The sequence below is a fragment of the Anomaloglossus baeobatrachus genome, chromosome 8 (genome assembly GCF_048569485.1).
Source record: "Anomaloglossus baeobatrachus isolate aAnoBae1 chromosome 8, aAnoBae1.hap1, whole genome shotgun sequence".
Taxonomy (NCBI): domain Eukaryota; kingdom Metazoa; phylum Chordata; class Amphibia; order Anura; family Aromobatidae; genus Anomaloglossus; species Anomaloglossus baeobatrachus.
The window spans coordinates 105,933,304-106,221,661 of NC_134360.1; the positions used below are offsets into that span (position 1 = coordinate 105,933,304).

Here is a 288,358-nt window from a genome sequence, read left to right on the forward strand (position 1 = left end):
AGCGTACCAATTGGGACCAAGGTAAAGTCCGAATCCGGTGGACCCGGCAGCATCCGAAAATAGATATATCAGCGCTGGAAACTTCCTGTTCCTGGAAACATGAACGCCCATTGTAAGTAGCTATGAAGGACCTCCATACACCGAGCTCCTCACGTAGAGCGCTGGTGATGCAAATCATTTGATGGGAGGCAGTTATGCTCCTAGTGGCCAGGCAGAGCCTCAGGGAAAAGCCCCTTCCCATGGGCCTGACTCTAAAGGCGAAGGCGAGCAAGCCTAATAGAGATTGCATTTGCGCCAGGGTTACCTTACAAACCGCGCAGAACCCGTCAATGAGCGATGTGGTTTTTTTTTTTTTTTTTTATCCTTTTCGAGTGGTAGCCGAAACATCATGATAATTGAGTCTATTTCGATTCTCAAATGAAAAGGCAGGTCACATGGCCAACTGTTTGTTTGGCCAACATCGGAAACCCAAACTTGTCCGCTATGACCTGCACAGATTTTAACGCGGTTGAGCATGCTTTAGAGTTGGTGTGGGAAAACGAACAAGAAATCATCCAAATAATGGGTGACCAATTTATTCTTTGCTACGTCCTTAACCACCCATTCCAGGAAAGAGCTGAAGAGCTCGAAGTGTGAGCAGGATATGGAGCAACTCATGGTAATTCACATGTGTTAACAGAATTTTTTGTTGAAATAGCACCCTAGCAGGTGGGACAATCGGGGTGCACTAGTAGCGGGCGAAAGGCAGATGCTATGTCCGATTTTGCCATTAGTGCTCCTTACCCTGTTTTTCGCACCAGTGCGACCGCTTTGTCAAAAATGCGTAGGAAACTGCTGAGTCCTCTGTGGGGATGCCGTCATTGACTGACCGCGCAGCCGGGAAGGACAAGTAGTGTATGAGGCGAAATTCACCCTTTTCTTTCTTAGGCACTATCCCTAGGGGTGAAACGCGAGGGTTTAAGAATGGTAAATCTATAAATGGGCCTGCTAGTCGGCCTAACGCCACTTCCTTCAGTAGTTTGTTCGCCAGGACCTGTGGGAGGTCCCGGGCCGATTTGAGGTTGGGGGCGAAGGTTAGTTCTGAGGAGAACATAAAGGGGGATAAAGAAACCGTGGTTGAAACCGTCCCTAATAGCGTTGGCCGCAGCCTTATTGGGGTAACGTTCTAGCAATGGCTCCACCGCGTGCACGTTCACTGGAGTCTTTGGGACTTGGTGGTGCATTTTTAGTGTGACGCCTGTCTGGTTGCTTAACGCATTTGGAGGAGGTGTGATTGCCTCCGCACGATGAGCATTCATGCTTGTATTTGCGGAGTCCTTGAAACCTGCGATGGCCTTCATTGAAAAGCCAACAGCGACCTGGTCTGCGGACATTTGCAGCTCCAGGTGTAGCGCGGTGAGAGAAAAAGTTTGGTGGGCCTGGAAAGGACTGGTGGGACTTTTGCCCCATCATAAGCCACGAATCGGTGGCCTTAACTTCCCAACGGTTGGAATGCCAAGCATTGTCTAAATTCTTCGTCGTACTTCCACCACGCAGAACCCCAATGGGTTTTATAGGAGTTGAAAATGGTATTGCAGTATTTTGCGAATTGACTCTCTTTTCTTTGTTGACTGTGTTTTGGTCCACTGATATTAGGGAACAGATATCGACGTATTCGTTTGCGCGAATTTTTTATTTATTTATTTTTTTTTTTTTACTGTATCTGGTGTTAGGTGAGTTCCCAGCTGTGATACACAGCAGTAGAACACGTCCCTGTGTAAGTCGGGCGCTGCTGCGTTACATCCTGATGTTGTACAAACGCGGGGTTAACCAGAACTACTCCTGATGGTGTTAACAAGATCGCCCAATAAAAGTGGCGTACGTTTTGCGCCATTTTCTGAAACCCGTAGCGTTCTCATTTTGGGATCTATGGCGCAATGACTGCTTATTTTGCGTCTCGAGTTTACATTTTTTAATGGTACCATTTTGCGCAGATGCTACTTTTGATCGCCTGTTATTGGATGTTACGCAAAACATGCGGTGACCAAAAGCGTAATTTTGGGTGTTTGTGGTTTTTTTTTTTTTTGTTTGCTGCTACGAAATTTAACAATCAGATTAGGGACTCTAGATTGTGAGTTCCAATGGGGACAGCGTCGCCAATGCATACAAAGCGCCGTGGACATCGCTACCCAAGTGAATAAAATTATTAGCATTATTATTCTTTGATTAATTGATTTTATATTTTGATAGATCATGCTTTTCTGAACGTGGCGATACCAAATATGTGTATATATGTATACATATTTATTTTTTTATTTTATTATTTTTTAAATTTATTTATTTATTTTTATTTTATTATTTTTTTTTTTTTTTTTTAACTTGACCCTTTAGGGGGCTGTATGGATCAACAATTCGATCGCTCTGCACTATCTGCAGATCTCAGCTACACTGCTGAGACCTGCAGATACACTGCTTTACTCTCAATGCCGGAAGTATGCCGGCACTGAGAGCAAGTGACTCAAGGTAGCTACAGGCGTCATCACATGACCCTGTGCTACCATGGCAACCACCGAAAGTCATGTGATCACGCACGTGACTTTTGGTGGGGGGCGGTGGTAAGTGATAGAATGCCCGCGCATATACATCTCGCTGTCAGACTTTGGCAGCGAGATGTAAGGGGTTACAAGTTGCAGGTGGAAGCGATTCCACCCGTAACTTGTAGTCACACATGTCAGCTGTTAAAAACAGCTGATATGTGCGCCGAACGCCGCATTCTCTTGCTTTTCCGGATCCTGACGTCATTTCCGGTCCGGGACCCGAAACCGGAAGTGACGAGTTATCATGTGATCGCCGCGTCACAGGAAGTGACGCTGACGCGGCGAACATGGATAGCGGATGTGACGCGACCTCCGTATGCCACAGGGAGTCACACGGGGCCGCGTCATCCCGGCGGGGGAGGTGCGCGAGGTGGCCATGGCGACCGGCGTGATGGGGGGGGGGGTGGATCAGGGGCTAGGGCTGGGAGCAGGAGGTGAAAGCGGACCGGACCTTCTGGACCGGGCCGCCCTGCGCCTGGGATCTGTGGTGGGGCTTAAATGCTGCGGTGGACGGGAGGGTCTGGAAGACCTGCGCCCACCGCTGCTGGGAACCGGCAGGAGGGAGCTGGTGCCCACAAGGGAGGCAAGCCATTCGGCTCCCTCCCGTCCGCTCCTTTCTCTTACCGCTGCTTCCAGGGGGTCCATCGGCGATGCTCACCCTGAGGGCAGATTGTGGTAAGAGGAATGAGGGACTCCGGAGGCTGCTTATATCATAGTATCATAGTATCATAGTTTTTAAGGTTGAAGGGAGACTCTAAGTCCATCTAGTTCAACCCGTAGCCTAACATGTTGATCCAGAGGAAGGCAAAAAACCCCAATGTGGCAAACAAGTTCCAATGGGGAAAAAATTTCCTTCCTGACTCCACATCCGGCAATCAGACTAGTTCCCTGGATCAATACCCTGTCATAAAATCTAATATACATAACTGGTTATATTAAATTTTTCAAGAAAGGCATCCAGGCTCTGCTTAAATGTTAGTAGTGAATCACTCATTACAACATCATGTGGCAGAGAGTTCCATAGTCTCACTGCTCGTACAGTAAAGAATCCTCGTGTGTGATTATGATTAAACCTTCTTTCCTCAAGACGTAGCGGATGCCCCCGTGTTCCAGTCGCAGGCCTAGGTGTAAATAGATCTTTGAAAAGGTCTCTGTACTGTCCCCTCATATATTTATACATTGTGATTAGATCTCCCCTAAGCCTTCGTTTTTCCAGACTAAATAACACCAAGTTTAATAACCTGTCTTCGTATTGCAGCCCCCCCATTCCTCTAATAATCTTGGTCGCTCTTCTTTGCACCCTCTCCAGTTCAGCTATGTCCTTCTTATATATCGGTGACCAGAATTGTACACAGTATTCTAAGTGCGGTCGCACTAGTGACTTGTACAGAGGTAGAACTATATTTTTTTCATGAACACTTATACCTCTTTTAATACATCCCATTATTTTATTAGCCCTGGCAGCAGCTGCCTGACACTGTCCACTAAAGTGAAGTTTACCATCCACCCATACACCCAAGTCTTTTTCTGTGTCTGTTTTACCCAGTGTTCTACAATTAAGTACATAATCATAAATGTTATTTCCTCTACCCAAGTGCATGACCTTACATTTATCTACATTAAACTTCAATTGCCACTTCTCAGCCCAATCCTCCAATTTACATAAATCTCCCTGTAATATAAAATTATCCTCCTCTGTATTGATTACCCTGCAGAGTTTAGTATCATCTGCAAATATTGAAATTCTACTCCGCATGCCCCCAACAAGGTCATTTATAAATATGTTGAAAAGAAGCGGGCCCAATACTGACCCCTGTGGTACCCCACTATGAACTGAGACCCAGTCCGAGTACGTACCATTAATAACCACCCTTTGTTTCCTATCACTGAGCCAGTTTTTAACCCAGTTACACATATTTTCCCCTATCCCCATTATTCTCATTTTATGTACCAACCTTTTGTGTGGCACCGTATCAAAAGCTTTTGAAAAGTCCATATACACAACATCCACTGCATTTCCCTGGTCCAGGCTTGAACTTACCTCTTCATAGAAGCTGATCAAATTAGTTTGACAGGATCAATCCCTCATAAACCCATGTTGATACTCTGTCATAAGGTTATTTTTCTTGAGATACTCCAGTATAGCATCTCTCAAGAAACCCTCAAGGATTTTACCAACCGTAGAGGTTAAACTTACCGGCCTATAATTTCCCGGCTCAGTTTTTGTCCCCTTTTTGAATATTGGCACCACATTTGCTATGCGCCAGTCCTGCGGTACCGACCCTGTTATTAAGGAATCTGAGAAGATTAAAAATAATGGTCTATCTATCACAGAACTCAATTCCTGTAGTACTCTGGGGTGTATGCCATCCGGGCCCGGAGATGTGTCAACCTTAGTGATTTCGAGGCGGCGGCGTACTTCCTGCTGGGTTAAGCAGGTAATATTCAAGGGTGAATTTATGATACCACTGGTCATGTCATCTGCCATGGCATTTTCTTGTATAAAAACCGTAGAAAAAAAGTCATTCAGCAGGTTGGCTTTACCCTCATCCCCTTCCACCATTTCACAAAGACTATTTTTAAGGGGGCCAACACTATCGCTTTTCAGTTTTTTACTGTTTATGTAGTTAAAGAATATTTTAGGATTATTTTTACTTTCTCTCGCAATGAGTTTCTCTGTCTCATACTTAGCTAACTTAATTTGCTTTTTACATATTTTATTTAATTTTCTATAATTATATAATGCCTCATCACTACCTACCCTCTTTAATTCTTTTAAGGCTTTCTGTTTTTCTTTTATTGCTTCCCTTACAGCTCTATTTAGCCATAGGGGTTTCCTCCTATTTCTAGCATGTTTGTTCCCATAGGGTATATTTTCTGCACAAGCCCTATTCAGGATGCTCATAAAAGTCTCCCATTTGCTTTGTGTACTTTTATTACTTAGTACATCATCCCAGTTTATTGCACTAAGATCATCTCTCAACCGTTTAAAATTTGCTTTCCTGAAGTTTAGTGTCCTTGTAGCCCCTCTACTATACATCTTACTAAAGAATACATGAAAACTTATTATTTTGTGATCACTATTCCCCAAGTAACCCCCAACTTGTATATTTGATATGCGGTCTGGCCTATTGGTTAGTACAAGGTCTAGTAGTGCTCCCCCTCTTGTGGGGTCCTGTACCATTTGTGAAAGGTAATTATCTTTCATTGTTATCAAAAATCTATTTCCTTTGCTGGAACTGCAAGTTTCTGTTCCCCAATTTATATCAGGATAGTTAAAGTCCCCCATAATAATTACCTCTCCGAGACTCGCTGCTTTATCAATTTGCTTTATGAGGAGATTCTCTACCTCTTCCATAATATTCGGCGTCTTATAACACACCCCTATCAGTATTTTATTATTCATTCTCCCCCCCCTTATCTCCACCCATAGGGACTCTACATTCTCAGTACCCTCACATATGTTGTCACGCAGGATGGGTTTTAAGGATGATTTTACATATAGACACACACCTCCCCCTCGCTTATTTGTACGGTCATTCCTGAATAGGCTATAACCCTGTAAATTAACAGCCCAGTCATAGCTCTCATCTAGCCATGTCTCTGATATCCCCACTATATCATAATTTTCTTCCAACAATATTAATTCTAATTCCTCCACCTTATTTGTGAGGCTTCGGGCATTAGTGTACATGCACGTTACGTATGACTCTGTACCTATATTCCTGCTTACTGTATTGACTGTCCTAACCCTTCCCCCCGTACCACCCCCAATTTCATTACTTGTGCCCTGGTCACTATCTGCACTACATTCCCCTTCTATAAAGTGAATACCCTCGCCCCCCATTCCTAGTTTAAACACTCCTCCAACCTTCTAGCCATTTTCTGCCCCAGCAGAGCTGCACCCTCCCCATTAAGATGCAGCCCATCCCTAGCATAGAATCTGTAGCCAACTGAAAAGTCGGCCCAATTCTCCAGGAACCCAAAACCCTCTTTCCTACACCAATTCTTGAGCCACCTGTTAACCTCCCTGATCTCTCTTTGCCTCTCTGGTGTGGCTCGTGGCACAGGTAGTATTTCCGAAAATACCACCTTTGAGGTCCATGCTTTAAGCTTACAACCTAATTCCCTGAAATCATCTTTAAGGACCTTCCACCTACCTCTAACTTTGTCATTTGTGCCAATATGTACAATGACCGCTGGGTCCTCCCCAGCCCCTCCCAGTAATCTGTCAACCCGATCAGCGATGTGCCGAACTCGAGCGCCAGGAAGACAACACACTGTTCGGCGATCCCTGTCTTTGTGACAGATTGCCCTATCTGTCCCCCTAATAATTGAGTCCCCCACTACCAGTACCTGTCTTGCCTGCCCTGCACTCCTATTCCCCCCCTTACTGGAGCAGACACTCCTCTGGCGTTCAGAGGTCATGCCTTGCTGCAGCAATGCTACCCCTGTAATGACATCCCCCTCATCTGCCAAGTTTGCAAACCTATTGGGGTGTGTCAGTTCAGGACTAGCCTCCCTAGCACTTTTCCCTTTACCCCCCTTTCTAACTGTCACCCAGCTACCTACCTCACCGTCCTGCCGCTTCCTACTACGATCCTCCCTCACATCTGACCCAGCAAGCTGCTGCTCAGTGAGCAGCACACTCCTTTCCATATTGCTAATGCATCTCAGAGTTGCCAGCTGCTCATTTAGATCCAGTATCTGGGCTTCCAAACGTGCAACTTGCGCACATCTCGAACAACAGTATGCACCCTCGAACGGCTTTTCAAGGACTGCATACATGAGACAAGATGTACACTGGATCGCATTAGCAATAGTGGAGCACATTTTCTAATGGGGATAGCACTAAACAAATGTTAAGTAATTAAACAACTAAATACAAACAATTCTATTCACACTTACTTTTGCTCACACTTTGCTCACTCACGCTCACGCTCACAATGAAGAAGACAGGGTAAAATTCGCGCGCCGCTAGGCGCGCGGCTTTCAGAAGTCTTCCTTCCGGCTGTAACGGCCAAAACCCGGTTCTCCTTGAGCTCGCGGTGACTCTTCACTTATCCCAGAAGGCACTGGGAATATGCAAATGATCCTCGCAAGACTCCTTCCCTGGCTTTCCAATATGATTTGGGGGAGGTCCCAGCAGGGAAGGGGGGTCAGCGGGGGGCATTGCACAATGGGAAGGAGGGAGAGGTGACCATGGGGGACGTAGCGAGGGGCTCAGCAGTCAGGGGCAGCGGCATCGGCCGCAGTGCCCTGCACAGTGCAGAGCTGTGTCTATAAAGCATACAGTGCAGAGCTGTGTATATAAAGAATACAGTGCAGAGCTGTGTCTATAAAGCATACAGTGCAGAGCTGTGTCTATAAAGTATACAGTGCAGAGCTGTGTATAAAGCATACAGTGCAGAGCTGTATATAAAGCATACAGTGCAGAGCTGTGTATAAAGCATACAGTGCAGAGCTGTGTCTATAAAGCATACAGTACAGAGCTGTGTATATAAAGTATACAGTGCAGAGCTGTGTCTATAAAGTATACAGTGCATAGCTGTGTCTATAAAGCATACAGTGCAGAGCTGTGTCTATAAAGTATACAGTGCAGAGCTGTGTCTATAAAGCATTCAGTGCAGAGCTGTGTCTATAAAGCATTCAGTGCAGAGCTGTATATAAAGCATACAGTGCAGAGCTGTATATAAAGTAAAAAGTGCAGAGCTGTGTATATAAAGCATACAGTGCAGAGCTGTGTATATAAAGCATACAGTGCAGAGCTGTGTCTATAAAGCATACAGTGCAGAGCTGTGTATATAAAGCATACAGTGCAGAGCTGTGTCTATAAAGTATACAGTGCAGAACTGTGTCTATAAAGCATACAGTGCAGAGTTGTGTCTATAAAGCATACAGTGCAGAGCTGTGTCTATAAAGTATACAGCATACCTCCCAACTTTTCAAGAAAGGAAAGAGGGACAAACCATGCGGCGCGCGCAGTGCGCCGCGGCAAATTTTGACCACGCTCCTAGCCACACCCCTAGCCACACCCATTTGGCAGTAAGGCTATGTGCGCACGTTGCGTAAATACATGCAGTTACGCTGCGCTTTGTAGCGCAGCGTAACTGCATGCGTCCTGCGTCCCCTGCACAGTCTTTTTATGGGTTTTAATAAAGAAAAATAATAAATTGCGCCTTTTTTTTCCCGCCATTTACCGATCCCCATAAATAATCTGATCGCTGTGTTGTTCAGGTCATTACGATTACAGGAAGATCAAATATGTCCATGTTATTTGCTGATTTGTGATGTTTATTATTTTATAAAAAAGTGCAATAAAATTACATTATTCTATTTTTTTTATTATTTTTAGTAACTTTATTAGAAGAAAAAAAATCCTCTTTTCCTCTCCCTCTAGAAAACAGGAGATAGAGATGCTGCTCTGTACAATGTAGCTGTGTCCTGTGTAATCTGCTGTGTAAGAGGCTGCATTGTAGGTTCATTTATGTGAAATCCTCCCTCTGACATCATCAATCCTAGTGGCTCAACAGCTAGAGCAGCTAGGAAAGCCAGGAGGTTTCTGGACACAAGTTTTGAACGTTGCTGGTTTGAATCCAAGGTGGTGAAGATAAAAAAAAAAAAAAATTGTATTTGTATTTTTTTCCTCATTTCTTTATAGTAGTTTTATGGGAACAAATTAATCTGACTCTTTCACCAACATTGAGATACAGTATTTATCTATCTATCTATGATTCTATCTATCTATCTATCTCTATCCCTCTATCTATCTATGATTCTATCTATGATTCTATCTATCTATGAATCTATCTATCTATGATTCTATCTATCTATCTATGATTCTATCTATCTATGATTCTATCTATCTCTATCAATCTATTATCTGTCGTCTATCTATATATCCCTCTATCATCCATCCCTCTATCATCCATCCATCCCACTATCATCCATCCCTCCCTCTATCCCTCCCTCTATCTCTCCATTCATCCCTCCATTCATCCCTCCATTCATCCCTCCATTCATCCCTCTATTCATCCCTCCATTCATCCACCCATCCCTCCCTCTATCCCTCCATTCATCCACCCATCCCTCCCTCTATCCCTCCATTCATCCCTCCATTCATCCCTCTATCATCCATCCATCCCTCCCTCTATCCCTCCCTCTATCCTTCCATTCAGTCCTCTATCATCCATCCATCCCTCCCTCTATCCCTCCATTCATCCCTCTATCATCCATCCATCCATCCCTCTATCCCTCCATTCATCCCTCTATCATCCATGCATCCATCCCTCCCTCTATCCCTCCATTCATCCCTCTATCCCTCCATTCATCCCTCCTTCTATCCCTCCATTCATCCCTCTATCATCCATCCCTCCCTCTATCCCTCCTTTCATCCCTCTATCCCTCCATTCATCCCTCCTTCTATCCCTCCATTCATCCCTCTATCATCCATCCATCCCTCCCTCTATCCCTCCATTCATCCCTCTATCATCCATCCATCCCTCCCTCTATCCCTCCATTCATCCCTCCATTCATCCCTCTATCATCCATCCATCCCTGCCTCTATCCCTCCATTCATCCCTCCCTCTATCCCTCCATTCATCCCTCTATCATCCATCCATCCCTCCCTCTATCCCTCCATTCATCCCTCTATCATCCATCCATCCCTCCCTCTATCCCTCCATTCATCCCTCTATCATCCATCCATCCATCCCTCTATCCCTCCATTCATCCCTCTATCATCCATCCATCCCTCCCTCTATCCCTCCATTCATCCCTCTATCATCCATCCCTCCCTCTATCCCTCCTTTCATCCCTCTATCCCTCCATTAATCCCTCTATCATCCATCCATCCCTCCCTCTATCCCTCCATTCATCCCTCCATTCATCCCTCTATCATCCATCCCTCTATCCCTCCATTCATCCATCCCTCCATCCATCTTTGCAGCTGAATAACCTGCTTCTGGTGTCTGCAGTATAGAGGTCAAGATAACAAAATCTTCCTATTGCTTTCAATAGAGGCAGTAGCTCAGTGGTTAGAGCTGCTGCCTTTGAAACAATGAACTCACAGCTCCAGGAGTTCGAGTCCCGGCCGCCCCGAAAATCCAGAGCCGATGATAATTTAATTTATTCACTCCACTGAGGGGAGGAGCCGGGACATCAGCTGTGAGCCGCGGGAGTGCGGGACAGCCCTGATAAATCATGCAAGTCCCGCAGAATCCGGGACGGTTGGGAGGTATGTATACAGTGCAGAGCTGTGTCTATAAAGCATACAGTGCAGAGTTGTGTCTATAAAGTATACAGTGCAGAGCTGTGTCTATAAAGCATACAGTTCAGAGCTGTGTCTATAAAGCATACAGTTCAGAGCTGTGTCTATAAAGTATACAGTGCAGAGCTGTGTCTATAAAGTATACAGTGCAGAGCTGTGTATATAAAGTATACAGTGCAGAGCTGTGTCTATAAAGCATACAGTGCAGAGCTGTGTCTATAAAGCATACAGTGCAGAGCTGTGTATATAAAGCATTCAGTGCAGAGCTGTGTCTATAAAGCATTCAGTGCAGAGCTGTGTATATAAAGTATGCAGTGCAGAGCTGTGTCTATAAAGCATTCAGTGCAGAGCTGTGTCTATAAAGCATTCAGTGCAGAGCTGTATATAAAGCATACAGTGCAGAGCTGTGTATATAAAGCATACAGTGCAGAGCTGTATATAAAACATACTGTGCAGAGCTGTGTATAAAGCATACAGTGAAGAGCTGTGTACATAAAGCATACAGTGCAGAGCTGTATATAAAGCATACAGTGCAGAGCTGTGTATATAAGGCATATAGTGTAGAGCTGTGTATATAAAGCATACAGTGCAAAGCTGTATATAAAGCATACAGTGCAGAGCGGTGTATATAAAGCATACAGTGTAGAGCTGTGTATATAAAGCATACAGTGCAGAGCTGTATATAAAGCATACTGTGCAGAGCTGTGTATATAAAGCATACAGTGCAGAGCTGTGTATATAAAGCATACAGTGCAGAGCTGTGTATATAAAGCCTTTTAATGCAGAGCTGTGTATATAAAGCATGCAGTGCAGAGCTGTATATAAAGCATACAGTGCAGAGCTGTATATAAAGCAAACAGTGCAGAGCTGTGTACATAAAGCATACAGTGCAGAGCTGTATATAAAGCATACAGTGCAGAGCTGTGTATATAAAGCATACAGTGCAGAGCTGTGTATATAGCATACAGTGCAGAGCTGTATATAAAGCATACAGGGAAGAGCTGTGTATATAAAGCATACAGTGCAGAGCTGTGTATATAAAGCATACAGTGCAGAGCGGTGTATATAAAGCATACAGTGTAGAGCTGTGTATATAAAGCATACAGTGCAGAGCTGTGTATATAAAGCATACATTGCAGAGCTGTATATAAAGCATACAGTGCAGAGCTGTATATAAAGCATACAGTGCAGAGCTGTATATAAAGCATACAGTGCAGAGCTGTGTCTATAAAGCATACAGTGCAGAGCTGTGTATATAAAGCATACAGTGCAGAGCTGTGTCTATAAAGCATACAGTGCAGAGTTGTGTCTATAAAGTATACAGTGCAGAGCTGTGTATATAAAGTATACAGTGCAGAGCTGTGTATATAAAGTATACAGTACAGAGCTGTGTCTATAAAGCATACAGTTCAGAGCTGTGTCTATAAAGTATACAGTGCAGAGCTGTGTCTATAAAGCATACAGTGCAGAGTTGTGTCTATAAAGTATACAGTACAGAGCTGTGTCTATAAAGCATACAGTGCAGAGCTGTGTATATAAAGTATACAGTGCAGAGCTGTGTCTATAAAGTATACAGTGCAGAGCTGTGTCTATAAAGTATACAGTGCAGAGCTGTGTCTATAAAGTATACAGTGCAGAGCTGTGTATATAAAGTATACAGTGCAGAGCTGTGTCTATAAAGCATACAGTGCAGAGCTGTGTCTATAAAGTATACAGTGCAGAGCTGTGTCTATAAAGTATACAGTGCAGAGCTGTGTCTATAAAGCATACAGTGCAGAGCTGTGTATATAAAGCATTCAGTGCAGAGCTGTGTCTATAAAGCATTCAGTGCAGAGCTGTGTCTATAAAGCATTCAGTGCAGAGCTGTGTATATAAAGTATACAGTGCAGAGCTGTGTCTATAAAGCATTCAGTGCAGAGCTGTGTCTATAAAGCATTCAGTGCAGAGCTGTATATAAAGCATACAGTGCAGAGCTGTGTATATAAAGCATACAGTGCAGAGCTGTATATAAAACATACTGTGCAGAGCTGTGTATAAAGCATACAGTGAAGAGCTGTGTACATAAAGCATACAGTGCAGAGCTGTATATAAAGCATACAGTGCAGAGCTGTGTATATAAGGCATATAGTGTAGAGCTGTGTATATAAAGCATACAGTGCAAAGCTGTATATAAAGCATACAGTGCAGAGCGGTGTATATAAAGCATACAGTGTAGAGCTGTGTATATAAAGCATACAGTGTACAGCTGTGTATATAAAGCATACAGTGCAGAGCTGTATATAAAGCATACAGTGCAGAGCTGTGTATATAAGGCATATAGTGTAGAGCTGTGTATATAAAGCATACAGTGCAAAGCTGTATATAAAGCATACAGTGCAGAGCGGTGTATATAAAGCATACAGTGTAGAGCTGTGTATATAAAGCATACAGTGTACAGCTGTGTATATAAAGCATACAGTGCAGAGCTGTATATAAAGCATACTGTGCAGAGCTGTGTATATAAAGCATACAGTGCAGAGCTGTGTATATAAAGCATACAGTGCAGAGCTGTGTATATAAAGCCTTTTAATGCAGAGCTGTGTATATAAAGCATGCAGTGCAGAGCTGTATATAAAGCATACAGTGCAGAGCTGTATATAAAGCAAACAGTGCAAAGCTGTGTACATAAAGCATACAGTGCAGAGCTGTATATAAAGCATACAGTGCAGAGCTGTGTATATAAAGCATACAGTGCAGAGCTGTGTATATAGCATACAGTGCAGAGCTGTATATAAAGCATACAGGGAAGAGCTGTGTATATAAAGCATACAGTGCAGAGCTGTATATAAAGCATACAGTGCAGAGCTGTATATAAAGCATACAGTGCAGAGATGTATATAAAGCATACAGTGCAGAGCTGTGTCTATAAAGCATACAGTGCAGAGCTGTGTATATAAAGCATACAGTGCAGAGCTGTGTATATAAAGCATACAGTGCAGAGCTGTGTATATAAAGTATACAGTGCAGAGCTGTGTCTATAAAGCATACAGTGCAGAGTTGTGTCTATAAAGTATACAGTGCAGAGCTGTGTATATAAAGTATACAGTGCAGAGCTGTGTATATAAAGTATACAGTACAGAGCTGTGTCTATAAAGCATACAGTTCAGAGCTGTGTCTATAAAGTATACAGTGCAGAGCTGTGTCTATAAAGCATACAGTGCAGAGTTGTGTCTATAAAGTATACAGTACAGAGCTGTGTCTATAAAGCATACAGTGCAGAGCTGTGTATATAAAGTATACAGTGCAGAGCTGTGTCTATAAAGTATACAGTGCAGAGCTGTGTCTATAAAGTATACAGTGCAGAGCTGTGTCTATAAAGTATACAGTGCAGAGCTGTGTATATAAAGTATACAGTGCAGAGCTGTGTCTATAAAGCATACAGTGCAGAGCTGTGTCTATAAAGTATACAGTGCAGAGCTGTGTCTATAAAGTATACAGTGCAGAGCTGTGTCTATAAAGCATACAGTGCAGAGCTGTGTATATAAAGCATTCAGTGCAGAGCTGTGTCTATAAAGCATTCAGTGCAGAGCTGTGTCTATAAAGCATTCAGTGCAGAGCTGTGTATATAAAGTATACAGTGCAGAGCTGTGTCTATAAAGCATTCAGTGCAGAGCTGTGTCTATAAAGCATACAGTTCAGAGCTGTGTCTATAAAGTATACAGTGCAGAGCTGTGTCTATAAAGCATACAGTGCAGAGTTGTGTCTATAAAGTATACAGTACAGAGCTGTGTCTATAAAGCATACAGTGCAGAGCTGTGTATATAAAGTATACAGTGCAGAGCTGTGTCTATAAAGTATACAGTGCAGAGCTGTGTCTATAAAGTATACAGTGCAGAGCTGTGTATATAAAGTATACAGTGCAGAGCTGTGTCTATAAAGCATACAGTGCAGAGCTGTGTCTATAAAGCATACAGTGCAGAGCTGTGTATATAAAGCATTCAGTGCAGAGCTGTGTCTATAAAGCATTCAGTGCAGAGCTGTGTATATAAAGTATGCAGTGCAGAGCTGTGTCTATAAAGCATTCAGTGCAGAGCTGTGTCTATAAAGCATTCAGTGCAGAGCTGTATATAAAGCATACAGTGCAGAGCTGTGTATATAAAGCATACAGTGCAGAGCTGTATATAAAACATACTGTGCAGAGCTGTGTATAAAGCATACAGTGAAGAGCTGTGTACATAAAGCATACAGTGCAGAGCTGTATATAAAGCATACAGTGCAGAGCTGTGTATATAAGGCATATAGTGTAGAGCTGTGTATATAAAGCATACAGTGCAAAGCTGTATATAAAGCATACAGTGCAGAGCGGTGTATATAAAGCATACAGTGTAGAGCTGTGTATATAAAGCATACAGTGTACAGCTGTGTATATAAAGCATACAGTGCAGAGCTGTATATAAAGCATACTGTGCAGAGCTGTGTATATAAAGCATACAGTGCAGAGCTGTGTATATAAAGCATACAGTGCAGAGCTGTGTATATAAAGCCTTTTAATGCAGAGCTGTGTATATAAAGCATGCAGTGCAGAGCTGTATATAAAGCATACAGTGCAGAGCTGTATATAAAGCAAACAGTGCAGAGCTGTGTACATAAAGCATACAGTGCAGAGCTGTATATAAAGCATACAGTGCAGAGCTGTGTATATAAAGCATACAGTGCAGAGCTGTGTATATAGCATACAGTGCAGAGCTGTATATAAAGCATACAGGGAAGAGCTGTGTATATAAAGCATACAGTGCAGAGCTGTGTATATAAAGCATACAGTGCAGAGCGGTGTATATAAAGCATACAGTGTAGAGCTGTATATAAAGCATACAGTGCAGAGCTGTGTATATAAAGCATACATTGCAGAGCTGTATATAAAGCATACAGTGCAGAGCTGTATATAAAGCATACAGTGCAGAGCTGTATATAAAGCATACAGTGCAGAGCTGTGTCTATAAAGCATACAGTGCAGAGCTGTGTCTATAAAGCATACAGTGCAGAGTTGTGTCTATAAAGTATACAGTACAGAGCTGTGTCTATAAAGCATACAGTGCAGAGCTGTGTATATAAAGTATACAGTGCAGAGCTGTGTCTATAAAGTATACAGTGCAGAGCTGTGTCTATAAAGTATACAGTGCAGAGCTGTGTATATAAAGTATACAGTGCAGAGCTGTGTCTATAAAGCATACAGTGCAGAGCTGTGTCTATAAAGCATACAGTGCAGAGCTGTGTATATAAAGCATTCAGTGCAGAGCTGTGTCTATAAAGCATTCAGTGCAGAGCTGTGTATATAAAGTATGCAGTGCAGAGCTGTGTCTATAAAGCATTCAGTGCAGAGCTGTGTCTATAAAGCATTCAGTGCAGAGCTGTATATAAAGCATACAGTGCAGAGCTGTGTATATAAAGCATACAGTGCAGAGCTGTATATAAAACATACTGTGCAGAGCTGTGTATAAAGCATACAGTGAAGAGCTGTGTACATAAAGCATACAGTGCAGAGCTGTATATAAAGCATACAGTGCAGAGCTGTGTATATAAGGCATATAGTGTAGAGCTGTGTATATAAAGCATACAGTGCAAAGCTGTATATAAAGCATACAGTGCAGAGCGGTGTATATAAAGCATACAGTGTAGAGCTGTGTATATAAAGCATACAGTGTACAGCTGTGTATATAAAGCATACAGTGCAGAGCTGTATATAAAGCATACTGTGCAGAGCTGTGTATATAAAGCATACAGTGCAGAGCTGTGTATATAAAGCATACAGTGCAGAGCTGTGTATATAAAGCCTTTTAATGCAGAGCTGTGTATATAAAGCATGCAGTGCAGAGCTGTATATAAAGCATACAGTGCAGAGCTGTATATAAAGCAAACAGTGCAGAGCTGTGTACATAAAGCATACAGTGCAGAGCTGTATATAAAGCATACAGTGCAGAGCTGTGTATATAAAGCATACAGTGCAGAGCTGTGTATATAGCATACAGTGCAGAGCTGTATATAAAGCATACAGGGAAGAGCTGTGTATATAAAGCATACAGTGCAGAGCTGTGTATATAAAGCATACAGTGCAGAGCGGTGTATATAAAGCATACAGTGTAGAGCTGTATATAAAGCATACAGTGCAGAGCTGTGTATATAAAGCATACATTGCAGAGCTGTATATAAAGCATACAGTGCAGAGCTGTATATAAAGCATACAGTGCAGAGCTGTATATAAAGCATACAGTGCAGAGCTGTGTCTATAAAGCATACAGTGCAGAGCTGTGTATATAAAGCATACAGTGCAGAGCTGTGTCTATAAAGCATACAGTGCAGAGTTGTGTCTATAAAGTATACAGTGCAGAGCTGTGTATATAAAGTATACAGTGCAGAGCTGTGTATATAAAGTATACAGTACAGAGCTGTGTCTATAAAGCATACAGTTCAGAGCTGTGTCTATAAAGTATACAGTGCAGAGCTGTGTCTATAAAGCATACAGTGCAGAGTTGTGTCTATAAAGTATACAGTACAGAGCTGTGTCTATAAAGCATACAGTGCAGAGCTGTGTATATAAAGTATACAGTGCAGAGCTGTGTCTATAAAGTATACAGTGCAGAGCTGTGTCTATAAAGTATACAGTGCAGAGCTGTGTCTATAAAGTATACAGTGCAGAGCTGTGTATATAAAGTATACAGTGCAGAGCTGTGTCTATAAAGCATACAGTGCAGAGCTGTGTCTATAAAGTATACAGTGCAGAGCTGTGTCTATAAAGTATACAGTGCAGAGCTGTGTCTATAAAGCATACAGTGCAGAGCTGTGTATATAAAGCATTCAGTGCAGAGCTGTGTCTATAAAGCATTCAGTGCAGAGCTGTGTCTATAAAGCATTCAGTGCAGAGCTGTGTATATAAAGTATACAGTGCAGAGCTGTGTCTATAAAGCATTCAGTGCAGAGCTGTGTCTATAAAGCATTCAGTGCAGAGCTGTATATAAAGCATACAGTGCAGAGCTGTGTATATAAAGCATACAGTGCAGAGCTGTATATAAAACATACTGTGCAGAGCTGTGTATAAAGCATACAGTGAAGAGCTGTGTACATAAAGCATACAGTGCAGAGCTGTATATAAAGCATACAGTGCAGAGCTGTGTATATAAGGCATATAGTGTAGAGCTGTGTATATAAAGCATACAGTGCAAAGCTGTATATAAAGCATACAGTGCAGAGCGGTGTATATAAAGCATACAGTGTAGAGCTGTGTATATAAAGCATACAGTGTACAGCTGTGTATATAAAGCATACAGTGCAGAGCTGTATATAAAGCATACAGTGCAGAGCTGTGTATATAAGGCATATAGTGTAGAGCTGTGTATATAAAGCATACAGTGCAAAGCTGTATATAAAGCATACAGTGCAGAGCGGTGTATATAAAGCATACAGTGTAGAGCTGTGTATATAAAGCATACAGTGTACAGCTGTGTCTATAAAGTATACAGTGCAGAGCTGTGTCTATAAAGTATACAGTGCAGAGCTGTGTCTATAAAGTATACAGTGCAGAGCTGTGTATATAAAGTATACAGTGCAGAGCTGTGTCTATAAAGCATACAGTGCAGAGCTGTGTCTATAAAGTATACAGTGCAGAGCTGTTTCTATAAAGTATACAGTGCAGAGCTGTGTCTATAAAGCATACAGTGCAGAGCTGTGTATATAAAGCATTCAGTGCAGAGCTGTGTCTATAAAGCATTCAGTGCAGAGCTGTGTCTATAAAGCATTCAGTGCAGAGCTGTGTATATAAAGTATACAGTGCAGAGCTGTGTCTATAAAGCATTCAGTGCAGAGCTGTGTCTATAAAGCATTCAGTGCAGAGCTGTATATAAAGCATACAGTGCAGAGCTGTGTATATAAAGCATACAGTGCAGAGCTGTATATAAAACATACTGTGCAGAGCTGTGTATAAAGCATACAGTGAAGAGCTGTGTACATAAAGCATACAGTGCAGAGCTGTATATAAAGCATACAGTGCAGAGCTGTGTATATAAGGCATATAGTGTAGAGCTGTGTATATAAAGCATACAGTGCAAAGCTGTATATAAAGCATACAGTGCAGAGCGGTGTATATAAAGCATACAGTGTAGAGCTGTGTATATAAAGCATACAGTGTACAGCTGTGTATATAAAGCATACAGTGCAGAGCTGTATATAAAGCATACTGTGCAGAGCTGTGTATATAAAGCATACAGTGCAGAGCTGTGTATATAAAGCCTTTTAATGCAGAGCTGTGTATATAAAGCATGCAGTGCAGAGCTGTATATAAAGCATACAGTGCAGAGCTGTATATAAAGCAAACAGTGCAGAGCTGTGTACATAAAGCATACAGTGCAGAGCTGTATATAAAGCATACAGTGCAGAGCTGTGTATATAAAGCATACAGTGCAGAGCTGTGTATATAGCATACAGTGCAGAGCTGTATATAAAGCATACAGGGAAGAGCTGTGTATATAAAGCATACAGTGCAGAGCTGTGTATATAAAGCATACAGTGCAGAGCGGTGTATATAAAGCATACAGTGTAGAGCTGTGTATATAAAGCATACAGGGCAGAGCTGTATATAAAGCATACAGTGCAGAGCTGTGTATATAAAGCATACATTGCAGAGCTGTATATAAAGCATACAGTGCAGAGCTGTATATAAAGCATACAGTGCAGAGCTGTGTATATAAAGCATACAGTGCAGAGCTGTGTATATAAAGTATACAGTGCAGAGCTGTGTATATAAAGTATACAGTGCAGAGCTGTGTCTATAAAGCATACAGTGCAGAGCTGTGTCTATAAAGCATACAGTGCAGAGCTGTGTCTATAAAGCATACAGTGCAGAGCTGTGTATATAAAGCATACAGTGCAGAGCTGTGTCTATAAAGCATACAGTGCAGAGTTGTGTCTATAAAGTATACAGTACAGAGCTGTGTCTATAAAGCATACAGTGCAGAGCTGTGTCTATAAAGTATACAGTGCAGAGCTGTGTCTATAAAGTATACAGTGCAGAGCTGTGTCTATAAAGCATACAGTGCAGAGCTGTGTATATAAAGCATACAGTGCAGAGCGGTGTATATAAAGCATACAGTGTAGAGCTGTGTATATAAAGCATACAGTGTAGAGCTGTGTATATAAAGCATACAGTGCAGAGCTGTGTATATAAAGCATACATTGCAGAGCTGTATATAAAGCATACAGTGCAGAGCTGTGTATATAAAGCATACAGTGCAGAGCTGTGTATATTAAGCATACAGTGCAGAGCTGTGTATATAAAGCATACAGTGTAGAGCTGTGTATATAAAGCATACAGTGCAGAGCTGTGTATATAAAGCATACATTGCAGAGCTGTATATAAAGCATACAGTGCAGAGCTGTGTATATAAAGCATACAGTGCAGAGCTGTGTATATAAAGCATACAGTACAGAGCTGTGTATATAAAGCATACATTGCAGAGCTGTATATAAAGCATACAGTGCAGAGCTGTGTATATAAAGCATACAGTGCAGAGCTGTGTATATAAAGCATACAGTGCAGAGCTGTGTATATAAAGCATACAGTGCAGAGCTGTGTATATTAAGCATACAGTGCAGAGCTGTGTATATAAAGCATACAGTGCAGAGCTGTGTATATAAAGCATACAGTGCAGAGCTGTGTACATAAAGCATACAGTGCAGAGCTGTGTACATAAAGCATACAGTGCAGAGCTGTATATAAAGCATACAGTGCAGAGCTGTGTATATAAAGCATACAGTGCTGAGCGGTGTATAGAAAGCATACAGTGTAGAGCTGTGTATATAAAGCATACAGTGCAGAGCTGTATATAAAGCCTTTTAATGCAGAGCTGTGTATATAAAGCATACAGTACAGAGCTGTGTATATAAAGCATACAGGGTAGAGCTGTATATAAAGCATACAGGGCAGAGCTGTATATAAAGCATACAGTGGAGAGCTGTGTATATAAAGCATACAGGGCAGAGCTGTGTATATAAAGCATACAGTGCTGAGCGGTGTATAGAAAGCATACAGTGTAGAGCTGTGTATATAAAGCATACAGTACATAGCTGTATATAAAGCATACAGTGCAGAGCTGTATATAAAGCATACAGTGCAGAGCTGTATATAAAGTATACAGTGCAGAGCTGTGTATATAAAGCCTTTTAATGCAGAGCTGTGTATATAAAGCATACAGTGCAGAGCTGTGTATATAAAGCATACAGTGCAGAGCTGTGTATATAAAGCATACAGTGCAGAGCTGTATATAAAGCATACAGGGCAGAGCTGTATATAAAGCATACAGTGCAGAGCTGTGTATATAAAGCATACAGTGCAGAGCTGTGTATATAAAGCATACAGTGCAGAGCTGTGTATATAAAGCATACAGTGCAGAGCTGTGTATATAAAGCATACAGTGCAGAGCTGTGTCTATAAAGTATACAGTGCAGAGCTGTATATAAAGCATACAGTGCAGAGCTGTGTATAAAGCATACAGTGCAGAGCTGTGTCCATAAAGCATACAGTGCAGAGCTGTGTATATAAAGTATACAGTGCAGAGCTTTATATAAAGGATACAGTGCAGAGCTGTGTATATAATGCATACACTGCAGAGCTGTGTATATAAAGTGTACAGTGCAGAGCTGTGTATATAAAGCATACAGTGCAGAGCTGTGTATATAAAGCATACAGTGCAGAGCTGTGTCTATAAAGCATACAGTGCAGAGCTGTGTCTATAAAGTATACAGTGCAGAGCTGTGTATATAAAGTGTACAGTGCAGAGCTGTGTATATAAAGCATACAGTGCAGAGCTGTGTATATAAAGCATACAGTGCAGAGCTGTGTATATAAAGCATACAGTGCAGAGCTGTGTCTATAAAGTATACAGTGCAGAGCTGTGTATATAAAGCATACAGTGCAGAGCTGTGTCTATAAAGCATACAGTGCAGAGCTGTGTCTATAAAGTATACAGTGCAGAGCTGTGTCTATAAAAGCATACAGTAGAAGTGAAGTAGCTCCGGCACACCGTTTATTTCCCAATTGTGATTACACATAAAAAAGAAGAATGAATGTTTCTTTTGAATATTGATTGAAAAAGATGATTCAGTTGCAGAAAGTCCGCCTATGACAACGTTTCGGCCATCGTTTCGGCCTTCATCCGGTCGGACAGACTGACTGGTTGAAAAATGATTCCCAGAGGGGCAAAGGAAGCTGTGAAAACGGTGAGTCGTGTGAATACGTTATTCATCTATTAATAAATGGACTTATGAATCTTAGGACAATAACGGGGCCCCATCATCAATTCAGATAATACTTGTAGGAGTACTCAGTGATGCAGAAATAGTGCTCGGCTCTAAGAAAGCGTAAGACCAGTCCGTATATGAGTGGCAGGGTGTCAAGAAATCCTGAAGCAGGGCTACTATGTATTCTTATAAAGCATACAGTGCAGAGCTGTGTATATAAAGCATACAGTGCAGAGCTGTGTCTATAAAGTATACAGTGCAGAGCTGTGTATAAAGCATACAGTGCAGAGCTGTGTATATAAAGCATACAGTGCAGAGCTGTGTATATATAGCATACAGTGCAGAGCTGTATATAAAGCATACAGTGCAGAGCTGTGTATAAAGCATACAGTGCAGAGCTGTGTATATAAAGCATACAGTGCAGAGCTGTGTCTATAAAGTATACAGTGCAGAGCTGTGTATAAAGCATACAATGCAGAGCTGTATATAAAGCATACAGTGCAGAGCTGTGTATAATGCATATAGTGCAGAGCTGTGTATATAAAGTATACAGTGCAGAGCTGTGTATATAAAGTATACAGTGCAGAGCTGTCTATAAAGCATACAGTGCATAGCTGTGTCTATAAAGCATACAGTGCAGAGCTGTGTATATAAAGTATACAGTGCAGAGCTGTGTCTATAAAGAATACAGTGCAGAGCTGTGTCTATAAAGTATACAGTGCAGAGCTGTGTCTATAAAGCATACAGTGTAGAGCTGTATATAAAGTAAAAAGTGCAGAGCTGTGTATATAAAGCATACAGTGCAGAGCTGTGTATATAAAGCATACAGTGCAGAGCTGTGTATATAAAGCATACAGTGCAGAGCTGTGTATATAAAGTATACAGTGCAGAGCTGTGTCTATAAAGTATACAGTGCAGAGATGTGTATAAAGCATACAGTGCAGAGCTGTGTATAAAGCATACAGTGAAGAGCTGTGTCTATAAAGCATACAGTGCAGAGCTGTGTATATAAAGTATACAGTGCAGAGCTGTATATAAAGCATACAGTGCAGAGCTGTGTCTATAAAGCATACAGTGCAGAGCTGTATATAAAGCATACAGTGCAGAGCTGTGTCTATAAAGTATACAGTGCAGAGCTGTGTCTATAAAGTATACAGTGCAGAGCTGTGTCTATAAAGCATACAGTGCAGAGCTGTATATAAAGCATACAGTGCAGAGCTGTGTCTATAAAGTATACAGTGCAGAGCTGTGTCTATAAAGCATACAGTGCAGAGCTGTGTATATAAAGTATACAGTGCAGAGCTGTGTATATAAAGTATACAGTGCAGAGCTGTGTCTATAAAGTATACAGTGCAGAGCTGTGTATATAAAGTATACAGTGCAGAGCTGTGTATATAAAGTATACAGTGCAGAGCTGTCTATAAAGCATACAGTGCATAGCTGTGTCTATAAAGCATACAGTGCAGAGCTGTGTATATAAAGTATACAGTGCAGAGCTGTGTCTATAAAGAATACAGTGCAGAGCTGTGTCTATAAAGTAAACAGTGCAGAGCTGTGTCTATAAAGGATACAGTGTAGAGCTGTATATAAAGTAAAAAGTGCAGAGCTGTGTATATAAAGCATACAGTGCAGAGCTGTGTATATAAAGCTTACAGTGCAGAGCTGTATATAAAGCATACAGTGCAGAGCTGTGTATATAAAGCATACAGTGCAGAGCTGTGTATATAAAGTATACAGTGCAGAGCTGTGTCTATAAAGTATACAGTGCAGAGATGTGTATAAAGCATACAGTGCAGAGCTGTGTATAAAGCATACAGTGAAGAGCTGTGTCTATAAAGCATACAGTGCAGAGCTGTGTATATAAAGTATACAGTGCAGAGCTGTATATAAAGCATACAGTGCAGAGCTGTGTCTATAAAGCATACAGTGCAGAGCTGTGTCTATAAAGCATACAGTGCAGAGCTGTATATAAAGCATACAGTGCAGAGCTGTGTCTATAAAGTATACAGTGCAGAGCTGTGTCTATAAAGTATACAGTGCAGAGCTGTGTCTATAAAGCATACAGTGCAGAGCTGTGTCTATAAAGCATACAGTGCAGAGCTGTGTCTATAAAGCATACAGTGCAGAGCTGTATATAAAGCATACAGTGCAGAGCTGTGTCTATAAAGTATACAGTGCAGAGCTGTGTCTATAAAGTAAACAGTGCAGAGCTGTGTCTATAAAGGATACAGTGTAGAGCTGTATATAAAGTAAAAAGTGCAGAGCTGTGTATATAAAGCATACAGTGCAGAGCTGTGTATATAAAGCTTACAGTGCAGAGCTGTATATAAAGCATACAGTGCAGAGCTGTGTATATAAAGCATACAGTGCAGAGCTGTGTATATAAAGTATACAGTGCAGAGCTGTGTCTATAAAGTATACAGTGCAGAGATGTGTATAAAGCATACAGTGCAGAGCTGTGTATAAAGCATACAGTGAAGAGCTGTGTCTATAAAGCATACAGTGCAGAGCTGTGTATATAAAGTATACAGTGCAGAGCTGTATATAAAGCATACAGTGCAGAGCTGTGTCTATAAAGCATACAGTGCAGAGCTGTGTCTATAAAGCATACAGTGCAGAGCTGTATATAAAGCATACAGTGCAGAGCTGTGTCTATAAAGTATACAGTGCAGAGCTGTGTCTATAAAGTATACAGTGCAGAGCTGTGTCTATAAAGCATACAGTGCAGAGCTGTGTCTATAAAGCATACAGTGCAGAGCTGTGTCTATAAAGCATACAGTGCAGAGCTGTATATAAAGCATACAGTGCAGAGCTGTGTCTATAAAGTATACAGTGCAGAGCTGTGTCTATAAAGCATACAGTGCAGAGCTGTGTCTATAAAGTATACAGTGCAGAGCTGTGTCTATAAAGTATACAGTGCAGAGCTGTGTCTATAAAGTATACAGTGCAGAGCTGTGTCTATAAAGCATACAGTGCAGAGCTGTGTCTATAAAGCATACAGTGCAGAGCTGTGTATAAAGCATACAGTGCAGAGCTGTGTATATAAAGTATACAGTGCAGAGCTGTGTCTATAAAGTATACAGTGCAGAGCTGTGTCTATAAAGCATACAGTGCAGAGCTGTGTCTATAAAGTATACAGTGCAGAGCTGTGTCTATAAAGTATACAGTGCAGAGCTGTGTCTATAAAGTATACAGTGCAGAGCTGTGTCTATAAAGTATACAGTGCAGAGCTGTGTCTATAAAGCATACAGTGCAGAGCTGTGTATATAAAGTATACAGTGCAGAGCTGTGTCTATAAAGTATACAGTGCAGAGCTGTGTCTATAAAGCATACAGTGCAGAGCTGTGTCTATAAAGTATACAGTGCAGAGTTGTGTCTATAAAGTATACAGTGCAGAGCTGTGTCTATAAAGCATACAGTGCAGAGCTGTGTATATAAAGTATACAGTGCAGAGCTGTGTATATAAAGTATACAGTGCAGAGCTGTGTCTATAAAGTATACAGTGCAGAGCTGTGTCTATAAAGCATACAGTGCAGAGCTGTGTCTATAAAGCATACAGTGCAGAGCTGTGTATAAAGCATACAGTGCAGAGCTGTGTATATAAAGTATACAGTGCAGAGCTGTGTCTATAAAGTATACAGTGCAGAGCTGTGTCTATAAAGCATACAGTGCAGAGCTGTGTATATAAAGTATACAGTGCAGAGCTGTGTCTATAAAGTATACAGTGCAGAGCTGTGTCTATAAAGCATACATTGCAGAGCTGTGTCTATAAAGTATACAGTGCAGAGTTGTGTCTATAAAGTATACAGTGCAGAGCTGTGTCTATAAAGTATACAGTGCAGAGCTGTGTCTATAAAGCATACAGTGCAGAGCTGTGTATATAAAGTATACAGTGCAGAGCTGTGTCTATAAAGTATACAGTGCAGAGCTGTGTCTATAAAGCATACAGTGCAGAGCTGTGTCTATAAAGTATACATTGCAGAGCTGTGTCTATAAAGCATACAGTGCAGAGCTGTGTCTATAAAGCATACAGTGCAGAGCTGTGTATATAAAGCATACTGTGCAGAGCTGTGTATATAAAGTATACAGTGCAGAGCTGTGTATATAAAGTATACAGTGCAGAGTTGTGTATATAAAGCATACAGTGCAGAGCTGTGTCTATAAAGTATACAGTGCAGAGCTGTATATAAAGCATACAGTGCAGAGCTGTATATAAAGCATACAGTGCAGAGCTGTGTACAATGCATACAGTGCAGAGCTGTGTGTATAAAGCATATAGTGCAGAGCTGTGTATATAAAGTATACAGTGCAGAGCTGTGTATATAAAGCATACAGTGCAGAGCTGTGTATATAAAGCATACAGTGCAGAGCTGTGTCTATAAAGCATACAGTGCAGAGCTGTGTATAAAGCATACAGTGCAGAGCTGTGTATAAAGCATACAGTGCAGAGCTGTGTATATAAAGCATACAGTGCAGAGCTGTGTATATATAGCATACAGTGCAGAGCTGTATATAAAGCATACAGTGCAGAGCTGTGTATAAAGCATACAGTGCAGAGCTGTGTATATAAAGCATACAGTGCAGAGCTGTGTATATATAGCATACAGTGCAGAGCTGTATATAAAGCATACAGTGCAGAGCTGTGTATAAAGCATACAGTGCAGAGCTGTGTATATAAAGTATACAGTGCAGAGCTGTGTATATAAAGCATACAGTGCAGAGCTGTGTATATAAAGCATACAGTGCAGAGCTGTGTCTATAAAGCATACAGTGCAGAGCTGTGTATAAAGCATACAGTGCAGAGCTGTGTATAAAGCATACAGTGCAGAGCTGTGTATATAAAGCATACAGTGCAGAGCTGTGTATATAAAGCATACAGTGCAGAGCTGTGTATATAAAGCATACAGTGCAGAGCTGTGTATATAAAGCATACAGTGCAGAGCTGTGTATATAAAGCATACAGTGCAGAGCTGTATATAAAGCATACAGTGCAGAGCTGTGTATAAAGCATACAGTGCAGAGCTGTGTATATAAAGTGTTGAGGAGAGCCATAAGATGAAATACTTAATTAACTTCTTGACAAGGGATTGTGGGAAATATATCGATTTGCCTTACATAATTCAGGTTTCAGATCATATACATGACACACATATAAAGATGGCCACCATTTCCTGTTATCCACACCTTGCTTGGAATGCAAGGTATGTCCAGATGAAAGAAGACCACCATATAAGGGAAGATCCCTGGTCAAGCTGGAAGACATCCCAGACCAAACCATCAGCATGGATGCACCAGATGACGTCCCTCCCATCGTAATGGTTTCATCCACTGGAGTCAGACCTGCCCATCAACAGCAACACGGATCTCTCCATTCGCTAGCCCATGAACTGTCCCACTAAATGGGCATATCTGAACTTGTGTACGCCCCTAGCCTATATCAAGAGGATGCATGAGTCTCCTCTGTCTGTTTGGTGCCATTTTTCTACTGTGACCAAGAAGAGATTACACATCCGACTGTGTCTGGTGTGGATTCTTTTATGCATGCACTTGGTATATACCAATTCGGCCAGGCAGTAGGCAACTAGTGATCTCTGGTTAAGAGTTCACCTTAACAAAAGCATACAGTGCAGAGCTGTATATAAAGCATATAGTGCAGAGCTGTGTATATAAAGCATACAGTGCAGAGCTGTGTCTATAAAGTATACTGTGCAGAGCTGTGTATATAAAGCATACAGTGCAGAGCTGTATATAAAGCATACAGTGCAGAGCTGTATATAAAGCATATAGTGCAGAGCTGTGTATATAAAGCATACAGTGCAGAGCTGTGTCTATAAAGTATACTGTGCAGAGCTGTGTATATAAAGCATACAGTGCAGAGCTGTATATAAAGCATACAGTGCAGAGCTGTATATAAAGCATACAGTGGAGAGCTGTGTATATAAAGCATACAGTGCAGAGCTGTATATAAAGCATATAGTGCAGAGCTGTGTATATAAAGCATACAGTGCAGAGCTGTATCTATAAAGTATACTGTGCAGAGCTGTGTATATAAAGCATACAGTGCAGAGCTGTATATAAAGCATATAGTGCAGAGCTGTGTATATAAAGCATACAGTGCAGAGGTGTGTCTATAAAGTATACTGTGCAGAGCTGTGTATATAAAGTATACAGTGCAGAGCTGTGTATATAAAGTATACAGTGCAGAGCTGTGTATATAAAGTATACAGTGCATAGCTGTGTATATAAAGCATACAGTACAGAGCTGTGTCTATAAAGTATACAGTGCAGAGCTGTATATAAAGCATACAGTGCAGAGCTGTGTATAAAGCATACAGTGCAGAGCTGTGTATAATGTATACAGTGCAGAGCTGTGTCTATAAAGTATACAGTGCAGAGCTGTATATAAAGCATACAGTGCAGAGCTGTGTATAATGCATACAGTGCAGAGCTGTGTGTATAAAGCATATAGTGCAGAGCTGTGTATATAAAGTATACAGTGCAGAGCTGTGTCTATAAAGCATACAGTGCAGAGCTGTGTCTATAAAGCATACAGTGCAGAGCTGTGTCTATAAAGCATACAGTGCAGAGCTGTGTCTATAAAGTATACAGTGCAGAGCTGTGTATAAAGCATACAGTGCAGAGCTGTGTATAATGTATACAGTGCAGAGCTGTGTATAAAGCATACAGTGCAGAGCTGTGTATATAAAGCATACAGTGCAGAGCTGTATATAAAGCATACAGTGCAGAGCTGTGTCTATAAAGCATACAGTGCAGAGCTGTGTCTATAAAGCATACAGTGCAGAGCTGTGTCTATAAAGTATACAGTGCAGAGCTGTGTATAAAGCATACAGTGCAGAGCTGTGTATAATGTATACAGTGCAGAGCTGTGTATAAAGCATACAGTGCAGAGCTGTGTATATAAAGCATACAGTGCAGAGCTGTGTATATAAAGCATACAGTGCAGAGCTGTATATAAAGCATACAGTGCAGAGCTGTGTCTATAAAGCATACAGTGCAGAGCTGTGTCTATAAAGCATACAGTGCAGAGCTGTGTCTATAAAGTATACAGTGCAGAGCTGTGTATAAAGCATACAGTGCAGAGCTGTGTATAATGTATACAGTGCAGAGCTGTGTATAAAGCATACAGTGCATAGCTGTGTCTATAAAGTATACAGTGCAGAGCTATATATAAAGTATACAGTGCAGAGCTGTGTATATAAAGCATACAGTGCAGAGCTGTGTATAATGCATATAGTGCAGAGCTGTGTATATAAAGCATACAGTGCAGAGCTGTGTATATAAAGCATACAGTGCAGAGCTGTGTCTATAAAGTATACAGTGCAGAGCTGTGTATATAAAGCATACAGTGTAGAGCTGTGTATAAAGCATACAGTGCAGAGCTGTGTATAAAGCATACAGTGCAGAGCTGTGTATATAAAGCATACAGTGCAGAGCTGTGTATATAAAGCATACAGTGCAGAGCGGTATATAAAGCATATAGTGCAGAGCTGTGTATATAAAGCATACAGTGCAGAGGTGTGTATATAAAGTATACAGTGCAGAGGTGTGTATATAAAGTATACAGTGCAGAGCTGTGTATATAAAGCATACAGTGCAGAGCTGTGTCTATAAAGCATACAGTGCAGAGCTGTGTATATAAATTATACAGTGCAGAGGTGTGTATATAAAGTATACAGTGCAGAGCTGTATATAAAGCATACAGTGCAGAGCTGTGTATAAAGCATACAGTGCAGAGCTGTGTCTATAAAGTATACAGTGCAGAGCTGTGTATAAAGCATACAGTGCAGAGCTGTGTATAATGTATACAGTGCAGAGCTGTGTATAAAGCATACAGTGCAGAGCTGTGTATATAAAGCATACAGTGCAGAGCTGTGTATATAAAGCATACAGTGCAGAGCTGTATATGAAGCATACAGTGCAAAGCTGTATATAAAGCATATAGTGCAGAGCTGTGTATATAAAGCATACAGTGCAGAGCTGTGTATATAAAGCATACAGTGCAGAGCTGTGTCTATAAAGCATACAGTGCATAGCTGTGTCTATAAAGTATACAGTGCAGAGCTATATATAAAGCATACAGTGCAGAGCTGTGTATATAAAGCATACAGTGCAGAGCTGTGTATAATGCATATAGTGCAGAGCTGTGTATATAAAGCATACAGTGCAGAGCTGTGTATATAAAGCATACAGTGCAGAGCTGTGTATATAAAGCATACAGTGCAGAGCGGTATATAAAGCATATAGTGCAGAGCTGTGTATATAAAGCATACAGTGCAGAGCTGTGTCTATAAAGCATACAGTGCAGAGCTGTGTATATAAAGTATACAGTGCAGAGCTGTGTATATAAATTATACAGTGCAGAGGTGTGTATATAAAGTATACAGTGCAGAGCTGTGTATATAAAGCATACAGTGCAGAGCTGTGTATAAAGCATACAGTGCAGAGCTGTGTATAATGTATACAGTGCAGAGCTGTGTCTATAAAGTATACAGTGCAGAGCTGTATATAAAGCATACAGTGCAGAGCTGTGTATAATGCATACAGTGCAGAGCTGTGTGTATAAAGCATATAGTGCAGAGCTGTGTATATAAAGTATACAGTGCAGAGCTGTGTCTATAAAGCATACAGTGCAGAGCTGTGTCTATAAAGCATACAGTGCAGAGCTGTGTATAAAGCATACAGTGCAGAGCTGTGTATATAAAGCATACAGTGCAGAGCTGTATATAAAGCATATAGTGCAGAGCTGTGTATATAAAGCATACAGTGCAGAGCTGTGTCTATAAAGTATACAGTGCAGAGCTGTGTATATAAAGCATACAGTGCAGAGCTGTGTATATAAAGCATACAGTGCAGAGCTGTGTCTATAAAGTATACAGTGCAGAGCTGTATATAAAGCATACAGTGTAGAGCTGTGTATATAAAGCATACAGTGCAGAGCTGTGTCTATAAAGTATACAGTGCAGAGCTGTGTCTAAAGCATACAGTGAAGAGCTGTGTACATAAAGCATACAGTGCAGAGCTGTATATAAAGCATACAGTGCAGAGCTGTGTATATAAAGCATACAGTGCAGAGCTGTGTTTATAAAGCATACAGTGCAGAGCTGTATATATAAAGCATACAGTGCAGAGCTGTGTATAATGCATATAGTGTAGAGCTGTGTATATAAAGTATACAGTGCAGAGCTGTGTATATAAAGCATACAGTGCAGAGCTGTGTATATAAAGCATACAGTGCAGAGCTGTGTATATAAAGCATACAGTGCAGAGTTGTGTATAATGCATATAGTGCAGAGCTGTGTATATAAAGTATACAGTGCAGAGCTGTGTATATAAAGTATACAGTGCAGAGCTGTGTATAATGCATATAGTGCAGAGCTGTGTATATAAAGCATACAGTGCAGAGCTGTGTATATAAAGTATACAGTGCAGAGCTGTGTATATAAAGCATATAGTGCAGAGCTGTGTATATAAAGCATACAGTGCAGAGCTGTGTATAATGCATATAGTGCAGAGCTGTGTATATAAAGTATACAGTGCAGAGCTGTGTATATAAAGTATACAGTGCAGAGCTGTGTATATAAAGCATACAGTGCAGAGCTGTGTATATAAAGTATACAGTGCAGAGCTGTGTCTATAAAGTATACAGTGCAGAGCTGTGTCTATAAAGTATACAGTGCAGAGCTGTGTCTATAAAGCATACAGTGCAGAGCTGTGTATATAAAGTATACAGTGCAGAGCTGTGTATATAAAGCATACAGTGCAGAGCTGTATATAAAGCATACAGTGCAGAGCTGAGAGCTGTATATATAACGCATACAGTGCAGAGCTGTATATAAAGCATACAGTGCAGAGCTGTGTATAATGCATATAGTGCAGAGCTGTGTATATAAAGCATACAGTGCAGAGCTGTGTATATAAAGCATACAGTGCAGAGCTGTGTCTATAAAGTATACAGTGCAGAGCTGTGTCTATAAAGCATACAGTGCAGAGCTGTGTATAATGCATATAGTGTAGAGCTGTGTATATAAAGCATACAGTGCAGATCTGTGTATATAAAGCATACAGTGCAGAGCTGTGTATATAAAGCATACAGTGCAGAGCTGTGTATATAAAGTATACAGTGCAGAGCTGTATATAAAAGCATACAGTGCAGAGCTGTATATAAAAGCATACAGTGCAGAGCTGTGTCTATAAAGCATACAGTGCAGAGCTGTGTATATAAAGTATACAGTGCAGAGCTGTGTATATAAAGCATACAGTGCAGAGCTGTATATAAAGCATACAGTGCAGAGCTGAGAGCTGTATATATAAAGCATACAGTGCAGAGCTGTATATAAAGCATACAGTGCAGAGCTGTGTATAATGCATATAGTGCAGAGCTGTCTATATAAAGCATACAGTGCAGAGCTGTGTATATAAAGCATACAGTGCAGAGCTGTGTCTATAAAGTATACAGTGCAGAGCTGTGTCTATAAAGCATACAGTGCAGAGCTGTGTATAATGCATATAGTGTAGAGCTGTGTATATAAAGCATACAGTGCAGATCTGTGTATATAAAGCATACAGTGCAGAGCTGTGTCTATAAAGCATACAGTGCAGAGCTGTGTCTATAAAGCATACAGTGCAGAGCTGTGTATATAAAGCATACAGTGCAGAGCTGTGTATATAAAGCATACAGTGCAGAGCTGTATATAAAGCATATAGTGCAGAGCTGTGTATATAAAGCATACAGTGCAGAGCTGTATATAAAGCATATAGTGCAGAGCTGTGTATAAAGCATACAGTGCAGAGCTGTGTATATAAAGCATACAGTGCAGAGCTGTGTATATAAAGCATACAGTGCAGAGCTGTATATAAAGCATATAGTGCAGAGCTGTGTATATAAAGCATACAGTGCAGAGCTGTGTCTATAAAGTATACAGTGCAGAGCTGTGTATATAAAGCATACAGTGCAGAGCTGTGTATATAAAGCATACAGTGCAGAGCTGTGTCTATAAAGTATACAGTGCAGAGCTGTATATAAAGCATACAGTGTAGAGCTGTGTATATAAAGCATACAGTGCAGAGTTGTGTATAATGCATATAGTGCAGAGCTGTGTATATAAAGTATACAGTGCAGAGCTGTGTATATAAAGCATACAGTGCAGAGCTGTGTATATAAAGCATACAGTGCAGAGCTGTGTATAATGCATATAGTGCAGAGCTGTGTATATAAAGTATACAGTGCAGAGCTGTGTATATAAAGTATACAGTGCAGAGCTGTGTATATAAAGCATACAGTGCAGAGCTGTGTATATAAAGTATACAGTGCAGAGCTGTGTCTATAAAGTATACAGTGCAGAGCTGTGTCTATAAAGTATACAGTGCAGAGCTGTGTATATAAAGTATACAGTGCAGAGCTGTGTATATAAAGCATACAGTGCAGAGCTGTGTATATAAAGTATACAGTGCAGAGCTGTGTCTATAAAGTATACAGTGCAGAGCTGTGTCTATAAAGTATACAGTGCAGAGCTGTGTATATAAAGTATACAGTGCAGAGCTGTGTATATAAAGCATACAGTGCAGAGCTGTGTATATAAAGTATACAGTGCAGAGCTGTGTCTATAAAGTATACAGTGCAGAGCTGTGTCTATAAAGTATACAGTGCAGAGCTGTGTCTATAAAGTATACAGTGCAGAGCTGTGTATATAAAGTATACAGTGCAGAGCTGTGTATATAAAGCATACAGTGCAGAGCTGTATATAAAGCATACAGTGCAGAGCTGAGAGCTGTATATATAAAGCATACAGTGCAGAGCTGTATATAAAGCATACAGTGCAGAGCTGTGTATAATGCATATAGTGCAGAGCTGTGTATATAAAGCATACAGTGCAGAGCTGTGTATATAAAGCATACAGTGCAGAGCTGTGTCTATAAAGTATACAGTGCAGAGCTGTATATAAAGCATACAGTGCAGAGCTGTGTATATAAAGCATACAGTGCAGAGCTGTGTATAATGCATATAGTGCAGAGCTGTGTATATAAAGCATACAGTGCAGATCTGTGTATATAAAGCATACAGTGCAGAGCTGTGTATATAAAGCATACAGTGCAGAGCTGTGTATATAAAGTATACAGTGCAGAGCTGTATATAAAAGCATACAGTGCAGAGCTGTGTATATAAAGCATACAGTGGAGAGCTGTGTATATAAAGCATACAGTGCAGAGCTGTGTATATAAAGCATACAGTGTAGAGCTGTGTATATAAAGTATACAGTGCAGAGCTGTATATAAAGCATACAGTGCAGAGCTGTGTATAATGCATATAGTGTAGAGCTGTGTATATAAAGTATACAGTGCAGAGCTGTGTCTATAAAGCATACAGTGCAGAGCTGTGTCTATAAAGTATACAGTGCAGAGCTGTGTCTATAAAGTATACAGTGCAGAGCTGTGTATATAAAGTATACAGTGCAGAGCTGTGTCTATAAAGTATACAGTGCAGAGCTGTGTCTATAAAGCATACAGTGCAGAGCTGTGTCTATAAAGTATACAGTGCAGAGCTGTGTCTATAAAGTATACAGTGCAGAGCTGTGTCTATAAAGTATACAGTGCAGAGCTGTATATAAAGGATACAGTGCAGAGCTGTGTCTATAAAGCATACAGTGCAGAGCTGTGTATATAAAGCATACAGTGCAGAGCTGTATATAAAGCATACAGTGCAGAGCTGTGTATATAAAGCATACAGGGCAGAGCTGTGTCTATAAAGTATACAGTGCAGAGCTGTGTCTATAAAGTATACAGTGCAGAGCTGTGTCTATAAAGTATACAGTGCAGAGCTGTGTCTATAAAGTATACAGTGCAGAGCTGTGTATATAAAGCATACAGTGCAGAGCTGTATATAAAGCATACAGTGCAGAGCTGTATATAAAGCATACAGTGCAGAGCTGTGTCTATAAAGCATACAGTGCAGAGCTGTATATAAAGTATACAGTGCAGAGCTGTATATAAAGCATACAGTGCAGAGCTGTGTCTATAAAGTATACAGTGCAGAGCTGTGTCTATAAAGCATACAGTGCAGAGCTGTATATAAAGTATACAGTGCAGAGCTGTATATAAAGTATACAGTGCAGAGCTGTGTCTATAAAGTATACAGTGCAGAGCTGTGTATATAAAGCATACAGTGCAGAGCTGTGTCTATAAAGCATACAGTGCAGAGCTGTATATAAAGCATACAGTGCAGAGCTGTGTATATAAAGCATACAGTGCGGAGCTGTGTCTATAAAGTATACAGTGCAGAGCTGTGTCTATAAAGTATACAGTGCAGAGCTGTGTCTATAAAGTATACAGTGCAGAGCTGTGTCTATAAAGTATACAGTGCAGAGCTGTATATAAAGGATACACGCACTCATCCATGTAAAACACTGAGTCTAAGTAAGTGGAACTGAGACTTTCAAGAAAGAAACCCCAGCTACAAAGACGACAGAAAAGGTGTCAGAAGGTATGAAAAAAGGCTCCTAAGGAAAAACTATTTTCCTAAAAGATCTTTTGCAAAAAAAAAAAATAACCAAAAAAACCAAAGCAGGTGACTCCGGCGTGTGCAGCCTCTGTGTGCGGCCTCTGTGTGCGGCCTCTGTGTGCGGCCTCTGTGCGCACAGGGCACATTCCCTCAGGCTCAGAAGCCGCACACATTCCCGTACAAGGACATTAACTTAGAAACGGAAGGAAGCACATGACATCTCCCACACGTGACTGATCACATGGTCATGACTTTCCACAGGTCCTTTCGTCCTCCTGCATCTATCCTGGAGAGAAGGCGACACATTACATGAGTTGCTGGAGAAGGTATGGAGCTGGCAAATGCCAGTGTGTCGCCCCCTAGTGTCTCCTAGCCCCACAGCGGTGCACGCTCCGGTTACTATCTGCAGGTGGGCTCCACTGGGAAAAGGGGGGCAACTTCATGGGAGATTGCAGTTTTGAATATCTTTGGGAACAAAGAAAAACAGATGCAGGGTGTAAAGAGAGAGATCCGCAGGCGCAGAGTGTCAGGAGATCCGCAGGCGCAGAGTGTGTAAGGAGATCCGCAGGCGTAGAGTGTGTCAGGAGATCCGCAGGCGCAGAGTGTGTCAGGAGATCCGCAGGCGCAGAGTGTGTCAGGAGATCCGCAGGCGCAGAGTGTGTCAGGAGATCCGCAGGCGCAGAGTGTGTAAGGAGATCCGCAGGCGCAGAGTGTCAGGAGATCCGCAGGCGCAGAGTGTGTAAGGAGATCCGCAGGCGTAGAGTGTGTCAGGAGATCCGCAGGCGCAGAGTGTCAGGAGATCCGCAGGCGCAGAGTGTCAGGAGATCCGCAGGCGCAGAGTGTGTAAGGAGATCCGCAGGCGCAGAGTGTCAGGAGATCCGCAGGCGTAGAGTGTGTCAGGAGATCCGCAGGCGCAGAGTGTGTCAGGAGATCCGCAGGCGCAGAGTGTGTCAGGAGATCCGCAGGCGCAGAGTGTGTCAGGAGATCCGCAGGCGCAGAGTGTCAGGAGATCCGCAGGCGTAGAGTGTGTCAGGAGATCCGCAGGCGCAGAGTGTGTCAGGAGATCCGCAGGCGCAGAGTGTGTCAGGAGATCCGCAGGCGCAGAGTGTGTCAGGAGATCCGCAGGCGCAGAGTGTGTCAGGAGATCCGCAGGCGCAGAGTGTGTCAGGAGATCCGCAGGCGTAGAGTGTCAGGAGATCCGCAGGCGCAGAGTGTGTCAGGAGATCCGCAGGCGCAGAGTGTGTCAGGAGATCCGCAGGCGCAGAGTGTGTCAGGAGATCCGCAGGCGCAGAGTGTGTCAGGAGATCCGCAGGCGCAGAGTGTGTCAGGAGATCCGCAGGCGCAGAGTGTCAGATCTTGAGATTCAGGGCGTCAGGAGATCCGCAGGGCTTCAGCGGATCCGTATGGTGTCAGGAGTGTGACGACATGGACTCTGTCAGTGCCTAGCATAGGTTAAAGGGAAGGTGTCGTCCAAGAAAAAAAAAAAAAAAATTCAATAACTGAAAAAATGTAAAGTATTAATGTTTTTGTTTAAATATTATTTGCTTTTAATTGAGCAAAATATAAAAAAAAAAGTTTGATATTTTCCTCTTAAACACTAGAGGGAGTAGCTGCTGAAATCAGACTGTAGAATTAGGCTGGATTACAACAGTAGTAAAGTGGGCAGAATCTGCTCTCCTGTGTGTGATGTCACCTCCCCCTCCCAACCCTAGGTGTTTCCAAAGGATAACAGAGAATGATATTTAGGCCTAAGCCACACGTCGAGAAAATCGGTGCGAGTGGAGTGCGATAAAACATCGCATTCCCCTCGGACCAATATTAGCCTGTGTGTCAGCACACATGAGCGATTATCTTCTCAGCCATAATCGGACCGAGAAAACAATCGCAGCATGCTGCGATTGTAAAGCGAGACTCTTTTCTCTCGCACCCATTCAAGTGTATGGGGCGAGAGAAAAATCGCACTGCACTCGCGGTACACCAGTTAACCGCGCGTGCAGAGCGAGAATCGCAATAGCCGGCTACGGAGGAGAGAGGGAGAGAAATCCCTCCCTCTCCTCTGCAGTGCTGGCCCGCCCCTCCGCAGCGCTGGCCCGCCCCTCCTGAGAGCCGGACCTCCCCCTGTAGCTGAGGTCCGCTCGCACAGTCGGACTGCAGTTGCAGGGATACAAGCATGACACTCGGCTCCTGCTGTGCTGCCAGCGCGAGCCGAGTGTCATGCGAGCATCGCAGTAGTGCCCCGTGTGGCCCCAGCCTTAGGATCACAGTGCGGAGCCATTTTGTTGGTGACCAGAAAAGTAAAGTGTCAACCAAGGACAGATGGAGTATCACACAGGATAGGATTAGATACACGACTCAGCAGACAGTATCACACAGGAGAGGATTAGATACACTGCTCAGCAGGCAGTATCACACAGGATAGGATTAGATACACAGCTTTGCAGACAGTATCACACAGGATAGGATTAGATACACGACTCAGCAGACAGTATCACACAGGAGAGGATTAGATACACTGCTCAGCAGGCAGTATCACACAGGATAGGATTAGATACACAGCTTTGCAGACAGTATCACACAGGATAGGATTAGATACAGCTCAGCAGACAGTATCACATAAGAGGATTAGGTACATGGCTCAGCAGACAGTATCACAGGATAGGATTAGATACATGGCTCAGCAGGCAGTATCACACAGGATAGGATTAGATACATTGCTCAGCAGACAGTATCACATAAGAGGATTAGATACATGGCTCAGCAGGCAGTATCACACAGGATAGGATTAGATACACAGCTTTGCAGACAGTATCACACAGGATAGGATTAGATACAGCAACTCAGCAGACAGTATCACACAGGATAGGATTAGATACACAGCTCAGCAGACAGTATCACATAAGAGGATTAGATACATGGCTCAGCAGGCAGTATCACACAGGATAGGATTAGATACACAGCTTTGCAGACAGTATCACACAGGATAGGATTAGATACAGCTCAGCAGACAGTATCACACAGGATAGGATTAGATACACAGCTCAGCAGACAGTATCACACAGGATAGGATTAGATACAGCAACTCAGCAGACAGTATCACACAGGATAGGATTAGATACAGCAACTCAGCAGACAGTATCACACCGGATAGGATTAGATAGACAGCTCAGCAGACAGTATCACACAGGATAGGATTAGATACACAGCTCAGCAGACAGTATCACACAGGATAGGATTAGATACATTGCTCAGCAGACAGTATCACATAGGACATGATTAGATACAAGGCTCAGCAGACAGTATCACATAGGAGAGGATTAGTTATATGACTCAGCAGACAGTATCACACACGACAGGATTAGATGCACAGCTTAGCAGACAGTATCACACAGGATAGGATTAGATACATTGCTCAGCAGACAGTATCACATAGGACATGATTAGATACAAGGCTCAGCAGACAGTATCACATAGGAGAGGATTAGTTATATGGCTCAGCAGACAGTATCACACACGACAGGATTAGATGCACAGCTTAGCAGATAGTATCACACAGGAGAGGATTAGATACACAGCGGCGGGGGGAGGGGCACAGGTACGTGTGGCCTCAGCCTTAGGATCACAGTGCGGAGCCATTTTGATGGTGACCAGAAAAGTCTAGTGTCAACCAAGGACAGATGGAGTATCACACAGGATAGGTTTAGATACACAGCTCAGAAGACAGTATCACACAGGAGAGGATTAGATACACTGCTTAGCAGGCAGTATCACACAGGATAGGATTAGATACACAGCTTTGCAGACAGTATCACACAGGATAGGATTAGATACAGCTCAGAAGACAGTATCACATAAGAGGATTAGGTACATGGCTCAGCAGACAGTATCACAGGATAGGATTAGATACACGGCTCAGCAGGCAGTATCACACAGGATAGGATTAGATACATTGCTCAGCAGACAGTATCACATAAGAGGATTAGATACATGGCTCAGCAGGCAGTATCACACAGGATAGGATTAGATACAGCAACTCAGCAGACAGTATCACACAGGATAGGATTAGATACACAGCTCAGCAGACAGTATCACATAGGAGAGGATTAGTTATATGGCTCAGCAGACAGTATCACACACGACAGGATTAGATGCACAGCTTAGCAGACAGTATCACACAGGATAGGATTAGATACATTGCTCAGCAGACAGTATCACACACGACAGGATTAGATGCACAGCTTAGCAGACAGTATCACACAGGATAGGATTAGATACACAGCTCAGCAGACAGTATCACATAAGAGGATTAGATACATGGCTCAGCAGGCAGTATCACACAGGATAGGATTAGATACAGCAACTCAGCAGACAGTATCACACAGGATAGGATTAGATACACAGCTCAGCAGACAGTATCACATAAGAGGATTAGATACATGGCTCAGCAGGCAGTATCACACAGGATAGGATTAGATACACAGCTTTGCAGACAGTATCACACAGGATAGGATTAGATACAGCTCAGCAGACAGTATCACACAGGATAGGATTAGATACACAGCTCAGCAGACAGTATCACACAGGATAGGATTAGATACAGCAACTCAGCAGACAGTATCACACAGGATAGGATTAGATACACAGCTCAGCAGACAGTATCACATAGGAGAGGATTAGTTATATGGCTCAGCAGACAGTATCACACACGACAGGATTAGATGCACAGCTTAGCAGACAGTATCACACAGGATAGGATTAGATACATTGCTCAGCAGACAGTATCACACACGACAGGATTAGATGCACAGCTTAGCAGACAGTATCACACAGGATAGGATTAGATACATTGCTCAGCAGACAGTATCACACACGACAGGATTAGATGCACAGCTTAGCAGACAGTATCACACAGGATAGGATTAGATACACAGCTCAGCAGACAGTATCACACAGGATAGGATTAGATACATTGCTCAGCAGACAGTATCACACACGACAGGATTAGATACACAGCGGCGGGGGGAGGGGCACAGGTACGTGTGGCCCCAGCCTTAGGATCACAGTGCGGAGCCATTTTGATGGTGACCAGAAAAGTCTAGTGTCAACCAAGCCTTATAAAGAATGGTCTGGCTCACCAATATGGTGCTCAGGAGAAAAAATAGTCCATATATTGAAAAAACTCCGGCACACAAAATGTTATCAATTATTGTTTATTTATATTTTATATTATTCGGATATTCAGAAATGATATGACGTTTCGGCTGTTTGCCTTCTTCACAACTGAATTATATGTAACAGAGATAGAGAATAACAAAAGGAAAAATGAGTACCAATATTCATTCATATTTGTATCATGTAAAATAATAACAATTTATATCCTTTATTACCTATACGGTATTTTGAATACTATCTGAGAAGAACGTCAGACGTGTATAATCATTTATATCTGAAAGAATAATCATAACAACAATGCCCATATTAGGAATTATAGAAATCACTTGAAAGTAAATGTCATGACCAATATTAGATTTATAACATGTTATTTCAGTGCATAAGCACTTTCACCAACATATAATCATAATTGATAAATTAGAAAACAAAATTACCTTTCTGTTGGAAAGGGCAGTATATAATTGTAATGTCCACAATGGGAAATTGTCACAATGTTGAATCGCTATTAGACTGGAAAATAGAGTAAGAAAATCACTATCAGTGTATCAGAAAAAGGAATGCAAGTGCATAAAACATTGGTGATCTATAGTGGGAAAGTGCCAGTCAGCAAAGGGTTAACGGAGGAGAAAGACATGACATACCTGTTTAGCCAAGGATCAGCGGTGGAGTGAAAGAGAATGACCGCGCTGGGGTTTAAATGTGCTGAAGGGGCGGGACTAACAGAACAATTTCCTGTGTTTATGGAACGCATAGAGACGAGTGACACGCAAGCCGCGCGTGCGCAGTGTACCCGGAAGTGCGCGCATGCGCAGAAGTGAAAATCGGGTATAAGTAAGTTACGGCGCCCAGAATGTCATTATGAACGAAGAAGTACTAAGTACGCATCTGAAAAAGAAAAAAGGGGAAATAGATAGGGCTTTTGAGACCAGGATGAATTATATAGATAGTATAATGAGATAATCAGCATAATACCAAGGGTAAACAATAATGACTCCATTTGAATGAATGTCAATACATCCTACAAGGTACACATATATGTTATATCCGTATTTTATACATACATATGTGTGCACATATGGACATACATCTATATCCATATATGCACAGGTCCATATCTTTTCAATATAATATCTGACAGTGCATATCGTACATAATTATAGGACGTTTATGACAAACTATTGCTATATATGTATACATATGTGTGCAGGACAACCATGTCAGTACACACACATGTATACCCATAATTCCCATCATCACATAATGAATATATGACTACTGTATAGAATTCTCCAATAATATTGAAAATCACGAGTAATAGGATAGACGGACCCCATGTCAATAATTCTCATATTCTCTGTTAAGTCCAAAAGGGGAAAGGGTATTCAGAGTGTGGATCCAATAGGATTCCCTTTCTTTTAATTTCTTAATCCTATCACCCCCACGTCTCAAAGGTGGAATATGCTCCAAAACTTGGAATCTCATCTGAGAAATCATATGTCCGCACTGGATGAAATGGTATGGAATAGGCAACATGACTAACTTACATCGTATAGTGGACTTATGTTTTCCTATGCGGTCTCGGACATGCTGGGTAGTCTCCCCAACATATCCGAGACCACACGGACATTTGATCAGATATACCACAAATGACGTATCACAGGTGAAAAAGTCCTTAAGATAAAAAACTCTTCCAGTGCGAGGATGGGTACATTGATTTCCTTTAATGATATTAGAGCAGTGAGGACAGTGTAGACAGGAATAATTACCCTGTTTGGGTGTGGATAGGAAAGTTTGTTTTGATTTCACAATATTTGACCCTATGTCCGCCCTTACCAATATGTCTCTAAGATTAGGAGAACGTTTATAACTAAAGAGAGGTGAAGAGGAAAATTCGGTTATTTGTGGATAGGAACTATGTAATATCTGCCAATGTCGAAGAATGATACCTTTTACAATAGGATGAAAAGGATGAAATGTGTTAACAAAAGTGATGAATGGTCCTGCCCTTTTAGGTCGTGTGCTAGAACTGTAACTAGAATGATAAGCAGAATCTACTATGGATGAAGGATAACCACGTTGTAGGAATTTATTGACTTTAACTATTGATTATTTACATAAGGAACTGGATACGATTTCTAAACAAATTTCTACCATTGAAGGGCAACTTGCCAATACTTTTTCTCCTGCTGATTTAAACAACATGAAATCTAAGATGGATTCAACTATCCTGGAATATAAGAAAACTTTGCAAGAACGTAAACGTAATAAGTTCACCAGAGATGAAGAGGACTATAAGCGTGGTCAAGTTTACAGATGGCGATGTGGTGAAATGGTTTCACGAAGACGTTTTCCAATGAGGACTGATTATTCATCTTCAGCCAGCTCAGGCAGTGAGATGGATTCACAGAGTACGTCTTTTTTAGGACCACGACGTACTTTCCAAAAAAGACGAGGAGGGGGAAGAGGAGACGTACAACACGGGGAGAGGATGTCCACGAGATCCCAGGTAGGACGGACCTCATTCTCAATATTTCCTCCTATACCCTTTCCCCCCTCGAATCCACTGTATTACAAAAAGGATTAAGTTTTTGTCCTACGCCGAATATCATTAAAGGAAATCAATGTACCCATCCTCGCACTGGAAGAGTTTTTTATCTTAAGGACTTTTTCACCTGTGATACGTCATTTGTGGTATATCTGATCAAATGTCCGTGTGGTCTCGGATATGTTGGGGAGACTACCCAGCATGTCCGAGACCGCATAGGAAAACATAAGTCCACTATACGATGTAAGTTAGTCATGTTGCCTATTCCATACCATTTCATCCAGTGCGGACATATGATTTCTCAGATGAGATTCCAAGTTTTGGAGCATATTCCACCTTTGAGACGTGGGGGTGATAGGATTAAGAAATTAAAAGAAAGGGAATCCTATTGGATCCACACTCTGAATACCCTTTCCCCTTTTGGACTTAACAGAGAATATGAGAATTATTGACATGGGGTCCGTCTATCCTATTACTCGTGATTTTCAATATTATTGGAGAATTCTATACAGTAGTCATATATTCATTATGTGATGATGGGAATTATGGGTATACATGTGTGTGTACTGACATGGTTGTCCTGCACACATATGTATACATATATAGCAATAGTTTGTCATAAACGTCCTATAATTATGTACGATATGCACTGTCAGATATTATATTGAAAAGATATGGACCTGTGCATATATGGATATAGATGTATGTCCATATGTGCACACATATGTATGTATAAAATACGGATATAACATATATGTGTACCTTGTAGGATGTATTGACATTCATTCAAATGGAGTCATTATTGTTTACCCTTGGTATTATGCTGATTATCTCATTATACTATCTATATAATTCATCCTGGTCTCAAAAGCCCTATCTATTTCCCCTTTTTTCTTTTTCAGATGCGTACTTAGCACTTCTTCGTTCATAATGACATTCTGGGCGCCGTAACTTACTTATACCCGATTTTCACTTCTGCGCATGCGCGCACTTCCGGGTACACTGCGCACGCGCGGCTTGCGTGTCACTCGTCTCTATGCGTTCCATAAACACAGGAAATTGTTCTGTTAGTCCCGCCCCTTCAGCACATTTAAACCCCAGCGCGGTCATTCTCTTTCACTCCACCGCTGATCCTTGGCTAAACAGGTATGTCATGTCTTTCTCCTCCGTTAACCCTTTGCTGACTGGCACTTTCCCACTATAGATCACCAATGTTTTATGCACTTGCATTCCTTTTTCTGATACACTGATAGTGATTTTCTTACTCTATTTTCCAGTCTAATAGCGATTCAACATTGTGACAATTTCCCATTGTGGACATTACAATTATATACTGCCCTTTCCAACAGAAAGGTAATTTTGTTTTCTAATTTATCAATTATGATTATATGTTGGTGAAAGTGCTTATGCACTGAAATAACATGTTATAAATCTAATATTGGTCATGAGATTTACTTTCAAGTGATTTCTATAATTCCTAATATGGGCATTGTTGTTATGATTATTCTTTCAGATATAAATGATTATACACGTCTGACGTTCTTCTCAGATAGTATTCAAAATACCGTATAGGTAATAAAGGATATAAATTGTTATTATTTTACATGATACAAATATGAATGAATATTGGTACTCATTTTTCCTTTTGTTATTCTCTATCTCTGTTACATATAATTCAGTTGTGAAGAAGGCAAACAGCCGAAACGTCATATCATTTCTGAATATCCGAATAATATAAAATATAAATAAACAATAATTGATAACATTTTGTGTGCCGGAGTTTTTTCAATATAGTGTCAACCAAGGACAGATGGAGTATCACACAGGATAGGTTTAGATACACAGTTCAGCAGACAGTATCACACAGGAGAGGATTAGATACACTGCTCAGCAGGCAGTATCACACAGGATAGGATTAGATACACAGCTTTGCAGACAGTATCACACAGGATAGGATTAGATACAGCTCAGAAGACAGTATCACATAAGAGGATTAGGTACATGGCTCAGCAGACAGTATCACAGGATAGGATTAGATACACGGCTCAGCAGGCAGTATCACACAGGATAGGATTAGATACATGGCTCAGCAGGCAGTATCACACAGGATAGGATTAGATACAGCAACTCAGCAGACAGTATCACACAGGATAGGATTAGATACACAGCTCAGCAGACAGTATCACACAGGATAGGATTAGATACAGCAACTCAGCAGACAGTATCACACAGGATAGGATTAGATACACAGCTCAGCAGACAGTATCACACAGGATAGGATTAGATACACAGCTCAGCAGACAGTATCACACAGGATAGGATTAGATACATTGCTCAGCAGACAGTATCACATAGGACATTATTAGATACAAGGCTCAGCAGACAGTATCACATAGGAGAGGATTAGTTATATGGCTCAGCAGACAGTATCACACACGACAGGATTAGATGCACAGCTTAGCAGACAGTATCACACAGGATAGGATTAGATACATTGCTCAGCAGACAGTATCACATAGGACATGATTAGATACAAGGCTCAGCAGACAGTATCACATAGGAGAGGATTAGTTATATGGCTCAGCAGACAGTATCACACACGACCGGATTAGATGCACAGCTTAGCAGATAGTATCACACAGGATAGGATTAGATACACAGCGGCGGGGGGAGGGGCACAGGTACGTGTGGCCCCAGCCTTAGGATCACAGTGCGGAGCCATTTTGATGGTGACCAGAAAAGTCTAGTGTCAACCAAGGACAGATGAAGTATCACACAGGATAGGTTTAGATACACAGCTCAGCAGACAGTATCACACAGGAGAGGATTAGATACACTGCTCAGCAGACAGTATCACACAGGATAGGATTAGTTATATGGCTCAGCAGACAGTATCACACACGACAGGATTAGATGCACAGCTTAGCAGACAGTATCACACAAGAGAGGATTAGATACACAGCGGCGGGGGAGAGGGGCACAGGTACTCATGCACTGCTTTGCATCTATCCCCGCAGCAGCTGCAGCAAGGCGAGCAGGGGGGCCTGTCAGTGTAGACAGTAGCAGCCCCGGGAGGGGCGCCGGTACTCACATGCTCTGCATACACACACACATACACACAGCTCTGCTACATGGACGCCGGTCGGGGAGGGGGGGGGGGGGGGAGGAGTGGTGCTGGGTAAAGCGTGGGGAGGGGTTGTCATTGGAGACAGTAATCCACCGCTGCACGCCGCTCCAATTGTCGGTAACGGCACTGTTCTAGGATCTGTTGGGATGCTTGCCCTTTCAGATCCTGGCTGTAAAATTTAGCCAGACATGATAGTTTGTTTATAAACGGCGACTAAGCCCCTCATTGTTTCTACAAGACTCTTAGGCGGGCTTTGCACACTACGACATCGCAGGTGCGATGTCGGTGGGGTCATGTCGAAAGTGACGCACTTCCTGCGTCGCTCTCGACATCGTAGTGTATAAATCCTAGATGATACGTAGTGTGTAAATCCTAGATGATACGATTAACGAGCGCAAAAGCGTCGTAATCGTATCATCGGTGTAGCGTCGGCGAATTCCATAATTACGCGGATGCGACGGTCTGATGTTGTTCCTCACTCCTGTGGTAGCACACATCGCTGTGTGTGAAGTCGCAGGAGCGAGGAACATCTCTTACCTGCGTCACCGCGGCTCCCGTCGGCTATGCGGAAGGACAGAGGTGGGCGGGATGTTTACATCCTACTCATCTCCGCCCCTCCGCTCCTATTGGCCGCCTGCCATGTGACGTCGCAGTGACGCCGCACGACCCGCCCCCTTAATAAGAAGGCGGGTCGCCGGCCAGAGCGACGTTGCAGGACAGGTAAGTGCATGTGAAGCTGCCGTAGCGATAATATTTGCTACGGCAGCTATCACAATGATATCGTAGCTGCGACGGGGGTGGGGACTATCGCGCTCGGCATCGCAGCATCGGCTTGCGATGTTGTAGTGTGCAAAGTACCCCTTAGGGTCCCGTCACATGTATTGACGCACCAACAATCTGACCAGCAATCCGACCTGGCAGGGATCGTTGGTGCGTCGCTACATGGTCACTGGTGAGCTGTCAATCAGGCAGATCTCACCAGCGACTCGTGTAACGATGCTGCGCTTGGTAACCAGGGTAAATATCGGGTAACTAAGTAAAGCGACGAGGTCTTTAGGAGTCGTGTTAAAGTTCTTGTATAAGTGCCTTGCCCATATAATTGCCTTGCCCAGTGAAGGTCAGATACCCAGACTAATCAATTATGCGATGTAACTTAGCTGTCTTTCCCTCGTCTCTGCCAGAGACCATTACTACTAGAGATATTTTGTATACGGCTTGAAATCTAGCCAATAAGAGCCCAGTTTTATCCACCAATCGGGAAGACCCCAATGGTCTGAAAGGAGAGCTCAGGGGTATAAGAAGGAGGACTGTCCATTGCCTGGGTAGACTCTTGCTACATGATACCAATCTAGGTTCTGCGGATCCGAATGGCAAGCCATAACCGAACCTGGATTATAATACTACATGGACTTCAGCATCGAATGTAAGGATTCGGCTGAGATATCAAGGACTACCTAAGGAAGGAATCCAGCTTGGGACAATCCAGTCACCTGACTACAGGCTTTGCGGTCCTCAGCCACCTTCTTAAATCCGCCGTTATTCCGTTCTCAGTGGGTGCCCACCAAAAGCGGGGTGCTGCTGATTTGGAGTAAATAGCCATGGAAGCTCTGAGGCACGGACATTCTAATCCCTGGTGAGCCAGCAGAAGGGTGAGAAACTGTTGCCGGTTACATTTTGTGGTTTTGCTGGTTATGTGCCATATGCCGTTAATTATTATCTATTTATCTTTCTTGCTGCTTCTATGGTTGAAATTATGGTATCACAGCAGCACAACTTAAATAATAACATGAATTACTTAATTGACAAGACAGTAGAGTTGACAGAAGAGCATTATACATTAGATTAGGTTATACACAGTGGGTAAACTGAAAAGTAGAAGAAATAAAGAAGTAAATATTCACCTTGATGATTTAACACTGTTATTGTTGTACATTCCCATAGCAGTTTGCACAAATTATTTCCTATATTTTTCCTTCTTACACCTCAGAAGGATTAGCCGGTTACTGAAGTTGCTCTTCTGTCTCATGAATAGCTCATATAATGGATGTGTATTATTATTCATAATCACCATACACTTTTTCAGAGTTCTTCTCTCCACTACCTCCTCAAGAGAGTTAAGATTGCAGCCAAGAGCGAAGCTTGCCTTCTTGATAAGCTTATTCAGCTTATTGGCATCAGAGACCCGCACACTACTACCCCAGCATATGAGTGCAAAAGAGATGGCAAAAAATACAGCACAGATTAGTTTACCAAAAATTTTTGAGTTTATATCGGACAACTCCTTTAAAAATATCAGACCTACAAGATTATAATTTTGTTTCTCCCGCTGAGAGCAATCAATCATCAGGAGATCCACAGGCACAAGGTGTCAGAAGAATTCCCAAAGGGGTGTAATTTCTAAAATTTGGTTACTTGAGGGGGTTTCTTCTGTTCTGGCACTTGAAGGCTCTGCAAATGGAGTCTGAAAACTATTCTAGAAAATTCTGTGCTCCAAAAATCAAATGGCATTCGTTCGGTCCCAGCCCTGTGGTACAACCAAACATTACTGTACAGTCACATGTGGGATATTGTCAAGTTCAGGAGAAATTGTGTAACACATGTGGTAGATCCACTCACTCAGCTGCAGTATGAGGTAGACACAGGAATGCTTCTCTGTTTAAATTTCAGCTGGTTTATTAACTCCATAAACCAGCCTGAACAAAATAAAACAAAAACAGCCTTACTGGCATAAAAGAAAACAAAACCTCATGTATCAAGTCCATACACTGCGGGTTCAGCCCGCTAAAGTTTGGGGTACCACACCATTCACAGAGAGGAGGAACTGCTTCCTCCAACACAGAACAATGAGTGTGTCCAGAGGCCTGGCTTTTACCTCTTGGACCACACCTCGAGGTGGACATATGGTGAACAGCCGTCCCACCCATCTCTTTAGCTGTTCACAAAAAAACCCGGCCCAGTTAAAAGCAATTTAACCCTCTCAGCACCTAGTATGCTGGGCCATTACATCCAGGTTCACATCACTGATTTTAGTAGTCTCAGCGACACATACCTCCCCTCTTGCACTTTACCAGTGATCATATCACACACATTATAGGGCTTTTTTTTTTACATATTCTCCTTGAACATTGGAACTCTGGGGTTAAAACAACATTTTAGTGGTAAAAATGTAATTTTTTTTTTCACCGCCCTATAGTATAACATTTTGTGACATCTGTGGTGTCAATATGCTCACTGGACCCCCTAGATGAATTCATTGAGGGGTGCAGTTTGTAAAATGAGGTCACTTGTTGGGTTCTGGCACCTCAAGGGCTTTGCCAATGTGACATGGCACCCACAAACCATTCCAACTAAATCTGCACTCAAATATGGCGCTCCTTCGCTTTTTCACATTGCACTGTGCATCAAAAATAGTTTTTAGATAGAAAAAATAGCCAAAGGCCAAAGAGTCAGCTCACCACTCTCCACAGCGAGAGACGTCACGGAAGGACTTGTGAGAATCCACGATGTATAAGAATAAAGTGAAGAAAATCTAGCGTCCAACGATGTAAAAATTCATACAAATTTTATTCACAAAAAATTTTTGTTCTGTATGCGATGATTTAGGACACCAACGTACGAAACGTGTTTGCCTTACTATAAGATATCTCTGCACATTTTTTACAATGTCATTTTCCTATGGTTTTAATTATTTTTTTTGGGATTAAAATTTGTATGAATTTTTATATTCCCAAAGGAAAAAGTTGGGGTAAAGAAATATTTTGTTTAAAAATTTATTTTTTCATTTTCACAGCTAAAAGTTATAAAATTCTGTGACCCACCTGTGGGTTCACGGTGCTGACGAAACATCTAGATAAATTCCTTATAGTGTCTAGTTTGCAAAATGGGATCACTTGTGGGGGAACTCTACTGCTCAGGTGTCTCCAAATGAAACATGACATCCGCTAATGATTCCAGCTAATTTTGCATTCAAAAATTCAAATGGCGCTCCTTCCCTTCTGAGCCCTGCCGTAGATTTCCACCACATATGGGGGGGGTATTGACGTACACAGGAGAAAGTGCACAACATATTATATGGTCCATTTTCTCCTGTTACTTTTGTGAAAATGAAAGATTTGAGGTTAAGGCAACATTTTTGTGGTAAAAATATATTTTTTTTCATTTTCACGGCTCAACATTGTTAAACCCTTTCAAATTGTTAAATTCTGTGAAACCCCTGTGGGTTCAAGGTGCTCACCAAACATCTTGATATATTCATTGAGGGGTTTAGTTTCCAAAAATTCAAATGGCGATCCTTCCCTTCTGAGCTGCCGTGCGCCCAAACAGTACATTTCCACAACATATGAGGTATCAGTGTACTCAGGAGAAATTGTGAAATAAATTACCGTATTTTTCGCTTTATAAGACACACCTGATTATAAGACACACCCCAAATTTGGTGAAGGAAAAGAAATATTTTTTTAATGTTACATGGGGTTCGTCTTATAATGCCAGTGTCCGTCTAACAAATCATATAGGGTATATGTCCCTCATAGCCCCCCTATCTTAAAATTAGCCCCCTTAATCTGGATATGGCCCCCTTATATTGAATATAGCCCACTTGTGCTGGCACATGTTCCCCAGTGATGCCACATGTCCCCCATTGATGGCATACGTCCCCCATTGCTGGCACACGTTCCCTATTGATGGCACACATCTCCTATTGATGGCACACGTCCCCCAGTGATGCCACATGTCCCTCACTAATGCCACATGTCTCCCATTGCTGGCACACGTTTCCTATTGCTGGCACACGTTTCCTATTGCTGGCACACGTTTCCTATTACTGGCACACGTTTCCTATTGCTCGCACACGTTTCCTATTGCTGGCACACGTCTCCTATTGCTGGCACACGTCCCTTATAGCTGGCACACGTCCCCTATAGCTGGCACACGTCTCTTATAGCTGGCACACGTCTCCTACAGCTGGCACAGGTCTCCTATGGATAGCAGACGTCCCCCTGTGCTGCCTATGGCCCCCTATGGATGGCACACATCCCCCTATGCTCTCCGTGGCCCCCTATGGATGGCACACGTCCCCCTGTGTTTGATATGGCCCCCATGCTGCTGCCCATAGTAAAATAAAAAACTCTTTACTTACCTTCTCCAGCGCTGTTCTCCCTCATGTCTCCCTCCGTGCTGCTGAGATCCTCCACTTCCTGCTTCTAGGTGCCGGTCATGTGATCGGCACAGCAGAGTTACATCATCTCTGCGTGCCTGATCACAGCGGCAGCAGGGAGACTGGGGAGACACCGGGAGATCAGCGCTGGAGGCGGTCAGTAAAGCTTTATTATTTTAGGATGGGCAGCAGCATGGGGGCCATATCTAACACAGGAGGGGGGCATGTGTCATCAAATGGGGGAGCAGGCACATATGTGTCGCTCCCCCAGCCCATCACCGCGGTGCGGTTTCAGCACCATGGTGATGGACAGCGGCAGTGCATATTATATGAGTGGGAGCAGGAGATCTCCCGCTGCCTCCACCAGTCTGCCTCAGCCGCCAGCACCGCTCCAGAATTGCCCCCACCTCCCCTGGGCCCTGCAGTATATAATCCGTATATTAGGATTATAAGACGCACCCCCTACTTTCCCCCAAAATTTGGGGGAACAAAAGTGCATCTTATAATGCGAAAAATACGGTATATGATGCATTTTTTTCTTATTACCTTTGTGAAAATGCTAAATTTTATGGCTAAAGTAACATTTTTGGGGGATAAATTTAAATTTTCATTTTTTCCTTCCACATTGCTTTAGTTCCTGTGAAGCAGTGTGAGGGGTGTAGTTGTTAGAATGGTGTCACTTTTTGGGGTATTTTCTGACACCTAGGCCTCTCAAGGTCACTTCAAATGTGATGTGGTCCCTAAAAAAATGGTTTTGTAAATTTAGTTGGAAAAATGAGAAATCGCTGATGAACTTTAAACCCGTTTAAGTTTCAAAAAGAGAAAAAAAAAAGATGTTTCAAAAATTGCGCTGATGTAAAGTAGACATGTGGGAAATGTTATTTATTAATTATTTTGTGTGACATAACTATCTGGTTTAAGGGCATTAAAATTCAAAATTGCTAAATTTTCTCTAAATTTCTGATATTTTCATATAAAAATGCAGAAAATATCATCCTTAACTTACCACTATCATGAAGTACAATATGTTACGAAAAAACATTCTTAGAATCGCTTGGATCTGCTGAAGCATTCCAGAGTTATAACCTCATAAAGTGACACTGGTCACAATTGCAAAAAATGGCCTGGTCGCCTGGTCATGAAGGTGAAAACTTGACTTAGGGGTTAACGTTGCCGCCCTATAATTTTCAGGCTTCCTATTTTGAATATTGGTGCCACATTTGTTATGCGCCAGTCCTCTTACATACCCTGTTATTATGGAATCTGTTAATATGAAAAATACTGTATTTTTCAGACTATAAGATGCACTTCCCCCCCCCCCCCAAATGTTGGGGGAAAGTGGGGGGTTCGTCTTATAGTCTGAATGTAGGGCTGCGGGGAATGAGGGTTGGAGCGGGTCATCGGCGGCACGAGCAGGCTGTGCAGCGCCTGCCGTTACCACGTGGGCCCTCTCATTTCATATGCACGCCCATCATCTCTCAGCGCTGAAGCTAAAAGGATGGGATGATGGGCGGGGGGTGCACGCATAGTAAACAGCCGGCCCGCATGATCACCCCTGGCAACTACAGCCTGGAGTGATCATGTGTGGCTGTATTCACTGCTCCGCGCATCATCATCAGCGCGGGGGGCAGGGAATAAGTACGATATACTCACCGGCCGTTCCCTACAGCACTGCAATGTCCTCCTGTCTGTCGGACAGCTGATCTGTGTAGAGAGCGGTGAGCACAGGGATGACTCTAGTCTCCACCCACATCAGCCGGCAGACAGGAGGACATTGTGATGCTGCAGGGGAACGGCTCCACACAGGTCAGCGGCGCTGCTGCTGACACAGAGAGGAAGATGATCGATGCTGCAGGGAGTGAGTAAAGGTGAGTATAAACGTTTAGTTTTTTTTGTGCCATAGAATACAGGCCATATACCATGATGGGGGTATATTATGAGCAGGATGGGGGTATAATATGAGCAGGATGGGGGTATAATATGAGCAGGATGGGGGTATAATATGAGCAGGATGGGGGTATATGAGCAGGATGGGGGTACATGAGCAGGATGGGGGTATAATATGAGCAGGATGGGGGTACATGAGCAGGATGGGGGTATATGATATGAGCAGGATGGGGGTATTTATCAAGATGGGGGTACATAACAGGATGGGTGTATATAATAGGATGGGGGCTATAGCAGGATGAGGGACATATATACAAGGCAAGAGGATCATTACCAGGATGCGGCACCTTAGTAGATAATTTTGGGACATTACCCCCATACCAGTGTCAGCAGCAGATCCTCGCTCCATAGCAGTGTGTCATGACCACATTTTTTGTTTAAAATTTTATTTTCCTATTTTCCTCCCTCTAAAAGCAGGGTGGGTCTTGTGGTTCGATGCGTCTTATAGTCCGAAAAATACGGTAATGGTCTGTCTATCACTGGACTTAATTCCTGCAGTACATGGGATGTTCTCGTATAAAAGAACAAGGCTTTCTGCAGATTGGCCTTTTCATCATCCTTTTCCACTATTACATTTCACCAGACTTGGGTGTCGTTCAAAACAACATATTGTTCCACAAAACACAAGCTCTTATGTGATTATATCAATGGCAAATTTATAACTCTTGGATGCAAGGGTGGAAAAAATAAAAAAGTCTCCAGGTGGTGAAAGAAAATGTCATGACATCGAAATAAATTATGTAAATGTAACTCTGGTGTCACTGTGGACTCTTCCTGGCGGTTTTTAATAGAGCTGTTACGGGTGAAAAGTTTGTGTGAGACTGGACTGTTGGAACACCTTGGTACTGCTGAATCAAAGGCGTCTTACACCATTGCCTTTACTTACGTGAGCTTATTTTAAGTCCTTCGAAAGAGATGGTATTCAAAGAGCATGCATGTTAGGGGCGAGCTCAGAAGAGCGATTCTTCACACAGACCAAGTATTCTACTGAAAAAAACGGAAATGCAACATGCACTCATACATCTTTAGATAAGGCTGTGTACTAAAAAATACATGTAAACCACACAAGACTATATGAATAAAGTTTTGTCAAAAACAAAGCATTTTTTTTTTTAAACATAGCATACAAAAGAGACAAAAACACAATACAAATGCATGTAAAAAAAGGTAATCTCATTTACCTAATAGGTGCATAAAATCTGCAGCATCAAAAACTCCTCAAATACTCATCTTGGGAAAAAGCCTTAAGGGGGTGATACACGCTAGCGATGTCGCTGGTGAAAGCGCCCGCCCCCGTCGTTTGTGCGTCATGGGCAAATCGCTGCCCGTGGTGCACAATATCGATAGGAGCCGCCACAAATACTTGCCTAGCGACGTCGCTGTTGCCGGCGGACCTCCTCCTTTCTAAGGGGGCAGTTCATGCCGCGTCACAGCGGCGTCGCTAAGCGGCCACCCAATAGAAGCGGAGGGGCGAAGATGAGTGGGACATAACATCCCGCCCACCACCTTCCTTCCTCATTGCCGGCGGCCGCAGGTAAGCTGTAGTTCGTCGTTCCCGAGGTGTCACACGTAGCGATGTGTGCTGCCTCGGGAACGACGAACAACCTGCAACCTCAACAATCAACGATTTTTTAAAAAGGAACAACGTGTCGATGGACGATAAGGTGAGTACTTTCCATCGTTAACGGTCGTTCCTTGCTGTCGCACGCAATGACGTTGCTAACGATGCTGGATGTGCGTCACGGAATCCGTGACCCCGGCGATACATCGTTAGATACGTCGCTGCATGTGACGGGGCCTTTAGGCTGTGTGCACATGTTCAGTGTGTTAAATGTCTGTACCAGACTTTTGGCAGGTAAAATGCTATATAAAATATGTGCGTTTTTGTGCACGTTTTTGACGGCTTTTTACTTGTATTTTTTCCCCATTCATTTAAATTGCGAAAACTTTGTAAGAAGTGACATGCTGCAGGTTAGAAAAAACACTGTGGAGCTTCAAAATTGCAATTTCCAAATAAGCAGCGTCTGCATGAGATCTCCGAAACCTCACAGTCTTTGCTGGTTCTGTAAAACACTGTATTTGGCCCATGTTAAAAACACAACATGGAATCAAGCCCGAAATAATCCATTGCATTGATTGCAAAGCAGATCTGCTGGGCTTTTCATTATTGCTTTAATTGTGACTCGGAGACCAAACAGATTTCATTTATTTTCTTATTTTCTGGGCGACAAATGGACAATTTTTCATATGTTCGTATGGACCGCGCCTGCTGCTATTTGAAAATGTATTTAATGGATGAATTATTTTTTTTTAGTTTAATTTTATTTCTTATGTGTCCACATGTAGAAGTAATGTTGTGATAGGGAGCCGCTCATTAACACTTGATTAACTATGGCAAAAAAATCCACAATTAATAATATACACTACAGTGGAACCTTGGTTTAAGAGTAACTTGGTTTGAGAACTTTTTGCAAGACAATAAAAGCTTTTTAAACATTTGTAATTTGGTTTAAGAGCAATGCTTTACAATAAGAGCAAATTCCCACTGTGTACACTTCCGGTTCCATCTTTTCACCACGCTCTGACACGCTCTGGAGGTAATTTTCTGTCCAAATGTACTGTATACAGTATACCATTGCACAGTACAGTATATACTATGTAGTATTTCTATCAATTTGCATTTGTAGATACAGTATTATACTCTCTTTCGGCTAACCAGTACAACACATTGCTTATACTGTACCTCCCTCACACCAACAATTCTATTGGAAGCTAATGTGCAGTTTAAATTGTTTTATGTTTTTTACTGCACAGTATTTTGTATTAGTGTACTGTAATAATTTTATATGAATACAGGACATTATTTTGTATTACTGTAATAAGTTTGTATAAATACTGTAAATATTTTTGAGTTGTGGAACGAATTGTCTGTGTTTCAATTATTTCCTTTGGGAAAATTCGCTTTGATATAAGAGTAACTTGGTTTAAGAGCACACTCCTAAAACCAATTATGTTCGTAATCCAAGGTTCCACTGTATATCATTTTCTGCTATTCACATTTTTTTCAATTTGAGCTATTTCTGTTAAAACATCTTTCTTTTCTTTTTCGCCTATCATACTATAGCTCCAATATCCAGATTTCTTTTTTTGACTGAACCTTAAAGGGGTTGTTCCCTTTCAGAAAACTTTGCTCAAAGGCTCCGTGAGTCCAGTGCTTTATCATCACAGCTGCCTCAATTTGTGCTGTTTGGCCGCAGTTGTGATTTTATAATAATGGTGCTGCTGCCAATCAGTGGCCTCTGCAGCTTATCTCAAGTACATCAAGTTATTGACTGCAGCACCATCATAGTGACATCATCAATGCAGCCAAACAACACAGACTGGAGCACAAGTAGAGATACAGCACTGGACCCTGAGAGGGTAAGTAAGGCACAAATTTTACTATAATCTGAGCCCACAGAGAAGTGTTGTCTGAAAAGGGACAACCCTTTTAAATTACCATTGGATTCTATGGAAATCTGACCTTCGTTGGGCTCAGATTCTCAGTGTTATAGATATAGTTTGGATAATAAAATGTGGCTATAATACAAATTTTTAAAACCGAGCTGATGGTAAAATGCAACTATAATCCATATGTTTATAACAGACCTAACACATAAGTCTCACACAGACTGAAGACCAGATTCATGTAGTAGGTCAGAGTTCAGATAAGGCGTTCTCCAGATGAGTAAAGTTTAACGTGCACTTTCTGTGCTTTTACTTTGCAGGTGACTGAGAAGACATGACATTTCTGCTCAAAGGTAAGCTTTTTAACATAAAGTTATTGTCAATTTTTCGCAAAGACTCTGTTAATAGAATATCATATTGGATTCAAGATAATTGAGCTTGTGACTTTCTGAATGGTAAAATCCAATATATATATATTATATATATATATATATATTATATATATATATATATATATATATATATATATATATATATATACATATATATATATATATATATATATATATACACATTTAGGGCTCTCATTTGTCCAGAGCATTGAGCAACTACAGAAAATGGGGCTGATGTACCAAGATCAGATGGGGCTGATGTACCAAGATCGGATGGGGCTGATGTACCAAGATCGGATGGGGCTGATGTACCAAGATCGGATGGGGCTGATGTACCAAGATCGGATGGGGCTGATGTACTAAGATCGGATGGGAGTGATGGTCTAAGATCGGATGGGAGTGATGGTCAAAGATCGTTTGGGGCTGATGTACTAAGCTAAAGAATTCTGATGCATGTCTGGACCACATTTATGAAGTTTTAGGGGTTTTACGCCATGTGCGCACGTTGCGTTCAATTCCGCAGCCTGTAAGTCACTGCTTGTGTGTCTCAGAACGCAGCCGAAAAATCTGCGTTCTGAGACGCATTTGGCAGAACGCAACGTGCGCACATTCCTGGAGAATTCATGCGTTCTGGATGCTTGCTCTGCCATAGACAGAGTGGGAAAACCATCCAGAACGCACATTTTTGACAGTGCGGTCCCACTCGGCTCTGCAGCATCCCCATAGACTTGCAGCAGAGCCGAGTGGGACCGCACTGTCAAAAAGAGCATGGCTGGCTGCGAGACAGAGCCACGTGATCAGAATCAACTCGGATGAACTTCACCCAACTTCATTGTGATCGCACGGCTGTGTGCGTGTGCCGCGGCTTGATTTGTGGTCACATGGGAAGGACTCACTTGTGATCGCAAATCCACTGAGTGACTGCAGTGAGCCACGCGATCAGCTGTGCTTTCACTCAGGTTACTCAGTGACAGCACAGCTGATCGCACAACTCAGTTCAGTTGCTGCATGGAGCTGACAGGAGTTCCACTGCCGCTCCTGTCAGCTTCCGATGTAGCAGAGCTGAAAGCGTCGTGGGACCTTGCGTGGATTACGTCGGACCTGGAGGTGTTTTTGAGGGGTTAATAAAGTGGTGAAATAGGGTGTTTTTTTTGTTTTTCATTACAAATAACAGATTTTTTGGATGTGTGTTTATTTTCTTTAACTTATAGGTTAATCATGGAAGGTATCTCGGCAAGACATCTGCCATGATTAACCTAGGACTTAGTGGCAGCTATGGGCTGCTGCCATTAACTCCTTATTACCCCGTTTGCCACCGCACCAGGGCAATTCAGGATGAGCCGGGTAAAGTCCCGGGACTGTCGCATCTAATGGATGCGGCAATTCTGGGCGGCTGCTGGCTGATGTTGTTCAGCTGAGGGCTCCCCATAACGTGGAGCTCCCCATCCTGAGAATACCAGCCTTCAGCCGTGTGGCTTTACCCTGGCTGGTATCCAAATTGGGGGGACCGCACGTCGGTTTTTTTTTTTTTTTTTTACTGCTCGATATAGACACGCCCACCGGCGGCTGTGATTGATTGCAGTGAGACAGCTGTCACTCAGCGTGGGGGCCTATCTGACTGCAACCAATCATAGGCGCCGGTGGGAGGGGGAAGCACGGAATACGAGATGGATTAATGAGCGGCCGGTATTTTCGAAAGAGGAGAAGCCGCCACAGTGTGAACGCCGTGCAGCGCGGCGCCAGTGACCGTGGATCGGTGAGTATGAGAGAGGGAATGGGAGGGAGAGACCAACATGAACAGAGAGAGATATAGAGAGAGAGCGACCGACAGAGAGAGAGACGAAAGACCTCCCTTTGTTATGTGAAAAAAAAACCATACGGATCGCAACAATAATGCAATGCAAACACACTGCTTAACATTTTGGCAGTGTTTTTCTACAACTCATTGATTCAATGGGTGTAGAACGCTGCCAAAATGGCAAAAACAATTGACATGTTGCTTCTTCAAACGCAGAGTTTTTGTCAAATTTTTGACAATCAAAAACGTTGTGTTTCAAAAAGCATCGTGCGCACAGATTTTGCATGATTCTCATAGACTTTGCTGGGGAAGCACAACGCATGCATTTTGTCAATGACACAGTGCAGTTGTAAACGCAGCCGAAACGCAGAAAAATATGCAACGTGCGCACATGGCCTTCTGCTTGTTTGACATGAGGTTGGACCTAGATGATGTGATTGTGACTTACTAGAAAGGAGTGTGTCTTGAAATGTGACACCATATGTCAAAATGTTGATACACAATATTGGTATACATTTATCCAACTGATAGTTTGGTATAAAGTTGTGTTGTAGTGTCTGAACATGCCCAAACGGCTATGATAAACTTGCTGCATTTTTCGGCTAGCAAAATGTTAGACACTTAGTGATAAACAAATCAAGACAAAAAAAATGAAGTATGCAAGTACAAAAAAAATCTCCACAAGTATAAATAATTGTATTATACAAATGTACAAAAAGCACAAAGATAAAAACACTTAAAAGGCCAATAGGCAGCAATCTGTACAAAGTACCCTCAATAAGATAACAAAAATGAAGAGCACATTACAAAGTATTCTAAAATGAAATAAAGTATTAATCCAAAAGACTTGAAAGTGCCAGTTCCAAACAATGTAAACTATCAAGCAATAGACAAAATCTGTTCCTGTATTGTACATCGACACTGAAAGACCCAAGATCAGGCTGAGTACGAAAGCAGACAATGTCCGTTCAGGACTCCTGAATCAGGTGCCTTCTCATCCCCCATCTCCTTTCGGCATCAGCTGCCATCTACTGTGTCCTGCAAAAATGAGAACGGCAATGAGAACATACCCAAATGCACTGATAGTGTGCTCTCAGCTTCTGCAGTATCATTGTGCGTATGGCTGAGGGTAAAATTCAATCAGTGCTCCAATGCAAGATCTGTCAATCAACATAAGAGAATGTGCAGATGATTGCAAATTAAGGGGCGAATCGTACCACTGAGTCCTTGGCCATGCCAAGGGTGCACCAAAGACTCAGTTACATATCCAATAAAACATTTTTTAATTAAAATGAAATAGTTAAAATCTACAGTAAAAGTATAATTCATATTAATGGCTGAGCGCCCCTATATGATTATATAAATGATTAATTTGAGTCTTCGGGGGTGACAAGCAGAGATGTAATGATCGTGGTCGCAGAAGGTGCAACTGCGACGGGACTGGAGCAGTAGAGGGGCCTGCCGATGCCAGAACTTATTTTAGCTGGATGTGCATACCAGTATGCATATTCAGCTAAAATGTATTGCAGCTCAAAGACCCAATGGGTCCCTGTACCACAATACCCACCTCTGGCCAATCAGTGACGGGCAGCTAACATCGTTGTGTCAGTCACAAGCGGTCCACAGCAGTAATGTTATGTGTTGTCCATAGCTGACACCCCAAAATCAGCTGTCGGCCTCTGCACCAGCTACAGAAGAGGACTATGCACATGGGAACAGTAAGAAGAAAGTGTTTTAAAAATGTGTAAGAGAACTGAGGCAGAAAGTATAACATATTAAAGAATGGGGCTCAGGTAGGGGGATATTAATACAAGAAAGGGCCTTTGATGGAGGACATTAGAGCAGGAAGGGGGCCAGAATGGGAAACATTATACCACAATTTTGGTCATTATTACTGCGAGGGGCTCAGGATGGGGAAGATTATAACTTAAAGGGGCACAGGATGTTAGACATTATTACTGCAAGGGGCTTAGGATGGGGGACATTATTACCAAAATGGGCCCAGGATGGGGAAAATTATACCAGGTGTAGAGATATGGCTCACTCAACGGCATTTAAGGTAGGCACAAGAGGCAGCTTTAAACAAAACTCCCTGGCTGCTTTATTAAAACGGAGTAAAGCATGCCATACAAACTGTAAATAAATGGCTTTTCTTGGCAGAAACAATGGATACTCGGTCTTAACAATGGCACTTCAGTATCACTTCAGCAAAGCAATCCAAGCATGGAGACTACACATAGGAGAACTTCTTACCTCATACACAGGCAGCTAATGAAACCACCTGGACATTCTTATGTCCACCATACCATGCCCCGGGTTGGGAATATGTGAGCAGCCAGTCCCACCCAACTCTCTGGCTACTCGTAAACCTGGCCCTTGCCATGCCCTATTAACACACTCCATAGGAAACATTCTGGTACTTGCTCCCGAGCTTACATCACATCATATAAGCACCTCTCTGATACATATCTTCCATAATCGATGAGTCTAGCAGCCATCTTACACAAGAAGGGGTCTAGGATGGGGAACATTATTACATTATAGGGGGGGTCAACACGCATGTATTTATAGGATTTAGAAAGCTACAAGGGCCCATCCATCTGTTGAACATGCAGGTGGAAGCACAGATCCAAAAATGCATCAGGGCTCATTGGACTCTACCTTTGCCACTGGTGACGGACTCCCTTTAAGCTGGACTTATGCAACTAGTGGCTGATGTGTGCAAAAGAAATTGTATCAACACAATGCCACCCATAAACCTCACCAAAAGTCAGATTCACAAATCCAGGTTTTATGGTTTCAGTACAGAGAGGGATGTACAGACAAATGTTAAGTTTGAGTCCAGAGACTCGCTGCCTGTCCTTATATTGTGATTTGTCTCGGACCGTGAAATACACATGTGTGAAAGGCTTAAAAGGTGGTGCTTGCTTTAAACAAGATGTTCTGGATATGTGGCAATGCTCCATTTACCATTTGAGTGCCAGCTCCGCATTATTTGTGACATTGGGGCAGATTGCAGCATTTTTTCCCAGACCAAAACCTGACCTCGTGGCAGGATGTCTCCTGGCAGTCATCTGCGGTTTTGGTGCGGTTTTTGTGGCGTTTTTTTCTTTGATGTCAAGACCTGCAAGGGTTTAAGAGTACCCAAGTGCTGGGCCGGGCCGGTATTGACCTGGATCCGGCATTCAGGTAGTAAAAAAAAAAAGGTAGAGAGAAAAAAAAAAAGGAAAGCAAGCGTGTTATACTTACCAGTTTCCGCTGGATGCTAGAATGTATGGGTTCTTTCCAGGTATGACTTCATTCAAATGGCCCCTATCACATGGGAGGTAAGGGAGCTAAGCATGTGGAAGGGAGAAAACATCGCCAAGCTCACTAACCCAGCTGGTCACGCCCACTAAACTGGAAGGAGCCAGTGCATTCTAGGATCATCCGTACCTACTCCCGCAGCCCCTCCTACTTTCGGTGTCGCTCATTAGCCTCATGCATATTCACTGCTTCCCCCCCCACTGGAGTCTGTGGGTCTATCGTACAGAAACAAATAAATAAATAAAAAAATATGACATAGGGTCCCCCCATTTTATGATACCCAGCACAGATAAAGCCTACAGTTACAGGCTGCAGCCCCCAGCTGTAGGATTAATCTTGGCAGGCTATCAAAATAAGAGGGACCCCATGCTGTTTTTTTAATTATTTAAATAAATAATTTAAAAAAAATAAAAAAAAAACAGCATTTGGTCGTCCCCAATATTGATACCCGGCCAAGATAAAGCCTACAGCTGGGGGCTGGTATTCTCAGGCTGGAGAGACCCATCCTAAAAATATCAGCCTGCAGCTGCCAAGGATTGTCACAGTCATTAGATGCGACCATCCCAGCTCTTCCCGAATTGCCTAGTTGTGGTGGCAATCGGGGTAATAAGGTGTTAATCGCAGCTCATAGCTGCAACTAGGGCATCTTTCACACATCAGTTTTTTGCCATCAGTCACAATCCGTTTTGTGACTGATGTGATGGATCCATTGCAGATTGAGGTAAAACTGTTGCGACGGATCATGTAAAAAAATGGATCCTTCGTACCACTTTTTTTATGTAAAAGGTTATTTCTTCGGACCAGAACCCTCATTTAAACGTAATCTGAGCATGCGCAGTTGAAAAAAACGGATCTGTCGCCGAAATCCGTCATTTGACGGATTGCGACGGATCCTGCGCCCATAGGCTTCCATTATAACAAACGACGGACGGCGACGGATCGATGCAGACAAAAAACGTTCATGTGGACGTTTGCTCCGTCGGCCGGACAAACATTTTTCGACGGATCTGTTCAACGACGGATGAAATGTGAGGGCATCCGTCATAATCCGTTGCTAATAGAAGTCAAGGAGAAAAAAATGGATCCAGCGCTGGATCCGTTTTTTCTCACAAAACGATGGATTGTGACTGATGGCAAAAAACTGATGTGTGAAAGAGGCCTAACCCCTAGATTGGTAATGGCAGGTGTCTATGAGACACCCCCCCCATCACCAATCTGTAATAAGTGACAAGAAATAAACCCAAAGACCGAGTCCTTTATTTGAAATAAAATACAAAAAACCCCTCTTTCACCACTTTATTAACCCCATAATTGTCCCTGCAGGTCCGACGTAATCCACATGAGGTCCCACAGCGATTCAGCTGTTACATCTGAAGATCAGTCAGCGGCCATAGAATAGGACTGCCCGCTGTGAGCTTCAGAGAATGAATGAGCCGCACGATCAGCAGTCACTTCACTCAGGTGATTCCCGGTCACAGTTGGCGATACCTATGACCGTAAATAGCCTGAGTGAGGTCACCGCAGAATGAGCGGCTCACTGTCTACGCTAGACCCGCAGACCAGGTCTGTGATTGGTTTCAGTCAGATGCTGTCACTCAGGCTGGGGGCGTGTCTGACTGCAACCAGTCACAAATGAAAGCAGTGAATGTGTAATGAGCGGGGAATTGGAGGAGCTGCAGGAGCGTACAGACGTGACGATGATTCGGTAAATATAGCGCCCCTGCTCCAATCCCCCTATCCCCACCACCATTTAAGTGCCGGCCAGATACTCTGCATCAATTTCGGGCATAACTGTGTTTTTTATTAACCTGGGTAGACCCGCTGATCCGGATGGGTCCATCTGTCCATCGAGTCCATCTGTCACTAAGGTCAAAAAACGTAGTAAAAGCGCTGAAAAGAATTGACATGTTCATTCTTTTTTTTAATCATAAAGGTTTTATTAAATTTCCAGCATATAACAAAGAAATTAGACAATTTCAAACCACATACAGGAGACAATAAAAAAACAGGGTACATATAGGGTATATCAACATATCCTTGTGGGACAATAAATACCCCCACAGTACGAACTGGGAATAACTAAGGAAAAACATAGGGGGAAGGGGGGGGGGGTTGAGGGGGTGAGCAGCCATATAGATAAATTACCTTAGTGAGTCTAGCAATTTCCCCGGGGTTATCTGTTATCTGTCTCAAGGGGCCAGCTCTAAGTTACTTCAAGGTTCAGAGGAGCCTGGCGACAGGGGGGGGGGGCTTAGAAGGTTGCGGAAGAGCCGCAGCATATGGAGAGGTTGCCCAGGGGGCCCATTGTTCCAGCACTGCCTCTTTCTTTTTCAGACTAGGAGCTAAACCCGTTTCATATACCCACTGTAGATTCACCCTGTCTGTTAGCTCTGTCCTAGTTGGGGACAGCGGGGACTTCCACCTGTAAGCTATACAATGCCTACCTGCAATAAGGAAATGGGAGATAATGGTTTTAAAGGGGTCAGAAATTGTGTCTATACCCATATGTAGAACGGCGAGGGCTGGGGAGGGGGGAATCCGGAGACCAGTGACCTCCCAGATCATTTCAAAAACTAAATTCCAAAATTCGAAGGTCCTCGGGCAGAACCACCACATATGACTTAACCCCTTCACGACCGGATGATTTTTCGCTTTCCGTTTTTTTTTTTGCCATTCTTTTTCTGAGAGACGTAACTTTTTTATTTTTCAGTCAATATGGTCATGTGAGGGCACATTTTTTGCGGAACGAGCTGTACTTTTAAATGAAAGCATCAGTTTTACCATATAGTGTACTGGAAAACGGCAAAAAATTCCAAATGCAGAAAAATTGCAAAAAAAGTGCGATAGCACTATTGTTTTTGAGATATTTTATTCACTGTGTTCACTATATGGTAAAACTGATGTGTGGGTGTGATGCCTCAGGTCAGTGCGAGTTTGTAGACACCAAACATGTATAGATTTATGTAGAGCGCTGCCACACCCCAGGCCCTTGGGATACTCGGTTCCGGGTGGTGGATAATGGGGATCACCGTCACAGGTGGCCGTGCCCGGTTCCGTTACCTGGGGGCGCTCGGTAACAGGGTTATTTTGTATGTCACTTGTGACGCCAGTGGCGGGTTGCGGTAATAAGATGTGCCGCCGCTGCTGTGGTTTTAGGGACAGATGGTATAGCAGCAAGTGTGTTCGCACCCTCCGCCAGTAGGGGCTTAAGTCCCATGTAGGTGTGCTGCGCCTTGTGGTGCGCCAGTAATAAACACGACACAGTTCTTGCAGATTAACTGGTATTTACTCACTGATGTTGCAAGTGCAGTTTGGTACGGCTGGTCAACCGACTTTCCTTTGTCCCGCTGCTGACGTGAGTCCCAGTTGAGCCCTCCGTGCACATGCAGAGCTGATGGTCCCCTTGCCTGAAGCTGTCGGTGACCTGCGGCGCTCCGCTCCTTTTCTTTCCGGGCCCAGTATGACAAACCTCGCGGTCCCTTGTGGGGTAGGCTACTTCTCTGTGCCCTCTCCCGGGTCCTATATATGAGGCTGTGTCCCTGAGCCTATGGGTGGTGTGGTACCCTGGAAGTCACCACACACGGCTGGATCAGCAGAACGCCTGGAGCTGTTGTCTACTCTGGGGTCCAGTACCCCCTCGTGCGTAGTGCCTGGGATCTATCTACCCTCAGACTACTACCTCCTAGTCGCCTTTTGGGGGTCTCCTCACAATCCTCACACCCCTCTCACTCACTTGCTCCTTTCAATTGTCGCTCCTTCAACTGTCGTTTTTCCTCTCTCCCAACTCTGCCTAGCAACACCTGTTGCTTTCCACAAACCACACCCCTTTCCCAGGCTAACAGCTAAGGGATTGGTTCTCACATCTGACCACTGTTAACCCTCTACATGCTGCGCCCAGGTCTCAGGGAATGTGCCCCTACCTCTGTGTGAGGTGTGGGTTGTCAGCATAGGGTGTTCCAGAAAACCTTAGGATCCTGCAGATCACTGGGGTAGCATATCCCAGGGAAAATCGGAAGTTTGTCCGAAAAAAGTGGTGCACGTTTTACGCCATATTCCGTGACCCGTAGCGTTCTCATTTTTCGGGATCTATGGCTCAGTGACGGCTTATTTTTTGCGTCTCGAGCTGATGTTTTTAACGGTCCTTTTTTTGCGCAGATGCTACGTTTTGATCGCCTCTTATTGCATTTTGCGCAAAAGTTGTGGCAACAAAAAACTGTCGTTTTGGCGTTTGGAATTTTTTTGCCGCTACGCCGTATACTGATCAGATTAATTGATTTTATATTTTGATAGATCGGGCGTTTCTCAACGCGGCGATAGCAAATGTGTGTATATTTTTTTATTTTTTTAACCCTTTAATTTTCAATGGGGCGAATGGGGGGTGATTTGAACTTTTAGGTTTTTTTGTTTTTTTAATTTTTTAAAACTTTTTTTTAACTTTTTTTATTTTATTTTACTAGTCCCCCTAGGGGGCTATTGCGATCAGCAGTCCGATCGCTCTGCACTATCTGCTGATCACAGCTACATAGCTGTAAACAGCAGATACGCTCACTTTCTTTTTCACTGTGCCGCGGGTACAGCAAAAGTGAAAGCAATTCATGTGTAGTACAGGAGTCATCACATGACCCTGTGCTACCATGACAACCACCGGAAGTCACGTGGTCGCGTCACGTGACTTCCGGTATCGGGCGGTAAGTAAAAGTTTACCGCGATTGCGCTTATAATGGCACTGTCACATATTGACAGCGCCATTTTAGGGGTTAGGATTTAAGGCAGATAACGATTCTGCTCGTGCCTAGCAGGCACACATCTCAGCTGTGAAAATGAGCTGAGATGTGCGCCGATCGCAGCATGCTGCCGTCGGCAGACCGCGGGCAGTAACGTTATGACCGCTAGGACGTAATTTTACTGCCCGCGGTCGTTAAGGGGTTAAAGTACCTCTGTGGTTGCAGCCCCTCCAGCACAGTGGGGACATATTTGGAGAAAAGGTTGCTAATTTGGTGGGGAAATTATACCATCTCAGGTGGATTTTTTTTTAGTTGTTCAATATGGTTAAGGCTAGTTTCACACTTGCGCTATTTTGACGCAAACGGAATCCGTCACTAATGTAGTACAGTTCATTTATTTACAGTGGAAGCGCGTTACTATGGCGCGTGTGTGTGTCATGCAGTACCCGCTTGTGTCCACACGGTCGCGCTTACACTGTAAATAAATGAACTGTACTACATTAGTGACGGATTCCGTTTGCATCAAAATAGCGCAAGTGTGAGTGGGCCCTAAAGCATGAGGAAAATCTTTGGATCCACTTTGAGGCAGAGTGCCAGGCCTGAGTTGGGAGTGGGGAGGAAAGATCCTTCTCCCATTTAAGCATGTAGGGGAGTTGTTTATCATCTAGCGGGCCATTTAGTAATTTATAGACGTATGAGAGGCCCTTAATTTTACTATTTTGAAAGAAGTTTTTAATTGAGATGGGGTCAGCTGCTAGAGGGTTGGAAAAGATGGGAGCGTTTATGAGAAAGTGGCGCAACTGAAAAAATTGGAACAAGCTGTGCCAAGGAAGATTGAATTTCTCACACATCTCTGAATAAGGAAGTAAAACTCCATCTTTATATAGGTCCGCTAACACCACAGGCTCTTTTTTAACCCATGAGGTGAGGTTTAAATTTGGGATGAAGGATTCAAGTGCTCTCAGGGATGTGGCAATTGATTTGAGGAATGTTCGATCTGCAACCATCTCTGGTCTAGTTCGTTTTTTCACCAGTCACGGGCCGCCTCCAAAATGGCAGCTCTATGATATGTTAGAATATTTGGGATGCCCATGCCTCCGCCATTCAACGGTGCATGCATACAGCGCAGGGCTATTCTTGTTTTTTTCCCAGCCCAAATGAATTTGCCCATTAGTGAATGGATTTTAGATAGATAGCAGTGTGGGATTGCCAAGGGGAGGCATCTCAGGAGGTAGATGATTTTTTGGGAGACATATCATTTTGAAAGTCTGCATTCTTGCCATCCAGGACAGGGGAAGCAGAGTGAAGCGGGCAAGTTCATTTTCCAGTGAATTATGTAGAGCTATCATATTTTTTTGAATTATGGTTTTATGTGGGGCCAGTATAATACCGAGGTAAGGGATGCCATCCTCTTCCCACTTAAAGGGGTATAACTGAGATAAGGCAGTTTTGGTAGCGGGCGGCAAGAAAAGTGGAAAAATGAGGGATTTTTTAACGTTTAGTTTGTAGTACGAGATTTGTGAAAAAGAGGTCAAAATCTTCATTATATGCTTCAGGGACACCACCACATTGGTACACGATAGGATGACATCACCTGCATATAAGCTGATCACATGATCCAACTTGCCTGTTTTCACTCCCGAAATCTGCGGACACTCACGAATGGCCTGGGCCAAGGGTTCAATAGTTAGAGCATAAATGATAGGGGAGAGGGGGCATCCTTGACGTGTCCCATTAGTGATTTCAAAGCTCCGAGACATAAACCCGGAGGCCAATACCTTAGCACTGGGACTAGAATAAAGTGCCATTATAGCAGATAAAATAGGGCCTTCAAATCCAAACTTATCTAGTACCGATTTCAGGTAACCTTAGTGCACCCTGTCGAACGCTTTTTCTGCATCTAAGGACAGGAGCACACTGGAGGTTTTCCTTTTCTCAACTAGCGCGATCAGGTCCAGCATCCTTCTTGTTCCATCTTTCGCCTGTCTTAAATATTTGGTCTTAAAGCTTGTGACACTGTTCCACTCCAATCGCTCCAACTTTTCTTCAGTGTTGCTGTTGTGGGAAGAACATCACCATGGGAGGAGGGGGCTAGAATTAATGATTCAATGAACTGTTTAGGGGTGTGACAATTGATTTGAGGAATGTTCGATCTGCAACCATCTCTGGTCTAGTTCGTTTTTTCACCAGTCACGGGCCGCCTCCAAAATGGCAGCTCTATGATATGTTAGAATATTTGGGATGCCCATGTCTCCGCCATTCAACGGTGCATGCATACAGCGCAGGGCTATTCTTGTTTTTTTCCCAGCCCAAATGAATTTGCCCATTAGTGAATGGATTTTAGATAGATAGCAGTGTGGGATTGCCAAGGGGAGGCATCTCAGGAGGTAGATGATTTTTTGGGAGACATATCATTTTGAAAGTCTGCATTCTTGCCATCCAGGACAGGGGAAGCAGAGTGAAGCGGGCAAGTTCATTTTCCAGTGAATTATGTAGAGCTATCATATTTTTTTGAATTATGGTTTTATGTGGGGCCAGTATAATACCGAGGTAAGGGATGCCATCCTCTTCCCACTTAAAGGGGTATAACTGAGATAAGGCAGTTTTGGTAGCGGGCGGCAAGAAAAGTGGAAAAATGAGGGATTTTTTAACGTTTAGTTTGTAGTACGAGATTTGTGAAAAAGAGGTCAAAATCTTCATTATATGCTTCAGGGACACCACCACATTGGTACACGATAGGATGACATCACCTGCATATAAGCTGATCACATGATCCAACTTGCCTGTTTTCACTCCCGAAATCTGCGGACACTCACGAATGGCCTGGGCCAAGGGTTCAATAGTTAGAGCATAAATGATAGGGGAGAGGGGGCATCCTTGACGTGTCCCATTAGTGATTTCAAAGCTCCGAGACATAAACCCGGAGGCCAATACCTTAGCACTGGGACTAGAATAAAGTGCCATTATAGCAGATAAAATAGGGCCTTCAAATCCAAACTTATCTAGTACCGATTTCAGGTAACCTTAGTGCACCCTGTCGAACGCTTTTTCTGCATCTAAGGACAGGAGCACACTGGAGGTTTTCCTTTTCTCAACTAGCGCGATCAGGTCCAGCATCCTTCTTGTTCCATCTTTCGCCTGTCTGCCCGCCACAAACCCCACCTGATCTGGAGCAATTAGTTTCGGGAAAATTTTATGAATCCTGGCCGAAATAATTTTTGCATACAATTTTACATCGCAATTCAAAAGGGATATGGGCCTAAAATTTCCGGGGGTTACTGTGGGTTTTCCCGGTTTAGGTAAGGTAGTTATTATGGCCTCAAGGTTACTTGGCGAGATAGCTGCTGATTCTTGCCAAGAGGAGAAGATTCTCAGGATAAATGGGGACAGAATGTTAGTGAATTGTTTATAATGTGTTAGTGAGCCCGTCTGGGCCAGGAGCTGAGTTTCTTTTTGCCGAATTAATTGCCTGGCGAACTTCTTGTATAGAAACGGGCACATTGAGCAATTTTAGCTGATCTGTGGATTACCGGAGGAGGTTAATGCTATTTAAAAAGGAACTAATCATGTCTTGGGAGGGCTTTGGGGTGGTGAGGTCATCTTTAAGGTTGTATAGTGATTACTAAAAGTCAGCAAATGCATTGGCGATTTCTGTTGGGTTGCGAATTTTTGAATGAGGGCCTGATATAAGGAACTCTATTTTGTTTTGTACTTCTCTTTTTTTGACTCTCCTGGCTAATAAGGCTCCTGCCCTGTCACCCATGGCATAAAATTTTAACTTAAAAGCTCTCAAATGTTTCTCATAGTCCACCAAGAGCAATTGGCGTAGCTGTAGTCTTAGTTTTCTGAGATCGTTTGAAACAGAGGGACTTGGGGAGGATTTATTAAGAGAGTCAAGGAAATTGATTTGGTTTAGGATAGCTTTGGAAGCTGCCTGACGTCTTTTTTTCTCCCTAGTGGCGATTTTTATGAATGACCCCCTAATAAAAGCTTTGTGAGGACCACAATGACTCCTCTTTTACTTCGTTATTATCATTAAATTTGAAAAATTCGTTGAGGTCAGATCTTAGTTCCTCAGCTACTTGTTTGGAAGCTAGAAGGGAATCATTCGTTCTCCACCGGTCAAATATAGGCGAGCGATCTTTCTCTCGAATAGTCAAATAAATGGGGGCATGATCCGACCATGATATTATTCCAATTTTAGAATCCGAACAGTCTGTAATAAGTGTACTATCTACCAGAAAATAGTCCAATCTGCTGTAGGAGAGGAAACGAGGTGATGACTATGTGTAGTCTCTTTCATTTGCATGATGGTATCTCCATATATCATGAAGGTGCCATTCTGAGACCACTACTCTCATCTCCTTCCTCTGTACAGCAGCATTCGAACTGTCCAAGGAGCTTGACATTAACATATTGTAGTCTCCGCAAATTATTTGCTTACCTCCCATGACTGCTGAGAGTTTACGCAGGAATTTGCGCAAGAAACAAGATCTGGCCTGTATTGGGGGCATATACAGATGCAATAGTATACCTGGACCCATTTATGGAGCAATTTAGAACGGCATATCTGCCGTCAGGGTCTTACTGCTGGGCTAGAATAGTGAAAGAGACAGTATTTTTTACACAAATAAATACACCCGCCTTTTTTTTTTTTACCACATGCATGCATAATAAATGGGAATTTAAGATTATTCAGCCGATACGTGTCATTTTGGAGAAGATGTGATTCCTGTCCGCAAATCACATCACATTTTGATCTTGACACTTCCCGCCAGAACATAGACCTCTTAGCTGGCGAATTTCGACCTTTTACAGTTATAGACATATAGTTTAACACCATTATGCTAGAATTAGAGTCTCTTGGCTAAAGGTGGCTTTACACACTGCAACATCGCAAACGACATCGCTGTAACGTCACCGGTTTTGTGACGTAATAGCGACCTCCCCAGCGACATTGCAGTGTGTGAAACACATCAGCGACCTGGCCCCTGCTGTGAAGTTGCTGATCGCTACAAATCGTTCAGGACCATTCTTTGGTCCTTTGTTTCCCGCTGTGCAGCATGATCGCTAGAAAGTCTCAGTGTGCAAAGGGGACTTTACAGCGACTTCGTTAGCGACTTCCCTTTCAAAAAGCTGCTTTACAACGTCCCCAATGACTAGCTAGGTCGTTCTGCAGGTCTGGATCGCTGTTGCGTCGTTGGCCAGGTCTGCCTGTTTGACAGCTCACCAGCGACTCACCAGAGACTTTGTAGCGATCCCGGCCAGGTTGGGATCGCTGGTGGGATCGCTAGAAGTCTCAGTGTGTAAAAAGGGCCTTAAGACTGCAAGGAGGGAGAGGAAGGTTAGGTAGAACATAACACGCATAACCAACATTTGTCCAAAAGGAAAAAAAAAGTCCAAAAAAGGGCCAGCGGCATGATAGGAAATTGCCGCCCTGGGGGCCAGAAGGACCTGAATGAACCATATCCAGAGGGCCTTCAAGAAAAATAACTAAGTCACAACCACGACTCGGAATATTAGATAACTCACGCTATGGACCACTCTTCATTAATTTTCTCCCTGCGGGATGGCCCTGCAGCTCTCGGAGATCTGTCTGGGAGATTCACCAAGTTCCACGAAGAGAGGTGCCTAGCCAGCTGGTTTGGCGAGTGACACACGTGGGTGTTCCCTGCCCGGGTGATCAGGATTTTGACAGGGAAGCCCCATCTGTATTCGATAGCTTCATCTCTTAAGATCTTGGTGTATGGAGCAAATTCTCTCCATTTTGCCAGAGTTCCAGCCGACAGATCAGGAAAAATGGATATAAGGCGGAATTTCTCAGGCAGGGATGGCTTCTTCCTCAGAGCTTGTAGCAGGGCCTCTTTGGTTTTGTAGAAATGCAGGCGAGCTAAGGTATCCCGAGGGGCCTCAGCATTAAGAAATTTTGGTTTTGGGACTCTGTGAATCCTGTCTATTATGAAATCATTTGGGCCCAGATCTGGCAAGGCCTCCTGCAGCAAGGATATCAAGAAGCTCTGCAATCCTCGATCTGGTATAATCTCCGGAATCCCTGTTATTCTTATATTGTTCCGGCGAGATCGGTCCTGCAGATCTAGGATTTTAGTTTGCAGCCCCTGTACTTGCTCTTCCAGGTCTGCATTGGCATCTATGAGGCTGTTATGGGATCTTGTGAGCTCCTCCATCTTTGTTTCAATGTGAGAGGTGCGGGCTCCTATGGCTGTAATATCGCAGCTCAGCTACGATGCCTTTCCAGTCCTCTTGCAGTGAGGCACGGAGGGCACTGAGAAGCTTCTGCATCGTACGCTTGGTAAGTGGAATGTCAGCATTATCAGTGTCAAGGTCTGTAGCAGCCGTGGAGATGCTCCTCCTGGATGAGCGTGTTGAAGCAGTGGAGGAGAATGCGGCCATCTTATCTTTTCCAGCACTGATAAAGACATCTGTCACTTTCGCTGGAGAAGGCCTCTTTTGAGACTTTCCCTTTGTCATATCTAGCTTCATGGGGTTATCTCTGTGATTACCCACCGTGCAGGGAGAATTTGGAGTCTCTGGTGAGCTGTTCTGAGCTGTTTCTGAGTCACTGTGGCTGGAGCTCAGTTCCTAGATGACCAGAGCCATCAGCGTGCAGGCCACGCCCCCGACATGTTCATTCTTTTCAGACGCAGCAAAACTGGAGGTATTTCACAAAATCTTCAGGAAAAAATACTAATGTATTTGTGTGTGTGTGTGCATGAGATTTCAGAAATCTCATGGACTTTGCCGGGACTCTTAAAAGCAGCGTTTTATTAGCATGGATTTGCATAAAACCAAGGCACATCCGTAGCTAAAAAAAAGCTGCAAAAACGCCCAGTGTGAGCATAGCCTTAGGTGATCTCCTTAATAGTTGTGCCCTCTTAAAGTATGTTCACACAGAGCTTTTTTTGGTAAGTTTTTGCTTAGTTTTTTTATCTGCAGATTTGCCTTGGCATTATACAAATCCATGCTAATAAAAAAGCTGCTTTTTACAGTCCCAGCAAAGTCTATGAGATTTCTGAAATCTCATGCGCACATACAAACACCTGCAGATTTTTTCCTGACTGTTTTGCCAAATTCCTGCGTTTTTGCTTCAGATTTCAAAGAATGAGCATGTCAATTCTTTGCAGCGTTTTTTTTTTAATGTTTTTTCATTGATACAAGCCATTTTGTGAAAAAACGCCACTAAAAACGCAGATGACTCAAAGGAGATTTCCTGCCACAAGATCACGTTTTGGTCAGGAAAAAAAGCACCAAAAAAGCCCTGTGTGAACAAAGCCTTAGGAGTACTTTACACGAGAGCGATAGCTCCCGCCCCCGTCGCTCGTGCGACATCTAGTGCTCGCTGCCGTAGCGAACATTATTGCTACAGCAGCGTCACACGCACATACATGGTCAGCGACGTCGCTGTGACCGCCTAACAATCCCTCCCTTAAGGGGGAGGTGCGTTCGGCGTCATAGCGACGTCACTGCGGCGTCACTAAGCGGCCGGCCAATAGAAGTGGAGGGGCGGAGATGAGCGGCCGGAACATGCCGCCCACCTCCTTCCTTCCGCATTGCCGGTGGACACAGGTAAGGAGATGTTCGTCGTTCCTGCGGTGTCACACATAGCGATGTGTGGTGCCGCAGGAACGACGAACAACATCGTACCTGCAGCAGCGATATTAAGGAAAGGAGCGACATGTTAACAATCACCGTTTTTGAACGAGAAAGTTTATTTATTTATTTTTTTACATCCTTTTAATGTGCAGCTACTGTCTAAGACATCTATAGTTTAACTTTACATAGAGATGCCCGTCCAGATTAAACTTTAGTAACAGGCTCAGAGGTCACAATTTATCTAACCATAAATAACCTTCACCCTCCTCAAGACTTGGCTTTGTTCGCATTCCACTTGAAGTACGGTAATGCCCGCTGCTGTGTGGAGCTGAATTTACGGATCAGAAATTGTTTGTTTTTGCTCTTTTATTTTTTTCCTCTCCTTGTTCTAAGAGCCATAACATTTTATTTTTCCGTCATATTAGTCATATGAATGCTTGATTTTTGAAGGTCTAGTTGTAGTTTTAAATGTTGTCATTAATTTGAACACCTCTTGTGCTGAAAAACTGTAAAAAAAAAAAGTTTCTAAAGGCTGCTTTACACGGTACGACCGATTGTGCAATTTCACAATCGATCGTACCCGCACCCGTCCTTTTTGTGTCACTGGCAAATCGCTGCCTGTGTCGCACAAAGTCAGTAACCCCCGTCACACGTACTTACCTCTCGTGCGACCACGCTGTGGGCGGCGAACGTCCACTTCCTGGAGTGGGAGGGACGTTCGGCGTCACACGGCCGCCGGCCAATGGAAGCGGAGGGGCGGAGATGAGCGGGACGTAAACATCCCGCCCACTTCCTTCCTTCACATAGCCGGCGGCGGCCGCGTGACGCAGGTGAGCTGCTGTTCATCATTCCCGGGGTGTCACATGGAGCGGCGTGTGCTACCCCGGAAACGATGAACAACTAAATTAAACGATATTATGGCACCTAGCGAGCAGTACACGACTCACGATTTGTGAGCGATACTGCGTCGCTAGGAGGTGTCACACAGGCTGGCATCGCCAGCGATGCCGGATGTGCGTCACAAAAACCGTGACCCCGACGATCTATTGCACGATAGATTGTCTGTCTGATGTAAAGCAGCCTTAAGTGCAGTAAAAAGGTGAAAAAAAATTATGGTAATTTGCAATTGCTTTTTGGATTTTGTTTAAAAATTCACATTATGGCAGCATAATTCTCGAAGTCACTATGATAACAATAATACCAAACTTGCATACAGTGGGTATGGAAAGTTTTCAGACCCCTTTTAACTTTTTCACTCTTTGTTTCATTGCAGCCATTTGATAAATTCAAAAAAGTTCATTTTTTTTCTCATGTACACTCTGCACCCCATCTTGACAGAGAAAAAACAAATGTAGAATTTTTTGCAAATTTATTAAAGAAAAACTGAAATAAAACATGATCATAAGTATTCAGACCCTTTGCTCAGACACTCATATTTAAGTCACATGCTGTCCGTTTCCTTGTGATCCTCCTTTAGATGGTTCTACTCCTTCATTGGAGTCCAACTGTGTTTAATTAAACTGATAGGACTTGATCTGGAAAGGCACATTCCTGTCTGTATAATACCTCACAGCTCACAGTGCATGTCAGACCAAATGAGAATCATGAGGTCAAAGGAACTGCCCAATGAGCTCAGAGACAGAATTGTGGCAAGGCACAGATCTGGCCAAGGTTACAAAAGAGTTTCTGCAGTACTCAATGTTCCTAAGAGCACAGTGGCCTCCATAATCCTTAAATGGAAAATGTTTGGGACCACCAGAGCTCTTCCTAGACCTGGCTGTCCAGCCAAACTGAGTAATCGTGGGAGAAGAGCCTTGGTGAGAGAGGTAAAGAAGAACCCCAAGATCACTGTGACTGAGGTCCAGAGATGCAGTAGGGAGATGGGAAAAAGTTCCACAAAGTCAACTATCACTGCAGCCCTCCACCAGTCTGGCCTTTATGACAGAGTGGCCCGACAGAAGCCTCTCCTCAATGCAAGGCATATGAAAGCTCACATAGGGTTTGAAAAAAAAAACACATAAAGGACTCCCAGACTATGAGAAATAAAATTCTCTGGCTAGATAGATGTTTTTGGTGATAACGCTAAGCGGTATGTGTGGAGAAAACCATGCTCTACTGATCACCTGCTCAATACAATCCCAACAGTGAAACATGGTGGTGGCAGCATCATGCTATGGGGGTGTTTTTCAGCTGCAGGGACAGGACGACCGGTTGCAATTGATGGAAAGATGAATGTGGCCAAGTACAGACATATCCTGGAAGAAAACCTCTTCCGGAGTGCTCAAGACCTCAGACTTGGCCGAAGGTTCACCTTCCAACAACACAATGACCCTAAGCACACAGCTAAAATAACAAAGGAGTGGCTTCGGAACAACTCTGTGACCATTCTTGACTGGCCCAGCCAGAGCCCCTGACCTAAACCCAATTGAGCATCTCTGGAGAGACCTGAAAATGGCTGTCCACCAATGCTCATCATCCAACCTGACGGAACTGGAGAGGATCTGCAATTGAAGAATGGCAGAGGAGCCCCAAATCCAGGTGTGAAAAACTTGTTGCATTATTCATAAGAAGACTCATGGCTGTATTAGCTCAAAACGGTGCTTTTACTCAATACTGAGCAAAGGGTCTAAATCTTTATGTTCTTGTGATATTTCAGTTTTTCTTGTTTAATAAATTTGCAAACATTTCTACATTTCTGGGTTTTTTTTGTCAAGATGGGGTGCAGAGTGTGGCTGCAATGAAACAAAGAGTGAAAATTTTAAAGGGGTCTGAATACTTTCTGTACCCACAGTAGTTTATTTCTTTTTTTTTTATTGTTAAATGGGAAAAAAAGAGAAAAAAGTGTTGCCATTTAGTGAGACCTGTAATTTTTTATTTTAACTTGGTTTTAATTAAAATATTTTACTTATTGTTAGAAAACATGTAAAAGTATGCATGAGCATACTTGGTGTAAACGTCCTCCACAAGATTTTGTAGTGTAGCACAGTATGAGAGGCTGCTGATAAGTCTTTGGCTTTACCCAGAAAGAAACGAGATAGGATGATGAAACTTTACATTTACTCCACATACTCTCCACTGATGTCAACACACTTACATTGGTATTCCAAGTTTTGTAAGCCTAGCAATAAGAAGGATTTCTATTGTGCCTCAAACCAGGCATTCTTAGCAGCCATGGCATCAGAAATGGTGTGAAATTTTGTACCCTTGAGGTGTTTCTTCAGGTTTGGAAACAGATGACAATTGGAGGGAGCTAGATCTGGTGAATAAGGTGGGTGGTCAACCAGCTGGAAACCCAGCTCTACCAGTTTTGCCATGGTCGCTTGTGCAGTGTGAGCGGAGGTGTTGTCTTGCAGGAACAAGATCCCTTTGCACAGTTTGCTGCGCCTTTTGGCCTTCAGAGCTGCCTTCAGTTGGTCCAAAAGTTCATTGTAATACCTTGCATTGATGGTGGAACCCTTTTGAAGGTAGTCCACTAGCAGCACGCCCTCCTTATCCCAGAACACAGACGCCATCACCTTAGTGGCTGATTTTTGCACCTTGAACTTCTTTGGATAAAGAGAATCACTGTGCCTCCACTCTTTTTTTAACTGCTCTTTGTTTTCAGGATCATACAAATGATCCATAGTGACCAGACGATCCAGGAAATTCTTATCAGTCCGGAAACGCTGACAAATGGACTGGGAAGTTTTCATTTACATGCTTCTCTGATCTGTTGTCACACATTTGGGCTCCCATTTTGCAGATAGCTTCCTCATGTCCAAATGTTCATGGATAATGACACAAACACGTTTACGGGAAATCTCCATGATGTCTGCTATTGCTGTAGCTGAAATTCATCGATTCTCCAGTATGAGGTTGTGCACAGCATCGACGATCTCTGGAACAACAACCACTCTCGGTCGTCCAGGACGTTCCTCATCATTGGTGCTGAAGTGACCTGTTTTAAATTTGGCAACACAGTTCTTAACTGTGGAATATGAAGGGCATTGATCCCCCAATGTCTGCGACATATCACCATGAATATCCTTCGAGGACTTTCCTTGCAGAAGCAATAATTTTATCACTCCTCTGCTCTCAGTTGCTGTGAATATCACATTAGACTCCACCATTTTGTTTTCCCACGTGCATAGAACACTATTGCCATAAGCAACAAACACACAATTTTGAAAACATATACAGTGCCTGCAAGTAGTATTCAACCCCCTGCAGATTTAGCAGGTTTGATAAGATGCAAATAAGTTAGAGCCTGCAAACTTCAAACAAGAGCAGGATTTATTAACAGATGCATAAATCTTACAAACCAACAAGTTATCTTGCTCAGTTAAATTTGAATAAATTTTCAACATAAAAGTGTGGGTCAATTATTATTCAACCCCTAGGTTTAATATTTTGTGGAATAACCCTTGTTTGCAATTACAGCTAATAATCGTCTTTTATAAGACCTGATCAGGCCGGCACAGGTCTCTGGAGTTATCTTGGCCCACTCCTCCATGCAGATCTTCTCCAAGTTATCTAGGTTCTTTGGGTGTCTCATGTGGACTTTACTCTTGAGCTCCTTCCACAAGTTTTCAATTGGGTTAAGGTCAGGAGACTGACTAGGCCACTGCAACACCTTGATTTTTTTCCCTCTTGAACCAGGCCTTGGTTTTCTTGGCTGTGTGCTTTGGGTCGTTGTCTTGTTGGAAGATGAAATGACGACCCATCTTAAGATCCTTGATGGAGGAGCGGAGGTTCTTGGCCAAAATCTCCAGGTAGGAAGTGCTATCCATCTTCCCATGGATGCGGACCAGATGGCCAGGCCCCTTGGCTGAGAAACAGCCCCACAGCATGATGCTGCCACCACCATGCTTGACTGTAGGGATGGTATTCTTGGGGTCGTATGCAGTGCCATCCAGTCTCCAAACGTCACGTGTGTGGTTGGCACCAAAGATCTCGATCTTGGTCTCTTCAGACCAGAGAACCTTGAACCAGTCTGTCTCAGAGTGCTCCAAGTGATCATGAGCAAACTGTAGACGAGCCTTGACATGACGCTTTGAAAGTAAAGGTACCTTACGGGCTCGTCTGGAACGGAGACCATTGCGGTGGAGTACGTTACTTATGGTATTGACTGAAACCAATGTCCCCACTGCCATGAGATCTTCCCGGAGCTCCTTCCTTGTTGTCCTTGGGTTAGCCTTGACTCTTCGGACAAGCCTGGCCTCGGCACGGGTGGAAACTTTCAAAGGCTGTCCAAGCCGTGGAAGGCTAACAGTAGTTCCATAAGCCTTCCACTTCCGGATGATGCTCCCAACAGTGGAGAGAGGTAGGCCCAACTCCTTGGAAAGGGTTTTGTACCCCTTGCAAGCCTTGTGACCCTCCACGATCTTGTCTCTGATGGCCTTGGAATGCTCCTTTGTCTTTCCCATGTTGACCAAGTATGAGTGCTGTTCACAAGTTTGGGGAGGGTCTTAATTAGTAAGAAAAGGCTGGAAAAAGAGATAATTAATCCAAACATGTGAAGCTCATTGTTCTTTGTGCCTGAAATACTTCTTAATACTTTAGGGGAACCAAACAGAATTCTGGTGGCTTGAGGGGTTGAATAATAAATGACCCTATGAATAAACTTTTCACAATTTAAAAAAAAAAAAAAGAAATAACATTATTTTTTGCTGCAGTGCATTTCACACTTCCAGGCTGATCTACAGTCCAAATGTCACAATGCCAAGTTAATTCCGAATGTGTAAACCTGCTAAATCTGCAGGGGGTTGAATACTACTTGTATTAGACACATAAGGCTTTCATGTGATGTAACATTCGTTACCATAGAAACAAACAAAGATCACAAAGCCAAAGACTTATCAGCAGCCCTTCGTATAATTCCTCTTGTATTTTGTTGTTGTAAATATTAGGAGATATGGCTTTAAAGAAAAGTAGGGAGGACCGGTAACTGTTTTTTATTCTTCCTTTGTTTCCTTCCTTTGTTTTTTGTGTGTTGAATTGATTTTTTAATTATTTCCCTTTGGGACCTGTAATCTCTTGATAGTCTGTGCAGTATTGTATTGTATTGCAGTATTCTCAGAATGGTGAGCCCCACATTATGGGGAGCCCCCAGCCTAAAAATATCAGCCAGCAGCTGCTTGGAATTGCCGCATCTATTAGATGCGACAGTCCTGGGACTCTACCCGTCTCATCCTGAATTGCCCTGGTGCGGTGGCAATCGGGGTAATAAGGGTAATGGCAGCCCATAGCTGCCACTAAGTCCTAGGTTAATCATCATTATACTACACCACTACACCCCTATATACACCTGTATTATACTACACCCCTATATACACCTGTATTATACTACACCCCTATATACTACACCTGTATTATACTACACTACATCCCTATATACACCTGTATTATACTACACCCCTATATAAACCTGTATTATACTACACCACTACACCCCTATATACACCTGTATTATACTACACCCCTATATACTACACCTGTATTATACTACACTACATCCCTATATACACCTGTATTATACTACACCCCTATATAAACCTGTATTATACTACACCACTACACCCCTATATACACCTGTATTATACTACACCCCTATATACTACACCTGTATTATACTACACTACACCCCTATATACAGCTGTATTATACTACACCCCTATATACACCTGTATTATACTACACCACTACACCACTATATAGTACACCACTACACCCCCCATATACAACACCTGTAAAACTTCATTCCCATATACTAAACCACTACACCCCAAATATTTGTCAACAGTTAACCCCCGCCCCCCCATTGCCCCCGCAGGTTACTAGTAACCACTCACCTCTCTTCTTATTGTCCCCTCCTCAGGCACCTCTGTACGAGCCCCCCCGCTGAGCGGCTTCTCTTTCATATGCCCAGCCTGCGCCGACGCTGTATTCCTAAGAGCCGCTGCTTCTCTCCATATGGCCTCTGCCGCTGCAGCAGCTTCTCCTGCCGGGCGGGAACTTTTCAAATGACACACGCGCGCCGTACTGACGATATCAGGGCGCGTGTGTGTCACAAAAAAAGGTGCCGGACAGGGAACAGAGGAGAGATTCCTGCGTTCCGCTGCCTGCACTGACTGTGCGCAGCTGCAGGATCTGTTCTCTGTTTCCTACCCGGCACGCAATGTGTGATGAGGGAAATCTGACCATGCGCCTCCCGGAGCCTGGAGCTCTGGACAACAGGTCAGATTGCCCTCATCAGTGACCGGCCAGCAAGGACGCCCTGAGCCAGGCGGGCCGGTCACAGAGAGTAGGCGGGCCGGATGTGGCCCGCGGGCCGCCCCTTGCCCAGGTCTGCAAAAGGGCAATAAGGCCCTGTGCGCACACTGCGTTTTTACCCGCGGTTTTGCTGCGGAAATTTCTTGAGAAATGCTTGTGATCTTTCTGCAGACATTTCCCAGCAAAACCTATGGGTAAAAAAAATAACTGTGCGCACACTGCTTTTTTGTTTCTCAAGAAAATTCTTTCTGAAGATTTTTTGAGAAAATTTCTTGAGAAAATGTGCATGTTACTTCTTTTCCGCAGGTACCTGCAGTATACCCCCGGTATTTCACTCCATTCACTGTAATGTAATCGCGAAATACCGCGGGTATACTGCAGCTAGCAAATGTGCGGTATACCCCCGGTATAGCCGAGATTTACCTGCGGTAATGCTCATCACTGCCGCGGTTTTGCAGGGGAGTGATGTCATTATGCCAGGAAGAGGAAGCGGAGCAGAGTAAACACACACGTCACACTCCCTGGACGCTGCACAGAAGCACTTCGGTGTGACCTCCAGGTGCCTGTGCAGTCTGTGTCCCGCTCCAGCCCCGCGGCTGCCCGCCCTGCAGTGTCAATGTCTGCCCGCAGTGTCAGCAGCTTGTCACCCTGCAGTGCGTGCAGCCGCGGGGATGACGAGCACTGCTGTCAGGAGGTGAGATGAGATCATTACCTGCGGTGACGATCTTCTGCCTCCTGACGTCACCGCCATCACTGCCGTCTATGCCCTCGGCCCGAGACTGTCACTAGCGGTGACGTTACGGGCGCTCGCGATACTGCTGAGAAAGCGGCGGGCATAGAAGCCAGTGACAGCGCTGACGTCAGCAGTGCAGGAGATCATCACAGCATGTAATGATCTCATCTAACCCCCTGATAGCAGCGCTCGTCATCCCCTGCAGTGACCTTGGCTGACATATTGATGTTAGCTCAGGTCACTGCACTACTCTCCCAGCCAATGGGGAACATTCTGTTCTTCATTGACTGGGACAGTGACTATGGTATGGATTGTTCTGGGACCCCCTTATAGGATTACGCCAGACGTGGAATTGATTGTTCTTTTCAATAAATTGGTGAAAGAGGGAATGTGGGGAGTGTTTTTTCAAATAAAACTTTTTTTGTTGTCTATTTTTTATTTATTTCTGACTGGGTTGGTGATGTCGGGTATCTGATAGGATAGACGCCATGACATCACAAACCCCAGGGCCTGATGCCAGGTGACATTACACATCTGGCATCAACCCCATATATTACCCCGTTTGCCACCGCACCAGGGCAACGGGATGAGTTGGGGAAAAGCGCCAGGATTGGCACGTCTAATGGATGCGCCACTTCTGGGGCGGCTGCAGCCTGCTATTTTTAGGCTGGGGAGTGTCCAATAACAGTGGACCTCCCTAGTCTGAGAATATCAGACCGCAGCTGTCCGCTTTACCTTGGCTGATGATCCAATTTGGGGGGACCCCACATTTTTTGTTTTAAATTATTTATTTAATGTAAAATAACAGCGTGGGGTGCCCTCTGTTTTGGATTACCAGCCAAGTTGAAGCTGCCAGCTGTGGTCTGCAGGCTGCAGCCGTCTGCTTTAGCCTAGCTGGCTATAAAAGATGGGGGGACCTCACGTCGTTTTTTTTTAATTATTTATTTATTTTTTGGCTAAATAGGGTGCCAGCTTAGAATATGCAGGGAAGTGGGACATTATATAGGCCTTTCTCATCTATCTATCTATCTATCTATTCATCTCTCCATCTTTCCCTCTATCCATTATCTGTCTATCGATTATCTATCTATTATCTATATTATTTATTGCAGTTCAGCATTAAAAAAAACGCAGGGACCAACCTGCGGAAAAACTGCGGCAAAAACGCATGCGTTTTTCCCGCGGTTTTGGTGCGTTTTTTTACCGCAGGTGCAGTAATCTTCAACTCCCAGAAGTTTTTCAAGAAATTTTCTTGAGAAAAATCACGTTTCTAGTGCGCACATAGCCTAAAACAGATGGAGCACGAACATGATGGACGATTACTGCTGGTGTTAAGTGTGACAACCAGGGTGGATTTGATTTAAATCTAACTGATTTAAATCACGATTTAAATCACTAGTCAGTAAGGCTTGATTTAAATCAGTGATTTAAATCAAAGTTTCTACCTAAACTAGTTCTTGCTACTTTAAAGGGAACCTGTCAGCAGAAATGTCCCCTAAAACCTAACAGATTCCCCCTCTGCAGCTCCTGGGCTGCATTCTAGAAAGGTCCCTGTTATGATTGTGCCCACTTTCTGACCGAAAAAAAGTGTTTATAAAGTTGTACCTTTTTGGCTTCTGATTCTGTAAATCCGTCACGGGGGCGGGCTGCCTGATGGCCGTTATTCTGCCCCCTGGTCCTGTACGCCGCCCCCATCGCTGATTTCAATACTTCTGGACGCCGCCCACTGCTCCAGCCATCCCCGCGCATGCCCAGTGCCCATCTCTCGGGGATGAGCACTGTGCCCAGCGTCACCGCTGGTGACGTGCACGCAGGGTTTAGATTATGGGCGGTGCTGTGATGTTTATTCCTAAGCAACCGCCCATAATCGCGGGACCGCGCTTTCCCCCTCGGCCTGCTTCTTTCTGCGCAAGCGCGCTGCTGCTGACCTCACTTCGCCTCCTTCCCATCTTGCCCCGAGGCAGGAAATAGATGGGAAGAGCACGGAGCAGTGACTACACCGAAAGCGCGGTCCCGCGATTATGGGCGGTTGCTTAGGAATAAACATCACAGCACCGCCCATAATCTTAACCCTGCGTGCACGTGACGCTGGGCACAGTGCTCATCCCCGAGAGATGGGCACTGGGCATGCGCGGGGATGGCTGGAGCAGTGGGCGGCGTCCAGAAGTATTGAAATCAGCGATGGGGGCGGCGTACAGGACCAGGGGGCAGAATAACGGCCATCAGGCAGCCCGCCCCCGTGACGGATTTACAGAATCAGAAGCCAAAAAGGTACAACTTTATAAACACTTTTTTTCGGTCAGAAAGTGGGCACAATAATAACAGGGACCTTTATAGAATGCAGCCCAGGAGCTGCAGAGGGGGAATCTGTTAGGTTTTAGGGGACATTTCTCCTGACAGGTTCCCTTTAACATGCAAGTAGATGAAGATTTTTAGAATCACTTTTTATATTACTTTTTTCTCCCCAGTTTAATGGGTTAATCATTAATATTTGGACACCACTGTTCTGTTGTACTTAGGAAGGAGAAAAATAATCCTGACCTTAATAACAATTTAAATAGATTTATTCAACTGAAACAATAACAACATTACAGCATAAGTTATTTGCTTAAACAAACATCCATGTTTGTTTACTAATTTGGCTAAACAAAATATATATATATATTTTAAGAAACTTAGACTGTCAGCCCAGCCGACACATGAAAAACTTAAATACTACTGTCCCTGCTGTCCTCTGTAGCTCACTTGTCGTCATCTTCATCATCATCTTCTTCTTTGTTCCTATTCATAATCTGGAAAAGAAAAGCAAGCTTTCCTGCTTTATTGGGTCCCAACCGATTTCTCAATTTAGAATGAATGAGTCTAAAGGAAGAGAATATTCTTTCAACGCCTGCAGAAGAAGCTACTGCTGTTAAAAGTGAAATCATTACTTGAACAGTCTCTAAATCCAAGCGCTTAAGTGACTTCCACCAGTTTACTGGTGTGACCTTCCTTAACCCTTTAGTGACGGAGCTAATTTTCACCTTAATGACCAGACCAAATTTTGCAATTCTGACCAGTGTCACTTCATGAGGTTATAACTCTAGAACGCTTCAACGGATCCCGGTGATTCTGAGATTGTTTTTTCGTCACATATTGGACTTCATGTTAGTACCAAATTTAGGACAATATTTTTTGCGTTTATTTATGAAAAAAATTGAATATTGGCAAAAATTTTGAAAATTTTGCAATTTTCAACTTTTGAATTTTTATACCGTTAAACCAGAGATTTCTGTGACACAAAATAGTTAATAAATAACATTTCCCACTTGCCTACTTTGCATCAGCACAATTTTGGAAACAAATTTTTTTTCGTTAGGAAGTTAGAGGGGTTCAAAGTTTATCAGCGATTTCTCATTTTTACATCAAAATTTACAAAACCATTTTTTTAGGGACCACATCACATTTGAAGTGACTTCAATAGGCCTAGATGACAGAAAATACCCAAAAGTGACACCATTATAAAAACTGCACCCCCCAAAGTACTCAAAACCACATTCAAGAAGTTTATTAACCCTTCAGGTGCTTCACATGAACAAAAGCAATGTGGAATGAAAAAAAGCAAAAATTAAATTTTACCTAAAAATGTTGCTCTAACCCAAATTTATTCACTTTTAGAAGAAATAACACAACAAAATGGACACCAAAACTTGTTCCCCACTTTCTTATGAGTGCGCCGATACCCCACATATGGTCAGAAACCTCTGTTTGGATAAATGGGAGGGCTCGGAACAGAAGGAGCAATATTTGAATTTTGGAAAGCAAATTTGGCTGAAATAGATTGCGGGCACCATGTTGCATTTACAGGTCCGCTAAGGTACCTAAACAGAAGAAACCCCTCACAAGTGGCACCATTTTGGAAACTAGACCCCTCAAGGCTTCTATCTAGGGGTATAGTGAGCATTTTAGATCCACAGGTACTTCACAGATTTTGTTAACGTTACGTTGTCATATTGAAATTTTTAATAATTTTCTCAAAAATGTTGCTTTAGCATCAATTTTCTCACTTTTTCAAGAGGTAATTCCAAAAATTTGACCTCAAGGTTTGTTAACCACTTTTTTATGAGCGCGGTGATACCTCACATGTGGTCTGAAACCTGTGTTTGGACAAATGGGAGGGCTTGGAACGAAAGGAGCAATATTTGAATTTTGGAAAGGAAATTTGGCTGAAAAAGATTGCGGGCACCATGTCACATTTGGAGGACCCCTAAGGTACCTAAACAGCAGAAACCCCGCACAAGTGACCCCATTTTGGAAACTAGGCCCCTCAAGGAATTTATCTAGATGTTTGGTGAGTACCCTGAACCCCCAGGTGCTTCACAGAATTTTATAACGTTGAGCCATGAAAAAAATAAATAAAATTTTACCACAAAATTGTTATTTCAACCAGGTAGCTTTTTTTTTTACAAGAGTAAAAGGAAAAAATTCAGCATAACATTTATTGTGCAATTTCTCCTGAGTTTGGCGATACCTTATATGTGGTGGAAATCAACTGTTTGGGCGCATGGCAGGGCTCGGAAGGGAAGGAGCGCCATTTGACTGCACAATTAGCTGGAATCATTAGCAGACGCTATGTTGCATTTGGAAAGCCCCTGAGGTGCCTAAACAGTGGCTGTCCCCCACAAGTGACTCCATTCTGGAAACAAGACACCTCAAGGCTTTTATCTAGGTGTATAGTGAGCAGTTTGAATCCACAAATACTTCACAGAATTTGATAAGCTTAGGTTGCCATATTGAAAATTTTCATTTTTTTCACAAAAATGTTGCTTCAGCATCAAATTTCTCACTTGTTCAAAAAAAAATTGTTTAAAAGAACAGAGAGTCCTCAGTGGTTGATACCTTTTAATGGCTAACTGAAAAGATGGTAATAATTGCAAGCTTTCGAGACTACTCAGGTCTCTTCATCAGGCATGGTATAACACAAAATCTGAAGAGTCACATATTTATACACAACAGGACTTTTTTTTTTTTTTTTTTTACTGCACTATTCTAAGTCCTGTTGTGTATAAATATGTGACTCTTCAGATTTTGTGTTATACCATGCCTGATGAAGAGACCTGAGTAGTCTCGAAAGCTTGCAATTATTACCATCTTTTCAGTTAGCCATTAAAAGGTATCAACCACTGAGGACTCTCTGTTCTTTTAAACAATTTTTTTTTATCTCTACTGGCTAACACGGTACAAAGATATATTTTACTTGTATCACTTGTTCAAGAGACAACAACAAACCGTGGACCCAACAGGTTGTTATCCAATGTCTTATGAGCACAGGGATACCCCACATGTGGCCAAAAACCTCTGTTTGGATAAATGGGAGGGCTTGGAATGGAAGGAGTACCATTTGAATTCTGGAAAAGTTGAGATAAATTGCGGGCACCATGTCACATTTGCAGGGCCCCTTGGGTACCTATACATTAGAAACCCCCCACAAGTGACTCCATTTTGGAAACTGGATTTTATTCAGGAGTATAGTAAGCATTTTGAATCCACAGGTACTTCACAAAAATGTTGCTGTAGCAACAAATGTCTCACTTTTAGGCTATGTGGCCATGATCCAGCGACACGGCGTCTAGTATACAGTGTCAGCCTTCCTGCAGAGATGTGAGTGTTGTCCACGGGAGAACGCAGCTGCCCATGCCCACGATTTGGGTTCAGGCTGCTGTGGAGCTCTATGCTACCTGCAGAGAACACTCATCTCCGCAGCATAAATTGACATGCTGAGGCTCGGGAAGCTGCGCCACAAGTCAGTGTATGCTGCGGAGAAAAGAAGCACATTGGGCACGGGATTTCTAAAAATCCTTCCACTGTGCTTCTACTGCACAACGCAGCGCTATGGACGCAGGGAAAACACTCTGCGCCCAAAACGCTGCAAATCCCGATTGTGGGCGCACAGCCTAAAATGCTACAATGGATGAATGGATAGATGTCAAACAAATATAACGTCCCACCCCCTGCATATTCTAAGCTGGCGCCCTTTAGTGCCTTTCATGTGGCACTAAAGGGTGCCTAGCCTTGTATTTAGCCCCCCAAAAAATTAATAATTAAAATAAACGACGTGGGGTCCCCCCTATTTTTGATAGCCAGCTAGGGTAAAGCAGACAGCTGTAGCCTGCAAACCACAACTGACAGCTTCACCTTGGCTGGTGATCAATTTGGAGGGCTCCCCAGGCGTTTTTTTAAAAAAAAAAAAAAACGTGGGTTCCCCCCCCAAATTAGATCACCAGCCAAGGTGAAGCGGACAGCTGGGGTCTGGTATTCTCAGGGTGGGAAGAGCCATGGTTATTGGACTCTTCCCAGCCTAAAAATAGCAGGCCACAGCCGCCCCAGAAGTGGCGCATCCATTAGATGCGCCAATCCTGGCGCTTCGCTCCAGCTCATCCCGCGCCCTGGTGCGGTGGCAGACGGGGTAATATATGGGGATGATACCAGCTGTAATGTCACCTGGCATCAAGCCCTGGGGTTAGTGATGTCACGGCATCTGAAGAGATACCCGACATTACTAACCCAGTCAAGTAATAGAAAAAAATAAAGACAAAAAAAAATTTATTTGAAAAAAAAACTCCCCGAAACATTCCTCTTTTACCAATTTATTGAAAATAAATAAATTTCGGTCGCTGTAATCCATTTTGGAGGTCCCACGCCGACTCTGGATCTTCTAGAATATGGGGGGCACGTTCAGGGAACGTATCCCCCATTTTCTGGAAGAGCAAGCTCTCCATGAGCAGTGTGGGTGCAGTAATCTGAGAATACTGCACTCACACTGCCCCGGTCCAACCTAGGGCAGAGTGACCTGCAGTAACCTCATTCTAGAATATGAGGGGCACGCTCACAGAACGTACCCCCCATTTTCTAGAACAGCAGTCTCTCCATGTGAGGAGTGTGGCTGCAGATTACCGCACTCACCCTCCCCCGGTCCACAGTGGAGCAGCCTGTGCAGTAGCGACGTCAGCATCCCTGCTTGCAGGGATCCAGCTGACAGCCGCTGTCTGCGCATGCGCCGCCAGCTTTCAAGAAGGAGGCGGCGTGATCGCGGGGCCGGAGCACCAGCAGCCAGGTAACGTCAAACCGGGGGCTGGGGGGGGTGACGGAGGGTGACGGGGGGTGACGGCGGGTGACGGCGGGACCTGGGGACAACTTTCTGCCGCATGTGACGTGTCACATGCGGCAGAAAGAGCAGGATGAATGCGGCTGCCATCTTCCACGCTCCGGAGGGGGGAGGGGGGAGGCGGCTCTGGAGACCGGAGGGGGCTCCGGGGACCAGAGATCTCCGGTGTACCGGAGGAGGGGTCAGGGGGAGGACATTTCCCTCCGATCTGAAATGTTTGATCATTTCAGATCGGAGGGAAATGAATGCAGAGCCGGCGGCGGCGGGAGTTTTCAGCGCGCGTCGGCGCCATCTTGTATTTTCCGGAGGGGGGGTAGGGGTGGTGGGGGGACTCTCCGGTACCAGGGGCTTTGGGGGCACTAAGGGCTCATATTTATTTCTCATCTGACATGTTTGATCACGTCAGATGAGAAATAAATCAATTTTACCGGCCATTTATTTTTTTTTAATGTTGTCGCCGGTATACGGTGTATACCGGCGATCGCATTAACGGGGTCCAGAAAAAACACCCCGATTCATAATCTGGGGGGTCTCAGCTACCCCCGGTAGCTGAAACCCCCGAGATTTTCGGTCGCTGGGGGGCGCTACAGGGTTTTTTTTGGGCCGCCGCTTTAAAGCGGCGGAACAGAATAAGTACCCTGTTTTGCCGCCGCTTTAAGTCGTACGGCCGTCGTTATGAGGTTAAAATATCTTCAGCAAACATATATTTCTTGAATGGTTCCCCCTTAGCTCTGAAGTTTATTATAGTTGGCATTAAAGATAGATGATTGCTGGATACTCCTCTTCCTCAGCACTTAGGTTTTGACCCTGATTTTGGATATTGACAATATTTGCCAAAAAATGAGCTGGAGTCAGTGCTTGTCCCATTCGTTTGTTTACTGCTTGTAATTTAATTCTGTCCATGTGTAGTTCTGTTTTTAAGTGTTCACTCAGTTCCTTCCAAATTTCAACAGCATCCGCAATAAAACAGCTATTTTTCTGTATTTTGTTTAAAGCTTGAGAGATGGGTTTCAGGAAGCTCCGCATATGTTCAACATTTCTCTTAAGCCGAATGTTGAGGATTTTGGCCATGACAGTGCCATCTATTTTATCTCGATTTTCTTCACAAAGTGTCATCAGAATAGGCCAGTTTTTGATATACTGCTCAAAACAGTCCACCACAAAGTTCCATCTAACATCTTGTGGGAGCGTTAGCTTGGTTCCACCCATCCTTTTCAGAGCTGCTGCAGCAAAATGATTATTACGGAAGTATTTAGCAATAACAACATTAGCCTTTATTTCTGGAACAGTTTAGTCTTTGGCTAAGAGGTGCAGAAAATGAGCACTGCAACCATATGTTATTAGTAGCTTTGTATTCCCTCCCTGCTCTTCTAAATCTCTTCTCATCTTGGATACGTTTGCAGCATTGTCAGTGACCAAACTACGTACTAGACAATTGAATTTTTGTTCACATGTCGTTATAGCTTTTACTGCCACTTCTTGTAAGTATTCTGCTGTGTGTGCATTTCCTTACGTATCAGTTGTTTGTGCAAGGAAGACTTTACCTTCTTCTGTTGTTATACAAGCACATACAATAGGATCATTGTGGACATTACTCCACCCATCAATACTTAGGTTAACAATTTTACCCTCCAGAGCTGTTGCACATTGCTCCATTTCTCTGTCATACACTTGATCCAGCAGTTTCCCTGCAACATCAGCTCTGCTGGGTGGACTGTATCCTGGTCTCAGTGACTGAACCATATTAATGAAATGTGGGTAATCAGTCGACGGAAAGAAGAGTTCGTTGCATAAATAAACTGGGCAATTTTTTCATCAATCAACTCTTTTTCTAATCTGCTAGTTCTTACCACAAACCTATCTATGGTGGTTCCAGGAGGTAAAGGTTTTTTCTTCCTTTTGGGTGATGGTGATATGTGGCTGTGGGTGTCTGATGATGATGCTGCTGCTAATGAAGCACTATCCTGGATGGATAACTCTGAAACTGTAGAACAGGATGATGGTGATCTTGGAGGTGGATAGTTTCCAGAATCCATGAATTCCCCTAAACAAAAAAAGTCAATGCTGTTATTTTATTGTTTATTATACAATTTCTGCTTATTGTACACAACACATCACTGCCCCTGCCCCAAAAGGAATATTTGTTTTTCTTCATAACTGTACCAAATGACAGTAAGGGCTAAGCCACACGGCGAGAAAAACAGTGCGAGTGGAATGCGATAAAACATCGCATTCCCCTCGGACCAATTCTAGCCTGTGTGTCAGCACACATGGGCGATTATTTTCTCAGCCCTAATCGGACTGAGAAAACAATCGCAGCATGCTGCGATTGTAAGCTGAGTCTCTTTCTCTTGCACCCATTCAAGTGAATGGGGCGAGAGAAAAATCGCACTGCACTCGCGGTACACCGGTGTACTGCTAGTGCAGTGCGAGAATGGCAATAGCCGGCTACACAGGCGAGAGGGAGAGAAATCCCTCCCTCCCCTCCTGAGTGCCGGCCCGCCCCCCGCAGCTGAGGTCTGCTCGCACGAACGGACCTCAGTTGCAAGGACACAGGCATGACACTCGGCTCTGCTGTACTGCCAGCACGAGCCGAGTGTCATGCAAGTGGATCGCAGTAGTGCCCGTGTGGCCCCAGCCTAACATGCAGTAATAATAAGAAATATAATTTTTCTCACACATGACAGTTCAGTCTTTAGAAATAGGATTCAATAAAAATGTTTACCAACCTGAAGATCCTGCCTGTTCAGAAGTGTTTCTTTGGTCATCTTCATCACTGCACTTCTCATGATGTTGCCTCATTCACGCCACCACGCCTTGCATCTCTTTGTTGCATCGTTTGCATTTTGCACACATGCCTGCCTTACCGATAGGCGAAGGAGCTTCATTAAAATATTCCCAAACTGGGTCTCTTTTACGGCCTGCTGCCATTATAAGGAAAGAATGTAATAAACCTCAGATCGTACACACAAACAGATCCAGACTTGTCTGTCTGTGGCTATGCTGCAGTATTGTGCTCAAAGTTTCACTTTCATTTTCTTGTCTGCTTGCCCTTCCTCCTCCTCACACTTAGATTCACATTCTTCTTGTGTTGTGCAGATCTATTCCACTCCAAACAATCAGAAACATATTGTCTAACTTCTTGGACTTGGCACTGAAGGGGTTGATTCTGTATTCATAGGTTTGTAGAACAATAGGATTAAGGTCTTTTTCTCAACTCTGTTCATGTTGTAATATTTTTGCCGTGAAGAAGAGGCTGGGACCTCTGCGGAGTCAAATTCAGTTTTGAGAACTGCGTAAGTAAAGCGAGCGTCTGTGATAATATAGGAGAGAAACTGCCCACTAATCCTACAGAAACCTCTGGAAGAGCATGGCATTGTGAATGTTACACATATACAGCCTTTATTCTACGGAGTTAAACAACTCAGCTTTATCTGATGATGGAAGAACCTTTGGATGGTAAAATATTTTCCTCAAAAAGCAGTTTATTGAAAAAAATCCGATTTAAATCAAAAAAATCCGATTTAAGTCAAAAAAATCCGATATTTCTTATTTTTTTAAAAAAAACATTGATTTTTATCCACTTTGGTGACAACCCTGATCATAAGTATTCCAGAGCATCCAAAAAGAGAACATTTCTCCTTAACAATTACAATTTACACAACTATTGCTCTCATGGATAGAAAATAGCCTCTTTTTTTTGCATGAAATGAATATATTACGTGTTAGTGCTTCTTTAGAACTTCTTATTACCTCTGTCATTCTTCTTTTAATGAAACCATTCTCATTTGTGAAAAAAAAATTGGCATATTGCATATTTTTCTACTTGATATCTGGAATCTGTAACTTTAATTTGGGTAAAATCAGTAAAAACACTTCGGTTTGCAGATTTTTTTATTTTTTTTTTAAATGTAGACCAGTGATATTAATGGAAAATACGGTACTTTCATTGCGATAAATTCATCAGAGGGTACTAACCCCTAAAACCTTTATTGTGGCACCTGAGGTTGGTTCAGTCTGACAATGTAAGGCTTGAACAAAAAAAGGTTGTGCACCCCTGTACTAGTGTTTCTTCTAAATACTAGTGGCACTAACTATCATTTCATATCTTATTTCAGAACTCAGATTTAAAGTCCCATGGGGACACCTAGCAGCCAAGGCTTGGGGTTCATCTAAAGGGCGACCAATTTTGTGCTTACATGGCTGGTTGGATAATGCCAACACTTTTGACAGACTTATTCCATTGCTTCCCCAAGGTGAGTTTATAGTTAAAAATGTGGATGATATTTAGGCTATGTGCGCACGCTGCGGCTTTTTGACGCTGCGTTTTTGCCTCAAAAACGCACAAAAATGCACTTGCGGCAAAAAAAACGCATACAAAAATGTGCGTTTTTACCGCCTTTTGGTGCGTTTTTGGCTGCATTTTTCTGCGTTTTTGCTCACTGCATTTGTGTGTGTTTTTTTTATCAGTGAACAATGCCATTAAAGATTGTTGAAAAAAGAAAAAAAAAAGATCTGATGTCATTTCCTTCTTCAATATGTTCTTCATTCTCCACTAGTGTATGCAGGAGAGGAGACAGCTGCAGAGAGCTACAAGGCTCAGTATGCTCCATCCAGGACTGTATACTGGAGGGAGAGGCATGGGGAGCAGAACTACAAGGCTCAGCTTACTCCATCCAGTAGTGTATGCAGGAGAGCAGACAACAGCTGTAGAACTGCAAGGCTCAGCATGCTCCATCCAGGACTGTATGCTGAGTGAGAGACAGGGGGAGCAGAACTACAAGGCTCAGCATACTCCATCCACTAGTAAAAGGAATGAAGGTTTTACCCAGTTCACCTGCTTGATAGGAGACCGAGACCTGTGGACCGTGCAAGGAAAAAGTCGGCAATTCTTTGGTAATGATGAAGGAAGATATTCCAGCAACTTGAGTCCAAACAGGAATTTCTTTAAAACGTTAATTCCTTATTATTTACATATTAAAAAGTCCATGTTGGGGTGAAACAAACCCAAGACAGAGAGGACGCGTTTCAAACACTTGGTTCTTAGTCAATCTCTAAAGCATGTGTTCACAGGGCTTGTTTAAAAAGGAGGGAGTAAAGACCCAAACATGTGTTTAATCAAATGGAAAGAGCTTTTCACTAAAGCATTAACCCTGTCAGGGGAACATTTTTTATGCAGGTATTCACACACGGTAACATAGGAGTAAATGTAAAAAAAAAAAAAAACAGCATTAGTAAGCAAACAGTATTTCATTTCTTTTGTTCAAACCTGTGGGAGTTCTGGTACCCATTAGAAAAATCCACTTAATTTCCCTCTGAAAAAGAATATCCTTTAAATTTCCTCCTCTTTTAGGAAGTTTTACTTTCTCAATAGCACAAACTTTCATGCCATCAAAACTACCGGCATGTATATCACGAAAGTGCTGGGAGGCACTAGACAACTTCCTAGATGTAACATTATTCACATCATAGATGTGTTCGGATATTCTTTTTCTTAGGGCTGCTTCTCACTTGTGAGTTTCTCGCAGTACAGCAATGCGAGAAAAACTCGCATTGGAATCGGACACATGTTAGTGAATGATTCAGCTCGCATTTGCGATTTTTTTCTCAGTCCAAATCGGACTGAGAAAAAAAATCGCAGCATGCTGCTTTTTTGCGAGTTTCTACTGCGAGTCTGTCCAATGCAAGTCTATGGGAGCGTGTAAAAAATCAGATGTCACGGGACGGCACTCACACCATCCTAGTGACATCCGATTTTCTAAATACATTTCTCGCATGTTTCCTAAAACACTGGAAACGAGTGATGTCTCACAATGTCTGTCAATCACTATTCTCTGTCAGTCGGTCTCTCCCTCTTGGTCTCTATTCTCTCTCTGTCGGTCCGTCACTATCTCTGTCCCTCTCTCACAGTCTGTCGGTCATCTTCCCCTCCTCTCTCATACTCATCGTTCCCTGATCTCCGGCGCGGCGCTGCACGGCATTCACACTGCTGCGGCGGCTTTTACTATTTTGAAAAAGCCGGCCGCTCATTAAACAATCTCGTATTCCCTGCTTTACCCGCCCACAGGCGCCTATGATTGGTTGCAGTGAGACACACCCCCACGCTGAGTGACAGGTGTCTCACTGCACCCAATCACAGCAGCCGGTGGGCGTGTCTATACTGTGCAGTGAAATAAATAATTAAATAATTTAAGAAAAAACGGCGTGCGGTCCCCCCCAATTTTAATACCAGCCAGATAAAGCCATGCGGCTGAAGGCTGGTATTGTCAGGATGAGGAGCCCCACGTTATGGGGAGCCCCCCAGCCTAACAATATCAGTCAGCAGCCGCCCAGAATTGCCGCATACATTAGATGCGACAGTTCTGGGACTGTACTCGGCTCTTCCCGATTTGCCCTGGTGCGTTGGCAAATCGGGGTAATAAGGAGTTAATGGCAGCCCATAGCTGCCAATAACTCCTAGATTAATCATGTCAGGTGTCTATGACATACCTTCCATGATTAATCTTTAAGTTACAGTAAATAAACACACACACACGAAAAAATCCTTTATTAGAAATAAAAAACACTAACAAATTCCCTGGTTCAACAATTTAATAAGCCCCAAAAAGCCCTCCATATCCGGCATAATCCAGGATGGTCCAGCGTCGCTTCCAGCTCTGCTGCATGAAGGTGGCAGGAGCTGCAGAAGACACCGTCGCTCCTGTCAGCTCCATGCAGCAACTGAGGTGAGTATCGCGATCAGCTGAGCTGTCACTGAGGTTACCCGCAGCCACCGCTGGATCCTCCAACAGTGACGGCGGGTAACCTCAGTGACAGCTCAGCTGATCGCGATACTCACCTCAGTTGCTGCGTGGAGCTGACAGGAGCGGCTGTGTTTTCTGCAGCTCCGGTCACCTCCATGCAGCAGAGCTGGAAGCGACGCTGGACCATCCTGGATTACGCCGGACATGGAGGACTTTTTGGGGCTTATTAAAGTGGTGAACCAGGGAATTTGTTAGTGTTTTTTATTTCTAATAAAGGATTTTTCAGGTGTGTGTGTGTGTTTATTTACTGTAACTTACAGATTAATCATGGAAGGTATCTCGTGGAGATGCCTGACATGATTAATCTAGGATTTAGTGGCAGCTATAGGCTGCCATTAACTCCTTATTACCCCGATTTGCCAACGCACCAGGGCAAATCGGGAAGAGCCGGGTACAGTCCCAGAACTGTCGCATCTAATGTATGCGGCAATTCTGGGCGGCTGCTGGCTGATATTGTTAGGCTGGGGGGCTCCCCATAACGTGGAGCTCCTCATCCTGAGAATACCAGCCTTCAGCCGTATGGCTTTATCTGGCTGGTATTGAAATTGGGGGGGACCGCACACCGTTTTTTCTAATTATTTAATTATTTATTTCACTGCACAGTATAGACACGCACACCGGCTGCTGTGATTGGGTGCAGTGAGACACCTGTCACTCAGCGTGGGGGCGTGGCTCACTGCAACCAATCATAGGCGCCTGTGGGCGGGGAAAGCAGGGAATACGAGATTGTTTAATTAGCGGCCGGCTTTTTCAAAATAGTAAAAGCCGCCGCAGCAGTGTGAATGCCGCGCAGCGCCGCGCCGGTGATTGGGGATCGGTGAGTATATGAGAGAGGGCTGCTAACTTCAGTCACTCAGGGGATTAGCGGTCACCGGTGAGTCCTTCACTGGTGACCGCTAATCAGGACGCGGCACAGACAGAGCCGCAACATGACAATGAAGTCGGGTGAAGTTAACCCGAGTTCATTCTGATAGTGCGGCTCTCTGTGTCTGCCATTCAGCTCTGCTACATGGCTGTCTGTGTCTGCTGTCAGCGGCCATGTAGCAGAGCTGAATGGCAGATGACATAGTAAAAAATACGCATTACACACGCATTACACACGCATTACACACGCTAGTAAAATCATTAATTTATTCAGAAAAAGCAGCGCACTTGCGCTGCACTCGGACCTAACGTGAACTAAAATCAGCTGAGTTTTTTTCAGCCCAGTCGGACCGATTTTACTCGCATATATGTGTTTCCAGCCTTAGGGAGCATGAAGTGCTGCCAATATACTGCAGTTGACACATCGTGCAAGAAATCAAATAAACCACATGGTCTGAACCACAGTTAATCATAGAAGTAATTTGGTACGTTTTTTTTATCGGCATATGAAGAAAAATTTTTTACATTCAACGTATAATGACAAAGTCCACATTTCTTGTGTCCACACTTGTATGATCCTGTGGTAGGTAACCAATTACGGGCAGTTTTTACATCCTCAATAGAATCGCATCTGCTAGTGTGATCACTTGGTGATAGGATGGAACTTAAAGTCGTGTTTCTCTTGGAAACAAACTTCACTCCATCCCTTAACCCCTTAACGACCGCGGGCAGTAAAATTACGTCCTAAATGTCATAACGTTACTGCCCGCGGTCTGCCGGCGGCAGCATGCCGCGATCGGCGCACATCTCAGCTGATTTTCACAGCTGAGATGTGTGCCTGCTAGGCACGAGCAGAATCGTTATCTGCTCGTGCCGATTAACCCCTTAAATGGCGCTGTCAATACGTGACAGCGCCATTATAAGCGCGATCGCGGTAAACTTTTACTTACCGCCCGATACCGGAAGTCACGTGACGCGATCACGTGACTTCCGATAGTTGTCATGGTAGCACAGGGTCATGTGATGACTCCTGTACTACACATGACTTGCTTTCACTTTCGCTGTGCCAGCGGCACAGCAAAAGAGAAAGAGAGCGTATCTGCTGTTTACAGCTGTGTAGCTGTGATCAGCAGATACTGCAGAGCGATCGGATTGCTGATCGCAATAGCCCCTAGGGGGACTAGTAAAATAAAAAAAAAAGTTAAAAAAAGTTTTAAAAAATTTAAAAAAAACAAAAAAACCTAAAAGTTCAAATCACCCCCCATTCGCCCCATTGAAAATTAAAGGGTTAAAAAAAATAAAAAATATACACACTTTTGGTATCGCCGCGTTCAGAAACGCCCGATCTATCAAAATATAAAATCAATTAATCTGGTCAGTATACAGCGTAGCGGCAAAAAAATTCCAAACGCCAAAACGACGTTTTTTTGTCGCCACAACTTTTGCGCAAAATGCAATAAGAGGCGATCAAAACGTAGCATCTGCGCAAAAATGGTACCATTAAAAACGTCAGCTCGAGACGCAAAAAATAAGCAGTCACTGAGCCATAGATCCCGAAAAATGAGAACGCTACGGGTCACGGAATATGGCGTAAAACGTGCGCCACTTTTTTCGGACAAACTTCCGATTTTTTGTAACCTTTTATATAAAAGTAAACCTATACATGTTTGGTGTCTACGAACTCGCACTGACCTGAGGCATCACACCCACACATCAGTTTTACCATATAGTGACCACAGTGAATAAAATATCTCAAAAACCATAGTGCTATCGCACTTTTTTTGCAATTTTTTTTTACATTTGGAATTTTTTTGCCATTTTCCAGTACACTATATGGTAAAACTGATGGTTTCATTTAAAAGTACAGCTCGTTCCGCAAAAAATGAGCCCTCACATGACCATATTGACTGAAAAATAAAAAAGTTACGTCTCTCAGAAAAAGAATGTCGAAAAAAAAAAACGGAAAGCGAAAAATCGGCCGGTCGTGAAGGGGTTAATATATGATGTAAAGTGTTATCTGTAGACAAAATTGGAAGATATTTCTTAACAATTCTGATCACATCATAGTAGTTGCTGCTGTATTTTGTGGAAAAAACTACCGGTAATTTGTTCTGAAAGTTACCTTTATTTTTATCCTTATTGTTTATTTCAAGATATTGGGATCTGTTTTTAATATTCGCTTTAATTTTTGCCCTCTGAAGATTTTGAAAATTATACCCTCTGGCCAAGAACCGCCTATCAATACTACTACACTCTGCCTCAAAACGTTCCTGACTGCTGCAGCACCTCTTTGCACGTATATATTCACCTGTGGGGATATGCTCCACCACATGCTTGGGGTGACAACTGTTAGCATGTAGTAGAGAATTGCCTGATATGGGTTTACGATATAAACTACAGTCAATTTTGCCACTATCAATAATTCCATGGAGTGACATCCAAAAAATTAATTTTCGTTTGATCATGAAAGAAAGTGAATACTAAATTGTGGGCATTGTTATTAATATAGGAAATAAATTCCTCTACTTTCTGTTCTGGTTTTTGCCACACAATTAGTATATCATCTATGTACCGAAGGTATAGGATGATATTATGAAAAAGGGTTATTTTGACTGAAGATGAATTGCTCCTCCCACCAGAACATAAAGACCCCAGCTAATGAGGGGGAGAAGTGAGCACCCATAGAGCAACCCCGCAGCTGAACATATTTTCTGTCTAGGAAGGTGAAAAAATTATTTTTCAATAAGAAAAAAGTGACTTCTAATAAAAAATTCTGCAGATCGTCAGAATAATTCGAGTATTTTTTAAGTTGGTCTTTTAGGGCCAGAATCGCAAGGGAATGAGGGATGGACGTATACAAAGTCTGTACGTCGCACGTGAGCCAACTGTAATGACTTTGCCACTGAATATTAGAAACAATGTTCAGTACATGTTTGCTGTCTAGAACATATCCTGGAGAGATTTTGGGGAGTAACTGCAAATGATTATCTAGCCACTCTGACAGGTGTTCTGTGACAGAATCAATGCCTGACACGATTGGCCTAAACGTTGGTGGAAACCGATTTTTGTGAGACTTGGGGAGAGCATGCAACAATGGAGTGAGAGAGAATGGTGGATTAAGGAACTCCCCCTGTTTTTTATCTATAACACCTAAATGCAATCCCTCTTCTACCAATCTCTCTAACGATTTTTTTATATCTGCAGAACGATCAAAATCGATCCTCATGTAGGTGTCACTGTCATTGAGCATGTTTAAAACCTCTCTTTCATAGAGGCCCACGTCCAAAACAACCACTGCTCCCCCCTCAGCATTCTTTATGATGATATTAGGATTATTGCGCAAGGAGAGAACAGCAAGTTTCTCTTTTTTAGATAAATTCTGGACAGTGGGTCTCTGTTGATGAGAAAGGTTAGTAAGTTCTTTTTCAGAGAGGTTTTAAACATGCTCAATGACAGTGACACCTACATGAGAATCGATTTTGATCCTTCTGCAGATATAAAAAAAATCATTAGAGATTGGTGGAAGAGGGATTGCATTTAGGTGTTATAGATAAAAAACAGGGGGAGTTCCTTAAAGGGGTGGTTCACCCATATTTTTTATTGTCTAGATCGATATTATATTGAGAAACAATGTTTCTCTCAAATACCTTGTGTTGTCAATAGTGCCTGTGAGAGGCGCTATTGCAGACCGCTGCTCCCCGTCCAGTGACGTACCCGTCCAATGCTGCCTCGTCACATCCATGCAGCCGGCTACATTCTGAGCCCATCTGCTCTCTGCTCCCTGCTCCCTCCTCCCTCTTCCCTCCTAGCACAGCACGGCGCGTCTCCTGCTCCCCCCTCCCTCCTCCCTCCTCGCAGAACGCTGCAAGCAAGAGACGTGCTGTGAGGGAGGAGGGAGGGGGGAGCAGGGAGCAGATGGGCTCAGAATGTAGCCGGCTGCACGGATGTGACGAGGCAGCATTGGACGGGTACGTCACTGGACGGGGAGCAGCGGTCTGCAATAGCGCCTCTCACATGCACTATTGACAACACAAGGTATTTGAGAGAAACATTGTTTCTCAATATAATATCGATCTAGACAATAAAAAATATGGGTGAACCACCCCTTTAATCCACCATTCTCTCTCACTCCATTGTTGCATGCTCTCCCCAAGTCTCACAAAAATCGGTTTCCACCAACGTTTAGGCCAATCGTGTCAGGCATTGATTCTGTCACAGAACACCTGTCAGAGTGGCTAGATAATCATTTGCAGTTTCTCCCCAAAATCTCTCCAGGATATGTTCTAGACAGCAAACATGTACTGAACATTGTTTCTAATATTCAGTGGCAAAGTCATTACAGTTGGCTCACGTGCGACGTACAGACTTTGTATACGTCCATCCCTCATTCCCTTGCGATTCTGGCCCTAAAAGACCAACTTAAAAAATACTCGAATTATTCTGACGATCTGCAGAATTTTTTATTAGAAGTCACTTTTTTCTTATTGAAAAATAATTTTTTCACCTTCCTAGACAGAAAATATGTTCAGCTGCGGGGTTGCTCTATGGGTGCTCGCTTCTCCCCCTCATTAGCTGGGGTCTTTATGTTCTGGTGGGAGGAGCAATTCATATTCAGTCAAAATAACCCTTTTTCATCTAATATCATCCTATACCTTCGGTACATAGATGATATACTAATTGTGTGGCAAAAACCAGAACAGAAAGTAGAGGAATTTATTTCCTATATTAATAACAATGCCCACAATTTAGTATTCACTTTCTTTCATGATGAAACGAAAATTAATTTTTTGGATATGTCACTCCATGGAAATATTGATAGTGGCAAAATTGACTGTAGTTTATATCGTAAATCCATATCAGGCAATTCTCTACTACATGCTAAAAGTTGTCACCCCAAGCATGTGGTGGAGCATATCCCCACAGGTGAATATATACGTGCAAAGAGGTGCTGCAGCAGTCAGGAACGTTTTGAGGCAGAGTGTAGTAGTATTGATAAGCGGTTCTTGGCCAGAGGGTATAATTTTCAAAATCTTCAGAGGGCAAAAATTAAAGCGAATATTAAAAACAGATCCCAATATCTTGAAATAAACAATAAGGATAAAAATAAAGGTAACTTTCAGAACAAATTACCGGTAGTTTTTTCCACAAAATACAGCAGCAACTACTATGATGTGATCAGAATTGTTAAGAAATATCTTCCAATTTTGTCTACAGATGACACTTTACATCATATATTAAGGGATGGAGTGAAGTTTGTTTCCAAGAGAAACATGACTTTAAGGGGCACTTTGCACGCTGCGACATCGCAGGCCGATGCTGCGATGCCGAGCGCGATAGTGCCCGCCCCCATCACAACTGCGATATCCTTGTGATAGCTGCCGTAGCGAACATTATCGCTACGGCAGCTTCACATGGACTCACCTGTCCTGCGACCATCGCTCTGGCCGGCGACCCGCCTCCTTATTAAGGGGGCGGGTCGTGCAGCGTCACTGCGACGTCACACGGCAGGCGGCCAATAGGGGCGGAGATGACCAGGATGTAAACATCCCGCCCACCTCCTTCCTTCCGCATATCCTACGGAAGCCGCAGTGACGCCGGTAGGAGATGTTCCTCGCTCCTGCGGCTTCACACACAGCGATGTGTGCTGCCGCAGGAGCGAGGAACAACATCGGACCGTCGCGTCAGCGTAATCATGGATTACGCCGACGCTGCACCGATGATGCGATTACGACGCTTTTGCGCTCGTTAATCGTATCATCGAGCCTTTACACACTGCGATGTCGCATGCGATGCCGGAAGTACGTCATTTTCAATTTGACCCCACCGACATCGCACCTGCGATGTCGTAGTGTGCAAAGCCCGCCTAAGTTCCATCCTATCACCAATTGATCACACTAGCAGATGCGATTCTATTGAGGATGTAAAAACTGCCCTTAATTGGTTACCTTCCACAGGATCATACAAGTGTGGACACAAGAAATGTCGACTTTGTCATTATAGGTTGAATGTAAAAAAAATTTCTTCATATGCCGATAAAAAAACGTACCAAATTACTTCTATGATTAACTGTGGTTCAGACCATGTGGTTTATTTGATTTCTTGCACGATGTGTCAACTGCAGTATATTGGCAGCACTTCATGCTCCCTAAGAAAAAGAATATCCGAACACATCTATGATGTGAATAATGTTACATCTAGGAAGTTGTCAAGTGCCTCCCAGCACTTTCGTGATATACATGCCGGTAGTTTTGATGGCATGAAAGTTTGTGCTATTGAGAAAGTAAAACTTCCTAAGAGAGGAGGAAATTTAAAGGATATTCTTTTTCAGAGGGAAATTACCGTAAGTGGATTTTTCTAATGGGTACCAGAACTCCCACAGGTTTGAACAAAAGAAATGAAATACTGTTTGCTTACTAATGCTGTTTGGTTTTTGGTTTTTTTTGACATTCACTCCTATGTTACCGTGTGTGAATACCTGCATAAAAAATGTTCCCCTCACTGGGTTAATGCTTTAGTGAAAAGCTCTTTCCATTTGATTAAACACATGTTTTGGTCTTTACTCCCTCCTTTTTAAACAAGTCCTGTGAACACATGCTTTAGAGATTGACTAAGAACCAAGTGTTTGAAACGCGTCCTCTCTGTCTTGGGTTTGTTTCACACCAACATGGACTTTTTAATATGTAAATAATAAAGAATTAACGTTTTAAAGAATTTCCTGTTTGGACTCAAGTTGCTGGAATATCTTCCTTCTCCATCCACTAGTGTATGCAGGAGAGTAGACATCAGCTGTAGAACTGCAAGGCTCAGCATCCTCCATCCAGGACTGTATGCAGGAGTTTTTTGCCCCCAAAAAAATGACGTGCGCTTTGTCATATTTTTGTGTGCTAGCCAGGTACAGCAGGCAAATACGGGCTGCCCCCAACCCCCAGCTGCCTATTTGTACTCGGCTGGGAACCAAAAATATAAGGAAGCCCTTTTTTTATTTATTTATTTCATAAATTTCATGAAATAATTAAAAAAAAAAAAAAATGACGTGGGCTTCGCCCAATTTTTGAGTCCAGCCAGGTACAACTAGGCAGCTGGGGATTGTAATCTGTAGCGCAGGGTGCCCAAGCTTTCTGGGCACCCCCGCTGCGAATTGCAGTCCGCAGCTGCCCCAGAAAATGGCGCTTTCATAGATGTGCCATCTTCTGGTGCTGTATCCAACTCTGCCAGCTGCCCTAGTGCCGGTTGGCTCGCTGGGTAATAATGGGGTTAGGACTAGCTGTATATTATCAGCTGGCCCTAAGCCCGAAAGTCATGGTGTCACGCCAATATTAGACATGGCTACCATGAATTTCCAGTAAAGATAATATTTTTCTGTGTGTTGTGTTTTTTTTTTATTAGAAATAAAACACAACACAATTAGTGACTCCATCTTTATTGAACTAAAGAACCCCCCCCTCCGCAGTAATGCTGGTCAAGGGTCCCACGATGTCCACTTCGGATCCAATATCATCTGATCGGTTTACTGGAAGGCAAAGCGATCAGATGATGTGTCAGGTTCAAGGATGTGAATCACATGACACATCAGCTGATTGTATAAAAGCCATTTATACAATCAGCTGATGCATCAGTGGAAAAAGAAAAAAAAATACACACTTCTGTGCAGACTCCCGATCGCTGCAGGACCCGGCGGTAATCAGATAATGCGGTCACCTGGCAGAATCAGCTGATAGTTTAAGCCGGCCGGGCGGTAAAAAGCCGGCCTCAACACTGGACTTATACGATCAGCTGATGCAGTCAGGTGACCGCATCAGCTGATCACCGGCAGGTCCTGCAGCCATCGGATGTGTCCCGGGAGTTTGCAGACAGGTGAATATGATATATATTTTTTTTCTACTGTTCACTTTGATTTCGCAGCTGCTTCCACCTCCCGTACGGACATGGCGCCGGACGGGAGGTGGAAGTAGGGGTGGCGGTACCGGGAGGATTCACTCTTCTGTGTTTACCAACACAAGGAATCCTCTTCCTGTACATGTGACTTTACTACATACCCCTTGCACTCATAGCTGCGTTTTAGTCATAGAAACGCACTAAAACGCAGCTATATTTGTAATTTGCGTTTTTCATCGCGTTTTTGAACATTTCATTGAACTCAATGGGTGAAAAACGCAGTGAAAAACACAGGAATAATTGACATGCTGGGCACCACTAAAACCCAGCTAAAAAAAACGCTGTGTGCAGATAGCAAAAATGAAAACTCATAGACTTTGCTGGTGAAGCAAAGTCATGCAGTTTTCTGAACAAAAACGCACCCGAAAAACGTTCAAAAACGCAGCGAAAAAGCCTAGTGCACACATAGCCTTAGGCGGGCTTTGCACGTTGCGACATCGCAAGCCGATGCTGCGATGTCGCACGCGATAGTTTCCGCCCCCGTCGCAGCAGCGATATCTTGTGATTCCTAGCGTAGCGAACATTATCGCTACGCCAGCTTCACATGCACTCACCTGTCCTGCCTCCTTCCTAAGGGGGCGGGTCGTACAACGTCAGAGCGACATCACACGGCAGCCGGCCAATCAAAGCGGAGGGGCGGAGATGAGCAGGATGTAAACATCCCGCCCACCTTCTTCCTTTTGTATAGCCGCCGGCGGCAGGTAGGAGATGTTCCTTGCTCCTGCGGCTTCATACACAGTGATGTGTGCTGCCGCAGGAGCAAGGAACAACATCGTACCTGTCGTGGCAGCGTAATTTTGAAAAAGTCGGAGCCTACACCGATGATACGATAACGATGCTTTTGCGCTCGTTAATCGTATCATCTAGGATTTACACACTGCGATGTCGAAAGTGACGCCGGATGTGCGTCACTTTCGATTTGACCCCACCGACATCGCACGTGCGATGTTGCAACGTGCAAAGCCGCCCTTAGTCTTGTCATTTTCTTGCATAGTGCTACAATTCGCACAACAATATGATTTGTAAGGTTCTGACCTCTGGGACCTCACCGATCCTGAGAACAAAAGGATAGAAAGGACCCTTGGGTAGTGATCTTTTCGCATTATTGCTCCTGGTCATCTGCTGTAAAGGAATGTAACACAGCTTCAATGAAATATAAGAACCTGTGTAGTGGTTGTCAGCAGAAATAACTGTCAAAAGACCTCAGAACTTAAAGAGTAACCGTCGTTCTAATTATTACTTCATAAATCAATAGTAGACATGAAAATAAGTAACTCTGTAATATACAGTATCTTATCAGGCAGATTTGCTTCTTTCTCTGCCAGAGTTGATCAATCGTTATCAAAATTCTCAATTCTGAGGTAAAATCTGTATTCAGTGAGGACTTTCCCATTACTGAGATAGGAGACGGCAGACCCCATTTAATTAATATTCAGTTTGAACATTGGCTGAATTATTTTTACACCATTGATCTTTGACATAATTCACAAGAATGCATACATTTTGTACTTTTTCTCACTTTTATATTTTCTATAAAAAAACAAACAGATTTTATCTTTATTATTAAAAAGCATTAACATTTAAAGGGTTTGTCTAGTCTTCTGATAAAAAGGTGCACGCACTCTGTGACTGCAGACTTCTGATTTCTTATAACGTGCTCTATGCACACTGTCAAGAATCATTGGTAGTGCCAGTGAGAGGAGACGCTCATGTGAGCGCAAGTATGTGATTTGCATCCTGATTTGACCTGCTTGGCCTCACTCAATTCACTTGTATTAAGTGAGGTGAAGCACATCAAGTCAGAATGTGGTCGCAAGTATGCGGATCACATCTGCAGATCACCTAAGTATGCAGATCACATAATAGTGGTGAGTCCTGATAGTGTGCACACCACACGCTATAAGGATTCAGAAATCTGCAGTTACATAGTAAGTGAGTGACTGCAGACATTTGTGCCAAGCCTAGGCCACCAGTTAAGTTTTTTTGTGGCAATACACTAGCATACTTATTGATGTTAGTTATGCCTGTGCCTAATAATATGATGAAGTATGTGTCTCCTTTAAATTTAAGAATCTAAAAAGAAACGTTATGAGACAGGAAAAAGGAAAAAATAGTTTTTTTGGGCAGTATGCATTAGTGATCAGACTAATATGCAAATTGTCTCTTCAGAAAGTAAGAGGACTTGACTGGCAATAAAGAACAGTAATCTGGCAGCATCACTGTGCGATTTTTCCATCCTGAGTCCCAAATCATAATTTTAAAATAAAAACATTAAACATAAGATTATTTAATTTTATTTAATGAAATAAAATTGTATTGTATTTGTATCTACTATAGTATTTAACACATTGTTACCAATTTTGCAGAATATTACTATGTAGCTCTGGATTTCTCAGGACATGGACAGTCCTCCCATTTGCCCAAAGGAATGAGGTATCAGCATATGGACTACATGAGCGATGTACATAGGGTGGTAACATGTAAGTTGAGCTTTATACATTTCCTTACCCATGCCTTGAACGGTAATGGTACGTTCCCACAATCAGTGTTTTTGCTGCTTCCCAAACGCCGTGTTATACAGTATAAGCACACTGCGCTTCTTTTAGGGGTACTTTACATGTCGAGCGCGATAGCATCCGCCCCCATAGCACGGCCGATATGTGCTGATCGCTGCTGAAGCGAACATTATCGCTACGGCAGCGTCACACGCACATACCTGCTCTGCGACGTCGCTGTGACCGGCGCACCGCCGCCTTTCTAAGGGGGCGGTTCGTTCAGCGACATCACAGCAGCATCACTGAACCGCCGTCCAATAGAAGCGGAAGGGCGGAAATGAGCGGCCAGAACATGCCGCCCACCTCCTTCCTTCCTCCTTTTCCGGTGGACCGAGGTAAGATGTTTGTCGTTCCAGCGACGTCACACATAGCGATGTGTGCTGCCGCAGGAACGAAAAACAACATCGTACTTGCAGCAGCAGCAGCGATATTATGGAAATGAACGACGTGTCAACAAGCAACGATTTTGCACGTTCTTGCGCTCGTTGATCGTCGCTCATTTGTTTTACATGCTGCGATGTTGCTACCGGCGCCGGATGTGCGTCACTAACGACGTGACCCCGACGATATATCGGCAGCGATGTCGCAGCGTGTAAAGTACCCCTTAGACACAGCACAAACTGACCTGCAACGTGGTTTTCCGAGCCACAGCATGTCAATTTATGCTTGCAGTGATGCGAGGGTTCTGAGCGGGAGAGCACAGCAAAAACCCACTGCCCTCTGAATTCTGATTGTGGGCACAGATGCTGCGTTATCCCGTAGAGAACTCGCTTCAATGCAAGAGGGATGACACTGTGTCTAGGACGCATCTTATCCTGATCATGGACATATCTATATATATAATTGCCTTATTCTGTCTGTCTGTCTGTCTGTCTTGCTCCAAAATTCTGTCGTTACCGTGACAAGCGTCTCATTGGCCGCTCGCCTCGGCTCCGCTCCCCCCGCACGGATTGGCCGCTCGCCCAGGCTCCGCCCCCCACACGGATTGGCCTCTCGCCCCGGCCCCCTGCACGCATTGGCAACTCGGCCACGCCCCGCCCCCCTCACGTATTGCACGCTTGCTCTGGCCCCGCCCTCCGCACGCATTCCCCGAACTGACACGGAGCCCTGACTCCCAGGTGAGTGCTGTAGCCCCGGGAGCCCACACCAGCGTACGCCGGCAACCAGCCAACACATACCCTCGCATTGCTGGGGTTACCGGCGTACGCTGGTGTGGGCTCCCGTGCGAGCGGGGTACACTGGTAACCATGGTACACATCGGGTAATATTGTGTAGCATGGTTACCAGCGTATGCCGGCTCCCTGCCCATTCAGATCGTTGGTCTCCCGCTGTCACACGCTGATGCGTGCTGCACAGCAGGAGACCAACAAGTGACCCAGCACTGTCTCTTTGAATACTTACCTGATGTGTACCATACTTACTAGCATACCCCGACTCCCGGCACACGTACGCTGATAACAATGATGCACATCAGGTAACTATGGAAACCGCTTTGCATACTTGCCCCCTCGGCCACGCCCCCCGCTCGGCCTCTGCCCCTCTCAGCCACGCCCCCCACACTCTGCCCCCTCGGCCACGCCCCCCACACTCTGCCCCGCTCGGCCACGCCCCCACACTCTGCCCCCCCAACGGCCACGCCCCCACGCTCGATGACGCCTACCCGCTCGTCCACGCCCCCACGCTTGGCCACGCCCCACACTCTTCCCCCTCGGCCACGCCCCCCACACGCTCTGCCACGCCCCCACGCTCGGCCACGCCTCCCCGCTCGGCCACGTCTGCCCCGCTCGGCCACGCCCCCCACACACATTGGGCACCTATACACCTCCCCCCAGGACTACTCCACCTATCAGACACCTCTCCTCCAGGACTACTTCTCCTATTATCCTCCTCTCTCCCCAAGGACTACTCCTCCTGTTATACTCCTCTCCCCCCAGGACTACTACTCCTATTATACTCCTCACCTCCAGGATTACTTCTCCTATTATACTCCTCTCTCTCCAGGACTACTCCTCCTATTAGACTCCTCTACCCCAGGACTACTCCTCATATTAGACTCTTCTACCCCCAGGACTACTCCTCCTATTATACTCCTCTCCCCCCAGGACTACTCCTCCTATTATCTTCCTCTCCCCCCAGGACTACTCCTCCTATTATACTCCTCTCCCCCCAGGACTACTCCTCCTATTCTCCTCCTCTCCCCCAGGTCTACTCCTATTATACTCCTCACCTCCAGGACTACTCCTCCTATTATACTCCTCACCTCCAGGACTACTCCTCCTATTATACTCCTCACCTCCAGGACTACTCCTCCTATTATCCTGCTCTCCCCCCAGGACTACTACTCCTATTATACTCCTCTCCCCCCAGGACTACTTCTATTATACTCCTCTCACCCCAGGACTACTCCTCCTATTATCCTCCTTTCTCCCCAGGACTACTCCTATTATCCTGCTCTCCCCACAGGACTACACCTCCTATTATCCTCCTCTCCCCCCTGGACTACTACTCCTATTATACTCCTCTCCCCCCAGGACTACTCCACCTAATATCCTCCTCTCCCCCCAGTACTACTCCTCCTATTATCCTGCTCTCCCCCAGCACTACTCCTCCTATTATACTCCTCTCCCCCAGGACTACTCCTCCTATTATTCTGCTCTCCCCCAGCACTACTCCTCCTATTATACTCCTCTCCCCCAGGACTACTACTTCTATTATCTTCCTCTCTCTCCAGGACTTCTCCTCCTATTATCCTCCTCTTCCCCCAGGACTACTCCTCCTATTATACTCCTCTCACCCCAGGACTACTCCTCCTATTATACTCCTCTCCCCCCAGGACTACTTCTATTATCCTCCTCTCCCCCCAGGACTACTCCACCTATTATCCTCCTCTCCCCCCAGGACTACTCCTATTATACTCCTCTCCCCCCAGGACTACTCCTCCTATTATACTCCTCTCCCCCCAGGACTACTTCTATTATACTCCTCTCACCCCAGCACTCCTCCTCCTATTATCCTCCTTTCTCCCCAGGACTAATTTTCCTATTATCCTGCTCTCCTCACAGGACTACTCCTCCTATTATCCTCCTCTCTCCCCAGGACTACTACTCCTATTATTCTTCTCTCCTCCCAGGAATACTCCTCCTATTAGACTCCTCTCCCCCCAGGACTACTTCTCCTATTATCCTCCTCTCCCCCCAGGACTACTCCACCTATTATCCTCCTCTCCCTTCAGGACTACTCCTCCTATTATACTCCTCTCCCCCCAAGACTACTCCTCCTATTATACTCCTCTCCCCCCAGGACTACTTCTATTATACGCCTCTCATCCCAGGACTCCTCCTCCTATTATCCTCCTCTCCCCCCAGGACTACTCCACCTATTATCCTTCTCTCCCCCCAGGACTACTCCTCCTATTATACTCCTCTCCCCCCAGGACTACTTCTATTATACTCCTCTCACCCCAGGACTCCTCCTCCTATTATCCTCCTTTCTCCCCAGGACTAATTCTCCTATTATCCTCCTCTCCCCCCAGGAATACTCCTCCTATTAGACTCCTCACCCCCCAGGACTACTCCTCCTATTAGACTCCTCACCCCCAGGACGACTACTCCTATTATCCTCCTCTCCCCCCAGGAATACTCCTCCTATTATCCTCCTCCCCCCCAGGACTACACCTCCGATTATCCTCCTTTCTCCCCAGGACTACTACTCCTATTATCCTGCTCTCCCCCCAGGACTACTCCTCCTATTATACTCCTCTCCCCCTAGGACTACTGCTATTATACTCCTCTCACCCCAGGACTACTCCTCCTATTATCCTCCTTTCTCCCCAGGACTACTCCTCCTATTATCCTGCTCTCCCCACAGGACTACTCCTCCTATTATCCTCCTCTCCCTCCAGGACTACTCCTCCTATTATTCCCCCAGGACTACTCCACCTATTAGACTCCTCACCCCCAGGACTACTCCTCCTATTATCCTGCTCTCTCCCCAGGACTACTCCTCCTATTAGACTCCTCTCCCCCCAGGACTACTCCTCCTATTATCCTCCTCTCCCCCCAGGACTACTCCTCCTATTATACTCCTCACCTCCAGTACTACTCCTCCTATTATCCTCCTCTCCCCCCAGGACTATTCCTCCTATTATCCTCCTCTCCCCCCAGGACTACTCCTCCTATTATACTCCTCTCTCCCCAGGACTACTCCTCCTATTATACTCCTCTCCCCCCAGGACTACTCCTATTATACACCTCTCCCCCAGGACTACTCCTCCTATTATACTCCTCTCCCCCAGGACTACTCCTCCTATTATACTCCTCTCCCCCCAGGACTGCTCCTCCTATTATCCTGCTCTCCCCACAGGACTAATCCTCCTATTATACTCCTCTCCCCCAGGACCACTACTCCTATTATACTCCTCTCCCCCCAGGACTCCTCTTCCTATTATCCTGCTCTCCCCCAGGACTACTCCTCCTATTATACTCCTCATCCCCAGGAATACTCCTCCTATTATACTCCTTTCCCCCCAGGACTCCTCCTCCTATTATCCTGCTCTCCCCCAGGACTACTCCTCCTATTATACTCCTCTCCCCCAGGACTACTCCTCCTATTATCTTCCTCTCTCTCCAGGACTACTCCTCTTATTATACTCCTCTCCCCCCAGGACTACTCCTCCTATTATCCTCCTCTCCCCCCAGGACTACTCCTCCTATTATCCTCCTCTCCCCCCAGGACTATTCCTCCTATTATCCTCCTCTCCCCCCAGGACTACTCCTCCTATTATACTCCTCTCTCCCCAGGACTACTCCTCCTATTATACTCCTCTCCCCCCAGGACTACTCCTATTATACACCTCTCCCCCAGGACTACTCCTCCTATTATTCTTCTCTCCCCCCAGGAATACTCCTCCTATTAGACTCCTCACCCCCCAGGACTACTCCTCCTATTAGACTCCTCACCCCCAGGACGACTACTCCTATTATCCTCCTCTCCCCCCAGGAATACTCCTCCTATTATCCTCCTCCCCCCCCAGGACTACACCTCCGATTATCCTCCTTTCTCCCCAGGACTACTCCTCCTATTATCCTGCTCTCCCCCCAGGACTACTCCTCCTATTATACTCCTCTCCCCCTAGGACTACTGCTATTATACTCCTCTCACCCCAGGACTACTCCTCCTATTATCCTCCTTTCTCCCCAGGACTACTCCTCCTATTATCCTGCTCTCCCCACAGGACTACTCCTCCTATTATCCTCCTCTCCCTCCAGGACTACTCCTCCTATTATTCCCCCAGGACTACTCCACCTATTAGACTCCTCACCCCCAGGACTACTCCTCCTATTATCCTGCTCTCCCCCCAGGACTACTCCTCCTATTAGACTCCTCTCCCCCCAGGACTACTCCTCCTATTATCCTCCTCTCCCCCCAGGACTACTCCTCCTATTATACTCCTCACCTCCAGTACTACTCCTCCTATTATCCTCCTCTTCCCCCAGGACTATTCCTCCTATTATCCTCCTCTCCCCCCAGGACTACTCCTCCTATTATACTCCTCTCTCCCCAGGACTACTCCTCCTATTATACTCCTCTCCCCCCAGGACTACTCCTATTATACACCTCTCCCCACAGGACTACTCCTCCTATTATCCTCCTCTCCCTCCAGGACTCCTCCTCCTATTATTCCCCCAGGACTACTCCACCTATTAGACTCCTCACCCCCAGGACTACTCCTCCTATTATCCTGCTCTCCCCCCAGGACTACTCCTCCTATTAGACTCCTCTCCCCCCAGGACTACTCCTCCTATTATCCTCCTCTCCCCCCAGGACTACTCCTCCTATTATACTCCTCACCTCCAGTACTACTCCTCGTATTATCCTCCTCTCCCCCCAGGACTATTCCTCCTATTATCCTCCTCTCCCCCCAGGACTACTCCTCCTATTATACTCCTCTCTCCCCAGGACTACTCCTCCTATTATACTCCTCTCCCCCCAGGACTACTCCTATTATACACCTCTCCCCCAGGACTACTCCTCCTATTATACTCCTCTCCCCCAGGACTACTCCTCCTATTATACTCCTCTCCCCCCAGGACTCCTCCTCCTATTATCCTGCTCTCCCCACAGGACTAATCCTCCTATTATACTCCTCTCTCCAGGACCACTACTCCTATTATACTCCTCTCCCCCCAGGACTCCTCTTCCTATTATCCTGCTCTCCCCCAGGACTACTCCTCCTATTATACTCCTCTTCCCCAGGACTACTCCTCCTATTATACTCCTTTCCCCCCAGGACTCCTCCTCCTATTATCCTGCTCTCCCCCAGGACTACTCCTCCTATTATACTCCTCTCCCCCAGGACTACTCCTCCTATTATCTTCCTCTCTCTCCAGGACTACTCCTCCTATTATACTCCTCTCCCCCCAGGACTACTCCTCCTATTATCCTCCTCTCCCCCCAGGACTATTCCTACTATTATTCTCCTCTCCCTCCAGGACTTCTCCTCCAACACACACACACACACACTGCACAAAAAATACCTCCTCCCAAAACACACACACACCCACACAAACCGTGCAACACATACAGCACCACACACACACAGAATGCTGCAGACACACAGCGCTCCACCAACAACACAACACACACAACGCAACACACAGCACCACACACACACACAACGCTGCCGACACACAGCGCTCTACAAACAACGCAACACACAAACAACACCGCTCTCACACCCCCCCACACCCAGACAACACCCAGAACATTTACAGCGCAGTACATAAACACTTGGAAACTACACACAACAACATATATATATATATATATATATATATATATATATATATATATATAAACAAAAATCATACAGTAACTACACAATAAATTCTAGAATACCCGATGCGTTACAATCGGGCCACCTTCTAGTACCCTAATAAACATACTGGTTGGTTTTTATTAAATAAGTGGACAAAATCTGTATAAATAAAGGGGTTTAGTACCACTAAGTAAAATATTTTCATATTTCTATGATATGCCATCATTTACTGATCCACAGAGGATCAACTAAAATAAAGAGGCCCCTGGTTTGTCATTGATTTTTCCTGCGCGCAGCAACACTCTCTTGGCTGGTGATTAAGTTGATTATCTGCTAGGACACAAACTGATCAGAGAATCAGATTCATTCGCTTGAATGGCGCTTGATTCACTGCTGTTATATACCAAATCTATAGTAGGGATAACTAGAAAAACATAAGTGGCGGGTGCCACCCATGTGGTATGAAGTAAATAGATGCTACGAACCCATATTGCACACAAAGCAAACATAGAAACATACAAAATAAAGCTTTATAAAAACATCTCAAGTACACTGAATATATAGACTGCTACAGGAGATAAAAAAAAAATGGCACTATCTGAGAGTAGAGTGTTTTGTAAAAAGATATGGGTGAGTGTATGATCGCACTCACCTTCACTGTGTGGGTAAATAAAGCGTTGGAACAATGCTCACATTGAAGCCTTAGAAATGGTGCTCCTCTAGTGGATGTCGAGATCTGATCCGGTGGACCTCCACAGACCCAGCTGTAATGCAGGATGAGGTGTCCGGATGTATCGCGCTGCCAGTAGTGAATTCAGAACTAACAATGTAGTTTTCTAATAGGATTTATTAAAAACTCGATGCAACTGCTAGTTGATCAAGGCCAATGGAGGTTAAATACATTAATATTAAAATACAAAGTGTTTCGGCTGAGTATCGTCAGCCTTTTTCAGGTATATAATGAATGAAAATATATATAATATATATATATATATATATATATACCGTATGTGATTTTTATAAAAATATATTCAAATTAATTTACGATTTAATTTTACAGCTGCTTTACTACATCATAATTATTATTTATTATTATAGTGCCATTAATGCTATGGCGCTTTACAAGTGAAAAGGGTATACATTAAAACTGCAATCATTAACAATACAAAACAGACTGGTATAGGAGGAGAGAGGACCCTGCCCGCGAGGGCTCAGTCTACAGGGGATGGGTGATGGTACAATAGGTGAGGACAGAGCTGGTTGCGCAGTGGTGTACTGGACTGAGGGTTATTATAGGTTGTAGGCTTGTTGGAAGAGGTGGGTCTTCCGGTTCCTCTATGCAGCCTGAAAATCCAGAAGGATTCTTTTCTATTTAAAGTGTTCTTCCTATTTTGGATATTGCTGGAAACGTGTTCTAATGGTGTTACTTTAATTACCTCAAAATTTCCCTTGTGTTTTATGGTTAAATGTATTGATAACCTCTAATAACCATTTTTTTGTATTGTCTATCCATTCTTGCTTGCAGAGTTTGTGTTATGCAGCTGACATTACCGCATATACAATCGATAACACAAACAACACAATCACAATTACAAGACCATTTTTGAAGGATTTGTAAAAATTCTCCTGTATTACTGGATTTTATAGTGTTCACCCCATGGTTGATTATCTTAGAACAACAACATATTTTTTTTTTTTTTTTATTCCATTTTTTTCACTACCTTCTATTCATTTTAATTCCATATATCTAAGTTGGTGAATTCCCTATCTTTCTTCAAATTACTCAGGGCCGATAATTTTTTTTTATATTTGTTCATCTATGGAAAGTAATTTTAGGCTCTGGAGGAAGGAACGTACTAAGTACTGAATTTATTTTCAAAAGATACCAATATTTTTGTAATATATTACACACAACTTGATTGCTTCTATTTTATGTTGTAATAAATTATATATCTCATTTGCCCATTGAACTTATGTTTTATATTGATAGATGCAGTTTTTGCTGGCGGGATCTCAGTGAGAAAATTGCTTCCTCTCTTTATACAGGATTGGCACATATATGGTCAATTTATTAATAATTTCTTGACACTATAAAATTGTTATCTAGATAATATTAGTTGCTTGTAGTTTCGTAATTAAGGCGCACAAGTTTTCCGTCCTTAATATCACATCTGGACTTGAATTAGGAAGGATATGGACGTAACTATATGAATTTTTTCATTTTCATTCATTGTATACCTGAAGAAAGCTGACGATACTCAGCCAAAATGCGTTGTGTGTTAATATTAATGTATTTTAACCTCCATTGGCCTTGATCAACTATTGGTTGGATCAAGTTTTTAATAAATCCTAATGGAAAACTACATTGTTAATTCTGAATTCACTCCTGAAGAGCTCTACACTGATAGTATTTAATGTAATGTATTAGATGACTCAGTACAGATACCGTATTTTTCGGACTATAAGACGCACCGGACTATAAGACGCACCCTGGTTTTAGAGGAGGAAAATGGGAAAATAAAACTTTAAGCAAAAAATGTGGTCATGACACACTGTTATGGGGCGAGGATCTGCTGCTGACACTGTTATGGGGGTAATGTCCCCAAATTCTCTACTAAGGTACCCCATCCTGGTAATGATCCTCCTGCCTTGTATATGATCCTGCTATAAACCCCCATCCAGCCTGTTCACATACCCCCCCCCATCCAGCCTGTTCACATACCCCTCCATCCAGCCTGTTCACATACCCCCCCCCATCCAGCCTGTTCACATACCCCCCCCATCCAGCCTGTTCACATACCCCCCCCCCCATCCAGCCTGTTCACATACCCCCCCCATCCAGCCTGTTCACATACCCCCCCCCATCCAGCCTGTTCACATACCCCCCCCCATCCAGCCTGTTCACATACCCCCCCCATCCAGCCTGTTCACATACCCCCCCCCATCCAGCCTGTTCACATACCCCCCCCCATCCAGCCTGTTCACATACCCCCCCCCTCCAGCCTGTTCACATACCCCCCCCATCCAGCCTGTTCACATACCCCCCCCCCCATCCAGCCTGTTCACATACCCCCCCCCCCATCCAGCCTGTTCACATACCCCCCCCCCCATCCAGCCTGTTCACATACCCCCCCCCATCCAGCCTGTTCACATACCCCCCCCCCATCCAGCCTGTTCACATACCCCCCCCCATCCAGCCTGTTCACATACCCCCCCCATCCAGCCTGTTCACATACCCCCCCCCATCCAGCCTGTTCACATACCCCCCCCATCCCTCCTGCTCATATATTCCCATCCTGCTATATGCCCCCATCGTGCTCATATATCATCCTGGTATATGGCCTGTATCCTATAGCACAGAGAAAAAAATAAACGTTTATACTCACCTTTTCCTCGCTCCCTGCAGCACCGATCACATCTTCCTCTCTGGCATGCTGATCTGTGTGTGGAGCCGTTCCCCTGCTTCATCGCGATGTCTTCCTGTCTGTGCCGATCAGCTGACCGGCTCAGCACAGATCAGCTGACCGGCTCAGCACAGATCAGCTGACCGGCTCAGCACAGATCAGCTGACCGGCACAGACAGGAAGACATCGCGTGCAGCAGGGGGGCGGCTCCACACACGGGGACGGGTGAGTGTACTGATTCACTGCACCCCGCGCTGGTAATGACGCGCGGGGAGCAGTGAATACAGCCGCACATGATCACTCCAGGCTGTAATTGCCAGGGGTGATCATGCGGCCGGCTCTTTGCTATGCGCGCGTCCCCGCTCATCCCCCCGCCCACCTGTCAGTGCCGGCTTCAGCGCTGAGAGATGGGCGGGAGGATGGGCGTGCATATGTAATGAGCGGGCCCACGTGGTCACGGCAGGCGCTGCTGCCTGCTCGTGCCCCCGATGACCCGCAGCACCCTCATTCCCAGCCGCAGCCCTATAGTCAGACCATAAGACGCACCCCCAACTTTCCCCCAACATTTGGGGGAAAAAAAGTGCGTCTTATGGTCCGAAAAATACGGTAATTATCTGTACTGTGGCATGTGGCAAAAAATCCATTAAGAAGTGCAAAACAGCAAAAAACTAAACACAAAACCCACCAAAATAGCATGATAAATTTTAGGATCAAAATTCCCCCTGTTTCATAATATAAGACGGCAAACCCCTCTGGCCTAGAAGATGCAGCATATAACGTACTGTATAAGGCGCTGTGCGCACGCTGCTGTTTTTACCGCAGTTTTGCCACATGTTTTGCTGCAGAAAATGTTCCTAACCTTGCTGCAGTCCTTCCCCAGCAAAACCTATGGTAAATGGATTTTTTTCCCCTACAGGTTTTGCTGCATGTTTTCTGCAGCAAAAAGAATGTGCATGTCACTTCTTTTCTGCAGGTACCTGCGGTTTTTGCCATAGATAATGGTAAAAAAACGCAGGGAACAACCTGTGGAAAATTCGCGTAAATACCGTGGCAAAACCGCGGTAAAATGGCGACAAACCGCGGGCGGTTTTCGGGTGCGGTTTGCTGCGTTTTTTTTACCGTAGGTACGGTAATCTTTCAGAGGATGTGTAATTTTCTTAAGACAATTCCATTTTCTAGTGCACACAGGGCCTAAAAGTCCAAGTGCAAATAAAAATGTGTGCAATATATGAAGGTCCAAGATAATAATAAACCAAATAAAGTACTGTATACCTATAATTGCTATAACAATTAGGATATCAATTATCATAAATATTACCAAAGTGAATACTGCAAAAAAAACAAACAAACAAGGCAAACTGCCAAAGATGAATAAGGGGCATGAGGTAAACCTTCACGTATCGCCACAAATATGGCTTCCTAACGGGGAAATCAGCATGTCTTTTATAGCCACATAATCAACCAAAGTATGTATTTAAAAAAAGGTGCATTATTTGTTAATTAGTATGCATGACCTGCTTTAGATAACTTCCTTCCTTATTTTTTGTGTGTATTGTTAGTAGGGATAACTAAATTCTGCACTATGCAATTTTTGGCAGTAATATTGAAGATGTGTGAATTGAGGCAATGTCAGTCCCCTTCTTATACTTTGCTCTTTATTTACTTTTAGCAATAGTATCTTTTTGACATATAATTGTATTTTTTAATTCTGTTTCCCCAGCTTTAGGTTGGCAGAAGTTCTCAATAATAGCTCACAGTATGGGTGAGAATTTACTATGTTCTTTGAGTGTATACTAAGAATGACACAACTACTGATGTCTAACAGCCATAAATGTGAATGACCAAACTACGTTTGTCTAACAGCCATAAATGTGAATGATCAAACTAATAAAATATCCTTTGTAAAAGTACATAAGTAATTGTCATGCTCATTGACTTGTACTCATTATAGTGTAAGGATATTGTTTTAGCCTGTGCTTGTTGCAGTATGCCTGAATATCTGAGATGGAGAGGACTCACTATTTAGGGACTGGAATGATCTTTTCTGTGTTTTCCTGCAGGTGGTGTTGTTGGCGGAATGGTAAGTCAGTTCCATCATTTCTGTATGAATGAAGCTGTTACACTGGTACATCCCTCAGTGGTTTCATGATTTGCATTTGCAGTGCTATATTTTTCCATGGTTTTCAATTTTTTTTGAAAAACTGCAATGCTTTTGCCATGATTTCAGAAATGTGGAAAATATGTTTTCCTGTTTTTCTTGTCTAAGGCCACAGTGTTTCTTACAGTCAGACGTCTCTTAAGCTAAGACCGCACTTTGCGTTCTCCTACTTGCATTTCTAAACGCACATTTTGGGTTTAATTGATTTGACCAAAGTTGCCTTTTTCAGAACTTTAGCGCTGAAAACGCATGCGTATTTACCGCGTTTAAGATGCGTTTTCAGTGCTTTTTACATGCTTTTCCCCTTGCGTTTTGACAGATGCGTTTTGAACATCAAGACACTGCTAAATAAAGATTAAATAGTCAAACAGACTGATAAAAGAGAAAAAAATAAGAAACGGATATAATTTTTAAATTAACAATGAAATTTGTTAAATTTCTTGAAAATATAGCGGATTAATAAAATTTATTGCAAAAATAGCAATAAAATCATAATTTTCACTAATTTAATTGTCGGACTATGTGTGTGTGTAAAAGGACATATTATTCCATTATTTTAATATGAGAAAAGCATGTGTTTTTTAAGTAAAAAACGCAGTGTTTCTGCACCTTAAAAGCATGTAAAACGCTGGAATTTAGATGTTTTCTGCTTTTTGACACTTCTCATTGACTTCAATGTTAGCAAAACGCTGCAGAAATAGCAAAAACAATTGACATGCTGCTTCTTTGAACGCATGGTTTTTGCCACAAAATATGCAAATTAAACGCAGTGTTTAGAAACGCAAAGTGCGGTCTGAAAATCAACATTTACCATTGACTTTGCTGGAAAATCAAAACGCATGCCTTTTGGCATGAAAAAGGTGCAGTTCAAAACGGACCTAATAAGCAGCTGAAACGCAGGTGGAAACGCAAAGTGCGGTCTTAGCCTCAGGCTAAGTTCACATTTCCGTTGTTTTGCATCAGTCACATGTGACTGATGCGTTGTACAACGGATGACAACGGATGACAAAGAAAAGAATTTCATTGTCGGACTCCGTTGTGTGCTGGGGGCGGAGTTCGGGGGGCGGAGCTGAGGATGTCAGTGCCGCGGTCTGCATGGCTGGGGACAGGTGAGTGAGAGTGTGTGTGTGTGTGTGTGTGTGTTTGTGTGTCTACATGCATGTGTACATGCGGAGTGCGGGAGGGTGTGGAGCGCAAGGGGGCGGAGCCGAGCGGGGCCGTGGAGCTGGGGACTGCAGGGCTGGGGACAAGTGAGTGTGTGAGTGTGTACACATGCGGAGTGCGGGAGGGGGCGGAGCCGAGTAGGGAAGTGTCGGCCTCCTTGCACACTGTATCCAGGGTAAATATCGGGTATAAGCAAAGCACTTTTTGCTTGGTTACCCGATATTTATCCTGGTTACCAGCATACACCGCTTAGCGCGGGCTCCCTGCACCCGTAACCACTGTAAATATCGGGTAACTAACCAAAGCGCATTGCTTGGTTACCCGATGTTTATCCTGGTTACGGGGGCAGGGAGCCAGAGAGCGCATGCGCAGCAAAATCCTACGGATCGCGCTGCTCAAAAAACATTACAGGCTGCGTTGCTCCCGCCCGGCGGTCAGTTAAAAAACGAATGACCGCGACGCAGCGGATGCAACGCAGCATCATCAGTCACAATCTGTCACTAATAGAAGTCTATGGGGAAAAGCAGGATTCCTGCAAAATATTTTGCAGGATACCGTAATTCCTCAAGGCTACGGATTGGGACTGATGCAAAAGAACGGAAGTGTGAACCTAGCCTTAGAGGCCAAAAACTTATTAAGGCTACATTCCTATTTGTGAGTCTTTGATGTTGCAGAATTTCTGCACCTATTATGTAAAGGCTAATTGCCTTTTTACATGCGTTTTTCCATGGTTGTGACGTTGTTTTTTGTCTCTTGCTGGTTGTCATATTTTTAATAAAGCTGCTTTATTTTGATACATCCTGGTAATTGGCTATGGCAAAACTTTATTGATACAGTCATGTGTGGATTATATGAGTTTTTTTATGTGTTTCTGCAGAGCAAATGCACTAAAAACACGTGTGAGATTAATCTAATGCAAGTCTATGGGGAAAATCTGCACATAAAACGCCAGGCAGTTTATGCTGAGTATATAAAAAGCGCAGGGGGCAGGAGATTTCTATAAATCCTATCCACTTTGTTGTAACTGTAAGACGCTGCGTTTCTGATGCTGTGAAATACATAGAATCAAAACTCACTAAGGCTAATGTCCTCACTTTGCTTTTTACCTGCTTTTTACCTGCTTTTTTGCTGCTTTTTCAACTGCAGCGTTTTAATGCCAAAATGGATGTGTTCTGATTTTCAAGCAAAGTCTATGGGAATTTGGGTTTCTTGTCCGCACTATGCAGTTCAAAATGCTGCCTTTTTGTGGCAGAAATTTGGGCCAAAACTCTGCTTTGCAGTTCAAAACGCAAATGGCAAAAACAATTGACATGTTGCTTCTTTGAAAAGCAGAGTTTTTGCCCAAATTTCTCCACAAAAAGGCAGCATTTTGAACTGCATAGTGCGGACAAGAAACCCAAATTCCCATAGACTTTTCTTGAAAATCAGAACACATCCATTTTGGCATTAAAACACTGCAGTTGAAAAAGCAGCAAAAAAGCAGGTAAAAAGCAAAGTGCGGACATAGCCTTAGACCCCACTTTGCTTTTTACCTGCTTTTTACCTGCTTTTTTGCTGCTTTTTCAACTGCAGCGTTTAATGCCAAAATGGATGTGTTCTGCTTTTCAAGCTTAGTCTATGGGAATTTGGGTTTCTAAACCCCACTATGCAGTTCAAACTGCAGCCTTTTTGTGGCAGAAATTTGGCAAAAACTCTGCTTTGTAGTGCAAAACCCAAATGGCAAAAACGATTGACATGTCTGACAAATTTTTAAACTTCACTTTCTTGCATTTGAAAGCCTAAACATCCGAGCTGACCACTAAGGCCTAAGACACACTGCATGAAAATCGGCGCGAGTGGAGTGCGATAAAAAATCGCACTCCACTCGAACCAATATTAGCCTGTGAGTCAGCACACATGAGCAATTATTTTCTCAACCCTAATCGGACCGAGAAAACCATCGCAGCATGCTGCGATTGTAATGCGATCATTGTTTCTCTCGCACCCATTCAAGTCAATGGGACGAGAGAAAAATTGCACTGCACTCGCGGTACACCGGTGTACCGTGAGTGCAGTGCGAGAATGGCAATAGCCGGCTACGGCGGAGAGAGGGAGATAAATCCCTCCCTCCCCTCCGCAGTATCGACTTGCCCTTCCGCAGCGCCAGTCCGCCCCTCCTCAGTGTCAGCCCGCCCCCCCGGAGCTGAGGTCCGCTCGCACGATCAGACCTCAGTTGCAGGGACACTCAGATGACACTCGGCTCTGCTGTACTGCCAGCGTGAGCCGAGTATCATGTGAGGGGATCGCAGTAATCCCCATGTGGCCCCAGCCTAATGGTATGTAGAGAATCAGCCTGATAGTACCAGTATAGCACTGGCTTTAGCTTATATATGAAAATCCTGATGATTGGCTCACTTTAATAGGAGACACATTTTTTGAGGAGTTGAGTCAATCCTTTTACATCTACCTTTATTTATTCCTCTTTATTTTACAGTTTGCTTCCTTGTTTCCTGAGACTGTTCAGCTTCTAATACTCCTGGATTCTTATGGCTTTTTCCCAGTCAGTTCTGTAAGTTCCCACATAGAGCATTGTTCACCCACTGTGCAGATAGTAGAAGGCTATGTAAGAACATATGATATTGAAAGGAGGGATTTAAAACCCAGTTGTCATGTTATACATATATGTACAAGAATAATAATGGAAGAACTATGCCCTGCAGAGCTCAAATAACATGTGCTGGTTAATTGTTATTTTACTGGGAATGTGAGGCCACGTCTCCTCATCAAGGATTTGTGATGAACACACCTTGGGGCAGAATGGTCCAGGGGATTGTATTATCTTGATGAGGGTAGCTTTGACCTCTTTCCAAAAGTCTGCAACATGTGGGCGATTCCACATCAGGTGTACAAAATCTTCTGCCTCTTCCCCACACCTATCACAATCTGCATTGCTAGAGCTACCCATTTTATATAACCTACTAGGTGTAGGCATTGATTCATTATGTACATATGGATTAGATTGTTATTATTTGCTGGAGAAACATATTGCACGGAGGTCAAGGCGTCACTCCAATCCTTCTTAGATAGGGCGGATATTAAAATGTCCTCCATTTTGCTTTAGACAGGTTTTGGGAAAATGCTACAAAGTAAAAAAAAAAAAGTGTTTACATTGTTTTTATGAATTATCAAAATGCAAAGAGAATGAACAAGAGAAATCTAAAAAAAAATAATTATTTGATGTAGATTGACCTTTTACCTTCAGAATGCCATAAAAGTATCAGTGCTTCTAGGTAGATTTACACACAGGTTTTGAAGGAACTTGGCACAGAGGTTGGTCCAAACGTCTTGGGGAACTAAGCACAGATCTTCTGTGTATGAGGCTTGTGCAAATCCTTCTGTGTCTTCATGTAATCCCAGAGAGAGTTGATGAGATTAGGGCTCTGTGTAGCCAAATGAAGATAGTTCCTAATGTCATTGGCTGTATGTTTGGGGTCATTGTCCTGCTACAGAATAAATTTGGAGCCAACCAGATGTCTTCTTTGCTTCTTTGTTGCCTGTGGCATACAAGCTGCCTGTTTATAGCCACATATTTAGAATTTTGACTCCTCAGTCCAGATTACCTGCTGCCACTTTTCTGCACCTAGTTCTTATGTTTTTATGCATAATTAAGTCACTTCTTATCAGAGTTCTCTGACAAGTAGATGGGTATACCTGGATTCCACTGGTTGCTTCCAATTGTCATCTGAAGGCACTGATGGACAAAAAAGCATGATGTGTCTTTCATATGCTGCACTAAGTTACTTTGGCTGACAACTTTGTTTAATGTTCTAAGGAGCACTTTGCACACTACGACATCGCAAGCCGATGCTTGCAATGCCGAGCGCGATAGTCCCCGCCCCCGTCGCAGCTGCGATATCATGGTGATAGCTGGCGTAGCGAACATTATCGCTACGCCAGCTTCACATGCACTCACCTGCCCTGCATTGTCGATCTGGCCGGCGACCCACCTCCTTATTAAGGGGGCGGGTTGTGCGGCGTCATAGCGACGTCACACGGCAGGCGGCCAATAGAAGCGGAGGGGCGGAGATGAGCAGGACGTAAACATCCTGCCCACCTCCTTCCTTCCGAATAGTTGGCGTGAGCCGCAGGACGCAGATAGGAAATGTTCCTCGCTTCTGCGGCTTCACACACAGCGATCTGTGATGCCGCTAGAACGAGGAACAACATCGTAACATCGGTCATTTCCAAATTATGGAAATGACTGACGCTACACCGATGATACGATTACGACGATTTTGCGCCCGTTAATCGTATCAAAAAGGATTTACACACTACGATATCGACTGCGACGCCGGATGTGCGTCACTTTCGATTTGACCCCACCGACATCGCAGCTGCGATGTCGTAGTGTGCAAAGTGCCCCTAAATATTGCCCATTTCTTGGTGCTTTTTCAAAAGAGAATTAACAGCACATCTCAAACCCCCCATCTGTTTTGAAATCTTTACCTGGGAGCAGGGGTGGGATTCAAATTTTTAACAAGTTCTCTATAAACCCCGCCCATTTGAAACCACACCCATTCTGTAACCACACCCCATTTTGTTAGTCACACCCATTTTTATGGACTTTCCTCAACCACAAAATACAAGTAATTAATAATAAAAACTTTCCCCTTCTTACTCTTCCTATACCTTCACTTTCCTATCGAGTACCAGTTGTTTCAGTCACTGTCAGTCAGTTATTTACTTGGCATATTGTATGAAAGAATATTTCTACAATGTTTGAAAATTATTACTAAAGGAACCCTGCTCAAATTGGAACAGACAACCTTTCCCACACAGATCCCATCCCACACAGATCCCATCCAATGCGACCTCCACTCCCCTGCAGGCTCCCACCCCGATTCCATGCGGCCTCCACTCCCCTGCAGGCTCCCACCTGATGTAGCCTCCACTTCCCTGCAGGCTCCCACCTCATGTGGTCTCCACTCCCCTGCAGGCTCCCACCTCATGTGGCCTCCACTCCCCTGCAGGCTCCCGTCCCATGTGGTCTCCAGTCCCCTGCAGGCTCCCACCCCATGAGGCTTCCACTCCCCTGCAGGCTCCCGTCCCATGTGGTCTCCTGCCCTGTAGAGTTGCATCTTCGGCTCACATAGCGCCTACCTGCTCCAAGTGCCGGCGGCCTCTCCTCCGACATCCTCCGCGGCACTCTGCATACTGACGCTGACAGGCTCCACTGAACCTGGAAGTGCGGTGTGCATGGAGGTACGGGGATTCATTTGTATCGGTGTCTTAAAGACGCCGATACAAATGAATACAGGGAACCGGGTCGCGGACACCAATTCTTGCCAGTTCTGCGAACCGGCTCTTATTTTAACAACCGATTCGCCCGAACCGGACAGAAACTGCTGAATTCCACCCCTGCCTAGAAGAGACCTAGCTAATCTATATATATAATTGCCTTATTCTGTCTGTCTGTCTGTCTGTCTGTCTATCTGTCTGTCTGTCTGTCATGCTCCGAAATTGTGTCCTTACGGTGACACAAAGCTGATTGGCCGCTGGGCTCGCCATGGCCCCGCCCCCCCACACGGATTGGCCTCTCGCCCCGGCTCTCTGCAGGCCCCGCCCCCTCACGCAATGCACGCTCGCTGTGGCCCAACTGACACGGGGCTCCGATTCCCAGGTGAGTACACACACATCAGATCACACTCACTCTCACACTCACTCTCACACATCACATCCACACACTCACAACATGCTGGGATATCGCTTGCTTCTACACCGGCTCCGTCAGGATCCCGGCAGCGCCAGACATAACCTTGCGATGCTGGGATCTTAACGGAGGCCGTGAAAGCTGGTAACCATTATACACATCGGGTAACTAAGGTCCCTTAGTTACCCGATGTGTATCATAGTTACCAGTGTACACCGGCTCACACTCACACACACATCACATCGCATCCACACATCAAGGTCCTGCAGCTGCAGAACATACATAACATAACAGCACACACATACACACACACAAATCAGATCACACTCACTCACATACACACATCACATCGCATCCACATACTCACAACATCCTGGGATATCGCTTGCTTCTCGGCGGCGATATTGTGCTGTGAGCTTCCAGGACCTGACGGAGGATCACATGGCCAGAAGCATGTGATATCCCCGGATGTTGTGAGTATCAGCGCGTATGTGCAATATCGTCAGTGTCTGTGTGTGTGAGTGTATGCGATCGGGTGTGTGTGAGTGTATGCGATCGGGTGTGTGTGAGTGTATGCGATCGGGTGTGTGTGAGTGTATGCGATCGGGTGTGTGTGTGAGTGTATGCGATCGGGTGTGTGTGTGAGTGTATGCGATCGGGTGTGTGTGTGAGTGTATGCGATCGGGTGTGTGTGTGAGTGGATGCGATCGGTTGTGTGTGTGAGTGGATGCGATCGGTTGTGTGTGTGAGTGGATGCGATCGGTTGTGTGGGTGAGTGGATGCGATCGGTTGTGTGGGTGAGTGGATGCGATCGGGTGTGGGTGAGTGTCGGCAGAGGAGCACGGCGTGCTGGAGGAGGCTGGGAGCAGAGAGGCTGATCTTGGGGAAGGCTGGGAGGGGGGGGCTGATGCTGAGGGAGGCTGGAAGGAGAGAGGCTGAGCAAACGTGCTCCATCCGCCATACTGCGCACTCCCCATCGTGCTGCATCCCCCATGCTGCGCACTCCCAAACGTGGTCCATCCGCCATGCTGCGCACTCCCAAACGTGGTCCATCGGCCATGCTGCGCACTCCCAAACGTGGTCCATCCGCCATGCTGCGCACTCCCAAACGTGCTCCATCCGCCATACTGCGCACTCCCCATCGTGCACCATCCGGCATGCTGCGCACTCCTAAGCGGATGGAGCATGATGGGGGGTGCGCAGCATGGCGGATGGAGCACGTTTGGGAGTGCGCAGCATGGCGGATGGAGCACGTTTGGGAGTGCGCAGCATGACGGATGGAGCACGTTTGGGAGTGCGCAGCATGACGGATGGAGCATGTTTGGGAGTGCGCAGCATGCCGGATGGTGCACGATGGGGAGTGCGCAGTATGGCGGATGGAGCACGTTTGGGAGTGCGCAGTATGGCGGTTGGAGCACGTTTCGGAGTGCGCAGCATGGCGGATGGAGCACGTTTGGGAGTGCGCAGCATGGCGGATGGACCACGTTTGGGAGCGCGCAGCATGGCGGATGGAGCACGTTTGGGAGTGCGCAGCATGGCGGATGGAGCACGTTTGGAAGTGCGCAGCATGGCGGATGGAGCACGTTTGGGAGTGCGCAGCATGGCGGATGGAGCACGTTTGGGAGTGCGCAGCATGCCGGATGGTGCACGATGGGGAGTGCGCAGTATGGCGGATGGAGCACGTTTGGGAGTGCGCAGCATGGCGGATGGAGCACGTTTGGGAGTGCGCAGCATGGCGGATGGACCACGTTTGGGAGTGCGCAGCATGGCGGATGGAGCACGTTTGGGAGTGCGCAGCATGGCGGATGGAGCACGTTTGGGAGTGCGCAGCATGGCGGGTGGAGCACGTTTGGGAGTGCGCAGCATGGCGGATGGAGCATGATAGGGGGTGCGCAGCATGGCGGATGGAGCACGTTTGGGAGTGCGCAGCATGGCGGATGGAGCATGTTTGGGAGTGTGCAGCATGGCAGATAGAGCACGATGGGGAGTGCACAGTATGGCGGATGGAGCACGTTTGGGAGTGCGCAGTATGGCGGATGGAGCACGTTTCGGAGTGCGCAGCATGGCGGATGGAGCACGTTTGGGAGTGCGCAGCATGGCGGATGGACCACGTTTGGGAGCGCGCAGCATGGCGGATGGAGCACGTTTGGGAGTGCGCAGCATGGCGGATGGAGCACGTTTGGAAGTGCGCAGCATGGCGGATGGAGCACGTTTGGGAGTGCGCAGCATGGCGGATGGAGCACGTTTGGGAGTGCGCAGCATGCCGGATGGTGCACGATGGGGAGTGCGCAGTATGGCGGATGGAGCACGTTTGGGAGTGCGCAGCATGGCGGATGGAGCACGTTTGGGAGTGCGCAGCATGGCGGATGGACCACGTTTGGGAGTGCGCAGCATGGCGGATGGAGCACGTTTGGGAGTGCGCAGCATGGCGGATGGAGCACGTTTGGGAGTGCGCAGCATGGCGGGTGGAGCACGTTTGGGAGTGCGCAGCATGGCGGATGGAGCATGATAGGGGGTGCGCAGCATGGCGGATGGAGCACGTTTGGGAGTGCGCAGCATGGCGGATGGAGCACGTTTGGGAGTGTGCAGCATGGCGGATAGAGCACGATGGGGAGTGCGCAGCATGGCGGATGGAGCACGTTTGGGAGTGCGCAGCATGGGGGATGCAGCACGATGGGGAGTGCGCAGTATGGCGGATGGAGCACGTTTGGGAGTGCGCAGCATGGCGGATGGACCACGTTTGGGAGTGCGCAGCATGGCGGATGGAGCACGTTTGGGAGTGCGCAGCATGGGGGATGCAGCACGATGGGGGGTGCGCAGCATGGGGGATGGAGCACGATGGGAGGTGCACACCTCCCCCCAACACACACACACACGCGCACTGCACAACACACACACACTAGGAATCACAAACAACGCCCTACACAGACACCCACACACACAGACAACGCTGCACACACAAATATACGCACATACTGCACAACACACACATTGCTCAAAACATACCTCCCCCCAAAACACACCACACCCACACAAACCGCACAACACACACACACACACAACGCTACAGACACACAGCGCTCCACAAACAACGCAACACACGCAACACACATACAACACCGCTCTCACCCCCCGCGACACTCAGAACATGTACAGCGCCCTACACAAACACTTGGTAACTACACACAACAACATCTATATATATAACAAAAATCATACATGAACTACACAATACGTAAATTCTAGAATACCCGATGCGTAGAATCGGGCCACCTTCTAGTACAGTATAACTACCCTGTGTCTTGTTGCTGTGCTCAGTGTTGCCATTGTGTATGATCTGTGACATGAATCTGTCTTTCACAACCTCACCTTAGCAGCAGAGTCTCGATGTTACTCACTCAGTTTTAAGCCTTCAACACAGCTGTTTCCGTTTCATTACACGTTACATATACATCACTTAAGATACACTGAGACTCTGCATTCCTACTTTGCAACGCTTTTCCCACACCTGTCTAAAACTGTTAGTGTCTGTCTATCTACATACATATCAGAATACAGTAAAAATGGCATTACACTTGCTGTGAGTGTGCTTAAAAATCAAATCCATACATTTGTATTATAATTTACACTACTTCTTGGCATAAATTATAGTAAATGTTTGTTGGGGTGGCCATGACCTCTCCCCCTCCACAATGTTCTGTCCATTATTTTTAAAACTTTTCCTTACCTGTTTCAAGCTTGTCAGGGTAATGGAAATACGACATTTACCCCCCAAATAGTATACTGATTATTCATGAACAGATACAATCTTCTTTCTGGCACTTAAAGGGAATCTGTCACCAGGTTTTTGCTCCCCCATCTGCGAGCAACTTAATGTAGAGACAGAGACCCTGATTCCAGTGATGTGTCACTTACTGAGTTGTTTTGCTGTTATTTTGATAAAATTAATGTTTTCTCTGCTGCAGATCTGGCAGTTATACAGAGCTCATGAATATGCTTGACTACCGGACAGCAGCCAAGTAGTCCTCTAATGATAATGTCCTGCTGATTAAACAGTGATTTTATTAAAACCACACTAAGCAGCTCAGTAAGTGACACATCGCTAGAATCAGAATCTCTGCCCCTATGTTATGCTGTTCTCAGATTAGCTGTTATAAACCTGGTGACCGATTCCCTTTAATGTATTTTGAATGGAGTTGTGATACTCTTGTTTGAATAAAGAATTAGTGGATCTAGCAGTGGGTTTATTCACACACGGACACTTTGTGCCAACATTTCTGTAACAAAATAAATCTGAAGTGTTCCTACTACATGCATACACAGTAGCTCAGTGGTTAGCAATGTTGCTTGGCAGTGCAGGGGTCTTAAGCGGGCTTTACATGCTGTGACATCGCTAGCAATTGCTAGCGATGTCGAGCGCGATTGCACCCGCCCCTGTTGTACGGCAGATATGTGGTGCTTGCTGCCGTAGCGAACATTATCTGTACGGCAGCGTCACACGCACATACCTGCTCTGCGACGTCGCTGTGACCGGCGAACCGCCTCCTTTCTAAGGTCCGTTCAGTGGGCGTCACAGCGACGTCACTGAACCGGCGCCTAATAAAAAAGGAGGAGAGGATATGAGCGGCTGGAACATGCCGCCCACCTCCTTCCTTCCTCCTTTTCCGGTGGATGGAGGTAAGGTGATGGTTGTTGCTCCTGCAGTGTCACACACAGCGATGTGTGCTGCCGCAGAAGCGGCGAACCACATCGCTACTGGGCAGAAAACGATATTTTGTTTTAGAACGACCTCTCCATGACCGATTTTTTTTTTTTCCCTCGTTTACGGTCGCTCCGAGGAGTCACAAGCTGCGATCTCGCTAACGAGGCCGGATGTGCGTCACAGCCACCGTGACCCCGACGATATCTCATTACTGATATCGCAGTGTGTAAAGCCCCCTTTAGGCTCAAACTCCACACATTTGCACAGAGTTAATGTTTTTTTTTTTCCATGTTTGCTTGGATTTCCTCCCTCTGAAATGTGTTGTGTGTGTATATATAAAAAAGTATACTAAATAAATTATACAGATGAATAGGGCGAATTAATAGGTCACAGAAATTTCTGCCATTTTTTTTTTTTTTAAATAAAGAAGATGCTAAATGTTGTGATTTCCATTTTCAGGAATTAATACTGAACCACCTAAGAAAGACAATCATCCATTACTCTCGCCTAGAGCATGTAAATGGAACAAAGGTTTATACGCCAGAAGGAGCCTTGCAAAGGTGAGCAAAAGTTTCTATCTAATTTCCTCTACTGGAAAACTATCAGGTTCTATCAGGCAATAAAATGGGTGCTGCTAATTTGATATTGATTACCTCTCCCTAGGATAGGACATCAATATCAGATTGTCCCACTGATCAGCTGCTATCATCTTCTGCATAGGGCTAGATGCAGACACTGTACACTTCAGCTCTGGGCCTTGTGTATTGGCCGCTGCTAAGACTTGCAGTTGCAGTCATCAGAAATGTTGGCTACATACACTTGATTTGCTATATAACCAGTGGCATAACCAGAGTCCGATGGACCCTGGTGCAATGTTTGAGCCTGCCCCCCCACACATGTTGGTCAGATGTATGGGCTGTTTTAGTGTTCTAAATCCTATGAAGACATACAGGTTGACGCCCCCTCCTTCCCCTTCATTGTGTAGTACTGTCCCCCATCCTGGGCAACGTCCTGATAAATATGTCCCCCATCCTGGTATATATGTCTCCATCATGACCCCATCCTGGTATTTGTCCCCATCATAGCCACATCCTGGTGTATGGCTATATCCTGGTATATACTTTATGTCCCCATCCTGGCCCATCCTGGCATATGTCCCCATCATAGCCCCATCCTGGTATAGATGTCCTTATCATGGTCCCATCCTGGTATATATGTCCCCATCCGAGTATATATGAGTATATATTTCTCCATTATGGCTTCATCCTGGTATATACAGTGGGGGAAATAAGTAGTTGATCCCTTGCTGATTTTTTAAGTTTACCCACTGACAAAGACATGAACAGTCTATAACAATCATGGCGAACCTTTTACAGGCCGAGTGCCCAAACTGTAGACCTAAACCCAATTTTTTTTCCGAAGTGCCAACCAATCCTATTATGTAAATAATTGATTTTAATCTTACCTTTGCAGTCTTCTCTTCAGCAGGGGGCATCATGCTCATGTATGCTTACCACACATTGAAGCTGAGCCACTGCCCTTTCCAGACACAGCAGTTGGATTGATCTTCCTGGAAAAAATTGCAGCATATTAGACAGCGATTTTAGCATGGAATGCAATGAGATTTCACCCTGTAATCCACACCACATCTACATTTCAAAGTCTGAACATCTTGAAATCCCATAAAGACGTACGAGTTGCTACCCTCCCCCTTCATTGTGAAGTTATGTCCCCCTTCCTGGGGCACTTCCTCATAAACATGTTCCACATCCTGATATATATATTTCCTACATTCTGGTATATTTGTCCCCATCATGGCCCCATCCTGGTAAATGTACCTCATCCCAGCATATTCCCCATCCTGGTAAATATTTATCATCCTGGTAAATGTTCCCCCATCCAGCATGTATCTCATCCTGGTAAATGTACCTCATTCCTAGTAAATGTTCCCCCATCCTGGTAAATGTTCCCCAATCCTGGTAAATGTACCCCCATCCAGGTAAATGTACCCCCATCCAGGTAAATGTACCCCATCCAGGTAAATGTACCTCCATCCTGGTAAATGTCCCCCTTCCTAGCATGTTCCCCCATCCTGATAAATGTTCCCCTTCCTGGTAAATGTTCCCCATTCCAACACGTTCCCCCATCCTGGTAAATGTACCCCATCCCGACATGTTCCCCCATCCTGGTAAAGGTACCCCATCCCAAATATTCCCCAATCCTGGTACATGTTCCCCAATCCTGGTAAATGTACCCCCATTTAGGTAAATGTACCCCCATCCAGGTAAATTTCCCCCCTTCCTGGCATGTTCCCCTTCCTGGTAGATGTTCCCCATCCCCGCATGTTCCCCCATCCTGGTAAATATTCCCCATCCCGACATGTTCCCTCATCCTGGTAAATGTACCCCATCCCGACATGTTCCCCCCATACTGGTAAATGTTCCCCTTCCTGGTAAATGTACCCTATCGTGGCATGTTTTCCCCGTCCTGGCATGTATGTTTTCCCCGTCCTGGCATGTATGTTTTCCACATCTTGGCATGTATGTTTCCTCCATCCAGGCATGTATGTTTTCCCCATCCTGGCATGCATGTTTCCCATATCCTGGCATGTATGTTTCCCCCATCCTGGCATGCATGTTTCCCATATCCTGGCATGTATGTTTCCCCCATCCTGGCATGTATGTTTCCTACACAACCTCAAAAAGATGCCTCAAGGGGTATCAATTGACCAAAAACCAAATCAGGAAAAAAAAACATAAAATAGTAAACTTTATTAATTTTCAAAACTCATAAACATAAAGTGCAATTAAAATCAGAATGCTTGATGCATATACCTGGTCATCAGGAGGGCCCCGGGACCAATTGCCTACTGTCTCACTTCCTGTCCGCGGAGGTTGGCACTCTAATTGTATTACGCAGTGGCGCGTGATGTCCTCCAATGAGGTGCTATCTGTAATCTGTATCTGTATATCATTCTGTAAAGATCTACATATGGGCATCCCTCAGTATATCTGTGTGATAATCTCACTGTGTATATTGTAGGGCCCATACACAGAATAGCAGCACTGAGAAGTGTTCAGTGTAGAGTCTGAAGGGCCAGTCCACGTTGAGCGGGAGCACCACTGCGTAATACAATTAGGGTACCAACCTCCACGGCCAGGAAGGGAGACAGTAGGGAATTGGTCCTGGGGCCCTCCTGAGGACCAGGTATATGCATCAAGCATTCTGATTTTAATTGCACTTTATGTTTATGATGTATGTTTCCTCCATCCTGGAATGTATGTTTCCTCCATCCTGGAATGTATGTTTCCTCCATCCTGGAATGTATGTTTCCTCCATCCTGGCATGCATGTTTCCTCCATCCTGGCATGCATGTTTCCTCCATTCTGGCATGTATGTTTCCTCCACCCTGGCATGTATGTTTCCTCCATCCTGGAATGTATGTTTCCTCCATCCTGGAATGTATGTTTCCTCCATTCTGGCATGCATGTTTCCTCCATTCTGGCATGCATGTTTCCTCCATTCTGGCATGTATGTTTCCTCCACCCTGGCATGTATGTTTCCTCCATCCTGGCATGCATGTTTTCCTCCATCCTGACATGTATGTTTCCTCCATCCTCTTATGCATGGTTTCCCCATCCTGGCATGTATGTTTTCCACATCCTGACATGTATGTTTCCTCCATCATCGCATGCATGGTTTCCCCATCCTGGCATGTATGTTTCCCCCATCCTGGCATGCATGTTTCCTCCATCCTGGCATGCATGTTTCCCCCATCCTGGCATGCATGTTTCCCCCATCCTGGCATGTATGTTTGCTCCATTATGGCATGCATATTTCCTCCATTCTGACATGTATGTTTCCTCCATCCTGGCATGCATGTTTCCTCCATTCTGGCATGCATGTTTCGTCCATCCTGGCATGCATGTTTCCGCCATTCTGGCATGTATGTTTCCTCCATCCTGGCATGCATGGTTTCCCCATCCTGGCATGCATGTTTCCCCCATCCTGGCATGCATGTTTTCCCCATGCTGGCATGTATGTTTCCTCGGCCCTGGCATGTATGTTTCCTCCATCCTGGCATACATGTTTCCCCAGTCCTGGCATGTATGTTTCCTCCTCCTGGCATGTATATTTCCTCCATCCTGGCATGCATGTTTCCTCCATCCTGGCATGCATGTTTTCCACATCCTGACATGTATGTTTCCTCCATCATCGCATGCATGGTTTCCCCATCCTGGCATGTATGTTTCCCCCATCCTGGCATGCATGTTTCCCTCATCCTGGCATGTATGTTTTCTCCATCCTGGCATGTATGTTTTCTCCATCCTGGCATGTATGTTTGCTCCATCCTGGCATGTATGTTTGCTCCATCCTGGCATGTATGTTTGCTCCATCCTGGCATGTATGTTTGCTCCATCCTGGCATGTATGTTTGCTCCATCCTGGCATGTATGTTTCCCCCATCCTGGCATGCATTTTCCCCCCATCCTGGCATGCATGTTTCCCCCATGCTGGCATGCATGTTTCCCCCATGCTGGCATGCATGTTTCCCCCATGCTGGCATGCATGTTTCCCCCCCATGCTGGCATGCATGTTTCCCCCTATGCTGGCATGCATGTTTCCCCCCATGCTGGCATGCATGTTTCCCCAATGCTGGCATGCATGTTTCCCCCATCCTGGCATGTATGTTTCCTCCATCCTGACATGAATGTTTCCCCCATGCTGGCATGTTTGTTTCCTCGACCCTGGCATTCATGTTTCCTCCATCCTGGCACTGCCCCCCCCCCCCCCCCTCCTTGGCACAGCCGCACACAGGTTAAAAAATAAAAAAAAACAAACACACAACAACTCACCTTCTAGCACCCGCTCCACCACTGCGCGCTGCGGGGTCCTCATTTCCCACGTGGCCAGAAGACGTCATTACACCGGCGCAGCTTACTGACGCTCCTCTGTCTCGTAGGCAACAGACCTGCGACCTAGGAGAGGAGGAGTGTCAGAGCAAGGAGAAATGTCTCCTCCGCTCCAACACAACTTTGAACTGCCAGCAGTGCAAAGCGGCATGATGATGTGACACCGCGCGTTCCAGCAGAAAAGGCTCTACGTGCCCCGGCTGGCACGCAAGCCACAGGTTCACCATTACTGGTCTATAATTTTAAGAGTAGGTTAATTTTAACAGTGAGAGATAGAATATCAAAAATAAAATCCAGAAAATCACATTGTATAAATTTATTTGCATTTTGAAAAGAGAAATAAGTATTTTATCCCTCTATCAAACGAGACTTATTACTTTGTGACAAAACCCTTGTTGGCAAGCACAGCAGTAGGACGTTTTTGTAGTTGATAATGAGGTTTGCGCACATATCAGGAGGAAATTTGGGCCACTCCTCTTTGCAGATCATCTCTAAATCATTAAGATTTTGAGGCTGTGGCTTGGCTTGGAGCTTCAGCTCCTTCCATACGTTTTCTATGGGATTAAGATCTGGAGACTGGCTAGGCCACTCCATGACCTTAATGGTGCTTCTTTTTGAGCCACTCCTTTGTTGCCTTGTCTGTATGTTTTCGGTCATTATGAGAACAATTCCCAATAAATGAGCCATATGGTGTGCACGCTGTCGGTATGTATGTACCCCGACAGGGTGCATGCACTACTCGTACAATATACAAAAAACAGGAGATACAACGAGTATATATGCAATAGAAATATTTTTATTAATATGAAAGAGACATACGCAACATAGCATAGAATATTAAAAACAACTACCAATAAATCAAGGGGGGCACATGATATAAGGTGTAAAAAGTTGTCAAGGGTTGTCAATGTATAGGCCTGATTCAGGACAGATTAATAAAATGAGGTAATAGGACTGAGTCCAGATATTCAGTCCATATGTGTCTGTCTCTAATAGTCGTGAAAGAGGTAAGGCCACCATGTACACATAATCCAGTGCAAAAAATTCAATAATGCACTGAGACTTGACCCATATAAGTCTATCACCAATAGCCGTGGTAAGAGTAAGGCCAATCAATTAGAGATATAGGGACATAACACAAGATCAAGGATGTACACAAACTCAGTCAATGCATGTTAGTTGCTAAGAACCATACCTATTAAATAAGCACTATACAGGACAGAGAGCTATACAAATTAGCAAGACTAAGTCTATATATCTGTCACTAGTAGTCGTGGGAGAGGTAAGGACAATTGCAAACCGTATTGAAAAAGACCAAAAGAACAGTGTTGCAACAAGAGTAACCCAGTCAAATGAAAATAGATGTCAGGGTAATAAAGTGCAAGTGCATACAACTATGCCGGAATCCAAAGGGACTCATGTGCAAAGAATTGCGGTCTTATACAATACAGTGCAATAACTACAAGGACAACACCTAATACATGAACAGTTACAAAATGCACATACCCACAAGGAACAGGATCACCACCAAGGTGGTGTATGTGCATTTTGTAACTGTTCATGTATTAGGTGTTGTCCTTGTAGTTATTGCACTGTATTGTATAAGACCGCAATTCTTTGCACATGAGTCCCTTTGGATTCCGGCATAGTTGTATGCACTTGCACTTTATAACCCTGACATCTATTTTCATTTGACTGGGTTACTCTTGTTGCAACACTGTTCTTTTGGTCTTTTTCAATACGGTTTGCAATTGTCCTTACCTCTCCCACGACTACTAGTGACAGATATATAGACTTAGTCTTGCTAATTTGTATAGCTCTCTGTCCTGTATAGTGCTTATTTATTGGTATGGTTCTTAGCAGCTAACATGCATTGACTGAGTTTGTGTACATCCTTGATCTTGTGTTATGTCCCTATATCTCTAATTGATTGGCCTAAAGGTCCAGTCACACTAAGCAACTTACCAGCGATCCCAACAACGATAGGGATCGCTGGTAAGTTGCTAGGAGGTTGCTGGTGAGAGGTCACACTGCGACGCTCCAGCGATCCCACCAGCAACCTGACCTGGCAGGGATCGCTGGAGCGTGGCTACACGAGTTGCTGGTGAGCTCACCAGCAACCAGTGACCAGCCCCCAGTCTCCTAGTTACAGCACACATCAGGTTAATTAACCCGATGTGTGCTGCAGCTAAATGTGCACAGAGCAGGGAGCAGCGCACAATGCTTAGTGCTGGCTCCTTGCTCTCCTAGTTACAGCACACATCGGGTTAATTAACCCGATGTGTGCTGCAGCTACATGTGCACAGAGCAGGAGCCGGCACTGACAGTGAGAGTGGAGGAGGCTGGTATCGAAGGTAAATATCGGGTAACCAAGGACAGGGCTTCTTGGTTACCCAATGTTTACATTGGTTACCAGCCTCCGCAGAAGCTGGCTCCCTGCTCACTGCACATTAGTTGTTGCTGTCTCGCTGTCACACACAGCGATCTGTGCTTCACAGCAGGACAGCAACAACTAAAAAATGGCCCAGGACATTCAGCAACAACCAACGACCTCACAGCAGGGGCCAGGTTGTTGCTGGATGTCACACACAGCAACATCGCTAGCAACGTCACAAAAGTTGTTCGTTACCAGCGATGTTGCTAGCGATGTTGCTTAGTGTGACGGGGCCTTTACTCTTGCCACGGCTATTGGTGATAGACTTATATGGGTCAAGTCTCAGTGCATTATTGAATTTTTTGCACTGGATTATGTGTACATGGTGGCCTTACCTCTTTCACGACTATTAGAGACAGACACATATGGACTGAATATCTGGACTCAGTCCTATTACATATTTTATTAATCTGTCCTGAATCAGGCCTATACATTGACAAAACTTGACAACTTTTTACACCTTATATCATGTGCCCCCCTTGATTATTGGTAGTTGTTTTTAATATTCTATGCTATGTTGCGTATGTCTCTTTCATATTAATAAAAATATTTCTATTGCATATATACTCGTTGTATCTCCTGTTTTATGTTTTCGGTCATTGTTGTGCTGGAAGACACAACCACGACCCATTTTTAATCTCTTGGCAGAGGGAAGGAGGTTGTCACTCAGGATTTTACGGTAAATGGCTCCGTTCATTGTCGCATTGATGCGGTGAAGTATTCCTGTGCCTTTAGCAGAGAAATACCCTCAAAACATAATGTTTACTCCTCCATGCTTGACAGTAGGGGATGGTGTTCTTTGGGTCATAGACAGCATTTAATTTCCTCCAAACATGGCGAGTTGAGTTAAAGCCAAGAAGCTCAATTTTTGTTTCATCTGACCACAGCCCCTTCTCCCAATGATTCTCAGACGCATCAAGGTGTTCACTGGCAAACTTCAGACGGGCCTACATGTGTGCATTCATGAGCAAGTGGAACTTTGTGGGCACTGCAGGATTTTAAGCCATTACGGCGCAATGTGTTAACAATGTTTTTCTTGGTTACAGTAGTCCCAGGTGCCCTGAGATCATTAAAAAGTTCACCCCGTGTGGTTTTAGGCTGGTCTTTCACCTTACTCATGATCCTGGATACCCCACGAGGTGAGATTTTGCAATGAGACCCAGATCGATGTCGATTGACAGTCATTTTGTATTTCTTCCATTTTCTTACTATTGCACCAACAGTTGTCTCCTTCCAACCCAGCATCTTACTTATAGTTTTGTAGCCCATTCCAGCCTTCTGCAGGTCTATAATCTTGTCCCTGACATCCTTAGAAAGCTCTTGGTCTTGCCCATGTTGTAGCAGTTAGGCTATGTGCGCACGTGTGCGCTCTGCACCGCACCGAAAATGAGCTCTGCAGCTGAAAAGCTGCGTTCTGAAGCGCATGGTGCCGGCAGATTCGTGCACTCTGCATGCTGCCTCTCCCTATAGACAGCATGCAGAACGCACGAAAGAAGTGACATGTCACTTCTTAGAACGCAGCGATTCGGCAAGCAGCCGAATCGCTGCGTTCTAACATGCCACGTGCGCACGGCCCCTGCACAATCTCCATAGACTGTGCAGGGGACGCAGGACGCATGCAGTTACGCTGCGGTGCAGAACGCAGCGTAACTGCATGTAATACGAACACTTGCGCACATACCCTTAGAGTCTGACTGATTGAGTCTGTGGATAGGAGTCTTTTATACAGGTGACAATTTAAGACAGCTGTCTATAATGCAAGTAACAAGGTGATTAGGAGCGTCTAACTGGTCTGTAGGAGCCAGAACTCTTAATGGTTGGTAGGGGATCAAATACTTATTTCTTTCTGCAAAATGCAAATAAATTTATATAATTTATATAATTTATACAATGTGATTTTCTGGTTTTATTTTTGATATTCTATCTCTCACTGTTAAAATTAACCTACCCTTAAAATTATAGACTGTTCATTTCTTGTCAGTGAGCAAACGTAAAAAAATCAGCAAGGGATCAAATACTTATTCCCCCCACTGTATGTCCTTATCCTGGTATATATGTGCCCATCATGGCTCTATCCTGGTATAGATGTCCCCATCATGGCCCCATCCTGGTACAGATGTCCCCATCATGGTATACATGTCCCCATCATGGACCCATCGTGGTACAGATGTCCCCATAATGGCCCCATCCTGGTATACATGTCGCCATAATGGCCCCAGCCTGGTTTATGTCCCCAGCCTGGCCGCATCCTGGTACACATGATACCCCCGGGTGACACACAGTAATAAAAATAAATAATTATACTCACCTTCTCCGGTGTCCTCCTCTGATTATGGCATGCCGCCACTGACCACCATATAAGGGGCGCTGAACGTGACATCACTGTCATACGTGACGCACCCACTTATAGCGAGGTCAGCTGCTGGTGCCGGCATAGTTTCTGCTTCCCATGCCCTGGATTATGGGCATGGGGAGCAGTCAATATTCATAGCCTTCATTGGCGGCCAGCACATAGCAGTACAGGGACTCGATGGGTCACTGTCCAGCAATGTATTTCAGATAGATGTGCTCCCTGAGACGCACATTTAGCTGAAACATGCGCTGGGGTCCCCTGTATCCCCGGTCGCGGTCACGATTGCTGCGACCACGATCGTTATGCCCTTTATATAACCTGATTAAAGAGAATCAATAAAGCTTAGATTGAGGGATAATGTGTATTCTTTAATGTTTTTTTATGTAGTGTGTGCTGGAGGATGAAGCAATTAACATACAAATGCAGAACTATGGTATGCTTTATATACTTGAGTCAGCAGCTTCTATGCAAGTTTTTTTTTACCTTTTGGCATTTATTTAGGTTATTGGATGGCAATCCATCATTGAACTCTGACACTGCTAAAGTGCTTTTGCAACGTGGGACTAAACCGACTCCTGGTGGTAAGTAGATATAATGATGGTGTTTGGATAAGCTGGGTTCACATGTCTGACATTAATGGTCTGACTATGGGCTAAGATCGATTGCAGGTTTACTGATCCAAACTCACCATCCTCACATATGACTTCAGTTCTTGTATGGAGACCAGATTCCAGTCCAGCCATACCAGTCTGAACTCAGACCATGAATGTTGGACATGTGAAACCATCATAACACAATCAATATATTTGAGAGAAATGGAAGAAAAATGAAGAAGGAAAAGGCAACAAAAAACTTAGACTCTCCCCACCACCCTGAGAAATGTATTCTGTATGTGGGTTAGGAGCACAAGACCAAAAAAACCAGCGTCCCTGAGGGTTTATCATCTGACAACTATGTGTACACTAGAAATAGGCCCGATGCTGTCGCATCGGGAGTGCAGTGAAATCAACATCTGTCTATGCTTACTGGTGCTGAGAGGAGCAATGGTGAGTGGGGCTGGGGGCATACAGATCTGGTGAGGGGGGGCTGGAGGCATACATTTCTGGTGAGGGGGGCTGTGGGCATACAGATTTGGTGGGGGCTGTAGGCATACAGATCTGGTGAGGGGGGCTTGTTGCTTACAGTTTTGGTGAGGGGGGGCTGGGGTCATACAGATCTGGTGAGGGGAGGCTGGAGGCATACAGTTCTGGTCAGGGGGGGCTAGGGGCATACAGATATGGTGGGGGGCTAGAGGCTTACAGATCTGGTGGGGGGGCTGGAGGCATACAGATTTGGTGGGGGGGCTAGGGGCATACAGATCTGGTGGGGGGGCTGGGGGCATACAGATCTGGTGAGGGGGCTGGGGCATACAGATCTGGTTGGGGGGCTGGGGGCATACAGATCTGGTGGGAGGGCTGGGTCATACAGATCTGGTGGGGGGCTGGGGGCATACAGATCTGGTGGGGGGGCTAGGGGCATGCAGATCTGGTGGAGGGGCATATAGTTCTGGTGGGGAGGCTGGAGGCATACAGATCTGGTGGGGGGGCTGGAGGCATACAGATCTGGTGGGGGGGGGGGCTATTGGCATACCGTTCTGGTGAGGGGGGGCAGGGGCATACAGATCTGATGAGGGGGGGCTGGGGGCATACAGATCTGGTGGTGGGCTGGGGCATACAGATCTGGTGGGGGGGCTGGGGCATACAGATCTGGTGAGGGGGGCTGGAGGCATACAGATCTGGTGAGGGGGGCTGGAGGCATACAGATCTGGTGAGGGGGCTGGAGGCATACAGATCTGGTGAGGGGGCTGGTGGCATACAGATCTGGTGGGGGACTGGAGGCATACAGATCTGGTGGGGGGGGCTAGGGGCATACCGTTCTGGTGGGGGGGGGGCTAGGGGCATACCGTTCTGGTGAGGGGGGTCAGGGGCATACAGATCTGATGAGGGGGCGCTGGGGGCATACAGATCTGGTGGGGGGCTGGGGGCATACAGATCTGGTGGGGGGGCTGGGGGCATACAGATCTGGTGGGGGGGCTGGGGGCATACAGATCTGGTGGGGGGGCTGGAGGCATACAGATCTGGTGGGGGGGCTGGAGGCATACAGATCTGGTGGGGGGCTGGGGGCATACAGATTTGGGGGGGCTGGGGCATATAGATTTGGTGGGGTGGCTAGGGGCATACAGATCTGTTGGGGGGGCTGGAGGCATACAGATCTAATGAGGGGGCTGGGGGCATACAGATCTGGTGAGGAGGGCTGGAGGCATACAGATCTGGTGAGGGGGGCTGGAGGCATACAGATCTGGTGAGGGGGGCTGGAGGCATACAGATCTGGTGAGGGGGGGTGGAGGCATACAGATCTGGTGAGGGGGGCTGGAGGCATACAGATCTGGTAAGGGGGGCTGGAGGCATACAGATCTGGTGAGGGGGCTGGGGGCATACAGATCTGGTGAGGGGGGCTGGAGGCATACAGATCTGGTGAGGGGGGCTGGAGGCATACAGCTCTTTTGAGGGGGGCTGGAGGCATACAGATCTGGTGGGGGGGGCTAAGGGCATTCAGATTTGGTGGGGTGGCTGGGGGCATACAGATTTGGTGGGGTGGCTGGGGGCATACAGATTTGGTGGGGTGGCTGGGGGCATACAGATTTGGTGGGGTGGCTGGGGGCATACAGATTTGGTGGGGTGGCTGGGGGCATACAGATTTGGTGGGGTGGCTGGGGGCATACAGATCTGGTGGGGTGGCTGGAGGCATACATATCTGGTGGGGGGGGCTGGAGCCATACAGTTCTGTTGGGGGGGACTATGGGAACACCAATCTGATGAGGTACATACAGATCTGTTGGGGGGGGGGGCTCATGTCCCCTGCAGTAATGAGCGCATTGTTTAGTAATATGCTCCTGCTGGTTCCCTTCTGTCCTCTATTATGCCGTGGGCCTGGTGGTATACATATCTTGTGGAGGGGGGAGGGACTGGGGGCATACAGATCTGATGAGGTGGGTTGGGGGCATACAGATCGGGTGGGGGAAGCTGGGTCATACAGATCTGGTGGGGGGGCTGATGTCCCCTGCAGTAATGAGCGCATTGTTTAGTAATGTGCTACTGCTGGTTCCCTTCTGTCCCCTATTATGCCATGTCTCACCTGTCCTCCGTGCCAGCGGTGCCTCCAGCTGCAGCGCACAGACCCCTCCGTGATAGCGTCCGGTGTACGGAGAGGCCGCTGCAGTTTGTTATGGCTTTACTGCAGTTGAATGCTTTACAGCGCCACAAAGCATTCAACTGCAGTAAAGCGCTGACAGCAGAAGCGGTGGCCCTGGACAGGTGAGTATACAGCAGTGTGTGTGTTTGTGTTCAGTGTATACATGCATATGCGCTGTGTGTGTGTACGTGCTCGGTGTATCCATGTGTGCGTGCGTGCGTGAGGACCTGGAAGCCGGAGCATCGTTCAAATTGTGGCTGCGCAACTGTGCTGCGGTGCCTGCCGGAATAGGTGGACATCCACAACTGTTGATTATGTATATAGATGCTACTCTTGAGGCTGGGGGTCACACGAGCGTATGAAAAAACGGTCCCAATCTCATCCAGGAGAGTAGGATGATTTTGTCTCACTTATAATCCGTGTGCAATCCGTTTTTCTTTGTCGCTCCATTGGGAGACCCAGACAATTGGGTGTATAGGCTATGCCTCCGGAGGCCGCACAAAGTATTACACTAAAAGTGTAAAGCCCCTCCCCTTCTGCCTATACACCCCCCGTGCTCCCACGGGCTCCTCAGTTTTTTTGCTTTGTGCGAAGGAGGCAGACATGCACGCACAGCTCCACGGATTAGTCAGCAGCAGCTGCTGACTATGTCGGATGGAAGAAAAGTGGGCCCATATAGGGCCCCCAGCATGCTCCCTTCTCACCCCACTCTTGTCGGCGGTGTTGTTAAGGTTGAGGTATCCATTGCGGGTACGGAGGCTGGAGCCCACATGCTGTTTTCCTTCCCCATCCCCCTTGGGGCTCTGGGTGAAGTGGGATCCTAATCGGTCTCCAGGCACTGAGGCCGTGCTCCATCCACAGCTCCTGGGGACTCTGCTGGATAGGAGCCGAGTATCGTTCAGGGACATGGCCCTGCTACTTGGAGGTACTCTGTATCCCCGTGGGGACCGCGCACAGCAACACTCCAGCATTGCTGGGTGTGCTAGTGCACCGGGGACCGCGGCGCTGACCGTGTTAAATGTGCCATTACACACTGCAGCGTCGCTGAGTGTGTTTGTGTATGGGGACTACCGCGCTGACCGCCGCTGCCATTGTTAACACTGCGGCGCGGCTGGGACTTGTAGTGCGCCGGGGACTTCCGCGCCGGCCGCGCTTATACGGCGGCCGCGCTTATTACTCGAGTCCCCGGCTTTTGCGGCCTAGTCTCTTTTCCTCCCGCCCCCAGCCCTGCCAGTCAGGGGAAGGGCGGGACGCTGCACAGGACGAGCAGCACTGAGGGCTGGAGCATGCTTTGGATACTCCACCCCTCTCACTGTGCACAGTGGGGCACCAGTTCCCGCACTTTCTGGGTCACGCCCACGGCTCCCTCCTCTCCTCAGGACGCCGGCAGCCATTCCTGTCAGCTCCTTGAACGCTGCAGAGGGGGACAAATTCTGGGAGACCCAGGCAGGGACTCTGGTGGCCTCACAACCGCTTTAAGCGGGTGGTAAGCAGCACCTGTGGTGCTAGCCCCATTTGTGCAGAAGTGTAATTTTAAATTATATGTTTATAGGATATACTTTACACTGTATGGTGCACAGTTGATTCTGGCTATATACCCTATTGTGTTGCTCAGGGAAGACAACAGCATGGCGCCCACAAAAGGCAGGGGTGCCAAACCACAGGCTTACTATGCTGCCTGCGCCGCATGTACGACCCCGCTACCGGCAGGATCCACTGACCCTCATTGTGTGCACTGCTCGGCCCCTGTGGCACTTACTCAGCCGGAGCCTCTGCTAAGGGGGGCCCAGGGGGAACCACCTGCTGACACTGTCCAGGTGACGGGGACGGAGTTTGCAGTCTTTACGGATAAACTCTCTGAGACTATGGCTAAGATACTAGAAGCCTTGCAGTCCAGACCGGTATCTCAGCACAGGGGCACTGTTGAATCATTGCTCCCTGGCCCCCCTCAGTTGGACCAGCAAGGTCCCCCCGGGGTGTCTCATAGATCCCAGGGTGATGTCTCTGACACAGACCCCAGCCCCAGACCGACTAAGCGAGCTCGCTGGGAAATTCCCTCGACATCTTCATATTGTTCAGGGTCTCAGCGGGGGGAATCTCTGGATGATGAAGCGGAGACAGCTGATCAGGATTCTGATCCTGAGGCCGCTCTCAATCTTGATACTCCTGACGGGGACGCCATAGTGAACGATCTTATTGCGTCCATCAATCAAATGTTGGATATCTCTCCCTCAGCTCCTCCAGTGGAGGAGTCAGCTTCTCAGCAGGAGAAATTCCGTTTCAGGTTTCCCAAGCGTACACCGAGTATGTTTCTGGACCACTCTGATTTCAGAGAGGCAGTCCAGAATCACCGTGCTTGTCCAGATAAGCGTTTTTCTAAGCACCTTAAGGATACACGTTATCCCTTTCCCCCTGACGTGGTCAAAGGTTGGACTCAGTGTCCCAAGGTGGATCCTCCAATCTCCAGACTGGCGGCTAGATCCATACTTGCAGTGGAAGATGGGGCTTCACTCAAAGATGCCACTGACAGGCAGATGGAGCTCTGGTTGAAATCCATCTATGAAGCTATCGGCGCTTCTTTTGCCCCAGCATTCGCAGCCGTATGGGCGCTACAAGCTATCTCAGCAGGTCAAGCGCAAATTGACGCAGCCACACGCACGTCCGCGCCGCAGGTGGCGTCCATAACCTCTCAGACGTCGGCATTTGCGTCTTACGCTATTAATGCTGTCCTGGACTCTGCGAGCCGTACGGCGGTTGCATCCGCCAATTCGGTGGTACTCCGCAGGGCCTTGTGGCTACGGGAATGGAAGGCAGATTCTGCTTCCAAAAAGCGCTTAACCAGTTTGCCAATTTCTGGCGACCGATTGTTTGGCGAGCGTTTGGATGAAATCATCAAACAATCCAAGGGAAAGGATACATCCTTACCCCAGCCCAAACCGAACATACCCCAACAGAGGAGGGGGCAGTCGAGGTTTCGGTCCTTTCGGGGCGCGGGCAGGTCCCAATTCTCCTCGTCCAAAAGACCTCAGAAAGATCAAGGGAACTCCGATTCATGGCGGTCTAAGTCACGTCCTAAAAAGACCACCGGAGGTGCCGCTACCAAAGCGGCTTCCTCATGACTTTCGGCCTCCTCAATCCGCATCCTCGGTCGGTGGCAGGCTCTCCCGCTTTTGCGACACCTGGCTGCCACGGGTAAAAGACCGTTGGGTGAGAGACATTCTGTCTCACGGTTACAAGATAGAGTTCACCTCTCGTCCCCCGACTCGATTCTTCAGGTCATCCCCGCCTCCCGAGCAAGCCGAGGCTCTTCTGCAGGCGCTGGGCACTCTGAAGGCAGAAGGAGTGGTGGTCCCTGTTCCTCTTCAGCAACAGGGTCACGGTTTTTACTCCAACCTGTTTGTGGTTCCAAAGAAGGACGGGTCTTTCCGTCCTGTCCTGGACCTAAAACTGCTCAACAAACACGTAAAGACCAGGCGGTTCCGGATGGAATCCCTCCGCTCTGTCATCGCCTCAATGTCCCAAGGAGATTTCCTTGCATCGATCGATATCAAAGATGCTTATCTCCACGTACCGATTGCTCCAGAGCACCAGCGCTTCTTGCGCTTCGCCATAGGAGACGAACACCTGCAGTTCGTGGCACTGCCGTTCGGCCTGGCAACAGCCCCACGGGTTTTCACCAAGGTTATGGCTACTGTAGTAGCGGTCCTCCACTCTCAGGGTCACTCGGTGATCCCTTACTTGGACGATCTGCTGATCAAGGCACCCTCTCAAGAGGCATGCCAACACAGCCTCGACGCTACTCTGGAGACTCTCCAGAGTTTCGGGTGGATCATCAATTTTCCAAAGTCAAATCTGACACCGGCCCAATCGCTGACATATCTTGGCATGGAGTTTCATACCCTCTCAGCGATAGTGAAGCTTCCGCTGATCAAGCAGCGTTCACTACAGAAAGGGGTGCAATCTCTCCTTCAAGGTCAGGCACACCCCTTGAGGCGCCTCATGCACTTCCTGGGGAAGATGGTGGCAGCAATGGAGGCAGTCCCTTTCGCGCAGTTTCACCTGCGTCCTCTTCAATGGGACATCCTACGCAAATGGGACAGGAAGCCGACGTCCCTCGACAGGAACGTCTCCCTCTCTCAGGCGACCAAAGCTTCCCTTCGGTGGTGGCTTCTTCCCACTTCATTATCGAAGGGGAAATCCTTCCTACCCCCATCCTGGGAGGTGGTCACGACGGACGCGAGTCTGTCAGGGTGGGGAGCGGTCTTTCTCCACCACAGGGCTCAGGGTACGTGGACCCAGCAAGAGTCCTCACTTCAGATCAATGTTCTGGAGATACGGGCAGTGTATCTTGCCCTGAAAGCGTTCCAGCAGTGGCTGGAAGGTAGGCAGATCCGAATTCAGTCGGACAATTCCACAGCGGTGGCATACATCAACCACCAAGGCGGCACACGCAGTCGGCAAGCCTTCCAGGAAGTCCGGCGGATTTTGATGTGGGTGGAAGCCACGGCCTCCACCATCTCTGCAGTTCACATCCCAGGCGTGGAAAACTGGGAAGCAGATTATCTCAGTCGCCAGGGCATGGACGCAGGGGAATGGTCCCTTCACCCGGACGTGTTTCAGGAGATCTGTTGCCGCTGGGGGGTGCCGGACGTCGACCTCATGGCGTCCCGGCACAACAACAAGGTCACGGCATTCATGGCACATTCTCACGATCACAGAGCTCTGGCGGCAGATGCCTTAGTTCAAGATTGGTCGCAGTTTCAACTCCCTTATGTGTTTCCTCCGCTGGCACTGTTGCCCAGAGTGTTACGCAAGATCAGGGCCGACTGCCGCCGCGCCATCCTCGTCGCTCCAGACTGGCCGAGGAGGTCGTGGTACCCGGATCTGTGGCATCTCACGGTCGGCCAACCGTGGGCACTACCAGACCGACCAGACTTGCTGTCTCAAGGGCCGTTTTTCCATCTGAATTCGGCGGCCCTCAACCTGACTGTGTGGCCATTGAGTCCTGGATCTTAGCGTCTTCAGGATTATCCCAGGAGGTCATTGCCACTATGAGACAGGCTAGGAAACCAACGTCCGCCAAGATCTACCACAGAACGTGGAAAATTTTCCTGTCGTGGTGCTCTGCGGGGGGTCTTTCTCCCTGGCCATTTGCCTTGCCCACTTTTCTGTCCTTTCTTCAGTCCGGATTGGAAAAGGGTTTGTCACTCGGCTCCCTTAAGGGGCAAGTCTCTGCGCTCTCTGTGTTTTTTCAGAAGCGCCTGGCCAGGCTTCCACAGGTATGTACGTTCCTGCAGGGGGTTTGTCACATCGTTCCTCCTTACAAACGTCCGTTGGAACCCTGGGATCTGAACAGGGTGCTGATGGTTCTTCAGAAACCACTGTTCGAGCCAATGAGGGATATTTCCCTCGCACGCCTTTCGCAGAAAGTGGTTTTCCTAGTAGCAGTCACTTCCCTTCGGAGAGTGTCTGAGCTGGCGGCTCTATCATGCAAAGCCCCCTTCCTGGTGTTTCACCAGGACAAGGTGGTTCTGCGTCCGGTTCCGGAATTTCTCCCTAAGGTGGTATCCCCCTTTCATCTCAATCAGGATATCTCCTTACCCTCTTTTTGTCCTCATCCAGTTCACCAATGTGAAAAGGATTTGCACATGTTAGATCTGGTGAGAGCACTCAGACTCTACATATCTCGTACGGCGCCCCTGCGCCGCTCGGATGCACTCTTTGTCCTTGTCGCGGGCCAGCGTAAAGGGTCACAGGCTTCCAAATCCACCCTGGCTCGGTGGATCAAGGAACCAATTCTCGAAGCTTACCGTTCTGCTGGGCTTCCGGTTCCCTCAGGGCTGAAGGCCCATTCTACCAGAGCCGTGGGTGCGTCCTGGGCTTTGAGGCACCAGGCTACGGCTCAGCAGGTGTGTCAGGCGGCTACCTGGTCGAGCCTGCACACTTTCACGAAACACTATCAGGTGCATACCTATGCTTCGGCGGATGCCAGCCTAGGTAGGCGAGTCCTTCAGGCGGCGGTTGCCCACCTGTAGGACGGAGCCGTTACGGCTCTATTATGAGGTATTATTTACCCACCCAGGGACTGCTTTTGGACGTCCCAATTGTCTGGGTCTCCCAATGGAGCGACAAAGAAGAAGGGAATTTTGTTTACTTACCGTAAATTCCTTTTCTTCTAGCTCCAATTGGGAGACCCAGCACCCGCCCCTGTTTTTTTGTGTACACATGTTGTTCATGTTGAATGGTTTCAGTTCTCCGATATTCCTTCGGATTGAATTTACTTTAAACCAGTTTATAATTTTTTTCCTCCTTCTTGCTTTTGCACCAAAACTGAGGAGCCCGTGGGAGCACGGGGGGTGTATAGGCAGAAGGGGAGGGGCTTTACACTTTTAGTGTAATACTTTGTGCGGCCTCCGGAGGCATAGCCTATACACCCAATTGTCTGGGTCTCCCAATTGGAGCTAGAAGAAAAGGAATTTACGGTAAGTAAACAAAATTCCCTTCTTTTCCCCAGAATCTGGATGAGAAAAAAACTGACCATCTGCTCCAACTCATTGACTAACATTGGTGAGAATGCAATGAGAGATTTTCTTGCATTGCCCTCATACGATTAATACACTCATGTGAGTGAGGCTTTAGATTAAAACACTTTTTTCCTCTCAGGTATTTTTACTAGTACAGACACACTCCGGTACTAATGTTAGGGTGAACTCTTAACCAGAGATCACTAGTTGCCTACTGCCTGGCCAAATTGGTATAGGCCAAGTGCATGCATAAAAGAATTCACACCAGACACAGTCGGATATGAAGTCTCTTCTTGGTCACTAGAAATGGCACCGAACAGAACAGTACAGAGCATGCATCCTCTTTATATATGCTAGGGGCGTACACAAGTTTGGATATGCCCATTTAGTGGGACAGTTCATGGGCTAGCCAATGGGGAGATCTGTGTTGCTGTTGATGGGCGGGTCAATGACGTCATCGGATGGATCCATGGTGATGGGAGGGACGTCATCTGGAGGATCCATGCTGATGGTTTGGTTTGTGATGTCATCGGGGGCCATCTTGGCTTTCTCTGAAGAGTGACTGGCTTATGTATAGAGAATTGATTTAATTGAACACACTTCTCACAGTGCTCTATGTCCAGAGGTTAATTAAGTATTTAATCTTATGGCTCTCCTCAACACTAATTGTGCCATTTACGCAGAAATATATTATAATATTAGGGACCTCAGCATCCAAGAAAACACAAGCAGTAACAAAACATCTTTTTTTGGACTTTAATGCCAGCATACAAAATTATTAAAATAAACTAAAATAATTGCCTAAAAAATTCTGAATATATTAATGGTATAATTCCATTTATCATTTATAAATTATAATTTACATAATATTCTCAACTCAACATTGAATTGCAACATCAAGTAGAAAAAGGTCAAAGAATTCTTGAAAATCACTGGATGGATAGAGATGTTAATGATATGCAAATGAAGAACAGATGGAAGCAATTTTCAAAATATCTTGATTTCTTCAGTATACAGTTTGAGTGCTATAAGCAGAAACCGTGGTGTAACTAGAGTTCGATGGGCCCTGGTGCAAAATTTGGACTTGGCTCTCCTTATGTTGAAAAAAACACCAAAAAGGAGCCAAGACAAATGATATGTGCACACACAGAATGTGGTGAGCCTTCCTCATAAGGATGGCTGCAGCCAAGGTGCAAGATGCTGATGTCACAGCCACTCAACCTCCACACTAGAGGGGAGGGGCGGCTGCTTAGCATAAGACATGCACACTAATAAGGCTTGCACTGGGAGCCCATCATATAATGAGTGAAATGCACAGTGTCTGAACTGCAACCTATAAATGACGCCAGAAACCCAGGTCAGGCGGGCTAAACAGCACTATATAGGTGCATCTCGCACGGATACACGAGACGCACAGTGTCTGAATTAAGGCCTATAAATGACGCACAACACCAGGTCCAGGCGGGTTAGTTAGCACTATGAGTACATAACACATGACAGGCTCACCATTTAACCACCTGAATGCCAAAGGTCCACACACATCCTGCAAAAATGGATAAAATGTGCTATACCTCAGATAGTGAGATATTAGTTTATATTTTGGCCCAAAATATGTAAGCTCGCAATCCGTTCGTCAAGGATTCTCACACTTGCGAGTCCCTACACTGAATTAGTTAGGAAAACCACAAAGAACTATATAAAAAAAAACACCAAAAAGGAGCCAAGACAAATGATATGTGCACACACAGAATGTGGTGAGCCTTCCTCATAAAGATGGCTGCAGCCAAGGTGCAAGATGCTGATGTCACAGCCACTCAACCTCCACACTAGAGGGGAGGGGCGGCTGCTTAGCATAAGACATGCACACTAATAAGGCTTGCACTGGGAGCCCATCATATAATGAGTGAATTATTTCAGACACTGTGCGTCTCGTGTATCCGTGCGAGATGCACCTATATAGTGCTGTTTAGCCCGCCTGACCTGGGTTTCTGGCGTCATTTATAGGTTGCAGTTCAGACACTGTGCATGTCACTCATTATAGGATGGGCTCCCAGTGCAAGCCTTATTAGTGTGCATGTCTTATGCTAAGCAGCCGCCCCTCCCCTCTAGTGTGGAGGTTGAGTGGCTGTGACATCAGCATCTTGCACCTTAGCTGCAGGCATCTTTATGAGGAAGGCTCACCACATTCTGTGTGTGCACATATCATTTGTCTTGGCTCCTTTTTGGTGTTTTTTTGATATAGTTCTTTGTGGTTTTTCTAACTAATTCAGTGTAGGGACTCGCAAGTGTGAGAATCCTTCCCGAACGGATTGCGAGCTTACATATTTTGGGCCAAAATATAAACTAATATCTCACTATTTGAGGTATGGCACATTTTATCCATTTTTGCAGGATGTGTGTGGACCTTTGGCATTCAGGTGGTTAAATGGTGAGCCTGTCATGTGTTATGTACTCATAGTGCTAACTAACCCACCTGGACCTGGTGTGCGTCATTTATAGGCCTTAATTCAGACACTGTGCGTCTCGTGTATCCGTGCGAGATGCACCTATATAGTGTTGTTTTGCCCGCCTGACCTGGGTTTCTGGCGTCATTTATAGGTTGCAGTTCAGACACTGTGCATTTCACTCATTATATGATGGGCTCCCAGTGCAAGCCTTATTAGTGTGCATGTCTTATGCTAAGCAGCCGCCCCTCCCCTCTAGTGTGGAGGTTGAGTGGCTGTGACATCAGCATCTTGCACCTTGGCTGCAGCCATCTTTATGAGGAAGGCTCACCACATTCTGTTTGTGCACATATCATTTGTCTTGGCTCCTTTTTGGTGTTTTTTTGATATAGTTCTTTGTGGTTTTTCTCTCCTTATGTTGGTCAGATGTATGCATACATTAAGCATTCTAAAACCTATAAAGACATATGAGTTTCCCCCCCATTATGTAGTAATGTCCCCCATCCTGGGCTCCTTCCTTGTAAATATATCCCCCATCCTGGTATATATGCCCCCCATTCTAGTATATATCTTCCCCATTCTAGCCCAGATCCTGGTGTGTGTATATATAACTCTATCGTGGTAAAAATGTCCCCATCCTGGTATATACTGTATGTCCCCATCCTGGGACCCTCCTGGTATTTACTGTCCTCCTTCTGGGGCCCTCTTGCTGTATACGGTCTCCCTCGTAATATCTACTGTCCCACTCCTGGTGTATACTGTTCCTCTGCGGGCCCTTTCTGGTATATACTGTCCCCCCCCCTGAAATATACTGTTCCCTTCCAGGTATATAAGTCCCCATCCTGGTAAATATGTCTCCATTGTGTCTAATGAAAATAAGAACAACATTGTACTCATCATCCCTGGCTCCCACATCGCGCAGCGTCCTCCTGTGTAGCAAGCACACAGTAGCTGGCAGCTTTCACTGGTGTTGGTGCTATTGCAACGCATGATGTCATTGCTTTGTGCTGCCCTCAGTCACTGGGACACAGATGAAAGCTGCCGGCTTCTGCTTGGCCAGCAGCGTGTATCGCAATACAGGGGCCCGATGGATCTCTGCACCGCTATGCATTTCAGCTGAATGTGCAGCCTCGGACGCAAGGGTTGGGCCTGGCGGGCCACCGACACCCCAGGCCCAGTCGCGATCCTTGCGATCGCAATTGTTCCACCCCTGAGCAGAAATTCCCACCACTGGCAGACATAGACAGAAAAGGGCCCCTTCTGCAAGAACAGTATTTTGGCCCTTTTCAGTCCAATAACGCATCAAAGTTCACAATTCCACCTGTTTTGGAAGTAGAAATGGGCCCACCAAACTTTTGGGCCCCTGTGCAGCTGCACCAATGATATGTCTGCCCCTGATTCTCACACTTGCACACCTTGGCTGCTTTTGCTGAGGTTCTTAATGGTTGTCTGAGTAATGTTCAGCCACGCTGAATGCACTTGGGAACACAAGTCATTAAGAACGGTTTCTGGCAGCTTGTTTTGTAATTGCCAACTAATGACATCCCATAACTCTCCGGAAGGAGACAAGTCCAGGGATGTGGAGACCATGGTAGCAAGTACAGGCCATGCTGACTGCTCACAGTTAGGCCGGCGTCACACGGGACAATATATCCCGTGATATCATGAGCCCATGATATCACGATATCGTGAGCATGAGCGATCGCACCCACCCCCGTCATTTGTGCGTCACAGGCAATTTGTTGCCCGTGGTGCACAAAGTCATTTACCCCCCCGTCACACGTACTTAACTACCGAACGACCTCTCATTGGGCGGGGAACATCCTCTTCCTGAAGGGGGCGGGACGTTCGGCGTCACAGCAACGTCACACAGTGGCCGCCCAATAGACGCGGAGGGGCGGAGATGAGCGGGACGTACTATCCCGCCCACCTCCTTCCTTCCTCATTGCTGGCGGGAGCCGTGGGACGCAGGTAAGCTGCAGTTCATCGTTCCCGGGGTGTCACACGGAGCGATGTGTGCTGCCACGGTAACAACGAACAACCGGCGCGCAGAATGAGGAACGACTTTATGAAAATGAACGACGTGTCAATGAGCAACGATAAGGTGAGTATTTTTGCTTTTTCATAGTCGTTTGTAGCTGTCACACGCTACGATATCTCTAACGATGCCGGATATGCGTCACGGAATCTGTGACCCCGACGACATATCGCCCGATATATCGTAGCGTGTGACGCCGGCCTAACACAAGCAAATGCACCCACATGTTGTAGTGTTGAAAACCATCTCCTGTTACTTACCAAGCTCATTATGCTAGCTTCAATATTCCAGTGAATTCAGGGAGCAGCCTAAAAGGTTTTTACTTTCTTGTTCTGTGTGCCTGTGAGAGAAGCGTGGGAGGGGGAAGAAACATCAAGAAAGAAGATGACAGCGTCTTACTGTCATCTATGCTACCTACAGAAATCCATAGAGGACACTCTTCTCATGTTATCACCCCATTTACCAGTCAGGGAGCATGTGTTTTCTGTCACAGTTAGGTGGGAGAAGTCTTTACATTTTCTATCATAGTGGTGGAAAGATGGCAAACTTTGTACTAATCAGGACATTTTGTTGATTGTAATTCAGATGTGTAGATTGTTCATCTTTCTTTGTACTGTGTAAGCATATTTAAGCTACGATATCATTAATGAATTATCGTCGGGGTCATGGTGTTTGTGACACACATCCGGCTTCATTAACGAGATCGCAGTGTGTGACACTTATGAACGACCTTAAGCGATCGCAAAAGTGGTCAAAATCATTTGCCGCGGAGAGGTCGTCCTGAAACAAAAAATCGTTTTCTGCTTATGAGCATTGTTGTTCCCCGTTCCTGCGGCACCACACATCGTTGTGTGTGACACCTCAGGAGCGACGAACATCTCCTTACATGCCTCCACCGGCAATGCGGAAGGAAGGAGGTGGGCGGGATGTTACGTCCCGCTCATCTCCGCCCCGCCGCTTCTATTGGACGCCTGCCGTGTGACGTCGCTGTGACGCCGCACGAACCGCTGCCTTAGAAAGGAGGCGGTTCGCAGGGCAGGTATGTGCGTGTAACGCTGCCGTAGCAATAATGTTCGCTACGGCAGTGATCACACACTATCGCACGTACGACGGGGGCGGGTGCTATCGCACTCGACATCGCTAGCGATGTCGCAGCGTGTAAAGCCGCTTTAGTCCGCATACTTTTCTTACGTAGCTGATATGCAGCTCCAGCTCTGCTTGTATCACCTTTTTAGCTGCAAATATTAATAATTGTAATTTATTTTTACAAAAATGTTATGCTTTGAAAATTGCGAAGACACCCACTAATGTAAAGTTCTAAATGGCAATAATGACAGTATGTGAGGGTAACAGAAAATATGCAGGGATGGGAGCATATCCTGAATGTTATAGTTTTCAGTTTATTTGTATTTGCGAAAAGTGTGAAAATAGTCCAACTGTGCATTCCATTGCACCCAGTGTGATCCCCTTCATTGTTCCCTTTAATTAAAGGGGATGTTGACAACTTTGCAAACCTAGCTTAAAGGTAATGTATCACCAGGTTTTTGCTCCTTCATCTGAGAGCAGCATAATGTAAAGACAGAGACCCTGATTCCAGTGATGTGTCACTTACTGAGCTGTTTGCTGTCATTTTGATAAAATCAATGTTTTATCTGCTGCAGATTGAGCAGTTATACAGAGCTCATGAATATGCTGGACTACCTGAGTGCACGCCGAGTAGTCTTGTAATGATAACTTCCTGCTGATTAAACAGTGATTTTATCAAAACTACTTTAAGCAGCCCAGTAAGTGACACATCGCTGGAATCAAGATCTCTGCCCCTACATTATGCTGCTCTCAGATTAGGTGGCAAATACCTGGTGACAGATTCCCTTTTAATCTATTCAGTACTCTATAGAAAACAATGGATGCTCATTACCTGCAGCGATGTTCTTCCTACAATATCAGCACTGCTATTCCAGGTGGGTAATGTGGCATTTTTATGCCATGTGGTCTCTTCTTGGCTGCAGCTCATTAATATTCCATCTATGCGGACGTCTACTTTGAAATAGTAAAGCCTGCAGTCAATCTGCAGTCACCAATGTTGATAGGCAGCAGGGGTCACAACAATTTTAGATAACCCCCTGGGAATAGCAGTGCTGACATTGCTGGAACAGCACTGCTGCGGGAAGTGAGCAGCCATTGTTCTTATTTTCAGTGGGCCCCGGAATTGAATAACACGTGTTATCCAGTAGTGGTCCACCGTTTAACAAAACTTTTCGTATAAATAAAATTAGTCTTAAGCAGTACCAGCATAAATAATGGCAATAAGATCACACATACTGTACAAAGACCAATTCTTTACTAAATTGGGAATGATTGTCTGGCTGAAGATTTGTTTCTGTTTAGTATAAGAAGATTAATTTCTTTTTCTTCCAGGTGTGGTGTTTAGTCGCGATATAAGGATCACTGTGGTAAGATTAAAACCTTTATTGAAATACAGAAAGTACAAGGCACACCAACTATTGTATTATATTTCCAGATACGCATATCGATTAGATAATAGTATTGCTATAAAATAGCAACTCCAGATATAAAAAAAAGAGAGCGCTTTGAGTCCTCTAGCTATATAAAAATATTTTTTAGTTTGAATTTATTAAAAAAATCGAATAAAATAATCCAAAGATGACCATGGCAATATTAGTGGATTCAGAGGACCACCTAGAACCATACACATCAGGTGAAAACCATCTATTGTATGTAGCAATCTTAAAACCAGACTACATGTTTTGCAGTGTTTGAGTCTCTTCAGTAGAGATGAGCAATCCTGACTGGCAAAGATCAGAAAATCTTAAAATAATAAGATGTTTGGCCGGATTGGATCGGGATCGGATATCTGAACATTTACCGCAAAAGTCAGTGATCTTGCCAAGGATCGGTAAACGTACAGATGGCAAAAACCATCCTCTCCTTGCTCATCAGCTGTATGCCAAGTATTGCCATGGCTGTGATTGGCCACTGTAAAAAAAAAAAAAAAAAAAAAGGAAGCAAAATGGTTAAAGCAGTACATACTTATGGAGACTCCCCACGGCTGCAGCGCTACTTCCTGTGCCAATAATTATCCCTAATGCATATTCACGGCTTTCCCACTCACCAGCGTCTCTGATTGTCTTCAGTCAGACCATGCCCTCACCCTCTCTGACGGCATTCTGCTGGTGTAAAATACATAAATACATTTAAAAAATGCCATGCAATCCCCTATATATTGAGATAAAGACTACTTCTATATATATTGAGATAAAGGCTACATCTGCAGGCCCCAGCTGTGCACTCATCTTGGCGCGGTCTCAATATTAGGCTACTTTCACACATCAGTTTTTTGCAATCAGGCACAATCCGGTTTGTGCCTGATGCAACGGATCCGTGTCAGAGTGTGTAAAAACTGATGCAACGGATCCGGTAAAAAACGGATCCGGTTTTTTTTTTGTTTTTTTTTTTTTTTCAAAGCTGAGAGAGAGGGAGAGACCCCGTCATCACCGCACACCCCGGCACTCCCGCACGCATCACCCCGGCACTCCCGCACGCATCATCCCTGCACACACCCCGGCACTCCCACACGCATCATCCTCGCACACACCCTGGCACTCCCGCACGCATCATCATCACCGCACACCCCGACACTACCTCAGTTACGTCACCGCTGACAGCGCGACTCCCTCAGTTGCTCCGTGGAGCTGATAGAGAGCGGCGGTGTTCCACGGCCGCTCCTGTCAGCTTCATGTAGCAGAGCTGAAAGCGTCGCGGGACCTCTGTCGATTACGTTGGACCAGGAGGGGTATTTGGGGATTTTAATAAAATGGTGAAAGAGGGTGTTTTTTTGTCCTTTATTCCAAACAAAGTATTTTTTGGGTGTATGTGTTTATTTACTTTCACTTACAGGTTAATCATTGGGGGTGTCTCATAGACGCCTCCCATGATTAACCCCTTATTACCCCGATTGCCACCGCACCAGGGCAATTCGGGATGAGCCGGGTAGAGTCCTGGTACTGTCACATCTAATGCATGCGGCAATTCCGGGTGGCTGCTGGCTGATATTGTTAGGCTGGGGGGCACCCCATAACGTGGAGCTCCCCATCCTGAGAATACCAGCCTTCAGCCGTGTGACTTTACCCTGGCTGGTATCAAAATGGGGGGGACCGCACGCCGTTTTATTTTTAATTATTTATTTTACTGCAAGATATAGACCCGCCCACTGGCGGCTGTGATTGGTTGCAGTGAGACAGCTGTCAATCAGCGTGGGAGCATGTCTGACTGCAACCAATCATAGGCGCCGGTGGGCGGGGAGAGCAGGGAATACGAGATTGAATAATGGGTGGCCGGCATTTTCAAATCAGGTGAAGCCGCCATCAGTGTGACAGCCGTGCAGCACCGCGCCCGTGATCGGTGAGTGGGTGAGAGTGAGTGAATGAGTCAGTGAGTGAGTGTGAGAGAGAGAGGCTGGGAACACATGGGGCACTACTACGATGCTCGCATGACACTCGGCTCGTGCTGGCAGCACAGCAGGAGCCGAGTGTCATGCTAGTGTCCCTGCGTTTGCGGTCTGAATATGCGAGCGGACCACAGCTGTGGGGGGTGGGCAGGCTCTCAGGAGGGGCGGGCTGGCACGGAGGAGCGGAAGGTGGGATTTATCTCCCTCTCTCCTCCGTAGCCGGCTATTGTGACTCTCGCTCTGCATGCATAGTACACTGGTGTTCCGCGAGTGCAGTGCGATTTTTCTCGCCCCATTCACTTGAATGGGTGCGAGAGAAAAGAGTCTCGCATTACAGTTGCAGCATGCTGCGATTGTTTTCTCGGTCCGATTAGGGCTGAGAAAATAATCGCTCATGTGTGCTGACACACAGGCTAGAATTGGTCCGAGTGGAATGCGATGTTTTATCCCACTCCACTCGCACTGATTTTCTTAGGCCAGAGAATCACTTCTGGGCATGCTCAGAAGTAAAAACCGAATCCGGTACATGCTTCTGGCGTTTGATGCATGCCACCGGATTCGGCGTGCTTAGACTTTCATTATGCACTATGCCGCACCCGTAAAAAAAACATTGCATGAAATGTTCCATGCGGCCACCGCATTCATTAATTAAGCCGCATCCGGAAAAAGCCGGATGCAACGCAAGGTCATCAGGCACAATCCGGCGACAATACAAATCAATGGGGATAAAACGGATGCGGTACCGGATCCGTTTTAACCGTTTTTTTCCAGATTGTGCCTGATGGGAAAAACCTGATGTGTGAAAGTAGCCTTCGAGGAACCACATGCAGTTTTTTTTTTTTCTTTAATTCAGTAAATTTTAAATAATGGCATGCGGTCCTCTTCAAATGTGATACCCAGCTAAGCTAAAGACAAACAGAGTGGAGCTGGTATTCTCAGACTGGGGAAACTCATGCTTATGGGGCCCCCAGTCTAAAAATACCAGTCTGCAGCCGCCCAAAATTGTAGCATCCATTAGATGTGACAATTCCGAAACTTTACCCAGCCCTTTCCAATTGCCCTGGTGCGGTGGCAGTCAGGGTAGGGTAATAAGGGGTTAATAATAACTCACAGCTGCCACTAAGCCCTAGATTAGTAATGGGTGGCATCTATGAGACCTTCCTCCTTACTAATCTGTAGGTGAAAAGAGATAAACACAAACATGGAAAAAATCCTTTATTTTAAATAAAATACAAAAAAACACCCTCTTTTTCTTTCACCACTCTATTAACCCCCAAAAGACCCAGGTCCAACAAGTAAATTCCAGCTCTGCTAGATCTGAAGGCAGCACGTGGTCCTAGAACAATGACCGCCTGCTGTGAGCTTCAGGCAGAGACTGAGCCTCAGCGATTAGTGGTGATGTCACCCAGGTTAGTTACGGTCACAACTGGAGTTTCCCACAACCCTCCACCTGTGATCGCAGGTAACCTGACCTTAGTGGACCTTCTGAGGTGAGGTCACTGAGCTCATTGAGGTCCGCATTTAGATGTATCAAACATCACGAGGAAGTGATCAGTCAGACTCAGCTCTAACTTCCTTTTGATGTTTGATTCATCCATAGGCGGGAAGAATGAAGCCAGCTCTAATTGAGGACAGGGCCCAATTGTTATGTCATGTGAGTACGAACACCAGTGGAATGGCACCAGAGGTGAGTATAATGCGGCCTTCACACGATGCGATCTATCGTGCGATCGCATGTGCGATCGTACCCGCCCCCGTCGTTTGTGCGTCACGGGCATATCGTTGCCCGTGTCGCACAAAGTCATTTAACCCCCGTCACACGTCACACGCACTTACGTGCTGTGCGACGTGGCTGTGGGTGGCGAACATTCACTTCCTGAAGGGGGTGGGACGTTCGGCGTCACAGCGGCGTCACACAGCGGCCGCCCAATAGAAGCGGAGGGGCGGAGATGAGCGGGACGTAAGCATCCCGCCTACCTCCTTCCTTCCGCATAGCCGGCGGGAGCCGCGGGACGCAGGTAAGCTGTGTTCATCGTTCCCAGGGTGTCACACAGTACGATGTGTGCTACCCCGGGTACGATGAAAAACCTGCGCAAAGTAAAATACACGATTTTTTAAAAATAAACGACGAGTACACGATACCCGATTTCTCACCGATTTGCGATCGCTCGTAGGTGTCACATGGGACGACGTCGCCAACGAAGCCGGCTGTGCGTCACGAAAACCGTGACCCCAACAATCTATCGCACGATTGATCGCCTCGTGTGACGCCCGCATTAGTGTTATTTTGATAAAGGCCAACATCGTGATTGAGAAGAGGTTGTGCGAGTAGTGGACAATCCCCTTTAAGGCTCTATTTAAGAGCACTTTAAGATAACGGACACCAATTCTATTTATCTCAAGTATGAGATAGAAGGAAATGATGTTGTTGTGTAGAATTGCTTCTGTAACATTTGTGATTGAAGAAAAATTGCACACTAATAAAATTTAGTCATGGCAGTAATTGCAGATTCTCGATCCTTTACAAGTACCTAAATTGGGTCTCCAATAGCAAATGGTCAATGGTTGCCAGGATCTGTCATAGTGGCTTTCTGTCTTGATATTGTGGCAGGCAGAAATTAAGGTATAATATGCGCACTATAGATAAGCATTCCAGCTAAACAGCAAATGCAGCCAAATTATTTTTGTTGATGGATTTTCTTATTAAAGGGCTTGTTCGCTACTGGGATATCCTCTTTTAATTACTATATTCCCCAATGTAAAATAAAAATACCTTGTACTGGCACCATTCCCGCGATGTAGGTTCCTGGTCTCCCACTTGTGGACTGCTGGGGATTGTAGGACATTGTTATGCCACATGAGCCCTGGAGCCAATCAGTGGTTGCTAATGAGCCCCACTTCCATTGGATGAACCTCGGACAAGTGAAATCAATGTAAGCGCAGCAGCCCATTAGTAATTGCTGATTTTCTGAAGTGCTCATGTGGCATAACAATGTCACGTGAGCGCCTGGAGACTCTGCATCATCATCGTTTGAATGGTGCTGGTCCAGAAGGTGAGTTTAGGGTATTTGTTTTTACATTTGACCAATATAGTATTTAAGAAGGTGTTGTTTGAGTTGTGGACAACCTATTTCCATTCCAAATTCACCATAGCCTTTATAGAAATTCACTTACATACACACCTAAATTAAAGGGGTGGTTCACGGGGGGGCGTGGCTACTTGGTGGTGTGAGGACGCACGGCTTGGAGCTCCTGCAGCACCGACCCTTATTCACTGGCATATCATAGCCCATCATGGGTAAAACCGCAAGAAAATCCAGGGCACGGGCCTCCTCACAACCCCCGACCGCTAAGGGGGATATCGCCAGGCTCCTCACCCGGGCAAATACCCCCCACAGAGAAACACAGGGCTCCCTGCAGACAGATCCAAACAGGGACCCGCAGCGAGGCACGCACATGGACAATCCCTCAGCCCCTGGGACAGATCACCGGGCTCCTCTGCAGCCTCCAACAACCCGGTCCACACTCACCTCCTCCGATGACGGGACCCCAGGAAGGCAGAACACCAGACCGGAGGTTGGAGAAGACGCCGCGGGGCAAGATGGAGGCTCCACACGTGGCGATGCAGGCGGGAGTACGGCGCTGCCTGTGAGTCCCCTGAGCGCACAGACAAGCAGAGCGCTGAAGCGAAATCCCCAGACGCCACCGGAGAGCATAACAGAACGGGGCGGCAGGGAGAACAGGCAGACCTTGGCAGCTCCAGAAGAGGTGAGACGAGGGGGGAGGGAGGACGGCGGTGCTTCCATCAGCCAGAATGCAGGAGGCTGTGAAGCAGCACAGACCCCCCCAGCTCATCCAGCAGGACCGAGACAGGTGGGGGAGAGGGTACCCACAAACAGAGAGAACCCCATTACAGCAGAACCACCACCTATGTCCAGCGTTCAGAGGGGAGAATTGTGGATGGGGGAGGGAACTAGGGGAGGATCGCTGGCCCCCCTTGCACCCTATGCTCACCATTAGAGGCATCTACTCAACACCAGCAGTTACCCCCTGCAATAACTGAGACCTCAGAGACGATCCCACAAGATCATAGCGGACAGGAGTTGTGGACAGACCCCCCCCTCCCCCACTCCACCGAATCATCTGCTCGGTGGTCGACTGGTTCATCCTGGCTTTCAGCCTCCCCCAGGGAGGGCGAGGAGATAGAGACCGAGATCCCAAAACTTCCTTCGCAGCAAGTGACACAAATAACAACACCAACTTCAGACCACAAGGGTAACCCTACTGGATGGTCAGACAGAACCCCACCCCCTAGTAGCCATGACCAACGACCCCCTGGGAACGAGAAGTTGCCTAAATATACACTCCCAGAGGAGAACAGGACGGCTACCCTGGCTGATCTACGCTCATTATTAGAGTCCATGCCAACCAAACAGGACATAGCAAACTTAACATCTCAAATTGTTTCTGTATGTAAACAAGAGTTCGCCAAGTTCCGTTCGGAGCTAACAGATTTATCATCACAAGTGGACTCCCTAAATCAATCCCGTGATTCCACAGTAAAATCTATCCAAGTGCTGACGGATACCGTTAAGCGCCACTCCTCCCAAATACAAAATCTCTAATCTACCCTAGACGATCTAAAAAACAGAAATAGGAGGAATAATTTACGGATTAGAGGCATCCCAGAATCCATTTCCAATGCAGACATTCCATCCACACTGACCTCCATATTCAATGGATTATTACGGCGCCCGCCAGTCACCTTTATTGAAATAAACAGGGCCCATAGAGCCCTACGGCCGCCAGACCCGAATAACCCCTAACTACGTGACATAATCTGCCGGATCCACTTCTTCCAACTTAAAGAACTAATTCTACAAGCGGCTCGCCAGAAACAAACACTCTCCTATCAAGGCAAGACTATCAGAATCATGCCAGACCTGTCAGATACACATTGGCCCAAAGGGCAGCCTTTAAGCCTCTTCTCGCCCTTCTTCAGGACAGGGGTATTCCCTTCAGGTGGGGGTTCCCCTTCTCTTTATCAGTGAGGAAAGGGCCCCGGACCTTCACGATACGAACACTTGGAGACCTGCGAGGATTCCTGGCCGGTCTGGACCTACCCAACATCACTTTACCTGAATGGGTGGCACTTAAGGAAAACGGCATAACCCTGACTGGGAGGCCTCAGGGACTTTCGGGTCGTCCCCTATCTGGATCCCCCCCTTCCCCTGGAGAGAAGCCAAAGGGAAGAGATAAAAGAGTTCCCACCGCGGACCGCTGCAACACGACATGAGGACTTGATTTAATGACGAGACGTCAGTGCCTCTTCAGAACTGTCCAAGACTTATGCTTGCCCTCTTAACCCCGTCACGACCTTTGACGGATCTAGCCGTCATGGTGCCCTGGTACTTAAAGACCCATGACGGATAGATCCGTCATGGCGAAATCGCGGCCCCGGAGCACCGGGCACCGCGATCGGTTTTAAAAAACTGTAGATTCGGGAAGGAGAGGACTTGTACCTGACCTCAGGAGGGGTGGTGTCTCCTTCCCGGACCTATGGAGGCTGTGATTGGCTGAACGGCGTTCGTCAGCCAATCACAGCCAGTGTTATGTTTCAGCCATTGAAAATGGCTGAAGCATTGAAATCCAGCTATGTCAGTGCTGCTGCAGCACTGGCCATTGGCTGGAGCTCAGTGAGCTTTACTGCACCCGCCCCCAGCTCTGATTGGAGAGATCGGCCTTGTGACCGATTTCTCCAAGCAGCACCGTGCCTCTGGGACCGGGTGAGCTCGCTGTAGGAGATCGCTCTCCTCAGCGTCTCCCTCCGTGGAATCTGAGGAGAGCGATCCCTGCGGGTGCCCATCTGTGAGTCACAGCCCCCGATCCACCGCTGCCCTGCTCCATGTGCTTCGCCCCTGCTCTCCCGCTGCGCTCCTGCATGTGACGCCGCTACTCTCCCGCTGCGCCCCTGCATGTTATGCCGCTACTCAGCAGTAAGAGCAAGCGGCGTCAGATGCAGGGGGTGGCGCAGCGGGAGGAGAGCGTCACGGCGGCCGCTGCACTCTCCCCATCTGCCGCTCCACCGCCCCAGCATCTGCCGCTCCACCGCCCCAGCATCTGCCGCTCCCCTCTCCCCATCAGCCACTGCTCTCTCCCCATCTGCCGCTCCACTCTCCCCTGCATCTGCCGCTCCACCGCCCGAGCATCTGCCGCTCCACCGCCCCATCATCTGCCGCTCCCCTCTCCCCATCAGCCACTGCTCTCTCCCCATCTGCCGCTCCACTCTCCCCTGCATCTGCCGCTCCACCGCCCCAGCATCTGCCGCTCCACCGCCCCAGCATCTGCCGCTCCCCTCTCCCCATCAGCCACTGCTCTCTCCCCATCTGCCGCTCCACTCTCCCCTGCATCTGCCGCTCCACCGCCCCAGCATCTGCCGCTCCACCGCCCCAGCATCTGCCGCTCCCCTCTCCCCATCAGCCACTGCTCTCTCCCCATCTGCCGCTCCACTCTCCCCTGCATCTGCCGCTCCACCGCCCCTGTATCTGCCGCTCCACTCTCCCTTTCATCTGTCGCTCCACTCTCCCCTGCATCTGCCGCTCCACTCTCCCCTGCATCTGCCGCTCCACTCTCCCCTGCATCTGCCGCTCCACCGCCCCTGCATCTGCCGCTCCACTCTCCCTATCAGCCACTGCTCTCTCCCCATCTGCCGCTCCACCGCCCCTGCATCTGCCGCTCCACCGCCCCTGCATCTGCCGCTCCACTCTCCCCTGCATCTGCCGCTCCACCGCCCCTGCATCTGCCGCTCCACTCTCCCCTGCATCTGCCGCTCCACTCTCCCCTGCATCTGCCGCTCCACTCTCCCCTGCATCTGCCGCTCCACTCTCCCCTGCATCTGCCGCTCCACTCTCCCCTGCATCTGCCGCTCCACTCTCCCCTGCATCTGCCGCTCCACTCTCCCCTGCATCTGCCGCTCCACTCTCCCCTGCATCTGCCGCTCCACTCCCCAGCATCTGCCGCTGCACTCCCCAGCATCTGCCGCTGCACTCCCCAGCATCTGCCGCTGCACCCCCCAGCATCTGCCGCTGCACTCCCCAGCATCTGCCGCTGCGCACTCCCCAGCATCTGCCGCTCCACTCTCCCCATCAGCCGCTCCACCGCCCCTGCATCAGCCACCGCACTCTCCCCATCAGCTGCTCCACCGCCCCTGCATCTGCCGCCGCACTCTCCCCATCTGCCACCACACTCTCTCCATCTGCCGCCGCACTCTCCCAATCAGCCACAGTTCTCTCCCCATCTGCCGCTGCGCCCCTGCATCAGCCACCTCACTCCCCCATCAGCCTCTGCGCCCCTGCATCTGCCACCTCACTCCCCCATCAGCCTCTGCGCCCCTGCATCTGCCACCTCACTCCCCAATCAGCCTCTGCGCCCCTGCATCTGCCACCTCACTACCGAATCAGCCTCTGCGCCCTTGCATCTGCCACCTCACTCCCCCATCAGCCTCTGCCCCCTCCCTGATCTGCTGCCTGCTCTCTCCCATCCCCTTAATCCTCTGCCCCCTTTCCCCCCTCCCGGATCTGCTGCAATCCTGCTGCCTAGATCCATTCTGTAAGGTAGCTATCCCCAATCTCATCTCCCACTCCCCTTCCACCCTTCCCCTCGCCCCCCCTTCCTCCGCCGCTCCTGCATCCGTTGTGCCCTCACCCATCCTCCACCGCTCCTCCATCCGCCACGCCCTCCCATCCTCCGCCGCTCCTGCATCCGTTGAGCCCTTCTATCCTCCATCCATCTTTTTTCCATCCCACCTAGTCCCCCCCTTTTTGCAGCACATCCGTGCGTTCGTCCTAATTTTTTTTTCTGTAAACTAAGAAAGAAATACAAATAAACTTAGTTTAGGGCCAGTAAAATTATACTGTAGTAATCATCAACTACAGTATTTTTTACTGAATATTGTAAGGGTCAGCCCAGTGCCACACATGAGAGCGATGCTCGAGTCTCACACCGCATCATCCGGCACGGTCGCTCTCTTCCAGACAGGAGTGTGCGGCTGTGTCGGGTGATGCAATGCGAGATTTGTGCATTGCTCTCATGTGTGGCGCTTGCCTTAGTGTCAGTTGCAGATGCATATATATTTTTTTTTTTTTTACGGACGTCTGTATTTTTTATTATGCCAAACTAATGTTTCTTTGTATTGGGGGGGGTCTAGTTTCCAACATGGGGTCACATGTGGGGGAGCTCCAGTGTTTGGGCATATCGGGGGGATCTCCAAACACGACATGGTGCGGCTAACGATTCCAGCTAATTTTCCATTTAAAAAGTCAAATGACGCTCCTTTCCTCTGGAGCTCTGCCGTGCGCCCAAACAGTGTTTTTCTGCCACATATGAGGTATCAGCGTACTCAGAACAAATTGCCCAACAAATTTTGCGGTCCACTTTATCCTGTTACCCCTGTACAAATTAAAAAATGGAGCCTAAAATAACATTTTGTGGAAAAAAAAAAGTACTTTTTTGTTTTTATGCCTCAATGTATGAAGCACGTGAGGGTTCAAAGTGCTCATTACCCATGTAGATTTATGCCATGGGGGTTTAGTTTCCAAAATGAGGTCACTTGTGGGGGAGCTCCATTGTTTAGGCACCTCAGGGGGTCTCCAAACGCAACATGGCGTACGCTAATAATTCCAACCAATGTTGCTGTGAAATGGCGCTCCTTCTCTTCTGAGCCCCGCTGTGTGCCCAGACAATTACTTTCCACCACATATGAGGTATCTGTGTACTCAGGAGAAATTGCACAATACATTGTATGGTGCATTTTTTCCTGATACCCTTGTGGAAAAAAAGGCTACCTGGTTGAGATAATTTCATGGTAAAAAAAAAATATATATATTTTCACGGCTGAACATTCTTAACTTTTGTGAAGCCTCCAGGGGTTCAAAGTGTTCAGTAAACATCTAGATAAATTCAATGAGGGGTCTAGTTTCCAAAATGGGGTCACTTGTGGGGGAGCTCCATTGTTTAGGCACCTCAGGGGGTCTCCAAACACAACATGGCATCCACTAACGATTCCAGACAATTTTGCGTTTGAAAAGTCAATTGTCGCACCTTGCCTTCCGAGCCCTGCTGTGCGCCCAAACATTTGATTTCCACCACATATGAGGTATCTGTGTACTCAGGAGAAAATGCACAATACATTTTATGTTGCAATTTTTCCTGATACCCTTGTGAAAAAAAAGCTACCTGGTTGAAGTAACAATTTCGTGGTAATTTTTTTTTTTTTTTTTATTTTCATTGCTCAAAGTTATTAACTTTTGTGAAGCCCCCAGAGGTTCAAAGTGCTCAATAAACATCTAGATAAATTCCATGAGGGGTCTAGTTTCCAAAATGGGGTCACTTGTGGGGGAGCTCCATTGTTTAGGCACCTCAGGGGGTCTCCAAACGCAACATCGCATCTGCTAATTATTCCAGACAATTTTGCTTTCAAAAATTCAAATGATGCTCCTTCTCTTCCGAGCCTTGCCGTGCGCCAAAACAATTGATTTCCCCCACATATGAGATATCGGTGTACTCAGGAGAAATTGCACAATTAATTTTATGGTGCATTTTTCCTGATACCCTTGTGAAAATGCTAAATTTTATGGCTAAAGTAACATTTTTGTGTAAAAAAGTAAAATTTTCATTTTTTCCTTCCACATTGCTTTGGTTGCTGTAAAGCTCCTAAAGGGTTAATAAACTTCTTGGATGTAGTTTTGAGCAGTGTGAGGGGTGCAGATTTTAGAATGGGGTCACTTTTGGGTATTTTCTGTCACCTAGGCCTCTCAAAGTCACTCCAAATGTGATACCTAAAAAAATTCTTTTGTAAATTTTGTTGGAAAAATGAAAAATTGCTGATGAACTTTGAACCCTTCTAACTTCCTAACGGAAAAAAATTTTGTTTCGAAAATTGCGCTGGTGTAAAGTAGGCAAGTGGGAAATGTTACATAGTAACTATTTTGTGTGACATATCTCACAGATTTATGGGCATAAAATTTCAAATTTTGAAAATTGCGAAATTTTCAAAATGTTCGCCAAATTTCCAAACTTTTCACACATAAACGCAAAAAATATCGGCCTAAATTTACCATTGACATGAAGTACAATATGTCACGAAAAAACAATCTCAGAATCGCCAGGATCCGTTGAAGCGTTCCAGAGTTATAACCTGTCAAAGTGACACTGGTCAGAATTGCAAAAAATGGCCGGGTCTTTAAGGTGAAAACAGGCTGGGGGCTGAAGGGGTTAAGCAGAAAAGATAGGAGGCTTGAGTGAGGGAAGAAGAGAGAAATGTAATTGAATTCCACGTATTTAGTTTTAAAGGATAGAGGACAGTTTCCCTGATAGAGACACATGAACTCCAACAAGATACTCAGTAACAATTTAAATGTGCCATACTGCATAGTTCTAGTCTAGTTTAATGGTAAAGGTCTATTTGACTACGGTCACAATTCCCTTAATAGCAAGGAGACAGGATGGGACTCAGCACCAATTCCAGGATAGCAAACATATAAATCCAACGAAAAATATATAAAAGCGTAGAAACTTTATTCAATGATTAAAAATCCAAGAAAAACATCATCGGTTCCATGAAAACATCATGGCTTGACGTGTTTCGGACAGTTGGAATATAGATAAGTCCTTAATCTTATGATGCTTATGATTAAGGACTTATCTATATTCCAACTGTCCGAAACGCGTCAAGCCATGATGTTTTCATGGAACCGATGATGTTTTTCTTGGATTTTTAATCATTGAATAAAGTTTCTACACTTTTATATATTTTTCGTTGGATTTATATTTTTGCTATCCTGGAATTGGTGCTGAGTCCCATCCTGTCTCCTTGCTATTGCCTCTACGGACCTGCCTGTCCGGTGGACATCCTGCATCCCACGTGAACTGAGCGGATACATATACAGGTGAGCTGAATAATAATTTTTTTTCCACAATTCCCTTAATGCCCTAAGATAACTTGCTTTATCCCCTAGCCGTTGGATATACAGTCATACCAAATTAGAATGTTAATCTAGTTATGGTGTTATGCAGGCTCCTGTGCTGTCTTGACACGTGCTGGACTAGACTTCGCCCCACATAGGGAAGAGCCTCTGTCTTGCCTTTCAGGGTCGCACGAGCTCCTGTAATACGTTGGTATCGTACTAGTTGTTTTTTCCCCTATTCTTCTTTTTGCACAGAGGCTTTACCTCTGACTTTTGTCACTCTCTATTGTCTCACCTCCTTGTCTTCGTTCTACGCTTTAAATTTTCTATTTTCCCCCCCCCCTCGGCATTGCACAAAACCCCCCTTTTACTGGGATCAAACCGCCCCCAAGCCGGAATGACTGAATTGAGAGTTGCCTCCTTCAACGCCAAAGGCCTAAACACACCGGAAAAACGGGCTCAAATTCTGCAACACTTCCACCAGCAAAAGGTACAGATAATCTGCTTACAAGAAACACACTATAAAGAGAACCATGCACCTAACATCAAACACAAACACTACACCAGTTGGCACTTTGCCAACAACCCTAGTAACAAATCTAAAGGAGTCGCCATCGCTATACACAAATCCTTCCCCCACCAACTTGTCAGCTGCACAACAGATAGAGGCCAGATACATCATTCTTACTTTAAAAATCGAAGGCCAAACATTAACTCTAATAAACGTCTATGCTCCGAACCAAGACCAAGCCAGCTTCATTTCAAACTTAATAGACATTTCTACCCCCTTGATTCAGGGGACGGTCATTCTATGTGCTGATCTTAACCTTACACTGGACCCGGTGTTAGACAACTCAAAGAAAAAATCACACATACTCTACAAAACCATTAAACATATCAAGAAAAGTCTCCTCGGGTTACAGCTATGTGACGCTTGGAGACTGCAACATCCTGAAGTCCGAGATTATACCTTCTATTCTACACCACATGACTCCTACAGTAGGATAGACTATATCCTGATACATCACTCAGCCCTCCCTTGGGTATCCTCGACAACAATAGGTAACATACTATGGTCTGATCACGCTCCGATCTACTGTTCACTGAAAAACCCGACCGTTTCCAAAAAAAAAGCCAAAGCTCAAGCTCTGAGTTCAGCCCTTCAAACTGTAACCAAACTAGAACTAGCCCACAAAAGCGCGCTCTCGACAGAAACGTTGAGAAACCTTCTTAAGGCAAGACAGGAAGTAAAAGAACTACTAGACAACTCCTATAAACGATACCTCCAAATCGGGCGCAGTCGATTTTATGAATTTGGTAATAAACCGGGAAGGATGCTCGCCAGGGCCTTACGCTCACAGTGCATCCAAAACTTTATCCCCTGTATAAAGGGACCCAATGATTCCATGCTCCACACAACGGCGGAGATCTCGGAAACTTTCCGCTCGTACTACTCAAATTTATACAATCTCCCTAACCCGGTTAGCTCTCCACTCCCAGTCGCCTCCCCCGTTAGCATTACAAGCCCAGAAGTAATAACCGAATTAGATAACCCCTTTACCCACACAGAACTACTAGATGTAATAAAAAACCTACCAAGTAACAAAAGCCCTGGTCCAGATGGCTTCACAGGAAAATTCTATAAAATATTAGCAGACCTACCTTGTATCCCCATTAATGTTGGTAGCATTCAACTCTATCTCTGAGTCCTGCCCATTTCCTGACCAATCCACGGCTGCGTATGTCACTGTAATTCCTAAGCTGGGAAAAGACCCGCATACTTGTAAGAGCTACCGCCCAATTTCTCTTTTGAACACGGACCTAAAAATTTACGCTAAATTAATGGCTAATAGGCTTGGTCCCCTGCTCCCCGCGCTGGTCCACCCGGACCAGGTGGGCTTTGTCCCAGGCAGGGAAGCACGGGACAACACCCTAAAAACGATAGACATCATACACCATGCAAAGACCCATAAAATTCCGATGATGGTCCTATCCTTTGATGCTGAGAAGGCATTCGATAGAATCTCATGGTCTTCTCTAGCACAAACCTTTACGCATATTGGTCTGGGTCCCTCTTTCCGAACTAAGATACTCGCCCTATACAAATTCCCAGCGGCTAGGCTGAAAATTAATGGTTCAATTTCAAATCCTTTCACTATCCACAATGGCACCCGACAGGGCTACCCACTATCTCCCCTTCTCTACATACTAATCATGGAACATCTTCTGACCGCCATCCGCAACACCCCTGAGATCCGAGGAATTAAAATAGCTGGTAAAGAATATAAATGCTCCGCGTTTGCCAACGACGTATTAATTTACATAATCAATCCAACGACCTCTTTGCCTCACGTGCTGAATTTACTAGAAAAATTTGGTAAGTGGTCCAATTTTAAGATCAATATGGACAAATCCGAATCTCTTAATGTTTCGCTCTCTAATGAGCTGGTTCAAGACTTGAAGACACATTATCCATTTAAGTGGCCTTCAGACAATGTCATAACCTATTTAGGCATTCGTCTACCTTTGGAGCTGTCCAGATTGTTCCCTCTGAATTTTCAGCCATTCCTCTCCAGACTGGAGAACAGCCTGGCCGCTTGGGAGCGAACATGCTTTTCCTGGTTTGGACGTATTAACATATTAAAGATGACTATCCTCCCCAGATTGCTACAGTTAGGTCCAGAAATATTTGGACAGTGACACAATTTTCGCGAGTTGGGCTCTGCATGCCACCACATTGGATTTGAAATGAAACCTCTACAACAGAATTCAAGTGCAGATTGTAACGTTTAATTTGAAGGTTTGAACAAAAATATCTGATAGAAATTGTAGGAATTGTATACATTTCTTTACAAACACTCCACATTTTAGGAGGTCAAAAGTAATTGGACAAATAAACCAAACCCAAACAAAATATTTTTATTTTCAATATTTTGTTGCGAATCCTTTGGAGGCAATCACTGCCTTAAGTCTGGAACCCATGGACATCACCAAACGCTGGGTTTCCTCCTTCTTAATGCTTTGCCAGGCCTTTACAGCCGCAGCCTTCAGGTCTTGCTTGTTTGTGGGTCTTTCCGTCTTAAGTCTGGATTTGAGCAAGTGAAATGCATGCTCAATTGGGTTAAGATCTGGTGATTGACTTGGCCATTGCAGAATGTTCCACTTTTTTGCATTCATGAACTCCTGGGTAGCTTTGGCTGTATGCTTGGGGTCATTGTCCATCTGTACTATGAAGCGCCGTCCGATCAACTTTGCGGAATTTGGCTGAATCTGGGCTGAAAGGATATCCCGGTACACTTCAGAATTCATCCGGCTACTCTTGTCTGCTGTTATGTTATCAATAAACACAAGTGACCCAGTGCCATTGAAAGCCATGCATGCCCATGCCATCACGTTGCCTCCACCATGTTTTACAGAGGATGTGGTGTGCCTTGGATCATGTGCCGTTCCCTTTCTTCTCCAAACTTTTTTCTTCCCATCATTCTGGTACAGGCTGATCTTTGTCTCATCTGTCCATAGAATACTTTTCCAGAACTGAGCTGGCTTCATGAGGTGTTTTTCAGCAAATTTAACTCTGGCCTGTCTATTTTTGGAATTGATGAATGGTTTGCATCTAGATGTGAACCCTTTGTATTTACTTTCATGGAGTCTTCTCTTTACTGTTGACTTAGAGACAGATACACCTACTTCACTGAGAGTGTTCTGGACTTCAGTTGATTTTGTGAACGGGTTCTTCTTCACCAAAGAAAGTATGCGGTGATCATCCACCACTGTTGTCATCCGTGGACGCCCAGGCCTTTTTGAGTTCCCAAGCTCACCAGTCAATTCCTTTTTTCTCAGAATGTACCCGACTGTTGATTTTGCTACTCCAAGCATGTCTGCTATCTCTCTGATGGATTTTTTCTTTTTTTTCAGCCTCAGGATGTTCTGCTTCACCTCAATTGAGAGTTCCTTAGACCGCATGTTGTCTGGTCACAGCAACAGCTTCCAAATGCAAAACCACACACCTGTAATCAACCCCAGACCTTTTAACTACTTCATTGATTACAGGTTAACGAGGGAGACGCCTTCAGAGTTAATTGCAGCCCTTAGAGTCCCTTGTCCAATTACTTTTGGTCCCTTGAAAAAGAGGAGGCTATGCATTACAGAGCTATGATTCCTAAACCCTTTCTCCGATTTGGATGTGAAAACTCTCATATTGCAGCAGGGAGACGATAAATCGACCGCAAACAGCTGCTATGCCAAACAATTTCTTTTATTTAGACGATTTTCTCCATAGGTGCAGGTAAAAATGCGGGAGGTGGCTTGGATGCGAGTCCCTCCACAGGACGACGGCCGTTTCGTCTGTAAGTCAGACTTCTACGGGTCCACGTCAGGGAGTGGCCGCACGCACCTTATAAAGGGGAGTTCATCCAGGCCACCGCCCCGCACGTTAAAAACAGAGGAATTAACCCATAACAGTGATTTACATGAATGAATACAAAACATCCCATTTAAAACATAATTATACAAACAATGTTGCATGCATTACTAATACATATACAAAAAAGGAAAAATACCACTGACAAGGTACAAGGGCATTTTGTATCGTCAGATCCACACATAACACATTATATTCATGTTATTCTTTATTACTGACCTATCAATTCGTTTATCAAATGGTATAAAATGTATCAAACACTCGCAGATCATTTACAAAAAACTGGTTTAAAAAAAAAAACCAAAAAAAAAACGGTTTTTTATAAGAAGATCACTAAGTCGTTGCGGTCATTTAACCCCAGGCTTCCCTGAGCTCCAAATTTTATTATCATCTTCGCTTCTTTTCGTAGCAATAATTTGTGGAGATCGCCCCCTTGTGGGGGTAGGGAAACCTGGACTAGTCCTGCAAACCGCAAGGTGTTAGGATTGCCTTCATGTGCTGTACGAATGTGTTCTATTAACCTAGGAGAACCTTTTCCTGTCGATATTGATTTGTAATGCTCTCTAAAGCGTACGTACATACACATGATTGTCTTCCCTATATAGAATCTTCCACAGGGACATACAATCACGTAAACCACATATTTCGTTTTGCAGGAAATGAACTGCCTTACTTGGTGAGAAAAAGAACCAATTTGAACAGATGTACCGGTGAGATGCAAGGCACAATACCTGCAGTGGCCACAGCGAAAGTTCCCTACAGGGGAACATTTTTCCAGCCATGTGGATGGACAAGTCACTCTGTTTTTCACCAGTAGATCTTTCAAATTGTTACACCGTCTGTAAGAGACTAAGGGTCCTGCGTCTATCCTATCCTTCAAATCTGGATCGTTGGCAAGGATATGCCAATTCTTCTTTATGGCTTTTTTGATTACTCCATCTAAGGGGCCAAATCTGAAACTAAACATAAACCTATTAGCGGCATTGTTCGTTTTTCTTATCCTTTTTGCCTTCACTTGACTACAAGACGATTCACCGACACTAGGGGATTGACTAAAGCCTAAAACGTCCGAACTCTCAGAACACACCTTGTCATAGGCGGAATCGATCAATGTACTCGGGTACCCCCGTGCCAATAGCCTTAATTTTAAATCTCCAGCCTGTTCTTCAAAAATTTCTTTTACATTATTGATCCTCCTTAACCTCAAAAACTGAGAGTAAGGTAAAGCTGCTTTAGTATGATTGGGGTGAGCACTATTAAAGTGCAGCAACGAATTAGAGGCGGTTGGTTTTCTATACATCTTTGTCAATATTGAACCGTCCTTCACTTCAACCTCTATATCCAAAAAAGTTATAGTGTTGCCCCCAAAACATGATGTGAAAGACATATTCATGGTGTTGGTATCATTCAGGTAGGTGACAAAGCCTGTGAACTCCTCCTCCGTGCCATCCCACACCATGAATATGTCGTCCACATACCTGAGGAACAACTTTACGTGCTTGAGAAATGGGTTTGTGCTAACAAAAACGTATGTGCTCTCAAAAAAACCCAAAAAAATGTTCGCCATGGCGCACGATACGGGGGTACCCATCGCAGTACCCCCGCACTGGACGTACCACTTATCCAGGAACATAAATGCATTTCTAGAAAGCACAAAATCCAAAGCCTCTCCAACAAAATTGCAGTACAACTGCGTTTTTCCACTGCGCGCTACCGTATCCCTTACTGCCTGTACGCCCAGGTTCTGAGGTATCCGTGTATACAGGCTTTCCACGTCAATGGATACCAGCCTGAAGCCTTCCTGCCAGACGAAGCCTCTCAACAATGACACAAAATCATTGCTATCCTTCACATAAGAAGGAATTCTTTTCATAAGAGGCCTCAATAACCAATCAAGATAGTGGGACAACGGCTCAGTTAATGAGCCGATGCCAGCCACTATTGGGCGGCCAGGGGGGTTGACACTATCTTTATGTATCTTGGGTATAGCGTACCAGTGGGGTTTTGTGGGGAACTCAGGGATTAATTTTTCCACCTGAGTATTAGTAAGAAAACCGAGTGTTACATATCTCCCTAGAAATCGTATCAGCTGCTTCTTGTACTCATTAATGGGGTTAGATTGGAGAGGAGTATATGTGTCACGGTCTTGCAAGTGTCTTAGGCATTCTTTTATGTATGCAGCACGCGTCAACAGCACGATATTACCGCCCTTGTCAGCTTGGCGGAATACCGTGTCGTCCCACGTGCGCATTGTTTTCACCGCTAACGCTTCCCCCTCATTAAGATTGTTATCCATTTTGGGGTACAGTAATGCCTCCACATCCTTGACAACTGCTTCCTGAAACACATCGATTAAATTACCGTGGGCTACTGGGGGGAAAAAATTAGATTTCACCCCCTTGGTAAATTTTCCACATTCAACTGTGTCACCACCTGGGTCAAAGGGATTGTCACCCTCAGGGTCACTTAGACTCAAAAGCAAACCAGCCGCCTGGGTTACCGTAGAGTCGAATGCCCCCGTGATGTCCCAATCAGACCCCCCAGTTGTGCAAGGTTGGTGACCCTCAGGGACCACAGTTGAAGTGGTTGATGTCTGGTGAAAAAACTTGTGCAAATGCATTTTTCTTGTAGCTTTATATAAGTCAATCCTGAACTCGGCAAAATCAAACTCTTCTGGCACGCAAAAATTTAAACCTCTAGACAAAACAGTTACCATATCGTCAGTTAGCTCATGTTCAGACAAGTTAACAATGCCGCTAGTGGGGAGAGAGAGAGAAGATGGAAAACATTCTAATTCTTCCATGAGACAAATTTTCTTTTGTGTCCTCTTCCCCTTGTGCCTCTTCCTGCCCCCCCTACGGGTGCGTTTCCTAAAGGGGCAGGATTTGGCCCAACATGGGGGGTCACCATTCTAGAGGGGCCTGGAACCACGTCCTCCGAGCCACTAGACTCCGACTCCGTGGTCCAGTACCCTTTTTCCTGGTTGCCCAGTTTTTTATTTTTTATATACGGTTTTCTTTTGTAATTTTTAGAACGATCTTTCGTCCAACAGAAAATTTGTCCCATTTCGTAATCTTTTTTATCCCTCATAAATTTCTCTCTTTTTTTATTTTTAATCTCTGTCTGAGTTTCAATCAATTTTTTATCCAAATTCTGTACAAATGTTGTCCAAATACCCTCAGTAACCCGTGAACGGGTGTCTTTTTTCAAATCATCCAGCTGTATGTTCAGAGCTGAATACTCCTCCTCATTTTTCTTTAACACCAGCTGGAGCAGTCTCATGGAACAATCATGTTGAATGCTCTCCCATTCTTTAGTAAAACTTGTGTCATCTTGAAAATGGGACAATGTCTTTATCACACGAAGGCCCCTAGGGACCCTGCCGCAATCAACATAAGACTGCAACGACTTAATAGTCCAAAATAAACGCACCTCTCTGTCAGAGAGGGAATATATCTTATTTTCGAGTGTCTTAATGCCCAGTACCTCAGTGTCCTTTTTTAAGTTGCATTCCTCGAAAAAGGAAGCCGCATCCATCCTCCCCGCCTGTACACCTGGAACGTCAACAGAACTTGCGCTTTCATTGTCCATCAGTTCCATCGTGGCTACCGCACATGTGATAATATACACAGTCTTTTGTGAACCTTGGTAATGAGCCTGGCAACAGCGTGCAATAGAGACTCCAGGAAAAGATCCAAGTATAATGCAGCCAAACTAGAACAAGTCCTGCACTGCCTGCCCTCAATTTACCTTTTGGTTCAGTGGCTCACGTGCTGATGGTTATCATGTGGCGCTGGTTTCAGGCGCAGCGTGCTGGTCGGTAGCAGACAGCTAGGGGATCCAACAGCAGGGAGACGAAAAATCGACCGCAAACAGCTGCTATGCCAAACAATTTCTTTTATTTAGACGATTTTCTCCATAGGTGCAGGTAAAAATGCGGGAGGTGGCTTGGATGCGAGTCCCTCCACAGGACGACGGCCGTTTCGTCTGTAAGTCAGACTTCTACGGGTCCACGTCAGGGAGTGGCCGCACGCACCTTATAAAGGGGAGTGCATCCAGGCCACCGCCCCGCACGTTAAAAACAGAGGAATTAACCCATAACAGTGATTTACATGAATGAATACAAAACATCCCATTTAAAACATAATTATACAAACAATGTTGCATGCATTACTATACATATACAAAAAAGGAAAAATACCACTGACAAGGTACAAGGGCATTTTGTATCGTCAGATCCACACATAACACATTATATTCATGTTATTCTTTATTACTGACCTATCAATTCGTTTATCTAATGGTATAAAATGTATCAAACACTCGCAGATCATTTACAAAAAACTGGTTTAAAAAAAAAAAACAAAAAAAAAAACGTTTTTTTATAAGAAGATCACTAAGTCGTTGCGGTCATTTAACCCCAGGCTTCCCTGAGCTCCACATTTTATTATCATCTTCGCTTCTTTTCGTAGCAATAATTTGTGGAGATCGCCCCCTTGTGGGGGTAGGGAAACCTGGACTAGTCCTGCAAACCGCAAGGTGTTAGGATTGCCTTCATGTGCTGTACGAATGTGTTCTATTAACCTAGGAGAACCTTTTCCTGTCGATATTGATTTGTAATGCTCTCTAAAGCGTACGTACATACACCTGATTGTCTTCCCTATATAGAATCTTCCACAGGGACATACAATTACGTAAACCACATATTTCGTTTTGCAGGAAATGAACTGCCTTACTTGGTGAGAAAAAGAACCAATTTGAACAGATGTACCGGTGAGATGCAAGGCACAATACCTGCAGTGGCCACAGCGAAAGTTCCCTACAGGGGAACATTTTTCCAGCCATGTGGATGGACAAGTCACTCTGTTTTTCACCAGTAGATCTTTCAAATTGTTACACCGTCTGTAAGAGACTAAGGGTCCTGCGTCTATCCTATCCTTCAAATCTGGATCGTTGGCAAGGATATGCCAATTCTTCTTTATGGCTTTTTTGATTACTCCATCTAAGGGGCCAAATCTGCTGTTGGATCCCCTAGCTGTCTGCTACCGACCAGCACGCTGCGCCTGAAACCAGCGCCACATGATAACCAACAGCACGTGAGCCACTGAACCAAAAGGTAAATTGAGGGCAGGCAGTGCAGGACTTGTTCTAGTTTGGCTGCATTAAACTCTCATATTGCAGCTGGGAGTGTGCACTTTCAGCCCATATTATATATATATATATATATAATTGTATTTCTGAACATATTTTTGTAAACAGCTAAAATAACAAAACTTGTGTCACTGTCCAAATATTTCTGGCCCTGACTGTATATCTAATACATACAATCCCTACATATATCCCAGCCTCGTTCTGGGAAGGAATTAGGCGACAATTTAAAAATTTCGTCTGGGCGTCAAAACACCCGAGGCTATGCTGGGAAACCCTGGTACGTCCAAAGGAAGCGGGTGGGACGGGCTTGCCGGACTGTCGTCGTTATTATTCAGCGGCGGCTCATGCACGTGTACTAGATTTAACTAATAGCTACTCGACGAAACTGTGGGTGCGATTGGCGACGGATGTATGCCCAATCTCGGTCGGATCCCTGCCTTGGCTACGCTCTTCCCTACTTCCAAAAAAGGTAGACATATCCTATACGACAGCCAACACGCTGAAAGCCCTGAACGTCCCTTCCTTGAAAAACAGATTGATAGTCGAACACGGTCCCTTATTTCCCATTTCGGGAAACCCTTTGTTTAAGCCGGGATGTACCGCCGCTTCATTTTGTAGGATGCCCTAAATCCCGCCCACTACGTCTACACCAGGTGGCCCCTAACGGAAGATTGTTGCCACTTAACACGATCCTGGGAGAGACATCCCCCACTCCGCGTCAGGTATTTGAATACACTCAACTCCAGCACTTTTACTCATCAATCCCTGAGATAGACACTCTGACACGCCCCCTGTCAACTTTCGAATCGCTCTGTCTCGCAAAACCAACTATTCCGCATGCGACGTCGGTTATTTACAAGTTGCTCTCGGAAAAAGATCTACTTTCCCTTCCTCCTTATTGTGAGGCATGGGAGTCAGAGCTTAATAAAAATTTCACAAAAACCCAATGGGATAAATGCTTTTCTCTCTCTCATAAATCAATCATAGCTTCCAAATCACAAGAAACTAAATGAATGAATAAATGGTTTCCTGGAGTGCCAGACACTTGTTGGCGATGTGGAGCGGGAACGATGTCACATATATCGTATTCCTGCCCGACCCTGAACGCTTTCTGGAATGGAGTCCTCAAAACGGTATTGGAGGTGACAGGGATCTCAGTCCCACAATCTCCAGAAGCAATCTTGCTATATATGTTCCCCATGTCTAAATCTAAAAAATCACTGCTCAGACACCTATTGCAGGCCGCAAAAACAGTAATCCCCAGACACTGGAGATCTGTGGATCCCCCGTCCTTGGAGGAATGGTTTGCAGAAGTGAACCTGACACATCGTATGGAGTGTCTGGTAGCATGCTCCCACCGGGAAGGGGATGCGGTTGCCAATACCTGGTTTCACTGGGAGGCGTTTTTGTCATCGCCCTTGTACCAACAGATCCTGAAGTAAAGTGCAATGCCATATATCTTTTCTTTTCTATTCTTGTTCTCACTTTAGGGCTTACCAGCTTTCTTTCTTTTCTCTATGTGTTTTTCCTCCCTTAGGTTGTGGTTGAAGGGTCCCCATGTTGAGGGACTGAGGTTAGAAAGGTATTGGAAATATGTTCTAAACCATAAAAAATTATTATTTTTCACTCATCTGGCCACTAGGTCAATGACATCAACGCAAACAGCAAAGCATTATAGTGTGATAGATCAGACATCTCAAATGAACGCTTCCTAGTTCTTTGTTACACTTATTCTTGTTGATATGTTACAAACTGTAATTGAATCGGTACATATTTTTTGTTTAACGCCTTCTTTTCCTGTCAATTGCTGATTAATCTGAAAACCAATAAAAATTTATTGTTTAAAGGGGTGGTTCACTACTCAGCATTAGTGGCCACATCCCTGTAAAATTCATAGGGAGGGCTTTTGTCAAATACTTTGTGTAGCACATTCTGCCTCTGAGCGGCGCTATTGCGGTCCGCTCGTCCCCATCATATAACCCCCGGGCTCCGTGACCTCTGAGATGCTGTGATGTCACGTCAACTTCCAGTTGACCAAACATCACAGAGCCTGGCCCCAGTTTCCCTGAGTGACTGGTCTATGGACGGATTTTCATAGCTTATTACAGCCCAGCGTCACAGCCCATCACTTCGCGTGCTCTCTCCTTCGCTGCAGAGCGCCGCAAGTAGTGAGATGCTGGACAGGGATGAGCAGTGAAACGTCGCCCACAGCCCAGTCACCCAGCCGCCTCACTGATGTCGGGTCAACTGGAAGTTGGCGTCAAATCACCACATCTCAGAGGTCATAAAGCCCGGGGGTCACTTGATGGCATTGGCGTAGCTGGGGGTTCGGCTCAGAGGGGGCAAAACTTCTGAGTGGGCCATTAACCAGTACCAAAGCAGCAGGGACTAAAACTTAACTTTTAATGGGCATGATTAAAATTACAATGATTAATAGCAGTGCAAAGAACATAAAGTGCAATATTCAAGAATAATAAGGGTCAATCTAACCCAAACCTTCTCCACGGATGAAGTAAGCACCAATCACACAAGTGAGGAGCCACAGGTTGGAAGAACACAGGCAACAACCAGGGTAAGAAGTACAAACTATCCCTTATCGTGCCCTGTGTAAAAGCTTCCCCCCTGATAAGACCAGCACCCTAGTAAGCAGTCTGCCCCACAACCTCATCAAAAAAGGCCCTCCCAACACATCCGTCTTTGCACACACTGCCTTTTTTTGGGCTACTTTGTACCAATTCCTGCCACTGTAGGTTGATTCAACACTCTTGATTGAAAGGGAAATTGGTTGGGAGGGCGTTTTTTGATGAAGTTGTGGGGCAGCCAGTTTATTATGGTGCATCCCTTGTCAGGGTGGAAGCTTTTACACACGGCACGACAGGGGATAGTTTGTACTTCTTACCCTGGTTATTGCCTGTGTTATTCCAATCTGTGGCTCCTAAGCAACGCTGAAAAAAAGAAGAGCAAATAGGATCTTACCAGATATAAAATTGCAGTATGCATGATATTACACTCACCTAATGGGGTTGTGAAAGTCACAATCCTTATGAAGGCTTGTAAAGTAATGGCAGCTGACGCAGCCCCACGTGGATTACTATTCGGTGCTGGAGAGGAAAAACGGGGTTACTGCCACACTGCCGCCGAATGAAAAGATTGTTACTTATTACCAATAATTATTAATAATCAACAATTCAACTGTATTGTTGATTCCTCCTTTTGGTCCTGAAGAAGGTGACTTGATCCTTGAAACGTGTAGACCTATGAAATAAAAGAAAATGTTTAATAGTCAACAATCCCATCATTCAGTGGCAGCGCGGCATTAACCCCGTTTTTCCTCTCCAGCACCGATTGTTAATCTGTGGCTCCTCACTTGTGTGATTGCGGCTTACTTCATCCGTGGAGAAGGATTGGGTGAGATTGACCTTTATTATTCTTGAATATTGCACATTATATTCTTTGCACTGCACGCTATTACTCATTGTAATTTTAATCATGTCAAAGGTCAAGTTTTAGTCCCTGCTGCTTTGGTATTGTTAATAGGACTTTTGGGCAACTTTACTCTTCTTTGCAGATTTGGCTTTTCATATGGTCCACTAACCAGGTAATTATATTTACTATGGTGTCGCACCTGAAGGTCTTGTGTAAACGACTGTATTTTTGGTTCAAGTGCGATCCAACAAAACACTGGATCGAACTCGGACCAATGTCCACATGTGCACATGTTTGATTTTGTCCTCGGACCGAGTGGTCTGAGAAAAAAAAAATTGCAGCATACATGCACCCACTGATACATTTAAGTATAAGGAGTGATGTGCAAGCAAATATTTATTAAAAGGCAACTGGCACAAAAAGGATCGGCAGCAAACTACACCAGGTGTGTAGAGAATAAATATAAATACAATACAAATTGATGGTATAAATAGAAGGGTAAAGCTGCCAATCTAGATCCTAATAGCTGCAGATCATAAAATTTAGGTGGCAGAGGCACTATATATACAGAGATCATATACGTAATCATGTTATAAACTGTTTGCAAGAAAATAGTGCAGATCAAAGCCAAATAAATATGGTAGCCAATAGTCCTAAGTAGAATGGAAGGAGAGCACTATATATAAAGAAACATAGTTGTATAAACATGACAATTTACAAGGCAGGTAGTGCAGACTAATGCCAGATTAAAAAGTACAATAGACATGATCACTCATAGAGTGGCAGGGCAGCACTATATAGGCAAAAAGTAGTAGTATTAGACATATGACAATTTAAGTAGTGCTGACAGGTGCCTAGTTAAATCATTAAGCAATGGTCACTCAAGGAGTGAAGGTGAAACTAAGTTAAAGCAGCAAAAAGGATACCAGTTGTAACATAGGTCAGATCATGTAAAAAGCATACCCATACTAATAACACTGCCGGGTAGGAGGCAACAGAGAGGTCCCCAGGTGGAAGGCCCTGACGTATACGTTTCACGATCACAACTAGTAGATAATTTCATCAGGGGTAGAGATTTGGAACGTCATGCAGCAGCAGTGTGCTTTTAAACATGGCGCTCGGTCACTCCAGCTGCTCCGCCCCACGACGTCAGCGCAGGTGCACCAATCGCAACTGTTTAACTGGCGCCATCAGCAGTCAACGCCCCAAATGGTAGCACGCATGCGTGAAGAGTGGGGACGCGTCACCCTTTATGCGTTTTTTTTAGCAGTGAATAATGACATTAAAGATTTTTGAAAATAAAACAAAAGGTCTGATGTAATTTCTTCTTCAATATGTTCTTCATTCTCCACTAGTGTATGCAGGAGAGCAGACAGCTGCAGAACTTAAAGGCTCAGCATGCTCCATCCACTAGTGTATGCAGGAGAGCAACCAAAAATATAGGGAAGCCTTTTTTTTCAATTATTTCATGAATTTAATTACAGTTACATAGTTACTTAAGTTGAAAAAAGACCTAGGTCCATCTAGTTCAACCTTCCTCCACCCGTTCTACATTTAGTCACTAAGTCATTTATAACCAACAATGTTTTGTGTACTGAGGAAATCATCCAGCCCTTTTTTAAAAGCTGTTATAGTATCTGCCATTACTACCTCTTGTGGTAGGGCATTCCACAGTCTGACTGCTCTAACTGTAAAGAACCCTTTCCTATTTAGCTGTTGGAATCGCTTTTCTTCCACTCGTAGTGAGTGCCCCCTGGTCCTTAGTGAAATAATTAAAACAAAAAATGACATAGGCTTCGCCCAAATTTTGAGTCCAGCTAGGCACAGCTAGGCAGCTGGGTATTGGAATCCGCAGCGCAGGGTGCCCAAGCTTTCTGGGCACCCCCCAAGCGAATTGCAGTCCGCAGCCGCCCCAGAAAATGGTGCTTTCATAGAGAAGCCATCTTCTGGTGCTGTATCCATCTTCTGGCGCTGTATCCAACTCTTCCAGCTGCCCTGGTGCTGGCTGGCTCGCTGGGTAATAATGTGGTTAGCGCTAGCTGTGTATTATCAACTGGCCCTAAGCCTGAAATTCATGGTGTCACACCAATATTAGACATGGCCACCATGAATTTCTAGTAAAGAAAAAAAAAACACAACACAGAGAAAAATATTTTTATTAGAAATAAAAGTGACTCCATCTTTATTGAAATAAAGAACCCCCCTCTGTAATCCTGGGTCAAGGGTCCCGCGCTGTCCAATCCGGATCCATTATCATCTGATCGGTTTGCTGGAAGGCAAAGCGATCAGATGATGTGTCAGGTTCAAGGATGTGAATCACATGACACATCAGCTGATTGTATAAAAGCCGTTTATACAATCAGCCGATGCATCAGTGCAAAAAAACCCAAAACCTACTCACTTCTGTGCAGACTCCCGTCCGATGGCTGCAGGACCCGGCGGTAATCAGCTGATGAAGTCACCTGACCGCATCAGCTGATAGTTTAAGCCGGCCGGGCGGTAAAAAGCCAGCCTCACCACTGGACTTATATGATCAGCTGATGCAGTCAGATGCCGCATCAGCTGATCACCGGCAGGTCCTGCAGCCATCGGACGTGTCCCGGGAGTCTGCAGACAGGTGAGTATAAGATTTTTTTTTTCTACTGTTCACGTTTGATTTCGCAGCTGCTTCCACCTCACGTCCGGACATGGCGCAGGACAGGAGCGGACATGGCGCCGGACAGGAGGTGGAAGCAGGGGTGGCAGTACCGGGAGGATTCACTCTTCTGTGTTTACTAACACAAGGAATCCTCTTCCTGTACGCGTCACTGTACTACCAACCCCTTGCATTTATAGCTGCGTTTTTAGTCATAGAAATGCACTAAAACGCAGCTATATTTGCAATTTGCGTTTTTCATTGCGTTTTTGAACATCTCATTGAACTCTGGGTAGAAAACGCAGTGAAAAACACAGGAATAATTGACATGCTGCGTTTTTATGGGCACCGCGAAAAACGCACTGTGCGCACATAGCCTAAAGCCTCATGCAGATGTGGCCAGAAGTATGCAAATTGCACATTTGTGGTCACATGACGGTCCGCTCTCAGTACCGGCACTGGAAAACTCTGACAGTGCACTATGTGCATGTTGTGAGGATTCACAAGTCTGCAGTCACAGCAGTCTATTAAACGATCGGCTTCATCTGTCATGAGGTTTTCGCCCTCCAACCCCTCCAACCTGAGAGCAGCATAATATAGGGACAGAGATCCTGATTCCAGCGATGTGTCACTTTTTGGCCTGCTCAGTTTAGTTTTGATAAAAGTATTGATTAATCAGCAGTAGGTTATCATTACAGGACTCCTTGGCGTGCTGCAGGTAGTCCAGCATATTCATGAGCTCTGTATAACTGCTAGATCTGTTGCAGAGAAAACATTGATTTTATCAAAATGACAGCAAACAGCCCAGTAAGTGACACATTGCTGTAATCAGGTTTTCTGTCTCTACATTATGCTGCTCTCACATGAGGGAGCAAAAACCTGGTGACAGATTCCCTTTAAAGGCGACGATTGTCCAGTATAAATGCTCCCTTAGATCCAGGTACCGTATTGGTGACTTCTCTGATTGGAATTGTCTCAGCCCATTCTTCTTAATCTGGTCCAGACGCCATGATGACTTTGGACGTACAACTGCTTCTTTCCACAGACTTCAATTTTCTCTGATTTTCCACAACATATCCCAACAGGATACCCTGAAAAATATCAGTGTCATTATTATATCTAAATAAAAAATATCCGCACATGCTGTGCACTAAATAACTCTCATACTGTGCACCTGACAAAATATTTCCACCCACTATGCTCCCTGCCCCTAAAGTGACCCCCATACTATCCCCCTTATGATACATGGCCTCCGCACTGTCCCACTAATATATTACAACCAGTACACCATCCCTCCACAATGAATTATAGCCGCCACACTGTCTTTCCTTATGAAATATAACCGTAAAATCATCCCCTATCATTAACCATGGCCTATATGTTTTCCATACAACATAATGTACCTGTGATATGACCAATGGCCTCCACACTGTCCACACTTTCCATGCCCCTCACCACACTACTCCCTGTCTGTACTGTGCCCCTTTTCACATTATACAGACTCCACAATGCATTGATCGCTTACATATAGCAGCCGTGCACACTGACGCCACAGTGGGCATGCGCGGCACCCTCTCCTCGACCTGAATGCTGTGTTGTTGTCATCAACAGCGACTGTCGCTCCTGATGTATGCTGACTTGCATCTGGTCCGTGGGACAGCGCGGCGCATCCGCAACATGCGGCGTCCAGTAAGGCCGGGGCCACACGGGGCACTAGTGCGATCCTCGCATGACACTCGGCTCACGCTGGCAGCACAGCAGGAGCCGAGTGTCATGCGAGTGTCACTACGACTGAGGTCCAATCATGCAGTCGGACCTCAGCTGCGGGAAGTGGGCCGGCGCTGCGGGGTGGCGGTGCGGCTCTGAGGAGGGGCGGGCCGGCGCTGCGGTACACCGCGAGTACAGTGCGATTTTTCTCTCTCCCTATATACGTGAATGGGTGCGAGAGAAAAAAGGAACACATTAGGCTGGGGCCACACGGGGACTAATGCGCTAATGCGGCTCACGCTGGCAGCACAGCAGGAGCAGAGTGTCATGCGAGTGTCACTGAGATCATGCGATCGGACCTCAGCTGCGGGGGACAGGCCAGCGCTGAGGAGGGGCAGGCAGGCACAGAGGAGGAGAGGGAGGGATTTATCTCCTTCTCTCCTCCGTTGCCAGCTATTGCCATTCTCGCACTGCACTCGCGGTACACCGGTGTTCTGCGAGTGCAGTGCGATTTTTCTCTTGCCCCATTGACTTGAATGGGTGCGAGAGAAAGAGTCTCATATTACAATTGCAGCATGCTGCGATTGTTTTCTCGGTCCGATTAGGGCTGAGAAAATAATCGCTCATGGGTGCTGACACTTAGGCTAATATTGGTCAGAGTTTATCACACTCCACTCGCACCTATATTCATGCAGTGTGTCTTAGGCCTATGAAGGTGCCTTCTCATTCATTAGTTACAGCTGCTAACTTAGTATTTAAATCTGCATACTGACCCCTCCACTTCACTCCCTGACATAGCAATTGTGAAATGATAGTTGTATTGCTGTGAAGGGAAGATCATCTCTCTGGGTATGGCACACATAGCTGCAAGTATTGTCTTATGCTGAATTGATTTTCACACCATGATATCTGGACATTATATTAGGCAAATGGTGCTCTGTGAATGTTAAAGGGATTGGATCAACATGTTATCAGTTCATATGGAGGTTTTATTAATTAATTGAATTGTGTCTACACTATTGACCTATTAAATAATATGTACATTTATTCTGCAATCTAATGGCAGATGTTTGATTTAATACAGATAATCCCACTGTATCCTTTGCATTCATGTATTAATTACCGTATATACTCGAGTATAAGCCGACCTGAGTATAAGCTGAGGCCCCTAATTCTATCACAAATAACTGGGAAACTGTATTGACTCCAGTATAAGCCTTGGGTGGGAAATGCAGAAGCTACTGGAAAATTTCAAAAATAAAAATAGATCAAATAAAATGTAATGAGCTCATCCTTGTCCCCCCTCCCTTATTGTAATGTGCCCATCCTTGTGCCCCTTCCCCTTATTGTAATGTGCCCATCCTTGTGCCCCTTCCTTGGGTCCTCTAGTAATGTTCCCTGCAGTAATTTGCCCTGTAGTAATGTCCTCCTACCGGTCCCCTTCTTGTCCCCTATTATGCCGTTATTTACACGCAATAAAAATTATTCTCACCTCTCTGTTCCCACGGTGCCCTCAGCTGCCTCTTGTAGACCGCAGGCACATAGACCCCTCCATGATAGCGTCCGGTGCACGGGGCTGCTGTCATGGCTTTACTGCAGTTGAATGCTTTACGGCAGCAGTGGTGCAGCAAAGCATTCAACTGCTGTAAAACGCTGATGGCAGCGGCGGCCCTGTGTATTGGAAGCGATCACAGAGGGGTCTATGTGCCTGCGCTCTGCAAGAAGCACCCCTTGATGAATCACGTCCAGTGCACGGAGCCGCTGCTACTGTCAACACTTTACAGCAGTTGAATGCTTTACTGCACTGTTGCCGCCGTAAAGCATTCAACTGCACCAAAGCCATGATGGCAACCTGCAGTGGCGGCTCCGTGCACAGGACGTGATCAAGGGGTGCTTCTTGCAGAGCGCAGGCACATAGACCCTCTATGATAGTGTCCGGTGAACAGAACTGCTGCTGCTGTCAGTGCTTTACCGCACAGCTGCTGCCATAAAGCATTCAACTGCAGTACAGACATGACTCCGGGCACCTGACGCTATCACGGAGGGGTCTACGTGCCTTGTGATCTACAAGAAGAAGCTGAGGGCACCACAGGAACGAAGGAGGGGTGAGAATATTTTTTTTTGTGGGACCCTGACCCGAGTATAAGCTGAGGGGGGCATTTTCAACATTAAAAAAAGGGCTGAAAAACTCTGCTTATACTCGAGTATATACGGTATATTTCATTACATGTATCCTAAATTTCATCAAATTGCTAATACTTTTCCTGGAATTTTATTGATACATATTAATATGTTGCATTAATTGATATGTGTTCTTTTCTTCTGATGCCCATGCCCCTCTACGCACCACGAGATCCTTCCTCATTTATTTTAATCACCTGTGTGTTTTTGCATTGTTTATTACCGTAATTATTGCCTTTGACGGAATACTAATTTTGGGCTATGTAATTGTTGATATTTTTCGGAGGTTATACTATAGGTGTCTGTCAGAGCCTTCTTTTGAGAGGTTATCTGTATCAAAACTTACCCCTCTCTCAAACACCCTGCACCCCTTCACAACATTTTGTCGCAGTCTGCACCTCTCTTATGACACTCACCCTGCAACCCTCTGCCCTCATTACTGGTCACGTGTCCCTATCTCCTTCAGGAATCAGTATTTCTGTTCTTGTTGCTTTCTGCCGTGCAAAACTGTGGCTCCTCCCACAAGATCACATGGGCATGACATCATCACAGGTCCTGGTTGTACCACTAGGTATTTTCGTCATCTGGGAAAGAGCTTCTGCTCTGCCCCTGCAGCGCGGCAGCTTAGAAGCTCTGGGTGGGCCCCCTCTGAGCCTGGGGCAACCACCCCCTCTGCCCCCTCGGTAGCTACGCTACTGCTTGATTGGGATAAACAGACCGCAATAGCGCCGCACAGAGACAGAATGTGTTACACAAGGTATTTGACTAAAGTAGGGATGGGCGAACCCGAACTGTAAAGCTCGGTGTCCGTACCGAACACATGGTGTTCGTGCACATGACCCCGAACACGAGCTTTCTGGGACGTTCGTGTTACAGTTTGTGTTACAGTTTGGGTCCAGGGGCTGTTAAAAAAAAAAAAAAAAGCATGTTATTAAAAAAACATTCTGATCATACTTACAGGTGCCGCAACGCGTCCTGCAGACTGTCTCCCAGCGCTTCTGCTTCCGCGTCTGTCCGATCATTGCTGTTCCCCCTGGTAAGCACCTCTGGCTAAAAGGACCTGCTGTGACCGTGACGTCATACCCATGTGACCAGTCATGTGTAAATGCTGTATTACCTCATTGGCTACAGACTGGTCACATGAGTATGACGTCATCAAAGGTCCTGGTGCGCCGTGATGCGAGTGTCATCGCATCAAGGCGCACAATCTCCTGATGGCAGCGGGTCGGCTGCATGTATTTCCACAGCTGAGGCGCTGCTGTCGTGAGAGTGGGATGATGCAATGCGAGACGCAAGTGCAATCATCCCGTGACTGTCAGCCTGCTGCGTTGCTCTGTCCAGAGCGACGCAGCAACCTGACATGGCTCTGTGCTTTTCACTGTGTATAGACACTCACTGTCTGTGCAGTGATGAAACAGAGTTGACATTGCGCTCTGCTTCTCACTGTGTATAGACAAACTGGTATTAACCCCTTTATTACCCAGCGAGCCACCGCCATCACGGCTGCTGAATGAGCCGGTTAAAGCGTCTGGAAATGGCGCTACGAAACAATGCGCCATTTCCAGGGGCGGCTGCAGAGAATCCCAGCCCCCAGCTGCCTGGCTTTACCTGACTGGCGATCAAAATACAGCGGGAGCCCACACATTTTAAATAAAAAATAATTAATTGGCTTCCCTGTATTGTAATTGCCAACCAAGGTAACACCAGGCAGAATAGGGGTGGCAGCCCATAGCCATCTGCTTTATCTGCGGTGAGAATCAAAAATAGCGCGGAGCGCTGTCATTTGTTTTTAATGATTTATTTATTTTTACAGTACTGTGATGTCAGGCAATCAAAATACAGGGAAGCCCATTTTTGTTTTAGTTATTAAAATAAATAATTAAAAACAAATGCGTGGGCTCCCGCTGCATTTTTTTGTATTGCTAGCTAAGGGTAATCCAAGCAGCTACAGGCCGCTAATCCCAACTGCTTGGTGTTACCTTCACTGGCAATGGAAAATCCAGGCTGCCCCCAACCCCCAGCTGCCTATTTGTACCCAACTGGGAACTAGAACTATAGGGAAGCCCTCTTTTTAATTATTTCATGAAGTTTATGAAATAAATAAAAGAAAAAAATGACATGGGCTTCGCCCCATTTTTGTGTCTAGCCGGGTACCAGTAGGCAGCTGGAGATTGGAATTTGCAGCACAGGTTGGCCCAAGCTTTCTGGGCCCCCCGCTGCGAATTGCAGTCCACAGCCACCCCAGAAAATGGCGCTTTCATAAAAGTGCCATCTTCTGGCCCTGTAACCAACTCTTTCAGCTGCCCTGGTGACGGGTGGCACGCTGGGTAATAAGGGGTTAATAGCTTTGTTTTACTACCTAGTATTAAGCCAGAGATTGTTAATGTCAGGCAAGTTTGACCCGTCCATTAAGAATCTGCAATAAAGGGTTAAAAAAAAGACCACACAGAAAAAAAATACTTTATTAGAAATAAATACACAGACACACTTAGAGACTCCAGGTTTATTACTCCCTCTCACCCCTCCACGATCCTGGTCTTCGGTCTTCTTTCTCCTTCAACCCATGCAGCTCTGCTACATCAGACAGCACTGCATGGGAGGAAGAACACTTCTGCTCCCCGTGCAGTCTATTCACTCTGTGATGGTGGGATATTGTGGGTCATGTACCCGCGTGGTTCACTATCCATTAGTTGTACTGTTTATGTGTACATTCTATTGTCTGTAGATAATCACCCCCTATAGTGTTTCTGTCCCTAGGTCTGGGGGAGGGGTCCAGGGATTCAACTAAACTCTGTTTTACTTGGAGATTGGAAGTCTGTTGGAGAACGTCAAGAATGAAGCAGGAAGATTGATCCTCTGGTAGAAGCTGAGACTTCTCAGAGAGAGACCTGGACATTTATCGCTTACCTGATTATATTTGTGTTACTGGATTCATTTTACCCTCTGTTTTGTGGATTATCTTATGCATCGTTTTGATTTGCTTGGAATAAATGCTCTTTGGATTGTACCGCCATCTCTCGCTCTGTTGATCGTGTGATATGGGAGAAGGACCCCATGACACACTCAAAGAGTGAGCAGAGGCTGCGGGTTTGTAAACGGTGACATCACCGCTGCCACCGATGCAATAGTAACCTGAAAGGCGGGTTACTATAGCAACGCTGATCTCCGATCCCCTGATTCCCGGCTCCACTATTCGCTGGTTGTGGCTGCCTATTCCTGCATGTGGGCTGACTCTGTAAAGGGCGCCGACATGCAGGGACAGGGAGCTGAGCATATCCTGAGCATCTCGCCGGTACACTGTGCTCGCCGAGTATACCGAGTATGGAGATGCTCGAGAGAGCACCGCATACTGGCAAGATGCCTTACAGGACCTAGCATAACGTCATAGCCATGTGACCAGTCTGTAGCCAATGAGATAATACACACGTGACTGGTCACGTGCTATGACGTTACAGAAGGTCCAATCATCAGTGCTGGTTACCGGGAGGGCACAGCGATGATCGGAAGGAGAAGCGGTGGGAGACAGAGTCTGCAGGACGAGTCGCGGGACCTGTAAGTATGACAATGTTTATTATTAACTATTTTCTTTATTTTACAACTCCCCCGCCCTATCACATAACTGTAAAGTCCAAATTCAGTGTAAAGTCCAAGTTTGCGTTATCTCAGAACCCGAACGAGAACTTTACAAAACGTTCGGGCGAGTCTCCAGAACACCGAACATCGGGGGGTTTGCCCATCCCTAGACAAAAGCCTTCCTTATGAGTTTTAAAGCAATGTGGTCACTAATGCTGAGTAGTGAACCACCCCTTTAAAAGCTCCCTTTTCATGTAGGATACGACTTGAGTAATACCGGAGAACACGCAGACAAATCTTTTTCCCATCGGCTGCTTTCCCTAGTCTGCCAACAGATTACAGGTGCTTTTTATAGCTGCTAATAGAGTAATTCAGGTAATGGGTAATTATTAGGACATCTACAACCACTTAAATTTCTGCATTCGGCCCAGAAAACCGAGCAGGACACATCTGGATAGTACTGTTAGAAAGCTCATTGTGCTGGCGACTATTATGAAGTAGAACAGAATTGAGATCTTAACAGCAGAGTGTAAGTGCTCCTCTTACAATACCAAGCTTTTTCTTCTTACCATACTATGTTCTTTAACATATTTGTTTTATCTGTCCTCAGAACAATTCAGCACCTCTGTCTCTTGAGCAGTGCTTGCATATATTGAAGTCCATTCAGTCTGATGTCCATATTATACTGTAAGTATTAAATTCCTTAATAAATAATCACATGCATTGATGAGGGTTCAGTAGGATGGGGGAGGGGGCAAAACACATATGAGTGGGTCCTCAATCTAGGTACCCAAGTATACAACTACAGAGACTCTCCAAAATAATAATGTATTAAGGCGGTCCTCAGCAGATGACCACGCTGTTACTGAGGAAAAAAATCACTTTACAAAGACCAAAATTGATATTTCCGCCATATGGTGACCACACAGTTGTAGTACCAGTCCTGCAGAACATATGAAAGATTACAGTGCAGTTATAGATAGTAACTTACTGCTGATATCCTTTCTGATGTAATCGGTCACTTCTTTCATCTTTTCCATCTGGCCCAGACCGTTATGACAATGTCTTCCAGGCACGAACTATCTGCAGAGTTTACAACAAAGACACATTTGATTTCTCACATTTTCAGCCCTTCTGCTTTTGTTTACAACCCTCAAAAACTCCTCATACTACTGTCACCCCAATGCTAAACCGCTGCTGCCGAATGTATCGCCATTACAGCACCTGCTGTTTGGTACAAAAACAATGCTCCTCTTACTGTCCCACATGGGAATGCCACAACTGTGCCAATTTTGTGCCCTTTAAACAGTATAGTCACCTCCTAGATACTATTGCCCTCTGTGAGTGAAAGAAATAGTGCTCACATTTCACAGCCAAGAAAGTAATAATGTCCAGTGATGCCCCCACATACACTGTGACAGCTCCAACTCAGTATTATTGCCCCATAGCTCCCAACATACATTGTGAAGATACCCAACAGTTCCCCACATTGTATAATGGCCTTACAGCTTCCTAAACAGTATAATGGCCTCTAAGCCTCCTCACAAAGTGTGATACCCCCACAGCCACCCCCTCCTCCAACACTATTAGATTGCCCCACTGCTTCCCTGCAAGTACTGACTCATAAACTTAAAAGTAAACACTATATCCACACCTAGTACTAGATCCTAGGGCACAGTCAGTGTCTCGATAAAGACAGATCGACATAATGACTTCATCACACTGCTTGCCCAAGAACTCTGACGTCCAGTGTGTGCTCCTGCCATTCTGTAGACCAAAGGCCTAAAGCAACCTCTGGCCTACAGAAAGGAGTGCAGTAGAAAAGGGAGTCAGTGTCACTCTGCTGTACCACAAGATGTAGCTGAATAGGCTGCTGTGCATACCAATATAGCCAAGAGCGCACTAGGTGGGCCCCTCCATTTGAATGGACCCAGGGCAATTGCCCCCTCTGCCTCTTGCTCCCTCAGCCCTTTAGAAACTACAATAATGTAGATAATGCTTGTATGAACAGACACCTTTATGAAACTTATTTATGCCTTAGAGTGGAGGCTAATATTGGCACATACACTATACATTGTGTCCACCCATATCCTGTCCCCTGCTATTAACTTGAGAACAGCGGCAGCTATAGGCATAGAAGTGGTGTCTAGGTGTGTGTGTAAAGTGGTGTAAAGTAGCCATGCGCTACGCAATGAAACCACCTATAGCGCCACCTGGTGGAAAACAACGGAGTTAGCATTTTTATCTCGAAAACGGAATGAGATAGAGAAAAAAAGTGAATTATAAAGTTGTAGGGCAACATCAATTCAATCCGAATTGACACCTTGCATACAGAAATGCTATGATATGAAAGCCATGACCCCGCAAAACATTGTATGCTGGTCACGCATATGTCGCTCATTTAACTTTGATGCTCAAAGTGGCCACTGTCAGCTGCAATGCACATCTGGACTCTGGACAGCATACTGTATCTTGCTGCACGTTGTGCAATATGGTAGGTGACACGTTTGCACAAGCATCTGTGATACGTCGTCGTAGGTCCTGCAATGTTGGTGGAGGGGTCGCATACACCTGCTGTTTGATGTGACCTCACAGAAACAAGTCCAATGGGGTCAGGTCAGGTGAGCGTGGAGGCCACTCCACGCATCCACCATACCCAATGATTTGTAGGAAGGTCTCCATGAGGTATTGCTTCACGTCCGCAGCCTTGTGAGTTTTACACATTCTAATCATCGCATTTCTGTATGCAAGGTGACGATTCGTATTGAATTGATGATGCCATACAACTTTGTAATTCACTTTTTTTCTCTCTCGTTCCGTTTTCGAAATAAAAATGCTAACTCTGTTGCTTTCCACCAGGTGGCGCTATAGGTGGTTTCATTGCGTAGCGCATGGCTACTTTACTATACCTAGACACCACTTCTATGCCTATAGCTGCCGCCATTCTCAAGTTAATGGCGGTGGACAGGATATGGGTGGACACATACAGCAGCAGTACAGTATATACACCCGTCAACATAGAAATTGCAACACCAAGAAAGAAACATTGTTCAATTCTGGAGATCACTGGATGGATAGGCATGTTAATGATAAGCAAATGATGAATAACTTGCTAGAAAATTTTGAAAACATCGCAATTTATTCAGTGCTTGAGTGCCACGTGGAGAAATATATGCCCTTATGCTGTTATCACTAAGGTTATTAAAAGTAGTATGAGAAATATTCTGCCATGCTGAACACACTTGGAAAAAAGCACAAAAGAAAAGGGGCACTCCCTAGTGCAACATCGTATGAAATTTGATGGTAATGTGGTAAAATTGGGTTAATATTGATGAGCGAATATATTTTGAACTATTCGTTACTCTGATACGAATATTAAGGTATTCGGAATATTCGTTACTCGTCGAGTATTTTGGTATTCACCTTGTGCATTTTAAGTCCCCTCCCCGCATGTTTGCCTCCTGATTTCCAGCCACTAATCATGTGGGGATTGCCTACTAGGCACAGTAATGCTGTAGCCATCTTGGCTACTGGCATTACTGTGATTGGCAGACGTAGTGAAATTAAAATGTCCTATGGCTATTTGTGATAACAAGCGCAGGTAAAGTAAACAGCTATAGGCTGCAGCCCTCAGCTGTGTGCGTTTTCTTGGCTTGTTAACAAAAATAGAGGCTCCACCACCATGTTTTTGTTTTTTTTTAATTTAAATAATTGAAAAAAGAAAACATGGGCTCCTACACATTTTTGATAACCAGCACAGATAAACCAGACAGCTGTGGACTGGTATTCTCAGGCTTGGAAGGTCCATGATGGTTACTGGGCCCCCCTCCGGCCTAAACATAGCAGCCCACAACCGGCCTACATTTAACCTCCAAAACACCCCCGCAGGTGCGACATAAATCACACGATGTGCCATGACTATCCCGGCTCTGCTACAAGCTGCAGTGATGGAAAACACAACCAATTATTGAAGCTCCTGGGACACACTAAGGGCAATGGGGGACCCGGTTGTGAGAAGCGGTGATGTCAGTCAGGTCACCAGGAGTCACAGCCGGGTTCCCACGGTAACAAGTGTGACCGCTACTGAATTGCAGGACGCGGCAGCAGAGCAGTCCGGCAGTCACGTCACTGGAGTTCACACTCGATGGCTCCTCCGGTGCCCTCATTGATCTCAGTTGAACCTGTTGCCAGATTCTGTGCTGCTATATCCCACAATCCAACAGTCTGACAATGGTCTCAACTGAGTTCACTGAGAGCAATGTGAACTCCGTTCACCTGACTGCTGGACTGTCATATTGCGGGACACAATGGCACAGCAGTCCGACCATCCAGTAACTGTGGGGCTTGGAAATGATAAAGTTACTGTTTTGACAGGTTTCCAGAGTTCACAGACATTGACTTTCCCAGTAGCTGTGAGGCCCAGAGACCTTAAAGATGCCTTTAAGATTCCTGAAGTTCTCAGCTGTTGGGACACCTGGAACCTGTGAACTCAACTCTGGAAAGAGCTCATACCTCCAGATGTCCCAGCAGCTCAGAACTTTAGGAACTTTAAAAACTTCATTAAAGATACCGGGCCTCACAGCTACTGGACTAAACTGTGCTGCCGCCATGTCATGTAATCCGACAGTCCAGCCCACCTAAGGTAACTTCTGGTGGTTCTTACAGTACCTACCCTTTGTGTGAGCTGCCAGCTTTGACCTCAGGTAAACAGTGTGGGACTGCACTGCCACTTTGGCATGCAGTCTGACAATCCAACTCTGAGTTCACATGAAGTCAAAGCTGGCGCCTCACACAGGGTACCGTGAGAACCACCAGAAGTGACCTCAGGTGAACACTGTGCCGGACTGTCTGACTGTGTATCACAGCGGCAGTGCAGTCCGGTACTCACATCTGGGGGTTCACATAGAGGGTACCGTGACAACCACTAGAAGTGACATCAGGAGAACTTAGTGTCGGACTGCGCTGCCGCCATGACACGCAGTCAGACAGTCCAGCACTGAGTTCACCTGAGGTCACTTCTTTCAGCTCCCACATTACTCTGTGTTTCTCGGAGGCCGCTGTGAGAGGTCATGTGTTCTAATTTCACCGCTCACCATGGCTTCCAGATGTAGCAGAGCTGGGATTGTCGTGAAACGTTGTATGGATTATATCGGACCTGCGGGGGTGTTTGGGGAGTTAATAAATTGGTGAAAGAAGGTGTGAGGTTTTTATGATTTAAAATTAAAGTATTTTTGTATGTTTTTTTTTTTCTTTTTATTTACAGGGTTGGTAATTGGGGGATCTAATAGGTACTTCTCCATTTAAAACACAGGAATTGATGGCAGCCTTGATTTTTGACAAATCACAGCTGACATTAACCCCATATATTACCCTGATTGCCACATCACCAGGGCAATTGGGATAAGCCAATGACAGTTATTGATGATGAATACACGAATAGTACGAAATATTCAAGACGAATAATGCAAACCCGAATATTTTAGTATTTGCCCATCACTTATTATCCTTTTAACCTTTAAAAGTTGTGCAGGTGTTAAACGGTCAACTGGTATAGAAGCCACCAGTAAAAAAAAACGTTTGCCATAAGAGTTATCATCTGCATGTAGCTCGATGTACAGATTAAGAATTTTGTTTTAATAAACATTCCTTAACCCTTTCATTCCACTGGTGATTTTTCATTTTTTTTCCCTTCTTCCAAGAACCATAACATTTTTATTTTTCCATCAGTATGGCCATGTAAGGGCTTGGTTTTTGTGGGATAAGTTGTGTGTTTGAATGAAACCATTAGTTTTACCATCTAGTATATACTGAAAAATTGGAAAAAAAATTCCAAGTGCGGTGAAATTGCAAAAGAAAGTTCAATTGCACAATGTTTTGGGTTTTTTTTTATTTACCATGTTCACTAAAACTGACTTGGAAAACTGACCTGGAATTATGATTCCCCAGGTCAGTACGAGTTTATATGTACTAAAACTGTATAGTTTTACTTTTATTCTGACCCTTGTCAAAAAAGAATGGCACTTTTGTTGCCATTTTCCGAGATCCGTAGCGTTCTCATTTTTAGGGATCTGGAGTTCAGTGACAACTTATTTTTTGCGTCTTGAGCTGCCGTTTTTAATTATACAATTCTTTGTGTAGATGCAATGTTTCCATCGCTTGTTATTGCATTTTAATGCAATGTTGCTGTGACCTCCGAAAAATTAATTTTGGCATTTGGAGTTTTTACTCTCGCTACACCCTTTACCAATCAGATTAATTAATGTTATATTTTAATAGAGCAGGCATTTCTCAACTTGGCGATACCATATACTGTATGTTTATTTTTTATTATTGTTTTATTGTCAATGGGACAAAGGGGAGGGCGTGATTTGAGCTTTTAATTATTTATTTTTATTTATTTTTTTTAAATTTATTGATTTTACTAGTTCCCAAGGTGACTTTATGCCTGTACACTCCGATTGCTTCTCCTGATCAGAATGATGCTTCAGCTTCAGAAGAAATGCTGTGTTACTGAGAGTGCCAACGCTCTTTGCCAGCATTCCCAGGAAATACGTCATGGTAGTTATAGAGGTCATCATCTCACTCCACGCTGCCATACCAACCCATTGGCGCCCAATGATCATGCCATGGTGCCGCTGATAGTGATGGGGAACGATGCGATCCCCACCAAGAAGTTGACAGGTGCGGGTGGATCTCCGATCCAAAAAGTGTGCGGGGATGACCACGGTAACCTGGGGTAGGCAACCTACAACATACATATATGACCCGGTCGCTCTCAGCCCTTAGCCACATTGAGGCCTATTTTAGACCCATGGTAAGGTTTTAATATTAGAGAGTGTAGGTACTATCCCAACTGGGTACACCTTGACGTTTGGTGGGATAGCTTTATGCTTTTTTTGATCAAAAACAGTGTTTACTAAGTACCCTATGTTTATATGCACTATGCTTTTATTTAGTTACAGCAGGGTATGTTTTCATAATTTTTTTCCTTGGTTTCTCTTTGTCTCATGGCCAGTGTGAACATGGTCTCACAAGTTCCATGTATACCATCTCATACTCCGGCTCACTTTTTTGTTTTTTTTAACATACATATATGTCCTAGGTCGTGAAGGGGTTAATAAATGAGTGTGAAAGCTGCTTCATGACATTGCCACATGGTCTTCAATTGGAGACTGGAGGCTGGAATAGAGCGATATTCTTTTGAAAGTGAGTCCAGTTTTTGTCTTGGAGACAATGTTAGGTAGAGATTAATCTGGAGACCACATGGTGTAATACTATTGTATGAACTGAGGATTTCGATTGCATTAGGGCAATGACAACCAGAGACGGGTTCTTGGTGCAAAGACGTTTATAATATGCAACCAACAATATGTACACAGAACAGAACATAAACACAGTAGAACATAAACGCAGTAAATACCTGCCAGGTTCAGAGCAAAGGGGAATTCCCGGGACCGCGCACCGGACTCCCCCAGGGAGACCACCAGGAGCGAACCCCTATACAGAGACTGTCTGGCGATCACCCCAGAAGGCCTAAATACGCAGCAGCCGGGACACGAAAGGGCAATGGGTATAGTCCAAAAATGTCCGTACGTGATGTGAGTCCTAGGGTGGATATGAAACGGAAGGAACCGGGCAGAAGTGCCGACCAGAGATGGCAGACGGAGTCCGGGCACAGCTTGATGAGACCAGGTGAAGTCCAGAGCCGGTGTCGGGTGTTTTCAACAGGATCCAAATAGCAATCAGGAACCAAGAGCAGCAGGGCAGGAGTAGACAGGAAGCAGTATACTCAGGCAACTAGACTAAGCTTAGGGGCGGGCTTTTAAACAGATGAACAGGAAGAAGGGCAACAGAACAGAAAACTCCATGTTAACAAAGGGCAAGATCCTTCAGAAGAAAACTGGAAATCCCGGAACTCTGACACATGGTTAACATGTACACTATTAGTTTTTTGTTACATTGATTTGGTGCTGGAACCACAGGTATGGTCATTTCTCCAGAGTCCCAAGAGCCATTTTTCAATACAATAATACCCGACTGCATGTTGCGTGTGCTACTGGGAGCAGCCTGCGTGGCCTAAACATGCTGCCATGGCTATAGCGCATAACATTCATCAGACAACCAATAATAACCTCACTGGTAGCACCCAAGGCGCTTAACTCTGGGGATTTCTGACCATGGAGCTCATCTGCTTGATACTGTAAAAATAAAATATTTTGAAAATGTTGTTTCCACTTTACATGTTTTGCATCTCATTACCATGTCTAACCACCCTGTGATGTCCATTTTGTCAAGGCTATTCCTCCAGGGTGTTAAGTGTGCAAATTGCCTCTTCAGAATGGAAGCATGCTCCTCTGGGAAATTAAATATGCAAATTGCCAAAATGCTTGAACTCTAGTGTCACCTATTTGAAGTAGCATTCCTAAAAGTCAATATTGACCTTTTAACGAGCCTTAGCATATGACTTAGGATATAAACCAAACCAGAATCTCAATTTACAGATGGCGTGTTTTGGGGTATTGCCTCTCATCAGTGCAAGAGTCAATTTGCATATTTAATTTCCAAAGTATCATAAATGGAGTTTAAGTCTCCTCATACTGTTATGCCACACCTGGCATGTCACTTTCCACAATGAGAAAATGTACCACTTGGGTACATGCTATTTATCAGGAATAGCAGCGTTTTGGACGCAGCATGTTTTCCCTGTGTCCAAAACGCTGCATTGTACAGTACAAGCACAGTGGATGGTATTCATAAAAATCACATGCCCACTATACTTCTTTTTTTCAAATTGTAAACTGAACTGCGGCGCAGCTTTCTGAGCCGCAGCATGTTAAAGGGAACCTGTCACCAGTTTTTCGGCCTATAAGTTGCTGCCACCACCAGTGGGCTCTTATATACAGCATTCTAACATGCTATATATAAGAGCCCAGGCTGCTGTGTAGAACATAAAAATCACTTTATAATACTTACCTAATGGTTGCTCTGCAGTGGATTTTAGTCAGATGGGCGTCTCCATTGGCTGGTGCCGGCACCGCCTCTTTCGGCCATCTTTGTCCTTCTTCTGAATCCGGGGTGTATGACTCGTCCTACGTCATCCACACTCGCCGGCATTGAGGTCCTGCGCAGGTACACTTTATTCTCCCCTGAGCAGGGCAGATCAAAGTATTGTAGTGTGCCTGAGTGGGACCGGTGAGTGTGTATGATGTAGGACGTGTCATGTGTGACACCCTGGACCCCAGCGCGCACAGGTACTAACATCTACCACATACACACACATCCCCATCCCCTGTGAGGTCACACACATGTCACCCGAAAGGGAGACCTGATGCCTCCCTCAGGGCGAGTAGAGCACACCAGGTGGGCGGAGTCAGGTGCAAAGGCACGCCCACCGAGGAGACTACTGTCTTGGGGCAGGAAGTTCAAGGAGTTTAAGTTTTGAGTTGACAGTGACCGGAGGTGAAAAAGGAGGTAAACTGTCAGGGACCCGGGTAGGAGCCTGGGCCCCTTAGGAAAACGTCAGGTAGACAGACAGTGGTGGCCATCTGCAGGAGTACCCGTACAGCAACCGGCGGAACCGTACGGATCGGGCTTGGGTTGGAGCCCGCCGATCCCGAACCGGGGAGTCAACCGTGTACCAGAGCACCGACAGAAGGGTACTCAGACCCCGTCCTAGCTTAGACGCCACTGAGTATAGGCAAATTGACTGATTGCTGGCCGGACCTCACGGGTTCATCCACACCCAAAGTCCCGAAAGAAGGCAAAAGCCCACCGTGACCGGGTGAGCGCCACCGCCAAGGGCCAAACACCCGATGGGCTCCTCCGGCAGCTCAACGCCGGGGAGCGGGCTACCACTGCTCAGGCAGGGGGGCCGAAACACAAAACATCCAGAGGTGCACGGGAAAAGGGGCCACCATTAACCCCACAGGGGACATCAGCAGCCGGCCGCAGGGACCGACAACTTCCGAACTTTGGTTTACCAGTGACTCTGAGTGTGAATCAATCGTGAGTACACCAGTGCCATCCGGGCACGACACTGCACCGCGGCGCCCTGCACCTCGACGATAACATCAGCCCTTATGGCCAGTCCCCCACCGGGCCCCGGGACACACCGCCCCTACCCACGGAGGGGCTAACATCTCAGCTGCGGCCGCAACATCGATCCCGAACGAGCCCGCCATAGCTTCAGCCGCAGCGGTGGTGCATCTCCCGTCACCACGACCCATGAGTGGCGTCACGACCCGTTACACTACCACCACCCCCCACCGCCTCCCCTTAACAAGAGCAACGTGGCCCCCAGTCCCGAGGCGCTCGTGCTACCGAACGGAGACACTTATCTGACTACAATCCACCGCAGCGCGACCGTTATGTAAGTATTATAAAGTGTTTTTTACATTCTACACAGCGGCCTGGGCTCTTTTATACAGCATGTTAGAATGCTGTATATAAGAGCCCACTGGTGGTGGCCGCAGCTTATGGGCCGAAAAACTGATGACAGGTTCCTTTTAATTTATGCTTGCAGAGACGTAAGTGTTTTGGGCGGGAAAACACAGAGAAAATCAGCTGCTCCTCCTGAACCCTGATCAGGGGCACGATATCCCTGTTGACAACACTCGCGTCTCTGAAAGAGAAGACATGCTGCAACTAGAATGCAGCGTGTCCGCATCGTGGGCACATACCCATAGATCCCCTTCTGGATGTTGCAATTTCAATGATGAGGAATGTATGTGTGTGTTATCAGAATTTTTCCCCAAACAGTAGGAGAGTTGCATTATTAAATTTGGAAAGGTGGAATTTTATGTGTGTGCTTTCACAAAACCATAAAAATATGTTTACCTGTGAATTAAAATTATTTATTACAATTTAAGTGGGTTTTTTTGTGGCATTGAATTCACATTTTTATTATGTTTTTGTATAAATAGCAGACATACAGTGCCTTGTGAAAGTATTCGCCCCCCTTGAACTTTTCAACCTTTTCCCACATTTCAGGCTTCAAACATAAAGATAAAAAAATATATATATTTTTTGGTGAATAATCAACAACAGGTGGGACACAATTGTGAAGTAGAACGAAATTTATTGCTTATGTTAAACTATTTTAAAAAATAAATAACTGAAAAGTGGGGCATGCAATATTATTCGTCCCCTTTAAGTTAATACTTTGTAGCACCACCTTTTGCTGCGATGACAGCTGCAAGTCGCTTTGGGTATGTCTCTATCAGTTTTGCACATCGAGAGACTGAAATTCTTGCCCATTCTTCCTTTGCAAATAGCTCAAGATCAGTGAGGCTGGATGAAGAGCATTTGTGAAGACGTTTTCAGCTCTTTCCACAGATGCTCGATTGGATTCAGGTCTGGACTTCGACTTGGCCATTCTAACACCTGGATATGTTTATTTGTGAACCATTCCATTGTAGATTTTACTTTATGTTTTGGATCATTGCCTTGTTGAAAGACAAATCTCCGTCCCAATCTCAGGTCTTTTGCAGACTCCAACAGGTTTTCTTCAAGAATGGTCCTGTACTTGGCTCCATCCATCTTCCCATCAATTTTAACCATCTTCCCTGTCCCTGCTGAAGAAAAACAGGCCCAAACCATGATGCTGCCACCACCATGTTTGACAGTGGGGATAGTGTGTTCAGGGTGATGAGCTGTGCTGCATTTACGCCAAACATATCGTTTGGTATTGTGCCCAAAAAGTTCGATTTTGGTTTAATTCGACCAGAGCACCTTCTTTCACATGTTTGGCGTGTCTCCCAGGTGACTTGTGGCAAACTTTAAACAACACTTTTTTTGGATATCTTTGAGAAATGGCTTTCTTCTTGCCACTCTTCCATAAAGGCCTGATTGTTGTCCTATGGACAGACTCTGCCACCTCAGCTGTAGATCTCTGCAAGTCATCCAGACTGATCTTGGGCTTCTTGGTTGTATCTCTGATCAGTCTTCTCCTTGTGTGAAATGAAATTTTAGAGGGACGGCCAGGTCTTGGTAGATTTGTAGTGGTATTATACTCTTCCATTTCACACTACTCCTTGGGATATTTAAAGTTTTGGAAATCTTTTTGTATCCAAATCCGCCTTTAAACTTCTCCACAACAGTATCACAGACCTGCCTGTTGTGTTCCTTGTACTTCATGATGCTCTCTGTGCTTTAAACCCTGAGACTATCACATTGCAGGTGCATTTATACAGAGACGTGATTACACACATGTGGATTATATTTATCATCATCAGTCATTTAGGACAACATTGGATCATTCAGAGATCCTCCATGAACTCCTGGAGTGTTTTAGCTGCACTGAAAGTAAGGGGGCCGAATAATATTTCACACCCCAATTTTCAGTTTGTTTTTTTTGGGTTTTTTTTAAACATATTTTATTTGATGTCAGCAAGCACATATCATCAATAAGAGAACATGTTGTTACATTCCATAAAATTTCTCCGGATCGTACAATGCTTCTGTTACATCATTTTTTTTCATTGTCACAAAAATTTAATCTTCATAGAATTATCTTAACAATAATTTCCTTTAACTTAACAAACTAACATATTTGTTCAATTCAGTTGGTCCTTTGGATGCTCCCTATCTTCAGTGTCCCTAGTGTCCCTGCAATGTCTTCCACACCATACCAAGCCGTGTGTTCAAATGCTTTAATTAACTGGGTGATTTCCGTCTGTGTGAAGCTTTGCTCAATAAATGTTCTCCACTTTTTGAAGAATCTTTTAGTGGACTTCTCCGTATGTTTCTCCGTATCCAGTTTGTCATACATCATTATTGTTTTTAGGGTATCAACTACTTCTGTATTTCTCGGTGTCTGTCTTATCAGCCAATTCCTAAGTCGGCATTTCTTAACTACAAGCAATACTACGTGTATTACACCTGGAATGTGAGCACTTACTCTGTCAGTTTCCATAGAGGCTTCTATACAGTGAAACAAACAGGGGGTCATAGGTATAACTACTTTCCAAATCCGCAATATGTACGCCACCGCTTCCTCCCATACCCCCCTCACCTGTGGGCATTCTCATATGCAGTGAAACAGTTTTGCTTTATGGAGTCCGCATTTAGGACAATGGTCCAAGAAATGCACTGTTGAGCTGCTATGTGGTATATTAAAGGCGTATATTGCGTTGTGTACTAGCTTAAATTGCATCTCCCTCCATTGTTCATTTATCATTACTTTCTTAACAGATTCCAACCCCCTTAGAATTTTATCATAGATGTCTGGATCGCCTAGAGCAGTCTCCCAGGTTTTAAATAATTGCTCTTTCCAGGGGCCCTGTACTTGATCTCTCAATTGTTGGTATATGATCGAAAGGGATTCATGTCCCGCTCCTTGACCAATCAATACATCAAAAATCCCCTTCTTCTCAGCCTTCCCGACCTCTTTTACCACTGATGTGTAATGTCTTGTTATTTGTCAATGTTGTAGGTAATAGTGATTTTCCATGTTAAATTTTTCCGATACCTCCGCCCAGCTCAGAACTCCCCCTCCTTCATTTTCAGTAAATCACCCAACCTCCGTATCCCTCTCTGCTTGCATCCTTGAAATAATTTGTTTTGAGACCCTTGAATAAAATTTGGAACTTCCCACAGCGGGGTAAATTTTGACAGACAATAAGGGAGTCTGTACAGTTTTCTCAGTGCTCTCCAGGCCCCCACCGTGTCCTTTATTAAACAGCTCTGTTTCACATACATTTCCAACTTATCAAGCTATTTTTTAGGGTTATCAAATATCAGAAATTCCAAATTATTCAAATGACCCAAATTCTCATGAAACATTAAATTCTTTATTATTTTATTAGACAAACACACAAGAAAAATATTAAAAAGATGGATAATGATATAAAAATATCCTGGGTTCAACAAGTGTTAATTTTTCTTTTTTTTAAATATTGTACATGATAAATTCATACATAAATTCATACAAGTTCATAACACACTAATTTTTGAACAAATTTTTGTACATATGTTTTTGTGAGGTTGGTCTCCTGTAAAAGTATTCAACCCCTAATCCGCCCGCATCGAGGTCAATTATAATATATAATTTGTGATCTATAGGAAAGTGCTAGTGCATTAGCATACAGCTAAAAATAAATAAACAATTTAAGAGACCAAAGATACATGACATGAATGAGGGGTTGAATAGTTTTGTTTAGGGGTAGAAATAATCTGCTTATTTCAATGAATCTATGTATAGTTATTATTTTTAAGGCAAGCCATAAAAAAAACTGCATCAGAAAAAATTCTCTGTAAGCACTCACGTTATCACATGAATTGCTGAAAAACTTTGTAAACAAATGCCCAATATACCTATGTATCTACTATATATTAAGAGTTAACAGAGCAAAGTTTAATCTGTTATATGATTAACAGGAATAATATCACATCAGCATGTTACCAGGCAGGCCACATAAAATCATAAACACTGATGTGATTAGAGCAATACTTCTCAAGCAGGTATATTACAGTATATCTTCTGAGGAAGAGACGAAACAATCGTTAAGGGGGATCCTGGGGCTCCTATGTAAGATTTATATTTATGCCTTGGTTCATCACCGCTCTGTATGACCTGTTTGACAAAATGTTGATTTGATCCTTGTAACTGCTTGATAAGTATTGCTCTAATCACATCAGTGTATATGGCTTAATGTTATGCGGCTTGTCTAGTAACATGCTGATGTAATCTCAGGCTATGTGCGCACGTTGCGTAAAAACATGCAGTTACGCTGCGCTTTGCAGCGCAGCGTAACTGCATGCGTCCTGCGTCCCCTGCACAGTCTATGGAGATTGTGCAGGGGCCGTGCGCACGTGGCGTCTAAGAGCGCAGCGCTTCGGCTACTGCCGAAGCGCTGCGCAAAAAGAAGTGACATGTCACTTCTTTCCTGCGCTTTGCCGGCAGCTCCTGCTCTGTCTATGGCAGGAGCTGCAGGCAGAGCGCATGGAATCGGCTTCACTACGGACATTTCTGCAGCGATCTAAAGCGCACATGTGCTCTTCAGATCGCTGCAGAAATATCTGCAGGGCTAGTACGCAACGTGCGCACATAGCCTAACTCCTGCAATAAGATTGAATCTTGCTCTGTTAACCCCTAATATACCTGCTTGAGAAGTATTGCTCTAATCACATCAGTGTTTATGATTTTATGTGGCCTGCCTAGTAATATGCTGATGTGATACTATTCCTGTTAATCATATAACAGATTGAACTTTGCTCTGTTAACTCTTAATATATAGTAGATACATAGGTATATTGGGAAGAAGCGTATGGGACTCAGCACCAATGCGGTAATAATAAAACTTGGAACTTTATTCGGAATTTTTTAAAAGAAAAGTACACAGGTCATCCAAAAAATCGCCATGCGATTTGCCAAGCGGCTTGTATATATGTTTAACACCCAATGCCATCAAGTTTAGCAGCATATAGAAGAAAAAAACAACAAAAAAAAAAAAAACACCATGTAAAACACATGAAAGTCATACAATGTATCGTAAATCAGACCGATAATTGAGTCCTTTAGGATGTGTGGTGTCCAAACGCAAAATCCACTTTGCCTCAGTGTACAAGAGTTCTTGGAACCAGTCCCCTCCCCTAGGTGGCCTGTTCACTCGCTCAATACCAACAACGTTCATCATGGTGAAGTCTCCATTATGGAAATCCAGAAAATGTCTGGTAAAACCAGATATAGATCTCTTATGTCTTGGAGGATCTGAGGGGGATGAAACAGATGGAATATTAGTGTGTTCAGATATTCTTCTTTTTAAGGGCCTGGAAGTACATCCGACATAATTCTTGGAACATGCTCCACAGGACGCTTGGTAGATGACGTGTGTGGTGGAACAATTTATGAAACTTGAAATATTGTAAGAACCGTCTCCAACAGAAATGGAAAGTGTTTTTTTCATAAATTTACAGAGGCCACATCGAAGCAGAGCACATTTATGAGAACCTTTTGTGCTTAACCAAGTTTCATTTTTGGTCTTTGATATAAACAAACTGGGGGATACGATGTTACCTATGGTCCTTGCCTTTCTGGCTACCACATTAATACCACCAGATAATATTTGCTCAGCGAGCTCCGGATCCTGACGCAAGAGGGGGATGTAACGCAAAAAAACCTCTTTTATTTTTGGAAAGTCCACACTATAAGGAGTGGAAAAGGTGATAGAATGGACTTGTTTAATAGATGTGCTTCTATTGAGAAGGAGATCACCACGTGTTTTTTTGCCAACAATATTCAAAGCACGATTAAGGACCTTGTCACTATAGCCTCTGCGCCGCAGACGTGTTCGCATAGTCTCAGTGAGGTAAGCAACGTCCGTGGAGCAGAGGCGACGGGCTTTGAGAAATTCGCCCAAAGGTAAATTATTGATGGTGTGTTTGATATGATTACTGTTTGCATGTAAGATAGTGTTCCCACCAAGCGGTTTTCTATACAGAGAGGTGTTGATAAGACCTGTTTTAGGGTCACCAGTGAGTTACACATCAAGAAAAGGGGTGGAGTCTTCAGAAAAGATAACTGTAAAACTTTAATTCATATTGTTTGTAGTTCAAATATGAGAGAAAATTATAAGGTAAATCCTTGGGCGAGTTTTCCTTGCGTTTCCAGATCATTATCAAATCATCTATATATGTAGCGTACCAAAATATTTGGCCCAAGAATGGATTGTTGGACGTATGTATGTAGACGCCCTCCCATGAGACCATATATAAATTGGCTAAAACGCAAGAAAAACTCGCACCCATTGGACAGCCATTCACCTGCAAATAAAATCGTTGATTGAAACTAAAAAAATTATGTTTCAAAAGAAATTCACATATCAAAATGACATATTCTTTGAATATGTCACTAAGGTTAGTTAGCTGGGATAAATAAGAAAGAGATTTAAGAGCTAAATCATGGGGAATGCAAGAGTATAAAGATGTGACTTCACTTGTGACCCAAAACATGTCATTAGTCCAGATGAGATCAGGAAGGGCTTGCAGTAAATGTTTGGTGTCTTTAATATAACCAGCGGATCTTTTGACAAGGGGCTGCAAGATGTTATCCATATATATACACACACCCCTTTCGTGGTTATATTCACGTATCATTTATTATTACATATTTTGCTATATACGGTGGTAAACTTATTCTGTCTCCTATACCAATTTCTTTCTTTTTTCATTTGCATTTTCTCAGGTGAACTCCCTTCCTGTTTTCCTGGCTTGCCTCTCCTCTTTTCCATACTTGTAGTGCTATATATACCTTTTGCCTCTCGCATACCATGGCTTATGACTAAGGACTGGTTTTAATTTCCCCTTGTTTGTCCGAAACGCGTAAAGCCGCTTGGCAAATCGCATGGCGATTTTTTTGGATGACCTGTGTACTTTTCTTTTAAAAAATTCCGAATAAAGTTCCAAGTTTTATTATTACCGCATTGGTGCTCAGTCCCATATGCTTCTTTTCTACATCTATTCTGAATTACGGACCGGCCTGTCCGGGGACTGCGGGCATCCACCTTCGCCTTGAAGACTGCATATGGGTGAGCTGAAATTTCTACCATTTACCATAGGTATATTGGGCATTTGTTTACAAAGACTTTTTCAGCAATTCATGTGATAGCGTGAGTGCTTACAGAGAATTTTTTCTAATGCAGTTTTTTTTTTTATGGCTTGCCTTAGAAATAATAACTATACATAGATTCATTGAAATAAGCAGATTATTTCTACCCCTAAACAAAACTATTCAACCCCTCATTCATGTCATGTATCTTTGGTCTCTTAAATTGTTTATTTTTAGCTGTATGCTAATGCACTAGCACTTTCCTATAGATCACAAATTATATATTATAATTGACCTCGATGCGGGCGGATTAGGGGTTGAATACTTTTACAGGAGACCAACCTCACAAAAACATATGTACAAAAATGTGTTCAAAAATTAGTGTGTTATGAACTTGTATGAATTTATCATGTAAAATATTTAAAAAAAAGAAAAATTAACACTTGTTGAACCCAGGATATTTTTATATCATTATCCATCTTTTTAATATTTTTCTTGTGTGTTTGTCTAATAAAATAATAAAGAATTTAATGTTTCATGAGAATTTGGGTCATTTGAATTATTTGGAATTTCTGCTTCACATACGTTGGTGTTTTATCTAGCTTCATATGTAATACCGCTACCAAGTTAAAAGGGCTTGTTAGCTCCCTCTCCAGCTGAACGTTAGAAAAGAAGGTTGTCCCATTGATCCAGTCTTTTATATGTCTGGCAAGCGCCGCTAAGTTGTACAATCTAATCACGGGCATTTGTACCCCTCCATCTTTTTTCTGTAGACACAGCCTTGAGTAGGATACTCTTGGTCTCTTTCCCTGCCATAAAAATTTTACAAACACTCTTTGCAACTTGTTGATATCTGTGTGTTTCAGCAGTAAGGGAATAGTTTGTAGAGGATAGAGCAAACGGGAGAAGCTGATCATCTTTATCAGATGTGCTCTGCCAAATAGGGATAGGGAAAGATTTTTTCCACCTTTTTTAGTTATTTTTTCAATTCGATGTGGATAGTTAAGTCTATATAATGACATTGAGTCTCTGCCTATTTTAATTCCTAAATAAGTGATGTAGTGGGGGGCTATGGCTACTTCTATTCCCTCACATTGCTTGTTTCCCAGGGGTGTCAAATATAGATAGAATCTGACATTTACTGATGTTTATCCTGTAGCTCGAGAAGGAGCCAAAGTACGCCAGTTTGTCTATTACGTTGTTCAGATAGTTTTCTGGGTCTGACATAAATAAAAGCATATCGTCTGCAAAGCAGGTTAGTTTTATCTCACTAAGTTTTTTATTTTTTACAAAAGTTTAACATAAGTAATTTCGTTCTTCTTCACAATTGTGTCCCACTTGTTGTTGATTCTTCAACAAAAAAAATTAAAATTTTTAATCTTTGTTTGAAGCCTGAAATGTGGGAAAAGGTTGAAAAGTTCAAGGGGGCCAAATACTTTCACAAGCCACTGTACCTATGTGGTTATCTGTTGGTCAGAGGAATTGTTTTATATCCAGTGTAGCCCCAAAAATTATATACCCAGTTAAATATAAAAAAAATCTGTATAAAAATGTTATTACTAGATTTACATAGACCACAAAGAGAAGCTCTAGGTCATGTTTGACTTCTGCAGTCACTGTAGGTGCTCACAACATCAGTGACAGAGTCCACAGGGATTGCTCTGCATGACATCTCAATGTCGGGTGACTTTCCTGATGACCACACTTGCTGAATCTGGCAATCATGCGACTATACACCACTCTAGAGACAACATAATGCTAGATAATGCTGCCATAACTCAATTCAGATTTTAAAAATAACCCTATTGAAGTCTGTATACATTTTCTTTTGGGTGGGTATTACCCTGTATATTTCTAAAATGCGTTAATAGGGACTTAAGACAGTGAAAGTGTTTGTGATTTTATGTTGTGTTTGCAGACAGTTTTAGCTACTACATATACTGTATATAGTGCTGGTAGTGTCATATTTTTTGGGAACAGCCCATCTGATCACAAATGTTTTTTCACAGGGCAAACGAGGGAATATCTGCAGACCTGATGAGAGGAGTTTACACAGATGTCGGACAAACCCTATTGCGTGGGTTCAAGGAAAACTTGAAGGAGGTTAGTCTGTGTATTGTTATTTTTTTTTTTTTTAAGGGGGGCATATAAAGGCGATTGTTCCTGCCGATACCATTGTGCATTAAACAGATTAACTGGTTTCATTAATCTGATAATGAACAAGAGCCATAAATGTATGGCTGTATGTAATGCTGGTCATAGGTTTTAATCCTGCACCATGGTAAATTTACAGCTAAGGATTAAAGCTTCGTCTACTGCAATCAAGTAGGCGCAGGTCAAATGTCTGGCTGTCAAACAGCCAAGGACCCTAAGGGGTGCTTGACACACAGTGAGATCGCTGCTGAGATCGCTGCTGAGTCACGGTTTTTGTGACCTCATTAGCGATCTCGCTGCGTGTGACACTGAGCAGCGATCTGGTCCCTGCTGTGAGATCGCTGCTCGTTACACACAGCCCTGGTTTGTTTTTTTATTGTTGCTCTCCCGCTGATAAGCACACATCGCTGTGTGTGACAGCGAGAGAGCAACAATCCTGAATGTGCAGGGAGCAGGAGCCGGCGCCTGACAGCCTGCGGTAAGCTGTAACCAAGGTAAACATCGGGTAACCAAGGTGGTTACCCGATATATACCTTCGTTACCAGCCTCCGCCGCTCTCACGCTGCCAGCGTTGGCTCCCAGCTCTCTGCACATGTAGCTGCAGTACACATTGGGTAATTAACCCGATGTGTACTGTAGCTAGGAGTGCAGGCAGCAAGCGTTAAGCGCGGCTCCCTGCTCTCTGCACATGTAGCTGCACTACACATCGGGTAATTAACCCGATGTGTACTGTAGCTAGGAGAGCAGGAAGCCAGCGCTCAGTGTGCGCGGCTCCCTGCTCTCTGCACATGTTGCAGCACAGCGACGTGTGTCGTTATGATCGCTGCTTCGGCTGCTGTGTTTGACAGCTAAGCAGCGATCATAACAGCGACTTACAAGGTCGCTGATACGTCACAGAAAATGGTGACGTAACAGCGACGTCGTCGCTGTTGCTTAGTGTGAACCCAGCTTAAGGTGAAGCCCACAGTTGTTTATTACTGCTGGTAATTGGTTGATTACCAATACCTCTTTCATTTAAGAGGACTTTTTGGCAAGTTAAACTGACTAATGATAAATGGGCTGAAGAGCTGAATAAGGCATGGTTGGTTTTATATACTTCTCCTATTGCAGAGATATTGGCTTTTAAAGTTTTTACAAGTAGTTTATTTAATGTGCTAATTTCCTCTTCATCCAGGGGGACACTAACAGAGATTCTTCTCTTATTTCGTTTACTTATTCCCCTGTTTGATGTTGCCTAATCACTGTAAAAGTCCGGATACGCGCGGTTTCAAATGTACCCGGGTGTCGGACCCGGGCCCAGGATTCTGGGTATTAGTCCGGATCTGGCACTGGGGAAATTAAAAATAAAAAAGGAAAAATAAAGAAAATAAGACTGAAGTAAGCGCTTCATACTTACCGAGGCTCCGGCGCGGCTGTACACTGCTTCCGCAGCCTCTCCTTCAATTCCTGGGCCGCTAATTATTGCTCATCCATATCAACTGTTTTCCCTGCCCACCAGCCATCCTGGTGTCTGTGAGTGGTTGAAGTCAGACGCGCCCTAACAGCCTGTGTGACAACGTCTGCCTGCAATTAATTACAGGCGTTGTCTGCAGGTCAATATCTGGGTATAAAAATAAATAAGTAAATTATTTGGCGTAGGGTCCCCCGTTATTAGGATACCCAGCACAGATAAAGCATACGGCTACAGGCTGCAGCCCCCAGCCATGCGCTTATCTTGGCGTTGTATCAAAATAGGAGGAACCACATGCGGCTTATTTTTTTTGTAATTATTTAAATAAATAATTTTAAAGAACTGCGTGTGGTACCCCCCCACAAAATAAAATACCCAGCCAAAATAAAGCCCGACAGCTAGGGGCTTGTATTCTCAGACTGGGAAAGCCCATGTTTATTGGGTCGCTCCCGGACTAAAAATAGCAGCCTGCAGCTGCCCAGGTATGACTTATCCATTAGATGCAACAAGCTCGGCGCTTTACCCTACTCTTCCTGATTGCCCACAGCTGCCACTAAGCTCTAGATTATAAATGGCAGACATCTATGAGACCCCCCCCATTACTAATCTCTAAGTGAAAGTAAATAAACACAAACACCAAAAAATCCTTTATTTGAAATAAAATACAAAAAAACACCCTCTTTTACCACTTTATTAACACCCAAAACACCCATGCAAGGCTGACATAATCCACACGAGGTCCCACAATGATTCAGCTCTGCTACATCTGAACTGATAGCATGCTGGAACATGATATAACATTAAAATATACAAAAAAAAAAACAGTTGTCTGCCAGGAAGTGCAAATTTGGTGCTGAAATGTCTGCACCAGATTTCAACACCAAATTTGAACCTCCTAGGAGAATTTTTTTTTTTTTATTTCATTCTTGGACCAAGAGATGCAAATTTGGTGATGACATTTTTGAACCATATTCATGCAGCCAATCTACACCTGGCAAAAAAACACATTAAAACCGCATGAGGTATGATGTGGTAGTGATGCGAGATTTAGAATGGGTACAGGAATATGGTGTAAAACATTTCAGCACCAAATATGCATCTCTTGGCAAAAAAAAACGAGTTTTTGCCAGGAGATACTGGTAAGTTTACTCAGTTTAATAAGGTCACCTGAGGTCTTCTGAGGTAAAGTTACCTGCGGTCACAGGTGTAGGACCGTGGGAACCTCCAGCTGTGACTGCAACTAACCTAAGTGACGTCACCGCTGATCACTGCAGCGCATTCATTCTCTGCCTGAAGCTCACAGCAGGCAGTCATGTTCCATGATCACGCGCTGTCAGTTCAAATGTAGCAGAGCATCATGGGACCTCGTGTCATGGACCTGCATGGATGTTTTTGTGGTTAATAAATTGGGGAAAGATGGTGTTTTCTTGTATTTTATTCCAAATAGAGGATTTTTTTCGGTGTTTGTGTTTATTTACTTTCACATACAGATTAGTAATAGGGGGTCTCATAGATGCCTGCAATTACTAATCTAAAGCTTAGTGTCAGCTGTGGGCTGCCATTAACCTATTATATTACCCCAATTGCCACCACACCAGGACAATCTGGAAGAGTCTGGTAAAGCGCCGAACTTGTCGCATTTAATGGATGCGACAATCCTGGGCGGCTGCAGACTGCTTTTTTTAGGCTGGGAGGGCCCAATAAGCATGGGCCTCCCCAGTCTTAGAATACCAGCCCCTAGCTTTCAGGCTTCATCTTGGCTGGGTATCAAAATTGGGGGGACCGCACGCCGGTTGTTAACAAATATTTATTTAAATAATTTAAAGGCGCATGTGATTCCGTTTAGTTTAATACACAGCAACGATAAGCGCACGGATGGGGACTGCAGCCTGTAGCCGTTGGCATTATCTGTGCTGGATATTATAATATGGGGGGTCCCTACACCAATTTCTTAATTTATTTTTATACCAAGATAGATGCAGACAGTGTAGAGAGAAAAAATTCCAGCGAGAGAATCTTCTAATATCCAAGACTTTAATTAATCCATAAAAGATAGATGCAGACAGCACCTGTGATTGGAAGCTAGGGGGGTGGCTCATCTCTAGTGTCTGAGTTCGGTTCGGTTCGTCGAACGGAGGCTCGTTCGACGAACCACTCAAACCCCATTGAAAACAATGGGAGGCAAACACAAACACATAAAAACACATTATACATGTTCACATACAGTTAATAAACATTGCCATAACACTTACAGGTCCCTGCGACGTGTCCTGCACTCTGTGTCCCGCCGCTTTTCCTTCCGATAATCACTGCGTCCTCCCGGTAACCAGCACTGATGATAGGACCTATCGTGACGTCAAGATAGCATGTGACCAGTCACGTGTCTATTATCTCATTGGCTACAGACTGGTCACATGGCTAGACGTCATGCTAGGTCCTGTCAGTGCATCTCTCCGGTACGCGGGGATCGTTCCAGCATCTCCGTGTACTGGCGAAATGCTCTGACACATGGTCTGCTTCCCCGTCCATGCATCTCGGCGCTCTTTACAGAGTCACCCCACATGCAAGGACTGAATGCCACAGCCGGTGAATAACGGAGATCACCGTTTCTATAGCAACCCGCCTGTCAGCGGTGACATCACCGCTTACAGCACGCAGCTTCTGATCACTCACTGAGTGAATAGACTGCACGGGAGCAGCAGCATTCTTCTTCCCATGATGTGCTGTCTGATGTAGCAGAGCTGCATGGGTTGAAGGAGAAAGAAGACAGAAGACCAGGATCATGGAGGGATGAGAGGGAGTAATAAACATGGAGTCTCTAATGTGTCTGTGTATTTATTTCTATTAAAGTATTTTTTCTCTGTGTGGTGTTTTTTTTCAACCCTTTATTGGAGATTCTTAATGGCTGGGTCAAACTTACCTGACATTAAGAATCTCTGGCTTAATACTAGCTAGTAAAATAAAGCTAGTATTAACTCATTACCCAGCAAGCCACCCGGCTTCAGGGCTGCTGGAAGAGTTGGATACAGCGCCAGATGATGGCGCTTCTATGAAAGTGCCAATTTCTGGGGCGGCTGCGGACTGCAATTCACAGCGGAGGGGCCCAGAAACCTCAGGCTTACCTGTGCTGCGAATTCCAATCCCCAGCTGCCTAGTTGTACCTGGCTGGACAGAAAAATGGGGCGAAGCTCACGTCAATTTTTTTTTTTTTTTAATTATTTCATGAAATTCATGAAATAATTCAAAAAATGGCTTCCCTATTTTTTTAGTTCCCAGCCGGGTACAAATAGGCAGCTGGGGGTTGGGGGCAGCCATACCTGGCTAGCATACAAAAATATGGCGAAGACCACGTCATTTTTTTGGTGGGCAAAAAACTCCTGCATACAGTCCTGGATGGAGTATGCTGAGCCTTCTAGTTCTGCAGCTGCTGTCTGCTCTCCTCCATACAGACAGGCAGCAGACAGCAGCTGCAGAACTACAAGGCTCAGCAAACTCCATCCAGGACTGTATGCAGGAGTTTTTTGCCCCCCCCCCAAAAATTACGTGGACTTCGCCATGTTTTTGTATGCTAGCCAGGTACAGCAGGCAGCTACAGGCTGCCCCCAGCTGCCTATTTGTACCCGGCTGGGAACCAAAAATATAGGGAAGCCCTTTTTTTTTTTTTTAAATTATTTCATGAATTTCTTGAAATAATTAAAAAAACAAAAAAAATGACATGCGCTTCGCCTAATTTTTGTATCTAGCCAGGTACAACTAGGCAGCTGGTGATTGGAATCTGTAGCGCAGGGTGCCCAAGGTTTCTGGGCACCCTCACTGTGAATTGCAGTCCACAGCCGCCCCAGAAATTGGCGCTTTCATAGAAGCGCCATCTTCTGGCGCTGTATCCAACTCTCCCAGCTGCCCTGGTGACGGGTGGCTCGCTGGGTAATAATTGGGTTAGGGCTAGCTTTATATTATCAACTGGCCCTAAGCCCGAAATTCATGGTGTCACGCCAATATTAGACATGGCCACCATGAATAATAGGTACAGATAAAAAAAACACAGCACACAGAAAAATATTTTTATTAGAAATAAAACACAACACAATTAGTGACTCCATCTTTATTGAAATAAAGAACCCCCCCTCTGCAGTAATCCTGAGTCAAGGGTCCCGCGCCATCCAATCCGGATCCAATATCATCTGATCGGTTTGCTGGAAGGCAAAGCGATCAGATGATGTGTCAGGTTCAAGGGCCTGAATCACATGACACAGCAGCTGATTGTATAAACGGCTTTTATACAATCAGATGATGCATCAGTGCTAAAAAAAACAAACAAACTACATACTTCAGAGCAGACTCTTGTCCGACAGCATCAGCTGATAGTTTAGCTGGCCGGGCGGTAAAAAGCCGGCCTTATCGCTCGACTTATAGTGTCAGCTGATTCAGTCAGGTGACCGCATCAGCTGATCATCACCAGGTCTGAGAGAGAGAAAAGAGACGAGAGAGAAAAGAGACGAGAGAGAAAAGAGACGAGAGAGAAAAGAGACGAGAGAGAAAAGAGACGGAGAGAGAAAAGAGAGGGAGAGAGAGAAGAGGAGAGAGAAGAGAGAGAGAGAAGAGAGACAAAAGAGAGAGAGAAGAGAGGAGAGAGAGGGAGAAAGAGAGAAGAAAGCGAAGAGAGAGAGGAGAGAGCAATGCAGCTTCATTCCGTGAACTGCTCCGATTTTAGAGGTGTGTCCCGCAGCTCACAGCTGATGTCCGGCTCCTCCCCTCAATGCATAATTAAATTAAATTATAATTCTAAATAAATAATAATTATAATTTAAAATTAAAAATAAATTAAATTCTTTTTACCGGGGCGGCCGGGACTTGAACTCGTGAACTAATGCTTCTTAGGGGAGAGCTCTAACCATTGAACCACTGGCTCTAATAAGAAACATAGGCAGATTTGGTAATCATTAGCTCTATACTGCAGTAGAGAATCTAGAAGCAGATTGTTCAGCTGCAAGGATGGGTGGATGGATGGATAGGCGGATGGATGGGCGGATGGGCTGGCAAACACCGGCAGTATCGCACTCATCACCGCACACACGCAGGCACTACAACCACCATCATCACCGCAGGCACTACAACCACCATCATCCTCCCCTCAGTGCATAATTAAATTATAATTATAAATAATAATTATTTTAAAATTAAATTAAATTCTTTCCCGGGACGGCCGGGACTTGAACTCATGAACTAATGCTTCTTAGGCGAGAGCTCTAACCATTCAGCTACTGACTCGAATGAGAAACATAGGAAGATTTGGTCATCTTGATATACATCTGCATTGCAGACTGAAAGCTCTGCTGACAGCGCAATTCACTTCAGGTGCTGCGTGGAGAGGACACAGCGATCGTGTTCTACGGGGCTTCCTGTCATCTTCATGTAGCAGAGCTGACGGTGTTGTGTGGATTACATCGGACCTGGATTGTTCTTTGGGGATTAATAAAGAGTTAAATGAGGTGTTTTTTGTCTTTTATTCCAAATAAAGGATTTTTCGTTGTGTGTGTTTATTTACTTTCACTTAGTTTAATCCAGAGCAATTCGGGATGAGCCTGGTAGAGTCCCGGGACTGCCGCATCTACAGTCATATGAAAAAGTTTGGGCACCCCTATTAATGTTAACCTTTTTTTTTTTATAACAATTTGGGTTTTTGCAACAGCTATTTCAGTTTCATATATCTAATAACTGATGGACTGAGTAATATTTCTGGATTGAAATGAGGTTTATTGTACTAACAGAAAATGTGCAATCTGCATTTAAACAAAATTTGACCGGTGCAAAAGTATAGGCACCTCAACATAAAAGTGACATTAATATTTTGTAGATCCTCCTTTTGCAAAAGTAACAGCCTCTAGTCGCTTCCTGTGGCTTTTAATGAGTTCCTGGATGAAGGTATATTTGACCATTCCTGTTTACAAAACAATTCCAGTTCAGTTAAGTTTAATGGTCGCCGAGCATGGACAGCACGCTTCAAATCATCCCACAGATTTTCAATGATATTCAGGTCTGGGGACTGGGATGGCCATTCCAGAACATTGTAATTGATCCTCTGCATGAATGCCTGAGTAGATTTGGAGTGGTGTTTTGGATCATTGTCTTTCTGAAATATCCATCCCCTGCGTAACTTCAACTTCGTCACTGATTCTTGCACATTATTGTCAAGAATCTGCTGATACTGAGTTGAATCCTCAACTTTAACAAGATTCCCGGTGCCGGCATTGGCCACACAGCCCCAAAGCATGATGGAACCTCCACCAAATTTTACTGTGGGTAGCAAGTGCTTTTCTTGGAATGCCGTGTTTTTTTGCCTCCATTCATAACACCTTTTTGTATGACCAAACAACTCAATCTTTGTTTCATCAGTCTACAGGACCTTCTTCCAAAATGTAACTGGCTTGTCGAAATGTGCTTTTGCATACCTCAGGCGACTCTGTTTGTGGCGTGCTTGCAGAAACGGCTTCTTTCGCATCACTCTCCCATACAGCTTCTCCTTGTGCAACGTGCGCTGTATTGTTGACCGATGCACATTGACACCATCTGCAGCAAGATGATGCTGCAGGTCTTTGGAGGTGGTCTGTGGATTGTCCTTGACTGTTCTCACCATTCCTCTTCTCTGCCTTTCTGATGTTTTTCTTGGCCTGCCACTTCTGGGCTTAACAAGAACTGTACCTGTGTTCTTCCATTTCCTTACTATGTTCCTCACAGTGGAAACTGACAGTTTAAATCTCTGAGACAACTTTTTGTATCCTTCCCCTGAACAACTATGTTGAATAATCTTTGTTTTCAGATCATTTGAGAGTTGTTTTGAGGAGCCCATGATGCCACTCTTCATAGGAGATTCAAATAGGAGAACAACTTGCAAGTGGCCACCTTAAATACCTTTTCTCATGATTGGATACACCTACCTATGAAGTACAAAGCTCAGTGAGGTTACAAAACCAATTTAGTGCTTTAGTAAGTCAGTAAAAAGTAGTTAGGAGTGTTCAAATCAAGAAATTGATAAGGGTGGCCATACTTTTGCACCGGTCAAATTTTGTTTAAATGTGGATTGCACATTTTCTGTTAGTACAATAAACCTCATTTCAATCCAGAAATATTACTGAGTCCATCAGTTATTAGATATATGAAACTGAAATAGCTGTTGCAAAAACCCAAATTGATCTAAAGAAAAAAGGTTAACATTAATAGGGGTGAACAAACTTTTTCATATGACTGTAATTGATGAGGCAATTCCGGGCGGCTGCTGAGTGATATTATTAGGGTGGTGGTCTCCCCATGATGTGGCGCTCTCCATCCTGACAATACCAGCCTCCAGCCATGTGGCTTTATCCTGGCTGGTATCAAATATGGGGGGAACCGCATATTTTTTTTATTATTTATTCATTTATTTTACTGCACGATATAGACCCGCCCGCCGGCGGCTGTGATTGGTTGCAGTGAGACAGCTGTCACTCATCGTGGGGGCGTGTCTGACTGCAACCAATCATGGGCGCCGGTGGTCGGGGAAAGCACGGAATAACTAATTGAATAATGAAGCGGCAGCTATTTTCAAAAGAGGAAAAGCCGCTGGAGATTTGTGACAGCCGTGCAGCGAGACGCCCGTGATCAGTGAGTAGGAAAGAGAGAAGGGTTGTGCTGGGGACGCAGGACGCTTGCAGATACGCAACATGCGCACATACTTACTGTGAAAAGCCATGCTTTTGGTGATCGAACCGTTCTTGAACGGAACTCGAACTGCCGAACTTTTAGCAAATCGTTCGAGTTCGTCGAACGACTTGAACACCCCCCAAAATCCCTCAAACATGAAATTGGCGAACCTCGAACTTCGAACATCGCTCATTTCTATCTGACACGCTGTCAATCAGTGTGGGGGCGCGTCTGACTGCATCAATCACAGGCACCGGTGGTTGGGAAAGCAGTGCATATGGATGAGCATTAAGTATCGGCCCTGGAAGTGAATGCAAGGCCTGGAAACAGCGTACAGCTGTGCCGGAGCCTTGATAAATAGTGCACTTGCTCCTATCTCCCTATCCATTCTACCACCATTTTTAATCGCTTGATTCTGGACCCCATAGACCTAAATGGTTACCGTAATTCGGCCCGGAATTGAATTTTAAAAACCAGATAACCGGTATCCGTCTGTCCCGGTTATCTGCGAGTCCGCTCATCACTAGAGATGAGCGAACCGGTCGCGGTTCGTCTCGAGTTCGGTTCGCCGAACGGAGGTCTCGTTCGAGTTCGGTTCGGCGAACGTTCGACGAACCACTCGAATTGCATAGGAAACAATGGTAGGCAATCACAAACACATAAAAACACCTAGAAAACACCCTCAAAGGTGTCCAAAAGGTGACAAACAACTCACAACACAAACACATGGGAAAGTGACAAGGACATATACTCATGTGAAAACAAAAGAAAAGGACAAGGAAGAAAGAGAAGGTGTCACAGATATAGGCATGGCACGCCCTTCTAAAATCATGTAAAACACCACAAGGTGACTCCAAGCGGAGTCTCCCTTTTTTCCAAAAATTGGGCCCCACACACACCCACCCCTTCAGTGGCAGCACTTGTGCCCCAGTTGTACACTTCACAGCTAGATTTGCATCAAGCACATTCAAAAATACGCTATACTTAACCGTCCCCAGGATGACACCGGGGTAGGTAGCAAAGTCTTTCCTGATCCCAGCTCTGTGCATCTTGGATCATTTTTAAAAACAATGTAAGCAAGGGTTACTCCAAACGGAGTCTCCCTTTTTTCCAAAAATTGGACCACACACACACTCACCCCTTCAGTGGCAGCACTTGTGCCCCAGTTGTACACTTCACAGCTAGATTTGCATCAAGCACATTCAAAATACACAAGCATTTACTCTCCCCAGGATGACACAGGGGTAGTAAATTCCTTGTGGATCCATGACTTGTTCATTTTGATGAACGTTAGTCTGTCCACATTGTCACTGGACAGACGCGTGCGCTTATCTGTCAGCACACACCCAGCAGCACTGAAGACACGTTCAGAGACAACGCTGGCAGCTGGACATGACAAAATCTCCAAGGCGTAAGTGGAGAGCTCTGCCCATTTTTCAAGATTTGAAGCCCAAAATGAGCAAGGCTCCATTTGCAAAGTAATGGCATCGAAGTTCATTTGGAGATACTCCTGTATCATCCTCTCCAGCCGTTGACTATGTGTCAGACTTGTTGTCTCTGGTGGCCTTGCAAAGGAGGGTCTAAAAAAATTATGAAAAGATTCAATAAAATTGCTGTTACCAGCACTAGATACGGTGCTACTGGTACGGGTAGACTGTTGAAGAAAACGAGACCGTCCCATGTTTGTCAAGTTACAACTGGGAGATTCACTCCCTGCACCTACACGGTTGTTTGGTGGAAAAGCCGAGCTAAGATCGAGTAACAGCTTCTGCTGATACTCCTGCATACGTGCGTCCCTTTCTATGGCTGGAATTATGTCACAAAATTTGGACTTGTACCGGGGATCTAATAGTGTGGCAAGCCAGTAGTCATCATCACTTCTAATTTTGACAATACGAGGGTCATGTTGGAGGTAGTGCAGCAAGAAGGCACTCATGTGTCTTGCGCAGCCATGCGGACCAAGTCCACGCTGTGTTTGTGGCATAGAGGTGCTAACCGTTCTTTTTTCCTCTGACATCTCCCCCCAACCTCTTTCAACTGAAATTTGACCAAGGTCTCCCTCATCCGCTGAGTCTTCCATGTCCATGGACAGTTCGTCCTCCATTTCTTCATGTTCTCCTGCACCTTCCTCATCATTTCGCCTGCTACCATGCGCCCTTGTTGATCCCTGTCCCCCATGGTCCCATGCCTGCCGCGTTGGTGATGATGAACGTCTGGACCTTGGTGATGTTGTTGTGTCTTGCGCATATGAATCCTCCTGAAGTTCCTCCCCTTCCTGTTGTCCCACCCCCTGACTCCGAATAGTGTTTAGCGTGTGCTCCAGCATGTAAATGACTGGAATTGTCATGCTGATAATGGCATTGTCAGCGCTAAACATATTCGTCGCCATGTCGAAACTGTGCAGAAGGGTGCATCGGGCCTTGATCTGAGACCACTCCATCAGGGTGATCTGCCCCACCTCTGCATCTCGTTGGCCCAGGCTATACGTCATGACGTATTGCACCAGGGCTCGGCGGTGCTGCCACAGTCGCTGTAACATGTGGAGAGTCGAATTCCAGCGTGTCGCCACATCGCATTTCAGGCGATGAACTGGCAGGCCGAAAGACATCTGGAGCGATGCAAGTCGCTCAGCAGTGGTGGTTGAACGGCGGAAGTGAGCAGACAGTTTTCGTGCCCTGTTGAGAAGGCCATCTAGGCCGGGATAGTGTGTTAAAAATTGCTAGACAACAAGGTTCAACACGTGAGCCATACAAGGCACGTGTGTCACCTTGCCCAGGCGAAGGGCCGCACCCAGGTTTGCAGCATTGTTGCACACGGCCTTACCAGGCTGCAGGTTGAGTGGAGACAACCATTTATTAAACTCAGTCTCCAGAGCTGCCCACAACTCATCCGCTGTGTGACTCCTACTTCCAAGACATGTCAAGCTAAAGACCGCCTGATGCCGTTGCGCTCTGCTGCCAGCATAGTAATGAGGGGTGCGTGATTCCTTCTGCGCAGTGAGAACGCTGGTGGCCTGACCAGGCAGGCTTGGGGCGGAGGTGGAGGACCCAGGTGAGGTGGAGGAGGCAGAAGCAGTGGCGGAACTTGGACAGACAGAGGATTGACACACAAGTTGTGGGGACGGCAAGACTTGTGCAGCAGACCCTTCACCATCTATCACCATAGTTACCCAGTGCCCAGTCAGCGACATGTAACGTCCCTGTCCATGCTTACTGGTCCAAGTATCGGTGGTGAAATGCACCCGTTCACACACAGAGTTTCTCAAGGAAGCGGTGATGTTGTGTGCGACATGCTGGTGTAGCGCGGGCACACCTTTCTTAGAGAAGTAGTGGCGACTGGGCATCTGGTACTGGGGCACAGCGACAGACATAAGGTCTCTAAAATCCTGTGTGTCCACCAGGCGGAAAGGCAGCATTTCGGTAGCCAAAAGCTTACAGAGGGATAAAGTCAACCTCTTAGCTTTGTCATGGGTCGCAGGAAATGGCCTTTTATTTGTCCACATCTGAGGGACAGAGATCTGGCTGCTGTGTGTAGACGGTGTTGAGTAGGGTGTCCCTGGAAAAATGCAGGTTTGTGAGGAAAGTGCAGGCGTAGACATGATGTTGCCTTCATCCAACGTTGGTGCTATCGATGTCTGAGAGAGCTGTACACACGCACTTGTTTCCCTTTCCAAACCAACTGACGACCTACCAAGCAAACTGCCTGTTGCGGTTACAGTGGTGGAAGTTGTGCGTGGAAAACCAGGTGTGACAGCTGTCCCCACAGTCCTAGAAGATGAAGAGTGTGCGGATGCACTGGAAGGGGCAGGCGGTGGATGGTTCGCTCCGCTAGGCCGCATTGCAGCACGGTGAGCTTCCCATTGGGACATATGATATTTATTCATGTGACGATTCATGGAAGAAGTTGTCAAACTGCTGAGGTTTTGCCCTCTACTAACAGAATCACGACAAATTTTTCAGATCACATAATTTGGGCGATCTTTTGCTATGTCAAAAAAGGACCAGGCTAGGCAAGGCTTAGAGGGCATGCAACCTGCTGATCCACCCCGACTAGTGCTCAGAGGCACAGTGGTGGCTGAGGATGCAGTTGTAGACATGCTACCAGTACTCCGACTCTGTCCAGGAAGGCGCAAGGTAACTTCGTCGTCAGTTGCATCCTCCTCCACCGTCTCTGTTGACCTCCTCGAGGGCCTGACTGTGGGTTGACAGTAGGTGGGATCTAGAACTTCCTCATCAATTGTTGTGTTTGCACTCCCCTCACCCTCAGACCGAGCCTCTTCTTGCCCTGACCGAATATTTAAGTTGTCATCCCAATCTGGTATCTGCGTCTCATCGTCATCAGTATGTTCCTCATTGTCTATTACAACAGGTGTTTCAGTTTGTGAATAAGGGTCAACATTATGCTCAGAAACTTGGTCATCACGGCCTGAATCAGAGTCACAAAGGTTCTGGGCATCACTGCAGACCATTTCCTGGTCTGTACTCACTGTAGCTTGGGAGCAGACCTCTGATTCCCAGGCTATAGTGTGACTGAACAGCTCTGCAGACTCAGCCATCTCAGTTCCACCATACTGTGCAGAGCGGATGGAGACTTCAGAGCTGGGAGAAAGCAAGTGTGATTGGGATGACAACTCAAAGGACTGGTGTTTTTTGGATGCGGTAGTTGAGGTGGAGGAGAGGGCACTTGTTGGACCACTTGAGATCCATTAAAGCATTTTCTTTTTTTGGCCATCATCTACCTTTGTTGCAGTTGTTCGTGTCCATAAAAAAGGGAGCACATCGGATTGTCCACGGTAAGTAGTAGACATCTTACTTTTGCTGGAAGATGGTCTATCTTCAGCAGATGTTAATGGAGCTTTGCCACCTTCCCCACGGACAAACCCTTTTTTTCCTTTTCCAACACGCCTCTTCCCCTTTCCACCAGCATCTGTCATTTTGCCACTCATTTTGATTGCGACAAGATTGTGCACTTAAAATGTGGTAGTAAAAATTGAGAGGTGGTGTAGATTGCAGCGGTGGTCTATCTTTATTAACAGCAGAATAAACAACAATAACTATCCCTGACAATGCAACTACGGCCCTTAAACTGGCAGCATAGTTTGCTACTATAATGGCTTAGTAACAATGAGTTTGAGTGTGCAATGCAGAGGTGCTGCACATAGGTTTGCACCAGTGGGACAATAATAGAAGTCCAACAGCCACGTTTAGGATGCCACTAAGTTTCCTCAGTGTTTGCTAGTATAATGGCTAGGTAACAATGAGTTTGAGTGTGCAAAGGGCAGGAGGGTACAGTGGCAGGGTTGTGCGTCTGGGTAGAGGAAAGGAAGTCTCCCTTTCTATCCCTCCTAATGGGGAAATGCAGCGAGGAAATCCCTGACCTTAGCTACACAGACGCTGTCATCTTGTGTAGCTGTTAAAATCTGTTTTCACGGACCTGACTGTCACCTATGGCTCTGACCCTGCCGGTATTAGCCCTTACAAGGACTAATAGAAACTTCTATCCCTATTCTGTATAGCGCTGTGAATAGAGCGTACACCGCAGTATCGGAGACAGGAGCTACACCAGCGGTGACTGACACCAAGACGCAGAAGGCAGATAATGGCGTGCTGGAGGAAAATGTCCGTTTTTATAATGCATGGACATGTGACATGGACATCCTATCACACATGCCGTTGCTTCTCTGGCTAAAAGTCCACTTAGCTGTGTGTGCGTCTGGGATTGGCCGACATGCTGGCCCGCCCCACTACACGCGCGCGCTTAGGGAAGGAAGACCAGGGAAAAAAAAAAAATGGCGATCGCCATTATCCAAACAGCAGTGATTTGAATGTGCTGTTCCCGCACACTATACGCTGAAATTTCATAATAGTGTGAGTCACAGAGTGACTTACTCTATTACAGCGGAAAGCCAGCCAGTAATTAGCTTGTCTTTTTGCTGCTAGAACCGTTTTCGAACGTATCTAGAACTATCGAGCTTTAGCAAAAAGCTCGAGTTCTAGTTCGATCTAGAACAGCCCCCTAAATCACTCGAGCCGTGAACTGGAGAACCGCGAACCGCGCTCAACTCTACTCATCACTAGCCCCTATATCTGGTATAGGTCCATAACATTGTAGTGACAAATGTTACTCGTACGTTGCAGTTGTCCTACCCAGAAGTATGTTTTTCGAAACCCAAAACATTTTATATAAATATATTGAAAAACAGTACAATAGACACAAAGGCTGCTTGCGTAGGCAGGGATATTCAATGCATAACAAAGCAGCTTATGTGGTGAATACAAAATGCAAAGATTTTTGAATAGCTCCAGCTGATATTTAAAAAGGCTTTACTTTTGTAGTCATCACATAAGACGCTTTATGTATTGAATGTCCCTGCCTATGCATCAGTCTTTGTGTCTATTGTAATGTTTTGTTAATATATTTAAATAAAATGTTTTGGGTTTTTTTATTTGGCAAATTATACTACTTTTGGGTATTTTGTCTCCCTAAGACATTTCAGCGCCAGAAGAGGACAGTGGCAGTGGTGTAACAACACTCTGGATCTATGCCAAGCATTGGGGCATTATTCCCGATACCTGAAATAGCACCATAGCCTTGTTTCTATTGACACACAGCACAGATATCCTCCTCTCACAGGGCTTGTAATGATAGTACTCAGGGAGTGAGGAAATATTGATATGATAATACATTATTGATATGATAAGACATTTATTTTAGGAGTTTGCTTATTTTCTCTGTATTATGCTATCTTCTTATGATTGGACATTGTCATACAGGAGAAAAAGTAAATGACCGAGAGAAGAATCCGTTACCATGCACTTGGTTGAAGGGGAAATTAGCTTTTAGGCAATTAGCAGATTACAGATAAAAATATATACAGTATATTAGAAAAAAATATATCTATCTACCAGTACCTTTTTTTTTTTTTTTTTTTTTTTTTTTTTTTAGACTTTTTGTTGCCGTACTCCTGTGAATTTCACATTTGAATTAATATGTAAATGATACTTTAAGTTCTCTGGGCACTTAACAAGCCAGTCTCAGGGTTATTTCCCAACATAGCTGTCATGAACGGTCACACCAGAATCCCACTGTTTACAGATTTGTCAAGAACAAGACTACTGTCTAGCGCTTCCTTATTGTCAGGTAAATTTCGGAACTGCCGGACAATAAGTAAATGAGGCTGCTGAGCTAATAATGCCAAATATTGGACGTCTCACAGCAAGGGTAAATGTATATATCACCGATTCCCACTAATGGAATATATGTATACCTCAGTACCCTTAATGATAGCACAACAATAATTCTATGCAATAATAATTACGCTGCCACCACCCAACTTTAGGGGTAGCTGGGGACCCGTTTCAGATAGCAGAAGACTTTGTGTTTGGGGGTCGTATATAGAGCGAGGAAAGATGCTATTATATTTTATATATTTAATCCAAAATAGAAGGCAGTGTTTATAAAAATATACAAGAATTTACAAAAGGGAACAATGCAAATACCGTATACAATTACATAAAATAAAAGGAAAAATGAAAGATTACTACACCTGGTCACGATAATGACTCAGTTATAGGGGAGAGGCACCCCCAGGAAATGGACAATCCTATACACAGAATGTATATCCTCTAGGCATTGACACACAGGGTAATGAGACATTGGCTTATATTAACATCAGTCCCACCCGCAGCCCCCACCTCTGCTGACATCATGTAAGGGAGGGGGTTTTCCCTCTTCCAGAATTATGAAATCCTCACAGTCCTCATATCTCCGTCCTACGCGGACTATATTAATCTCATATTTTATATTATCATTTTAGCAGAAGGTGGATACCACACAAGGGGGATCTGGTATGTTCTGGGGGGCAGATATCAATTTGTGGCTCTTCCATATGTCCTACAATTAAGGTGAAATATGTGAGATGTGCATCATGGAATCTTGAGGTCAGCGGTATGCCCGCCATATCTGGGGGATATATGTATCTCGCAATATTAATACTTCCCCAACGGAGACAGTGCGGCTGTCCTCGTCTTTTCATCAGAGAAGCAGTTTTCCTGCAGGAAACTTGAACTCCGCCCTCTGTGTATAAACAAGATTGTACAGTCATGGCCAAAAGTTTTGAGAATGCTACTATATACTAAACTACTACTAAAATACTACTATAAGCAGCGCAGTGTAATGCTTAATCCATCAACGCTGAATATAGGACTTCACTAAAAGACCTGGAGCAGACTGTTCAATACATTTTATATTGCTACTGCTTACTACTACTATACTACTACTACTAATAATAATAATACTACTAAAATATTAATTTTTACAAAGTCTACTGCTTAAGTTTTTCTAATGGCAATTTGCATATACTCCAGAATGTCATAAAGAGTGATCAGCTTAACAGCAATTACTTGCAAAGTCAATATTGGCTAAGAAAATGAACTTTAACCCCCAAAACACATTTCAACAGCATTGCATTCCTGCCTTAAAAGGAGCAGCTAATATTGTTTTAGTGATTGTTCCATTAACACAGGTGAGGATGTTGATGAAGACAGGGCTGGCGATCAATCAGTCATGATTAAGTAAGAATGACACCACTGGACACTTTAAAAGGAGGCTGGTGCTTGGTATCATTGTTTCTCTTCAGTTAACCATGGTTATCTCTAAAGAAACACGTGCAGCCATCATTGCTCTGCACAAAAATGGCCTAACAGGGAAGAGTATTGCAGCTATAAAGATTGCACCTCAGTCAACAATCTATCGCATCATCAAGAACTTCAAGGAGAGAGCTTCCATTGTTGCCAAAAAGGCTCCAGGGCGCCCAAGAAGGACCAGCAAACGCCAGGACCGTATCTTAAAACTGTTTTAGCTGCGGGATTGGACTACCAGCAGTGCCGAGCTAGCTCAGCAATGGCAGCAGGTTGGTGTGAGTGCTTCTGCATGCACTGTGAGGCGGAAACACTTTGAGCAAGGCCTGGTTTCAAGGAGGGCAGCAAAGAAGCCACTTCTCTCCAGAAAAAACATCAGGGACCGACTGATATTCTGCAAAAGGTACAGGGAGTGGACTGCTGAGGACTGGGGTAAAGTCATTTTCTTAGATGAATCCCCTTTTCGATTGTTTGGGACATCTGGAAAACAGCTTATTAGGAGAAGAAGAGGTGAGCGCTACCACCAGTCTTGTCTCATGCCAACTGTTAAGCATCCTGAAACGATTCATGTGTGGGGTTGCTTCTCAGCCAAGGGAATCGGCTCACTCACAGTCTTGTCTAAAAACACAGCCATGAATAAATAATGGTACCAGAATGTCCTCCAAGAGCAACTTCTCCCAACTGTCCAAGAGCAGTTTGGCGCCCAACAATGCCTTTTCCAGCATGATGGAGCACTTTGCCATAAAGCAAAGGTGATCACTAAATGGCTCATGGAACAAAACATAGAGATTTTGGGTCCATGGCCTGGAAACTCCCCAGATCTTAATCCCATTGAGAACTTGTGGGCAATCATCAAGAGACGGATGGACAAACAAAAACCAACAAATTCTGGCAAAATGCAAGCATTGCTTATGCAAGAATGGTCAGCTATCAGTCAGGATTTGGTCCAGAAGTTGATTGAGAGCATGCCAGGGAGAATTGCAGAGGTCCTGAAGAAGAAGGGTCAGCACTGCAAATATTGACTTGCTGCATTAACTCATTCTAACTGTCAATATAACCTTTTGGAACTCATAATATGAGTGCAATTATATTTCTGTATGTGATGTAAACATCAGACAAACACAATTAAAAACCAGAGGGCAACAGATCATGTGAAAAAATAATTTTGGTATCATTCTCAAAACTTTTGGCCATGACTGTAGTTGGAGCATCTCTTGCCACGCAGGGGATCTTTGAAGTACTGCTGAGAGGGGTTGTAAGTTAATTTAAATGTACTTGTTACATCCCCTGTCCAGGAGAACTTTTGCTGGCTGTTAATTTGGCAGGGCTCTGGAGGGAGGGGGGTTCACTCCTGATCCAGAGACTATGAAAACATCTGCTTATTATATTTTCATGACACCTCCCCTTTTTTGACTGCGCTATGGAGGCAGGACCCTTCGGTACTCCTCCAGGCGCAGCTCCGCAGTCTCTCCCCGCCGAGATAACCCGTCAGCGTTGCCATGCTCGCTGCCTTTCTTGTGACGAACTGCGAAGTCGTACTGCTGGATCACAATGCTCCAATGCAGCAACCTTCCATTGGTCCCAGACACGGTGTGTAACCAGCTGAGGGGGTTGTGGTCTGTTACCACGATGAAGGAGCGCCCAAGTAGTACAAGTAGGGCTGTAAACGCTGCAGGGCCCAAACGATTGCCAGGCATTCCTTCTCCATAGTGGAGTAGGCCACTTCCCTCGGCAGGAGCTTCTGGCTTAGGTACAACATGGGATGCTCCTGTATCGACCTGGCTGAGCACAGCACTAAGGCCAAACTCGCTGGCGTCTGTCTGTACCAAAAACGGCCACGTGCAATCGACCGCTTGGAGTACAGGGGTGCTGGTGAGGGTGGTCTTTAACCCTCGAAAGCCCACCTCGCAGTCGTTTGTTAAATCAACTGCATGGGGAAGCCTCTTTCTGGTGAGGTCTGTCAGGGGCTTCGCAAAGCTTCTATAGTTTGGTACGAACTGCCTATAGTACCCTGCGGTACCCAAGAAGGCCATCACCTGCTTCTTGGTCCTGGGGGTAGGCCAGGACATGATGGCATCCACTTTCTCAGGCTCTGGCTTGAGTACCCCCGCCTACCCGGTGCCCAGGTAGTGGACCTAGCTCATGCCCAGCTGGCACTTCCCTGACTTGATGGTCAAGCCTGCTTGATGGATGCGGCCGAGCACCTATCGTAGATGCCTGAGGTGATCCTCCCAGGTTAGACTGAAGATGGCAATGTCATCCAGGTACGCCATGGTGTACCCCTCCAGTCCCTCAAGCAGGTGCTTGACCATCCGCTGGAGAGTAGCAGGAGCATTTTTCATGCCGAAAGACATGACTGTGGACTCATACAGCCCAAAGGGGGTGATAAAGGCTGATCTCTCCTAAGACTCGGGGCTCAGGGGGATCTGCCAGTCTCTCCGGTTCAGTTCCATGATGGACAGGTACCTCGATCCGGCTAGCCGCTCAAGCAGGTCATCGATGCGCGGCATGGGGTGCGCATCGGTGATCGTTATGGCGTTGAGCCCCCTGTAGTCCACAATTAAAAAATAGTTTTGGAAATGTTTTATAGTATTTTAACAAGGGAACAACACAAATCCCTATAAAATACGTTTTTATTAAAATCGCCCAGGTGAAATAACCCGCAAACTCAAATGTCAAACAAACATCAAAAACAGGGAGAAAATAATAGCTCAAGGGTAGCCGAATATATGATAACTATAGACAGAGGTCAAACAATATGGTCACAATTACCAAAAAGTAAATACCTAAACACTGGTAACCCTGATGAGTTACTGTGACTGACCCTTGCCTGTCAATGGAGGGTATGACACCCTAACTTAGCTGGGCGCCCCCTGTAGTCCACACAGAACCGGGTGGTCCGGTCCTTCTTTGGCATTAGGACTATTGGTGAGGCCCATGCACTCTTGGGTCTCTGGATCACCCCCAGTGTCAGCATCTCGTCGATCTCCTGGAGCATGACATGCTGTACCTCCAGGGAGATCCGATATGCTGCCCGCCTAATTAGGGGGTGATTTCCGGTGTCCACATGGTGGAATGCTAACTCTGTCCTTCCTGGCATGTTAGTGAACACGCCCAGGAAGGTTTGCAGTGCCTCCCGCAGCTGCAACCGCTGGCTGGCGGACAGCAGGTCACTTACCTTCGCATCCTCCATGAACCCACTCATCTTGGCCTGGGCGAACACGTCCAGGAGGGGGTCTTCCTCCCCGTCTTTTGGCAGGTTGCAGACCGGTAGGGCTCAGGCCTCACGTTCTTGATGCACCTTCATCATATTGACGTGGAAGGCCTTCCGCCTGCCCCGGGCATGGTCGAGGGTGACCACGTAGGTGACTGGGTTGAGCTGCTCGTGTATGACATATGGGCCCTCCCAGGCTGCCTGAAGCTTATCTTTTGGCACTGGGATCAGGACCCACACCTTCTGACCTACCTGGTAGGTCCACTGCTGGGTGTTCTGGTCATACCATCACTTCTGGTCAGCCTGGGCCTGCGCCATGTTGTCATGCACGAGCTGTGACAAGGCCTGCATTTTGTCACGGAGCTGCATGACATGCTCCACAACAGATACCTCTGGGGGATTCAGTTCCTCTTCCCAGGATTCCCTTACCAGACCAAAGGGTCCCCGGACTCGTCTGCCATACAGGAGCTCAAAGGGGGAGAACCCCGTGGAGGCCTGTGGGACCTCTCGGTTAGCAAATAGCAGGTGAGGGAGATATCACTCCCAGTCACATCCAAGGGACTCAACCAACATCTTCAGCAATCTGCTTAAGAGTGCCATTAAACCGTTTGCACAAACCATTGGTCTGTGGATGATACGCACTGGACACCAGATGCTGCACCTGCATTTTCTTACAGAGAGCCTTCAGTAAACGGGACATGAACTGAGTCCCCTGGTCGGTAAGCATCTCCCTGGGAAATCATACTCTGGAGAAGATGGCCAAGAGGACATCTGACACTTTATCGGCCCTAATTGAGGAAAGAGCCACTGCCTCCGGATACTGGGTAGCATAGTCTACCATGGTAAGGATGAAATGTTTTCCAGAGCTGCTGGGGATGGCCAGAGGCCCAACAATGTCCACAGCGATCCTCTGGAAAGGCTCCTCTGTCACTGGCAGAGGGATCAGGGGAGCTTTGGGAGCAGGCCCTGACTTCCCCATTCTCTGATACAGGAGCGGCATTAGTTGGCAACATCTGTCCCCATTTTTGACCAATAGAAGTGGTGTGACAGCAGGGCCTTGGTCTTACTGACCCCCAAGTGTCCAGCGAGGGGAATCTCATGAGCAATGCGCAACAACTCATCCCTAAAGCAGTAGGGCACAACCAGCTGTCTTTCACTCAGCCACTCCTGTTGGGGGTTACAGGGAACAGTCTCCCGGTACAACCTCCTCTGGTCCCAGAATACCCTTTCCTTATCAGTCTCTGAGACGAGCTTCTCTGCGAGGTCCCTCATTATCTCTAGGCTGACATCTGAGTGCAGTGCCACCTGGAACTCCTGGCCGGAGGCAGCCAAAAGTGACGTTAGTGTCCCAACCTCGCTGGAACCCTCTGTGACCTCCTAGGAGTATGCACCTGGTTCTGTTATCCCCCTGTGTGGAGAGGGGCCTGAAGGCAGCACGCTACCTGCATTCTGGGCATTCTGACTGTTGGTGACAGACCCGATGTAGTCTGTCTCCCCGGGGGATAACAACTCTTTTCCCTCAGTCTCACAGGCTCTGGGGGCTTCTTGCTATTCCTCCCATACTGACTCAGGAGCAGTGCTACTCAAGGGACAGCTACCACCGGCCATGTCATCGTCCGCTGTGACACTGGTCACCTGCGTGTGACCATCCCCTCAAGGTCGTCCTGCCTGCCTCCATCTCTATCGTGGACACTAACTGCCTTGGAGGAATCATCAGCAACGTCACTCTGCAGGGTGGCATGGCTGAGTGTCTCGGCACAATCATCTACTTTATTATCATGTACAACATTTGTAATCACATTCTGGACATCAACATTTGGGTCACATAACCTATTGGGTTGGAGAGGGTCATCAGAGACAAATTGTGCAACCAATCGTCCAAGATCAGTCCCCAATAAAACATTGGCTAGGAGATGCTCGGACACCCCCAATTCCCTCCACCCTTTCCCAGCACCCCAGTCGAGGGAAACCCTGGCCATTGGGAAAGATTGGCGAACACCCCCAACCCCAGTCACTGTCAGGAGTTTTCCAGGGATAAAGTTTTCAGGGGGCACCAGTTCAGGGCTGATCAAGGTGGGGGGGTGGTAGTTATCATCGTACCCTCTTTCCAGCTGGCAGCGGACGTCTTCCGCAACCCTGATGCACAGTTAGCCACATAGGTGTAAGTAATCTGTACTGCTGTATTTGCATCCTTTGGTTCCCGGTCCATCACGAACTGTTGCATGTCCGCAAGACAAAGATGTAGGAATTGGACTTTTATCATCCGGTCCTTTATCTGCTCAACGGTGGTGGCTGACAGTCCTTGGACCCATTGCGCAAAGTTTTTCCTGAGTCCATCCACAACGTCCCTGTTGCTGTCATGTGGTCAACGCTAGAGGGTCCGGAACTTTTTGCGGTACATCTCTGGAGTCAGCTGATACTTCCACATTAGGGCCTGCTTTTTGCCCTCATAGTCTCCACTCTGCTCTTGAGGGAGACTGGCAAACGCGTCCAGGGCCTTGCCTCGCAGCCCTGGGGTTAAGTATCGTGCCCATTGTGCTGGGGGCAACTGGTACTGCAAGCAAGTATTTTCAAATCCCCTCAGAAAGGTGTCCAAGTCCCCATCCTTTTCCAACATAGGAAAGTGCTCAGGCCGGTGCTTAACACTACAACTACTGAGGTAGTCATTTTGACTACTTTGCACTATGTATTTCTATATAGGTGTCACGAGTCCAGTAGTTCTAGTGTTAAAGCTGTTGGCATTACTGGACTCACCGTTCAGCGAGGAAGATGTCTGCTGCCGGACTTGGAGGACCTTCAGTTCATGGTCTCTCCGGGCTTGGCGCTCTTGCTTGGCTCTCTCAGCCTCTCCTTGGACCTGGCGCTCGGCTTTCTCATCTTGTTGATATTGCTGAATGAGCCTCAGCCGTCCCTCCCGGTCCTCTGCAGCGAGTTGCTGTAGGGCCATCTGCAGGTAGGAGTCCATGCTGCGCCGGTTGCTGCTCTGGCTTGAAGCTGCAGAAGAGGCCCTGGCTGCAGTATCATCCAGGGCTTGGCTTGTCTCCCCTTCATCAGCACTGGGGGAACGAACTTGCTCTGCATCCCATTGCAACAGTTCTTTAATGAGGTCCGGCTTGTTTTTGTCATTGGGCTCAATGTCCCTGTGTCCCTGATCATGCAGATGGCTTTAAAAAGCTCTTTCGTCAGCTGGCTGTACCTGGCTTCGGTCCTCGCAGCCATAATTGCCAAATAAAAGATAACAACAACAGCCACTGGGTATTTATCACAATCAGATTATTTCAAAATAGCAAAGCTGTGAATTCTATAGAAGAACCAATTTTTTTAAAACATAACTTTTAATATTAAATTAAAATGTCGCAACCTGACCCCTGTGATTTAAAACCAAATATCCGCATGTATATTATCAAGGTTAGTCCTTTTACCTCAAAAAACAATTAATATTACGGAATAATATCAAGACCCCAATTAATTCATTCATAGAATATCCTTGATTCTCTTATGAAAAAATTGAAACAGTCTCACCCGATTTTCAGAAGTCACTTTCTTAGTAACATATTAGGGTCCAATAATTAATTTCTCGGTACCCGAAAATTGGCATATATTTCTTCCAACATGTTTCATTGTTAAATTCCTCAGGGAAGTTATCTACGTGGCATTCTTTAAAAGATGATACACATATCTGGACTCAATTCAAATATCATGTGGTAGCATCGGTATAGTATTGTTCCAGGTATATTTAAACACTGAGTTCGGTCCTCAAACTTTTGCAAGTTTTTAGTGAAAGGAATGATTGCTCAAACCAGATCACTAATTCTCTATCCCACCGCTGCCACCAATTTGTCATAAACAGCAGGGGGGGTCACACCAAAATCCCACCTGCTGTTCATGGATTTGTCAAGAACATGACTACTCTCTAACGCCCCCTTATTGTCAGGTCAATTTCAGAACTGCCGGACAATAAGTAAATGAGGCTGCTGAGCTAATAATGCCAAATATTGGACGTCTAACAGCAAGGGTAAATATATATATCCCCGATTCCTGCTAATGGAATATATATATATATATATACCTCGGTACCCTTAATGATAGCACCCCAATAATTCTATGCAAGAATAATTACACTGCCACCACCCAACTTTAGGGGTAGCTGGGGACCCATTTCAGATAGCAGAAGGCTTAGGGTTTGTATATAGAGCGAGAAAAGAAGCTATTAAATTTTATAGATTTAATCCATTGAAATACTATGTCCCAAGAATGACAAAAGTATTTTAGGAGTGATACCTTTAAAGGCTAACCAGAAAAATTATATTAGCAAGCTTTCAGAGCACAAAGGCTCCTTGTTCAGGCAAATTACAAATGAATTACTGATTTGCCTGAAGAAGGAGGCACCCCCAGGAAATGGACAATCCTATACACAGAATGTACAGTCATATGAAAATGTTTGGGCACCCCTATTAATGTTAACCTTTTTTCTTTATAACAATTTGGGTTTTGCAACAGCTGTTTCATATATCTAATAACTGATGGACTGAGTAATATTTCTGGATTGAAATGAGGTTTATTGTACTAACAGAAAATGTGCAATCCACATTTAAACAAAATTTGACCGGTGCAAAAGTATGGCCACCCTTATCAATTTCTTGATATGAACACTCCTAGCTACTTTTTACTGACTTACTAAAGCACTAAATTGGTTTTGTAACCTCATTGAGCTTTGAACTTCATAGGCAGTTGTATCCAATCATGAGAAAAGGTATTTAAGGTGTCCACTTGCAAGTTGTTCTCCTATTTGAATCTCCTATGAAGAGTGGCATCATGGGCTCCTCAAAACAACTCTCAAATGATCTGAAAACAAAGATTATTCAACATAGTTGTTCAGGGGAAGGATACAAAAAGTTGTCCCAGAGATTTAAACTGTCAGTTTCCACTGTGAGGAACATAGTAAGGAAATAATAATAAGGAAAGAAGCAGTTTCTGCAAGCACACCACAAACTGAGGCGCCTGAGGTGGGCACATTTGGACAAGCCAGTTACATTTTGGAAGAAGGTCCTGTGGACTGATGAAACAAAGATTGAGTTGTTTGGTTATACAAAAAGGCGTTATGCATGAAGGCAAAAAAACACGGCATTCCAAGAAAAGCACTTGCTACCCACAGTAAAATTTGGTGGAGGTTCCATCATGCTTTGGGGCTGTGTTACCAATGCCGGCACCGGGAATCTTGTTAAAGTTGAGGGTCGCATGAATTCAACTCAGTATCAGCAGATTCTTGACAATAATGTGCAAGATTCAGTGATGAAGTTGAAGTTACGCAGGGGATGGATATTTCAGCAAGACAATGATCCAAAACACCGCTCCAAATCTACTCAGGCATTTATGCAGAGGAACAATTACAATGTTCTGGAATGGCCATCCCTGTCCCCAGACCTGAATATCATTGAAAATCTGTGGGATGATTTGAAGCGTGCTGTCCATGCTCGGCGACCATCAAACTTAACTGAACTGGAATTGTTTTGTAAACAGGAATGGTCAAATATGCCTTCATCCAGGATCCAGGAACTCATTAAACGCTACAGGAAGAGACTAGAGGCTGTTATTTTTGCAAAAGGAGGAACTACAAAATATTAAAGTCACTTTTATGTTGAGGTGCCCATACTTTTGCACAGGTCAAATTTTGTTTAAATGCGGATTGCACATTTTCTGTTAGTACAATAAACCTCATTTTAATCCAGAAATATTACTCAGTCCATCAGTTATTAAATATATGAAACTGAAATAGCTGTTGCAAAAACCCAAATTGTTATAAAGCACAAAGGTTAACATTAATAGGGGTACCCAAACTTTTTCATATGACTGTATAGCCTCTAGGCATTGACACAGAGGGTAATGAGACATTGGCTTATATTAACCTCTGTTCCACCCGCAGCGCCCACCTCTGCTGACATCATGTAAGGGGGGGGGATTTTCCCTCTTCCAGACTTATGGAATCCTCACGGTCCTGATATCGCCGTGTGGGAGCATCCCACGCAAACGATATTACCCTCATATTTTATATTATGATTTTAGCAGAAGGTGGATACCACACAAGGGGGATCTGGTATGTTTTGGGGGGCAAGCATTAATTTGTGGCTCTTCCATATGTCATATGTCCTACAATAAAGCTGAAATATGTGAGATGTGTGTCATTGAATCTTGAGATCATCGGTATGCCCGCCATATCGGGGGGATATATGTATCTCACAATATTAATACTTCTCCAACAGAGACAATGCGGCTGCCCTTGTCTTTTCATCAGAGAAGCAGTTTTTCTGCAGGAAAATTGTACTCCGCCCTCTGTGTATACGCAGATTGTAGTCAGGGTAAAAAGTAGTAGTAGTAGTAGTAGTAGTAGTAGTCGGAGACCCCCTTCCCACGCAGGGGGTCTTTGAAGTACTGGGGAGAGGTGTTGTAAGTTAATTGAAATCTACCTGTTACATCCCCTGACCAGGAAAGCTTTTGCTAGCTGTTAATTTGGCAGGGCTCTGGAGGGAGTTCACTCCTGATCCAGAGACTATGAAAACATATCTGCTTATTATATTTTCATGACAATAGCATTAGCTTTTATAGCTTGATTAATGGCTCATTGCCTGTGTGAAATCAGGTACCAGGCAAAGAAATCAGACATTGAGTTATTAATCTAATGAAGCTGGGCACAGAAAACTCAAACTCACAACAAATTGCCCGTGACGCACAAACGACGGGGGCGGGTGTGATCGCTTATGCGATCACATGATATATCGTCCCGTGTGACGCCGGCCTAACAAGTCATTCCAGTGTTGTCACCCGACAGTTCCTTCACCATATCCAGGCCTCTTCCAAACAGATAAGTTTTGTTTCCCTTCTGTTTCAATGTTAATTTTCAATTTTTGCATTAAAATTTGAGACTTTCAAGTTTTATTAAAATAAAATACTTGTCACTGCTGTATTTTGTTTCCAAGTATTGTATACTTTTATGCACATTGTGTTGTCTTTGCCTTTTCAGCGCTTTCAGTCCACTATTGTGAATGGGAATCATTTTGTACATTTGAATGAGCCAGAGAAGATTGCCAGCATCATTGTAAATCAGCTGTACAATCGGCCTTATATTCACTCTCAGCTGTAACCTTTCACGACTGACGGAGAAACCTTATCGTTGCTGCTGAAATGGATTGCTATAAACTGTCATCTTTCTGAAATCTATCTAAAGAAAATGTCAACCAAAAAATATATCAAAATGTTGTGTATGAAATGTATCTAATGGTTGTGTAATGAAAGACATTCAGTAAAAAGTGAACAATATCTTTTATTGGAAGGAAGAAACTGTCCAAAGCAGTAATTGGTCATACTTGTTTAATTGTCTGACATATTAATAAAACCGTATTTATATCTTAGTGTTCTAAATATTCTTTGTTCTTTGGATTGTTTCACTAAAATAAACTCCCTTTATAGAGGACTATAGTGCCTTGAAAAAGTATTCATACCCTGCAAACCTTTTCATGTTATGCCGACAAACTTAAACATATTTAATTAGGATATTTTCTGATATACCAAACGTAACAAGTCTTTGTGAATTGTAAAGGAAAAAATACATAGCTTTCTAAATATTTTAAAAATATTAATCTGAAAATGGTGACGTCCATTTTCATCTAGCACCCCTGTGTCAATACTTTGTAGGATCATCTTTTGCTGCAATTACTGATGCAACTCCTTTGGTGCATGTCTAACAACTTTGCACATCTAGAGACTGAAATTTTAGCTCATTCTCTTTGCAAAATAGCTCTACTTCAATGAGATTAGAAGGAGGCGTCTGTGAACAGCAATTTTCAAGTCTTGTCACAGATTCTCATTGGGATTTAGGTCTGGACATTTTGACAAAGTGATCTAAGGGGTTAACAGGCGCGGGTGCATCGCGGATCCACCCGCGCTTGTGAGCCACATGTCTGCTGTGCAGGAATTGCCACCGGCTCACCGCAGCAGCCGGCAGTGATTCCCCTGACATGAGCCATGACGTACCCAGTACGTTATGTTTCGTGAAGAGGATAATAAAGATGGAGGCAACAGGTGCAAAACACTGATGGACCAACCGCGTATACACTACCAATCTATGGACGGGGTGATTGCTTAGTATTAAATTTGCACACAAATGGCTTGTATAGGACGCCGTTCACATATGTAGGTGCAGTATAACCTAAAACAGCTTTCCTATGACCGGAAAGGGTCCATAACATATAAACCTAAAAAGTTGTGTAGCCCCAGTACAAAGAATGTAAAAGTTACAAAGTAGGGGGTACAGAATAAGAGAAGGACCACCAAAAAGTCAGGGTTTAATACAAATTGTTTTTATTTTAAATACAAGGTGATACAGGGTGCACAGTGGTTGCAGGCAAAGATGGAAAGGCCTGCACAGAAAAACAGCCCACAGCAAAACCTGGACTGGCCACAAGATGGCAAAAAGACCTGCTGACAGACTGCAATGTAAATAACAAAGACCTCAAGAATATAATAACCCATAAATCACCATGAATCAAAGGTAATGGATGGTGAATAGTAAAGAGATCTATGAAGAGATCTGTAGAATATCATACAGTAAGTCCCTAAAAGCCAAGGATATAAAAGCCTAAGGGCTGTTACCTTGGGTCATGTTGGAGCAGGAAAGAACGGGCCGTGAGCAGGTCTTTTTGCCATTTTGTGGCCAGTCCAGGTTTTGCTGTGGGCTGTTTTTCTGTGCAGGCCTTTCCATCTTTGCCTGCAACCACTGTGCACCCTGTATCATCTTGTATTTAAAATAAAAACAATTTGTATTATACCCTGACTTTTTGGTGGTCCTTCTCTTATTCTGTACCCCCTACTTTGTAACTTTTACGTTCTTTGTACTGGGGCTACACAACCTTTTAGGTTTATATGTAGGTGCAGTGTCTGGCTTACTTAGCCTATTAGTGCCGCTCATACTATTAGATTATGTGGGCTGCTCAGTAATATATAAGTGCACTACACAGGAACAGAGACCCCAGTTTACAAGTCCTACATTAATGGGCCTGGCTGCATCCTGTAAAAAAAATATGGGCAAAAAAAATCTATTTATTATATATATTATATATATTATATATATATATATATATATATATATATATATATATATATATATATATAATTTATGGTGCTGGCCAAAAGTATTGGCACCCCTGCAATTGTGTCAGATAATACTCAGTTTCTTCTTGAAAATGATTGCAATCACAAATTCTTTGTTATTATTATCTTCATTTATTTTGCTTGCAATGAAAAAACACAGAGAATGAAACAAAAATCAAATCATTGATAATTTCACACACAACTCCACAAATGGGCCAGACAAAAGTATTGGCACCCTTAGGGCTGGTTCACACTAAGCGACAGCGACAACGAGGTCGCTGTTACGTCACCATTTTCTGTGACGTAACAGCGACCTTGTAAGTCGCTGTTATGATCGCTGCTTAGCTGTCAAACACAGCAGCCGAAGCAGCGATCATAACCGCGAGAGCAGGGAGCCGCGCACACTGCTTAGCGCTGGCTCCTTGCTCTCCTAGCTACAGTACACATCGGGTTAATTAACCCGATGTGTACTGCAGCTACATGTGCAGAGAGCCGGAGCCGGCAGCACAGGCAGCGTGAGAGCTGCGGAGGCTGGTAACTAAGGTAAATATCGGGTAACCACCTTGGTTACCCGATGTTTACCCTGGTTACAGCTTACCGCAGCTGCCAGATGCCGGCTCCTGCTCCCTGCTCGCTTCATTTCGTCGCTCTCTCGCTGTCACACACAGCGATCTGTGTGTCACAGCGGGAGAGCGCCTTTGAAGAAAACGAACCAGGGCTGTGTGTAACGAGCAGCGATCTCGCAGCAGGGGCCAGATCGCTGCTCAGTGTCACACACAGCGAGATCGCTAATGAGGTCACTGTTGCGTCACCAAAACCGTGCCGTAGCAGCGATTTCGGTAGCGATCTCGCTATGTGTGAAGCACCCCTAAGCCTAATACTTGGTTGCAGAACCTTTAGCCAAAATAACTGCGAACAACCGCTTCCGGTAACCATCAATGAGTTTCTTACAATGCTCTGCTGGAATTTTAGACTATTCTTCTTTGGCAAACGGCTCCAGGTCCCTGAGATTTGAAGGGTGCCTTCTCCAAACTACCACTTTGAGATCTCTCCACAGGTATTCTATGGGATTCAGGTCTGGACTCATTGCTGGACACTTTAGTAGTCTCCAGTGCTTTCTATCAAACCATTTTCTAGTGCTTTTTTAAGTGTGTTTTGGGTCATTGTCCTGCTGGAAGACCCATGACCTCTGAGGGAGACCCAGCTTTCATACACTGGGCCCTACATTATGCTGCAAAATTTGTTGGTAGTCTTCAGACTTCATAATGCCTTGCACACGGTCAAGCAGTCCAGTGCGAGAGGCAGCAAAGCAACCCCAAAATATCAGGGAACCTCCGCCATGTTTGACCGTAGGGACCGTGTTCTTTTCTTTAAATGCCTCTTTTTTTTTTTCCTGTAAACTCTATGTTGATGGCTTTTCCCAAAAAGCTCTACTTTTGTCTCATCTGACCAGAGAACATTCTTCCAAAACGTTTTAGGCTTTCTCAGGTAAGTTTTGGCAAACTCCAGCCTGGCTTTATGTCTCGGGGTAAGAAGTAGGGTCTTCCTGGGTATCCTACCATACAGTCCCTTTTTATTCAGACGCCGACGGATAGTACGGGTTGACACTGCTGTACCCTCGGACTGTACGGCAGCTTGAACTTGTTTGGATGTTAGTCGAGGTTCTTTAGCCACCATCCTCACAATCTTGCATTGAAATCTCTAGGCAATTTTTCATTTCCTTCCACATCTAGGGAGGTTAGCCACACTGCCATGGGATTTAAAGTTCTTGATGACACTGCGCACCGTAGACACAGGAATTTTCAGGTCTTTGGAGATGGACTTGTAGCATGGAGATTGCTCATGCTTCCTCACAATTTGGATTCTCAAGTCCTCAGACAGTTCTTTGGTCTTCTTTCTTTTCTCCATGCTCAATGTGGTACACACAAGGACACAGGACAGAGGTTGAGTCAACTTTAATCCATGTCAACTGGCTGCAAGTGTGATTTAGTTATTGCCAACACCTGTTAGGTGCCACAGGTAAGTTACAGGTGCTATTAATTACACAAATTAGAGAAGCATCACATGACTTTTCAAACCGTGCCAATACTTTTGTCCACCCCCTTTTTTATGTTTGGTATGGAATTATATCCAATTTGGCTTTATGACAATTTTTTTTTTCATTGAAGACAAATTAAATGAAGATAATAATACCAAAGAATTTGTGATTGCAATCATTTTCAAGAAGAAACTGAGTATTATCTGACAGAATTGCAGGGGTGCCAATACTTTTAGCCAGCACTGTGTGTATATATATATATATATATATATATATATATATATATATATATATATGTGTATGTGTGTATATATATATATATATATATATATAATATTTTGGACACCCTACGCAAGCTTGCAAACCACACGTCAAGGGTCCTCTTGTCTTGGCCACAGATGTGCTGAAGTCATTCAAGCAGAGGCATGTACATGTCTTACTAATTGGTGACTGTTGTTATCTTCAGAAAATTTAGTTATATTTTTTCTCTGTGCTGTAGTCACTGCTGTTCTCTAATTATGATCATCACGTTTTGGGCAAAGTAAATGTTTTATGTTGATTAACTACGGATCTTTTGTAAAACACTGTGCTAGTGGCATGGCGTACCCCTTACAAAAAAAAACCTTCAAATGTTGATTCATTTTGAATACATTATTTCTGGAAAAGACAAGGGATCATACATTGTTCTCTAATTTTAATCTCCAGTATGTGTATGTGTGTATATATATGTATGTGTGTGTGTGTGTATATATATATATATATATATATATATATATATATACACACATACACACAGTACAGACTAAAAGTTTGGACACACCTTCTCATTCAAAGAGTTTTCTTTATTTTCATGACTCTGAAAATTGTAGCTTCACATTGAGGGCATCAAAACTATGAATTAATACATGTGGAGTGAAATACTTAACAAAAAAGTGTGAAACAACTGAAAATATGTCTTATATTCTAGGTTTTTCAAAGTAGCCACCTTTTTCTTTGAATACTGCTTTGCACACTCTTGGCATTCTCTTGATGAGCTTCAAGAGGTAGTCACCGGAAATGGTTTTCACTTCACAGGTGTGCCCTATCCGGTTTAATAAGTGGGATTTCTTGTCTTATAAATGGAATTGGGACCATCAGTTGTGTTGTGCAGAAGTCTGGTGGATACACAGCTGATAGTCCTACTGAATAGACTGTTAGCTGCTTTTTTCTTGCCATAATACAAATTCTAAGTAAAAAAACACGAGTGGCCATCATTACTTTAAGAAATTAAGGTCAGTTAGTCTGAAAAATTGGGAAAACTTTGAAAGTGTCCCCAAGTGCAATTTCAAAAACCATCAACACTACAAAGAAACTGGCTCACATGAGGACCACCCCAAGAAAGGAAGACCAAGAGTCACCTCTGCTGGGGAGGATAAGTTTATCCGAGTTACCAGCCTCAGAAATCGCAGGTTAACAGCAGCTCAGATTAGAGACCAGGTCAGTGCCACACAGAGTTCTAGCAGCAGACACATCTCTAGAACAACTGTTAAGAGGAGACTTTGTGCAGCAGGCCTTCATGGTAAAATAGCTGCTAGGAAACCACTGCTAAGGACAGGCAACAAGCAGAAGAGACTTGTTTGGGCTGAAGAACACAAGGAATGGACATTAGACCAGTGGAAATCTGTGCTTTGGTCTGATGAGTCCAAATTTGAGATCTTTGGATCCAACCACCGTGTCTTTGTGCGATGCAAGAAAGGTGAACAGATGGACTCTACATGACTGGTTCCCACTGTGAAGCATGGAGGAGGAGGTGTGATGGTGTAGGGGTGGTTTGCTGGTGACACTGTTGGGGGTTTATTCAAAATTGAAGGCATACTGAACCAGCATAGCTACCACAGCATCTTGCAGCGGCATGCTATTCAACCGGTTTGCATTTAGTTGGACCATCATTTATTTTTCAGTAGGACAATGACCCCAAACACACCTCCAGGCTGTGTAAGGGCTATTTGACTAAGAAGGAGAGTGATAGGCCTGAACCCAATCGAGATGGTTTGGGGTGAGCTGAACCGCACAGTGAAGGCAAAAGGGACAACAAGTTCTAAGCATCTCTGGGAACTCCTTCAAGACTGTTGGAAGACCATTTCCAGTGACTACCTCTTGAAGCTCATCAAGAGAATGCCAAGAGTGTGCAAAGCAGTAATCAAAGCAAAAGGTGGCTACTTTGAAGAACCTAGAATATAAGACATATTTTCAGTTGTTTCACACTTTTTTGTTAAGTATTTCATTCCACATGTGTTAATTCATAGTTTTGATGCCTTCAATGTGATGCTACAATTTTCAGTGATGATATATATAGTGAGACTCGTGTGAGATTAGTGGATGAGGGCAGGTATATCTTGCCCCAGTATCGGTCCTATGTGACTTAGCCTGGTCAGGATCACCTGGTTACTAATAGATTAATGGGAGGTGAAGGACGGATGTAAAAGGAGGCTGGGAAGTTGTGGGAGGGTCTCCATCTGGGAACACAGAAAGCCTGTCTGTGTAGGAGGCACTTGTGAGTGGGAGCAGTGCTCTATATGTTGGGGGAGACCTCCAGGGGGTCTCTCTCTCAGGGTCTCAGAGGAGGATTCCAAATTCGAACTGCACAGATGTATATGAATCAGGAGAAATGACCACACAGAGACACGTCTCTATCCGGGAGAAGCTATATGCTCTTCTGACCCTTGTATTCAACACAGCATATATATACAGCTTACTCAATATATCCACATTATCTATTAACCAACCAGCTAGCCGGGCATAGTTCATTTCTTCTCCGAACAGCCTTAGCAACATTTGTTAGTAAAACATTCAAGTGTGTTTAGACATAGATGAGAGTCTATGAATGGAACAATGTCAGTTACTTATGCTCTTCTATATATGAATGTCAGTTAGCCATCTGAAACTACAGCTAAGCATTCCTCTATGAATAGAACAATGCTAGTCACCTATCTGAAACCACAGATAAGTATCTCTTCCATTCATGAATGTCAGTTACTCATTCATGAACTAAAACTTATTCTACTTAGCCCTGAGCATAATTTGTTTTGATTATACATTCTGTTAATATTTCAATTAGGTATATATGGAGAAGCAATACATAAAGTATTCAAAGGACAGATTATCTTATTATTATACTGGACAAACGATTCATAGCCTAGGCCTTCACAGTCCCCCCCTTAATAAGATTATCTGTCTTCTTACTCCTTGAGGGCTACCCAGTGAATACAGTGTCTCACAGCTATGGTATACAGGTGCGTGCTAGCCACGCCCTCGGGTCTGTCCTAACATCTTCACCTTAGTTCCCACAGTGGGGATCGAAGCTCCGTGGCGCCCTTCTATAAAAACCTCCTAAGCTTGACTTTGGGTCTTTGAGCTTTAATGGTAACCATTGTGCCAGATTTGGAGGGGGCTACTGGTGTATGTAATACTGAAGGGAAGGTTGCCATGGCTATAGCCTCGTTTGTCCCCTTATTACAAATGTTACAGCAAGGCAAAATCCAGTAAACAGTAATTATAATTTATCCATTCAACATTTTTGTTAACAGTGGTGATTGGAATAAGACTCAAACCCCCGCTGCTACTTCGTCTCTTGCTTTATACTCATTTGGGACCCCCCTTGGGACTCCAATTACGTCTATATCCCTAATCTTCCCCAGTATTCCATCCCACATCAATCCATGATCTGCAATTCACATTTTCTGTACGCGTTATGCACAAATAAAAAATAAATTACGCTCCTCTCCACACCCAGACAGTCCCCGAACAGTTCACCACTGAGCAGTAGTCAAAAAGAAAGTGTTTACAGGTGATGTCATATTGACCCATAGTTCATAGGGTTTACCACTAGGGTTTTTTATCTCCATTCCTTCGGTTAGCAAGACACCACTCATGATGAAAAGGATCTTCATTCTTTAGCTGGAACAAGCTTGCAATGGGAGGCGTGGACCCAGGTATTTCTTTCTTCCAATTTGACAGATGTGGGAGTCACCAGCAATTCTTGGTAGGGACCGTCATAAAGTGGCTCTAGGCAATGTCTCTTGATGTGTCTTTTGACCAACACCAAGTCTCCTGGCTTCAAACGGTGGCAAGTGTCATCTGTAGAGTCTGGGAGAGAGGAAGAAACTATAGCATGTTTGTTAGTTAGTTCTTTAGCAAGATTAACCACAAACTGCAAAATCTTGCAGGCTGAACCTTGCAATCGGGGGAATTGACCCAAACAAAATCTCATAAGGGAACAACCTGTGTCTAGCCAATGGAGTTGTTCTCACATGATACAGAGCAACCGGGAGTAGATCCAGCCACTTCAGGCCAACTGGAGAAAACATCCACTACTACTAGGCAGTATTCGTATCTCCCACACTTAGGCAACTGGATGTGGTTGACTTGGATCCTGTGGAAGGGGTACAGGGGCTTTGCTCGATTTTTGGGTGGGACTTCTGTCCTTCCTGTGTTACAAGTTTGACAAACATGGCAGCTCTTATTATAGGCAGCAAGCATGGTAGATATCTCAGGGTCATAGAAGAACTTGCGTATCACTTCTAGGCTCTGTTTTTTCCTCTGTGGGTGGGACCATATCCCTAGGCAGCTATGGTGGCATACATTCTTCTAGGAAGGCAGGGTAGACTGTTGACCTTCCAGATGTCACTTTCTAGCTTGCCTCCTTCTTTCTTCCATGTCTGCAGTTTTTCCCTTGTGACTAGTCTTTGTTCTGCCTTGAGCCGATCCATTGGTGTTCTACCAACATTTATGCGGTCTCTGGGATCTTCTGGTTCAGCTAAAGATAGGTCTTGTAGAATCCTCTTCTTCTGTGCTCTGGTCGTAACCATGGCCATTTAGCATTCAGATTCTTCCACTTTCATTAAAGCGGCTTCTTTAGTTTTCTTGTCAGCGTAGGCATTTCCTCTGGCAACCTCTGTGGTCTCGGGTCCATGGGCTTGGACATTCAAGATGGCAACTTGTCTCGGCCTGGACAGAGCAAACATCAGTCTGTGGTCACATTCTGCATTTTTGACTTGAGTTCCTGCTGCGGTGATGAACCCTCTGTTTGCCCATATGACCCCAAAATCATGCGCTATGCCGAAAGCATATTGAGAGTCTGTATAAATATTGGCAGTAGAATCTTCAGCATAGGTACAGGCTCCTGCCAGAGCCACAAGTTCTGCTTCTTGGGCGGATATTCGGGCTGGGAGTGCTGTAGGTTTGATCACCGACACTGAGGTGGTTACACCATAGCCTGTATGGAAGGTGCCTTTTCCATAGCAAATCTTGAGCCATCTGTAAACAGGGTGCAATCTGGATTTTCAAGTGAGTGTTCAAAGACATTGTCGGGCGTGACAGTTTCTTTCTCCTTCTTCTGGAAGCAATCATGATATATATGTATATCTGCTGTACACTCCTTACAGATAAAAATATAAAGACAACTTAAAAGAAAAACTCAATCGGTGAACAAATTTAAAACCTTAAAAATAGGTGTGATTTTCCACATCAACCCTCCCCCTCTTTTGGATATATTATCCAAAGCATAATTAGTTTCAAAAAGTTCAAAAAGTGTGTGTGGCACCAGAGTTCTACATTTAGGCATAAAAGTCACATTGTGTAGATTGTACCTAACCGGGAACACCATAAATATCGCATTATGTGTAACCTTATAATGGAAAACCTTTTCAATGACTTTTTAACCTTCGCTTGGATCACAGAAATCTGCATTACAATTTTTCTTTCTATAAAAAGAAAACATGATTTAAGACATTAAATATCATAAACACAGAATACCATAAATCATCCACATACTTTAAATCAAATTATTGTAATTATTAATAAATTAGATTATTAATAATTATAATAATGAACTAATGGTACACAGCACGACCTCTATGCTCCAATATCTACCAATAAATGTAAGTATGTCCACAATTCAATTTATTCTGTTTAGATAGAATCAGTAAAATAAAACACTATTGTCAATTACTTTTCCCAATATAATTTACAATGAATTGCCAAAATTAGGGAAAAGTCTCCTTTCTCTGACGCCTCATTGGGGGACACAGGACCATGGGTGTTATGCTGCCTATCCATAGGCGGACACTAAGTAGATGCAAAAGCATAGCTCCTCCTCTGCAGTATACACCCCCTGGCCGGGCCAGGCAGTCTCAGTTTTAGCGTAGTGTCTATAGGAGGCACTTCCTTTCAAGGTTTGTTATTTTTTGAGGGCGACGGTTTCCTTTTGGGACCGATCTCCCTCTACCATCAACAGACGGGAACGTGAAGTGTTGCCTACACGTACCCCCTCCCGCGACGCTGGATCCTGGGCTGGACGACGGGTTCCATAGACACCGATTTTCCAAAGCCCAGGGCAGAGGCACAATTCCTCAGCCCCTCTTTGCAGGCTCTGAGTTGAATATGGCATCAAATCCTCAGCCCCTCTTTGCAGGCTCTGAGTTGAATATAGCACCGTTGTGACCGGATACAGCAAGCTGACTCTGCTATTGTCACTGCCTGGATTGAAGCAGCGTTTAAGGTAAGATCCCCCCTGACTGGTTTCCCAGACAAAGGGAGAAAAGGCTGTGCAGGAAAGGCACCCAGGACTGATGAATATACAGTATTTATTATGAGAAACTCCCTGGCTAATGCAAGGAAGAGAGCCCCAGGAATCCTGAACACACAGTGTTAACTTGTCCCTAGCTTGCTGGCTGGAACAGGGGGGAAGTCCCTCCTGTTTGCAAACTCCTGCACAGATAATTTCCCGGTGGCAGGGGGGAGGGGGTGGTTAGAGAATCACAGAGCTCAGGGACTCACGCCGTTTATTATCTGCTCTGTTTATTTGATCTAGCAGAAAAGCCGGCTGATAACCACCAGTGACACGCTGTGTGCTGACTAGAGGGAGAGGGAAGAAAACTATCAGAAGCTCCTTTCCCGCCGTTTTTTACTACCCACAGCGAGGGGGGGCACACTGACTACTTCTTCGCGCACTTTTAGCGCTAAGCCCCGCCCCCCAGGAAAGCGTGGGAAGATCTCCAGCCATCGGCTGATTCTGGTAAGGTGCTGCTCACTGTAGCTCTGCTGAGCATTGCTCCCCCTCCTAGCATACTCCTATTAGGAACATGCAGAATTCAAAAGGCACTAAGAAGGCTAAGGCCCACATAGTCTATTATTCAGCCTGCACTGCCTGCCACGTTGAGCTACCACGTAAACACACCTCTTCTCTCTGTGACTCCTGTGCCCCTGTAGCCCTCCAAGACCCCCCCTGCCACCACCGCCGCAATCCTCAGCCCAGAGCCTAGGGCTCCCAGCCCACCGGAATGGGCACAGTTCTGTCCCAATCCATGGAAAAACTGTCACAGAACCTGGTGCTGGCTATGCAATGTCGTCCTCCACACCCTTCTGGGTCCCTGGACGGAACGCAGCCTGAGGATACTCCTATGGAGGATCCTTCTGAGGTAATCCGGGCACATGCTTCACCGGTTGCAGGGATCAGGAAAAGAGCACACGACCGGGTGTCTCCAGAGGGCTCTACCTCGGGAGCACACAGGGCAGGCTCTCCCACACACTCCACGGCTTCTGAAGAGCTGGAGGAGGGAGAATGCTGTTTGTACCAGGAGGATTCCTTGGTTTCAGCCTCCCCAGATGATCAAACTGCAATAGACTCCCTTATAGCAGCAATCAACCAAACTCTGCATGTGGAGGATCCCCCATCCACTACCACTGACCATGCGGTCTCCTTTAAGAGGGCAAGGAAACCCCAAAAGGTTTTCGCTGATCACCCTGAGTTTCAGGATATACTCACAAAGCAAAGGGAGAAGCCTGACAGGCGCTTCGGTAACCGAAAACTCATGGAGCCCCGGTACCCTTTTGCCTCACCTGCCCCTAAGTGCTGGGCCGATCCGCCCTCGGTCGACCCCCCCGGTCTCCCGCCTTACCACTAAGATGCTCCTGTCTTTACCCGATGGTTCCTCCATAAAGGACCCAACAGACAGACAGGTGGAGCACCTCGCCCGCTCTGCTTTGGAGGCTGCGGGTTCCTCCCTCTCGCCCTCCTTTGCCTCTGTGTGGGTCGCAAAGGCGATCTCGGTCTGGGCAGAATCCCTTAACACTTCGCTTGAGGAATCCCAGTTCACTCATACCTTCACAGAGGTAACAGCTCAAATTGCCGCTGCGGCGGAGTACCTCATGCAGGCCTCCATGGACGCTGCTACCTGCGCAATGTTTGCCGCCTCAAATACCATAGCCATCCATAGAGCTCTCTGGCTCCGACAATGGCGAGCGCACTCTGCCTCCAAGAAGTCTCTCACGGGCCTCCCCTTTTTTCCAGACCGATTGTTTGGCGAACGTCTGGACAAGCTCATTTCTGATGCCACGGGAGGAGAGAGTACCTCCCTCCCCCAGCTGAAGTCCAGGACATCCTTCACCAGACGTCCACAGTCCTCGTTCCGCTCCTTTCAGAACTCATTTGGTTGGTCGACACCCCGTGCTGTCCATGCCACCAGCCGCGGACTACGCAGGGACCGACCGACCTCAGCTCTCCCCGAAACCTACTTCGTCATGGCAGCCTAGACCGAAACAGTCCAGGACTAGGGAGACTCGGCCACGACGTTTTCCCCCCTCATGACTCCTTCGGCGCCCCGGAAGACACACTCATTGTAGGAGGTCGACTGCGGCTCTTTCAACACATCTGAGCTGCCGCCTCAGACGACCAATGGGTGCGAGACCTTGTGTCTTCCGGTTACCACATAGAATTTCGGACCCGACCCCTGAGTCGGTTCTAACAGCAGGAGTGATAATACCTGTCCCAGACGACGAGAAGTTCGGGGGGTTTTATTCCAACCTCTTTGTGGTCCACAAAAAGGATGGGTCAGTTCGACCCATCCTGGACCTCAAACCCCTAAACAAGCATGTGCACGTATGGAGATTCAGAATGGAGTCCCTAAGGTCCATTATTGCATCCATGGTCGAAGGGGAATTCCTCGCATCCATAGACATCAAGGGCGCGTACCTGCACATACCCATCGCCCCAGATCAGCAAAAGTTCCACCGCTTTGCAATTCAGGACTCCCACTTTTAATTCGTAGCTCTACCCTTCGGCCTTGCCACCGCACCAAGGGTCTTCACCAAAGTCATGGCGGCCGCCGTGAGCGTCCTTCACGCCAGGGGAGTGGTCGTTCTCCCTTACTTGGACGACCTCCTCATCAAGGCTCCCTCCTTCCGCGACTGCTCAACCAGCGTACCAATCACTGTGGACACCCTATCCTGCTTAGGGTGGCTAGTGAATCTGGACAAATCATCCCCGGTCCCATCACGATCCATCACCTTCCTGGGCATGTCCCTTGACACCCATTGGGGCTTGATCCTTCTCCCTCAGGACAAGGCGATCGCTCTTCAACGAGCGGTATGCTGCCTTCTACGTCCTCCCTCTCGCTCCATTCGATTCAGCATGAAAGTGCTCGGCAGGATGGTGGCGGCTATGGAAGCAGTACCCTTGGCTCAACTGCACCTCCGCCCACTGCAGCTAGCCCTTTTAGCGGCCTGGGACAAGAGCCCCTTCTTCCTGGACAGACATCTTCACCTGACGCCTTCAGTCAGGTACGCACTCCGCTGGTGGCTTCGGTCCTCATCCCTATCGAAGGGGAGATCCTTTCTCCCAGTGAACTGGCTGGTCCTGACCACGGACGCCAGCCTCCTAGGCTGGGGAGCAGTGTACCATCACCACACTGCTCAAGGACGTTGGATGCCCCAGGAGTCTTCCCTACCCATAAACACCCTGGAACTCCGGGCGATCTTCCTCGCACTCAGAGCGTTCTGCCCTCTGCTAGCGGGTCATCAGATTCGAGTCCAATCGGACAATGCGACAGCTGTAGCCTATATCAATCAGCAGGGGGCCACCCGCAGCAAAGCGGCTTATCTCGAGGCCCACAAGATCCTCAGCTGGGCCGAATCGACGGGATCAGTGATATCAGCGGTACACATACCGGGGGTAGAGAACTGGGCAGCAGACTTTCTAAGTCGCCAAGGCCTGGCCGCCAGAGAATGGTCTCTCCACCCAGATGTGTTTCTACACATCTGCACTCGCTGGGGCACACCAGACACGGACCTAATGGCCTCAAGGTTGCTTGCAAGCTTGCAAGCGGGGTTGGCACTCAGTTCCCTTAAAGGGCAGGTCTCAGCGCTCTCAATCTTCTACCAATGCCGCCTCGCTCAAAAACCGCAAGTCAAGACCTTCCTCCAGGGTGTTTCCCATCTAGTTCCCCCGTACAAACGGCCGCTGGACCCATGGGACCTCAACCTCGTTCTGGACGGTCTCCAGAGGTCTCCCTTTGAACCCCTGAAGGAATCCTCCCTTGCTCTTCTGTCCTGGAAGGTAACATTCCTGGTGGCAATTACGTCCATCAGACGGGTTTCGGAGCTAGCAGCACTCTCTTGCCGCGAGCCTTTCCTGATCTTTCACCAGGACAAGGTGGTTCTGCGCCCCCTTACGGATTTCCTTCCAAAGGTTCTTACCCCGTTTCATTTGAACGAGGACATTGTTCTGCCTTCATTTTGTCCACACCCAGTTTATAGGGTGGAAAGGTTTCTGCATTCGTTAGATCTCGTCAGAGCTCTCAGATATTACATATCCAGGACAGCCCCCTTTAGGAAAACGGACTCTTTGTTCGTCATTCCTGAGGGGCCTAAGAAGGGACAGGCAGTTTCAAAGGCGACTCTGGCTCGCTGGATTCGCTCTGCGATCCAGGAAGTCTACCGCCTGCAACTCAAGCCCATTCCTAGTGGGCTGCGGGCTCATTCCACGCGAGCAGTTGGCGCTTCGTGGGCCATTCGGCATCAGGCTTCAGTGAAACAGGTGTGTAAGGCTGCGACCTGGTCTAGCCTACATACTTTTTCAAAGCATTACAGAGTCCATACCCAGGTTTCAACTGCGGCAAATCTGGGTAGGAAAATTCTGCAAACGGCAGTAGAGCACCTCTCTCAGTAGGCGCTCCAGACTGTCTGGGACTGGTTCCTAGTCCTTGGGTTGTGTTGTCTTCTTTTATGTTTCCCACCCATGGACTGCTTTAGGACGTCCCATGGTCCTGTGTCCCCCAGTGAGGCGTCAGAGAAAAACGACGCACAGCACCCACCCTGTTGCCCTGTTGGGCCTTGGTTCTCTCAGTACCTTATTTGGTTTTGACTCTTCTTTTCTCATGTTCCTCTGTTGAGAAGTTTTTTACTACTTTTTTCTCCTACTGCTTGTGTACTAAAACTGAGACTGCCTGGCCCGGCCAGGGGGTGTATACAGCAGAGGAGGAGCTATGCTTTTGCATCGACTTAGTGTCCTCCTATGGATAGGCAGCATAACACCCATGGTCCTGTGTCCCCCAATGATGGCTAAGAGAAAACGATTTTACGGTGAGTACACAAAAATCCGTTGTATTTTTTTTTTTTTACCTTATATAGCAAAAAATAGGACTACCCCCCCCCCCCCCCCTGTAAGCTGAAACTTTAATTCTTTGACCTACAAACTGGGAAAACCTGTATTTTGGGCCAAAACCAAACAAGGCTTGTCTTCTCCTTGTTGTGTTAAAAATCTCCCTCCTCTCTTGGATATATTTATTTATTTTATTTTTAAAAACATGCAACTCCCAGAATTCACACATCCCATCCACAACTGGAATACATCCTTTTTAATTTTCCCTTATCTTCCATCAGATCTGTTTCCATGGTACGTTTATTTAAGGCTTTTTTTCCTCTTATTTTATTGCTTACTAATTAATAAGACATTCCCCCTATGACTGTCCTGAGTCAATCCAACCTGCACACTGGATCTATCTTAAATGTCTTCCACTGCCACTTCCAGCACAACCACTCATTCATTCAATATTCAATCTTTTAGTGCTATAAACTTTTACTAACAGATTTAATTTATTATTTTCAATATAACAATGGACTTTAACATTTTGATCCCTGTGATTCACATTGCAAATACTCATTAAATCCAATTTCCTACTAATCTGACACTCTTTTTATGACTGTCCCAACTCCCAAATATTGCTTTATATATATATATATTTGTCCATGATCTTAGTCTAATTATAGATAAAAACACCTTTTTTTCTGTCTGAGTATGTAGTAGTCCACCCAGTCTGTTGTTTAAAAATTTACACAGCACATGGTCTTCTTCACACATCCCCCTCTCAGTTCCTTTGTATTAACCATGCCTCGGCCACCATGTGCTTCGTCCACCATTTTAAGATCTGACCTAAAATTGCTGCCACCAGGAATAGCACATAGAGTCCCCACATCCACAACAAAGTTCACTCTCATCCAAATTTTTCCGGTCACAGCTAGAACAGGCCCATACCACACCATCGCCATTTTGCTCGCTCACAAGGTACATTTTTGTAATATACATAACTCAAAATTCTGTCTTTCTTTTTCCTTTCCCCTTCTACCCAATTTTCTCTATATAGACACTATATAAACCCTTCCCCATGCACAAGCAGCAGATAACAATCCATTGTCTTCCAAAACACCTTTTCTCTTGTAAGCACAAGCTTCCACTCTAGAGGCTGTAATATGACTGTTGCGGGGGAAGGGCCAGCTTCAAAGTTTGTATAATATGTCTGCTGTGCCCTCTACTACTGGAGAATATAATAGATGACTTATTTTCCCCTTTTTTATCTCAAGACATCTATTTCTCCATAATACACTTCTCTGTTGGATTATTTTTTTTTTTTTTAATTCTTTTACAAATGCATATAATACCTTCCAACATTATTGGGGTAAGTCTTTTAACATTTTTAGATTAGCTAACATGGTACAAAAATATGTATTTACCTGCCCCTATTCTATTTTAAGATATAATACTTTTAAAACTTTGTTCAACATTTTCACTTTTTTGTACAATAATGGGTCCACATGTCAGGGATTCAAAGTAACAAATTTTATACTTGTAAACTATCTATTCTCACCAGGTTATCCAACATATTCCTCTGATTCTTCCTGAATTGTCTGACCACATTGTAAAACCATTTGCCGGGCCACTTCCCCAGCATGATGTAAATTTGAGTTAGCCGGATTAACATACACCCCTGTCTCCTGCACCTTCTTCTTCTATGTCAACCTATCTTTCTGACTGCAACATCTGCGCTACACTTTACCAAACACCTGTGCATCTTCACTTTACTTTCTTTCCCTTCAGCGCCGCATTCCATTGTGACGGCTGTAGCCGTCCGCTCCTAGGCAAACCTAACACCTTAAACATCTCTAAGGCATGGCGCACAACTTTCTTTTCCTCTCTGTCTGTCACTAATTCTATAACATTCTGCGAACCTTCTCGCTTCTCAACTTTCTTCTTTCTCCACCTAAACATGGTTGCTGTCTTAGCGGCAGTTGGATTACATTAATTCAAGACTATATGGTGCACGCTACAGTGCGGCCGGTACTGGGGCATTCCACCCTTACTGTAGCTCCCTCAGCTAAGTAAAAACAAGGGTGTCCCGTGAAAGGAGAACGACGTACAAAAATGTCACAAACAAGAATGTCCCGCCCTCCGGACTTGGACAGCTGTACCAATTTATTGTCCTAATCCCTATCTTCGATCATGTGTATCCCCCCGCATCCTCAAACTACGGATCGGGTCATTCTAAACAGCTATATCCAACTGCTGCCATCTTATTCCCTACTATCCATCCTCTGGATCCCTTGTGACAATTGAAATCCACACCACAGGGTAGGATTCGAGCTATTGGGTCCCCAGCGGGCACCACTACCGAATCACTATGGGGTACCTTTAACTCCGATGGAAACACAAGGCCTGTCACCCCCTCCTCTCCAAGAACTACCTGGTCGACAGTGAATACACAGTATGTAACACTTACCGGGGTTGTAGGTTGATCAGGCCTGTTGGAGCAGAGGGAGGTCCTGGTCCGTGACATCCAAGGTATTAGGGTTTCCAGGTTTCAGGGTGCTCCTTATAGGGGCCCCACGATTTGGGCACTAAACTGTTGGGGGAGACCTCTGGGTCTCTCTCAGGGTCACGGAGGAGGATTCCAGATCAGAGCTGCGCAGATGTATATGAATCAGGAGAAATGACCACACAGAGACACGTCTCTATCCGGGAGAAGCTATATGTTCTTCTGACCCTTGTATTCAACACAGGATATATACAGCTTACTCAATATATCCACTTTATCTATTAACCAACCAGCTAGCTGTGGATAGTTCATTTCTTGTCTGAACAGCCTTAGCAACATTCGTTAGTAAAACATTCAAGTGTGTTTAGATATAGATGAGAGTCTATGAATGGAACAATGTCAGTTAATTAAGGGTATTTCTCACATAGCGAGATCGCTAGCGAGATCGCTGCTGAGTCACAGGTTTTGTGACTTACCAGTGACCTCATCAGCGATCTCACTGTGTGTGACACTAAGCAGCGACTTGGCCCCTGCTGTGAAATCGCTGATCGTTACACACTGTTCTGGTTAATGTTTTGGTTGTCGGGCTCCCACAGGGCAGCACAAATCGGTGTGTTTGACACCTTACCTAACGACCTCGTTCACCTATGTTACTAATCAAGATTTGAATCGTGCTATGTGACAGGGTCCCAGCGACCGCCGATATCGTTGCTGCATTGTTGGGAAGATTTGACTGTTTGACAGCTCACTAGCGACCCTGTACCAGCGATCCTGACCAGGTCGTCTCGTGGTCGGAATTGCTGCTACGTCATTTAGTGTGACGGTACCCTTATTCTCTTCTATTCACGAATGTCAGTTAGCCATCTGACACTACAGATAAGCATTCCTCTATGAATAGAAGAATACTAGTCACTTATCTGAAACCACAGATAAGTATCTCTTCCATTCATGAATGTCAGTTACTCATTCATGAACTAAAACTTCACTTAGCCCTGAGCATAATCTGTTTTGATTTTACATTCCGTTAATATTTCAATTAGGTATGTATGGAGAAGCAATACATAAAGCATTCAAAGGACAGATTATCTTATTATTATACTGGACAAACGATTCATAGTCTAGGCCTTCACAGATGTTTGTATGGTTTAGCTGAAAGGGAGAAGCCCTCCAGTCTGTAGTTAGGATATCATCCTGTATAGTTAGCGCCGGACAGGCAAGGATTTATTTTGTTGGTGATTTTTTTTTTTGTTTCTGCTTCACTGCAATAAATCTGACCAAGCGTCCGTTACACCTGGAATTTGGCTGTCTGCCTGAGGTAAATACTGAACCTACGTGCCCTTTGAACCAAGCAAAGGTGATCCCCGAGTGTGTTATCACAATATGCATATATATAGTATGTGTATATATATATATATATATATATATACACACACACAAATATATAGTTGTATAAAAATAATGTAAAAGAATGACATAGCGCTCTGCGGTATTTTTGATTCTCAGCGCAGATAAAGCGGATGGCTACGGGCTGCCACTCCCATCTGCCTGGCTTTACCTTGGCTGGCACTCAAAATACAGGGAAGCCCATTTTTTTTTAAAGTATTTAAAAAAATAATTGAAACAAAAAAGATGCGTGGGCTCCCGACGTATTTTGATCGCAATCAGGTAAAGTCAGGCAGCTGGGGGCTGGGATTCTTGGCAGCCCGCAGCCGCCCCTGGAAATGGTGCATTGTTTTTTAGCGCCATTTCCAGGCGCTTTACCCGGCTCGTACAGTGGCCCTGCTGGCAGTGGCTTGCTGGGTAATAAAGGGGTTAATACAAGCTTTGTATTCTCAGATAGTACTAAGCCCGAAATTCATGGTGTCATGCCAAATTAGACATGGCCACCATGAATTTATAGTAAACAGTAAAAAAAAAAAAAAACAGAACACATAGAAAAATTTTTTTTATCAGAAATAAAACAAAAAAACATTTAAAGACTCCATCTTTATTATAAAGAAAAATCCTTAGTCCTACGTAATCCACAGGGACAGCAAAGTCAGCTTCATCACTCTGTACAGACACAGTCTATAGAAAGTGAGAAGCAGAGAGAGCCATGTCAGCTCTGCTTCATCGCTCTGTACAGATCGAGAAGCAGGGTGACAGGGAGGGTATGATTGCACTTGCGTCTTGCATTGCATCACCTTGCAAAGCTTAACGCTCTCAGGGCAGGAGCGCCTCAGCTTAATGGAAATACATGCAGCTGACCACTCCTGTCGGGAGATTGTGGGCCATGATTCGATGCGACACTCGCACAGTGACAATCAAAGTTCGGTTAACAATAGAGATGAGCGATGTTCGAATCGAACCATTTGCCAATTTCAAATTAGAGTTGTTTTGGGCGGTGTTCGAGTCGTTCAACGAACTCAAACGATTTGCTTCACGTTCAACCGTTCGAGTTACCGTTCGATCACCAAAAGCGTGTCTTTTCACAGTAAGGCTATGTGTGCACGTTGTGTATTTGTATGCGTCCTGCGTCCCTAGAACAATCCCTCTCTCTTTCCTACTCACCGATCAGCAGCACGGCTGTCACAAATCTGCGGTTCCCCCCAATTTTATGTTTAAACTGTGTTTATTAAGCAATATCATACAAAGTAATAGTACAATATGCATATACATTTTTCCATGAAATACAGAAAAGAAAAACAAACTTATAACATGAGAACCTTTCTGTATACTTGTGCTTGATTAGCAACTTATTCTTTACCTTTTCAGTAATACCCAAGGTATTAAAAGACCTTAAATAAGTATTGGCGCCAGAGGTAAACAACTTATCCTCTATTGTTTCGGTAATGTCCAAGGTATCTAAAAAACTTTGACTACAAATAAAATAAAATAACAGACTAGAGAAAAGAGGAAAAGGGTCTGATTGAAGAAATGAAAATAGATAAAGAAAAAGTGAAGAAGATAAGGGAGGGAAGACTGAAAGAAGAAGAGGGAAAGATGAAAAAAGGGAAAAAAAGAGAGAAAAAGGAAAAAAAAAAGGGGGGGAGGGGAATGGGAATGGGAATAAAGTCTCCTCTTCCACTCACACCCTTTCAAGTACCTCCCTGAATTCTGGGCAGTCCAGATACACAATCCAAGGTCCCCAGAGCCGAGCAAATTTATCACCTGTGCCATCCCTCTCCGCAGTGAGGTCTTCCATCCTCTGAAGGCTGACCATCTCCCCTACCCAATCCGCCAAGGAGGGGCTCCTTGTGGACTTCCACAGTCTTGGGATAACCATCCGAGCTGCGGTTAAACAAAATCTCAACAAGTCGCCCTTCTGGGATTTGATAGAGCCCGGAAGAACTGAAAGAAGAGCCACCTGTGGAGAGCTGGTTTCTTCCTGTACACATAGAATATTGACTCCCAGAAAGTTTGAATTTTAGGGCAGCTCCACCAAATATGTAACATGGAGCCTCTATCCACCCCACATCTCCAGCACCTATCGGATATCTGAGGGAAGACCTTGTGTAGGGTCTCCGGGCAACGGTACCATCGGGTGAGGATTTTGTAATTTTTTTCTTGTGCTGAGCAAGCCATTGACAACCTGTGGGTCCAAAACAAGGCCCTCTTCCATTCCTCCTCTGTCACGTCTACCCCGAGATCCTCCCTCCATCTTGCGGCGAATTTAATGCCACCAGCGTCATCTTTCTGGTTCATGTGATTATAGAGGAGTGAAATGCAGTGAGTAGGCGGCGACTCCAATAAGAACAATTTTTCAAACTGTGTAGGGCAAGCAGCAAATATTTTTTTCTCTGCCCCCAGAGGAAAGAAACGATCTCAACTGTGAATATTCCATCCAAGACACCTCCCCCCTCTCTCCCCCAAGTATTTCCCGAGGAGGCAACATGTTTCCCCGAAGAATGTGATAGAATCGAGGTTCCTCTCCTCTACTCCACCCCAATAAACATCCCGAAGTGAGACCAGGAGGAAATTCCGAGTTGTCAAAGAGGGGACTCAACGGTCCCCTACCCGAGGTTAGTCCCCCTCTTCTGACCTCTATATCCGAAATTTTCAGGGCTGCCCTTACAAGGTCTGCCTCATTTCCCAACCATCCCCTACTCGCTCCACCCAACCATGGGAGATACCGCAAAGGTTTATCAGCGCTGGATTGCTCCAAACTCACCCACTGCTTGGATTTGTAGTGAAATTGCCAATCAATTAATCTCGTCAGAACGGCCGCTATGTAATAAATTCTAAAGTTGGGGAGCCCCGCCCCACCCCTTTCTTTGTTTCTAGATAGAATCTTAAATCCAATTCGGGGTTTCCGACTTCCCCAAACAAACCTCGACAGAGCCGATTGGAGTCTGGAAAAAAAACTTGCTGGCAGCCCAATGGGGAGTGTCTGGAACAGAAACAAAAATCTAGGTAGAACATCCATTTTAATTGCGTTAATACGACCAAACCAGGAGAGTCTTCGTTTGTCATATTTGTGTAGTTCCCTAATTGTTCTGTTCAGAAGAAGCAAATAATTTGAGAAAATTTGTGTAGGATCCTTAGGGACCATAATCCCCAAATACTTCAAGACTGAATTCTGCCATCTGAATGGGAAGTTGTCCCCCAGATACTTCACCTCCCCGTCGGGCAATGTCACATTCTAGGCCTCAGACTTGGAAAAATTCACTTTAAAATTGCTGAGGTTCCCGAACTTCTCAAACTCCTTAATCAGGGATGGGAAGGATGCCTGCGGCTGAGTAAGAAACAGGAGAAGATCATCAGCAAAAAGGGCCGTTTTACATTGTCTCCCTCCCACCTCCACTCCTTTTATGTTGTTATTGCTTCTAATGGCTACCGCCAGATGCTCCATTATGAAAACATACAGCAGGGGGGACAAGGGACAACCCTGTCTGGTTCCATTATGAATAGGAAACGGAAGGGACAGGAATCCATTTGCTCGCACCCTTGAAGTGGGTCTATTGTAAAGGGAAGCCACCCTCTCAATAAATCTGGATCCCAATCCCAATTGCCGCAATGAGGCCAGCATAAACCTCCAGCTGACCCGGTTGAAGGCCTTCTCCGCATCCACAGATAGAAGACACAAAGGTATGGAGTGAGCCCTCGACCGAGCCATAAGGAAGTGGAATTTATTAGTATTATCCCTGGCCTCCCGCCCTTTAACAAACCCTACCTGGTCTGTATGTATTATTCCTGGGAGCAATGGAGCGAGCCGATTGGCCAGAGCCTTGGAGTACAATTTGATATCTATATTAATTAAAGATATGGGTCTATAGTTAGTTACTACTAGAGATAAGCGAATCGGTCGCGGTTCGGCTCGAGTTCGGTTCGCCGACGGAGGTCTCGTTCGAGTTCGGTTCGGCGAACTGCTCGAACCGCATAGGAAACAATGGGAGGCAATCACAAACACATAAAAACTCCTAGAAAACACCCTCAAAGGTGTCCAAAAGGTGACAAACAACTCACAACACAACACAAACACATGGGAAAGTGACAAGGACATATACTCATGTGAAAACAAAAGAGCTGGACAAGGAAAAAGAGGAGGAGACACAGATATAGGCATGGCATGCCCTTCTAAAATCATGTAAAACACCGCAAGGTTACTCCAAGCGGAGTCTCCCTTTTTTCCAAAAATTGGACCACACACACACCCCTTCAGTAGCAGCACTTGTGCCCCAGTTGTACACTTCACAGCTAGATTTGCATCAAGCACATTCAGAAATACGCCATCCTTAACTGTCCCCAGGATGACACCGGGGTAGGTAGCAAAGTTTATCCTGATCCCAGCTCTGTTCATCTTGGATCATTTTTAGAAATACTGCAAGCAAGGGTTACTCCAAGCGGAGTCTCCCTTTTTTCCAAAAATTGGGCCACACACACACACCCACCCTTTCAGTGGCAGCACTTGTGCCCTAGTTGTACACTTCACAGGTAGATTTGCATCAACAACATTCAAAATTACGCCATCCTTAACCCTTCCCAGGATGACACTGGGGTAGGTAGCAAAGTTTACCCTGATCCCAGCTCTGTTCATCTTGGATCATTTTTAAAAACAATGTAAGCAAGGGTTACTGCAAGCGGAGTCTCCCTTTTTTCCAAAAATTGGGCCACACAGACACCCCATCAGTGGCAGCACTTGTGCACTAGTTGTACACTTCACAGGTAGATTTGCATCAACAACATTCAAAATTACGCCATCCTTAACCCTTCCCAGGATGACACCGGGGTAGGTAGCAAAGTCTTTCCTGATCTCAGCTCAGTTCATCTTGGTTCATTTTTAAAAACAATGTAAGCAAGGGTTACTCCAAGCGGAGTCTCCCATTTTTCCAAAAATTGGGCCCCACACACACCCACCCCTTCAGTGGCAGCACTTGTGCCCCAGTTGTACACTTCACAGCTAGATTTGCATCAAGCACATTCAAAATCCACAAGCATTTACTCTCCCCAGGATGACACAGGGGTAGTAAATTCCTTGTGGATCCATGACTTATTCATTTTGATGAACGTTAGTCTGTCCACATTGTCACTGGACAGACGCATGCGCTTATCTGTCAGCACACACCCAGCAGCACTGAAGACACGTTCAGAGACAACGCTGGCAGCTGGACACGACAAAATCTCCAAGGCGTAAGTTGAGAGCTCTGGCCATTTTTCAAGATTTGAAGCCCAAAATGAGCAAGGCTCCATTTGCAAAGTCATGGCATCGATGTTCATTTGGAGATACTCCTGTATCATCCTCTGCAGCCGTTGACTATGTGTCAGACTTGTTGTCTCTGGTGGCCTTGCAAAGGATGGTCTAAAAAAATTATGAAAAGATTCAATAAAATTGCTGTTACCAGCACCAGATACGGTGCTACTGGTACGAGTAGACTGTTGAAGATGACGAGACCGTCCCATGTTTGTCAAGTTACAACTGGGAGATTAACTCCCTGCACCTGCACGGTTGTTTGGTGGAAAAGCCGAGCTAAGATCGAGTAACAGCTTTTGCTGATACTCCTGCATATGTGCGTCCCTTTCTCTGGCTGGAATTATGTCACAAAATTTGGACTTGTACCGGGGATCTAATAGTGTGGCAAGCCAGTAGTCATCATCACTTCTAATTTTGACAATACGAGGGTCATGTTGGAGGTAGTGCAGCAAGAAGGCGCTCATGTGTCTTGCGCAGCCATGCGGACCAAGTGCACGCTGTGTTTGTGGCATAGAGGTGCTAACCATTCTTTCTTCCTCTGACATCTCCCCCCAACCTCTTTCAACAGAGATTTGACCAAGGTCTCCCTCATCCGCTGAGTCTTCCATGTCCATGGACAGTTCGTCCTCCATTTCTTCATGTTCTCCTGCACCTTCCTCAACATTTCGCCTGCTACCATGCGCCCTTGTTGATCCCTGTCCCCCATGGTCCCATGCCTGCCGCGTTGGTGATGATGAACGTCTGGACCTTGGTGATGTTGTTGTCTCTTGCGCATATGAATCCTCCTGTAGTTCCTCCTCTTCCTGTTGTCCCACCCCCTGACTCCCAATAGTGTTTAGCGTGTGCTCCAGCATGTAAATGACTGGAATTGTCATGCTGATAATGGCATTGTCAGCGTTAAACATATTTGTCACCATGTCGAAACTGTGCAGAAGGGTGCATAGGTCCTTGATCTGAGACCACTCCATCAGGGTGATCTGCCCCACCTCTGCATCTCGTTGGCCCAGGCTATACGTCATTACGTATTGGACCAGGGCTCGACGGTGCTGCCACAGTCGCTGTAACGTGTGGAGAGTCAAATTCCAGCGTGTCGGCACATCGCATTTCAGGCGATGAACCGGCAGGCCGAAAGACTTCTGGAGCAATGCAAGTCGCTCAGCAGCGGTGGTTGAACGGCGGAAGTGAGCAGACAGTTTTTGTGCCCTGTTCAGAAGGCCATCTAGGCCGGGATAGTGTGTTAAAAATTGCTGGACAACAAGGTTCAACACGTGAGCCATACAAGGCACGTGTGTCACCTTGCCCAGGCGAAGGGCCGCACCCAGGTTTGCAGCATTGTCGCACACGGCCTTACCAGGCTGCAGGTTGAGTGGAGACAACCATTTATTAAACTCAGTCTCCCGAGCTGCCCAGAACTCAGCTGCTGTGTGACTCTTATTTCAAAGACATTTCAAGCTAAAGACCGCCTGATGCCGTTGCGCTCTGCTGCCAGCATAGTAATGACGGGTGCGTGATTCCTTCTGCGTAGTTAGAACGCTGGTGGCCTGACCAGGCAGGCTTGGGGTGGAAGACCCAGACAAGGTGGAGGAGGCAGAAGCAGTGGCGGAACTTGGACAGACAGAGTATTGACACACAAGTCGTGGGGACGGCAACACTTGTGCAGCAGACCCTTCACCATCTATCACCATAGTTACCCAGTGCCCAGTCAGCGACATGTAACATCCCAGTCCATACTTACTGGGCCAATTATTGGTGGTGAAATGCACCCGTTGACACACAGAGTTTCTCAAGGAAGCGGTGATGTTGTGTGCGACATGCTGGTGTAGCGCAGGCACACCTTTCTTAGAGAAGTAGTGGCGACTGGGCATCTGGTACTGGGGCACAGCGACAGACATAAGGTCTCTAAAATTCTGTGTGTCCACCAGGCGGAAAGGCAGCATTTCAGTAGCCAAGAGCTTACAGAGGGAAAAAGTCAACCTCTTAGCTTTGTCATGGGTCGCAGGAAATGGCCTTTTATTTGTCCACATCTGAGAGACAGAGATATGGCTGCTGTGTGTAGACGGTGTTGAGTAGGGTGTCCCTGGAAAAATGCAGGTTTGTGAGGAAAGTGCAGGCGTAGACATGATGTTGCCTTCATCCAACGTTGGTGCTATCGATGTCTGAGAGAGCTGTACACACGCACTTGTTTCCCCTTCCAAACCAACTGACGACCTACCAAGCAAACTGCCTGTTGTGGTTACAGTGGTGGAAGTTGTGCGTGGAAAACCAGGTGTGACAGCTGTCCCCACAGTCCTAGAAGATGAAGAGCGAGCGGATGCACTGGAAGGGGCAGGCGGTGGATGGTTCGCTCCGCCAGGCTGCATTGCAGCACGGTGAGCTTCCCACTGGGACATATGATATTTATTCATGTGACGATTCATGGAAGAAGTTGTCAAACTGCTGAGGTTTTGCCCTCTACTAACAGAATCACAACAAATTTTACAGATCACATAGTTTTGGCGATCTTTTGCTATGTCAAAAAAGGACCAGGCTAGGCAAGGCTTAGAGGGCATGCGACCTGCTGATCCACCCCGACTAGTGCTCAGAGGCACAGTGGTGGCTGAGGATGCAGTTGTAGACGTGCTACCAGTACTCCGACTCTGTCCAGGAAGGTGCAAGGTAACTTCGTCGTCAGTTGCATCCTCCTCCACCGCCTCTGTTGACCTCCTCGAGTGCGTGACTGTGGGTTGACAGTAGGTGGGATCTAGAACTTCCTCATCAATTGTTGTGTTTGCACTCCCCTCACCCTCAGACCGAGCCTCTTCTTTCCCTGACCGAATATTTAAGTTGTCATCCCAATTTGGTATCTGCGTCTCATCATTATCAGTATTTTCCTCATTGTCTATAACAACAGGTGTTACAGTTTGTGAATAAGGGTCAACATTATGCTCAGAAACTTGGTCCTCGCAGCCTGAATCAGAGTCACAAAGGTTCTGGGCATCACTACAGACCATTTCCTGGTCTGTACTCACTGTAGCTTGGGAGCAGACCTTTGATTCCTAGGCTATAGTGTAACTGAACAGCTCTGCAGACTCAGCCATCTCAGTTCCACCATACTGTGCAGGGCGGATGGAGACTTCAGAGCTGGGAGAAAGCAAGTGTGATTGGGATGACAACTCAAAGGACTGGTGTTTTTTGGATGCGGTAGTTGAGGTGGCGGAGAGGGCACTTGTTGGACCACTTGAGATCCATTCAAGCATTGTCTTTTTTTGGCCATCATCTACCTTTGTTCCAGTTGTTCGTGTCCGTAAAAAAGGGAGCACATCGGATTGTCCACGGTAAGTAGTAGACATCTTACTTTTGCTGGAAGATGGTCTATCTTCAGCAGATGTTAATGGAGCTTTGCCACCTTCCACACGGACAAACCCTTTTTTTCCTTTTCCAACACGCCTCTTCCCCTTTCCACCAGCATCTGTCATTTTGCCACTCATTTTGATTGTGACAAGTTTGTGCACTTAAAATGTGGTAGTAAAAATTGAGAGGTGGTGTAGATTGCAGCGGTGGTCTATCTTTATTAACAACAGAATAAACAACAATAACTATCCCTGACAATGCGACTACGGCCCTTAAACTGGCAGCATAGTTTGCTATTAGAATGGCTTAGTAACAATGAGTTTGAGTGTGCAATGCAGTGGTGCTGCAAATAGCTTTGCAACAGTGGGACAATAATGGAAGTCCAACAGCCACTTTTAGGATGCCACTAAGTTTACTCAGTGTTTGCTAGTATAATGGCTTAGTAACAATGAGTTTGAGTGTGCAATGCAGTGGTGCTGCAAATAGCTTTGCACCAGTGGGACAATAATGGAAGTCCAACAGCCACTTTTAGGATGCCACTAAGTTTCCTCAGTGTTTGCTAGTATAATGGCTTAGTAACAATGAGCTTGAGTGTGCAATGCAGTGGTGCTGCAAATAGATTTGCACTAGTGGGACACTAATGGATGTCCAACAGCCACTTTTAGGATGCCACTAAGTTTACTCAGTGTTTGCTAGTATAATGGCTTAGCAACAATGAGCTTGAGTGTGCAAAGGGCAGGAGGGTACAGTGGCAGGGTTATGGGTCGGTGTACAGGAAAGGAAGCCTCACTTTCTATCCCTCCTAATGGGGAAATGCAGCGAAGAAGTCCCTGAGCTTAGCTACACAGACGCTGTTATCTTCTGTAGCTGTTAAAATCTGTTTCCACGGACCTGACTGTCACCTATGGCTCTGAGCCTGCTGTTATTAGCCCTTACAAGGGCTAATAGAAACTTCTATCCCTATTCTGTATAGCGCTGTGTGTAGAGCGTACAGAGCAGTATCGGAGACAGGAGCTACGCCAGCGGTGACTGACACCCAGACGCAGAAGAGATAATGGCGTCCGGACGGGCAGATACCCGTTTTTATAATGCAGGGACATGTGACATGGACATCCTATCACACATGCCGTTGCTTCTCTGGCTAAAAGTTCACTTAGCTGTGTGTGTGTCTGGGATTGGCGGACATGCTGGCCCGCCCTACTACACACGCGCGCTTAGGGAAGGAAGACAAGGAAGGAAAAAAAAAAAAATGGCGATCGCCTTATCCCAGCAGCAGTGATCTGAATGCGCTGTTCCTGCACACTATATGCTGAAATTTCATAATAGTGTGAGTCACAGAGTGACTTACACTATTACAGCGGAAAGCCAGCTAGTAATTAGCTTGGCTTTTTGCTGCTAGAACCGTTCTCGAACGTAACTAGAATTATCAAGCTTTAGCAAAAAGCTCAAGTTCTAGTTCGATCTAGAACACCCCCCAAAATCACTCGAACCGCGAACTGGAGAACCACGAACCGCGAACCACCCTCAACTCTAGTTACTACGCTATGATCCTTTCCTGGTTTGGGAATAACGCTGATATGGGCCTCCAGGGACTGTGCTACCCAAAGAGTACTATTAGAAATGGAGTTAAACACTTTAGTTAAAAATGGGGCCAGTTGTTCCTTGAATAATTTGTAAAACCTGGGAGTAAATCCATCGGGCCCTGGACTCTTCCCCGCCGGGGAATCTTCAATGGTAGATGCCACCTCTGTTTCAGAGAAGTCCTCTTCCAATGCCTCTGTCGAGTCCATGGGGACAGTCGGGAGAGTCGTTTTTTGTATATATTCCTCAATTTTGTGTTCAAGAGCCTCTGGGTTCATGTCCCCAAATTGTCCCTTAATATGATACAAGTCCCTATAATATTTCTGGAACTGTTCTGTTATTTGCACCGGTTTCTGGGTAGAGCTACCATCCTGACGTCTGATAACCGGGATATAACAAGGGTCCCCCCGTGGATGAAGAACTCTAGCCAGTGGCCTCCCGCATTTATCTGCAAATTCCCCCCAATTTTGATACCAGCCGAGATAAAGCCACACGGCTGGAGGCTGGTATTGTCAGGATGGGGAGCGCCACGTTACAAGGAGCCCACCACCCTAACAATATCACCCAGCAGCCACTCGGAATTGCCGCATCCATTAGATGTGACAGTCCCGGGACTCTACCCGGCTCATCCCGAATTGCCCTGGTGCGGTGGCAATTGGGGTAATAAGTCCTAGGTTAATCATGACAGGCGTCTCCCCGAGATACCTTCCATGATTAACCTGTAAGTGAAAGTAAATAAACACACACAAGTAAAATCCTTTATTTGGAATAAAAGACAAAAAAAACCCTCATTTACCACTTTATTAATCCCCAAACACCCATCCAGGTCCGAAGTAATCCACATGACGCTTTCAGCTCTGCTACATGAAGCTGACAGGGAGTGCCATAGAACACGAGCGCTCTGTGTCAGCTCCACGCAGCTCCACACAGCAACTGAAGTGAGCTGCGCTGTCACCGGAGACTTCATTCAGGTAGTGCCTGCGTGTGTGCGGGGATGATGATGTGTGCAGTAGTGCCGGGGTGTGTGCGTTGATGATGATGAGTGCCGTAGTGCCGGAGTGTGTGCGGGGATGATGATGAGTGCGGTAGTGCCGGGCTGTGTCCGGGGATGATGATGAGTGCGGTAGTGCCGGGGTGTATGCGGTAGTGTCGGGGTGTGTGCCGTGTTGATGAGTGGTGTGTGCGTGGATGATGATGGGGGCAATAGTGCCTGCGTGTCTCTCTCTCTCTTCTCTCCTCTCTCCTCTCTCCTCTCCTCTCTCTTCTCTCTCTTCTCTCTCTCCTCTCTCTTCTCTTTCTCTTCTCTCTCTTCTCTCTCTCTCTCCTCTCTTCTCTCTCTACTCTCCTCTTCTCTCTCTCTCCTCTCTTCTCTCTCTACTCTCCTCTTCTCTCTCTTCTCTCTCTCCTCTTTCTCTCTCTCCTCTCTCTCTCCTCTCTCTCTTCTCTCTCCTCTCTCTCTCTTTATTCTCTCTCCTCTCTCTCTGTCTCTTCTCTCTCCTCTCTCTCTTCTCTCTCCTCTCTCTCTTCTCTCTCCTCTCTCTCTTCTCTCTCCTCTCTCTCTCTCTTCCCTCTCTCTTCTCCTCTCTCTCTCCTCTCTCTCTTTTCTCTCACTCCTCTATTCTCTCTCTCTCACTCCTCTCTTCTCTCTCTCTCTCACTGTGATACCAATGTGATATGACTGAAGACTGAATGTGATTTAGATAGGGATCATAATCAAAAGATAGGAGTGATCCCAGATATTATTTGACCTATCAATAATTCAGTATCAAAGAGATGTCCTCTGGATAACCAATTTCACTATGATGACCAAAGAATACATGTCAAACAGATCTTAAGATAATGAGGAAGTAACATTTACAGTTCCACTTACCGGAAACTTGTGGTTGGCTTAAAGACAGGTGTAAGGAAGCTTGCATATGAAATTTACGGCTCATTGCAATATTTCACTAACACTATGGTCAACTGTGGTCGGTCAGTTGTCAACTGGCAGGATGTACAAGTAAATGTGCAGGAAGCTGCTGGTGCCCACAGCAGTTTGTGGTCAAGTTACATGAACATGAATCAGCTGTCACATGCTGGTGACCATTTAAACACAACCTACAAAGTTTTCCTATAAAAATACACCGGACTCGCTTAATGTTAGGGAAACCTTCCAGGACATTGAAGTGTTCATACGCACTGTTCCTGGGATGCAAGAGGCCGGGTTGTTGTTTCCTTATCATTAAATCGAGTCCCTCCGATGAGAAGGATTGCTGCAACAAACTGTAATGTTGATGCATATTTCTGTTATTGTATAAGATTCTATGCTAATGCCTATATGTACCATTGACTATTCATGTGCTATTAAAATAAATAGTATCTTGCTATAAAGAATATTAGTATTCGTGCCTGATTAGGATATCAGTGAGCGCTTCGTAAGTACGGGCTTTCAGCCCCCTTTTTAGTAGAATTTAGCAAGACATAAATTGGCGTAGTTGGCAGGATTACTTCTATAAGAAGTAATTAACGAATTTTTGTAATTTAGAAATTAAAAACATATATTTGGCAAATTTCCAGATATTTTTCAATCTTTTTGCATAGTGTCAAAATGTTCAGAAAACGTAAGGATAATGTTAAGGAGGTTGTTGTGGAGATCCCATGCAGGACTGAGGCTCCCTACAATCTTATAGCACATGAATTGGTCAATTGTGCAGTGGCAGAACAATGGCAGGACAAGCTTAAGGGTTGTGAAGCTACTGATGTTGTGAATGTACTCAGTAGAGCCCCTGTGAAAACAGGTGATGTAGTGTCTTGTGGATTGGCAAAACAATGGCAGGATAAGCTTAAGGGTAGTGAAGTTACTGATGTTGTGAATGTATTCGGTAGTGTCCCTGTGAAAGCAGGTGATGTAGTGTCTTTAGCACGGCGCAAACAATGGCAGGATAAGCTTAAGGGTAGTGAAGCTACTGATGTTGTGAATGTATTCGGTAGTGTCCCAGTGAAAGCAGGTGATGTAGTGTCTTTAGCACGGCGCAAACAATGGCAGGATAAGCTTAAGGGTAGTGAAGCTACTGATGTTGTGAATGTATTCGGTAGTGTCCCTGTGAAAGCAGGTGATGTAGTGTCTTTAGGACGGCGCATCTGGATTTTGGCAAGTGCATATAGTGTAATGCATGAGCATAATCTAAAGATGCAGAAGAAAAGTTCCCAGATGGAACAAAAGATGATAGAATTAGGTGGCCTGAAAACAGTTCTGGAATGTAATACCAGACTGTTGAAGGATAAATTGGAACATTATCAAAATGTGGCAGAAAAAGCTGCCATAAAAATTGCTCAAAATAAGTACAAGAAAAGAAGAGGAAAGGTAAATAAAACCAAAGTACATAAAAGTATCGTCTCAGCTTCTATAAACTGGGATCCTGATACTTGGGATGGGGATGTGTGGGATTCATTTTCATCATCTGATGAGGAGGATTACCATAAAGGGAAGATTCAGGCTAATCCAGTAAGGAGGCGCCTAGAGAGGACAGAGAATGAGATCATCCGGGAACATGTCCGGGATGGTCAGGGGAATCTGCAATATGACAAAGATGGTAATGCCATCACAAATGAGAGAACGATTCCTCATGTAAAAAATCGAGTAACCATTGAAGATTACTCTCAGGGAGAAGTTGATAGCATTTTAACACAGTTTAGACAAAAACCAGGAGAAGGAGAAATTCCCTGGTTGGTCAGGGTGCACGATCTCGGAGGAGGTGGAGTTCACTTTGATGCCGGAGACGTGGCAAAATTTGTCACCATGTCTCGGGACCCAGTAATTCAGAGATCAATAAAAAATTATTTTGTTGATCATAATGAGCATGGTACTCAAAACTTAATCATAATCTTAGCCCATGCTTTTCTGGACAAATACCCATCAGAAGCAGACTTTCCTATCAATGATAAACCTTGGTATACCTTAAAAGATGGTATGGAACGGCTGAAGGAAGAAGCAATGAGGAATGCTCTTCCTCTTTTGGGAATGGATGATGATTATCTCCAGTACCCATTGACAGCCAGCATAAGAAATAGGCTGGTTAAACATGCTCCTCCAGCATACAAAACAGTTATTTTAACCTTAACTGTAGCGCTGACTGGAGAATCAATCGGTGTAGTTCTAGGGAGGATGAGGGAGTTACAGGATATGGGACAGTGGGATAAACCGTCCCCTGGAGGCCATGTTGGTAACAGGAAGCCAATCAATCCTGATTGTAAAGAGAAATCAGCAGGGGAGGCCCCGCGAGTGTCTCGCAAAGACATGTTCCAGGCTTTGCTTAAAGCCGGGATCAATAAGGAAAGGATTGATTGAAAGGAGACAGGAGAATTATGGAAGTTGTACAAACAGAAAGTTCTATCCGCAAAGAAAGTGACCACTACAAATGTGGAAGGGGGTTCAAAAACCCCCAAGGTAAAGAAATCAGAGGGAAAAGGGGAAAACCCCCCAAAGAAAGTGTCTTGGGAAGATTTTCAGTCAGTTTATCCATGGGAAGAACTGGCTGCAGCCATGGCCACAAAGGTCACGGAAGGAAGGGCTAATACACAGACTGAAGTCTGTGTAAATGAAAGTTCAGAAGGAAGTGATTTACCATAGGTAGCCAGCCAAGCCCCCCTATTGATAAAAAGGGACGAACGTCCCTACGACAATCTTCGCATACATTGTAAAGGGGGAAATGTTCAAAGAGTCCCAGCTTTGATTGACACGGGGGCGGAGGCTACTTTAATTCATGGAAACCCAGAAAAAATAAAAGGACCTCGAGTAAAAACTGCTGGACTAGGTGGTCAAGTGATCACCGGGGTTCAGACACAGGTAGCTTTGAAGATAGGTAATTTACCTATCAAGCAGTATACGGTGCTGGTAGTTCCTATACCAGAATATATTTTGGGAATTGATATCCTAAAATGGATGACTCTTAATCTAACCAAAGGAAAATTCTCCTTTGGGGTTATGTCTTGTCATAAGGAAATGCAGATTTCACATTATATCAATGATATAATGATACAAGGACAAGATGAGCAAAGTGTGAAAGATCAATTGACAAAACTAGTTGCTCATATGAGGAGTAAAGGATGGGAAATCAATGATGCCAAGGTTCTAGGACCGTCTCAGGTGGTAACATTTCTAGGGATTCAGTGGAACAAGGGGCACAGAGAGATCTTGCCCAATGCCAGACAGAAAATTATTAATTTTCCGGTCCCTAAATCCAAACAGGAGACTCAGTCTTATATTGGATTGTTTGATTTTTGGAGACAACATATCCCTCATTTGGGACAAATGTTGGCTCATTTGTACAAAGTAACGAGGAAAAAATATGAGTTCCACTGGGGAGAGGAACAGCAAAATGTGTTTGAAATGGTCAGGGAAGTGTGGCAAGACATTGAAGGGATTATTCAATCTACCAAGACCACTGTATTTCATGTCGATGCTCATGTCCCTACTAACTCACTTGAACGTTTGTTTAATTCAGAAGCAGATAAAGCAGCAGCCATCAGACAAGTCGGTCCAACAGTTGACAAGGCAAGGTACAGCTGTTTGGGCACACCGGAAAGAGCGACACCTTATACAGCAGGTTTAGACCTCAGTACATTGGAAACTGTCGTGGTACCTCCAGGTAAGGTAAAACCAATTTCAACAGGATTGGGTTGCCATACACCAAAGGATCATTATGGTCAAATAGCCACTCGTTCTAGTTTAGCGTTAAAAGGAGCCATAGTGGTGGGAGGGGTAATAGAGGAAGATTATCAGGGAGAAATCAAGGTACTGATGCTAAATTTGGGAAATGAACCTTTGATCTTGGTGAAACACCAGAAGGTGGCTCAGATGTTAATAATTCCAATAAACTTGTCTGAAATAAGAGAAGGAACTGCCCCGGCAGAATTAACAATACGGGGTATTAAAGGTTTTGGATCCTCTAATATTACAAATGTAGGAGCAAAAATATGGATTCAAAACCTCCAAGGACCGCCCTCAGAGGCAGAGGTAATAGCGGTCGGAAAAGATCGTACTCTCCTGATAATGAGACCAGGAGTGGAGAAGTGGGAATATGTTCCACAAGAAAAATGTTATTTACGAGAATAATAGTGTATCTCTATTTGCAGAAGGTGTTGTAAATAAGCGGAATCCATGGTATCGGTTACTGGAAAGAGCTCGATAGTGATGAGATGGAGAAATTCCTGTGTTTGATGTTTGCCTCTTTGGTCGTTGGATGGACAAGCTACATCAGGAGGAACCTATGGCGAAAAAATTTCTGATGCACCATCATATTTTCAACACACAGATTGCTGGATCTGTACACATTCTCCAGTTACAGCCACCAGTATCCCTTATCTCTATGTCCCGGTATCGATGGAGGAAATCTTAAAGTGGAAAAGTTGTTCTGATCATCTTGCTGATAAAGACACTCGAAGTGTTCGTCTATAGAATACAACAGTACCCATTTCCATAGTGGGATGGATCAATCTTCCATGGTGGCAAGGCAATTTGAATGCAACAGTCACCAATTTGCAATATCTGGCTTTTAAGGGAGGAATTTGGGTACCAAGATATAAGACTGGACTGACTAACCTGGGATTCATCCCTATGGGGAATATAAAAATAAGTTTTGGGACAGCTATAAATACTGTAGATGCTTTTAAACCCAGCTTAGTGGAAAGGACAATTCATGATATGTTATGGCTTTATGCCAATATGTTCATACATGGGACTAGTGAAACTTGTAGTAACATATCGGGAAATGTAATGTGTATTACACAAATTCCTTTGAATATCGAGCAAATGCCAAAACACATGATGTTCAAGAGAGCTTTTCAGATAATCTTGCTTTTAGTTTTAATATACATAGTAGTGAAAGTGATTATATTTGTGATTCAACGTTTATCCAAACAAACCAAGACATCAAAATCTGTGGCAAAGTCAATGTTAGTGTCCTATTAAAAGTGATATTTCTTGGTCATGGTATGGTATATTCCGAGTGATCTTCCTCTAGTGGAATACTGATGATGGAAAATAATCCCTGGGATCAAGGACCGATTGTGATACCAATGTGATTTGACTAAAGACTGAATGTGATTTAGATAGGGATCATAATCAAAAGATAGGAGTGATCCCAGATATTATTTGACCTATCAATAATTCAGTATCAAAGAGATGTCCTCTGGATAACCAATTTCACTATGATGACCAAAGAATACATGTCAAAAAAAGCTTAAGATAATGAGGAAGTAACATTTACAGTTCCACTTACCGGAAACTTGTGGTTGGCTTAAAGACAGGTGTAAGGAAGCTTGCATATGAAATTTACGGCTCATTGCAATATTTCACTAACACTATGGTCAACTGTGGTCGGTCAGTTGTCAACTGGCAGGATGTACAAGTAAATGTGCAGGAAGCTGCTGGTGCCCACAGCAGTTTGTGGTCAAGTTACATGAACATGACTCAGCTGTCACATGCTGGTGACCATTTAAACACAACCTACAAAGTTTTCCTATAAAAATACACCGGACTCGCTTAATGTTAGGGAAACCTTCCAGGACATTGAAGTGTACGTACGCACTGTTCCTGTGATGCAAGAGGCCGGGTTGTTGTTTCCTTATCATTAAATCGAGTCCCTCCGATGAGAAGGATTGCTGCAACAAACGGTAATGTTTATGCATATTTCTGTTATTGTATAAGATTCTATGCTAATGCCTATATGTACCATTGACTATTCATGTGCTATTAAAATAAATAGTATCTTGCTATAAAGAATATTAGTATTCGTGCCTGATTAGGATATCAGTGAGCGCTTCGTAAGTACGGGCTTTCAGCCCCCTTTTTAGTAGAATTTAGCAAGACACTCACTCCTCTCTTCTCTCTCCCCTCTCCCCTCTCTCCTCTCTATCGCGCTCTCTTTCTCTCTCTTTCTCTCTCTTTCTCTTCCTTCTCTCTCTTTCTCTCGTTTTCTCTTCCTTCTCTCTTTCTCTCTCTTTCTCTTCCTTCTCTCTTTCTCTCTCTCTCTCTTTTCCTTTTCTCTATCTCTCTCTTTCTCTCTCTTTCTCTCTCTCTCTCTCTTCCTTCTCTCTTTCTCTCTCTCTCTCTCTCCCTTCTCTCTCTCTTTCTCTCTCTCTCTCTTCCTTCTCTCTCTCTCTTTCTCTCTCTCTTCCTTCTCTCTCTCTTTCTCTCTCTTTCTCTTCCTTCTCTCTCTCTTCCTTCTCTCTCTCTCTCTTTCTCTCTCTTTCTCTCTCTCCCTTCTCTCTTCCTTCTCTCTCTTTCTCTCTCTTTCTCTCTCTTTCTCTTTCTCTCTCAGACCTGGTGATGATCAGCTGATGCGGTCACCTGACGGGATCAGCTGACACTATAAGTCGAGCGGTGAGGCCGGCTTTTTACCGCCCGGCCGGCTAAACTATCAGCTGATGCTGTCGGACAGGAGTCTGCACAGAAGTGTGTAGTTTTTTTTTTGTTTTTTTTTTTTGCGCTGATGCATCAGCTGATTGTATAAATGCCGTTTATACAATCAGCTGATGTGTCATTTTATTCAGGCCCTTGAACCTGACACATCATCTGATCGCTTTGCCTTCATGCATACTGATCAGATGATATTGGATCTGGATCGGACGGTGCGGGACCCTTAACCAAGGATTACTGTGGAGGGGATTTCTTTATTTCAATAAAGATGGAGTCACTAATTGTATTGTGTTTTATTTCTAATAAAAATATTTTTCTGTGTGTTGTGTTTTTTTTTTTTATCTGTACTAGAAATTCATGGTGACCATGTCTAATATTGGAGTGACATTATGAATTTCGGGCTTAGGACCAGTTGATAATATACAGCTAGCCCTAACCCCATTATTACCCAGCAAGCCACCCGTCACCAGGGCAGCTGGAAGAGTTGTATACAGCGCCAGAAGATTACGCTTCTATGAAAGCACCATTTTCTGGGGCGGCTGTGGACTGCAATTCGCAGTGAGGGTGCTCAGAAACCTTGGGCACCGTGCGCTACAGATTCCAATCACCAGCTGCCTAGTTGTACCTGGCTAGATACAAAAATTGGGCGAAGCTCATGTCATTTTTTTTTTTTAAATTATTTCATGAAATATAGGGCTTCCCTATATTTTTGGTTCCCAGCCGGGTACAAAGAGGTAGCTGGGGTTTGGGGGCAGCCCACAGCTGCCTGCTGTACCTGAAAACACTAAAAACCTGAGCTGAAACAATGTTCAGTAAACATGTGAATTGCAGCCTTAAGACTAGAAAAAACCAAAGAGAAAAATTGTAGGAAAAATAACCTGACTATAAATAAATTGCAAGTGCTTGATAACAGGGTACTTAGTGTATACATTTTTGCAAAAAGGTAAAAAGCTGTCTCACCTCGTCACGGTGTACCCATCTGAGACAGTCCCTAACCTACTGAAGTTAAAAACATTATCAATACCTAACTTGTGTCATGTCAAAACTCCAAAATGAATGGTGGCAAGTGGTCAGCTGTGTCCCAGATTAAATACACAGCAAAGTGAGGCGCAATTAGTTGTTCAGTCTCAGTATTAGGAGGGCTGCGCCCCCAACTTGCAATAAAGCAAGATAACATACAAATACCTGAGCTGAAACAATGTTCAGTAAACATGCAACATTAAGCATGTGAATTACAGCCTTAAGACTAGAAAAAAACCAAAGAGAAAAATTGTAGGAAAAATACCCTGACTATAAATAAATTGCAAGTGCTTGATAACAGGGTACTTAGTGTATAAATTTTTGCAAAAAGGTAAAAAGCTGTCTCACCTAGTCACGGTGTACCCATCTGAGACAGTCCCTAACCTACTGAAGTTAAAAACATTATCAATACCAGACTTGTGTCATGTCAAAACTCCAATATGAATGGTGGCAAGTGGTCACAGTGGTCACAGTCTGGGACACAGCTGACCACTTGCCAGCATTCATATTGGAGTTTTGACATGACACAAGTCAGGTATTGATAATGTTTTTAACTTCAGTAGGTTAGGGACTGTTTCAGATGGGTACACCGTTACGAAGTGTGACAGCTTTTTACCTTTTTGCAAAAATGTATACACTAAGTACCCTGTTATCAAGCACTTGCAATTTATTTATAGTCAGGGTATTTTTCCTACAATTTTTCTCTTTGGTTTTTTTCTTGCCTGCTGTACCTGGCTAGCATACAAAAATATGGCGAAGCCCACGTCATTTTTTTGGGGGACAAAAAAATCCTGCATACAGTCCTGGAGCCTTGTAGTTCTGCAGCTGCTGTCTGTCTGTATTAAGGAGAGCAGACAGCACCTGCAGAACTACAAGGCTCAGCATCCTCCATCCAGGACTGTATGCTGGAGGGAGAGACAGGGGGAGCAGAACTACAATGCTCAGCATGCTCCATTCACTAGTGTATGCAGGAGAGCAGACAGCAGCTGCAGAACTACAAGGCTCAGCATACTCCATACAGGACTGTATGCAGGAGTTTTTTTGCCCCCCCCAAAAAATGATGTGGGCTTCACCATATTTTTGTATGCTAGCCAGGTACAGCAGGCAGCTACGGGCTGCCCCCAAACCCCCGGTGCCTATTTGTACCCGGCTGGGAACCAAAAATATAGGGAAGCCCTTTTTTTTTTTTTTTTAATTATTTCACGAATTTCATGAAATAATTTTAAAAAAAATGACGTTGCCTTCGCCCAATTTTTGAGTCTAGCCAGGTACAACTAGGCAGCTGGGGATTGGAATCCGCAGTACAGGTTGGCCCGAGCTTTCTGGCCCCCTCCGCTGAATATTGCAGTCCGCAGCTGCCCCAGAAAATGGCACTTTCATAGAAGCGCCATCTTCTGGCGCTGTATCCAACTCTGCCAGCGGCCCTGAAGCCGGGTGGCTCGCTGGGTAATAAAAGGTTAATACTAGCTTTGTTTTATTAGCTAGTATTAAGCCAGAGATTCTTAATGTCAGGCAAGTTTGACCCGGCCATTAAGAATCTCCAATAAAGGGTTAAAAAAGACGCCACGGTGGGGCGTGTCCTGGCTATGGAGGAGTGAGGACGTGTTTGTCTCAGCTCCTGCCACCGGACTACACTACTGACGATTAAACCAGCCCAAGAGCTTGGAAGAAAAGGATATGCAGCGGAGGAGAAGGGAGAGCTCCCAGGGTCCCAGCACCAGAGCATCACGGACAGAGGAGAAGGGAATCCGAGGCTTCCTTACCGGGCCGAAGCAGAGGACAGCACCGCAGACATCTTCCAAGATGGAGAGGAAGGGAAATCCCCAGCAGCAGCAGAGACAGAGGGAGGAAACCACCCGGCCACCGGAGGAGAGGCAGCTGATAACCCCAGATGGCCAGCGTGCAGGGTCTCAGGGACAGGGGAGCCCTGGAGCAGGGAGCATGGGTACAACCCCCATCATTGCTGTTTGCAGACCTGCAGTGGGGAGGCCTCAGGAGGGGGGAGAGGTGTCCTTACCCCTGTCACAGAAGGAGGACAATAATAAATCTCAAGCAGAGGCTATTAATGCTGCAAATGGGGAACAGGGCCCTGCTAGTGGAAATCTCCTATCATCAGTGAGACACAGCCTGAGTCAAAGTGTGTATGATATGGAAATGCAAGCAGAGTTAGAGCCTGCCACAAGTACAATAAGATCACATGAACCAGGAGTGCTGACAGAACTTAATGAAATCCGGGCACACATCTCTTCTATGCCACCAGAGAAGATATGGAGACATATATAGCAAGGCTGGAACAGACATACCGCACAGAGCTGTCGGCCCTGAAGGGGGAGGTGGAAAGAGTGGACACTCAGAACCAAATACAGGCGGCTAAAATGCAGAATATAGAAGACACCACTCAGGCACAAGGGGCCATTTTGGATCAACACTCCCGCCAAATACAATATATGGTGGAAGCAATGGACAATGCTGAAAACAGGGGCTGGATAAACAATTTAAGGGTCCGGGGTTTACCAGAGTCTGTTGAACCTAAGGATCTCCAGAGAGCCCTCCAAGTTATGTTTAATGAGATCCTGGGTGAACCATCAAGCCAACCCCTGGAGCTAGACAGAGTGCATAGAGCACTTGGCCCTAGACCTACACAGAATGACAGACCTCGAGATGTGATTTGCAGGGTCCACCGTTATGTCCTTAAAGAAGCCATCCTGTTTAAGCTGCGCAGTAGAGTTTCACCAGCATACGAGGGGAGCCAAATTCAGATTCTGCAGGACTTATCCCGTTTCACTTTACAAAGGAGGAAAGCACTGAAACCTCTCCTGGACGTGCTCCATTCGTATGAGTTTCAATACAGCTGGGGATTTCCCTTCCGCCTGCAGGTCCGACACGCAGGAAGAATGCATGTTCTTAGGAACCCGACTGATATACCATCGTTTGCTGCAGCCCTGGATATTGCATTCGTGCCTATAGAGGAATGGCCGGTGTTTCCAATGGGGGGAGGAAATGCTGCCCCAGATGGTGATCGGATGCGTGGCATTCGAAGAGAAAGAAGAGGAAGACCAGTTTGATGTTTAAGGAGTTATTGGTTTATAAACAAAAATGTATTGGGTTGTTTCTCAATAGAATGTACCTCCCAGTTTTGCCATAATTTTTTTGCCAGGGGGGATTAAGTCTTTCTGATTATGAGGGAGGGGGGTTCCCTCCCACATTCCTGGAAGGGGGGGGTACCCCTTGATGGTGTATAACACAATATTCTCTCTAGACCTTGTGTCCCCACATTATATAGGGTTCTGGCTGACAAACTAAGTTGAATAATTGCTTATTGTTAGTCCGGGGCAGGGGGCTCCTTTGTAGAAAGTTCCCTCCCTGATTGGGATAACACGCCATAAAGGAGTGGCATAGTCTCACCATCCCTAGGTTAGACAGTGTGGTATTCTCTTATACCTATACAGTTACTTTTAGTCTTTTTAGAGCCGACGTTAGGGTCTTGTTGTGATCTTGCAGGCGGGAGGCACTCTGACCTCCTTGCCTGTGGTTTCTACTGCTTTGTTGGTAGTTTCTTTTGTATTATCGACCTTCTTACCTCTTCTCTTTTATTTCCTCTTCTCTTTCCCTGCTCTTCCTATCCTACTTGCCTGCACATCTCTCTCTCTCTCCCTAATCCCCGAACCTATCCCTAGAGTCCCCACCGTTCCTCCGCATTGGAATGACGCAGATTAATTGGTGTTCACTAAATGTGAGGGGACTTAATGTCCCGCAAAAACGCTCCCAGATATTTTTTGACATGCACAAAAAAAGAGTCCATATACTATTGATCCAAGAAACACATTTTAAAACGGGTCACCTCCCCATCTTTAGAGACAGATATTACACTAACTGGGTCCACAGTTCCAACCCAGAGTCAAAATCCAAGGGAGTGTCCATAGGCATCCATAAGTTTCTAGTGCACACAGTTCTAGATACACAGGTGGACACGGAGGGAAGATTTATATTCCTGAAAATTAATGTTAAGTCATCCATTTTTACCATTGTCAATTGGTATCTACCAAATAGAGACCCGGCGACGACCTGCTCCTCTCTCCTGTCATCACTGGATGAATTCGCAGAAGGGACTGTGATCGTGGGCAGTGATTTAAACTTCACTTTGAACCCTAAGGTAGACAGCACATCGGGACATAACTTTCTCTCAATAAGGAAACTAACGAAGGTTAAACGTTGTATACAGGAACTCAGATTAGTGGATGCATGGAGAACACTACACCCAGTAGACCGTGACTACACATATTTTTCCCCGGCTCACTCTTCGTACAGCCGCATAGACCTATTCCTTGTAAGTCAGAAGGCCCTGACATGGCAGATACAGGCCTCTATAGGCAGTATCTCTTGGTCAGATCATGTCCCCATATTTTTGAGCCTCACTATCCCGGACGGGCCTGGGAGGCCGTGGTCTTGGCGGTTGAATGATAGTCTGCTGAGGGACCAGGGATGCTTGAAAGACCTGCAGAACACAATAGATGAATTTTTGGAGATACACTCAGGAGACACTACTACTCTACCTGTTCAATGGGAGACACTCAAGTGTGTGTTGAGGGGGATTCTGATCAAACATGGGGCTAGGATTAAGAGGGAGAGAGCCCAAACCATTCTGTCTCTACTTCAGAATATTTCAGACCTAGAGAAGATCCATAAGCAGACATTATCCCCGGTGACACTGACAGAGCTAGTTAAAAACAGAGAGGAACTTAAATCCATTCTGGACTGACAATACGAGTGCCACAGGAATAGACTAAAAAGATTTATGGATGAATATGCGGACAAATGTGGCAGACCACTAGCTAGGTTATTACATCCGAGGGGGGACCCCAGTCACATCCCTACGATCAAAAAATCGGACGGCCTTTTGACTCAGAACCCAATCCATATAGCGGAGCAGTTTCAAAAAATATTATAGTGACCTTTACAACATAAAGGGCAAATTTGGGGATATGCCACAAGAAGCTTTGGAGACTAAAATAAATGATTACATACTTAAAACAGCCCTGCTGACTATACCCAATACTGAGGTTGAAAACCTAGAAGCAGACTTTACAGAGACAGAAGTGGCATCTATTATCAGGAATTCTCCCTCAGGCAAAAGCCCAGGTCCGGACGGGTTTACCCCTAAGTTCTATAAAATTTTTCAGACTCAGTTATCCCCGTTCATGACCAAAGTATTTAACTCCATATCTGAAAACTCCCAGTGGGTAGCACAGTCTCTTGAAGCACACATATGTGTTATCCCCAAACCGGGAAAGGACCACTTGCTGGTTACAAATTACAGACCCATCTCACTGATTAATTTAGATTTGAAATTTTTCTCTAAAGCACTTGCCAACAGACTTGCCCTGTCCCTGCCTGAGATAATACATACGGACCAGGTGGGATTCGTAAAAGGCCGGGAGGCACGGGACAACACCAACAAATTGTTCCTCCTGATGACTCGGTCGAAGCCTCAGTCTCTCCCCATGTGTTTACTTTCAGTGGACGCAGAGAAGGCCTTCGCCAGGGTCAGTTGGAGCTTTATGATGGCAGCCTTGAGACAAGTGGGTTTGTGTCATAAAATTTTTGGGTAGAATTGCGTCCCTGTATACGAGACCCTCAGCAAAAGTCAGGACAAATGGGTTTCTATCATCATCCTTTCTGGTCCACAATGGAACGAGACAGGGATGTCCACTGTTGCCCCTGTTATACATCATGGTCATGGAGCACCTTGCGGCAGCCCTGAGAAACAACACAAGCATTCACGGGATAGAGGCGAGGGGGAGAACCGTAAGCTGTCTCTATTCGCGGATGACCTTCTCATGTTCATTTCCCAACCACACATATCCTTCCCGTCCTTGCTCAAGGAGTTTGAAGAGTTTGGCAACTTAAGCAACTTCAAAGTAAATTTTTCCAAATCAGAGGCCATGAACATGACTTTATCGGCAGAAGACCTTGCGAGAGTATCACAAAACTTCCCTTTTAAGTGGCAACCATCAGTTTTAAAATATCTGGGAGTTATGGTACCTAGTGATCCAGCAAAAATTGTACATCACATTTTTTTCCCCTGATTAGAAAGGACAATCAGGGACTTAAAGAAATATGACAAAAAGAGATTGACGTGGTTTGGGCGTATAAACGCAATACAAATGCATGTGTTACCGAGGTTCCTGTTACTGTTTCAGACAATACCCATACAGCTACCGCTAAGTTACTTCTCCAAGATCTGGATTGGACAGCCTTGTCTGGGTTTGTCTGGGGGAACAGGAGACCCCGAACAGGAATTAAAACTCTGACCAGACACAAAAGTGACGGGGGTCGGGGCTCCCAAATTTTCAGTTATATTACAAGGCAGCTATCCTAACGAGATTACTAGACTGGCATTTTCATAGGAATTTGAAACAATGGGTGGTGATCAAACAGGATATGCTGGGAACTCCCTTCCATTTATTCCCATGGTTAGAGAAAGAAAGTAGGATCCAGATAGCGAAGGGAATGAAGTTCACGTGGACAGCGATGGGGATGTGGGATGGAGAGATAAATAAAAAAGGGATCTCTCTCTTAGGAGCAGGGCCCACTTACCCCCGTATTCGGTAATAAGAAGTTCCCCCCAGGACTCCACTCCCATAGATTCGGGGGATTTACCTGGGCGGATGATACTCGTTTTGGTCATGTACTCCAGGGACACACCCTACCAACTTATACTTCCATGCAGGCCACAGGGAGAGAGATTTTCTGGATGGAATATATGCAGTTGAAATCTTTCCTCTCGTACCAGGACAGGGAGAGAAGGATGAGGACACCCCCCACTCCTTTTGAGAAAGTATTTTTACAGGGGTCATCACCTGGACATGGCATCTCGCTCATTTATAAAATGCTGAACCAGAGAAATAGGGTGGATAAACCTCGCTTTGTCTGTAGGTGGGGAGAGGAACTGGGAGAGGATATTCCAGAGTACGATTGGAGCAGAGCGTACCTGTGGACCCACAAGCTTTCCTTGGCGTGCGCCGCTCAAGAGAAAAGTTATAAAATTTTCACAAGGTGGTACCATT

The 288,358-nt window shown here is 44.9% G+C and overlaps 1 protein-coding gene across 4 annotated transcripts; it reads left to right on the top strand.

Annotated features, from left to right (window-relative positions):
- The first annotated feature begins 35,860 nt into the window (after window positions 1-35,860).
- Window positions 35,861-242,622, top strand: SERHL2 (serine hydrolase like 2). 4 transcript variants are annotated; one of them, XM_075320901.1, is made up of 13 exons: window positions 35,861-35,952; window positions 57,337-57,369; window positions 94,094-94,231; window positions 107,944-108,057; window positions 120,074-120,115; window positions 120,414-120,433; window positions 124,149-124,223; window positions 132,526-132,626; window positions 142,267-142,346; window positions 158,421-158,455; window positions 195,138-195,214; window positions 214,082-214,175; window positions 242,225-242,622. In XM_075320901.1, exons 2-13 carry the CDS (start codon window positions 57,351-57,353, stop codon window positions 242,342-242,344), a joined length of 915 nt encoding a protein of 304 aa, XP_075177016.1. In that variant the 5' UTR covers window positions 35,861-35,952; window positions 57,337-57,350; the 3' UTR covers window positions 242,345-242,622. The 4 variants fall into 4 exon arrangements, with proteins under 4 accessions (XP_075177016.1, XP_075177019.1, XP_075177017.1 ...); XM_075320902.1 differs by having other exon boundaries at window positions 35,872-36,035; XM_075320904.1 differs by lacking the exon at window positions 94,094-94,231.
- The last annotated feature ends 45,736 nt before the right edge of the window (window positions 242,623-288,358 follow it).

Excerpts from the sequence above, each read along its gene's own strand:
- SERHL2 (XM_075320901.1), top strand. Across the intron at positions 108,058-120,073 it reads TGTACATAGGGTGGTAACAT|CTTTAGGTTGGCAGAAGTTC; the intron begins GTAAGTTGAGCT and ends CTGTTTCCCCAG. Across the intron at positions 195,215-214,081 it reads TCTGATGTCCATATTATACT|GGCAAACGAGGGAATATCTG; the intron begins GTAAGTATTAAA and ends GTTTTTTCACAG.